At 41.3% G+C, this 270,476-nt stretch overlaps 6 protein-coding genes across 21 annotated transcripts; 4 read left to right on the top strand and 2 right to left on the bottom strand.

Moving 5' to 3' along the window:
- Nucleotides 1-29,162: 29,162 nt before the first annotated feature.
- On the top strand, nt 29,163-42,201 carry LOC124110777 (heparanase-like). 2 transcript variants are annotated; one of them, XM_048394349.1, is made up of 10 exons: nt 29,163-29,676; nt 30,165-30,343; nt 31,044-31,217; nt 31,476-31,644; nt 34,622-34,672; nt 34,854-35,054; nt 36,980-37,094; nt 40,360-40,475; nt 41,360-41,506; nt 41,844-42,201. In XM_048394349.1, the coding sequence occupies exons 1-10, from the start codon at nt 29,498-29,500 to the stop codon at nt 41,998-42,000; spliced, it is 1,488 nt and encodes a 495-aa protein (XP_048250306.1). In that variant the 5' UTR covers nt 29,163-29,497; the 3' UTR covers nt 42,001-42,201. The 2 variants fall into 2 exon arrangements, with proteins under 2 accessions (XP_048250306.1, XP_048250305.1); XM_048394348.1 differs by having other exon boundaries at nt 41,357-41,506.
- Nucleotides 42,202-62,394: 20,193 nt separating this feature from the next.
- On the top strand, nt 62,395-125,629 carry LOC124110778. Of its 4 annotated transcripts, none has more exons than XM_046470179.2 (3): nt 62,395-62,612; nt 91,301-91,404; nt 118,740-125,629. In XM_046470179.2, the coding sequence occupies exon 3, from the start codon at nt 119,016-119,018 to the stop codon at nt 120,996-120,998; it is 1,983 nt and encodes a 660-aa protein (XP_046326135.2). In that variant the 5' UTR covers nt 62,395-62,612; nt 91,301-91,404; nt 118,740-119,015; the 3' UTR covers nt 120,999-125,629. The 4 variants fall into 4 exon arrangements, with proteins under 4 accessions (XP_046326135.2, XP_046326134.2, XP_046326137.2 ...); XM_046470178.2 differs by having other exon boundaries at nt 62,395-62,622; XM_046470181.2 differs by lacking the exon at nt 62,395-62,612 and adding an exon at nt 79,400-79,499.
- Nucleotides 91,837-92,760, bottom strand: LOC125378712 (spidroin-2-like). Its single transcript, XM_048394652.1, has one exon. The coding sequence runs from the start codon at nt 92,758-92,760 to the stop codon at nt 91,837-91,839; it is 924 nt and encodes a 307-aa protein (XP_048250609.1).
- Nucleotides 125,630-133,794: 8,165 nt separating the features above from the next.
- Nucleotides 133,795-170,885, top strand: LOC124110779 (polyhomeotic-like protein 1). Of its 9 annotated transcripts, none has more exons than XM_046470185.2 (13): nt 133,795-133,891; nt 134,752-134,994; nt 135,626-135,726; nt 138,891-138,959; nt 148,261-148,456; nt 149,997-150,052; nt 155,013-155,324; nt 155,486-156,160; nt 156,626-156,749; nt 157,121-157,300; nt 157,807-157,910; nt 162,449-162,577; nt 166,378-170,885. In XM_046470185.2, exons 2-13 carry the CDS (start codon nt 134,784-134,786, stop codon nt 166,573-166,575), a joined length of 2,355 nt encoding a protein of 784 aa, XP_046326141.1. In that variant the 5' UTR covers nt 133,795-133,891; nt 134,752-134,783; the 3' UTR covers nt 166,576-170,885. The 9 variants fall into 9 exon arrangements, 6 of the variants coding, with proteins under 6 accessions (XP_046326141.1, XP_046326139.1, XP_046326145.1 ...); XM_046470183.2 differs by having other exon boundaries at nt 135,623-135,726; XM_046470184.2 differs by having other exon boundaries at nt 133,840-133,891; nt 134,755-134,994; nt 135,623-135,726.
- A 1,767-nt stretch (nt 170,886-172,652) lies between these two features.
- Nucleotides 172,653-202,461, bottom strand: LOC124110780 (procollagen-lysine,2-oxoglutarate 5-dioxygenase 1-like). 2 transcript variants are annotated; one of them, XM_046470191.2, is made up of 20 exons: nt 201,995-202,461; nt 198,479-198,567; nt 196,571-196,707; nt 195,438-195,552; nt 194,617-194,668; nt 189,066-189,178; nt 188,849-188,912; nt 188,591-188,688; nt 188,270-188,371; nt 187,349-187,480; nt 186,360-186,481; nt 185,562-185,663; nt 185,281-185,406; nt 184,996-185,131; nt 182,841-182,954; nt 182,540-182,608; nt 181,649-181,753; nt 179,599-179,745; nt 176,999-177,127; nt 172,653-176,652 (listed from the first exon to the last, which is right to left on the bottom strand). In XM_046470191.2, exons 1-20 carry the CDS (start codon nt 202,071-202,073, stop codon nt 176,497-176,499), a joined length of 2,187 nt encoding a protein of 728 aa, XP_046326147.1. In that variant the 5' UTR covers nt 202,074-202,461; the 3' UTR covers nt 172,653-176,496. The 2 variants fall into 2 exon arrangements, with proteins under 2 accessions (XP_046326147.1, XP_046326146.1); XM_046470190.2 differs by lacking the exon at nt 201,995-202,461 and adding an exon at nt 201,180-201,333.
- A 25,879-nt stretch (nt 202,462-228,340) lies between these two features.
- LOC124110781 (guanine nucleotide-binding protein subunit beta) lies at nt 228,341-269,769 on the top strand. Of its 3 annotated transcripts, none has more exons than XM_046470194.2 (10): nt 228,341-228,491; nt 242,152-242,276; nt 249,745-249,824; nt 254,155-254,300; nt 260,097-260,160; nt 263,059-263,288; nt 263,520-263,649; nt 264,270-264,341; nt 265,982-266,198; nt 266,347-269,769. In XM_046470194.2, the coding sequence occupies exons 3-10, from the start codon at nt 249,768-249,770 to the stop codon at nt 266,451-266,453; spliced, it is 1,023 nt and encodes a 340-aa protein (XP_046326150.1). In that variant the 5' UTR covers nt 228,341-228,491; nt 242,152-242,276; nt 249,745-249,767; the 3' UTR covers nt 266,454-269,769. The 3 variants fall into 3 exon arrangements, with proteins under 3 accessions (XP_046326150.1, XP_046326149.1, XP_046326148.1); XM_046470193.1 differs by lacking the exons at nt 228,341-228,491; nt 260,097-260,160 and adding exons at nt 240,093-240,250; nt 260,221-260,284; XM_046470192.1 differs by lacking the exon at nt 228,341-228,491 and adding an exon at nt 240,093-240,250.
- Nucleotides 269,770-270,476: the final 707 nt, after the last annotated feature.

Raw genomic sequence — 270,476 nt, 5'->3', positions numbered from 1 at the left:
AGTATCACTGTAGTCGGACATGGGGTGAATGTGTGGTTGTAGGAAACACCAGCATCACTGTAGTCGGACATGGGGGGAATGTGTGGTCGTAGGAAACACCAGCATCACTGTAGTCGGACATGGGGTGAATGTGTGGTTGTAGGAAACACCAGCATCACTGTAGTCGGACATGGGGTGAATGTGTGGTTGTAGGAAACACCAGCATCACTGTAGTCGGACATGGGGTGGATGTGTGGTTGTAGGAAACACCAGCATCACTGTAGTCGGACATGGGGGAAATGTGTGGTTGTAGGAAACACCAGTATCACTGTAGTCGGACATGGGGTGAATGTGTGGTTGTAGGAAACACCAGCATCACTGTAGTCGGTCATGGGTCTGGATGTGTGGTTGTAGGAAACACCAGCATCACTGTAGTCGGACATGGGGGGAATGTGTGGTTGTAGGAAACACCAGCATCACTGTAGTCGGACATGGGGTGAGTGTATGGTTGTAGGAAACACCAGCATCACTGTAGTCGGACATGGGGGGAATGTGTGGTTGTAGGAAACACCAGCATCACTGTAGTCGGACATGGGGTGAGTGTGTGGTTGTAGGAAACACCAGCATCACGCTAGTCGGACATGGGGTGAGTGTGTGGTTGTAGGAAACACCAGCATCACTGTAGTCGGACATGGGGTGGATGTGTGGTTGTAGGAAACACCAGCATCACTGTAGTCGGACATGGGGTGAGTGTGTGGTTGTAGGAAACACCAGCATCACTGTAGTCGGTCATGGGTCTGGATGTGTGGTTGTAGGAAACACCAGCATCACTGTAGTCGGACATGGGGTGAGTGTGTGGTTGTAGGAAACACCAGCTTCACTGTAGTCGGACATGGGGTGGATGTGTGGTTGTAGGAAACACCAGCATCACTGTAGTCGGACATGGGGTGTGTGTGTGGTTGTAGGAAACACCAGCATCACTGTAGTCGGTCATGGGTCTGGATGTGTGGTTGTAGGAAACACCAGCATCACTGTAGTCGGACATGGGGTGAATGTGTGGTTGAAGGAAACACCAGCATCACTGTAGTCGGACATGGGGTGAGTGTGTGGTTGTAGGAAACACCAGCATCACTGTAGTCGGACATGGGGTGAGTGTGTGGTTGTAGGAAACACCAGCATCACTGTAGTCGGTCATGGGTCTGGATGTGTGGTTGTAGGAAACACCAGTATCACTGTAGTCGGAACCACTGCTTCTATTGACATTGTTCGGTGAGGTCATCAGAATGGCTGATTAATATTTGGTGGCGTCTATTGTTAGACAGGATTATTTTAGCAAAAACTATGGGAAGGTAGATGTTCAGTTCCTTCCAAAACAATTCAAGGCGAAACACCACTTCCCTGTTGTACAGAAAACACAACTTAATATGCTTTGCATGTAATGCAAGCGCAGTATACAGCCATTTAAATACATATCTATGTATATGTCAAGGTAAATTGTCAATGTAATTATTTCTTTGAAGAGCAGAATAGGCTGTGTGTGTCACATGAAATGTCCCCCACCCTAACTGTTGTCATTTCAAAATATAGCTGGCGGCACTTTATCTCAGTTAAAGCCACAAAAAAAAGACCAAAGATTTTTAAAAAACTAACTATGGCGTCGATTACTCACGTTAAATGTTACAAAGACCTTATTTCATGGTAGAAATTACTATAGTTCTTGACATGAGAGGTATACACATATTTAATACAGTCTCTCCCCTCTCTTACCTTCTAAAAGGCTAATACACAGATTCCATTTGGTGGATGGAAATATGAAAGGCCATAATAAAGGCTGAATGCTAGCCATGTGTTAAGTAATTGCGTTGTCAATCTCATCCAGTTCGGGATCAGGGGTCACCAAAATCGGGTCGATAGTCTGTCAAGCGGAATTACCCGGCAAGTGACAAGGTGCTACTTACCGAAAGACTAGTTCGGAGTTGGCGAACCTTTCGCGACACTGCGCATTAATCAAAACTTTATTGTGTCAGAGGGCTTCACCTCATGGCACCTGTTCTTTAATTTGGAGAAATTGCATGGATATTATATCATATTTGAAGCATCGCTAAAACATAAAAGGCTTAAAATGTTAAAAGGTTTTATATGTTGTTGAACTTGGTGTGTGTGCATGTGAAACTGTGGCGATACATGACAATGGGTTCGCAATTTTTCAACGTGAAGTCACGCAGATGTCAATGCTGTTGTTGCCGTTGTTGTATATAGATATATGGTAGCCGTGGTGTTTGAAACAGTAGTAGTAGGATAATAATTGTAGAAGTAGATGTCGTAGTGGTATTTACAGTAGATGTTGTTGTAGTTGTGCCAGTAGTAGTTGTTGATACAGTTGTAGTGATATGTCATAGCACTTTGATGTAATGTTTAAAACAGTAGTTGTATAATAATAATAATAATAATAATAATAATAATAATAATAATAATAATAGTAGTAGTAGTAGTAGTGATGTTGTTGTGTACAAGAAGTAGTAATGATGCAGTTGGCTATTGGTAGAAACAGCATCAACAGCAGACAAATAGAAATGGTAGCAGTATTAATAGTGATGGTAATAGAAGTGGTGATAATAAAAGATTCGTAATTAATCGTAGTTTTAGAATGGTGGTAGAAGAAGTAATAGTAACTGTACATGAAGACTGGGATGTTGTCAAAGTGGAAGAAGTTATGGTACAAGAAGCATAATTAAATGAAATATTAGTTGTCATGTTAACAATAGAAGCAGCGGAAGCAGTATCAGGAGTAATGTTCCAGTATCAGTAGTCAGGAAGATAGTAGCATTTGAAATGAAAGACAGTAGTAGAAGCAATCTCAGTACCACTGTATAGGAAGGGACAAAATGGATAATAGCACTTTGTATCGTTTGTTGTTTAACGCCGCACTCAATAGTCCGTCTATATGACGACAGTCTGTAAGTAAAACTGTGGAGACAAACAGGTGTTGACATTACGAGCACACACCTACGCCATCGAAGTACTTCGACACTTTATCAACCAAGTCACCGAGCCTGACCATCCGATCCATTATGTCACCCCTTGGTCAGGGACCTACCCAACGACGTGTTGATATTGAGTGATAGTAGTATCAGTCCTAGTTCCATGTAGCGACAGCTGTAGTGCTTCCTCGTTATACAGCTGTATACAAAGCACCAGTCGGTGTTGATAGTCGCTGTGGTGGGGAGTGTGTCGTAATGTTTGGCAGTAAAGAGTTAATCTGTCTGGGCGGGGTCAGTCGGGTCTTAATTTCATCATTCATTTGGTCAGGAATGGTCACAGACAAACTAGTGGTCAATAACAGTGAGCGCCCAACCGTGACGTCAGGTTGCGGTGGCACACCTCGGCCACGAGAGATGTGGATCTCAGAAGAACCGACACAAGGCGATCCACAGACCACAGATGCTGCAACCGTCGGATGTACGGGACATTCTGCTTGCTATCAACTTTGAGTTGTTTATGTTGTTTTTGTTCGAAACCTTTTTTGTGTGCGTCAGTCATATTGGTACCGTATCAATCTCAATGTCAATAGGAGAGTCAGCTATACCAACACAAGCTCCCTACCTAATTATCTCAATTGCTGGCAATGCTTCATTTCAGATGAAAGCAGACGAGTTGACTATCTTGCACCCACTCCCGTGTCAAGTACGCAGCCCAAACGCTGTCGGCACAGAGCATTGTTTCCTGGCGATTCATATTAATTTTCCCTCTTGACTTAATTATACAGATACTGTTTCCTTTAAGAAGAAGATAAGTCTGTGATGTGTGACACAAACCGGATATAGGAAACTGTAGATGGTTTCTAATACTCATTCGTTTTATTTCTCAGACAGCAATAAAAAGACGAGACATCTACCGCAATTCTCGCCTGTTACCACTCGGATGTGAATCCCAGGCAGTTCCATATTCCCATAGGGGGTAGCTGGCAGGTAGCTTGTTGAAATGGGGGAGTTCACTCGGCAGTAGGGGTATCCAGCGACTGACATAATGAACATTTCTTGTGGTGACCTGGAGAAACATCTCACCACACAGCGCTGAATAACGGCATGAAACATGTAGATATCGGCTGTAACACGTCTTCATGCAGGGCATATAACATAGGTATGTATGTCCGTGATTGAGGTTTCTTCATATCATGAAGACATAATTTCCTTGTGGTCATATTTTCTCGAAAAACAAATACAAAACAGACCGTTCCATAACTCCGAGAGAATAAATCTGGGCAATTTCATATATGAGATAGGGCCTTGAATAGCCGTGGAAGTTACAGAAAGGGCGTGTAGATTTCGACTTGGTGAAACAGGAGAAATACTGCACATGTCAGGGACCCAGATAAGTGCTACAGAATTGATAGATTAGCAAATTATCAGTGTTGCTGTAAAGCGGAAACCCTATGTGGGCCTTACGTAATTACTCAGACCATATACACAGCGCATGCGCGGATTCTTTGAAGATATCTGTAGGTGAATACAATTATCTTTAGCCGATTGTGGAGGGAGCACAATCTAGCGCACACTATTCATATATACTTTTGTATTGAAACATTCTCCTTGTCCGGAATCATACGAGGGGTAATACAATCCAGTGGAGCACTCACTAGGTAACACAATCCAATGGAGCACTCACTAGGTAGCACAATCCAATGGAGCACTCACTAGGTAACACAATCCAGTGGAGCACTCACTAGGTAACACAATCCAGTGGAGCACTCACTAGGTAACACAATCCAGTGGAGCACTCACTAGGTAATACAATCCAATGGAGCACTCACTAGGTAACACAATCCAGTGGAGCACTCACTAGGTAACACAATCCAGTGGAGCACTCACTAGGTAACACAATCCAGTGGAGCACTCACTAGGTAACACAATCCAGTGGAGCACTCACTAGGTAACACAATCCAGTGGAGACACACACAATGAACTTGCTTTATTTACTATTTACTGCGGTGTTTTTGTTAGATCAAAACGATTAACGATTTTCTCGAATTCGCCAGATTCGATAAATTACCATATCAGGCTAGATACCTACGGAACTTTTCAATGACCTCGAGAGACATTTTCCATGTGCAAATAGCTTAAAATAACAGAAAATCTCGTTCTGAATAGCAGTTCAGTGTCAGTTCTTTCCTTGTTTACATCTGTCCCAAAAGCAATCAATAGGTTTTATCATTTATGAAACAAAGCGACGAACAAGTTACGACTAACTTGTGATTTTTCTGATTGAGATGAATAAGAAATTGGAGCCCAAATGTTGGACACCCAATTTATACTCCGTTCGTATGCACCTCTATACATGTATGTATATGTGTGTATATTTGCATACGTATACAGTAAACTACGGTTATAATGAACTCAAATGGACCACTAATTTAAGTTCGTTATACGCGTAATTCGTTATAAGCATACATACAGCATCTTGACAGAAAATGTCTGGGACTAAAAATTTAGTTCGTAATATCCGTCAGTTCGTTAGAAGTGTGTTCGTTATAAACGTATTTTACTGTAGTTAATTTTCAAGTGAACCCTTAGTAAATTTACACATACACATGCATGTATGGTTACACAGGTCCGGAGCATATGGTGGTCAGCGCATAGTTGCGTCAGGCTATAGCTCAATCTTGTTGATACCATGGCGGGGTTGAAATGACACAGCAATCTGAAACCGCTGCAAGAAGCAATGCATGTCGTCCTCGCACATCCTGGTATATATTGCACAATGTCTGGATTAAGTACTTATTGACTTCGCTGTTGGCAAGATTCTTAAAACAGAAAATAAGGACAGCCATTTGGACATTTTACAAACGTTTCAAAGATAAACAGTGTCTGTTACCTCTGTGGACTCTAAATAAGGAGTGCAATGGGGCTATAAAGTACGCAAGTGTACAGATATATATATAAATCCTTAATATATTAGTTGGCGACTATTAACAGATATAATAATGTCACTTCATTGATGCTATAACGTATGCTTGTACGACGTCTACCGCCCTCACGTCAAAATCTGTATGAGGAGCATAGCAGAGGCAACACCTGTGCCTGAAAAACTGACATATCATCTCGCCATCTTGTCGATCTCGCGCGAGATAACGAGAAGACGTCAGTATCGGCGTATCAGCGTAGAAAACAGACATTATATACTGTTTACTCTCCCCAGAACAAGTTTACGTCCTTCGGGCTCAGATAGTATGTTGTGAATAGTCTACTCTCAAAGCAAAGTGTTTGATATAGTAACAATGACATTTTTCAGTAAGATGGTGAGCGTTCAGATAAGATCACGCTTGAGTGCCTCATAAAATGAGGTCTTCTAATATAATGTAACTACTTACGATTAGTTTTTAAGGATAAATCGATAAAAGTTACGCTGCCTCACAAGCAATTATATCAACAATACAATATAGTATACTGTAACGTTGTCATCAAAAGTTTACTAAGAACCTGTAACTGTACTTCATATACTTCAGTGTATATACTGAAGAAATACAACATGTCTGCCGAAAAGTAAGACAGTGTTTCAAGTGAAATGTAGCCAAGTTAAAAAGTATATAGCCTGGTATGTGTTTATTTCAGCACAACTGTATTTGTGAGAAGCACAGTGTAGTGAACCGCAGGTGATACTAAGTTACAAAACATCCTGTTTGCAGATTCAAATTCCACAGCTTCCAATAAAAGATGTCTACCTTATCAAGCAGACAATTTTATTGTTTCTATCGTCTGGGAAAAGGGGGTTAAGCCAACACTTTCAAACAACACCCGTCTTTAATGTTAGGAGTTGCCAGCGGGTTTGGCAAGGTTCATGTTCATCTGCTGTCTATTGACTAATTGAAAGTGGGGATGAGGATGGGGAGGACTCGGCACCTGGACGAGAACACGACACCTTTCTTCTTTCATCAACCGTTTCCAAAGCGGATTTTATTTCAAGATCTTCTACAATAGACATGCCCCCGAAATGGGTGAGTGAGCGAGTATAGTTTTACGCCGCTTGTAGCAATATTGCTACAGCAATATCACGGCGGGAGACACCATATGTACCCATTTGAGGAATCGAACCCCCGTCTTCGGCGTGACGAGCGAACGCTTTAACCACTAGGCTACCCCACCGCCCCGTCCCAATATGACCCTATGTGTTTTGTGTGCAAGAAATCTCCTTTTTGTATTATTATTATTTCTAAGACGACAATGATCGGTACAAACGTACACCTATATCTCTTGGTCTTAGAGTTTGTGGGATATCTCGTGAAGCACCTTCATCGGCAATTTCTCTTAGTACCACTGTAGAGAGTTTTAATGGAAAATTCTGAAGGTCCTTGAGCAAACATTTCCTAGACACACATCAATCAAATCTGTTAATTGTCAATCAAACCCGTTGCGTCACAACGGCACCACACTATAGACTGAACACATTTCACCCGGCCATTTGAAAGTCCTCTTAAACATTACTACAAAGGGTGATAATGTCCTCCAAATATTCAACGAACGAGCTGAGTGTTTGTATGTACATAGCATTTGTTGTACATATATATCAAACACGTATATGTTGACGATATCCTTAGATACTTGACAAGACCGATTTCATTGCTTTATACTTACACTTACATTTAGTTTAGCTTATTGAACAGTGTTGCCCCCATACTAGAAACTCGCCGAGAGGAACTTAATGTTTGACAATGATTGACTTTGCTGAGTTAAACATTTTTAAACAAAGCTGTGCGTTTGGTTAAAAGACTAGCTACAGTCTATCCTCTAGTCTCATCAAGCATCTTGCCTCCCTCTCAATGTGCAACTGATGGACTCGGGGAGATGAGGCGCTGACAGAAGTGGATCTATGTGTTGTGTGAGCTAACAAAGCCCGCAGCAGATAGAGATGTACGGCGGGGAGACGGTCTCTCTCCGGCCTTCTTTACTAAATGGCAGGAGGAATTCTCAGCGGCAGAAACAACTAAAATATTCGGTTGGGCACGTTTTCTGTTGCACACCTGCGGGTTGGGAAGGTTTGGGCATGGCCTGTGGCCCTAGGGGCTATTTTGCAACAAGGTAGCCCTGTCTCCAGCCTTTACTGATGGGTGTTCATGCCACAAAGGCTGGAACAATTACAAACGCTTGTCTTGCAATGATGAAGTCTGTGGTGGTTCGTGAAAACAAGTCAAAAGGCTGTGTTGAATTAACCGCAGAATGAGTACAAAGAAGGGTTATAATGAGTGTAACAGTGAGTAAGAAAAATATCTTGTCTCATCGGATACGCTTTGATGTAAATGCAGGTTTGTGTCGGAAGTAACCCAGTGCAAATATTTGTGAAATGTGCACACGGACAAACAGTTTCCTTCTCAAAAAGACAGCACGACAAAATCGGAATCTAATACACAGAAATAACATCGGCCAACATGTACTAATGGATAAATTGTCCCATTCTTGTTTTATTACAGCAGAAGCATTATAAGTGTCAAAATTTAAAATAATTGAAACACTTCATATAATAAATGATAAGTACACTAACGAACGCATATGCTTTCACCGCAAAACACACATGTAATGCTATTGTTGAAATTGTAAACCTTTCATCATACCACATTATATGTGAGAGCTGAAAGTCGTCTCATATGAAAGCAATGCAGAGACAAGCAACACCAGGAACAAGTCAAAAATGTGTTTTTCCTTCAGAAAACCTAAATAATTCCTAATCGTGGAAACTCATTCACAGTCCATTTCCATATAAACACAAAGAATGTAGGTACTTGGGAAGGAGCTTTGCTTCTCTGTAGACAAGTGGGCTGTTGGCAGATCAAGGTATTGAACATAAACATTGTCATGCCGCTGTTGCTGTATAAATCATTGAAACGACTGGTTGTGAGGAAGGATTTAACACTACAGTGGGAAGTGGCACACGGTGAATATAGGTGCCCAGCGCCAGACCGGCTGCAAAACCTGCTGAAAATATTCTTTTCAAACGCATCAGACAGTAATTCATTATGATATCAAAGAAACACACTTCCAACTAATGCGGTTGATATGATAAAAATTCAAATCTACTTAAACTGTTTCTTTTGATGCAAGAGATGGTGGAATAACTGAACAACCTAATGGTTAATGTGTTCCCAGAGAGAGCCACGTTTCGGCACCACACATTAATGCTTTACGTGAATGTCTCCGGTCTGTCGTATAAACTCGGTTTTCATGCAAAAATAAAACACAATGCACTCGTCAAACGGACATGGCACCATGGGTATACTGCAACAGAATCTCTGCATGTTTGCACGACATCAAGTTGACAAAAACAGGAAGGTATACAAGAGTGTACCTCCTTGAAGTCTTCAGGGATTCTTCTCCTCACTGAGCTCTATTACACAGAGCTAAGGCACTGTTGTTCACCATTTATTTTCGGGGTTGCCTGAAAATTAAATGTTCAATTATTAAAAAGGCATATTCTTCTTCAATAGTCAACTTTCTTTCCATATCGAGCAACACTCCAGCATCTCCAGCCTATGCTGTCTACATTTCGTAACTTTTGAGGTACAATCGATCAAGCTCCTTACACGAAAAATTCAAAGGGCATCATTGCTCAAATGTTGTTGATCAAGGTAACAACATTCCAAGCCTCGGTAAAGCTTTCAAAAGGTTTTATGGTAGACAAATGTGTGGACAAATTTGAACCATTAGGGACAAAACTGATGTCCGATGCAATTCCCTGTTTTGACTTGTACTATATGTTGCTGTGCTCAGGTGAACAATTTACTTGCCTTTGCACGTATTTGTAACGGGTGCTACCGCTGGGGAGAATACGCCCACTGTTTAGCGGACACACGATTCATAAACACATTCTTATGATATGGTCGGCATCGTACAATGGACTCTGCTTTTAACCGATATTTCTTACGGTTATGAAAACGGTGATGTCGTTTGTATTTATTGTATTGAAACAGGTTTGCGTCGCTTTATTTACAGAAAAGAGCTATACTCTGCTTAAAATTTACTTTAAAATATAACAACGTTGTCTTAAACATTGTAGCTACACCACTTCTAAAGTAAGTGCATCTTATCTCATAACATAATAGATCTTTACCGTAGAGAAAACACATATAAGAGACATACAGCAATCATGCAAGATTATTTTCTTAACTTGATTGTTAAATTATTATTGTGAGCCTTCCTTAAAAATAATTGAAGTTACAGTTGATTGTGACACGTCTCAAAGAATAAATACAAGAATTTTTTAAAAGGTTTTCATAAACATTCGCACCATTAATTCTGAAACTAATGCGTTTTTAGGACACCAGAATGTTTGGTAGGAGTCCATTCAGACACTAAGACTTGGAAAATACTAATACAAGAAATACTTGGAAACACATTAATTTCCCCAAGATCGCTGAAGCTAGACTGAGTCAGGAAAAAAGAACGTCTCAATTTGTGAGTTGAAAACAGACAATAACATGTGGTCTCGTTCATTCTCGCGTGAGAATGTGAGACTTCCCTTGATAGACAAACGCCTGACACGTGAGCGCTGACAAAGTCTCCCTCTTTCTCTCTAATACGTCTCAAAACGAAAAACATTTTTTCTCTGGCTTTCTGCAAAGTGCTCCGGTTAAGTTTAGATGTTTCCAAGAAAAACACCCGGCTCATGACGGTGCTTCCAAACCGTTATTCAGCAGAGTATAAAATTTATGAGGTGTGAAAACAGTCAACAAAAACGTTTGCGTCTGGGAACGTATGGCGTCTTGAGACAAAATGCCACTGGCCTGTCAGAGTTTTATCGACAAAGACTAAGTCTTTACCACGTCAGTCTGCTGAAAATCACATCTCCTAGTTTATGGCCGGCTCTTGCGGAGTTCTCATTCCATTTATACGTTCAAAACGACCATCGGTATGGCTCGAGAACAAACTATGATAGATTTTCCACACGTTTTCCTGGGAAGTGGCGCTTTCGTGATTTCACAACTCCATAAAATCCGGAATCGCTGGCAGCCATTGTAGGTCACGTGACCGCACGCGCCATATGACGTGGCCGCACGCAGAGATTGCGAACAATCTGTCACTGGCATGCTTGTTCATTTCAGTGAAATGTTCCAGAAATTAGCAAGAGAGTCGCAAAAAGCTGTGTGATGAATGAGATTGACTGTAACAAGTACAGAAATGACACGAAAAGTCTTCTTCGCCCTGTTAAACAAATAAACTTCACTCGTAACAGCCATTTAAACATGAGATTCATAAGCGTTTTCGAGGGTTACAGGAAATGTATGTACATTGTATCAGTCGAAAATCATTTCCTGTGAGTTAAATGCTGGTGTTTTTCCACGGTTGTTCTCCTGTCTCGGCTATTTACTCCCCATGATAAGGCAGCTCACACCTCCAGGGGCAAGATGCGGCGGAACATAACTACACGTCGGGCCTGGCAAGTCGGGGAAAGAGTGATGGACCTGAAAAAATGGCTTTACGGTAGTATCTGGTGCAGCTAGCCACAGCTTCTAACAGACTTATATTCTGTGATGGAGAAATCAGGAGAAGCGGCTGATTCCGGAACAACTTCCGGATGCAACAGATTCGAGTGATTTCTCTGACTTAAGCAGTGTCATGGTTGATATATAATTTCGCTATACTTTTAGATAACAACCTACAGTTGTGTCAGTTTTACTTGTTGAAATGCACGTCCAGATTGGCTAGTGAATTCCTGGAGCAGAATCAGCTGAAACAACAATATCTCAGGTCTTGACAATAGTCCAATTTCTATTGAATATAAACTTCGAGTGTGCAATGCAAAACTTCCACTTTTGTACTATTCTTGAAAACTTCACGCTGATAAGGTGTGTTTGATCCTCTGGGATCAGGAGAGAGTGGAGTGCACAGAGGATATTAAGATTGATATGCCCTAGGTGCAGATGTAAACTAGTACATGTGTACTATTGTGATCATTGTTAGGGATGTATATCGGCACCACGTTCCACAGAGTGGAGGCTGATGGGGTAGCCTAATTTTTAAAGAGTTTACCTACGGGTTCGATTCCCCACATGGGTACAATCTTGTTAGTTTCACTGTATTAAATTTCTAAAGCAGAGACAGGTGCTCTGTGTATACAAACATCTCCTGATATTCAAACGACAAGTCAGTTATGAAGGATCCCGGAGATCATTACAACCGCTCGTCCTTAACCGATACCCATTGAATAAGGCCCCCAAGTAGGAAGTGTTGTCACCACCAGTCTGATAGTGTGTTTGTGTAAGATGTGATAGTGTGTTTGTGTAAGATGTGATAGTGTGTTTGTGTAAGATGTGATAGTGTGTTTGTGTAAGATGTGACAGTGTGTTTGTGTAAGATGTGATAGTGTGTTTGTGTAAGGTGTGATAGTGTGTTTGTGTAAGGTGTGATAGTGTGTTTGTGTAAGATGTGATAGTGTGTTTGTGTAAGATGTGATAGTGTGTTTGTGTAAGGTGTGATAGTGTGTTTGTGTAAGGTGTGATAGTGTGTTTGTGTGAGGTGTGATAGTGTGTTTGTGTAAGATGTGATAGTGTGTTTGTGTAAGGTGTGATAGTGTGTTTGTGTAAGGTGTGTTTGTGTAAGGTGTGATAGTGTGTTTGTGTACGGTGTGTTTGTGTAAGGTGTGATAGTGTGTTTGTGTAAGGTGTGATAGTGTGTTTGTGTAAGGTGTGACAGTGTGTTTGTGTGAGGTGTGACAGTGTGTTTGTGTAAGATGTGATAGTGTGTTTGTGTAAGGTGTGACAGTGTGTTTGTGTAAGGTGTGATAGTGTGTTTGTGTAAGGTGTGATAGTGTGTTTGTGTAAGGTGTGACAGTGTGTTTGTGTAAGATGTGATAGTGTGTTTGTGTAAGGTGTGACAGTGTGTTTGTGTAAGATGTGATAGTGTGTTTGTGTAAGGTGTGACAGTGTGTTTGTGTAAGGTGTGATAGTGTGTTTGTGTAAGGTGTGATAGTGTGTTTGTGTAAGGTGTGACAGTGTGTTTGTGTAAGGTGTGATAGTGTGTTTGTGTAAGGTGTGACAGTGTGTTTGTGTAAGATGTGATAGTGTGTTTGTGTAAGGTGTGATAGTGTGTTTGTGTAAGGTGTGATAGTGTGTTTGTGTAAGATGTGATAGTGTGTTTGTGTAAGGTGTGATAGTGTGTTTGTGTAAGGTGTGACAGTGTGTTTGTGTAAGATGTGATAGTGTGTTAGTGTAAGATGTGATAGTGTGTTTGTGTAAGGTGTGATAGTGTGTTTGTGTAAGATGTGATAGTGTGTTTGTGTAAGGTGTGATAGTGTGTTTGTGTAAGATGTGATAGTGTGTTTGTGTAAGGTGTGATAGTGTGTTTGTGTAAGGTGTGATAGTGTGTTTGTGTAAGGTGTGATAGTGTGTTTGTGTAAGGTGTGATAGTGTGTTTGTGTAAGGTGTGATAGTGTGTTTGTGTAAGGTGTGACAGTGTTTGTGTAAGGTGTGATAGTGTGTTTGTGTAAGGTGTGATAGTGTGTTTGTGTACGGTGTGTTTGTGCAAGATGTGATAGTGTGTTTGTGTAAGGTGTGATAGTGTGTTTGTGTAAGATGTGATAGTGTGTTTGTGTAAGATGTGATAGTGTGTTTGTGTAAGATGTGATAGTGTGTTTGTGTAAGGTGTGATAATGTGTTTGTGTAAGGTGTGATAGTGTGTTTGTGTAAGGTGTGTAAGTGTGTTTGTGTAAGATGTGATGATGTGTTTGTGTAAGGTGTGTTTGTGTAAGATATGATAGTGTGTTTGTGTAAGGGGTGTTAATGTGTTTGTGTAAGGTGTGTAAGTGTGTTTGTGTAAGATTTGATAGTGTGTTTGTGTAAGATGTGATAGTGTGTTTGTGTAAGATGTGATAGTGTGTTTGTGTAAGATGTGATGATGTGTTTGTGTAAGGTGTGTTTGTGTAAGATATGATAGTGTGTTTGTGTAAGGGGTGTTAATGTGTTTGTGTAAGGTGTGATAGTGTGTTTGTGTAAGATGTGATAGTGTGTTTGTGTAATGTGTGACAGTGTGTTTGTGTAAGGTGTGTTAGTGTGTTTGTGTAAGATGTGATAGTGTGTGTAGCTGTAGGTATGTGTTGTAAGGTATAGGTATGTGTTGTAAGGTGTGGATATCTGTTGTAAGGTGTGGATTTGTGTTGTAAGGTGTGGATATGTGTTTTAAGGTGTAGGTATGTGTTGTAAGGTGTAGGCATGTGTTGTAAGATGTAGGCATGTGTTGTAAGGTGTAGGTATGTGTTGAAAGATGTGGATATGTGTTGTAAGGTGTGGATATGTGTTGTAAGGTGTAGGTATGTGATATAATGTGTAGGTATGTATTGTAAGGTGTGGATATGTGTTGTAAGGTGTAGGTATGTGTTGTAAGGTGTGAGTATGTGCTGGAAGGTGTAGGTATGTGTTTTAATGTGTAGGTATATATTATAAGGTGTGGGTATGTGTTGTAAGGTGTAGGTATATATTGTAAGGTTTGGGTTTGTGTTGTTAGGTGTGGGTATGTGCTGAAAGGTGTAGGTATGTGTTTTAATGTGTAGGTATATATTATAAGGTGTGGGTATGTGTTGTAAGGTGTAGGTATGTGTTGTAAGGTGTGGGTATGTGTTGTAAGGTGTAGGTATGTATTGTTAGGTGTAGGTATGTGTTATAATGTGTAGGTATGTGTTGTAAGGTGTGGGTATGTATTGTTAGGTGTAGGTATGTGTTGTAAGGTGTAGGTATGTGTTGTAAGGTGTGGGTATTTATTGTAAGGTGTGGGTTTGTGTTGTTAGGTGTGGGTATGTGTTGTAAGGTGTAGGTATGTGTTTTAATGTGTAGGTATATATTATAAGGTGTGGGTATGTGTTGTAAGGTGTAGGTATGTGTTGTAAGGTGTAGGTATGTATTGTTAGGTGTAGGTATGTGTTGTAAGGTGTGGGTATGTATTGTTAGGTGTAGGTATGTGTTGTAAGGTGTAGGTATGTGTTGTAAGGTGTGGGTATTTATTGTAAGGTGTGGGTATGTGTTATAATGTGTAGGTATGTATTGTAAGGTGTGGATATGTGTTGTAAGGTGTAGGCATGTGTTGTAAGGTGTAGATATGTGTTGTAAGGTTTGGATATGTGTTGTAAGGTGTAGGTATGTGTTGTAATGTGTAGGTATGTATTGTAAGATGTGGGTATGTTTTGTAAGGTGTGGGTATGTGTTGTAAGGTGTAGGTATGTGTTGTAATGTGTAGGTATGTATTGTAAGATGTGGGTATGTGTTGTAAGGTGTGGGTATGTAGTGTAAGGTGTGGGTATGTGTTGTAAGGTGTAGGTATGTGTTGTAAAGTGTGGGTATGTATTGTAAGGTGTGGGTATGTGTTGTAAGGTGTAGGTATGTGTTGTAAAGTGTAGGTATGTATTGTAAGGTGTGGGTATGTGTTGTAAGGTGTAGGTATGTGCTTTTATGTGTAGGTATGTATTGTAGGGTGTGGATATGTGTTGTAAGGTGTAGGTATGTGTTTTTATGCGTAGGTATGTATTGTAAGGTGTGGATATGTGTTGTAAGGTGTAGGTATGTGTTGTAAGATGTGGGTATGTGTTGTTAGGTGTGGGTTTGTGTTGTAATGTGTAGGTATGTATTATAAGGTGTGGGTATGTGTTGTAAGGTGTGGGTATGTAGTGTAAGGTGTAGGTATGTGTTATAATGTGTAGGTATGTATTGTAAGGTCTGGATATGTGTTGTAATGTGTAGGTATGTGTTGTAAGGTGTGGGTATGTATTGTAAGGTGTGGGTATGTATTGTAAGGTGTAGGTATGTGTTATAATGTGTAGGTATGTATTGTAAGGTGTGGGTATGTGTTGTAAGGTGTGGGTATGTGTTATAATGTGTAGGTATGTATTGTAAGGTGTGGGTATGTATTGTAAGGTGTAGGTATGTGTTATAATGTGTAGGTATGTATTGTAAGGTGTGGGTATGTGTTGTAAGGTGTGGGTATGTGTTATAATGTGTAGGTATGTATTGTAAGGTGTGGGTATGTGTTGTAAGGTGTGGGTATGTGTTATAATGTGTAGGTATGTATTGTAAGGTGTGGGTATGTGTTGTAAGGTGTAGGTATGTGTTATAATGTGTAGGTATGTATTGTAAGGTGTGGGTATGTGTTGTAAGGTGTGGGTATGTGTTATAATGTGTAGGTATGTATTGTAAGGTGTGGGTATGTATTGTAAGGTGTGGGTATGTATTGTAAGGTGTAGGTATGTGTTATAATGTGTAGGTATGTATTGTAAGGTGTGGGTATGTATTGTAAGGTGTGGGTATGTGTTGTAAGGTTTGGATATGTGTTGTTAGGTGTGGGTTTGTGTTGTAATGTGTAGGTATGTATTATAAGGTGTGGGTATGTGTTGTAAGGTGTGGGTATGTAGTGTAAGGTGTAGGTATGTGTTATAATGTGTAGGTATGTATTGTAAGGTGTGGGTATGTATTGTAAGGTGTGGGTATGTGTTGTAAGGTGTGGGTATGTGTTGTAAGGTGTGGGTATGTGTTGTAAGGTTGGGGTATGATAGATAGATAGATAGATACATCATCTGTATTTCCTCCAATTGATGAAGATACTTTGATATGAGATATTGAAGTGTTCTACAAATTTATATATATAACACCTGATATTTTGTATGTACAGGCAGTTTCACATCGTTATCAAATAATGTTTCTCAGTAGGTTTTTCCACATTTTAACAGTTTCACATAATCGGAGCATTATAAGGTGTGGGTATGTATTGTAAGGTGTATGCATGAGTGTGTGTTCTAAGGTGTCGGTATGTGTTGTAAGGTGTGAGTATGTGTTGTAACGTGTGGGTATGTGTTGTAAGGTGTGAGTATGTGTTGTAAGATGTGAGTATGTGTTGTAAGGTGTGAGTATGTGTTGTAACGTGTAGGTATGTGTTGTAACGTGTGGGTATGTGTTGTAAGGTGTGAGTATGTGTTGTAAGATGTGAGTATGTGTTGTAAGGTGTGAGTATGTGTTGTAACGTGTAGGTATGTGTTGTAACGTGTGGGTATGTGTTGTAAGATGTGGGTATGTGTTGTAAGATGTGAGTATGTGTTGTAAGGTGTGAGTATGTGTTGTAACGTGTAGGTATGTGTTGTAACGTGTGGGTATGTGTTGTAAGATGTGAGTATGTGTTGTAAGGTGTGAGTATGTGTTGTAAGATGTGGGTATGTGTTGTAAGATGTGAGTATGTGTTGTAAGGTGTGAGTATGTGTTGTAACGTGTAGGTATGTGTTGTAACGTGTGGGTATGTGTTGTAAGATGTGGGTATGTGTTGTAAGATGTGAGTATGTGTTGTAAGGTGTGAGTATGTGTTGTAACGTGTAGGTATGTGTTGTAACGTGTTGGTATGTGTTGTAAGATGTGAGTATGTGTTGTAAGGTGTGAGTATGTGTTGTAAGATGTGGGTATGTGTTGTAAGATGTGAGTATGTGTTGTAAGGTGTGAGTATGTGTTGTAACGTGTAGGTATGTGTTGTAACGTGTGGGTATGTGTTGTAAGATGTGAGTATGTGTTGTAAGGTGTGGGTATGTGTTGTAAGGTGTAGGTATGTGTTGTAAGGTGTGAGTATGTGTTGTAAGATGTGAGTATGTGTTGTAAGGTGTGAGTATGTGTTGTAACGTGTAGGTATGTGTTGTAACGTGTGGGTATGTGTTGTAAGATGTGAGTATGTGTTGTAAGGTGTGAGTGTGTGTTGTAAGATGTGGGTATGTGTTGTAAGATGTGGGTATGTGTTGTAAGGTGTGAGTATGTGTTGTCAGATGTGAGTATGTGTTGTAAGGTGTGAGTATGTGTTGTAAGATGTGAGTATGTGTTGTAAGGTGTGAGTATGTGTTGTAAGATGTGAGTATGTGTTGTAAGATGTGGGTTTGTGTTGTAAGATGTGGATATGTGTTGTAAGGTGTGAGTATGTGTTGTAAGATGTGAGTATGTGTTGTAAGATGTGAGTATGTGTTGTAAGGTGTGAGTATGTGTTGTAACGTGTAGGTATGTGTTGTAACGTGTGGGTATGTGTTGTAAGGTGTGAGTATGTGTTGTAAGGTGTGAGTATGTGTTGTAAGGTGTGAGTATGTGTTGTAACGTGTAGGTATGTGTTGTAACGTGTAGGTATGTGCTGTTACGTGTGGGTATGTGTTGTAAGGTGTGAGTATGTGTTGTAAGGTGTGAGTATGTGTTGTAAGGTGTGAGTATGTGTTGTAACGTGTAGGTATGTGTTGTAACGTGTAGGTATGTGTTGTAACGTGTGGGTATGTGTTGTAAGGTGTGAGTATGTGTTGTAAGGTGTGAGTTTGTGTTGTAAGGTGTAGGTATGTGTTGTAAGGTGTGAGTATGTGTTGTAACGTGTAGGTATGTGTTGTAACGTGTAGGTATGTGTTGTTACGTGTGGGTATGTGTTGTAAGGTGTGAGTATGTGTTGTCAGGTGTAGGTATGTGTTGTAACGTGTAGGTATGTGTTGTAACGTGTGGGTATGTGTTGTAAGGTGTGAGTATGTGTTGTAACGTGTAGGTATGTGTTGTAACGTGTAGGTATGTGTTGTAACGTGTGGGTATGTGTTGTAAGGTGTGAGTATGTGTTGTAAGGTGTGAGTATGTGTTGTAAGGTGTAGGTATGTGTTGTAAGATGTGAGTATGTGTTGTAAGGTGTGAGTATGTGTTGTAAGGTGTGGGTATGTGTTGTAACGTGTAGGTATGTGTTGTAAGATGTGAGTATGTGTTGTAAGATGTGAGTATGTGTTGTAAGGTGTAGGTATGAGTTGTAAGGTGTAGGTATGTGTTGTAACGTGTAGGTATGTGTTGTAAGATGTGAGTATGTGTTGTAAGGTGTAGGTATGTGTTGTAAGATGTGAGTATGTGTTGTAACGTGTAGGTATGTGTTGTAAGATGTGAGTATGTGTTGTAAGGTGTGAGTATGTGTTGTAAGGTGTAGGTATGTGTTGTAAGATGTGAGTATGTGTTGTAACGTGTAGGTATGTGTTGTAAGATGTGAGTATGTGTTGTAAGGTGTGAGTATGTGTTGTAAGGTGTAGGTATGTGTTGTAAGGTGTGAGTATGTGTTGTAAGGTGTGGGTATGTGCTGTAAGGTGTAGGTATGTGTTGTAACGTGTGAGTATGTGTTGTAAGATGTGAGTATGTGTTGTAACGTGTAGGTATGTGTTGTAACGTGTGGGTATGTGTTGTAAGGTGTGAGTATGTGTTGTAAGGTGTGAGTATGTGTTGTAAGGTGTGAGTATGTGTTGTCAGATGTGAGTATGTGTTGTAAGGTGTGAGTTTGTGTTGTAAGGTGTGGGTATGTGTTGTAAGGTGTAGGTATGTGTTGTAAGGTGTGGGTATGTGTTGTAAGGTGTGGGTATGTGTTGTAAGGTGTGGGTATGTGCTGTAAGGTGTAGGTATGTGTTGTAACGTGTGTGTGTTGTAAGGTGTGAGTATGTGTTGTAAGGTGTGAGTATGTGTTGTAAGGTGTGAGTATGTGTTGTAAGATGTGGGTATGTGTTGTAAGATGTGAGTATGTGTTGTAAGGTGTGAGTATGTGTTGTAAGGTGTGAGTATGTGTTGTAAGGTGTGAGTATGTGTTGTAAGATGTGAGTATGTGTTGTAAGATGTGAGTATGTGTTGTAAGGTGTGAGTATGTGTTGTAAGGTGTGGGTATGTGTTGTAAGGTGTAGGTATGTGTTGTAAGGTGTGGGTATGTGTTGTAAGGTGTAGGTATGTGTTGTAAGGTGTGAGTATGTGTTGTAAGGTGTGGGTATGTGTTGTAAGGTGTAGGTATGTGTTGTTAGATGTGGGTATGTGTTGAAAGATGTGAGTATGTGTTGTAAGATGTGAGTATGTGTTGCAAGGTGTAGGTATGTGTTGTAACGTGTAGGTATGTGTTGTAAGGTGTGAGTATGTGTTGTAAGGTGTGGGTGTGTGTTGTAAGGTGTGAGTATGTGTTGTAAGGTGTAGGTATGTGTTGTAAGGTGTGAGTATGTGTTGTAAGATGTGAGTATGTGTTGTGACGTGTAGGTATGTGTTGTAACGTGTAGGTATGTGTTGTAACGTGTGGGTATGTGTTGTAAGGTGTGAGTTTGTGTTGTAAGGTGTGAGTATGTGTTTTAAGGTGTGGGTATGTGCTGTAAGATGTGGGTGTGTAGTGTAAGGTGTGGGTATGTGCTGTAAGGTGTAGGTATGTGCTGTAAGGTTCGGGTATGTATTGAAGGCTGGTGATGCTGATAAAGTAAGTTATCTCTCTTCTCTTACAATGATACAGTATCAAATGCATGTTCTTCATTCCATCTTCTATTATAATATGCTATTATGTTTTCTTTTATAAATCATTAAGAACATTTCAAAATCTGAGATTATGTTGGCGTATAAAACTCCGTACTACGATAACTTCAGCTATGCAGAAAATTCCAGGTTAATTTTCCAATTATGTGGGCTATTATGGCAGTGTTCAAAGCATCGCGCGCCACACGCCAAACCATTCGGAAATTTTCGCAACACCTCGCAACTGTCAATTGTGTTCATGCCTCTGTTCCATCACAAACCTCGGATCATTCCAACCAGATTAAATCGCCGTGTTTAGCTAAGGCCTGCTGTTTGGAAATGAGTTACTCCTACGACATCGGGCATTCCCGGAATAACGGGAGATTTCTCGCTGTTGCAATCGGCTTGTATCGGCAAGCATCGGATACCGCAATCTGACACATGCAGCGAGGAGGGTCAAAGGCCGGTGCCTTTTAGCTTTGAAGTTTCACAAAGTGACATCTTTATGGCCTTGCGTGACATAAGTGAAAACGCGCTGTGTTTTTCCAGCAAAATTATCTGAATCTCGTATGCTATCTGATGCAGTTTTTTGGCAATTCTTTAACATAATTTTACCATATAATTACACCCGCGCCTAAAGTTCCTGGGGGTAAATAGAGTCGTAAGGTTATGGTTTTTCCAAGAAACTCTGATGATGTAAAAAAATCTTATCTCAACATGCTACGTGAATCCATGAAAGAGGAATGATGTTTTATTGCAGATATATCCACCACATAATGGTGGAGCTCTGAGTGCACACGCACATAAACACCATATCGTGAAGCCATCAGGACCAGGGACAGCTAGTTTGTTCAGACCCGTTATTAGTTGAGAACAAGAAGTAGGGTAAACACATGCGGGGGAGTGGTTGTGGGGCATTTAACTACCTTATATACGTTTACGATATAATAACGCGACATAGACAAAATGTCTCTTGCCAATTAATAAGTTATATTTTCAATAAATTGTAACCGTATCTGTTGACATGACTTGCTTCACATTGTCTTTGATGATGAATTGTTAGAACGAACTAACATTTCTAAACATCAATTTCGCAAGGGCCTAGAACTAAATCGCTCACATTTTATATCATAAGTGACCACCAATTTATATACTTGAAGGAAGGCCTAGAACTAAATCTTTCACATTCTATATCATAAGTGACACCAATTTATATACTTGAAGGAAGGCCTAGAACTAAATCGTTGACATTTTATATCATAAGTGACCACCAATTTATATACTTGAAGGAAGGCCTAGAACTAAATCGTTGACATTTTATATCATAAGTGACCACCAATTTATATACTTGAAGGAAGGCTTGGTGTATGAGAGGATGGATGGGTGCTGGGGTATTATTTTAAAATAGTTTGTTCCTAAAAATACTGGAAAATATGTTTCCTTTGTTCACAGGACATGCTGGATGTAATGTAGACTAACACTTAGTCAATGAAAACATTTCTTTAAAATAATTGTAATTGTTTTTCTTCGAAAGAACCTTTCCTCTTTTGGTGTTTTCATACGTGGAATCAACAAGTTCAGATTTGGTTAGTTTGATCTAGACTTGCCAAGGCTTTTAGTAAAAGAAATCCTGAACATGTAAATTCAACAGTCATGGAGGGGTGGAGTACTGTGAACTCGGAGTTTCATCAAAGTTGCATTTGATTCAATATCTGACTTCCAATCATACATGCGGTGACAAGGGCGGTGTGGCAGGGGAGCCTCCTGCAGCTTCTTCACACAGTAATCCGTTGTACATTGATGTTTCAAAGAACTTCTCATGGTATTTGTTTTATAGGTTCAAATACCGAGACAGATCTCTTGCGTCTGAACTGCACTTGCATATGCAATGCTCGTAATTTGACAATACTAAATTATTTAACACCTCGTCTCTATTGCTTGTGGAAGTTGACACTGAAATGATTATTTCCGGTGTGGGTTGGGGAGACTACAGAGCCTGTACATGGCATATAACCTGAACTGTCATATGATACAGGCTGTCCAGTGTTTCAATCTGTGTTCACCTTACACTGCTGGTGCAATACTTATCCAACACCGTCACCTCTGGCTAATTTTGACACCATTTTATTGATCTTTGTTGTAAGGTTTTGATGATAAACTTCAAATGTTCGTCTACTGACTGCAGTGCGCACCCTATCAACGCCCGTGTTGTTGAGCTACGGATTCAAGGCGACTGGGTACCTGATGACATTGACAAGACGCACGTGACCTCGTGACCCTAGCCTGGCGTGTACGTGCTGCAGTGACATGGATAGTCGCTCTCTGTCCGCCATGACGCCGAGGCGCACCGGCCCCTTTCTCTGTGTTTTGTGTTCAGTTTCTACAACTATGACAATGCTCGGTTTAGAGAAAGGACCTCTGGTAAACTCGCTGTCAGTAAACTTGTTTACATATCGAATTAGCACCGCTATCTGGACAATTTCGGTGCTGATACCTAGGGATGAGATGAGTAAATATCTAGTCTTGAAGGCCACGCTAAAGCTTAACTGGGATTATCTTCAGCCCCGGTCTTTATGACTATTCTCTCCTGCACGATCCGTGGCCATTTTGATGAGCGGGAAAGTTGATGCCGTCATATTGTCGTCTGCATCTGAATGGCAGACGAGACCGGTGTCGTCTGTCGGGATGGTATGAAATATGTGACGTCTGCTCGTGGCTTAGTGGTTGACTTAGCCATAATGTTAACGAGGCAACAGTTTACAACGACGTCTGCACCAACGACTGAGACACATCTACGCAATACCCACAGACAATACTGGAATATCCAACTGGTCCAGGACAGGCATTTGTTTGTCCTGAGTATAGCGGAAAAGAACTTCTCTATGAAGGATAGCTTACCTCTATAGATATTTAAATGGCCATTTGGTTTGATATGATTAACTTGAACAACTGTTGTTCTGGAACGTGCACGGTATGACTCATGACTGTTTGACTTCAGGGTTTGTTCATTGCGTCATACATGATCCTGGTCTTTCTTCAAAATTTTGGATAAGAACAAGAGATGGACTTGCTTGCCACAGCTGTGTTAATTGATTTAACAATATCACGTCGGTATTTCCTGTAGATTGTTGCTGAATGTGTCTGGAGTAAACGCTAATGGCGTAAGCACCAACATAGATGTAGTAGTACAAGCAGCAATAGATGTATAGTACCAGCAGTAGAAGCAGCAATAACGATGCAGTTCCATCAGTAGAAGCAGCAACAACGATGTAGTTCCAGCAGTAGAAGCAGCAACATAGATGTAGTAGTACAAGCAGCAATAGTTGTGTAGTACCAGCAGTAGAAGCAGCAATAGCTGTGTAGTTCCAGCAGTAGAAGCAGTAATAGCTGTAGTTCCAGCAGTAGAAGCAGCAATAGTTGTGTAGTACCAGCAGTAGAAGCAGCAATAGCTTTGTAGTACCAGCAGTAGAAGCAGCAATAGCTGTGTAGTTCCAGCAGTAGAAGCAGCAATAGTTGTGTAGTTCCAGCAGTAGAAGCAGCAATAGCTGTGTAGTTCCAGCAGTAGAAGCAGCAATAGTTGTGTAGTACCAGCAGTAGAAGCAGCAATAGCTGTGTAGTTCCAGCAGTAGAAGCAGCAATAGCTGTGTAGTACCGGCAGTAGAAGCAGCAATAGCTGTGTAGTTCCAGCAGTAGAAGCAGCAATAGTTGTGTAGTACCAGCTGTAGAAGCAGCAACAGAGATGTAGTAGTACAAGCAGCAATAGTTGTGTAGTACCAGCTGTAGAAGCAGCAACAGGGATGTAGTAGTACAAGCAGCAATAGTTGTGTAGTACCAGCAGTAGAAGCAGCAATAGCTGTGTAGTTCCAGCAGTAGAAGCAGCAATAGTTATGTAGTACCAGCTGTAGAAGCAGCAACAGGGATGTAGTAGTACAAGCAGCAATAGTTGTGTAGTACCAGCAGTAGAAGCAGCAATAGTTGTGTAGTACCAGCAGTAGAAGCAGCAATAGTTGTGTAGTACCAGCTGTATAAGCAGCAACAGGGATGTAGTAGTACAAGCAGCAATAGTTGTGTAGTACCAGCAGTAGAAGCAGCAATAGTTGTGTAGTACCAGCAGTAGAAGCAGCAACAGGGATGTAGTAGTACAAGCAGCAATAGTTGTGTAGTACCAGCAGTAGAAGCAGCAATAGTAATGTAGTTCCAGCAGTAGAAGCAGCAACAGGGATGTAGTAGTACCAGCAGTAGAAGCAGCAATAGTTGTGTAGTACCAGCAGTAGAAGCAGCAATAGCTGTGTAGTACCAGCAGTAGAAGCAGCAATAGCTGTGTAGTACCAGCAGTAGAAGCAGCAATAGTTATGTAGTTCCAGCAGTAGAAGCAGCAACAGGGATGTAGTAGTACAAGCAGCAATAGTTGTGTAGTACCAGCAGTAGAAGCAGCAATAGTTATGTAGTAGTACAAGCAGCAATAGTTGTGTAGTACCAGCTGTAGAAGCAGCAACAGGGATGTAGTAGTACAAGCAGCAATAGTTGTGTAGTACCAGCAGTAGAAGCAGCAATAGTTGTGTAGTACCAGCTGTAGAAGCAGCAACAGGGGTGTAGTAGTACAAGCAGCAATAGCTGTGTAGTACCGGCAGTACAAGCAGCAATAGTTATGTAGTACCGGCAGTAGAAGCAGCAATAGCTGTGTAGTACCGGCAGTAGAAGCAGCAATAGTTGTGTAGTACCAGCTGTAGAAGCAGCAACAGGGATGTAGTAGTACAAGCAGCAATAGTTGTGTAGTTCCAGCAGTAGAAGCAGCAATAGTTGTGTAGTTCCAGCAGTAGAAGCAGCAATAGTTGTGTAGTACCAGCAGTAGAAGCAGCAATAGTTGTGTAGTACCAGCTGTAGAAGCAGCAACAGGGATGTAGTAGTACAAGCAGCAATAGCTGTGTAGTACCGGCAGTACAAGCAGCAATAGTTGTGTAGTACCAGCTGTAGAAGCAGCAACAGGGATGTAGTAGTACAAGCAGCAATAGTTGTGTAGTACCAGCAGTAGAAACAGCAGCGACGGTTAAGTAGACGTCAGCAGTAGTAGTTGTTGTTGCAGCATCAGTAGAACAACAGTACAGCCAGTGTTATGACTACAGTTGTTGGAACACATATTCACATTCGTTTGTAGAGAAACAGTGGTATAAAACCTAGATGATGATAGTGATGATGTCGTTGATGTACTCACGGTATGTTTTCATGTTTGTCAAAGCTAAAGAACGACTGGCGTGAATCAGCTCTTCCCGCAGCCTGGAAAACCCATAAAGTCATTCATCAGTGTCATGCGCATGCGTGCTTTGTTTATCCATTATGTTGGGCTAAACGAGGTGTGTCCGAGCACCGAGACTTTCACCTCACTTAGATAAATCTGTAAGTGTCAGTGGTCAGTGTGTTTTCAGTCGGTCAGTTTAATGGAAAATGTCAGCTTCTCTCTTTTGTCTGATGGACTGCAATAAACACTGTCAATTGCAGGCGTAAGGGGTCGCTGTCTACACTATATATTCACCAGGAATGTCTGGTGGTGAAATCAACAATTGTTATCATGTTGTATCATCTATATACACAATTTTACCGCCAAAGTGAGCTTAGATTATGCTTCAGAGCCTACTCAGCACAGCACACCTGGGTAAACCACCGCACGTGACATAGCACAGCACACCACACTACCGCATGGCATAGCACACTACACTACACCACAGCATGGCATAGCACACTACACTACACCACAGCATGACATAGCACACTACACTACACCACAGCATGACATAGCACACTACACTACCGCATGGCATAGCACACTACATTACACCAAAGCATGGCATAGCACACTACATTACACCAAAGCATGGCATAGCACACTACACTACACCACAGCATGACATAGCACACTACACTACACCACAGCATTGCATAGCACACTACACTACCGCATGGCATAGCACACTACACTACACCACAGTATGGCACAGCACACCACACTACCGCATGGCATAGCACACTACACTACACTACACCACAGCATTGCATAGCACACTACACTACCGCATGGCATAGCACACTACACTACACCACAGTATGGCACAGCACACCACACTACCGCATGGCATAGCACACTACATTACACCAAAGCATGGCATAGCACACTACACTACACCACAGCATGACATAGCACACTACACTACACCACAGCATTGCATAGCACACTACACTACCGCATGGCATAGCACACTACACTACACCACAGTATGGCACAGCACACCACACTACCGCATGGCATAGCACACTACACTACACTACACCACAGCATTGCATAGCACACTACACTACACCACAGCATGGCATAGCACACTACACTACACCACAGCATGGCACAGCACACTACACTACACCACAGCATGGCATAACACACTACACTACACCACAGCATGGCATAGCACACTACATTACACCACAGCATTGCATAGCACACTACACTACACCACAGCATGGCATAGCACACTACACTACACCACAGCATGGCATAGCACACTACACCACAGCATTGCATAGCACACTACACTACACCACAGCATGGCATAGCACACTACATTACACCACAGCATGGTACAGCACACTACATTACACCACAGCATGGCATAGCACACTACATTACACCACAGCATGGCACAGCACACTACATTACACCACAGTATGGCATAGCACACTACATTACACCACAGCATGGCATAGCACACTACACTACACCACAGCATGGCATAGCACACTACACCACAGCATTGCATAGCACACTACACTACACCACAGCATGGCATAGCACACTACATTACACCACAGCATGGTACAGCACACTACATTACACCACAGCATGGCATAGCACACTACATTACACCACAGCATGGCACAGCCCACTACATTACACCACAGTATGACATAGCACACTACATTACACCACAGCATGGCATAGCACACTACATTACACCACAGTATGGCATAGCACACTACATTACACCACAGCATGGCACAGCACACTACACTACACCACAGTATGGCATAGCACACTACATTACACCACAGGATGTCATAGCACACTACATTACACCACAGCATGGCACAGCACACTACATTACACCACAGCATGGCATAGCACACTACACTACACCACAGCATGACACAGCACACTACATTACACCACAGCATGGCAAAGCACACTACATTACACCACAGTATGGCATAGCACACTACATTACACCAAAGCATGGCACAGCACACTACACTACACCACAGTATGGCATAGCACACTAAATTACACCACAGCATGGCATAGCACACTACATTACACCACAGTATGGCATAGCACACTACACTACACCACAGTATGGCATAGCACACTACATTACACAACAGCATGGTATAGCACAGCATATCACACCACAGCATGGTGTAGCACAGCTTATCAGAACACAGTATGATAAAGCACAGCATATCACACCACAGAATGGTATAGCACAGCCTATCACACCACAGTATGATAAAGCATACCATATCACACCACAGTTTAGTGTAGCACAGCAAATTACACAACGGCAATGTATAGCACAGCATATCACGCCACATTATGGTATAGCATAGCATATCACACCACAGTATGATATAGCACAGCATATCACAGTACGGTATAGCATAGCATATCACACCACAGTATGATAAAGCATAGCATATCACACCACAGTTTAGTGTAGCACAGCAAATTACACCACGGCATGGTATAGCACAGCATATCACACCACAGTACGGTATAGCACAGCATATCACGCCACAGCATAGTATAGCTTTACACTACAGCAAGAGATAGCACAGCATATCACACCACAGAATGATTGTCACGGCAAAGCATAGATCAGAATATCGAGCAGTATCATCACCTATTAGTTCTGTGGTAAGTGAGTGAGTTGGGTTTAATGCCTCTTGGTTCAGTATTCCAGTTATATCACAACGTGTCACCTTAACATGGGAGGAAAGCCCAGGTATCAAAATTAGTATAAGGGTTGTCGTCCTCAACAACAGTATTAGCACCAGGGATATCCCCACTAAGAACAGTATTAGTACGAAGGTTTCAATCAGCAACAACAGTATTAGTACCGGGGTTACCATCTCCAACAACAGTATTAGTACCAGGGATACCATCTCTAACAACAGTATTAGTACTAGGGTTACCATCTCCAACAACAGTTTTATTATTAGCGTTTACATCAGTAACAACAGTGTTAGTAGTAGGGATTCCACCAGCAACACCAGTGTCATCAATACCAATTTTTATTGTAGGAGTAACATCACTAAAAGCAGTATAAGTATCAATAAGGTTTATCGTCAACTTAGATAGAAAAAGTATTAAAAGTAACTGGTCCAGAAACCTCCGGGAGGATGATACTTCAAAATAAAGGTTTTTTTAACTATAACTATGTTATTGTATTAATTATTATAAGGTGCCATGAAAGTACAAGACATGATTACGTTAAATTGTTTAAATTGTAACACTGATGTCTTAATATTTCTCATGAGCTTTATTTTGACGTACACTGTTCCACGTGGTCAGCAGTAACATCTGCAGTATAGTCGCAGTTGCATTACATATACCACTGTCAGTTCGAGGAGAATTGATATGTAAAGGTACCAAAAGTTATTTCCCTTTAGCTAACCTCGCTTAAACTGTATCAGGATGCCGAAACTAAAACCTTATCACAATATCATATTGCTATCGTATTAAAGGGACGTTAAAACCACTATCATTTTTTGTGATACTTCCTGCTTTCTTCAGTCATTGAAGAAGTAGGCTGATATCAATTTGATATTTTATGTGTGATTCAGATGTTCATAGTCTTGCACGAGTTATGTTTCTTGTGCCAGGGGGCGTGACCTGATCTGCAGTGTTTACTTCCGGTATAGGCCAAGCGTGTTTGTGAACAAGTCATATTATATATGTACATACGGCCCAACAAGCGATATTTCTCATGAATGAAAAATACACCATACTTTAATTTTTATGTAAAACTTAGAAAGCGTTCACAACAATTCTCTTGCCTCCATTTACTGAACATGCTGAGTATAAGTCATGGCCTAAACTTATCTCAAGCCCCCAACATTGCCAAATGGAATACGTCCTTGTTTCGTTAACTTTAAAAAAATAAAATCAAAACTCACAAAACTAACACGTGACATCCTCCTAGCCGAACCTACCACAGCATAAATATGGACGCATGTCATATCAGTCTATTGTGCATTGTATTAACGTATGTAATTCACGCTATTTTTGCTACCGAGGTGAACGTTGATTTCAACAGAGTTCTGCAAGTGATCGATGACAAATTTGTTGCCGTTACTCTTGATTCACATCTCATACAGGAGGGATGGCAGAAATTCGATTTTGGGTAAGCATATGTGAATTACACTTGGTGAACCTGCATGATGCATGGGCACAAGTGTCAACGATATACTACCAGAGACCATATGTATACCAAATGAACGAATGTAACCTCAACAGCCTAAACCCTGATAATCTAGATGCGTTTCTGATATCCACGTGCACCAAGGGACACATTGTTTGTAGTCAGTTAACATTTTACCAACTAAACGGAGCTGGAAGTATTGAACTTGGATATCCTACCATAATGGAACATATAAGGGCAGATTTGTTCATGGCATAAAAGTCCAAAATTTAATTTGATTTTTAAAATGTTAGCATTTGTGGTAGACTGAGGCCTAGGAATGTGATACATTGATATAATGGGTAGTAGAATACAATGAGATTTAGTTTTGTTCATGCCAGTATAATAAGAATACGTTTTAAGAAAGAAATTGGTATAAATTCAATTTTTTCAGTTTTAAGGTCGATAATCTTTTAGAAATTGATGAATAGATCAGAAAAATTGGTAAACCTGGCTCATGGTTTGGCGCCATGCTATCTGCGCCTTGGAGGAACTGCTGCAGACTTACTGACCTTTGATCCTCAAAAGACAGCCCCAAACAAACCATGGTCAGCTCAACAATATCAAGAGTTCCTGCTGAAGAAACACTACAAGAACTTCACAATGTCAGGTTTGTATACAATTCTTTGTCACAATGTTCTTGCTTCTTCATCAGGTGAATACTGAGTGGCTGCATAGAGTTCATATATATATATATATATATATGATTTACATGATATGTTTCTCTTTGGCTTTGTCATTATATTGTTATCTTTGTACATTCATCCCACCTTATGTTGTGTATACATGACATCATGATGAAGGAGCTAGAAATAGCTCTGAAACATTGTGACAAAGATAAAGGAAGTTGCTGTACATAAAAAGTGTCATATATTCATGTTCTTCCAACTTCTAAATGCTTCTCAAAGACATCAGGTTTGTAGTGAAAAGTCTTAGTAGTATTCAGTAATAATAAAAGAGTACAAATTTAATATTCTGTATCTTCTTGCCACTAAGTCAGGACTGAAAGGCTATGACAGATTGATGTGTACAGTCATTGATGCTTATTTGTATTTCAACATTTTAGATGGCTCTCATGTATTGCCAAAATTCTCTTAATATGCTCACTTTTTTTGGTGTTTAGAAATGAATGATTGTTTTATGACATGAAAATCATGAGTTATAGCATATTCCATTAAGATCTACATAGCCTAGTCATTTACATGTTGAAACATAATTGGTTTGGAGAAAACGTTTTGTTGATTTTACAATGACAAAGTTGGAAATATTATGTGATGTTTTTACTGATTGTTTTACATATCTGGTTTCAGCTACTGACTGGGATTTGATCAACAAGTTTTCTGCAGCTGTTGGCTGGGAGCTGATCTTTGATCTCAATGTTTTGATCCGAGACCAAGGATCCTGGGACCCCACAAATGCCATGTTGTTGATGAATTATACCAAGTCGAGAGGATACAAGCTTGCAGGATTTGAACTTGGAAATGGTACAATAACATTTGTGTAATGTGATAGTACTGATTGCATATGATAGCTGACAGTAGCGAGACTGACCTACATTATGCTGTGTAGTATATCTCCATTCTAGGAGGATATATACCCTGGACCCATTCTTTGTAACTTCCCAGTTGCCTAATGTGTAGTATCATGCAGTTCTCAACTGCCATATATTTGAGGGTGGAGTCAAAGCTTTAAATGAATACTCCGCCTTGAGTCTGATCTGTCCTTTTACCCCTCCTTTCCAGAACCAAATGCCTTCCATCATGTGTTTGGTCGGACAGTGACAGCTGCTGATTTGGCAAGAGACTTTGTACGACTGAGACAGATCATGGGCAGCTATTCTCAGTCGACCCTCCTGGTGGGGCCAGATGTCACAAAAGTCGATAAGAAGAATGTACGGCTTTATTTTGAAGAGTAAGTCACCACCACAGTCATGCCTGGCTAGATGGCTAGAATGGGTCTGTAATACCACCACAGTCATGCCTGGCTAGATGGCTAGAATGGGTCTGTAATACCACCAGTCGTGCCTGGCTAGTTGGCTAGAATGGGTCAGTAATACCACCACAGTCATGCCTGGCTAGATGGCTAGAATGGGTCTGTAATACCACCACAGTCATGCCTGGCTAGATGGCTAGAATGGGTCTGTAATACCACCACAGTCGTGCCTGGCTGGATGGCTAGAATGGGTAAGTAATACCACCACAGTCGTGCCTTGCTAGATGGCTAGAATGGGTCAGTAATACCACCACAGTCATGCCTGGCTAGATGGCTAGAGTGAGTCAGTAATACCACCACAGTCATGCCTGGCTAGATGGCTAGAGTGAGTCAGTAATGCCACCACAGTCGTGCCTGGCTGGATGGCTAGAATGGGTCTGTAATACCACCACAGTCGTGCCTAGCTAGATGGCTAGAATGGGTCTGTAATACCACCACAGTTGTGCCTAGCTAGATGGCTAGAATGGGTCTGTAATACCACCACAGTCGTGCCTAGCTAGATGGCTAGAATGGGTCTGTAATACCTCCACTGTCATGTCTGGCTAGAATGGGTCTGTAATACCTCCACTGTCATGTCTGGCTAGAATGGGTCTGTAATACCACCACAGTTGTGCCTAGCTAGATGGCTAGAATGGGTCTGTAATACCACCACTGTCATGTCTGGCTAGATGGCTAGAATGGGTCTGTAATACCACCACAGTCGTGCCTAGCTAGATGGCTAGAATGGGTCTGTAATACCTCCACTGTCATGTCTGGCTAGAATGGGTCTGTAATACCACCACAGTTGTGCCTAGCTAGATGGCTAGAATGGGTCAGTAATACCTCCACTGTCATGTCTGGCTAGATGGCTAGAATGGGTCAGTAATACCTCCACTGTCATGTCTGGCTAGATGGCTAGAACGGGTAAGTAATACCACCACAGTTGTGCCTAGCTAGATGGCTAGAATGGGTCAGTAATACCTCCACTGTCGTGCCTGGCTAGATGGCTAGAATGGGTCAGTAATAACTCCACAGTCGTGCCTGGCTAGATGGCTAGAATGGGTCTGTAATACATCCACAGTCGTGCCTTGCTAGATGGCTAGAATGGGTCAGTAATACCTCCACTGTCATGTCTGGCTAGATGGCTAGAATGGGTCTGTAATACCACCACTGTCATGTCTGGCTAGATGGCTAGAATGGGTCAGTAATACCACCACTGTCATGTCTGGCTAGATGGCTAGAATGGGTCAGTAATACCTCCACTGTCATGTCTGGCTAGATGGCTAGAATGGGTCAGTAATACCTCCACTGTCATGTCTGGCTAGATGGCTAGAATGGGTCTGTAATACATCCACAGTCGTGCCTTGCTAGATGGCTAGAATGGGTCTGTAATACATCCACAGTCGTGCCTGGCTAGATGGCTAGAATGGGTCTGTAATACCACCACAGTCGTGCCTGGCTAGATGGCTAGAATGGGTCTGTAATACCACCACAGTCGTGCCTTGCTAGATGGCTAGAATGGGTCAGTAATACCTCCACTGTCATGTCTGGCTAGATGGCTAGAATGGGTCTGTAATACCACCACTGTCATGTCTGGCTAGATGGCTAGAATGGGTCAGTAATACCTCCACTGTCATGTCTGGCTAGATGGCTAGAATGGGTCAGTAATACCTCCACTGTCATGTCTGGCTAGATGGCTAGAATGGGTCTGTAATACATCCACAGTCGTGCCTTGCTAGATGGCTAGAATGGGTCAGTAATACCTCCACTGTCATGTCTGGCTAGATGGCTAGAATGGGTCAGTAATACCTCCACTGTCATGTCTGGCTAGATGGCTAGAATGGGTCTGTAATACATCCACAGTCGTGCCTGGCTAGATGGCTAGAATGGGTCAGTAATACCACCACAGTCGTGCCTTGCTAGATGGCTAGAATGGGTCAGTAATACCTCCACTGTCATGTCTGGCTAGATGGCTAGAATGGGTCAGTAATACCACCACAGTCATGTCTGGCTAGATGGCTAGAATGGGTCTGTAATACCTCCACTGTCATGTCTGGCTAGATGGCTAGAATGGGTCTGTAATACATCCACAGTCGTGCCTTGCTAGATGGCTAGAATGGGTCTGTAATACCTCCACTGTCATGTCTGGCTAGATGGCTAGAATGGGTCTGTAATACCACCACAGTCGTGCCTGGCTAGATGGCTAGAATGGGTCAGTAATACCTCCACTGTCATGTCTGGCTAGATGGCTAGAGTGAGTCAGTAATACCACCACTGTCATGTCTGGCTAGATGGCTAGAATGGGTCTGTAATACCACCACTGTCATGTCTGGCTAGATGGCTAGAGTGAGTCAGTAATACCACCACTGTCATGTCTGGCTAGATGGCTAGAATGGGTCTGTAATACCACCACTGTCATGTCTGGCTAGATGGCTAGAATGGGTCAGTAATACCTCCACTGTCATGTCTGGCTAGATGGCTAGGGTGAGTCAGTAATACCTCCACAGTCGTGCCTGTCTAGATGGATGTTTTATGGTATGTTATGATTATGTAAGATGTTTTGATGCTGAACTGAGTACAGTTCAGTGTTTCGACATTGACAGAGTTCTGTTTTGAAGGGCTCGTTTATCAGCTGATGAATGGTCCTAACTGATACATCCCTAACTCTAGGGGTGAGGTAGTGGAGTGGTAATGCAGAAGTCCGGGATTGATTCCCTACAACGTGAAGACCATTCTTGGTGTCTTGTTGCTAGGATAGTGTTAAAAGCCATGTAATACCCCCCTCACAAGCTTATCTAGCCACCTGTGTACACATTCATGTGAAATGGTATTGTATGTTTCTGCAAAGCATGATAGAGACAAAACAATAGAAAGGGATAGTTTGTGAAAATTTCACTCATTTCAAATTCATTTTCAGATTCCTGGCCTCTGGTGGTGGCAAAGTGGTGGACAAGGCAACATTTCATCAGTACGTTCTCCTCCATATGATGTGATAGGTTGATAACATGTAGACTGCAACAATGTACTGTAGAATATGTTGTTTGGATAGGTTGACAACATGTAGACTGCAACAATGTGCTGTAGGACATTGGATGTTGTTTGGATGTATTGTTCTTGATGGTCAGACTTGTCTGTGGTTGTGTTGGCAGCTACTATGTAGACGGTCGCACTGCTGATGTTGGGGACTTCATTGACGCCTCCATCCTGGATAGTCTGAAAACAGATCTGACTGATGCCATCACAACTGCCCAAGCCCATGCCCCTGGGGTGCCTGTCTGGATTGGAGAGACAGCCTCAGCATACGGTGGAGGGGCTGAAGGTCTCTCAGATGCATACGTGGCAGGATTCATGTGAGAATTGATGTACAATGTTTGAAGCCCTTTTCTGTAATATTGCTGGAATATTGCTAAAAGCGGGGTAAAACCACACTCACTCACTTAATGTGGGAGGAAAGCCCGAAGTGATGTAGGTCTCAGACGTTTACTACTTCGGTGAAACACATGAGCACAGGTATTGTGCTTACAAACACAGAAACATAATCAAGGCAAACCGGGATTCGACCCACAATCATAAGTTTCTGGCGTGCCCAAATCTGCACATCAAATCGCGGCGCCTTAGACGACTGGGCCAACCATGCCCCACTTCAGTAAGGAACCAGTCATAACTGTAAGGTGACAGCCCAAAGAAACTACCATAGTTTTAAATCACTCCAGTTTAAAAACCACAAAAGATAGATACATGAAGTAAAATGTATTGAAAAAAATCTCAGGGAAATCAAGATTTAAAATTTATAGTCACACAGCATCCGATATTGCCCGAACTGGGGTTGCGTAGCAAAAACAAGCTTTCAACGTAATGGACAAAGGCCACACACATCAACAATCCCTCAAGTTTAATGACACATCATATTAATAGCATGTACGACCACATCCTGCTACAAGACACGCAAAAATAATCCGGCGCACAGGAAAAGGCAGTCTTCTGATGATGTCCCGTGAGATACGTCACCATTCTTCTTGGAGGGTCTGGATCAGTTCTTGTCCGTTGGCTGGAGGATGTGGTCACTGTTGAACATGATGATCCATTACATCCCTGAGGTGTTCTATGGGGGATTTGTCTGGGGAGCGTGCAGGCCACGGCAACACGTTGACATTGTTGACAGCCAGGAAGTTCTGTACAATATAGGCTGTATGGGGTCTGGTGTTGTCATGCTGATAAAGGACACCACGTGGCAGCTGTTGCAAAAATGGTAGGACAATCGGACGAAGAATGCCATCCATGTAACTCTGAGCTGTCAAATTTCCATTAACGTTGACCCGTGGTGTTCTCTCCTGCCCCCAAATTCATCCCCCACGCCATTACACCCCCCACCATATGGCATGATCTCCTAAACACAACTCACCTTCAATATGTTGTCTACCATCAGCTATGCCCAGACAGAACCGGCTTTCGTCAGTCCAGGCCCATCTCAATCTCTGACGAAGATGTTGCACTGTCAATAACTGTCCTCTGTAAAGTATGTAAGTCTTAATTCCTTGAGCCCTGAGTTGCCTGGCCAATGTCTGTCAACTAACCCTATACCCTAAGGCATTAGTTGCTGATGATGTCACTGTCAGGAATCAATTCAGATGCAAAGTACGCAAGTACCGGTTTTCGTTGGGCGTAGTTACCCTGGGTCTTATGTTTCGTTGCATCAGGTTAGTACAGAACCACGGAAGTAACCAAAATTTCTAGCAATGTCGATATGGGTGGCTCCCATCCATATCATCCCCGGTCCCACTCGCGTTGTTCCGGTGTCAGTCTTGGCATTTCTGTGGTGGCTTCTATCAGGGTGTGCATGTGGCATGCCATCCGTATCATTTATATACCCTTTTGTCACATGCAGTTTCCGTTGCCCAAGTGGCACATTTTTCTCTTTTTAAATTTTTTCAAATTTTATACAAAAGGAATATGTCTTGGATGTGTAGAGCTTGTTGTGTTTGGACAATGTGTTTTGCATTGATTTAGTTTAAACTTGTGTTTATATATTTTCACAATTTCATTTTTAAAGTGGTAAGGTTTCTTTTGGCTGTCAGTTTACATAAGATTAATCATGATGGCTGAGATCTTGAACAATTATTTATACATACTGTTTTCAGACTTGGCAGAAGTTAAAAAAACTTCTTAATTAGAAATTATTTATTTTTTCTAGCATAAACCAATTAATAAAAAAACAACATGCCTTATGACACTTGTAAGTTTGGTTCTCATGTGGATTCCAACATCTCCAATGCAGGTGGCTGGACAAGCTTGGCCTGAGTGCCCTGTATGGTGTGAAGGGAGTTTTCAGACAGAGTTTCTACAAGGGCAACTACGCTCTGCTGGACCTCGACACTCTCGACCCAAACCCAGTGAGTTGATTTCTAGTCCTGTTTAAACTATTCTCCAGAAACATCTGTTTGCAGCATTTCTGCAGTTGTGAGGGATTGTTCAACTCACTGGCTCAAGCCATTCTGTTGTTGACTTCAGACAGTAGATTATATGACAACACATGGGACGTAGCATGGGTTGTTAGGTTTAGCTAAGCAACATGTTTTTTAGTCAGATTTGAATAACCTTCCTCAGTAAACACATTTCTTAAATGATGTATATGTTCGTTGTGTTTATTGTGTAGGGGCAGTAGTTGGCAAGATTAGTCCTATAGAGTGTACAGTGGTCAGACTTTCCTCTTGGTTTGCAACACTATAAATGACACTGCACCATGCTGGCCTTGTGTTCTGGACTGTTGTGTTGTGTTCAGGACTGTTGTGTTGTTGTGTTCAGGACTGTTGTGTTGTTGTGTTCAGGACTGTTTTGTTGTGTTCAGGACAGTTGTGTTGTTTTCAGGACTTGTGATCAGGACAGTTGTGTTGTTGTGTTGAGGACTGTTGTGTTGAGTTCAGGACTATTGTTTTTTTTTCTTCAGGACTTGTGTTGTGTTCAGGACTTGTGTTGTGTTCAGGACTGTTGTGTTGTTGTGTTCAGGACTGTTGTGTTGTTGTGTTCATGACTTGTGTTGTGTTCAGGACTGTTAGGTTCTTGTGTTCAGGACTTTTGTGTTGTATTCAGGAATGTTGTGTTATTGTGTACAGTACTGTTGTGTTGTTGTATTCAGGACTGTTGGGTTGTTGTGTTCAGGAATGTTGTGTTGTGTTCAGGTCTGTTGTGTTGTGTTCAGGACTGTTGTGTTGTGTTCAGGACTGTTGTATTGTGTTCAGGACTGTTGTGTTGTTGTGTTCAAGTCTGTTGTGTTGTGTTCAGGTCTGTTGTGTTGTGTTCAGGACTGTTAGGTTCTTGTGTTCAGGATTTTTGTGTTGTATTCAGGAATGTTGTGTTATTGTGTTCAGGACATATTGTGTTGTATTCAGGACTGTTGGGTTGTTGTGTTCAGGACTGTTTTGTAGTCAGGACTATTGTGTTGTTGTGTTGAGGACTGTTGTGTTGTTGTGTTCAGGACTGTTGTGTTGTGTTCAGGTCTGTTGTGTTGTGTTCAAGTCTTTTGTGTTCAGGACTGTTGTGTTGTGTTCAGGTCTGTTGTGTTGTGTTCATGACTTGTGTTGTGTTCAGGACTGTTGTGTTGTTGTGTTCCAGTCTGTTGTGTTGTGTTCAGGACTGTCGTGTTGTTGTGTTCAGGACTGTTGTGTTGAGTTCATGACTTGTGTTGTGTTCAGGACTGTTAGGTTCTTGTGTTCAGGACTTTTGTGTTGTATTCAGGAATGTTGTGTTATTGTGTTCAGGACTGATGTGTTGTATTTAGGACTGTTGGGTTGTTGTGTTCAGGACTGTTGTGTTGTTGTGTTCAGGTCTGTTGTGTTGTGTTCAAGTCTGTTGTGTTGTGTTCAGGGCTGTTAGGTTCTTGTGTTCAGGACTTTTGTGTTGTATTCAGGAATGTTGTGTTATTGTGTTCAGTACAGTTGTGTTGTGTTCAGGACTTGTGATCAGGACAGTTGTGTTGTTGTGTTGAGGACTGTTGTGTTGAGTTCAGGACTATTGTGTTTTTTTCTTCAGGACTTGTGTTGTGTTCAGGACTGTTGTGTTGTAGTGTTTAGGACTGTTGTGTTGTTGTGTTCAGGACTTGTGTTGTGTTCAGGACTTGTGTTGTGTTCAGGACTTTTGTGTTGTATTCAGGAATGTTGTGTTATTGTGTACAGGACTGTTGTGTTGTTGTATTCAGGACTGTTGGGTTGTTGTGTTCAGGACTGTTGTGTTGTGTTCAGGTCTGTTGTGTTGTGTTCAAGACTGTTGTGTTGTGTTCAGGACTGTTGTATTGTGTTCAGGACTTGTGTTGTTGTGTTCAAATCTGTTGTGTTGTGTTCAGGTCTGTTGTGTTGTGTTCAGGACTTGTGTTGTGATCAGGATTTTTGTGTTGTTGTGTTCAAGTCTGTTGTGTTGTGTTCAGGTCTGTTGTGTTGTGTTCAGGACTTGTGTTGTGTTCAGGGCTGTTAGGTTCTTGTGTTCAGGACTTTTGTGTTGTATTCAGGAATGTTGTGTTATTGTGTTCAGGACTGTTGTGTTGTATTCAGGACTGTTGGGTTGTTGTGTTCAGGACTGTTTTGTAGTCAGGACTTTTGTGTTGTTGTGTTGAGGACTGTTGTGTTGTTGTGTTCAGGACTGTTGTGTTGTGTTCAGGTCTGTTGTGTTGTGTTCAAGTCTGTTGTGTTCAGGACTGTTGTGTTGTGTTCAGGTCTGTTGTGTTGTGTTCAGGACTTGTGTTGTGTTCAGGTCTGTTGTGTTGTTGTGTTCAAGTCTGTTGTGTTGTGTTCAGGACTGTTGTGTTGTTGTGTTCAGGACTGTTGTGTTGTGTTCAGGTCTGTTGTGTTGTGTTCAGGACTTGTGTTGTGTTCAGGACTGTTAGGTTCTTGTGTTCAGGACTTTTGTGTTGTATTCAGGAATGTTGTGTTGTTGTGTTCAGGACAGTTTTGTAGTTAGGACTATTGTGTTGTTGTGTTAAGGACTGTTGTGTTGTGTTCAGGCCTGTTGTGTTGTGTTCAAGTCTGTTGTGTTCAGGACTGTTGTGTTGTGTTCAGGTCTGTTGTGTTGTGTTCATGACTTGTGTTGTGTTCAGGACTGTTGTGTTGTTGTGTTCAAGTCTGTTGTGTTGTGTTCAGGACTGTTGTGTTGTTGTGTTCAGGACTGTTGTGTTGTGTTCAGGACTTGTGTTGTGTTCAGGACTGTTAGGTTCTTGTGTTCAGGACTTTTGTGTTGTATTCAGGAATGTTGTGTTATTGTGTTCAGGACTGGTGTGTTGTATTCAGGACTGTTGGGTTGTTGTGTTCAGGACTGTTGTGTTCAGGTCTGTTGTGTTGTGTTCAGGACTGTTGTGTTGTGTTCAGGGCTGTTAGGTTCTTGTGTTCAGGACTTTTGTGTTGTATTCAGGAATGTTGTGTTATTGTGTTCAGGACTGTTGTGTTGTATTCAGGACTGTTGGGTTGTTGTGTTCAGGACTGTTTTGTAGTTAGGACTATTGTGATGTTGTGGTTAGAACTGTTGTGTTGTTGTGTTCAGGAAGGTTGTGTTGTTGTGTTCAGGAAGGTTGTGTTGTTGTGTTCAGGACTGTTGTGTTGTGTTCAGGACTGTTGTGTTGTTGTGTTCAGGACTGTTGTGTTATTGTGTTCATGACTGTTGTGTTGTCTTCAGGACTACTGGTTGACACTGCTGTACAAGAGGCTGGTGGGGAGGCAGGTGTTCCATGTGACAACGACCTCATCAAGCGACCGCCTCAGGATCTATGCCCACTGCACCAGCACCAACAGGTAGAGTTTCTGTTGAGTGAAGCCCCAGTAGGTTCAGGATATCATATGATGTGTAGCAATTCAGTTGGATTCAGATTTGTTGATGAGAGTAAAATTTGAATACTAGAATCGCCTCCTCACAAACCTCAAGGTCAAGAGAGCTGAAACTTTATTAAGATGTGCAGGACCATAGCATGACTTTGATTTGTTTGTAGCTTGGAATTGAAAGATTTAGTTATTAAAAACTGAAAATTGTTTTTGTGACAGAACATAGTTTTTGAGTTTACCACTGGCAAGAAATAATCTATAGTCTTTGTGAACGACTATGGACATTGCTGAAACCAAAGGTAATCTTGGATACTATGCAATACTAGTTACTTTGCTATGTAAGGATAGCATATGGATGAACAACTTCTTTATTATCCCCCGGCATATATTGCGAGGACATTTTGTAATCATCTGGTCTGTCTGTCGGTCTGTCTGTCCATTCATATTATGTTTAGAGAGATTTTTTAATTCAAACTTGGTACATGTATTAACCAGGGGGAATTTGTCATCTTCTGATGACTCTTGTTACAATTATGACTTTATGAGTGATGTTTTCGTGTAGGTTCTAACACCATTATCAATCAAGTGATTAACGTTGTTAGAACCAAAATATTGCTGCTAATTGTAATAAAGAAGTTGATTATCGATATATCTTATTCTTACTTAGTACTCCAACTTCTAAACGCCTCTCAAAGAAGCTATAGTTACATTTCGTCATTACTATTATTATTATCATCATTATCGATATGCTTGTGGATGATCATGATCAAGTTGTTCCAAGCAAGCAACTTTGAGGCGTTGTAGAGGATGTTGCTGTGGTAGATTGAGTGGTTTGACCGACCCTGCTGTTGCAGCAGCACCTTCGGCTACAAGCCTGGCAGCCTCACTGTGTACGCCATGAACATCGACAGCTCCAACACAACCCTGTCTCTACCCCAGTTCCAAGACAGGACTCTCCATGTGTACTGGTTGACCCCAGGTGGTGGAGGCGGACTCAAGTCAAAGTAGGTGAAACATGTGTCTTACCGCCAGGTCAAAGTAACAATCATCTTGTTAAGAAACGTTCCATGATCATGGAAATGTTTAGTGATATAGTGGTGAGAAGAATCTTATGTGTGCACCAATATTTCTTCACATTCACGTTTGGATTCATTTTTTTATTGGAATGAAAATCCATTGAATATTTCTTCATAAAACTATTGGTGAACTGATACTCTTTGCCAATGAAACAATTTTTCATATTTTCATCATGGTTGAGTTTGAGTTTAAAAACTTTTACTAACATTTTTGCTGTCTGACTGTTTTTCAAAAACTGCATTTATTCTGTTGTTTTCTTTCCAGATTTGTAAACCTGAATAACAAGACATTGGAGCTGGTGGACAAGCAGCTGCCCTCACTGACCCCCAGTCACAGCTCAGCCAGCACCCTCAGCATCCCAGCTCACAGCTTTGGCTTCCTCGTCATCCCTGATGCAAACATTTTAGCTTGTCAGAAATAACACAGTAGGCTTTCAGAAGGCTTATTTATGTAGCTAAAGCCATGCTATCATGGTCATGGTTTGTGTTACCAGCTATGCAGGGTCAGATCTGCTTCTCTTACCATATGGAGATTATTAGTCAGATTTGTCAGTTCTTCACATATACAGCTGGTGAACCTATCCCTATCCCTGTCAGTTCTTCACATCTACAGCTGGTGAACCTATCCCTGTCAGTTCTTCACATCTACAGCTGGTGAACCTATCCCTATCCCTGTCAGTTCTTCACATCTACAGCTGGTGAACCTATCCCTATCCCTGTCAGTTCTTCACATCTACAGCTGGTGAACCTATCCCTATCCCTGTCAGTTCTTCACATCTACAGCTGGTGAACCTATCCCTGTCAGTTCTTCACATCTACAGCTGGTGAACCTATCCCTATCCCTGTCAGTTCTTCACATCTACAGCTGGTGAACCTATCCCTATCCCTGTCAGTTCTTCACATCTACAGCTGGTGAACCTATCCCTATCCCTGTCAGTTCTTCACATCTACAGCTGGTGAACCTATCCCTATCCCTGTCAGTTCTTCACATCTACAGCTGGTGAACCTATCCCTGTCAGTTCTTCACATCTACAGCTGGTGAACCTATCCCTATCCCTGTCAGTTCTTCACATCTACAGCTGGTGAACCTACCCCTATCCCTGTCAGTTCTTCACATCTACAGCTGGTGAACCTATCCCTATCCCTGTCAGTTCTTCACATCTACAGCTGGTGAACCTATCCCTATCCCTGTCAGTTCTTCACATCTACAGCTGGTGAACCTATCCCTATCCCTGTCAGTTCTTCACATCTACAGCTGGTGAACCTATCCCTATCCCTGTCAGTTTCTTCACATCTACAGCTGGTGAACCTATCCCTGGCCTTGTCAACATTCAACATGAAGTGTCAATCACTCACCCCATGATGTAGTCCTTACAGGTATCAAATTACTTTTGTAGTATTTTTATCCCCTCGGCATATAATGCGGTGGTCTTCGTTTCCGGAGCGTAACTCAAAAAACGTTAAATCCTTTCTTACAAAACTTTGCATGTCTACCAGGCACATACTGAACTGGTGCCTTTTGCTATTTAGAAATATCTATTTTTCTATTTTTTACGTTTCCTTGGCAACAAGTTGGATTTAAGTTTTCATATAGGGTGGGTTCACTTATGGAGTATAACAAATAAACTGTTAAATATTTCCTTGCCAAACATTGCATGTCCATATATAAAGTACATACTGAACAGGTGCCATTTGATATTAAGGAGTTTTAGAAATGTTTATTTTAGAATTTCCATTGCAGCTATTTTGACATGGGTAAGAGAAATGTTGGGTCAGTTACCTGGTTTGGGACCATAACGTGTTAAAATGGGTGGGGGATATAGATGACTTCGTTGACTATACGCTTGTTTCTTGTAATTTGTCATTTGTTTGCATAACAAAACCCCACAGAAACACACGTTTTACTTTCCTTTTCATATGGATGCGACCATGGTGGATCTTTTGTTGGTAAACAATGTATGCTTCTTAAAGAACATTCAACTCTTGACTCATTACATACAGAATTGCACATTTACTTGTGGTTACTTTACAGACAGCTGCCAGGGGGATATGTCATCTTTCTGATGACTCTTGTTGTTATTTATACAAATGGGTTGCCAAGTGATGGGTTTTGTTTGTGTTTGGTGGTGTACCTTTGTTTTTCTGTTCATGTAGAGCCCTCCAGTGTGTCCATGTCTGTGAACTATACCAGACCAATTACTGGTCGTTTGTATATATTCAAACATCTTTCTTCAGACCAAACCCAGAACTCCTGACCAGCATAACAGTAGTGGCCTAATTAGTGTGGGGGTGAAAGTGATGGCAGCCTTCGACATTTATATCTTCCTGATGCAAGGGAGTTAACTATCCATTTTCCACCCTTGTCGAAGTAGGCTGGTATTTCGTTGCTCCAGCAAAGCGCCACCAGTGACTATTTTGAGTTATTTCCCTGCTATGTCCTTCCTACTGAGCAATCAGATTCCAGCTATCATATAACTTGCAGCTGCTTCAAACAAAATGGTGGCGGCAAGTCAAGACGATCTGATCGATAAGCAAGATCTATGTTGTAAAGATAGCTTTGATCCAGAGGACCTACACGGTGCAAAGAAATTTTAAAGCATATGTACCCATTAATGCAAAAACCTATACTGTCATAAAGCGCACATGTGTAGCCCAGAAGATTGTAATTTGCATGTGGTACTTTCAGAATAAGGAATGAGAGTATGGCACTTTCTAGTTTAAACATTTATGAAAACTAGTAATATGTTTTCACAACAATGAATTCCTGAAACGTTTGTTGTTTTCAAGTGTTATGTGTTGATTCCCAAATTGAAACAATGTTAACCGTGAAAAGAACTTGTGTGAAACCAACAAACAACCAACAAGTGGTATACAATCAACAAATGTATTACAAAATTAACTAGTTTTACAAATCAACACAAATTACTGCACAGCAATTACAATGGCAGTACACTAGTACTGTGCTAGTAAAATATTCAATGGCAAGATATAATATGATGGTAGTGGTCGGTATCAAATAAAAGATTACAGTGGTGATAGCAAAAGTCAGTGAATAATATATATTCACCCAGAGGCAACAGTGGTCAAGCTTCCGAGATGGACTAGGTACAGAATAAGGTATGATGGGTGATCCTCACATGAAAGCTGGTCCCGAAGCAATGAAATGTATGAGAGATGCGAGGGGCATGCTCTTGCCTCCACCGTCGAACAAGCTGCTGGAAATTTCTTGTTTGCCAAGGGTGGAAACTTGACTTTTATTGTCAGTTAACTCCCTTGCCTCACGAAGATGAGACATTTATCACTTTGGCGAAAACCACAAGAAGGGATATGGTGGCTACAAACCAAGGTCCATAATCAGGGCAGTTCTAACTTCTGGGATGGGAACCTACAATCGTGTCATTCTTAGAAATGTAATATTTGTCAAGATATATATTTTCATGAACACATTAAACTGAAAAGAACTATTCACATGTTGTTGTCTTTACTACACAAGTGTAAATATAGATCTATACCTTCAGTTAACATAGCATTGAAAAGAGGGCTGGTAATCCTTCCTGGTCTGATCCCAGCAGGAACGGCCGGACCCACCATGGGTTAAGATTCGGTCGGACTAGTCAACCTGCACCAAGTACCTCCGTGATCTCATTCACAACAGAATATATGGAAGGAGCCTGTTGTTGCGATACGGAGACATAGGGCCCCTTTTTATCCTTCGCCGGGCCAGAATGGCGTAAGGGGGATTATGTCGTGGCGCAGTCCGTCCGTCTGTCTGTCTGTCTGTCCGTCCATCCATCTGTCCGTCCCACAGAGGGTACTAAGCTTGTGAAATCAACTCCTCCTACAGTTTCCAGAGAATATCCCTGACACTATACACACAACATGTCTACATGATGATGATACGCATATTGCAGACCCGTTTCATTTCGACTAATTTTGACAGAGTTACTGCCCCTGTTTTACGGAGCTTCATTTGCCTAATTGTGAGAGAGGTACCAAGCTTGTGAAATCAACCCCTCCTCCAGCTTTTAGAGAATATCCCTGACACTCTACATACAAGATGTCGACATGTTGATGATACGCATATCGCAGTCCCGTTTCATTTCGACTAATTTTAACAGAGTTACTGGCCCTGTTTTATGGAGCTTCATTTGCCTAATTGTGAGAGAGGGTACTAAGCTTGTGAAATAAACTCCTCCTACAGTTTCCAGAGAATATCCCTGATACTCTACACACAAGATGTTGACATGTTGATGATGCGCATATCGCAGTCCCGTTTCATTTTGCCTTATTTTAACAGATTTACTGGCCCTGTTTTATGGAGCTTCATTTGCCTAATTGTGAGAGAGGGTACTAAGCTTGTGAAATCAACTCCTCCTTTAGTTTCCAGAGAATATCCCTGACACTCTACACACAAGATGTCTACATGTTGATGATACGCATATCGCAGTCCCGTTTCATTTCGACTAATTTTAACAGAGTTACTGCCCCTGTTTTATGGAGCTTCATTTGCCTAATTGTGAGAGAGGGTACTAAGCTTGTGAAATCAACTCCTCCTCCAGCTTTTAGAGAATATCCCTGACACTCTACACACAATATGTCGACATGTTGATGATACGCATATCGCAGTCCCGTTTCATTTTGCCTTATTTTAACAGAGTTACTGGCCCTGTTTTACGGAGCTTCATTTGCCTAATTGTGAGCGAGGGTACTAAGCTTGTGAAATCAACTCCTTTAGTTTCCAGAGAATATCCCTGACACTCTACACACAAGATGTCTACATGTTTATGATACGCAAATCGCAGTCCCGTTTCATTTCGACTAATTTTGACAGAGTTACTGCCCCTGTTTTACGGCACTTCATTTGCCTTATTGTGAGAGAGGGTACTAAGCTTGTGAAATCAACTCCTCCTCCAGCTTTTAGAGAATATCCCTGACACTCTACACACAAGATGTCGACAGGTTGACGATACGCATATCGCAGTCCCGTTTCTTTTCGACTAATTTTGACAGAGTTACTGCCCCTGTTTTATGGAGCTTCATGAAATCATCTACTCCTCCAGTTTCCAGAGAATATCACAATATCTAACTATAACTATAACTATAGTTAGTTTCCTTGTATAAGGCTTTTGTGGGTGAGCTACATCCTTATGGCATTAGCGTTCAGACTGGATTACTCCCAACAAAATGTTCTGCACAATTTGTTTCAAATGCAGTGCCATCTACTGTTGTTATTTCATTAAATACAATGAAAATATAAACTCTTAAAAAAAATTCATGCGGGGGATGTTGTGCTCTCAGAGCACTCTTGTTTTATTTTATTTTTTTATTCCATGCAGGTTTCATTCCAAAGACTTGATTGAGATCATGTCCTTCTCGGAACCTTATCTTTACATTTACAGCTCATTAGATCGATATTTCGTCATCCAAAGTAGCAAGCCTGACCACCCGATCCCGTTAGTCGCCTTCAGGATTGTGAAGTATATCTGATCAAACAGTGCGGAAACGCCTTCATGAGGTAGGTCTCAGAGCCAGAGTGTCTGTCAGAGGTTTGTATTGACACAACAACATCGTCAACTGCAACCTCAGTGTTGTCGAGCACGCTGAGGTTTGATTTGTATGTGACGTATCGGCTGCTGTCGGTCCTGGTGACCATGGTTGAGGAAACAACACTTACGGATGCGAACTTTTTTTACAATCTGTCAATCGCTGCAATTTGCAAATACCAAACATCTGATTCTATGTGGGAAAGAAGTTGCTTTTGTTTGATTGCCCCAAACAGCTAAACTCCACAGAATATCATGTTTTTAAAGGATACGTTGATCATGCATCTTCTACATTTCTAAACCAGTGCATGTTTATATACATACATTGCAATTGATTCCGTTTAGTTTGATTGGTTAACCACGCATGTTTTGCGTTTTGCGTTTTCATAAACGGAAAAGAAATTTGGCCACGCCTTATGAATTATGTGTTTTATTTGGCAATATAGACTGTTTCCTCCCCCCTCGTGTCATCTGTCAGACATTACCAGAGAAGCAGCCCTTCAGACAACACAATATCTGTCTCGTCAAGATTAACTTCCATTTTCCACTCCGAAGGGTATTTTTTTATGAAACGTATTTAATGAATGTACCAATCCCTTACTGAGTGTGATGCTTGTAGGACATCAGCAGCAATAAGAAGCAGACGACTTTTCCCAGCCTATACTCTTTAACAGGAATGTTGTGATTTAGTGAACAGGGTATCGTCATGCAGTAGATCAGTCCATTTCACTGACATACATTACTGTCATGCGTAGTACTGCCTCCTGACCACACAGCGACACCGCTCCGAGAAATAGTTTTCTGTTGTCATTTCAACGCTTTTAGTTTCTTGACAATGTATTGTACATTAGACATTCCATCCATCATTAATAATACTGACGTTAAACATACTTTCCTGTATCTGCTTTCTGTCTACAGAGTTCACTACATCCTGCACACACCGTGAGGATCCGTGACCTCATGACCCCATGCTGTCAATGCGTCCATTGGCTGGCTGGTGTGTCGTCCCTCGTTGCCCTGTTCTAGGCTGACAATAACCACAACATTCACTCTAATATTAATCTTATTTCCGTTCAAACTTCATTTCACTTCGATCGTGACGTTTATTTTTATACAATTTTAATTAGAGAATAGAGAAATGGCGACGAAGCCATAAGTTAATTGGGTACCACTGCAACATTGCAACATTACAATTCAACTATTTAATAAATCAACATATGACGATTTTCGACACTTCGCCATGAACCGCTCATCTTCAGTACAAGGCCGCGTGGGGTGGGTGTCTGCGTGTCAACAGTAGCTTCTCATTAACACGGTAGTTTAAGGACGTAAGTTCATGTACCAAGGCAATTAACGCTCGTATATGCCCTTGCATGTGGCCAGAATATATCTCCAAATATCATTTTCGAAGTGGAATATATATTCATGTGAACAAATATGAAAATTAGATTGTCCATGATTAAGAGAAATACATATATCCTAACTTTTTTTAAGTTATGAAATGTTTAGGTCTACTTTATGAGTGGCGGGCGTGTTGAATATTGGTCATCTAACTAGTTGCTGGTCGGGTTAGATGTCAATAACGATGTTAAAATATCCGAATTGACATTGTTTTCATTTTAGGGTAGGAGGTGAATGAAGAGAAAATACCTGTAAAGTTCATGTAGAATGTATGTGAAGGGCAGATCAGAGGGGAAGGTTCGGCAAGAACAAAACGCCAATGCGAGGGCAGGCAGATTCTTGACAAAGCTTACACTGTGGTGTCTGGCTAGGATGCGATAGTCAGCTGCGGACAACAATCGTGTGACCAAGTGAGGAGGTTGAGGATGTGTGAAGGAGACAACAATCGTGTGACCAAGTGAGGAGGTTGAGGATGTGTGAAGGAGACAACAATCGTGTGACCAAGTGAGGAGGTTGAGGATGTGTGAAGGAGACAACAATCGTGTGACCAAGTGAGGAGGTTGAGGATGTGTGAAGGAGACAACAATCGTGTGACCAAGTGAGGAGGTTGAGGATGTGTGAAGGAGACAACAATCGTGTGACCAAGTGAGGAGGTTGAGGATGTGTGAAGGAGACAACAATCGTGTGACCAAGTGAGGAGGTTGAGGATGTGTGAAGGAGACAACAATCGTGTGACCAAGTGAGGAGGTTGAGGATGTGTGAAGGAGACAACAATCGTGTGACCAAGTGAGGAGGTTGAGGATGTGTGAAGGAGACAACAATCGTGTGACCAAGTGAGGAGGTTGAGGATGTGTGAAGGAGACAACAATCGTGTGACCAAGTGAGGAGGTTGAGGATGTGTGAAGGAGACAACAATCGTGTGACCAAGTGAGGAGGTTGAGGATGTGTGAAGGAGACAACAATCGTGTGACCAAGTGAGGAGGTTGAGGATGTGTGAAGGAGACAACAATCGTGTGACCAAGTGAGGAGGTTGAGGATGTGTGCGGGAGACAACAATCGTGTGACCAAGTGAGGAGGTTGAGGATGTGTGAAGGAGACAACAATCGTGTGACCAAGTGAGGAGGTTGAGGATGTGTGAAGGAGACAACAATCGTGTGACCAAGTGAGGAGGTTGAGGAAGTGTGAAGGAGACAACAATCGTGTGACCAAGTGAGGGGGTTGAGGATGTGTGAAGGAGACAACAATCGTGTGACCAAGTGAGGAGGTTGAGGATGTGTGAAGGAGACAACAATCGTGTGACCAAGTGAGGAGGTTGAGGATGTGTGCGGGAGACAACAATCGTGTGACCAAGTGAGGGGGTTGAGGATGTGTGAAGGAGACAACAATCGTGTGACCAAGTGAGGAGGTTGAGGATGTGTGAAGGAGACAACAATCGTGTGACCAAGTGAGGAGGTTGAGGATGTGTGAAGGAGACAACAATCGTGTGACCAAGTGAGGAGGTTGAGGATGTGTGAAGGAGACAACAATCGTGTGACCAAGTGAGGAGGTTGAGGATGTGTGAAGGAGACAACAATCGTGTGACCAAGTGAGGAGGTTGAGGATGTGTGAAGGAGACAACAATCGTGTGACCAAGTGAGGAGGTTGAGGATGTGTGAAGGAGACAACAATCGTGTGACCAAGTGAGGAGGTTGAGGATGTGTGAAGGAGACAACAATCGTGTGACCAAGTGAGGAGGTTGAGGATGTGTGAAGGAGACAACAATCGTGTGACCAAGTGAGGAGGTTGAGGATGTGTGAAGGAGACAACAATCGTGTGACCAAGTGAGGAGGTTGAGGATGTGTGAAGGAGACAACAATCGTGTGACCAAGTGAGGAGGTTGAGGATGTGTGAAGGAGACAACAATCGTGTGACCAAGTGAGGAGGTTGAGGATGTGTGCGGGAGACAACAATCGTGTGACCAAGTGAGGAGGTTGAGGATGTGTGAAGGAGACAACAATCGTGTGACCAAGTGAGGAGGTTGAGGATGTGTGCGGGAGACAACAATCGTGTGACCAAGTGAGGAGGTTGAGGATGTGTGAAGGAGACAACAATCGTGTGACCAAGTGAGGAGGTTGAGGATGTGTGAAGGAGACAGCAATCCCGCTCCAGGTCGGAAGCCAAAAAAGTCAAGCATTGGCGGCGTATCGTCGGGATATTTTCTTCAATATCTGCACATCGGTAGAAGAGACTTTCACCGAGAAACAAGATTGATGGTGGACGCATTAACATTTTATGTCCTTCGCGAACTTTTCCTGACAGAGACATTCATGGGAGACAACTCCTTGGTGCTTAATCTCATGCCAAGTCTTCGTAAAGCTCCGATCACAGGTGTTCCAAACTATGCTAGCCCACCGGTATCTCAAACATATCTTAAAAAATTCGAAACTGTTATATCTGCATTTATTCTTTAGTTAGTTGGTGCAGTAAATATTCTTAATATATATAACGTTTCTTGGTTGGTGACACTTGTTTGAGTGTAGCGCCACTGGCCGGCTTGTATGTACCACCTGACAGGGGATCTGTGAAACCTTGCCTTGGTAAAATAGTATGATGACTGTTACAAGATGTATCGTTTAGGTTATCTTTAGAAGTGATTCGGTAGGCAATGTATTAACTATAGCATACTCTCAGGAATCATACAATTATGAGGGGCGTGGTCTAGTGGTTTAAACGTTGGCTCGTCACGCCCTGGTTCGGGTCTCCACGTGAATGCAATAGTGGAAGTCTAATCATGGTGTCCCCGCCGGGTTATAGCTGGAGTAGGGCGACCCGAGGCTGATCCCAAAACACTCACTCACTTAAAGTGATGGCAACAATGTTGAAAGCGCGAGTAAAATCACAAACTTTATCGACGTTTGGCAAATTCTGTTATTATATTTATTTTTAATAATATTAACATCATGCTGTTTCTTATGTGCAAATACAGTATTGACCTCTCAAGATCAATGACAGTTATGAATAATGTGTAAATGATAGAACGGTGTTTTTAATGTAATGTTATGGTGTTTGTTGTTTAACGCCACACTCAGGAATATGCCAGCTATATGACGGCGGCCTATATATATTCGCGTCTGGACCAGAGAATCCAGTGATTGACATCCTGAACATCGACCTATGCAATTGGGATACGATGACATGCATCAACCAAGTCAGCGAGCCTCACCACCCGATCCCGTTAGTCGCCCTAACGACAAGCATGGGTCGATGTAGGCCAATTCTAGCACGGATCTTAACGGGGAAACACACCTTGATACTTAAATGCTTTATTCTGTGTGGGTACAAATAAATAGTTTAAATATTTGAATACACTATCATCAGAATTAGCTGTATCACATATAACTCTCATTGTGCATCAGCCATACTGCTACCTGCTGCTATCCACGCTTGTTTTAGCTGTGTTAATTCGAATGACCGTTGTTATTGACGTAACTTGTATGTGCACAGCGTGGTTGTCGCGTGGTGTGTACAGAGGTCTGCCCGGCGCACCAAACGCCCCAGCCACACATGCCGCTTGGGGGAGGGGGTAAATAGTGACTGACGGCACATTAGCATTCGTGCATCCATTCGCATTGGGACACTGATGGAATACACGGCACTGATTAATAAAATAGCTTGTGGCAGTTAGAATAACAATCCTCTAATCAGCTGGTTGAAGCACACGAGCAGTTGATGACACGTGATTCTGAAGGGCTGGGTAGATTCCCTTTCTCAGCTCTGCAGATCCCATCATAAATCCGATATCTAATCAATCAAATAATTTCATCGATGACAGGTAATCAATAATCTATCCTGCGGATTATTTCCCCCAAGAGAGTTATGAAGAAGCCGACTGTGGCCGACTTCGTGTGATTACCTGCTGCATGCCGGCTCTAATTGCAGACATAATGACGAGGTTGCAGCCACACCTTAGTCCTGGTTCCCGCCCTTAACGTCTCTAGTTGCCGCTAGGGTAATTATCAGGGCTGAGAGCTTCTTGATTCGTGTCTTTTAAGGAGGAAACCCAAATGGTTTTACGCAGCTATGAAACACAAGAAGTCATGTGTTCAGGAAATGGGAATTTTTATAAACAAGCTATCATGTTTGAAAATGCCATGTGTGATTGCCATGTGTTCATACGTCAATGTATCGGAGGCGGACTTCTCCCAGTGTAATATCCGATAAACAGCATTCAATTATCTTAAATAACCAATTTCGATAAGTGTGTCCACCTTACAGCTTCTCATAACAGTATTCATCAATAGAAAAATTATTTGGATAAAGATATTTGTCCCAATGGGCGAGATCCCATCTTGTGTATGTGGAACCTGAAGACGTGTTGTTTGTCAGTGTTCCGCATCACTGCCTCAACGATTAGTGAGCCGTGGATCTGTATTCCTTTTATGTAACCATGACAACAAGAGGACTCTATTCTCTTTCAAGGATCGTGGTTATCACGAGACATAAAAATATGAATTACGAACAAAGCGTTGTGAATGACTTCTATGAAAGTTTGCTGGAACTGACCCGAACGTAGTCCATATTGGCAGCTGACAGTTTCCGCAAGTCATTCCAACTCCACGTTACAGTCAGTATCTCAGTGTTATCTCAAACATGGCGTTTATTTCAACATCTAGACCAGGTGACGGCCATGCTCGACATTATCGAGTACGGGAGCACAGGTTGATCAGTAAACTATTGTCAAAACACACAGTAATATAACTGCTAAATACATTTACATGTACACTGTTCAAAATGACGTAACCCCTGCACACTCGATCAGCGATTGGTACTGACAGTATGATAGTGTATGGTACTACTCTCTTTCAAGTTTACATTGTGTTACAATACTCAGGATTGAGTGCAAGATTATTGCGCTTATATAGCGACGTGCATGCACGTGTATGTGTGTGTGTGGCTTCTTGTACTAGTCCGGACTGATGCCGATTTATAGTGCTAGCACACTGAGTTATCATGCCGCAGTTTAACATGGATATTCCACTCAGACACAGTATACTGACTCCGAGCCGACCAGTCCTTGTTTTAGCCCTTTAATGCCGAGCGCCAGACAGGGTAACAACAAGTACCATCTTTTAACGTCTCTTGGTATGACGCGGCCGGGGATCGAACCCCGGATCTTCCGCTCTCCGGGCGGACGCTCTACCACTAGACCACGGAGGCGGTCCTCAGGATTGAGATTCGTACAAGGGAAATGACCATTCGTTGCTACATGTCCCCGACGCACAACCCTGGCGTGGGTGACACGACCCGGAAATAAATAATATATGGGTTTTGTTCTATGAAACAAAGAATCTTCAAATACATTCTATGCGTATAAGTAGCGAGCTCAGGTTATAACAAGAGAATTACATCACAGAGATACTGTACTTTGTGTGAATGGACATAACTCTAGATCTGTTTCTGTCATCTCGTCTTCAGCCGCACTATTTATGTATCCCCATTGCCCTCACACTATAAGATGTACCATTGCCTGATTGTCACAGAGCAGAATAATGTTACCATGTTACTGTTGAAGTCAAGCATCAGTCTGAGAGTTTAAACAGATAGTTGTCACATGTCATGTTTGTTAGACTGGTGCAATCCTCGCACTGTAGCTTCGTGTACCAGCGAGTAGCCAGAAGACAAACGTTGATATCACCAATTGATTAGAGTTTCAGTGCTCTAGTGCTAAGTATAGCGGAGTTATGCCCCCTTTTCTTTGTACGCGTGTAACCTCACCAGCATGTCGTCTTTTGACGCCATAGAGGAAAATCAGTTTTAGTCATTTACGGCAAGCTTTGTTTGTATTGAATGATAGTTATACGTAAGCATACAAATACATTTGATATATATATATATGTCGTTCAGATTTTGGGCAGTTCGCTCACAATTTCCGTAAATTTGCTAAATAAAACAAGTCGTGGCACAACACTTTTATCGGTGTACGAGAAAAGGCGGAGAACGCAGAACACAATCTCAGACAACACTTGGCAGTGTCTCTTTTTCAAACCGGTTTAATAATTGCAGATATATCCAATCCATCAGACAAGAAATGTATTATGCTCCATCTCTTTATAGTCGGAGGTAGATCCAGTCCCGCTCGAGAGCAACTGACGCACAACTTATGAAAATGTACGTCAGAAAAATAACTCGGCACCCAGCGGGTTAAACTATACGTTTGACATAAATAAACATTTGGCAGAATTTGAAGCAAAAATATATATCTGAAAATAAATTAAAAATAAATTATCGTCCTGTAAATCAGCCAAACTATTGACATAGTCAGAATGAAAATCCCAACTTAATTATCAAGTCTGAAAACAAGCATGTATAAACGGGCCGGGCCCAACTTAATTATCAAGTCTGAAAACAAGCAGGTATAAACGGGCCGGGCCCAACTTAATTATCAAGTCTGAAAACAAGCAGGTATAAACGGGCCGGGCCCAACTTAATTATCAAGTCTGAAAACAAGCAGGTATAAACGGGCCGGGCCCAACTTAATTATCAAGTCTGAAAACAAGCAGGTATAAACGGGCCGGGAGAAGAAAGCATACACCCATGTTGGAGGCAAGTTGATGATGAAACATACAAGAAAGGATTATTCGATGGTGATGCATTTGCTACGGTAGCATAGTTTTGGGCAATAGTTTGCAGTGCTTCGGTGACTGTTTCAGCCTAGTAACGTTTTGATAACGTTTGTAATGTTTTGGTAACATCCAGTTCTGAGGCGTATTTCTTCATTTGCCCACCAGCTTAAGAAGTACGTATGGATTCAGTTTTTGAGTGATCTGCCCAACGTATTATATTGTGTCAAAGTGTATCGGATTGGCTTACCGATAATACTAGTATTTATACTGATCAAGAGTAGAATTTTAACGAATTATCGATACACTGCAATTGATCACGACCCAGTGCCAATAGATCGATGACAAAGCAATAGCTGACATTGATGCGACCCAAGATTATCGATATTTTCGATACAGAAAGTACAGTGAGTGCAATACTCACACAACTGTTCGATGAGGCGCACATGTCCACTTTACCTGCACCCTACCTAGCAGTGAACTAGGGTGGGAAAGGCTTGAGCACAGAAGGACCTGCAGGCAGGGGACAATAGTGAGCTACATGTTCCAATCCGGCCAAGTGCTCATCCAGCCAGAAAGATAGTATGCAACTTGGGGCCCAATGACCAGAGGCGGGCACAGGTTGAGGCAGCCGCCAGTGGGAAGGGCGTGTTTGGACCACACTCCTGTACCCAGCAGTTATTTCAGATTCGTTCCAAGAGTTTCGGGCCAACCTCAACAGGATGGGCCCAGCTCCGACCAAACATTCATTAAACCAGCACTATGCGTATATAGTTCATTAAACCAGCACTATGCGTATATAGTTCATTAAACCAGCACTATGCGTATATAGTTCATTAAACCAGCACTATGCGTATATAGTTCATTAAACCAGCACTATACGTATATAGTTCATTAAATCAGCACTATGCGTATATAGTTCATTAAACCAGCACTATGCGTATATAGTTCATTAAACCAGCACTATGCGTATATAGTTTTAACGAGGAGCTTCGTGTACCAGCGAGTAGCCAGAAGACAAACGTTGATATCACCAATTGATTAGAGTTTCAGTGCTCTAGTGCTAAGTATAGCGGAGTTATGCCCCCTTTTCTTTGTACGCGTGTAACCTCACCAGCATGTCGTCTTTTGACGCCATAGAGGAAAATCAGTTTTAGTCATTTACGGCAAGCTTTGTTTGTATTGAATGATAGTTATACGTAAGCATACAAATACATTTGATATATATATATATGTCGTTCAGATTTTGGGCAGTTCGCTCACAATTTCCGTAAATTTGCTAAATAAAACAAGTCGTGGCACAACACTTTTATCGGTGTACGAGAAAAGGCGGAGAACGCAGAACACAATCTCAGACAACACTTGGCAGTGTCTCTTTTTCAAACCGGTTTAATAATTGCAGATATATCCAATCCATCAGACAAGAAATGTATTATGCTCCATCTCTTTATAGTCGGAGGTAGATCCAGTCCCGCTCGAGAGCAACTGACGCACAACTTATGAAAATGTACGTCAGAAAAATAACTCGGCACCCAGCGGGTTAAACTATACGTTTGACATAAATAAACATTTGGCAGAATTTGAAGCAAAAATATATATCTGAAAATAAATTAAAAATAAATTATCGTCCTGTAAATCAGCCAAACTATTGACATAGTCAGAATGAAAATCCCAACTTAATTATCAAGTCTGAAAACAAGCATGTATAAACGGGCCGGGCCCAACTTAATTATCAAGTCTGAAAACAAGCAGGTATAAACGGGCCGGGCCCAACTTAATTATCAAGTCTGAAAACAAGCAGGTATAAACGGGCCGGGCCCAACTTAATTATCAAGTCTGAAAACAAGCAGGTATAAACGGGCCGGGCCCAACTTAATTATCAAGTCTGAAAACAAGCAGGTATAAACGGGCCGGGAGAAGAAAGCATACACCCATGTTGGAGGCAAGTTGATGATGAAACATACAAGAAAGGATTATTCGATGGTGATGCATTTGCTACGGTAGCATAGTTTTGGGCAATAGTTTGCAGTGCTTCGGTGACTGTTTCAGCCTAGTAACGTTTTGATAACGTTTGTAATGTTTTGGTAACATCCAGTTCTGAGGCGTATTTCTTCATTTGCCCACCAGCTTAAGAAGTACGTATGGATTCAGTTTTTGAGTGATCTGCCCAACGTATTATATTGTGTCAAAGTGTATCGGATTGGCTTACCGATAATACTAGTATTTATACTGATCAAGAGTAGAATTTTAACGAATTATCGATACACTGCAATTGATCACGACCCAGTGCCAATAGATCGATGACAAAGCAATAGCTGACATTGATGCGACCCAAGATTATCGATATTTTCGATACAGAAAGTACAGTGAGTGCAATACTCACACAACTGTTCGATGAGGCGCACATGTCCACTTTACCTGCACCCTACCTAGCAGTGAACTAGGGTGGGAAAGGCTTGAGCACAGAAGGACCTGCAGGCAGGGGACAATAGTGAGCTACATGTTCCAATCCGGCCAAGTGCTCATCCAGCCAGAAAGATAGTATGCAACTTGGGGCCCAATGACCAGAGGCGGGCACAGGTTGAGGCAGCCGCCAGTGGGAAGGGCGTGTTTGGACCACACTCCTGTACCCAGCAGTTATTTCAGATTCGTTCCAAGAGTTTCGGGCCAACCTCAACAGGATGGGCCCAGCTCCGACCAAACATTCATTAAACCAGCACTATGCGTATATAGTTCATTAAACCAGCACTATGCGTATATAGTTCATTAAACCAGCACTATGCGTATATAGTTCATTAAACCAGCACTATGCGTATATAGTTCATTAAACCAGCACTATACGTATATAGTTCATTAAATCAGCACTATGCGTATATAGTTCATTAAACCAGCACTATGCGTATATAGTTCATTAAACCAGCACTATGCGTATATAGTTTTAACGAGGAGGCAGGGTCTGTTTTAACCATTACATGTACACATAGGTACACATTCTTACTGGATTTCACCTCTTACATTGATCTGGAAGACAAAATGTCGATATACCGGGACATGACATCGTGTCGAATACTGCCGGTAAATCTACATTGTTAGAAGGTATAGATACTCATCACACTATCGTAATATTACCGCAACAGAATGCCCACAACAGTTTCACCCCATGCTAAATAAACAAGAATAGTATCAGTTACTTTAGGATGTGTGAAATCAGTTCGTCTCCCGTCAATGACAATATGGCATTGAGTTCGTGAAGCGCACCTACAATCCCCAGATTTCAGCAGTTGTAGGACGTCCGACGCTGTTAGCGTCAGAATAAACCCCCTACATTTACAACTCGTGCCAGTTTATTGCATATGAAGCAAGTGTTACAGATTCTTCAGTGTCAGGTTCATATAAACACACGCTTGTATTCTAAATAAAACTTGTGTCGCTTCGCACCTCTATCAACGGGTACATGTGGCTGCATCTAGATAGGACATTGTCAACAATGATCGGTTCCACACAAATTTTCCCAGTGTAAATGTATTATGGAAAGCTTCACCAAAAAACTGTTCATTGGGAGTAACTGTTCCCGAAGAAACGTAGTACAGAGGAGTGAGTATGGATTTACGCCGCTTTTAGCAATCTTCCAGCAGTATCACGGCAGAGAACACCAGAAATGGGCTTCACATATTGGATCCCTTGTGGGGAATCGAACCCAGGAACTCGGCGTGACGAGCGAACGCTTTAACCACTGGCTACCCCACCGCCCAAGCCCAAAGGAACAATTTCACTACAGGATCAGAAACTCTTCGACAACACCACCACTATAGACAAGCAGTTACTGATGGCGTCATCTCGCATCCCCAGTTGAAGGTACATAGAGGAAACCACACCACCAGATCATATTAGACATGTACTATGAAACATGTTTTTTTTTTGTATTGAAGATTGGAATCAAAATTAATATATACCACATCAGTTCAAAACGTAATATTAATGGTTAACAAATCACTGAAACAAACTCTTATCCAGTTTATAGCCCCGTGTAAGCCCCCTATGCACGACACTCAATGACTTGAATATTCCATATAGTGATGCACCAGGAGTAAATGACAAGGACAAACACGCGTGACAAAGCTGGAAGAGTCGTGGAAAGTGCGGGATGTTGGCATTTTCCTTGTATAATAGCGCTCTTCGAGGTGTTTGACCCAGGAAACTACAGGTAAGGTTCACCTGCAAGTACTGCGCCATGGTTTGAAATGTCACCCACTTGTTGAATCAACTAGTCTGACATAACTGTACCGAGTACTCCTCCCGCAGCCAAACAACCGTACATTTACACAGGCCGGGGCTGCTAGGGCATACAGTGATTATCTCCCTTGTATCGTCAACCTGCTCACAGAGAAACAACAATGGAGTGAGTGAGTGATATTTATTAAAGTTTTGAAACTTAAGAGTAATATTTTGGCGCAATTTAAATGATGACAAAATCTAGTGGCCCGACATCAGTGTACATGAACAGGTATCTGTATACAATGTTACTGCGAAAGACATTTTGAACAACACCTTACAAATCTGCAGTCAAACAACATACTATACTGTATAAGATCAGTCGGAACTATGTTTGTTTGTTGTGCAGCTATATGACATCGAATTTGGACCGGACAATCCAGTGATCGATATTGTGAGCAATGTCACACGCCGCCGAGATACGATGACACGCAGTCAACCACGTCGTCTGACAAGCCGATTCATTAGGTCGCCCCTTGCGACCAGCACAGGTTCCTGGTGCCTATTCTTACCTGGAATGTACAGGGGGCCAATGGGAACTATGACACCGTGGGTACATCACGCAGTTCGGACACCCTGTACTTGATTGTGTATCGTCACAACTTGGCCTTGGTGTGTTACTATACTTTAACACGTACAACTTGGACAAGCATTAATGACAATATACTATGTACACTATTCAACAGAAGTTAAAGAACACCCGATTTTTTCATATGACTTTAGGGGCGGTCAGGTAGCCTAGTGGTTAAAGCGTTCGCTCGTCATGCTGAAGACCCGGGTTCGATTTCTGACATGGGAACAATTTGTGAAGCCCATTTCTGCTGCCCCCACCCCCCACCCCACCCCCGTGATATTGCTTGAATATTGATAAACTATACTCACCCATATGACTTTAGTTAATCTGTCAGAACACCCGTCATATCATGACTGATTAACTATAGAAATGTGAAAAAATCGGATGTTCTTTAACTTCTTTTGAGTAGTATATTATGCAGATTGTTCAAAGTATCAAGCAAGTGTGTAAAATGATGTCACACGTTTAATGGTATTGTTGGCGTAATGCAGACGCCATTGTTGACGCCCCGTGAAGGTCCGGACAATCCAGTGAGAATAGGTCTCCAGCAACCCATGCTTGCTGTAAAAGGCGACTATGCTTGTCGTAAAAGGCGACTATGCTTGCTGTAAAAGGCGACTATGCTTGTCGTAAGAGGCGACTAAAGGGATCGGGTGGTCAGGCTCGCTGACTTGGATGATGCATGTCATCGTATCCCAATTGCGTGGATCGATGCTCATGATGTCAATCACTGGATTGTCTGGTCCATATAGCTGGATTATTGCTGAATGCGGCGTTAAACAACAAACACACCATTGTTGATGTAATACTAGATTCATGACGTAAAATACAACAGCTTGTCATTGCTGACGTAATACATGAGTCATGACGTAATATATAACAGTTTGCCAAGGCTGACGTAATACGTCATGACGTATTATATAACATTGTGTCATTGTTGACGTAATAAATGACCCATGACGTAATATATAACAGCTTATCACTTTTGACGCAGTACATGAGTCGTGACGTAATATATAACAGCATGTCATTGTTGACGCAATACATGAGTCATGGCGTAATATGTAACAGCTTGTCATTGTTGACGTTATACGTGTCATGACGTAATATATAACATCGTGTCATTGTTGACGTAATACATAAGCCATGACGTAATATATACCAGCTTGTCATTGTTGACGTTATACATGAGTCATGGTGTAATATATAATATCGTGTCATTGCTGACGTTATACATGAGACATGACGTAATATATAATATCGTGTCATTGTTGACGTTATACATGAGTCATGACGTAATATAGAACAGCTTGTCATTGTTGACGTTATACATGAGTCACGACGTAATATATAACATCGTGTCATTGTTGACGTAATACGAGTCATGACGTGATATATAATATCGTGTAATTGTGGACGTAATACATGAGTCGTGACGTAATATACAACAGCTTGTCATTGTTGACGTAATACACGAATCATGACGTAATGTATACCAGTGTAAATATTCAAAGAGGCCACATCTCCACTACAGCTGGTCATGAAGTGTTAATAATACAGGTAGTATAGCATTATTTATGTGGTAGTGATTTAAAAAACTCGTCTCTGGTTCATAACTTTCTCCCGCTCTATATCGGTAATATATACAACGATATACACTACGCCCCACCCACCCCAAACAGGCGCGTGCACGCCCACACACGCCCACATTCATAATAGTAATAATTTCGAGGCATATGACTTTGAATGGTATAAGACACCTGTGTAAATTTTATCGTGTTGTGCACGTGCGGTAAATAAACGCAGCGGTGCATGTCGGAGACCAGATGATCATTGCACGTGTCACGGGTGCTTAAATCCATGCACTCTTACATATTGCATTCAAACCTGCCTGGTACCTGCGTAAAGACACGTGTTGCTAATAAATGGTTGACTTATATGTGACAGTTGTCTGTTCATGCAGTGTAAAATGCAGCGTGTGTGATAGTAGCCCTGTATTCGTATGTCTTTGGACATTTACAAATCAGGGTATATCGATGTTCATGCAATAGAAGTTCCGTTTTATTGAAAACCGTATTGCAGTAAAGAAGCTAGCGATGGAATTGGAAAATATCACAACGTTACGTATTTATGATTTGATATTAGTATTGTGAAATTTCAGTGAAAGCGTTGTATTATATCACCATAGAGTATATAAATATATGAATCGTTTGCTGTGAATAATTAGGCTAATTTAGAATTAACAATCTGATTGTCAGTTCTGTAACTTTATACGACAGTAAAATCTAAATTCTGGTCTTACTCAAAAGAACAAGCACTTGGGAAACCCCGTGCGATTTGTCCAGATCTGAACTGATACTGAGTCTTATCCAGGCCAAGTCTCCACCTGAACATGTAAACACACTACTGACCAAGAAAGTGGGTCACAGCCTCACTTTGATTGCTTGAGCTGAGCGATATCTTCTATCCATAGCCCTTGCGGTGTACGGTACCCACGGGAGTGTCTTCGGAACATTCAAGTTTGATATGGGACTTATTTGTTTGTTGATGTTTTGCTCTTGACTCTGTGTAGAAGATTGGTTTACGGATGTGTAGCATTTGCGTGGGATAGTTATTACACAAGACCCAAGCGTTGAAAATTCAAGGTGCGTACAGGTGTGTGGTTTTGAAATTTCGGAGTGAATTTTCTATCGTAAATTAGGCCTATACCTGTTTATTTGTTTAGTTTTATAAACCTTACGTGAAATGTTATTTTGTAGAGAAAATGTGTACCGAGATCTTGATTTGTCATGTGTCACAATATCCATGCCTGTTATTATGAGTTAGGTATCAATATCATCTCTTGTCGCGTGTTTATCCTGTATCCTTTGAAGTATTCCGGGACTCGCACAGGTGCGACACAGGTAAGTCGGCTCTCACCTGACATTTGTACCACACACAGACAGATAGACAGGCAGGTGACAAGTAGTTAGTGTTAGATGTACAACAGGTAGATGGGATTGAAGAATACTATGGTCAGACACGCAAATTCAAACCTTGTTATTTTTTACAATTAACTATTTTTATTTAAATTGACCCATCTTGTCAACAGTACATGATGATTTTAATATACGACTTTCTAAATGTATGACAGTCTGCAATGTAAAAAGACAGAGAAAATAATTGTTCTCATTGATAAACATTTCTGTGCTCAGACAAAGAATTGCTGTAATCATGGAACACATAAACAAATAAACAAATAGAGGTACCCAGGTTGTTGTCAACATTGATTATTGATTGTTTAACTTCGGGAACTAAGATCAATAGTCACAAGGCATGTTCAGGTAAATTATTAAACACTTTCAGAACAACTACTCAGAATTATTTAGCAAAGAAAACACACCATTTTATTTTTTATAGATGTCTTGATGACAGAAACTGTCATGAGATTTACATCAAGAAAATCTTAAATGAAGTTTATATAGGTGTTCAGGACTTTTGATTTTAAATTAGATTTTAACATTTGCATGAGAGCATCACAGTGTCTTTATTGGTATAAATATGTACCATGATGTGAGAAAATTAACAGTGTACATATTCAATGTTTCAATCAGTTTGCAATCCAGTATGGATCGAGTGATACTATTGACGTTTTGTTCTGATGATTGAACTGGTTGATCAATGATCGTGTATGATGTTTGATGATTTCAATGTTTAATACTACCTAGATTTGATTTGACACAATTTCTTCAAATTCTGTTTTTTGTTTTTGTAAGTGAACTCTTTGTTATCTTTAACTGAAATTAAATACAAATGATAAAATCAATATGGTATGTTTGACATCAGTGAAGTGATTATGTGAAACATTTATCAAATTTCAAAGTTTTGAAACCTTAGACTCATCATGTCCTAACAGGTCAGAGGTCAGTTGAAGGTGAAGGTTAGTCTTTAGAGCCATTAAGACTAGCACTAATTGTCCATGTCTCCTTCAGGCTCCTTGAGTGTTAGATTAACAGGTCAAGGTAACTTCTTGCTTGAACAAGAATACAAATACAACACTCCAGACAATATTTGTGTTTCATGCATCCAGTCCTCTCCACGTATTAGTTAGCAAACCATTACCAACGTGGTCTTAACCATACGAGGGCAGTGCACATCTGAACATGGAGTTGCCCGCTTACAAAGATTACTGCATTTACAGAATATGTGAAATTGCAGTGAAATCTACATGATCTAGACTCAGTAATCTAGCCACACCTGAGATAACGAGAACTGCAGGTGTTAACTGCATCATCTTAGATGGGTTGAGGTGAAATGTGGTTTAACGTCACGTTCAGGATTATTGCACTTATATAGTGATGTACATGTGTGTGTGTGTGTGTGTGTGTGTGTGTGTGTGGCTGCTTGTACTAGTCCAGACTACCGGTAATCCAGTTTTGTAGCACAAGCCCACAGAGATACCATGCTGCAGTTTAACATGGATACCCCACTCTGACACAGTGTACTGACTCTGAGCCGACCAGTCCTTGTTTTAGCCCACAGAGATACCATGCTGCAGTTTAACATGGATACCCCACTGACACAGTGTACTGACTTCGAGCCGACCAGTCCTTGTTTTAGCCCACAGAGATACCATGCTGCAGTTTAACATGGATACCCCACTGACACAGTGTACTGACTTCGAGCCGACCAGTCCTTGTTTTAGCCCACAGAGATACCATGCTGCAGTTTAACATGGATACCCCACTGACACAGTGTACTGACTTCGAGCTGACCAGTCCTTGTTTTGGCCCACAGAGATACCATGCTGCAGTTTAACATGGATACCCCACTCTGACACAGTGTACTGACTTCAAGCCGACCAGTCCTTGTTTTAGCCCACTGAGATACCATGCTGCAGTTTAACATGGATACCCCACTGACACAGTGTACTGACTCCGAGCCAACCAGTCCTTGTTTTAGCCCACTGAGATACCATGCTGCAGTTTAACATGGATACCCCACTCTGACACAGTGTACTGACTCAAAGCCGACCAGTCCTTGTTTTAGCCCACTGAGATACCATGCTGCAGTTTAACATGGATACCCCACACTGACACAGTGTACTGACTCCGAGCCGACCAGTCCTTGTTTTAGCCCACTGAGATACCATGCTGCAGTTTAACATGGATACCCCACTCTGACACAGTGTACTGACTCAAAGCCGACCAGTCCTTGTTTTAGCCCACTGAGATACCATGCTGCAGTTTAACATGGATACCCCACTGACACAGTGTACTGACTTTTGAGCCGACCAGTCCTTGTTTTAGCCCACTGAGATACCATGCTGCAGTTTAACATGGATACTCCACTCTGACACGGTGTACTGACTTCGAGCCGACCAGTCCTTACTTTATCCCCCTAAATGATAAGCGCCAGACAGGGTAACAAGTACCATCCTGTGATGTCTTTTGGTATGATGCAGTCGGGGATCGAATCCCCAACCCTCTGGTCTCCAGGCAGATACTATATCTGCTAGACCATGGAGGCGGCCTTATTATATGATAGGAAGGTTGAAACTGACAAGCATACATTCCTGCCTTTTGTAATCAACATGAATTTAATACACATACAGTGAAACAGTTTGGCGTGCGTGCATATTTCTGTTTTAAAGTAGAATTATTTATCTAATGGTGAATAATTTCTTTAAATTCATTTCATTTCTTGCTTCAAATAACTGCACAGCCTTCATGTAAATTCTAGCCATGAGTAAAGGTCACTCAGGTCCAACAACTCTCTCTCTCTCTCAACATCCAGGCCTACACACTGTGAAGTCACTCAAGTTGAAATTAGAAACAGTATCGTAGGCCATTATGTTGAAGCTTTGAATTCCATTTGTTTAGTCCAACCCATACTGCAACTGCTGGTATTGTGTTTCTGCTGTGCTGAACTCTGCTGTCTCGGTCAACAGTGCAGAAACACATATGGATATGAGAAACACATATGGCTATGAAATGGGAGGATTTCCGTGCATCTGGAAATGAAGAGCAGGAGTGACTTTATTTTCCTGAAATTTCTGATTGTTTTCTTCATGTAGTGAAAGTATAACCAGCACCGATGAAAATATGTTCAAAGTGAAGAGAAATAATACAATCTGACATAGTTGTATCACCTACCGTATATGCCAGCAGTGCTGAACACTGTAAGACAGGGTAATATAACAGTTATGTTATTTTTCAGGGCGATATCATTTGCAGAAGCCTGAGGTCTGCAGGTCTGCCATGAACTGCCAGATGAAGGCGGCAGTTAACCAGGCCCGGGGCTTCTGCTAATGACAATGCCCTGAAACATACTGTTACGGTAGTTATAGATCAAATGGATAAGAGTTGAACCTTATCCCCAAACAACAAACGGCAGCATAAATTTTGTGGTTATATTGAAAACTTCACAACAGAGGCCTTTGATTTCCAAAATAATGTAATAGAACAATAATGGATGATGTCACAAACAAGACACATGCTTATTTTGACGTCACATTACAATACAATAGATAGCACCCAGGGAAATGTGGGCTGCTATCAAGTCACAGTGACCCACATACTTCTGATAGCATGCTGTCATTTTGATGATATTTCTGTCCATTTTAGTTATGTTATGTTGAGTAGATGAGGTGTTAGTCCTTGGTAGCACCCATCTGGAGATGGTTAGTCCTTGGTAGCACCCACCTGGAGATGGTAAGTCCTTGGTAGCACCCACCTGGAGATGGTTAGTCCTTGGTAGCACCCACCTTGAGATGGTTAGTCCTTGGTACCACCCATCTGGAGATGGTTAGTCCTTGGTAGCAGTCACCTGGAGATGGTTAATCCATGGTAGCACCCATCTGTAGATGGTTAGTCCTTGGTAGCACCCACCTTGAGATGGTTAGTCCTTGGTAGCAGCCACCTTGAGATGGTTAGTCCTTGGTAGCAGCCACCTGGAGATGGTTAGTCCTTGGTAGCACCCACCTGGAGATGGTAAGTCCTTGGTAGCACCCACCTGGAGATGGTTAGTCCTTGGTAGCACCCACCTGGAGATGGTAAGTCCTTGGTAGCACCCACCTGGAGATGGTTAGTCCTTGGTAGCACCCACCTGGAGATGGTAAGTCCTTGGTAGCACCCACCTGGAGATGGTAAGTCCTTGGTAGCACCCACCTGGAGATGGTAAGTCCTTGGTAGCATCCACCTGGAGATGGTTAGTCCTTGGTACCACCCATCTGGAGATGGTTAGTCCTTGGTAGCAGTCACCTTGAGATGGTTAATCCATGGTAGCACCCATCTGGAGATGGTTAGTCCTTGGTACCACCCATTTGGAGATGGTAAGTCCTTGGTAGAACCCACCTGGAGATGGTTAGTCCTTGGTAGCACCCACCTGGAGATCGTTAGTCCTTGGTAGCACCCACCTGGAGATGGTTAGTCCTTAGTAGCACCCACCTTGAGATGGTTAGTCCTTGGTAGCACCCACCTGGAGATGGTTAGTCCTTGGTAGCACCCACCTGGAGATGGTTAATCCTTGGTAGCAGCCACCTGGAGATGGTTAGTCCTTGGTAGCACCCACCTTGGGATGGTAAGTCCTTGGTAGAACCCACCTTGAGATGGTTAGTCCTTGGTAGCACCCACCTGGAGGAGGGAGAGATGTTACTCTTTAGTAGCAGCCGCCTGGAGATGGTTAGTCCTTGGTAGCACCCACCTTGAGATGGTTAGTCCTTGGTAGCACCCACCTTGAGATGGTTAGTCCTTGGTAGCACCCACCTGGAGATGGTTAGTCCTTGGTAGCAGCCACCTGGAGATGGTTAGTCCTTTGTAGCACCCACCTGGAGATGGTTAGTCCTTGGTAGCACCCACCTGGAGGAGGGAGAGATGTTACTCTTTAGTAGCACCCACCTGGAGATGGTTAGTCCTTGGTAGCACCCACCTTGAGATGGTAAGTCCTTGGTAGCACCCACCTGGAGATGGTTAGTCCTTGGTAGTACCCACCTGGAGATTGTTAGTCCTTGGTAGCACCCACCTTGAGATGGTTAGTCCTTTGTACCACCCATTTGGAGATGGTTAGTCCTTGGTACCACCCATTTGGAGATGGTTAGTCCTTGGTAGCAGCCACCTTGAGATGGTAAGTCCTTGGTAGCACCCACCTGGAGATGGTTAGTCCTTGGTAGCACCCACCTGGAGATGGTTAGTCCTTGGTAGCACCCACCTGGAGATGGTTAGTCCTTGGAAGCAGCCACCTGGAGATGGTTAGTCCTTGGTAGCACCCATCTGGAGGAGGGAGACATGTTACTCTTTAGTAGCACCCACCTGGAGATGGTTAGTCCTTGGTAGTACCCACCTGGAGATGGTTAGTCCTTGGTAGCACCCACCTTGAGATGGTTAGTCCTTGGTAGTACCCACCTTGAGATGGTTAGTCCTTGGTAGTACCCACCTTGAGATGGTTAGTCCTTGGTAGCACCCACCTGGAGATGGTTAGTCCTTGGTAGCACCCACCTTGAGATGGTTAGTCCTTGGTAGCACCCACCTTGAGATGGTTAGTCCTTGGTAGCAGCCACCTTGAGATGGTTAGTCCTTGGTAGCACCCACCTTGAGATGGTTAGTCCTTGGTAGCAGCCACCTAGAGATGGTTAGTCCTTGGTAGCACCCACCTTGAGATGGTTAGTCCTTGGTAGCACCCACCTTGAGATGGTTAGTCCTTGGTAGCACCCACCTTGAGATGGTTAGTCCTTGGTAGCACCCATCTGGAGATGGTTAGTCCTTGGTAGCAGCCACCTAGAGATGGTTAGTCCTTGGTAGCAGCCACCTTGAGATGGTTAGTCCTTTGTAGCACCCACCTTGAGATGGTTAGTCCTTGGTAGCACCCATCTGGAGATGGTTAGTCCTTGGTAGCACCCACCTGGAGATGGTTAGTCCTTGGTAGCACCCACCTGGAGATGGTTAGTCCTTGGTAGCAGCCACCTGGAGATGGTTAGTCCTTGGTAGCAGCCACCTGGAGATGGTTAGTCCTTGGTAGCACCCACCTGGAGGAGGGAGAGATGTTACTCTTTAGTAGCAGCCGCCTGGAGATGTTAGTCTTGGTACCACCCATCTTGAATGGGGAGGGGGACTTTGCCTTTCGTATCAGTGATACTATGTAGCCTACATGGAGTGAGAATTTATGGGTATTTGGTTTCTTTGATTTTTTTTATATAGATGAAATAGATATGCTAAATATTCTATTTTTGCTTTTGGAATAAACAGTTTAAAACTTTAAGCATGTTGAAGGGTTTGACATCTTTAGTGAAATGGAGAAATTGGTAACTTATTGATATTTCCAAAGATAAACAGTAATATGATCAAACATTCCTTTGGCTATAAATTAGTGATCATCATTTTCAATTTCTGATTCCATTGAAATTGGCGTCTGTACACAAGCAGAATGTATGGTTATTTGTTGTGGAAGGTTTTTCTCACCTAAGACCCATATGGTCCTTAAAGCTACCATTGCTGTGATGGTGCCACGAGCAGTCTCCGCAACAAGCTAATGATAGACAATGTGAAGTTATCTTGGCATCTGAAGGTAATTTCTGTGTTATATGAGACAGATGAAGTAATGCTGTTTCAGGTATTCCAGGTGGCTGAAGCTGCTGGATAAAGTGGTCTGGGGGTTGTTTTCAATGTCACCGTCTGTAGTCTTTAGAACTAAGCCGCAGTGCACCCGACAGATTTACCATCTTCACATTTAGTTGAAAGAACCTAATGGCTTGACCCTTCCTTCATTTTCCGGTATGTGAGGAGCTCTTCTGTGCATGTAAGAACCCCGGAGACCTGCAGGCAATTACATGTTCCCTTCAACCACACTGACACCAGCCCAACACTGCCATGTTGCCAGATCGTTGAAAATTGGTCTATTTGTTGCCTATTAACAGCTCACCTGGCTAGGGACATGAATGATCCGCTTGGAAGCTCATCAGTGTTATGAGTCAGAAAAAGTGTATTTATTTGCACCTTGTATGAAGTGGAGTGTGACCACTGTAATGTGGCAGTGATTCATGTCGGGAGACTGACTGTAATACGTGCAAGTGAACCAGTGCCTGATACAGCAACTTTCAGTAAATCATCCCATGGAAAAGGGATCATAGTTACGGTTGACTTAAGCATGTTAAGAGTAAACAAAACATTCCTGTTGATGATGATGATCGATAGTTGTGTACTGTTTTATAGCATGTATAGCTGGGAGTAGGATTCATTAATATGTTTAGCTGAATGCATCAAGTCTCAGTGCTTTTGTTTTGTTTAGCTATAATCATGATAATAATGATTTTCTCATGTGTTCTATGTTGAAAAGGGAATTCTAGTTTTTGTCTTGGAGGAAGTAATTAGAAGATAGTTGTATTTAATTTTTGACTGTAAACAGTTACTCTCAGCTGAAATCTGACTTCACACCATTGCAGTAGATGGATTCCTTCTAAAAATACCTGTGAAAAGGGAAAACATTAAAAAAAGTGATGTGTTGGTCATTGTTGCTGATCTGTCAAGATTATCTCAGACCTATCATTCATGAAGAAAACCGTCTCCCATTTCAAGAGCTATGTACACACGTAATGAAAACAGCAACCCTTTGAAGCAGGAGCGCTGATACCCTTCAGGTGTACCCTGTGATTGTCTCCATTTCACCAAACCACACCAGCTGTAGTAGTCTTCCTATACTTCCAGAAGGCTAGAAGGCTATGTCTATTGTTTGAAAATGTTTTGGTGAGATGTGACTAGGCAGTTCATTTCTAGAGACTTTTCATCAATTGGGGTACATTTGACTTCAACCTTGTCCGAAATAGACAGACCCTTTGTATGTTGAATTATCGACAAGCCCCACATGCTTAGCTAAATTTGATATAAGAATGTATTTGATAAAGCTCCTTCCAGCTGGGGATCAATGTCCTATACATGGCTATATCCTTAGTGTTGTCAGTGATCTGGACATCCATTGTGGAGATAGTTGTATTACCTCCACATACATAGATGCCGTGTACCAAAAACTGTGGCAGGCGATATGTTTTGTTGAGGATCTCTCAACCTTGTTATTGGTCTTTGATTCTCATAATATGTGTGAAAATTTCAACAGACTTCTTTTTTTTTGTCATTTCCATGGAAATATGATGAACTTAGGAAATTTTAGGGTACTGCTCTTGTCCTGAGCATATTTCCTAAACCGTACAACCGAGCTTCCCAAAACTCGGTACACTTACCAATCAGGCTCAGTAGGAGTGCCTTTTGCTATTAAGAGATTTTTTGAATTTTATATTTTTGTCGTTTCCATGGAAATATGATAAACTTAGGAAATTTGAGGGTACTGCTCTTGTCCGGAGCATATCTCCTAAACCGTACAACCTAGCTTCACAAAACTTGGTACACTTAACAATCAGGCTCAGTAGAAGTGCTTTTTGCTATTTAGAGATTTTAGAATTTTATATTTTTGTCGTTTCCATGGAAATATGATGAAGGGAAATTTGAGGGTAGTGCTGTTGTCCGGACTATATCTCCTAAACCATACAACTTAGCTTCTCAAAAGTTTTTACACCTATCAAGCAGGTTATGTAGTGGTGCCTTTGCTATTAACAGATTTTTCTTTTTTTTTCTTTTTTCCATTTAAATTGAAAATTGATGGAGCATATCTTCTAAACCATGCGACAGAGATTCACCAAACTTTATGCACATATCAATCATGTTCACTAGTAGTGCAGTTTGTTATTTATAGATTTTAATCTTTTTAATTTGTAGCCCCTGACATATAATTCTAAGGTGCACTATTTACCGATATCATATACTATATATGATGTGAGCTACATAACCTAGTACATTCTCTTTATGCATTTGTGTCATGAGGCTACTACAGAGCTATTCATATGCGAATCTGCGAAGTTATTGTTATTACAATTTCATGATATCATCAGAAAGTGAGCTACATGAACCAATATTTAATAACCTTCATTATATTTCTAGTTTTGGCATCAAGGAAAAAGATTTCCTTGCCAATCTAAATACATTTGAAGGCACACACAGTTTACCGACATGCCACGTCTGGGGGATATGTCATCTTCGGATTACTCTTGTTTATGATATTGATGATTTTTTTAAACTTAGAATTGTAAGAAGCTAAACATTGCTGTATCTAAAGGTTTCTTGAATATTTGTGATGATAGCCTGACACACATGCTCACCCCCAACACACACACTCACCCCAAACACACATACTCACCCCAAACACACACACTCACCCCCAACACACACACTCACCCAAACACACACACTCACCCCCAACACACACACTCACCCAAAATACACATACTCACCCCCAACACACATACTCACCCCCAACACACACACTCACCCAAACACACACACTCACCCCCAACACACACACTCACCCCAAATACACATACTCACCCCCAACACACATACTCACTCCCAACACACACGCTCACCCCCAACACACACACTCACCCCCAACACACATACTCACCCCCAACACACACACTCACCCAAACACACACACTCACCCCCAACACACACTCACCCCCAACACACACACTCACCCAAACACACACACTCACCCCCAAAACACACACTCACCCAAACACACACACTCACCCCCAACACACACACTCACCCCCAACACACACACTCACCCAAACACACACACTCACCCCCAACACACACACTCACCCCCAACACACACACTCACCCAAATACACATACTCACCCCCAACACACATACTCACCCCCAACACACACGCTCACCCCCAACACACACACTCACCCCCAACACACACGCTCACCCCCAAAACACATACTCACCCCAACACACACACTCAACCCCAACACACATACTCACCCCCAACACACATAATCACCCCCAACACACACGCTCACCCCCAACACACACGCTCACCCCCAACACACACACTCACCCCCAACACACACGCTCACCCCCAACACACATACTCACCCCCAACACACATACTCACCCCCAACACACACACTCACCCCCAACACACACACTCACCCCCAACACACATACTCACCCCCAACACACATACTCACCCCCAACACACACACTCACCCCAACACACACATACTCACCCCCAACACACACACTCAGCCCCAACACATATACTCACCCCCAACACACACGCTCACCCCCAACACACATACTCACCCCCAACACACACACTCACCCCCAACACACATACTCACCCCCAACACACTCACTCAGCCCCAACACATATACTCACACCCAACACACACACACTCACCCCCAACAAACACACTCACCCCCAACACACACACTCACGCCTAACACACACACTCATCCCCCAAAACACACACTCACCCCAACACACACTCACACCCAACACACACACCCACGCCCAACACACACACTCACGCCTAACACACATACTCACCCCCAACACACACACTCACCCCCAATACACGCGCTCACACCCAACACACACGCTCACCCCAAACAGACATGCTCAACCCCAAAACACACTCACCCCTAATACACACGCTCACACCCACACACATACTCACCCCCAATACACATACTCAACCCCAATACACACGCTCACACCAAACACACACACTCAACCCCAACACACATACTCACCCCCAATACACACGCTCACACCCAACACACACACTATCCCCCAACACACATACTCACTCCCAACACACACGCTCACACCCAACACACACACTCACCCCCAATACACACACTCACCCCCAACACACACACGCTCACCCCCAACACACACACTCACTCCCAACACACACACTCACCCCCAACACACACGCTCACCCCCAACACACACACTCACCCCAACACACACACTCAACCCCAACACACACACTCACCCCCAACACACACACTCACCCCCAACACACACACTCACCCCCAACACACACACTCACCCCCAACACACACACTCACCCCCAACACACACACTCACCCCCAACACACACGCTCACCCCCAACACACACACTCACCCCCAACACACACGCTCACCCCCAACACACACACTCACCCCAACACACACGCTCAACCCCAACACACACGCTCACCCCCAACACACACACTCACCCCCAACACACACGCTCACCCCCAACACACACACTCACCTCCAACACACACACTCACCCCCAACACACACGCTCACCCCCAACACACACACTCACCCCAACACACACGCTCAACCCCAACACACACGCTCACCCCCAACACACACACTCACCCCCAACACACACACTCACCGCCAACACACACACTCACCCCCAACACAAACGCTCATCCCCAACACACACGCTTACACCCAACACACACACTCACCCCCAACACACACGCTCACCCCAACACACATATTCACCCCCAACACACACACTCACCCCCAATAAATACGCTCACCCCAACACACATACTCACCCCAAACACACACGCTCATCCCCAACACACACCCAACTCTCACCCTCACCCTAACACACTTGGGCAAACACCCTTTAACCTCTCACACCCGCCCACCACACTCCACCGATAACCATTGACCCAATACCTTCAACCCTCACTCCTCACCCATATTCCCACCCACCATCACATACACTCAACACCCAACATCGCCCCATCTGATACCTCCACCTGCCCTCTGTTCACCCTGTGCCCCCCCCCATACCTCCACATCCTGTGCCCCCCCCTATAACTCCACATCCTGTGCCCCCCCCTATACCTCCACATCCTGTGCCCCCCTATACCTCCACATCCTGGGCCCCAACCTATACCTCCACATCCTGTGCCCCCCTATACCTCCACATCCTGTGCCCCCCTATAACTCCACATCCTGTGCCCCCCTATACCTCCACATCCTGTGCCCCCTATACCTCCACATCCTTTGCCCCACCCTATACCTCCACATCCTGTGCCCCCTATACCTCCACATCCTGTGCCCCCCTATACCTCCACATCCTGTGCCCCCTATACCTCCACATCCTGTGCCCCCCTATACCTCCACATCCTGTGCCCCCCTATAACTCCACATCCTGTGCCCCCCTATACCTCCACATCCTGTGCCCCCCTATACCTCCACATCCTGTGCCCCCTATACCTCCACATCCTGTGCCCCCTATACCTCCACATCCTGTGCCCCCTATACCTCCACATCCTGTGCCCCCTATACCTCCATATCCTGTGCCCCCCTATACCTCCACATACCGTGCCCCCTATACCTCCACATCCTGTGCCCCCCTATACCTCCATATCCTGTGCCCCCCTATACCTCCACATCCTGTGCCCCCTATACCTCCACATCCTTTGCCCCACCCTATACCTCCACATCCTTTGCCCCACCCTATACCTCCACATCCTGTGCCCCCTATACCTCCACATACCGTGCCCCCTATACCTCCACATCCTGTGCCCCCCCTATACCTCCACATCCTTTGCCCCACCCTATACCTCCACATCCTTTGCCCCACCCTATACCTCCACATCCTGTGCCCCCTATACCTCCATATCCTGTGCCCCCCTATACCTCCACATCCTGTGCCCCCTATACCTCCACATCCTTTGCCCCACCCTATACCTCCACATCCTTTGCCCCACCCTATACCTCCACATCCTGTGCCCCCCTATACCTCCACATCCTGTGCCCCCCTATACCTCCACATCCTGTGCCCCCCTATAACTCCACATCCTGTGCCCCCCTATACCTCCACATCCTGTGCCCCCTATACCTCCACATCCTGTGCCCCCCTATACCTCCACATCCTGTGCCCCCTATACCTCCACATCCTGTGCCCCCCTATACCTCCACATCCTGTGCCCCCTATACCTCCACATCCTGGGCCCCCCTATACCTCCACATCCTGTGCCCCCTATACCTCCACATCCTGTGCCCCCTATACCTCCACATCCTGTGCCCCCTATACCTCCATATCCTGTGCCCCCCTATACCTCCACATCCTGTGCCCCCTATACCTCCACATCCTTTGCCCCACCCTATACCTCCACATCCTGTGCCCCCCTATACCTCCACATCCTTTGCCCCACCCTATACCTCCACATCCTGTGCCCCCTATACCTCCACATACCGTGCCCCCTATACCTCCACATCCTGTGCCCCCCTATACCTCCACATCCTGTGCCCCCTATACCTCCATATCCTGTGCCCCCCTATACCTCCACATCCTGTGCCCCCTATACCTCCACATCCTGTGCCCCCTATACCTCCACATACCGTGCCCCCTATACCTCCATATCCTGTGCCCCCCTATACCTCCACATCCTGTGCCCCCTATACCTCACATCCTGTGCCCCACCCTATACCTCCACATCCTGTGCCCCCTATACCTCCACATCCTGTGCCCCCCTATACCTCCACATACCGTGCCCCCTATACCTCCACATACCGTGCCCCCTATACCTCCATATCCTGTGCCCCCCTATACCTCCACATCCTGTGCCCCCCTATACCTCCACATCCTTTGCCCCACCCTATACCTCCACATCCTGTGCCCCCTATACCTCCACATCCTGTGCCCCCTATACCTCCATATCCTGTGCCCCCTATACCTCCACATACCGTGCCCCCTATACCTCCATATCCTGTGCCCCCCTATACCTCCACATCCTGTGCCCCCTATACCTCACATCCTGTGCCCAAACCTATACCTCACATCCTGTGCCCCCCCCCCCCCCCCCCATACCTCCACATCCTGTGCCCCCTATACCTCCATATCCTGTGCCCCCCTATACCTCCATATCCTGTGCCCAAACCTATACCTCACATCCTGTGCCCCCCCCCCCCCCCCCCCCCCCCCATACCTCCACATCCTGTGCCCCCCTATACCTCCACATCCTGGGCCCCAACCTATACCTCCACATCCTGTGCCCCAACCTATACCTCCACATCCTGTGCCCCCCCTGTACCTCCACATCCTTGGCCCCACCCTATACCTCCACATCCTGTGCCCCACCCTATACCTCCACATCCTGTGCCCCCCCCTATACCTCCACATCCTGTGGCCCACCCTATACCTCCACATCCTGTGCCCCCTATACCTCCACATCCTGTGCCCCCCTATACCTCCTCATCCTGTGCCCTACCCTATACATCCACATCCTGTGCCCCACTATATACCTCCACAACTGTGCCCCACTATATACCTCCACATCTGTGCCCTACTCCATACCTCCACATCCTGTGCCCCACTACCATATACCTCCACATCCTGTGCCCCACCCTATACCTCCACATCTGTGCCCCCACCCCATACCTCCACATCTGTGCCCCACCATATACCTCCACATCCTTTACCATTTATAAGAATATATGATTAAAGGAAAGATATGTTTTCCATTAGCCTTGACTAAATGTAGTGAAAAAACATTATGAGTGATTCATCCTTTGGACATAGATAGCTGACTCTTGAAATAGGATTGCCTTCTGAAATCAGTGAATGCGGTATGTGAGGCACATTAAGACAGATTGGATGGAAATCCTTGCAATTAACTTTCAGGCCTAATTTTAATCAGGGAAGTGTGAAAATGCCAAGCAGCAAATAAAAACATCCTCATTTCCAAGTAAACACAAGTCACAAAAACTCCTCTCCCAATGACTCACACATGTTGTAAACCCCCTTGTATCACACCAGGCTGCCAGGATACACCTGCCAGGTGGACTTCAGATCACTTAGACCCGATCTGTCGGCATCACATCAACAGATCCATGTGGGATATATCAGTCAGTGTTAGACTGACCGGATTCAAGCAGTCCAACACATTATCTCAGAACATTAGGTGTTGGCTGTAGCTTGGTGAGGTTACAGTACTCCCACAGGGTAGGGGTTGTGGACACATTACATTATCTCAGAACATTAGGTGTTGGCTGTAGCTTGGTGAGGTTACAGTACTCCCACAGGGTAGGGGTTGTGGACACATTACATTATCTCAGAACATTAGGTGTTGGCTGTAGCTTGGTGAGGTTACAGTACTCCCACAGGGTAGGGGTTGTGGACACATTACATTATCTCAGAACATTAGGTGTTGGCTGTAGCTTGGTGAGGTTACAGTACTCCCACAGGGTAGGGGTTGTGGACACATTACATTATCTCAGAACATTAGGTGTTGGCTGTAGCTTGGTGAGGTTACAGTACTCCCACAGGGTAGGGGTTGTGGACACATTACATTATCTCAGAACATTAGGTGTTGGCTGTAGCTTGGTGAGGTTACAGTACTCCCACAGGGTAGGGGTTGTGGACACATTACATTATCTCAGAACATTAGGTGTTGGCTGTAGCTTGGTGAGGTTACAGTACTCCCACAGGGTAGGGGTTGTGGACACATTACATTATCTCAGAACATTAGGTGTTGGCTGTAGCTTGGTGAGGTTACAGTACTCCCACAGGGTAGGGGTTGTGGACACATTACATTATCTCAGAACATTAGGTGTTGGCTGTAGCTTGGTGAGGTTACTGTACTCCCACAGGGTAGGGGTTGTGGACACATTCAGTTGTAACTGCTTGTGCACAGTGTGTGACTTCTACAGTGGAACTGAGCACAAAGTTGATGATTTAAAAGAATAAAGTGTAAAAAAGCAGCATTTGTATGTGCTGATGATGTAAGTTATGTATGTATCTGAGCTGTGTTAACATGTCCCTGAATTGTAGGAATAAAGAATAGACTTCATTATGACAGACATTTATATGGAGGTCTCAGCAATGCTCGGAGGGGGATCTTTTGCTCCAAGTCTACAAAATGTTATAATAATTCCCAGTTTTTAAATATAATTAAACATTAAATTATTCCCCATATAAGGTTATAATTTATAATCATCTTTTACGTTTACAAATTTCACAGGACCAATGACAATAACAGGACCAATTAAGAGAAAAAGTCTTTAAAAAATTCTACTTAATGATCGAAACGCTTAATACGTCTGAGTTCAAGAAATTGGGGCTGTAAAAACAATTCCAAGATAACAAGTTTTTTTCCCATTTGCCTGACACTCCAAGATTAACCCTTCAAAGATACTCCTACTATTGCCAGACTGACTTGCATGTGCATTCTACATCCAGCCTAGGTAGGATTAAGACAGGTGGAGCTCATAGTGCTGTTAATAATCATTGATTCCGTTAAACAGTGCATTTGAAAAGAAATTATCCATGATAAAATAGAAGAATAATATTCCTGGTTGGCTAACTTTGGTTCCATGGCCCTACAATAGCCAGAATGCTGTGCACAAGCACTACAACAATGTTTGGAGCGCTGTATCAGAAACTTGTGATAACCTTTCGCCTTGTGCTTGTCCGAAAACAAAACACTACTGAGGTCCCTGATTCTCTGTGGAGTACTTGGCGCCTCAAGTGAGTTCAGTAAGGCAGTATCTACCGACTGAGTTACTCTTCCATCAGGCTCCCCCCTCCCCAGCTGGAGAGGCTGCCCTTGTTTGTCTTCTCAATGAGAGGACCCAATTGGGGAAGTTATTGTTTGGAATACCAAGCCTTACATGTCACTACTTTAGGTAGGTGCTTAGTACTTTCTGTGGGTTCTCTGGAGGAGGGCTGGGATGTGGTGTATGACTCATTCCACAGACATCTTCAGGCTTATCTCAGTTTTTAAAATTAATTTAATCCTGTTGAAATATTTCGCAGTTTTTAGATATATTTGAACAATTGTTAGTCTTGGGTCTGACAGATGTGATTGGGTTCATTGGTAGCAGTCTCAAGTTCTGTAAATATTCTTAACTTGACGTTCATGTGAAAACAGTCAAGGAGTTGATTATGTTGAAAGTGTGATACAAACCAGACACCATATACTGATATGTGTATATATAGTGCTTGATATACCGGTATGTGTATATATAGTGCTTGATATACTGGTATGTGTATATATAGTGCCTGATGTACTGGTATGTGTATATATAGTGCTTGATATACTGGTATGTGTATATATAGTGCTTGATATACTGGTATGTGTATATATAGTGCTTGATATACATGTATGTGTATATATAGTGCTTGATATACTGGTATGTGTATATATAGTGCTTGATATACTGGTATGTGTATATAAAGTGCTTGATATACTTGTATGTGTATATATAGTGCTTGATATACCGGTAAATGTATATATAGTGCTTGATATACTTGTATGTGTATATATAGTGCTTGATATACCCGTATGTGTATATATAGTGCTTGATATACTGGTATGTGTATATATAGTGCTTGATATACTTGTACGTGTATATAAAGTGCTTGATATACTGGTACGTGTACATAAAGTGCTTGATATACTGGTACGTGTATATATAGTGCTTGATATACTGGTATGTGTATATATAGTGCTTGCTATACCGGTATGTGTATAGATAGTGCTTGATATACCGATGTGTGTATATATAGTGCTTTATATACCTGTATGTGTATATATAGTGCGTGATATACCGGTATGTGTATATATAGTGCTTGATATACCGTTATGTGTATATATAGTACTTGATATACCGGTATGTGTATATATAGTGCTTGATACACTGGTATGTGTATATATAGTGCTTGATACACTGGTATGTGTATATATAGTGCTTGATATACCGGTATGAGTATATATAGTGCTTGATATACCGATGTGTGCATATATAGTGCTTTATATACCTGTATGTGTATATATAGTGCTTGATATACCGGTATGTGTATATATAGTGCTTGATATACCCGTATGTGTATATATAGTGCTTGATATACCGGTATGTGTATATATAGTGCTTGATATACTGGTATGTGTATATATAATGCTTGATATTCGGTATGTGTATATATAGTGCTTGATATACTGGTATGTATATATAGTGCTTGATATACTGGTATGTGTATATATAGTGCTTGATATACTGGTATGTGTATATATAGTGCTTGATATACTGGTATGTGTATATATAGTGCTTGATATACTGGTATGTGTATATATAGTGCTTAATATACCGGTATGAGTATATATAGTGCTTGATATACTGGTATGTGTATATATAGAGCTTGATATACCCGTATGTGTATATATAGTGCTTGATATACTGGTATGTGTATATATAGTGCTTTATATACCCGTATGTGTATATATAGTGCTTGATATACTGGTATGTGTATATATAATGCTTGATATTCGGTATGTGTATATATAGTGCTTGATATACTGGTATGTATATATAGTGCTTGATATACTGGTATGTGTATATATAGTGCTTGATATACTGGTATGTGTATATATAGTGCTTGATATACCTGTATGAGTATATATAGTGCTTGATATATTGGTATGTGTATATATAGTGCTTGATATACCCGTATGTGTATATATAGTGCTTGATATACTGGTATGTGTATATATAGTGCTTGATATACTGGTATGTGTATATATAGTGCTTGATATACCGGTATGTGTATATATAATATGTATAATTTTTATAATTTTACTGCAGAATATATCTGAATTTGTTTGGGACAGTTGTATAGGTTTTTTTTGCCATGGTAGTATGGTGATGTCAGTGCCAGAGTTACCCTGTTTCTTGCCTGATGTGCCAAGTGCTTGATATACTGGTATGTGTATATATAGTGCTTGATATACTGGTATGTATATATAGTGCTTGATATACTGGTATGTGTATATATAGTGCTTGATATACTGGTATGTGTATATATAGTGCTTGATATACCGGAATGTGTATATATAGTGCTTTATATACTGGTATGTGTATATATAGTGCTTGATATACCTGTATGAGTATATATAGTGCTTGATATACTGGTATGTGTATATATAGTGCTTGATATACCCGTATGTGTATATATAGTGCTTGATATAATGGTATGTGTATATATAGTGCTTTATATACTGGTATGTATATATATAGTGCTTTATATACCGGTATGTGTATATATAATATGTATAATTTTTATAATTTTACTGCAGAATATATCTGAATTTGTCTGGGACAGTTGTATGTTTTTTTTTGCCATGGTAGTATGGTGATGTCAGTGCCAGAGTTACCCTGTTTCTTGCCTGATGTGCCAAGATGTCCAGCCAGCCATCAGTGTGCCGATGGCCACCATGGCAGTGCTCCAGTTACAGGCTGCTGGGGGCTGAAGGGAGAGCTAAGTGGGCTCATGTTTTCCCTGTAAACTATCAATATTACCCCGAATCTTGCCATTGGCTTATCACAATAAGACTTGAACCTGATGGTTTGCAGGTGACTGATTAAATGTTCGTAGTAATTATTTCCCTAATGAGATCCCCTTGTCCAGTGGCCCGCCATGATGCCCGACCTGAAATGTTGGCATCAAGTCATGATGGAGTTAAAAACCAACATGACTCCCACATATGTGACGAGAGTTTGTCACTGACCTGCCTATTCATCATAAATGGTGATGCTCCTGCTTTCCAGATACACCCCTAAACATGCTAAAACATATCTGAGATCGGAATCCACAGATTTGAATAATCTCCTTCTACAGTTGAAACAATCTCCCAGTTTTTTACTTGCCTGAAAACTCCTCTGTTCCTGACTGCCTTTTCATTCCAGTACTGCAGTCTGAGGGATTGGTCATTTATCATTGGTGATCATGTTTATCATGAGGTGAGCTGTATTATATTTTACTTCCCTCCCCCTCCCCCAAATACAGGTAACATATTTTCATGGCCTGTCCACCGCCCCTCCCTATAATAAATGATCAGCCCTTACATGATGATGTTCAAATTCAATTTTTTATTTGAAAAAATTGAACCGTGTCAATTTTTCAGGGCCCCCTCATATGGTTGTGACCACTTTGGGTCCCCCTCCACTCTTTTGCTGTTGTTTTTCATGACACCCCCTGTCCTCAAATCTCCCCAGCCCACCCACCCTGTAATAAACGACCAGTCCCTGAGTGGACTTAATCACTACGTGGCATACGGTGCCACCTATGCCAGTCCTTTGCTGTACCTACCTGTTGTAGCTTGGAGAGTAGGTCATAGCACGACCCTTTTGCATTACTGGAGTTATCGTGGTGAGATCGACCCACTCTCAAGGGTATCATGTTTATCGCAGTGGGTTGTCTTACACAGATCGGGGTAACCACAAATGATTCAACCCATGACACTAAATCTGCCAAATATTTGTGGTTTACCTGCTTGGAGTGTTGACAAGTGCAGTAAAACATGGACATATCCTGGAGTTGCTGTCTGTCAACACAGACTGCTGTAGATAGCTGTCAGGAGAACATTTCTAGTCATTTTATTTGAACCGATGCAATATTTTACCAGTCAGAAATGATAAGAAGTTAAAAGTTCCAAATAATTTATCTTTCAACTACAAATGTTTTGTGTAATTCAAAATGAACACAAAAGTTTTGTATGTTAGTAAGCTACAGGAACTAAGGCATTTCACACAGCTGCATGAAAGTATGCACTGTGGAAAAGTGTCCTGCAACTATTGCCATGATGCTGATCTCTTTACACCACCATGGTTCTTAATGATGATGACATAATGGCTTGACGCATGACTTCAAAGATGATTATAACAATATTTATGATTGAGATCACATCCAATCTTCTTCAAAGTACTTGGTAACAAAGCATAAACGACCAGTGATCAAGGCATACAGGCATCAAGAGCTGGACCTTTTCTACATCGGCCACCATTGTAAAGAACAATAACAAACACGACTAGTTTTCTTCACATTTATTCAGCTGTGTTGTGCACCATGGTAAGTTGTGTAACATGCCCTCTGGGGGAGATTAAGACAATCAGGGGAGATAATTCCTAGTCTGGCTGGACAGATATGAGTAATGGTGTTACTTAACCAACGTCCAGGGGAAATACCAAGCTGGGTTCATATCAGGTTTGGTGATATGTCAATTTGTTGTCAGGAGGATAGGATCTGTGTGGGCCCCTGGAGCAACAGTGCAGAAAGTTTCGTCTCCTTATTGTTGACAGTAGAAATACAGCATAACTTGACCTGATCAGTGGGCGCAGTTAACTGTTGAGATTAGCTGCAAACACATGGTTATATACTGCAACAGTTGTGTAACACTGTTGAAATGGTTTTGCAATGGTATTTCTGAAAGTGACAATTTTATATTATTCTCTTTTACAAAATAAATCTGACTTTTTCTGTTCACTACAAAATATATTTATGACTTTTTGTGTTCACTACATGTCCAACATTTGGGGCCATGCAATGGTTTGTCCTGACCAAAGAATGTAGCTTCACTTTTAACCATGATGGGTCTGAATGGGGCGGGCAGTTTACGCCTGTGGAAATGTCCTCCTCTTTCAAAATAATATCTGAAAAATTGATAACAGGAAAGCATTTGTCAACAGACAACAGAGATTCCGCTCTGTCTTCATATTCATGCTTATGTAAGATTTGTCCTATAACAGAAATGCTATCTTCATGCTGTCTCCTTTTATCCTGCCTGTTGCAGACCCAAGCCAGTGTTGTAAGTCATTGGAAGGTTACTGTGGTGCCATCTTTGCTGATTGCTTGTCATCCGTTAATCTACCGAACAGAACCTAAGTGGATTATTTTTCCTCATTTGTAAGCTGTGGCTTTCCTTGTCTGATCTATGATCCAACCACGTGTTGATACATTATTCAGTGGTAAGAAAAAGCAACTGTTCCAATTTGGATCCAGTGTTTTTCCTTCAAGGCACGTTGCTTCATCAGTCGTGTCCAGAAATATCCCTTGCTTCATTGATGGGAGCAGGTGAGTGTGTTTTCAGGAAATACAAGGAAACACAGTCACTTAATTCTTTTCTTATGAATCACTGTTAGAAGCACTTAGATCTAGATGTAAGTACTTGTCTCCCACTGGTTTAACAGGTTTATGAGATGGATGGATTCACTAAGTGAGGTTAAAATACCAACACAGCTCTCGGTCAGGCCATCAACATCATGACTCTCCTTCAAGGGATGCTATCACTGGGGCAGGAAACTAGAACTAATTTGCCATTACTTGGTGCCCTTTTGCTAGTTGTGATGTTGATTATTGTTGCAATACCGCGCTCTTGCGCCAATGATGGTTTATCATGGCAAGGTTCTGACCTGTGACCTATGTGAGTCTCCTGAAAGGTGTCTGGCCACACGTTTACAGTGTACTTACATGCCGTAGTACACCATGTGTGGTACACCTGAGACGCAGCAATACGTTCCCTGTTGCTTCCAGCAATTAACAAGCTGTCGGTGTGGATGTGTACTTACCATTGTCACTCACACCTTCAGAGAGCCAGCTGCAGGGGCCCTGTGTCGGTTTGGGCATTTTTTCCGCAGAAAAAACATTTATTTATTGATATCTCAAGTCTACACATATACAGAGGGTGGTGTTTATCAATATCTCACCAAGTCTACACATATACAGAGGGTTGTGTTTATTAATGTCTCACCAAGTCTACACATATACAGAGGGTGGTGTTTATCAATATCTCACCAAGTCTACACATATTCAGAGGGTGGTGTTTATTAATATCTCACCAAGTCTACACATATATAGAGGGTGGTGTTTATTAATGTCTCACCAAGTCTACACATATACAGAGGGTGGTGTTTATAAATATCTCACCAAGTCTACACATATTCAGAGGGTGGTGTTTATCAATATCTCACCAAGTCTACACATATACAGAGGGTGGTGTTTATTAATATCTCACCAAGTCTACACATATTCAGAGGGTGGTTTTTATCAATATCTCACTAAGTCTACACATATTCAGAGGGTGGTGTTTATCAATATCTCACCAAGTCTACACATATATAGAGGGTGGTGTTTATTAATGTCTCACCAAGTCTACACATATACAGAGGGTGGTGTTTATCAATATCTCACCAAGTCTACACATATATAGAGGGTGGTGTTTATTAATGTCTCACCAAGTCTACACATATATAGAGGGTGGTGTTTATTAATGTCTCGCCAAGTCTACACATATACAGAGGGTGGTGTTTATTAATGTCTCACCAAGTCTACACATATACAGAGGGTGGTGTTTATCAATATCTCACCAAGTCTACACATATACAGAGGGTGGTGTTTATTAATATCTCACCAAGTCTACACATATACAGAGGTTGGTGTTTATTAATATCTCACCAAGTCTACACATATATAGAGGGTGGTGTTTATTAATGTCTCGCCAAGTCTACACATATACAGAGGGTGGTGTTTATTTATATCTCACCAAGTCTACACATATACAGAGGGTGGTGTTTATTAATATCTCACCAAGTCTACACATATACAGAAGGTGGTGTTTATTAATGTCTCACCAAGTCTACACATATACAGAGGGTGGTGTTTATTAATATCTCGGCAAGTCTACACATATACAGAGGGTATTTGTAATATGTTCGTTCATCGAAGTTGACATGTATATGAGTGTGCCCAGCATGCTCAAGATGAGGTTAAAGCATGAGTAGACATGAAAAGAAAATGTATATTTATTTTCTTCACAATCTTTCTCTGAAAGTCATAGTAACTGTGACATTAAGATGGTAAAGTGTTATTTCACTTGAGTAATATATGGATTTAATATGTTTAGTGTCACCTGGGTCAGGGTTCTGTGTGTTGTTTGGGAGATTATACAGTGTCACCTTGGGGCAGGGTTCTGTCTGCTGTGGGGGAGACTATACAGTGTCACCTTGGGGCAGGGTTCTGTCTGCTGTGGGGGAGACTCTACAGTATCACTTGGGGCAGGGTTCTGTCTGCTGTGGGGGAGACTATACAGTGTCACCTTGGGCAGGGTCCTGGCTGTTGTGGGGGGAGACTCTACAGTATCACTTGGGGCAGGGTTCTGTCTGCTGTGGGGGAGACTCTACAGTGTCACCTGGGCCAGGGTTCTGTCTGCTGTGGGGGAGACTCTACAGTGTCACCTGGGCCAGGGTTCTGTCTGTTGTATGTGTGTTTGTGTGTCTGGGGGGGGGGGAGACTATAGTATCACTTGGGGCAGGGTTCTGTCTGTTGTGGGGGAGACTCTACAGTGTCACTTGGGGCAGGGTTCTGTCTGTTGTGGGGGAGACTCTACAGTGTCACTTGGGGCAGGGTTCTGTCTGTTGTTGGGGAGACTATACAGTGTCACCTTGGGCAGGGTTCTGTCTGTTGTTGGAGAGACTCTACAGTGTCACTTGGGGCAGGGTTCTGTCTGTTGTGAGGGGAGACTATACAGTGTCACCTTGGGCAGGGTTCTGTCTGTTGTTGGGGAGACTCTACAGTGTCACCTTGGGCAGGGTTCTGTCTGTTGTTGGGGAGACTCTACAGTGTCACCTTGGCCAGGGTTCTGTCTGTTGTGTGTGTGTGTGTGTGTGTGTGTGTGTGTGTGTGTGTGTGTGTGTGTATGTGTCTGGGGGGTGGGGGGGGCGTTGTGTGGGAGACTCTACAGTATCACTTGGGGCAGGGTTCTGTCTGTTGTGAGGGGAGACTCTACAGTGTCACCTTGGGCAGGGTTCTGTGTGTTGTGGGGAGACTATACAGTGTCATTTTGGGCAGGGTTCTGTCTGTTGATGAGGAGACTCTACAGTGTCACCTTGGGCAGGGTTTAGTGTGTTGTTGGGAGACTCTACAGTGTCACCAGGGGCATGGTACTGTCTGGTGTGTGGGGGAGTCTACAGTGTCACCATGTTGCCCTGTATTGCCCATGTAGAAAGCTGAAAGTGGCCTGTGCTGGAAGATTTATGAAGTGTGTCCCCTGTGTGTTGAGTGGTGTAGGTTTTACTGCCTCATGGCTCCTGGTGGAGTTAGGTAAACACTACAGTTTCACAAACACCAGGAAAACTCTCACCTCGGTACCAGAATGTCATCGTTAAATGACTTTATTGGTTTTCTGTGGATGGATGCAAACTTTTAAAGGTCAACTTACAGCTGGTGTTACTTATTCTTAGAAGACATGAATGTACAACAGATTGACACAGTCCACTGCAGCTGTAGACAGTGGAGGGAAGCAGATGATGCAGGGACTGTAGATGTGTGGATGTCTCCTGTCATGGATTACCCTTCGAGACATACCATAATGTAGAGGAAGACATTCACCAGAAAAACAAGGTCTTTATTTCTAGGAAGCTCAGTGTCAAGGCATATACAGTTTCTCCCTCAGCTGTTACCATCCTGTCACAGTATGTGATATCAGTTTATGAATTATTCCATAGAAGGGTATATTATTTATCGCTTAGTGTCTGTGTGGTGCTATTATTTGTTAGTCTGAGATTCAGGGATAATTGTGTGTGCAGACACATTATTTTGCTTTATATATGAGAACCTGGTAATATTTCATTTCTATGTGTATATATAGAAGGCAGTTGGCACTGAAGACTATGTTTGACATATATACTTTCGAGATCTGACTGGATCCGACTGTACCAGTATGATGCTCTATATACACCAGTATGATGTTCTAATATACACCAATTTGATGTTCAATATTCACCAGTATGATATTCACCAGTATGATGTTCAATGTTCACCAGTATGATGTTCAATATACACCAGTATGATGTTCAATATTCACCAGTATTATGTTCTATATACACCAGTATGATGTTCTATATTCACCAGTATGATGTTCAATATACACCATTATGATGTTCAATATTCACCAGTATGATGTTCAATATACACCAGCATGATGTTCAATATACACCAGTTTGATGTTCCACATACACCAGTATGATGTTCTACATACACCTGTATGGTGTTCTACATACACCAGTATGATGTTCTACATACACCAGTATGATGTTCTACATACACCAGTATGATGTTCTATATACACCAGTATGATGTTCAATATTCACCAGTATGATGTTCAATATACACCAGTATGATGTTCTACATACACCGGGGGCACGGGTGGCCCAGTCGTCTAAGGCGCTGCAATTCGCTGTGCAGAGTTGCGTCCCCTGGACACGCCAGAAACCTATGATTGTGGGTTCGAATCCCGGTTCACCCCGATTATGTTTCTAGGTTTGTCAGCACCATACCCGTGCTCGTGGGTTTCACCGAAGTGGTAAATGTCTAAGACCTGCATCACTTCGGGCTTTCCTCCCACATTAAGCTGACAAGCCGTGATATAACTGGAATAATGTTAAAAGCGGTGTTAAACCCAACTCACTCACTCACTCTACATACACCAGTATGATGTTCTACATACACCAGTATGATGTTCAATATACACCAGTATGATGTTCACTCCAGTATGATGTTGAATATACACCAGTATGATGTTCTACATAAACCTGTATGATGTTCAATATACACCAGTATAGTGTTCAATATACACCAGTATGATGTTCTAATTTCTCCAGTATGATGTTCAAAATACACCAGTGTGATGTTCTACCTACACCAGAATGATGTTCTAATGAAATTTTCAATCCTGGTTCAGGAACTTATCTGTTATGTCATCACCTGATCACTGTCAACTAAATCGAATCGTCCATGCATATGAGAGACAAATTCCTTCTGAAATATTAACAAGCTTTAACCCTGTATAAATTCCTGACATTATGGGGAGGACCTGATAAGTTGGGATTACACATAGGCAAGACACTCAGGCTCAGATAGATGTGTTTGAGCAGCGACAGTGGAGAATGCTTTCATAAATTAATGTAGATGTTAAACTGATTCATCTAATGGCACATATATCTTGCGGACACAGAGACGCAGAGAAGAGACACCTATGTGTATGCTCACCTCCACCTCCACACAGCACCTGTAATAACAGTTCAGGTGTCAAGTGTGTGTTTGATGATGAGTTCTCTTCAGCATGTTCAGGGAATCACATTGTTGTATAATGGAGCAGTGTTTGTGAATGATAAAAGTGTTTAGGTTACCCGATTTTGTGTATGGCAACAATTCATATGAATTCATTCAGCTTCAATTTGGCATTCACAACACTATTGCAGTATGTCACAAGTTTACACGTATATAGTTTGTTGTGCGAGTCCATGCTATCGTCCATGTGTGACCAAACTTACACTGAGAATAAAGATATTTTAATTTGTATCATGGTCTCATCAAACACACATCACAACCTTCGAATATTCTCTTTGGCTCAGCTATCCTTTTTTCTTTACATTGTCTGCAATGTCAGCAGGTGTTAAGCTAATGAACATCCCAGCCTCAATCTTGTTACATCTTGACAAAATTATGCCATTAACTGAGGGCGAAGTAAACCCCTCAGATGGGAATTTGTGAATATGATAAACAATCTCATTACATTCCACAACACTGAGGTATACGTTTGGAGAGACTGACCAGTGAAAGGTAGATATTTACACCTGTGGACACCTGAGGGCACCTGTCGTTACCTTTGATGTTTGGCAGAGGTGGAGTCCCAGGTGAGACAGTTCGGGACAGCCGTGATCTAAGATGCTATCTGAGATTGCCTGGGAGTGTTCTCTCTCCCTCCTGCCTCCAGGAAACTAGCCTCATCTCTCTGTATGGTTGGGCTGGGACACATGAGAACCACCATGAACATTATGACTGGTAGTAGCAGTAGGACTTGTATTATTAGTAGAACTTTTAAGTTGAATGAATATGAAAATGTTCTGTCAGCAGGTGACTTACTGTTTTCCAGTGTATTTCACTGTTTGAGGGAACAACGTCTGTAGCACAAGGGGCTGGAACTAACATATTGGACACAATCACTGTCCAGGCACATTAAGTGATCCTAGGCTACCACTATTCACACAATATGATCTCACTGGGATGCTATGTTGAAGAGTACTATTTTCTTAGCTTATTTACAAGAAGTTATAAGCCATGTTAGTTGGACGTGTTTACTTTGTATTGGCCTGCTGAATGTACTGTGGTTGGTCCCCTGAAATACCATTCCTTACATGTGTCTTGTAGTGAGACAGTCCCTTAGTATCAAGGTACATGTCATATCGGGATACTGCCCTTCTTCAGTCTTCTTCAGTATGTGTTCAGAAAGATTTGTCAGTAACATAAACTTCATTCACATATGCCTTGCCAGTCCAGTCCCCTCATAAACATTTACCACTACCTTGGGTTATTTCCAAAGCAGCTTACTTCTTGCTACCATATTTGTTTCAAATAATCATGTCATACATACATATTTGATGGATAATATCTGCAACATGAGTCTACATAGAAGGATTATACATATGGCTTTCATGTTTGCTGTCATTCATATTGGACGGACATTCTGCTTCTAATCGGGTCATATCAGATGACAACTTATTTTCTAATCAGCTTGAAACTGTTTCCTTTAAAACTTATTGTGTATTACATGTTTGTGTGAATAAATTAACAAGGATTTTTATATATTATTATTCAGGTATTGGATACCAAGTGCAGGACATCCGGAGCAGATTTTGTTAGATGATTTTCACCAAGCTATAAAGCTATCAAGGCTGGTACTTGAGGCCTGGGCTGCATCAGGTGAGCAACCTTTAAACACGTTTTACGTTTACTCTGTGATGCCTTCTAGATAAACAAGGTGTGAAATGTGTGTGCAAAATATAATTCTAATGATGTATGGATCATAAATATTGATGTCCCCTCGGGGTGTATAAATGAGACACACATTGTGGTGATGGGGATACTTTATGGCTGTTGGGTTAATGGCTGAGAGATTGTTTTCCTCCTGTGATACAGTCTGATATTTGAATGCACAATGTTGTGTTTTCCGGTGTTACAATTAGTAATAATTTGGTTGTATTGCCATTTAGAGATATCTTTGAAATCTCTGTGTGAAAGCACTGTATCATGCTTATAGGGCCATACATAGTGTACATAATTGCTTCTGTGAAAGCATAAGTTGTGTGATTATTGCAGTTGAGTTGTTATGAACTGGTTTTGATCTTGTCCAGTTCACTCAAATAAATCCCAGTTGATTAACAGATATATGTTTACTTTCTGTACAACCCTGTAGGACCCTATGCAACCCTGTAGAACCCTGAAGGACCCTGTAGAACCATGAAGGACCCTGTAGAACCCTGAAGGACCCTGTACAACCCTGTAGGACCCTGTAGGACCCTGTATAACCCTGAAGGACCCTGTAGGACCCTGTACAACCCTGTAGGACCCTGTAGAACCCTGAAGGACCCTGTAGGACCCTGTTTGACCCTGAAGGACCCTATGCAACCCTGTACAACCTTGAAGGACCTTGTACAACCCTGTAGGACCTTGAAGGACCCTGTACAACCCTGTAGGACCCTGTACAACCCTGTAGTACCCTGTACAACCCTGTACAACCCTGAAAGACCTTGTAGAACCCTGTACAACCCTGTAGGACCTTGAAGGACCCTGTAGAACCCTGAAGGACCCTGTAGGACCCTGTAGGACCCTATGCAACCCTGTACAACCCTGAAGGACCTTGTACAACCCTGTAGGACCTTGAAGGACCCTGTACAACCCTGTAGGACCCTGTACAGCCCTGTAGGACCTTGTACAACCCTGTAGGACCCTGTACAACCCTGTAGGACCTTGAAGGACCTTGTACAACCCTGTAGGACCCTGTACAACCCTGTAGGACTTTGAAGGACCCTGTACAACCATGTACGACCCTGTATAACCCTGTAGGACCCTGTACAACCCTGTACAACCCTGTAGGACCTTGTACAACCCTGTAGGACCCTGTAGGACCTTGTACAACCCTGTAGGACCCTGTACAACCCTATACAACCCTGTAGGACCCTGGAGAACCTTGTAGAACCTTGAAGGGCCCTGTAGGACCTTGTACAACCCTGTAGGATCCTGTATAACTCTGTAGCATCCTGTAAAGCCCTTTAGCATCCTGTACAACCCTATACAACCCTGTAGGACCCTTTACCACCCTGTAGAACCCTGTACAACCCTGTACAACCCTGAAGGACCTTGTAGAACCCTGTAGGACCCTGTACAACCCTATAGGACCTTGAAGGACCCTGTAGGACCCTATTCAACCCTGTACAACCTTGAAGGACCTTGTACAACCCTGTAGGACCTTGAAGGACCCTGTACAACCCTGTAGGACCTTGTACAACCATGTAGGACCCTGTACAACCCTGTAGGACCTTGGGGGACCCTGTACAACCATGTACGACCCTGTATAACCCTGTACAACCCTGTACAACCCTGTAGGACCTTGTACAACCCTGTAGGACCCTGTAGGACCTTGTACAACCTTGTAGGACCCTGTACAACCCTATACAACCCTGTAGGACCCTGTAGTACCTTGTAGAACCTTGAAGGGCCCTGTAGGACCTTGTACAACCCTGTAGGATCCTGTACAACCCTGTAGCATCCTGTAAAGCCCTGTAGCATCCTGTACAACCCTATACAACCCTGTAGGACCCTTTACCACCCTGTACAACCCTATGCAACCCTGTACAACCCTGAAGGACCTTGTAGAACCTTGAAGGACCCTGTACCACCCTGTAGGACCCTGACCCACCCTGTAGGACCCTGTACAACCCTGTAGGACCTTGAAGGACCCTGTAGGATCCTGTACAACCCTGTAGCATCCTGTAAAGCCCTGTAGCATCCTGTACAACCCTATACAACCCTGTACAACCCTGTACAACCCTGTAGGACCCTTTACCACCCTGTACAACCCTATGCAACCCTGTACAACCCTGAAGGACCTTGTAGAACCTTGAAGGACCCTGTACCACCCTGTAGGACCCTGACCCACCCTGTAGGACCTTGTACAACCCTGTAGGACCTTGAAGGACCCTGTACGACCCTGTACAACCCTGTAGGACCTTGAAGGACCCTGTACGTCCCTGTACAACCCTGTAGGACCTTGAAGGACCCTGTACGACCCTGTACAACCCTGTAGGATCTTGAAGGACCCTGTACAACTCCGTAGGATCTTGAAGGACCCTGTACAACCCTGTACAACCCTGAAGGACCCTGTACAACCCTATACAACCCTGTAGGATCTTGAAGGACCCTGAAGGACCCTGTACAACCCTGTACAACCCTGTAGGATCTTGAAGGACCCTATACAACCCTGTACAACCCCGTAGGATCTTGAAGGACCCTGTACAACCCTGTACAACCCTGAAGGACCCTGTACAACCCTGGACAACCCTCAAGGACCCTGTACGACCCTGTAGGACACTGTAAACATCTTGTCTGTTGCTTGTTATGTCCCCATTAACATCCAAGTGGTACTTTGTGTATTCATGACAGACAGACTTTCTTTACGGTTGAGCAGGCGTACAAGAGCTGAATCAAATACACTTTGAGAAGTGAATTTGGAAACGAAAACATGGATGTCAAATAGACATACAAAGCTTGACTCATTCCATTCACTGGCTGTTGAAGGGCTACCAATTGTGGCAGCAGAACATTGGTGAAAAGCTCTGCTATAAATTATCCTCATAAATACTAATCTGCTTTCTGCTGCCCTCCAGTTTTTACCATTCAGATGCTAGACTTTATGTGAAGACTGTACACTATATACTGTGCTGCTCTCCGAGATATGGGGTTATTTATTCTGAAAGTAGTGATCACTTGTTGATGTTTTTATTGGGAAAATTACCATTGCCAAGTATAGTGCTCATATACACTGATACGATAATGTATTATTGAACCACGAACAGCTTTCATTATATATGTATCATGACGCCAACAGTGGTATATGTCAGAAAATATTTATTTTGTTGACATTCAACAATCTTGAACTGATAAGTTCCAGCCATTCTTAATCTGGGGTGTGAGTGAACCAGGGAAGCAGATGTCGGTCGGGGCCAGGGGAACTTCCTGACACTTCACATGTTGTTGATATTCATTTGTTAATCTCTATTTATAATGGGTATTACTGCAAGTCAAGTTATTCGATCAGGGTCAAAGTATCCCAGTTTTCATGAGTGAGTGAGTTTGATTTTACGCCACTGTTAGCAATATTTCAGCAATATCACGGCGGGGACACCAGTAATGGGCTTTAGACATTGCACCCATGTTGGGAATCGAAATCGGGTCTTTGGCGTGACGAGTGAACGCTTTAACCACTAGGCAACAGACCACCCCCGGTTTTTATGATGTGTGATGTCTTATATCGTTCACTGCCAGGCGTAATTCCGATCTATTGGTGAACATATCTATGTAGCCTCACTCATCTCTCTCCACTAGTTCACCCACATGTTTCTGATCTCCCCCATAACCTGCTACAAGCAGTACACACCCCAACTTCCTGCTGTTACACCCCCAGCCACACTAATCAGGGACTACATTCCTGACAACTCTAGACAATAAGGATGCACATAGCTGACATTCCCACCACCTTGCAACACCATGGTGCCACCTGCCAGCTCGGCCCAGCACTTCTGGCAGTCTGGTCACTCCCGCTGCTTGTAGTGGACAGTCACACATACCAGGAGGCTTGACCAGCAACACAGCCCCAGGGATGCCCAGGACATCCATCTTCTGTCAAAGTCTATGTGGGTGTGGTCAGATGGTCTATTGGGACATGGTGGATCAGTTTTGCAGCCATATGTTGTCACTTGTGAACTGGGCTTGAGACACTGTCCTGGACAACTCACTACACGCGGCAGTCTGTGGACAGCCGGGGATCTTGTGTCCTTTGATCCAACAGACCTGTAGGACCAGTGGTCACAATTGCTGCTTTGTCATACTTGACCATCAGGACATATCATCTCACAGTTGTAAAAGATATCTGTGTACCCTAACAGCTCACTCACTCACTCACTCACTCTCATGCTCTCACTCACTCACTCACTCACTCTCACGCTCTCACTCACTCACTCACTCACTCACTCTCACCCACTCTCACTCTCTTTCACTCACTCACTCTCAATCACTCACTCTCACTCACTCTCACTCTCTCTCACTCTCTCTCACTCACTTACTTAAGTCTCATCAAACACTCATTCCAGTTTCATCAAACAATCACTCACTCCAATCTCATCAAACAGTCACTAATTCCACCACTCCAGTCTCATCAAACAATCACTCACTCCAATCTCATCAAACACTCACTCATTCACTCACTTCAGTCTCATCAAACACTCACTCACTCGCTCCAGACACATCAAACACTCAATCCAGTCTCATAAAGGCACATCATGATGTCATCATTTATAAAGATAATGAAATTGAATGGCTTAAAATGGGATATCTTTTCATTGTTAAAGGAATAAATAGAAGCCCCAAGTGACTGGTTCCTATTTGACACAATGTATTGTGTTGACAAAGTACTATGCATTGGCTTCCCAGTATCTCCAGTCAACAACTAAGCTAATACAGCAGGGCTGTTGACAAGCTTATTTACTCAAACCATATTTCATATTTTTCACAAAAGAAATCTGTGGCTAAAAAAACAATATCCCCCAAGAAGCCTGCTAAAAGGAGCGTGTGAAATATTTTGATATACTGCAGTTGTCAGGTGTTTGGAGGTCTATTGTCACTCCCACTAAGACCCATCCTATTAGCCAGGTTTGACCTTACAGGGGCTGTGTTACAAGTCACTTACGTTCCATGTAGGCTGTCGTGTCATGTCAGTGGAATAGGACATTTATGTAGACATAGTACCCAATTTGGGTCACACTCGCTGTGACTAAAGAAATTCAGTCTTGTTCTGACACACAGTGAACAACAAACGTGGTATTAGTTTCAATCTGTGAAAACAGATTTGTCCACTTGCCGCAGACTCACATGACCATGTGGGGGGGGACACAGGCCAGGCCTGTCAGTCATGTGTTATGTGTAGCTATACCCAGCCTATATACCTGTCAGTCATGTGTTATGTGTAGCTACCCAGCCTATATACCTGTCAGTCATGTGTTATGTGTAGCTATACCCAGCCTATATACCTGTCAGTCATGTGTTATGTGTAGCTACCCAGCCTATATACCTGTCAGTCATGTGTTATGTGTAGCTATACCCAGCCTATATACCTGTCAGTCATGTGTTATGTGTAGCTACCCAGCCTATATACCTATCAGTCATGTGTTATGTGTAGCTATACCCAGCCTATATACCTGTCAGTCATGTGTTATGTGTAGCTATACCCAGCCTATATACCTGTCAGTCATGTGTTATGTGTAGCTATACCCAGCCTATATACCTGTCAGTCATGTGTTATGTGTAGCTATACCCAGCCTATATACCTGTCAGTCATGTGTTATGTGTACCCTTTACCCAGCCTATATACCTGTCAGTCATGTGTTATGTGTAGCTATACCCAGCATATATAACTGTCAGTCATGTGTTATGTGTAGCTATACCCAGCCTATATACCTGTCAGTCATGTGTTATGTGTAGCTATACCCAGCCTATATACCTGTCAGTCATGTGTTATGTGTAGCTATACCCAGCCTATATACCTGTCAGTCATGTGTTATGTGTAGCTATACCCAGCCTATATACCTGTCAGTCATGTGTTATGTGTAGCTATATCCAGCCTATATACCTGTCAGTCATGTGTTGTGTGTAGCTATACCCAGCCTATATACCTGTCAGTCATGTGTTGTGTGTAGCTATACCCAGCCTATATACCTGTCAGTCATGTGTTGTGTGTAGCTATACCCAGCCTATATACCTATCAGTCATGTGTTGTGTGTAGCTATACCCAGCCTATATACCTGTCAGTCATGTGTTATGTGTAGCTATACCCAGCCTATATACCTGTCAGTCATGTGTTATGTGTAGCTATACACAGCCTATATACCTGTCAATCACATGATATATGCTACATGTCCACATTGTAGACATGTCAAGGGACAGTACAAGATGGGTGCAAAAACTATGTCCCAAATGTGTCCAAACCTAGATGTGATAGTGACAAGTTTTACTTAGCAGTTATTTTTCACTTTTTTCATGAACAACAATTACTAGAAAATGTGTGACAACATATATATCTATATATACAACAATTGCTAGTACATGTGTGATAACATATATTTATATATACAACAATTGCTAGAAAAAGTGTGTTAACATATATAAACACAACTATACTAGTGACTGTGTGATAACATATATATACTCACTGCCAAAAGAAATGCGAAGCATAGAAACATATACAGAAGTATGTACATTACGAAGAGATGTTTCCGATGTGTACCAATGAGTTAGTAAATACATACATATATATATATCATGATATATCAGATATTTATGTCTACACTCACTAGTGCTGATAGCACAATAATACCTGACTAGGAAAGATTATTTGTTCTTGTTGTGATAAGGCTATCAATAATTTAATATTCTAGTAAAATGTCACCTGTGCTGGATATAGGACTCTTGACAAGCTATTAGTTTGATGCTTCTAAGCTGAAGGTAGACTATTGTTTGTGTGACATCAGTAGTCTTTCAAGGTGGAAAAAGGCTTCTTTTCCCAAGCCATGAAGTACTTTAAATCAAAACCACATATTCCTCATCATTGAAGATGTTGCAGTAATCCTTTTGATTTACGACATGGCGTCAACATCATCACTATATACCAGTATTATGGTGCCAAGACATTATTCAGTATGCCAGGTCAGCAGTTGTTGCCTTGAATATATCCTGATATTTACAAATTTTGTCTTTTATTTTATTCTATTATGATGTGATATACATTTCAGTATAAATCCTGTACCATTGTGAAGCACTCTTGCTTGACAACGGTTTAAGGATCTATACTAAAAAGTCGCATCACAATAGAATGAAATTGTCATCCATAGAATATCTTTTCTTTACTGTCACTTACCAACTTGTATAAATGCCAGTTAAACAGTTCAATATATACATTGATCATATGGTAACAAGAGCTGAGATAACTTAAAGTGTGAAAGTAATGTAGAGGCAATACTGTTGCCCTCAGTTGGCACTTGGCCAGTGTATGGAGTGATTCCGTTATCCTACGGCCTTGCACGTTTGGGTTTCCATCAAGCCTTCCCATAACATGTGGCTTGTTTCTTTACATGAATGTGTTGATGTTTCATATATTTAAATGGCAACCACAGGTAACATCATTCTCTCGTGGTAAAAAAATAATCAAGGTTTTTCTCAAAATATAACAGTTTACAGCTTGCTGGTGTTTCAGTCCAATCCATTAAGTATCCATGAGACCTAACAAGGGACCTAATCATCGCACTGGCAGGCTTCTCTTTGATTCTCTTAGTCTTTGTTTTGTCTGCAGACTAGATTAAGACTGTCTTGGAGTTGACTGATGATCAGACGCCTTGATGAGGCCATGTTGTCTAATGTTTCCAGCCCTGCTGATGCAGAACAGGCCTTGCTGCATCCGAGTCTCAAGGATGCACTGCATGCATCTTTTAAGGGCCATGTGTTAATAATAATGTCAGATTTGTTGTTGCTGTCATTGAATCATTACACTGATCAGTCAGGGAGGTTTACTGATGTTCGGCAACAAGGAGGAACAAAACAGAATTTGTCAATAAATTTAAGACATAGAGCGGAGGCGGGTATTACCGATGATGTGGCATTCACCGATGGATTTATAAATCCCATCGCAAACGCGTTAAACATACACATTTACCCATCATAAATGCGCAAAGTCATAAGTTAGTATACTTTCTCTGCCGGAATGAACCTTCGATTGCCAAAAAGAACGTCCTATCAATCCATAACAATCGATGTGCGACACGGCCTCCTTGAACTCTAACCCACTAAGTGACATGAATATTCATGACCTACATTGCCCCTAAGCCAATCATATCTTGCTGAAGTTGGGTTTCCACCAGATATTTATAGACTAGCCAACCGCGGACTCGATGTTGTATTTCTGTCCCACAATGCAGTCTTCCCGCCACATTGGCGGCCGTTATAGTCTGTATCGGTAAAGGCCTCCACTTGAAACGTGAGTGCGGCATTTACCGATAACTCAACAACTGATAGTCCTGGTTGTATATGCAAATATTCAGTGAATTGAAACGACTGATATTTATGTTTCCTTCATCTAAAATTAACATATATGAGATTTATACATAATATATACAACATTTGCCCTAAATAAAATAGAATGCAAAATACACAAGAGGGCCGTGTTCACTCGATTTACAATAGATGAAATTATTAACATACCTAAAGTAAAGCGCTAATGTGAATACATTTAAAAAACAAAATAAAATATATAATAGATCTAGTATAAATATATTTATATATATATAACATATAATATATATTGTAACATGAAGTATTTTCACCAAAAATACGATGAAAAATCTTAATTTCACACTGATAAAAATTAACGAATAATGTTATAATTACAGCATTTAGTAGAGTAAATCTCTTTTTTAAAAGGCGATCTTAAAACAGTATTCTTATTTCAGGAAACAAGGAATCGCCAAATCGGGTCTACCAAACAAAGACAAATTTGCCTGAGTGTGTTATTAATAGACGGATTTGAGTAAAACGTAGAAGAAAAAAATGTGTCCAAAGCATATTTAGCGTTTCTGTTGTAATCTCAGGAATTTCGAAACAAGCTATAGTCCATCAAAGTCCTCTCGTCACATCACCACATTGGTATTATTTTGGGTCTTACAGGGTTAGGATTTCATAAATATATCTTTAGCACTACACACAGGTACTAATTACTTAAAGGTGTGAGTTCAATTTAAATTATCGGTAATTGCCAACTGAAGTCATCGGCAGACCCACCCTTCTTCGGTAAATGCCGAACTTCCGGGTTTGCGTTTTCGTGCCGTGTTACGAACCCACAACATAAAAAACATGGCCACACTGCATATTGTGGTAATAGAGTCGACCGAAAACACATTTGAGAGAACTCGTCGCCTAAATGCACTATGTTCTTATTTGCATAGGGTTTCCCCCTTACCATATCGGTAATACCCGCCTCCGCTCTACTTTTTACTTTACATAAATCAGTATAACAGGGGGGTGGAAAATCAATGCACAACTTGTCCCACTTGTCCCACTTGTTACGTGAGATCACCGAACGAACAGAGGAAGCTGAATCATTTGTCCGTTGACAACCAAACAGAGACCTTCATGTCTTGTCAATTTTGATCAAAATATTCATTAGGCCACAGCCAGTCTAAGAATTAAATTCGATGTAAACATATTTATTTTCATCATGTCTCCTTACTAGTAATATAGACCCTCTTATATGATATAAACAGTTACAATTAGACATAAATTCCATGTCTACTATCAGTGATTCAAGAGGTCACCTGCAGTTTTAACTCCAGGGCAGAATGACTTTCATATAAATAAATAAATAATTGACATTAGTGTTTTGTTTTTTTCTGTCCGACCTTGTGTGGAAAAGCTGGAATAGATCTGTGAAACATAAAAGTAAAAAAGTGTGTCCTAACAGTATTAAATATAGCTTTGAAAAGGTGTAAACATGGTGAGTATGACGAATCCAGCGGTGGCGGTGTTCCTGTTTTTCTGATGTTCATCATGCCTTACAACAAGCTGCCTGGTTCGAGTGAGTGGTTGATCAGAGTATCGATGTAGACTGTTGCACATCATACTCAGAAGCATGTCAAGTGGCACTGAACTGGTGGATCCCGATGGAGGTTCAGGGGTGCAACCCCCATTTCTTCACACACCTTTATTTAGTACATGTTAACTGAGCACTTGGCCAAATCACTTGTCACTTGGGAGTTACATACACACACACCCCTTCCTTTTTCAAAATCCTGGATGTATGGTTTGGTTTTCATGTCATTATGGCCTAGCAATGAACAGATTTTGTTACAAAACACAATTTTTGTCAATCTGGACAAGTAGACTCTGTGTACTGAAATGGTGAATTTTTATTGTTCGCTTGTCTGGGAACAACATCACAATTTTGATTTTTCCTACACCTCTGTATAGCCAATGTGCAGTGAATAGGTGGAGTTGGCAATGAAGTGTATTATTTGTAGGATATCTTTTGCAATGATTTCTCTTTTTGTCTTATTTTTAAGTTACGTCTTTCTGCTTAAAGTCCGCAATACTGAAGTTTAGATAGCATAGGAGCTGACACTAACAGAAGTGCCCTGTCAGGACATGACCTTGACATGTTTAAAGGTCAAGGTTAGTTGGTCAGAGTTGACAGACTCACAACAGGCAACAATGCTTGCTGACAAATGATGCACTTTAATCTATTTGGTATTTGTAATGTTTTAATAATACTGCTGACAGAATATTGCTGACAACAGCTCTTCGTTGTCAATGAGGGATCGGCATTGTCTACCAGCGAAGCCTGAACAGCTGTTACATATTTATCTGGCATCTTTTGTGATCTCTCATAAATATATCATAAAAGTGGGACAAAGATAGTTTTTCCTTTGCACAATGGTAAATTCAAACTGGCTTTGTCAGTGTCATATTTCAAGGTGTCATTGAGACAATGTTGCCTTGACAACCATATTCACAATAATAAGAGCAGGCTTCCACTGTCATCAATTCTGCATGAAGAAGGTGACATGCAATCTGTCCTGTCCAGTCAAACATAGTTCAAGCATTTATTCATGAACCAATCCTTTAAGTGTTAGTTCTACATCAATGGCAATCATAACAATTTACCTGCATTCAGTTTTGTTGTTGACTTTAATAAGTTTATGTCAGGTGTATGTTACCTAATGCTAGCATGTGGTGTTTGGAAGGATAATAGAATTGATTCATTATTTATATCCTTTGTCTTCTTAGAATCATAAATTACTACACTTTGACTGCTTGACTAAACTTGCATCATAGACCATCAGTTATGAAGTTTGAGAAGACCATTGTTAGATTTCTTGTGGTGAGCTGTTATCTTCCGTCGTCTGTATATATGTATATAGGAATCATAATGTCTTGTCTTTGAAAAATTGCATTTGTCCCGTAATGGAACGTTTCTGCAATAAATATTATCTTATCTTATCTTATCTGCATCACCTGTCTGTGAACAACAGTTGTTGTATAATCTGGCTACATCCTCCCTGCTGTTGTACAAAATGCTGTTGTACAAGTGTCTCATTGATTAAGAAAATCATTAGCCTGGAAAATGAAAATGAAAACAATTCTGCAAATGGGTTTCTTCTTTGGAAGTTGAGAGAAGGTTTTTTACATGTGAACTGTATGTAAGACAATTTTTACCCAGCGCAGTCTTTACAGATTGTGTACGTGTATTTCTTTACAGATTATTATTTACTGGTTATCGTATATATTTACTGTAATGATATATAACTGAATATTGCTGAGTTGTCTTGTCAGTAGCTAGTGTTCCTCAGGATCACAATGAGAGAAAGAATTCAAGATATACTGACAGAATCTTCTGTTTCTATTTCTTTTGCAAACAGATGACAGTTAAATTCATGAATTATTTTCAAAAATCTCACTTTGATTGAGTATTTATGGTTTCGTAAGGTAAGTTTACTAATTTCTACATTCCCCAAGTATGTAGTGTATGTCTTGTATCAGTACTGCAAGCATACTGATAACTGGGGGACAAAGAGCACTTTGTCTTCTTGTTTGTGTATGGATCGTTTATTCCAAAACTGCTGTTTGCAGAACGTGGATTTCAAAGTACAACTTCATTATCTTTTTTGAATTAATTAATCATTATCTTGTCTTAGATTTATGATAAGAAAGTGATGAGCCGTGCGAGAGGAATGTAACCGAGCGTCGTGCACGTGTCGTCCATGGTGTATGAATAGGACCAGGAGGTTGTGTTGTGACAGGCACGTGTCGTCACATGTTGATAGTGCTGTATAATGTGTCTGCTGCGTGCAGATCCCATTGTACATTGCATGTCATGACAGACATACACTGGGTGTTGTGTCAAGTGGCTTCTCGTTATGTGTTTGTATAGTGTTAGACTGTGTCGTGTGCGTTCCCAGACCTACTTCCCTCAAGCTTTTTAATATGAGGAGCAGACCGAGTCCTACACCATGACTGCATATCTGCATTTTATTCAGTAAAGAACTAAATGATAGAAAAAAGGCAGATACAGTTAGCTATATTCCACAGCATTAGAAAAAAATAAAGAGAGAAATTTGTTGTGTAATTTTACGATAAACATACCTGTTAAATTTAGCATGGTTAAACATACAGGTAACCTGTCTCTATATTGAAAAGACGGTATGTTTATCTCCATTCTAACATGACTTTACAAAATGTGAATTTTAAGGTGTCAGGAAGATATAGAGTGAAGCGGCATTGGTTGAGTTCAGTGTTTTGAGTTGGTTGCTGTTTTGAATTAAGGAAACACTGATCATTCTTTACTTGCATACATTACATACTTTGTAGGCTAACATAAAGTTGGTGACCCTGAAGAAAATGAAGCAAGCCCTGCAAGGTTTAGTGTTACGCCTCACTTCAGAGCTCACTCACTGTGATGCACAGGATATGATGTCACATCCATGTTATAGAAAGGTGCCAGATTTCAAGCTCACTGTTGTCCCCAAACATAAATACACTCATAGCTATTGTGTTTCCTTTCCAACATATATGCCACACAACAAGTCCTAGTTGTATACCCTGGCCAAAAAAATAAAAATTATGCAGTCAATTTTTGTGTGTAAATTATGCAACCACATTTTGCCAATTCTGCACACAATTCTGCAAAATTTTAAGCATAGTTTTTGTGAATTTCGTAGTTTTGTATCAGTATGACTGGCAGGCATTGTTCCATAAACTTCTCCACAACTAGAACAGCATATTGAAGCGAAGGTGGAGGTCACTAGTGTCAACATACAGACATGAACATTCGGTAAACAATAATACAAAAGACAACTCCACTTCAAAACAAAATATACATTCGTTTGTATGTGTAAAAGCAGCTTTCAACTCATATGTTAAAATTCTAAATTCTTAAATGCAAAATTCCACAAGAGTTCTGCACAAAATGTGATTTTCTGCAAGAAAGATACATTTCTGCAGTGGGCATTTCTGCAAATTATTCTGCGGGCGTGGAGTATGGCACTGCACAACTGTGAATATTGTAGTAACTGAAACTCGGTATGTTGTAACCTATAATTGTACATAACAATTTTTTACTATAAATATTAGCATACATGTTATCAAAATAGCTGTTTCTGTCAGAGCTGGTTATTGTGATTTGAAACCTTTGATTGACCAATCAGATTGAGTATTTTCCAAATTCATGGTAGAATAAGAGATTTCATAGACTGTTAGTCAAGTGCAGATGCTGTGTCTGATGATATAACAAGTGTTGGCCGTGTATTTCCTTAGTTCTTGTAAGGGACTTGAATTGTAAACATGTTTGTCATTTAACATCAACAATATGCTTTACTCCAGCTCTTTCAAGCAACAAGAACATGTCTGAACAAGCATGAAATACTCACATCCCCCGCCAATATGACATGTCGGGTGTGTGCAATGCATTAGCTCCTGTGAACTATGTTCACTGGGCCTTTTTGTAAAGAAATATAGTATGTTTTCAAGATCTGCTCCGGAAACTAGGACTACTTCCATTTTCAGTTTAAATCAACGTCGTTGCCATGGAAACTCCAAAAATAACTTTTAAAAAAATCCAAAACTATCCAAAGGCACCAGTTCACCACTAGACCTATCAATGTGCAAAATATGGTGAAGAAAATTGGTACGGTTTTCAAGATCTGCTCCGGAAACGAGGACTACTGCCATTTTCAGTCTAAATCAAAGTCGGTGCCATGGAAACTAAAAAAATATTGTTTTTAAACATGCCAAACTATCAAAAGGCACCAGTTCACCACTAGACCTATCTATGTGCCAAGTATGAAGAAGAAATATGGTACGGTTTTCAAGATCTGCTCCAGAAACGAGGACTGCCGCCATTGTCAGTCTAAATCAAAGTCAGTGCCATGGAAACTCAAAAAATAACTTTTTTTAAAATCCCAAACTATCAAAAGGCACCAGTTCACCACTAGATCTATCTATGTGCCAAGTTTGTTGAAGAAATATGGTACGGTTTTCAAGATCTGCTCCTGAAACGAGGACTACCGCCATTTTCAGTCTAAATCAAAGTCATTGCCATGGAAACTCGAAAAATAACTTTTAAAAAAATCCCAGACTATCAAAAGGCACCAGTTCACCACTAGATCTATCTATGTGCCAAGTTTGGTGAAGAAATATGGTACGGTTTTCAAGATCTGCTCCGGAAACGAGGACTACTGCCATTTTCAGTCTAAATCAAAGTCGGTGCCATGGAAACTCAAAAAATAACTTTTTTAAAAATCCCAAACTATCAAAAAGCACCAGTTCACCACTAGATCTATCTATGTGCTAAGTTTGGTGAAGAAATATGGTACGGTTTTCAAGATCTGCTCCGGAAACAAAATGTGACGGACGGACGGCACCCATTCCTATATCCCCCTTTCACTTCGTGGCGGGGGATAATAAAGGTATTTCCTAGTAAGAATGGACTTGAGATATATTAAGAGAAAGTTGCTGTATGAGTTATGTGCATCCACATTTTGCCTGCTCTGTAAGGCAGCCGTGAATTCATGCATGTCAACAAACAATTTGTTTGGAAAGAATGCTTTGGTATGTGGACTAATATATATACTTCAGATTTGAATGAATGAATAATTTGTAGCCAGATTCCATGTTTAGATTTTGTCACAAGACACAAGTGGGTTTACCATATTTAGATCAGTTCACTACGGACAGGACAAAGTTGAAGATTGTCTTTGCACTGAACGATCAAAATGTTTGCATGTGGATGCGAAAAGATACACACTGTCCATCTAACCTGTGTTGAAAGTTTGCTCACTTTAACAACAACTGCAAGTTATTTTACAGGGCTCGTGTGGTTTTGGGGTGCTATTTATTACACATGACTGTTTAGATACTCACAGCAAAATAAATCAATCAGTTTGAATTTATTTTGAGTGTGCCACACATGTAACGAATGTGCAAAATTGAGAACGATCTTGTGGCAAATTTGAATAATGAAGACTATTTCAAATTGTTTCTGTTTTCATCCTGCACGTTAGTTGCGATGGTGTGTCAGATTCATTATCTGATTTTACCAGGATGTTCTGAAAACACCTGCAACCTGATGTTGTTCCACTACAGTACTGACAGGAAGACCCACTTTACTGATGTGTTGTGACAGGGAGACCCACTTTACTGATGTGTTGTGACAGGGAGACCCACTTTACTGATGTGTTGTGACAGGGAGACCCACTTTACTGATGTGTTGTGACAGGGAGACCCACTTCACTGATGTGTTGTGACAAGGAGACCCACTTCACTGATGTGTTGTGACGGGGAGACCCACTTTACTGATGTGTTGTGACAGGGAGACCCACTTTACTGATGTGTTGTGACAGGGAGACCCACTTTACTGATGTGTTGTGACAGGGAGACCCACTTTACTGATGTGTTGTGACAGGGAGACCCACTTCACTGATGTGTTGTGACAAGGAGACCCACTTCACTGATGTGTTGTGACGGGGAGACCCACTTTACTGATGTGTTGTGACAGGGAGACCCACTTTACTGATGTGTTGTGACAGGGAGACCCACTTTACTGATGTGTTGTGACAGGGAGACCCACTTCACTGATGTGTTGTGACAGGGAGACCCACTTCACTGATGTGTTGTGACGGGGAGACCCACTTCACTGATGTGTTGTGACGGGGAGACCCACTTTACTGATGTGTTGTGACAGGGAGACCCACTTTACTGATGTGTTGTGACAGGGAGACCCACTTTACTGATGTGTTGTGACAGGGAGACCCACTTTACTGATGTGTTGTGACAGGGAGACCCACTTCACTGATGTGTTGTGACAGGGAGACCCACTTTACTGATGTGTTGTGACAGGGAGACCCACTTTACTGATGTGTTGTGACAGGGAGACCCACTTTACTGATGTGTTGTGACAGGGAGACCCACCTTACTTGGTGTTATCCAGCTGTCTTCACTTTACCCAGTTGATATGTGTGGCTGTTATAGCCCAGTGGTCAATACATTCTGCATGATTGAATGTAAGATATGTGCACCATTAGATATGCTGGAATTCCAGTTGATATCTGTCTGCTTAATGTGACTGATTTGCCACAACATTCCACAGGGATATTAATGAGATTTGTCATGACATCACAGATATGTGTGGATCAAGCAGAGAAATCCTATTCACATTCCCGGTAAAGTCTTGATGTAGTCGTCCATGCAGTGTAGAGTGGAAGGGCTTGCTTACATTGATCACCCCCTGGCTAGAGAGCAGCCACTACAGGAAAATTATAACAGAATCAATTCATTGCCTACATGTGCATCAGTATATGCCATGGATGGAGGATGGTGCATGTTGGAGGTATGTGAAATGATGGATGCTGGTATTCCTCCCCTTCGGGCGACTGCAGGATGGAGCCATCTTTATTTCAGACACCTTAGGGATCAGTCGTTTATTAGGGGTTTGGAGTAATTAGGTATTTATGGGGGAGAGGATTTTGATGCATTAATGTACTGAAACTAATTACCCTCCCTCAATGCTTGTCATACTTTTAGATGCCCCCCCCCCCCCCCCCCCCCCCCATGTGCTTGTACAATGTTTTCATGGCCTTCACTGAAAAGACAAAATGCACAAGAAATTTCATGACCCTCCCTGACTATGTGTATTACTTTTTATGACAAATCCCCCCCCCCCCCCAGAGTCTCATATTTGTGGGTGATTCCCATGAATCACTTAAATGTTAGCTGCACATACTCAGGTATTGTGCGCCCCAGTTTTCAAACTCCTGGCTCCACCCCTGCTGTTGCGCTTGGAGGAACTAAGCACTGTGATTGCTGTCATGTGTACAGGTGTTTCTGGATCTGTAAGTTATAACATTTCAGTAAGTGATCTTCAGGACTAGGAGCAGTTTGACTTCCAGGTCATGATGTGACTGTAGCACTACACCCAGGGGGATGGCCATTTCACTGTGCTGTCTTAGCACCAAGTTCATCATAACCCCAGCTGTATTTGTAGCAGTGTGTCAATAAAATCTAACCTATCTATGAATATTCCAGTTAGGTTATTGATTAACCTAAATCTACCACACCCAGCTATAGTGCCATGCACCATAAGTCACCACTGACTGTTGATTGGCTGCAACCTGGTGTAACAGACAATAGACTACACATCCCAGCTGGTGTATAACTAGAATTCGGGAGCGGCCGGTGGCCGAGGCAGCAGAGATGAGAGCAGGATGGAAGTGTTAATTTCATCAAACATACCACAGTGAAGTGCATTCATTCTTGCTTAAAAAATACAATATTGAAAAATCAGTCATTCCGTCACAAGCCTGTTTGAATATACTCCACTGTGAGTATTGAGTCAGCTGCAGAATACTATTTTTGTGTCTATTTTACTTTCACAATAGGTCAGGGTCATTATCCCCATGTGTCCCCATAACTGGGATGAAAATGTGGGAGGACAATTGTGATTAAACATATTTAGTTTCTGAAAAATATGAAAATGGATTGGCAAACAAGCGGGTCGCTTATGTTAATACCGCTCCATTACACGTTATACATGATACAATTAATACTTCAGTGAGGGTTGAATGTAACAAATGAATTATACATGCCAAGCTAGGTATGTAGATATAATACATATATTTGCAGTTTACATTAATCAATTCATTTACTTAATTGAGAATCTACCAGTTTTCAATATAAAGGTTTGAAAAGACAATTGTTATGTGTCCAGTAACACAAGTTAATGGTGTGATTGTGTCGCATGAAGGGAGTGTCCATCTGTCAGCTGCAGGCAGGGAGTGACAGGTGATATGAGGCTATAATCACCTTAATGGCCACTGGTCAATACCAGGAATAATCTGCCTACTCAGCCATAGAAGTCTTCTCCCAGGGAGTCTAGCTGCTTGTCACTTGTGAAGGTAGATCTGAGGATACTGTGTTGGAGAAGTGCTAGCTGGTTGTGGTAGCTGGATGTAACATATGGAGCATACATTTCTTGTTTCATGAACCATTATCTCTTCTTCTGACATGTTCAATATATTTTTATCCTTACAACGTGTAGCAAAAACTTATGCAGATAAAACCTTTCTGCACATTAAAATCTAGTTTAGGGAGATTACATATTAATGATTAGATTCACAATAAAACATCCCACTTCACATCAGTTTCTTGTTCCTATATGCCTTCAGCGTAATGTTCCCGTCTTTTTTCAGTGGAACAGTTGACTTGCCTTTGAATGTGTTTGTTACGAGTGACACCAGTGGTGCAGGATACGCTCACCTGTTCGCGAACATCTGGTATCATCACCATGTGACAGTGGTTCATAAACATGCTCACGATAGAGTCAGAATCAACTCTGCTTGGGCAGAGATTTCTTATAAATATGGAAAGGGTTTTATCACTTTTATTTTTTACACACAGTCCACTCTCCATCATCCAGACATTCCCGGTAAAGTATTGCTGCAATATCAAAGCCCTTCACCACTCATCATGCTCACGATGTAGTGACATTGCAGGCCTCTTCACAGACAGATCTATTATTATTAATTATTTATTTAAAGGTGACATTGAGAGATTGTTATTTTCTCCAATGCTCTGTAATGTATTGGAGATATGTTGTTTATTATTTTCTGAGTTTGAGCAGAATGCTGTTAACTTTTTGTCACATGAGAGACAGTCTTGTATTTCATGCATCCAACAGTTGGCTTAATAGTTCAGTTCACTACACTGTGGAAGAGCATTCAACCTGTCAGCTAGACACATGTTGGCAAACAGCTACAAAGAAAACATTGACAGTTCAAAAAATGGCTGCAAAAACTAAACAGCTTTATCTTTGAAGGGATGTCTTCCGACCATCTCAAAACTCACTTGCCTGTTGACCCATAGAGCAAGAACAAAGACCATGGAATTTTAATTGATGGCTGTGAAAAGACGACAATTGTTGAAATAGGAGGGGAGGGAGAGACAATGACAGCTATTATTTGGTATAGATTTTCCCAGGGCCATCTCTGCAATAGAACCGCTCAATCATGCCTGAAGACATGTTGGAGAATTCCCCTTACCTGGGGTTAGTGAAATGTTCATGTGTGGGTTTCATGTGTCAGGTCACAGGTGGGAGAATGTGTTTTTGCTGGCGGTCAGAAGCCGTTACAAGCTTCATTGCCGGTGTCACACAGGGTGGCAAGTGGCTTGGAAGTAAAAGCATTTTTCTCAAATGAGATGTTGACAAAAGGCTTTAGCAGGTTTCTGTCTTTTGTCTTGGCGTACATTACCTTCAGACAGGCCCTCCAGAGGGCTGACACTCGTTATCTGGAGTTTCAAAAACATCAGAAATGTTCTTTTTTTTTAATAATGTAACACCTTGAATTGTGTTCATATAGTAAGGACTGTGACACCTTGAATCATGTTCACATAGTAAGGACTGTAACACCTTGAATCGTGTTCACATAGTAAGGACTGTGACACCTTGAATCATGTTCACATAGTAAGGACTGTAACACCTTAAATCATGTTCACATAGTAAAGACTGTAACACCTTGAATCGTGTTCACATAGTTAGGACTGTGGTAACACCTTGAATCATGTTCTCATAGTAAGGACTGTAACACCTTGAATCTTGTTCACATAAGTAAGGACTGTGGTAACACCTTGAATCGTGTTCACATAGTAAGGACTGTGGTAACACCTTGAATCATGTTCACATAGTAGGGACTGTGGTAAAACCTTGAATCATGTTCTCATAGTAAGGACTGACATCTTGAATCGTGTTCACATAGTAAGGACTGTGGTAACACCTTGAATCGAGTTCACATTATAAGGATTGTAACACCTTGAATCGTATTAACATAGTAAGGACTGTGGTAACACCTTGAATCATGTTCACATAGTAAAGTCTGTGACACCTTGAATCGTGTTCTCATAGTAAGGACTGTAACAACACCTTGAATCGTGTTTACATAGTAGGGACTGTGGTAACACCTTAAATCATATTCACATAGTAAGGACTGACATCTTGAATCGTGTTCACATAGTAGGGACTGTGGTAACACCTTGAATCGTGTTCACATTGTAAGGATTGTAACACTTTGAATCGTATTAACATAGTAAGGACTGTGGTAACACCTTGAATCATGTTCACATAGTAAAGTCTGTGACACCTTGAATCGTGTTCACATAGTAAGGACTGTAACACCTTGAATCGTGTTTACATAGAGACTGTGGTAACACCTTGAATCATGTTCACATAGTAAAGACTAACACCTTGAATCGTGTTCACATAAGTAAGGACTGTGGTCACACCTTGAATCATGTTCACATAGTGAGGACTGTAACACCTTGAATCGTGTTCACATAGTAAGGACTGTGGTAACACCTTGAATCGTGTTCTCATAGTAAGGACTGTAACACCTTGAATCGGGTTTACATAGTAAGGACTGTGGTAACACCTTGAATCATGTTCTCATAGTAAGGACTGTAACACCTTGAATCGTGTTCACATAAGTAAGGACTGTGGTAACACCTTGAATCGTGTTCACATAGTAAGGACTGTGGTAACACCTTGAATCGTGTTCACATAGTAAGGACTGTGGTAACACCTTGAATCGTGTTAACATAGTAAAGTCTGTGACACCTTGAATCGTGTTAACATAGTAAAGTCTGTGACACCTTGAATCGTGTTCACATAGTAAGGACTGTAACACCTTGAAAAGTGTTTACATAGTAAGGACTGTTGTAACACCTTGAATCATGTTCACATAGTAAAGACTGTAACACCTTGAATCGTGTTCACATAGTAAGGACTGTGGTAACACCTTGAATCATGTTCACATAGTAAGGACTGTGGTAAAACGTTGAATCGTGTTCACATAGTAAGGACTGTAACACCTTGAATCATGTTCCCATAGTAAGGACTGTGGTAACACCTTGAATCATGTTCACATAGTAAGGTCTGTGACACCTTGAATCATGTTCACATAGTAAGGACTGTAACACCTTGAATCATGTTTACGTAGTAAGGACTGTGGTAACACCTTGAATCATGTTCAAATAGTAAAGACTAACACCTTGAATCGTGTTCACATAGTAAGGACTGTGGTAACACCTTGAAACGTGTTCACATAGTAAGGACTGTAACACCTTGAATCTTGTTCACATAGTAAGGACTGTGGTAAAACCTTGAATCGGGTTCACATAGTAATGACTGTGGTAAAACCTTGAATCGTGTTCACACAGTAAGAACTGTAACACCTTGAATCATGTTCACAATGTACGGACTGTGACAACACCTTGAATCGTGTTCACATAGAAAGGGCTGTGTTGAATTGTGAGTATGATGTGTCCATGTAGTGACATCAGATGAAGACTTCTGACAACAGTTGTGCATCAGTGCATCAGCAGGGGAACCCATTCACTGAAGGTGTGTTGTGCATTACTTCTTGCCTGAGATGTCGCCCTGAGGACAGACAGGCCCTGCATGTTGGAGATTGTTGGCTAGTGTTCCTCTCCATTGAAAAGCATGATGTGGAAATTCACATGAGAAATAAACTTTAAAGTGGAGCTGCAAAGCATGACTTGTATCTGAAATTGTAATTTTCTAATGACTGGATACATCAGTATGATAATGTGGTCCCAGTGTTATGTTAATGGGTGGGTGAAAGGGACTTGGTCCTACTCGGAAACATTGATATGAAAATGTCTGAAGGTCTACACTGCTTATAAGACAGTTAAAAAAAGTACTGCATCAACAGACTGTGTACAACTGCCTGCAGGGGAACTTGACTGTTTAATCCTCCCCAGAAGATGGCCCCACATATAAACCACGTTTCTGCCCCTACTCACTATGTGGCCACTGCGGGCAGTAGTTGAAGACACAGCTTATAGAAGGCTAGTCATCAAAGTAGATGGCATTTAATCGAAGGTATTTAATCGAAGGTATTTAATCAAGTCGGAGGTTTAAACAAGCATTTACTGGGATGCCACATCCAGAATGAGGGCTGCTGATTGGCACTGTTTCAGAGTTCCCGGCGGGCTTATGTCGGTGTCACTGGTGGTGAGCTGAAGCTTCTGTTTGTGTGAAAGCTTGGCAAGTATAACATGCCAATCAGAATACACCTTTATCATCATTCAATCTGACAGCTTCATCGTGGATCACTAGAGATTTCAGAAGTTGGTTGTAAGTTTAAGTTATTTAGAGCCTGCCTATCACCCATGTCTCAAGAAGGTCGGGGAAGGCCTTGCATTGGACAATGATGGTAGTGTATCTCCCGATAGTCATAGTCTCTAACAGAGTGCCTAGGAGATATTGGTGTATTTTCACGTGTTCTTGTGACGTTTGGGTGGTAATATCTTTGTTGTTTGTCCTCTGAAGAATATGAATGAATAGTTTATGTTTCATACAATTTACCAGGTACATGTGTTTGGCTTGGAACAAGCTGAGTCAGCATGGATGTCTTGGTAGTTAAAAGATGACCTGCAAGCATGTTCATATCCTCCAAATTCATTTTGGAACTATCTGTAAGTTGAATACATCAAATTACCTGAAATGGACTATATGGATACTTATAAACTGTGACTGATTATGACTTAAAGCAGCTGTATATTGTTTGTTTTGTGTGTTTTTTAATGCTGTACTTAGCAATATTCCAGCTATATGATGTTTATCTGTAAATAATCAAATCTGTACCATACAATCCAGTGATTGACATCATGAGCTACGATCTATGCAATTGGGATACAATGACATGCATCAAACCCAGCCTGACCACCTGATCTCATTAGGCTAACCCGGAATCTTCCCGGGACAGCTGTACATTGAGTAAAGATTGAGTATGAACATCAGTTTACCTTCATTGAGTAGAGATTAAATATGATATAAGGTTGCTTTCATACTGAGGAGGGATTGAATATGATCATAAGGTTGCCTTTATTAAGTATAGATTGGATATGATCATAAGGTTGCCATCATTAAGTAGAGATTGGATATGATCACAAGGTTGCCATCATTGAGGACGGATCGGATATGATCACAAGGTAGCCATATTTGAGTAGAGATGGAATATGATCATAAGGTTGCCGTCATTGAGTAGAGATGGAATATGATCATAAGGATGCCGTCATTGAGTAGAGATCGGATATGATCACAAGGTTTCCATCATTGAGTAGAGATATAATATGATCATAAGGATGCCGTCATTGAGTAGAGATCGGATATGATCATAAGGTTGCCGTCATTGAGTAGAGATGGAATATGATCATAAGGTTGCCGTCATTGAGTAGAGATCGGTTATGTTCATAAGGTTGCCATCATTGGAGTAGAGATGGAATATGATCATAAGGTTGCTGTCATTGAGTAGATTTCTGATATGATCATAAGGTTGCCGTCATTGAGTAGAGATCAGATATGATCACAAGGTTGCCGTCATTGAGGACAGATCGGATATGATCACAAGGTTGCCATCATTGAATAGAGATGGAATATGATCATAAGGTTGCCATCATTGAGTAGAGATCGGATATGATCATAAGGTTGCTGTCATTGAGGACAGATCGGATATGATCACAAGGTTGCCATCATTGAGTAGAGATGGAATGTGATCATAAGGTTGTCGTCATTGAGTAGAGTTCAGATATGATCATAAGGTTGCCGTCATTGAGGACAGATCGGATATGATCACAAGGTTGCCATCATTGAGTAGAGATGGAATATGATCATAAGGTTGCCGTCATTGAGTAGAGTTCTGATATGATCATAAAGTTGCCGTCATTGAGGACAGATCAGATATGATCACAAGGTTGCCATCATTGAGTAGAGATGGAATATGATCATAAGGATGCCGTCATTGAGTAGAAATGGAATATGATCATAAGGTTGCCGTCATTGAGTAGATTTCTGATATGATCATATGGTTGCCATCATTGAGTAGAGATCAGATATGATCACAAGGTTGCCGTCATTGAGGACAGATCGGATATGATCACAAGGTTGCCAACATTGAATAGAGATGGAATATGATCATAAGGTTGCCATCATTGAGTAGAGATCGGATATGATCATAAGGTTGCTGTCATTGAGGACAGATTGGATATGATCACAAGGTTGCCATCATTAAGTAGAGATGGAATGTGATCATAAGGTTGTCGTCATTGAGTAGAGATCAGATATGATCATAAGGTTGCCGTCATTGAGGACAGATCGGATATGATCACAAGGTTGCCATCATTGAGTAGAGATGGAATATGATCATAAGGTTGCCATCATTAATAGAGTTCTGATATGATCATAAGGTTGCCGTCATTGAGGACAGATCGGTTATGTTCATAAGGTTGCCATCATTGGAGTAGAGATGGAATATGATCATAAGGTTGCCGTCATTGAGTAGATTTCTGATATGATCATATGGTTGCCGTCATTGAGTAGAGATCAGATATGATCATAAGGTTGCCGTCATTGAGGACAGATCGGATATGATCACAAGGTTGCCATCATTGAGTAGAGATGGAATATGATCATAAGGTTGCCATCATTAATAGAGTTCTGATATGATCATAAGGTTGCCGTCATTGAGGACAGATCGGATATGATCACAAGGTTGCCATCATTGAGTAGAGATGGAATATGATCATAAGGTTGCCGTCATTGAGTAGAGTTCTGATATGATCATAAAGTTGCCGTCATTGAGGACAGATCAGATATGATCACAAGGTTGCCATCATTGAGTAGAGATGGAATATGATCATAAGGATGCCGTCATTGAGTAGAGATGGAATATGATCATAAGGTTGCCGTCATTGAGTAGATTTCTGATATGATCATATGGTTGCCGTCATTGAGTAGAGATCAGATATGATCACAAGGTTGCCGTCATTGAGGACAGATCGGATATGATCACAAGGTTGCCAACATTGAATAGAGATGGAATATGATCATAAGGTTGCTGTCATTGAGGACAGATTGGATATGATCACAAGGTTGCCATCATTAAGTAGAGATGGAATGTGATCATAAGGTTGTCGTCATTGAGTAGAGATCAGATATGATCATAAGGTTGCCGTCATTGAGGACAGATCGGATATGATCACAAGGTTGCCATCATTGAGTAGAGATGGAATATGATCATAAGGTTGCCATCATTAATAGAGTTCTGATATGATCATAAGGTTGCCGTCATTGAGGACAGATCGGATATGATCACAAGGTTGCCGTTATTGAGTAGAGTTCTGATATGATCATAAGGTTGCCGTCATTGAGTAGAGATCGGATATGATCACAAGGTTGCCATCATTGAGGACAGATCGGATATGATCACAAGGTTGCCATCATTGAGTAGAGATGGAATATGATAAAAGGTTGCCGTTATTGAGTATAGATTGGATATGATCATAAGGTTGCCATCATTGAGTAGAGATGGAATATGATCATAAGGTTGCCATCATTAATAGAGTTCTGATATGATCATAAGGTTGCCGTCATTGAGGACAGATCGGATATGATCACAAGGTTGCCATCACTGAGTAGAGATGGAATATGATAAAAGGTTGCCGTTATTGAGTATAGATTGGATATGATCATAAGGTTGCCATCATTGAGTAGAGATGGAATATGATCATAAGGTTGCCATCATTGAGTAGAGATTGGATATGATCATAAGGTTGCCGTCATTGAGGACAGATCGGATATGATCACAAGGTTGCCATCATTGAGTAGAAATGGAATATGATCATAAGGTTGTTGTCATTGAGTAGAGATCGGATATGATCACAAGGATGCCGTCATTGAGGACAGATCGGATATGATCATAAGGTTGATCATAATGCGATCTACATGATTGTGAAGTTTATCTCCATACTTTAAAAGTCTCCTTCTCCGCTGTCCACTTATACCAGTCTTAACACATGGTGTGTTATGTTTACAAGCTTTACACAAATTCCATTAGACCAGGGCAGACCCATTAGACCTGTGTGACAGGTTAAGTATGAAGAGGGTATGAGGAGTGGCGAAATGTGTCAAATGTGACACCAAACATAAGAGAAAAACCTCTGATATTGGCCCTTATGGTGTGGAATCAACAAGGGTTCTGTATGTTGTGCTCCTTCACCACAACAGTGTCGCCTGACATTGACGTGTTGGAACAAATCTGTCTTTCAGGGGATCTTGATATGCTTTCAAACATTCCTCGATATCAGAGTTCTGATACTTTGCCTTCTGCCCCCATTGTTGTCTGTTAGCTTCTGATTGGACGATCTTATTACAGCCCCATGCTGGCTTGTCAGGGACATATATCTTTTCACTCCATGAACTCATTAGTCGGAGTAGCTTTGATGAGTGAATGTCTGGGATCTCTACCAATATATAGCAAGTGGGCATTAATTAGTGGATCGCATGAACCTGTTGCTTAAAGTTAAGCCCTTTAAAGGTCCTGTAATTATAATAATTTTCAAATATTGCACTACAGTACACTGCACCATTATTTTACCAACCGTGAAGATCCGGGGTAGAATGGGTCATCAGCAACCCATGCTTGCCGTAAAAGGCGACTAACATAATCGGGTGGTCAGGCTCCGCTGACTTGGTTGATGCATGTCATTGATCCCGATTGTGTGGATAGATGCTCATGATGTCAATCACTGACTTGTTTGGTCCAGACTCAATTATTTACAGACCGCCGTCATATAGCTGGAATAATGCGTGTGGTGTTGAACAACACACAAACAAACAATCATTATTTTACAGAACCCTCATATTTCCTGTAAGAACCAGTTTTGTAAGTCAAGGTAAAACCAGGGTATTTCTGCTCTCATAGTGCAACCCATTCGTTCACTAATTGTCGAGCTAACCACAACTGATGAAAATTTCATCAACAAAGTTTATTTTGAATGTTTTCTGACATACATTTCATTCAGCTTGTTTGTCATTTCAGGAACTTCCCACCTGATGTGCAGCAGCCTCTGATTGGATACAATGATCACATGACTGATACTGAACTCTGGATTGTTGTTTGAGATGTGAATGATCACATTCATTACTTGTTCATTAAGTACCAACAATCTTTGGAAGTGTTCTGTGTATATTACCGGTTCATAGTGAGTGTTTTGAATTGTAAGGAACATGTAATTGTGGGATTCCAAGTCTGCCGACATGCTGAATTACTGTGTAAATATTCTGTGTGAAGAGCTGAGATCAAGGGGAGGTAACTATGCAGACATCACCCGAACCCCAGCCTTTGACCAGGCTGAATGTAACGAAACATGATCGAATATGGGATAAGGAATCTCCCAAAGGATTCTTTGGATTTGACAATTCCAATACTCTATTTTCACCACCATTAAAACACATCACTCCAGAAACAACAGAGGAATTGTGGGAAAAGTTTGATCCGCTGGATTTGCTTATTGACTCGGCCAGTGAGAGGAGTATAAAAAGTGAGTCATCATCGGATACGATGATAATGATGACAACTGAAGAAGAGAAAAGAAATGAAGAACGTATAAAGAATAGTTTCATGGAATATGAACTTCAGAAAGGTGTGAAGAATCCACCGATGAAGCAGGCTTCTCACAACTACTCGGCAGATGGTTTTGTTGTGCAACACTGTGATTACAGCAATAACAATGATCACAAGAATCCAGATGAAGATTTCCTAAATGATGAAGGTTACGGCACTGACAGTAGAACAAACACCACTGCCTCACTGTCATCCCCCTTGTCATCAAGCTTGTCATCCTTGTTGACATCAGAAAGCTCATCTAGTCAGGGTAGCATGCAAAAAAATCTAAATGTGAATTCACGATCACAACAAATTCCCAGTAATGGACGAATAGTTGTTGGCTCCCGTCAGAACATTATTGCTAAGAAAAAATCCCAACCAGTGGAAAAGCAGGACAATTCACTTATGGAAAAGTTGCGTGCATTGACAACCATTCAGGAAGAGGAGTCGGCAGGAGGTCCAGAAACAACCAATCAGAATGTGCCTCAAAACAATGATCCAAGAAGGGCACCTGACCAGAGGTCAGGTGACTATGTAAATGAACAACGTCAATTCCATGAAAGTCAAAGGTCATATGTTAATGACCAAAATGCATTTGTTAATGAAGCCAGTAGTTTTGCTGGCAACAGATATGCCAATGACTCGAGGAATCCTGCACTAAGGTTCAATGGTGAAACTGAAAGGACTGAACAGCCAGGCTACAACAAGCAAAAGCATCCAAATGATGCCGGTTGCAAGATATTCATGGAGGAAAGTACCCGGAGTGCACAAGATGGCATATTCCGAGCTGTGCCTGTGAAAATTGGTCAAGGACCTACCAACTCCAACAGACGAAGAAGCGATGGTAGTGATACTCACCGGCACTCTGTGTCCCAGATGGAAAACATTCCCTTCAATGGAACAGATGCATTCAGACGTGCTGAGGTAGATATCAGAGAGCAAGATTCTAAAAATTGTAATGGCGATATGTCAAGGTCACGACCTCATTTGCATGGTGACAGTGTTAATAATGTTCCATCAGGGGATGTTCCCCCAGCCAACTTAACCAAGCATCCTAACCACATGTACTCTATGCCAAATCTGGCAAATGACGCACGGTCAGCCCCATACCAGGGTCAAGTGGTCATGCGGAGACCGAAAACCTGCTCTCCCCAGCAAAATACTCGCAAACGAGATTTCCGTTATTCATGGGATTGTACTGATGTACATTTGATACATTCAAAGTTTGAGGTGGACAGTCGTAATTTGACAAACAACAACACCGTCAAGAATGAGGAAACACCAAAACTGTCCAATCAGTTTCGGGCAACATCAGAGATGGCATTGCAAAATGGAAGGGCACTTTTTGCACCATCGTCTGACATTTATAAACTCTTCCAAGGTCAAGGTCGCACTGGTTTTTCGCAGGGAAAGCAAGCCTCGCATCGTCACAGTTTTCATGCCATGCCTTCCCAAACAAACTTGTCATTGCAAGCAACAGACCCTTCTATGGAAGAAGTGCGACACCGCCTGCGTGCTGCCTCATCCAACCGGTGTGGCTCTCCATCACAAGCCAAGAATGGCCCGGTTAGGGCAAGTCATGAGATATATAAGTATAACAACACTGATGGCTGCCCTCCCCACATGGCAAACCATCAGGTTCGACCAAATTCTTTAACAGAGGCAAATGACAAGCTGTCAACGCTTGTCTGAATTTTGTTTACATTATATTTAATCAGGAATGGACAGTTGTGATTATGTTGTTGATTATTGTTGAGACATTTTCAATTTGTTTTGGTTAAGATTATTATATTTACAGCCATCCATAAATGTTTGCTGCTGAAAAGTGCCTGTATAAACATTTGATGAAATGTTTGAAAACCAGATAAAAAGCAAATTAAACCAGTTGCTTTATTTTCTGATCCTATCAGCTCGACATCATCGACATAGAAACTACACAGTGTGCACTGCAAGTTGTATATTTTATGAATTATTTATCACAGGATATTGTAGTGAGAACTATCAGGAATGACATATTTTGATTCTGAAGAGTTCTGTTTTCCAGCCTACACAACTATAAATGTTCTTTCAATAGCATTATATATCTGTGAAGCAAACATGCATTGGCCATTTTTTTGAGGTTGGGTTCCATCTAGCAGGGATACATTACAGTAATAGCTATTCACCTTGTTGAAGATTTCCTGCCAGCTAGTAACACAACTACAGCACTCAGCATATGTGCTCCATAGATGGTCATGTAATACCAAGGGTTTAATGATGAATATAATGAGATATTACAGGTCAATTTTGATTTGAAAAAGAGAAAAGTAGGTGAAAGTTTTACAAGGGTCAGGTTGCTCGAAAAGAATGTTTAGAATTTTAGCTAAATAAAGTTTATTCATTTTGAGGTGCTTTAGAAGCTATAGGGATGTCTGGACCTCTGCTGGAACAGTCCCCATCTAATTGTTTACAGCTATTATTACTACGCAAACTGTTTGTAAGGAAAACAGGAAGCACTATGAATCCCAGCCAACCTGAAGTTCTTATGTCTGTTTGTTGTGTTGAAAGATACACTACTGTATATAGCATATATAACGCTAGTATCAGATGGCCTTGTCTGCTGATAATGGCTTCAATGTGTATTTATGGATATTTAATAGGCCTCAATACCTTGTTTACATGCTTTGCAATCAGTTATGAAATGAAGGCAGCAACTTGTAGCATTCTGAATATTTCTTAACCAGAAAGCTAACAATTCATATGTCACTGTGTGTGGACAAACGGTTTAGTGAGTGATGTATTTCTTAATGTGTGAAGTAACATGTTCGACCTGATGATTGAATACCCTTTCCACTGCCTAGCTGGAACTCCCTTCTGTCATTGATGTGTTGCAAGACCAGTAAGAAAGTGCATGATAAGCATGAATAGATTATTTGGCTTTTACTGTCTCAAACAACAATTTTATCTCATCTTGGAAGGAGGGGACTGGGGTTGGTGGGGAGGGTGTGTGTGTGGTGGTTGGGGGGCAGTCATCAGAAGCATGTAATTCATTGTGCAGGGTTAATGTCCTAGTCTGTCTTACAGACCCTGATACAAATATCAAATACAGCCCATGCAAGTCTATAATGGTTTGGCAAGTCTAGATTACTGCAGTATCAATGAAAATGAAGAGATTCTCTGGGCCTCTTTTTATTATATTTTTGAAAATGTTGATGTATTCAATATTAACATATTGTCATGTCACTTGATGAGATAAACATGTTATTTCACAAGAAAAATCAAATATCCACTGTATATCATTTTCTGATTACTTGTCAGTTTAAAAATGTTTTGTTGCATGTATTATGTTGTTGATTATCATCATGAGATTTCTACCAGCTCCGCCTATCTACCAGTGTGTACTGGACATATTAACCCTTGGGCTCTTGTACAGCAGATAAGTAAAGAAAGTGCAAACTGTAATCAAAATATTTAGAGCCCCTCCCTTTATAACAGTTATACTTTACCACAATATCTAAATATGAAGAAATTACTTTTGAGCTCAGTGTTAAATCCAGAAAAATTAGAAAGATAACTTCACATAAACCGATTTTATGTAAGGTGTTTGTTGTTATCGTGACAGAAGATTATCTGAAGGTTAGGAACGATGTGCTCCATGATCACAGTAAACCTCTGTGTCCACTCTGGAGTACATTGTAGACCACTGTGTCCACTCTGGGGTGGGAACGTGTTGTCCACTCTGTACACTGTAGACCACTGTGTCCACTCTGGGGTGGGAACGTGTTGTCCGCTCTGTACACTGTAGACGACTGTGTCCACTCTGGAGTACACTGTAGACCACTGTGTCCACTCTGAAGTTGGAACGTGTTGTCCACTCTGGAGTACACTGTAGACCACTGTGTCCACTCTGGGGTGGGAACGTGTTGTCCACCCTGGAGTACACTGTAGACCACTGTGTCCCACTGGAGTGGGAACGTGTTGTCCACCCTGGAGTACACTGTAGACCACTGTGTCCTGCAGGAGTGGGAACGTGTTGTCCACCCTAGAGTATACTGTAGACCACTGTGTCCCACTGGAGTGAGAAGGTGTTGTCCACCCTGGAGTACACTGTAGACCACTGTGTCCTGCAGGAGTGGGAACATGTTGTCCACCCTAGAGTACACTGTAGACCACTGTGTCCCACTGGAGTGAGAAGGTGTTGTCCACCCTGGAGTACACTGTAGACCAGTGTGTCGCGCTGAAGTGGGAACGTGTTGTCCACTCTGTACATTGTAGACCACTGTGTCACGCTGGAGTGGGAAGTCGTTGTCCACCCTGGAGTACACTCTAGACCAGTGCATTAGTCCTGCACCCCAGCTCCCTACAACAGTCACTAACTACACTAGTAATACCAGGTGACTCATGTCTCCAATACATTCATCTCCATGTTCAACTTTGTTCCCAGCAATCACAGCGCATGGTCTACGGCGCCACAATTTGCTTTGCTGAGTTGTGTCCCTTGGGTGTGCAAAAGAACCTATGATCATGGGTTCGAGTCTCAGTTCACCCTGATTATGTTTCCAGGGTTTTTCAGCACCATACCTGTGCTCGTGGGTTTCACCAAAGTGGTAAATGTCTGAGACCTGCATCACTTCAGGCTTTCCTCCCACATCAAGCTGATGTGTTGTGATGTAACTGGAATACTGTTCAAAATGGCATTAAACCCAACTCGCTCACTCCTATCAACCACTCTGTAGCAAGACACTGCTTGCTGCCCCTTTGCTGAGCTACGGAAGTCAATGGTAGATTATTTCAACAGAGAAATGAAATTAGCACAACATGAAATGTTCATTTCTCTCCAACATAAATGTATGGCAAAATGTCATATTGAAGTAATCTTTTCTCTTTTACTTATAAATTCAATTATAAACTTCATTCTGCATCCTTCGTTCTGAAGCATTTCCATCCTGAGTCATTGGACATCTTCCACCATTGATCTTCACCCCACATACACTCCTTTAGGAGAGAAACACGAGGCATCTGTAATTGGTGTTTTACTGTTCTTCCCAAAGCAAATAACACCTAACTAATTTGGTGTTTTATTTTTGTAGTACAGCATTATGCAATGAACTGTGAAGTTGGTACGATTTTTCTGGTTGTTATATTTTGTTACAATTTATGCTAAATCTGTTTGCCAGTTATAAAAGTTCTACTATATCCAGTTTTTCTCCTATTTGTTGCAAAGTTCTACTGAATATATCTTATGAACAATCTGAAACATGAAATACAATCAAATAGAGATTGAATGGAAGTATTTCTTCAGTCAATTTAATCAATGATTTATTTAAATTATTATATGTCAAGATAATTATTTATCAAAGTATTACTTGTTGCTTTAAATAAATAGCATTCTAACTTCTCAAAGACTTACTTGACCGTTCTACTACTTGTAATGCTCTTAAAGCTTTTAGCATTTAAACAAGTTTCCCAGTGATGAGAAGAAATTGAAAAGGTGTTACAGTTGGTACTCCTCTCTGTTTCTTCACAAGCTCTGTGAATTACTGAAGCCAGGTGTATTGTGATCACACACAGGGTGGTGGTTGTAGGGTCTGGGGGAGGCAGGTAGGGTGTGCCAAGCACAGTGACATACTCCTTGCTGTTGTCTGTGAAACCAGGGACACCACATTTATTTATATAAATACTATTTTTAGTTGCCATGGTGAATAAAGGAATAAAGTTGATGCTGCAAACTCGCAACAGTCAGGTTGTTGTAAGGGATTTGGAGAGGTCAACTCACAACCTGAAGATTTGTGTATATTGATATGGTGTATGTAAGTAATTAAGGGACTGGTAATTTATTATAGGGAGCTAGGTGTCATGACAGCGAAAGAGAGGGATTGCCAAAATGTATTGGAGGGGGGAGTGGAGGGTCATGAGGAAATATTACATCCATTTTGGGGGGCATGAAAACATGTTACATAAAATGAAATGGGGGGAGGGGTCGAAAAAATATGATAGTCTTAGACCAGTCACACACACCCTATAATAAATTACCAGTCCCTAAGTTCTATGCAAGAAATATACTTGAGCTTCACTCATCAGCTGTTGTAAGCCTCCTATGAGAGTGTGTTGTGATGCAGTGCTTGGACTGGGAAGGACTGGGAAGAAGGGTCACCTGTCAGAATAGGTGTCATTCAAGTTGGTGAATCAGTAATACACAGGGCTATGTTGCGATACAATATGTGCTGGACTGTGACACAGAGTTAATCTCAGTCTATGGAAAGTGTTCTGTGCAAGTAATGGTGTAGTATTCAGCTTGCTTGATATGCACATCTGTATTCAATAAAATAATTGTGTAAATCTAATAATGGTTTTTTTTGTTTTATGTTTCTTACATGTAGTGTGTGTTTATTCAGTGATAACCTGTTCAGTTTAATGATCTAGGCCCTCTCTAAATGAGTCTAAAGGGTCACTGAACATCATGAAAGGATATGTTTTTTATAACTGTTGCAGATTATCCATTTCAAGACGCGTTTCACACACGCACACACATGCATTCACACACAAGCAGAATGCAGGTCCCTCCTCATCCTTACACTATGCACTACTGACAGGAGAACCCCCTGCTCTCCCCCCTCTCTGCATATGGATCACTGACAGGAGAACCCCCTGCTCTCCCCCCTCTCTGCATATGGATCACTGACAGGAGAACCCCCTGCTCTCCCCCCTCTCTGCATATGGATCACTGACAGGAGAACCCCCTGCTCTCCCCCCCTCTCTGCATATGGATCACTGACAGGAGAACCCCCTGCTCTCCCCCCTCTCTTCATATGGATCACTGACAGGAGAACCCCCTGCTCTCCCCCCTCTCTGCATATGGATCACTGACAGGAGAACCCCCTGCTCTACCCCCTCTCTGCATATGGATCACTGACAGGAGAACCCCCTGCTCTCCCCTCTCTCTGCATATGGATCACTGACAGGAGAACCCCCTGCTCTCCCCCCTCTCTGCATATGGATCACTGACAGGAGAACCCCCTGCTCTACCCCCTCTCTGCATATGGATCACTGACAGGAGAACCCCCTGCTCTCCCCCCTCTCTGCATATGGATCACTGACAGGAGAACCCCCTGCTGTCCCCCCCTCTCTGCATATGGATCACTGACAGGAGAACCCCCTCCTCTCCCCCCTCTCTGCACATGGATCACTGACAGGAGAACCCCTCCTCTCCCCTCTCTCTGCATATGGATCACTGACAGGAGAACCCCCTGCTCTCCCCTCTCTCTGCACATGGATCACTGACAGGAGAACCCCCTGCTCTCCCCTCTCTCTGCATATGGATCACTGACAGGAGAACCCCCCCCCCCCCCCCTCTCTGCATATGGATCACTGACAGGAGAACTCCCTGCTCTCCCCCTCTCTCTGCATATGGATCACTGACAGGAGAACCCCCTGCTCTCCCCCCTCTCTGCATATGGATCACTGACAGGAGAACCCCCTGCTGTCCCCCCCTCTCTGCATATGGATCACTGACAGGAGAACCCCCTGCTCTCCCCCCTCTCTGCATATGGATCACTGACAGGAGAACCCCCTGCTCTCCCCCCTCTCTGCATATGGATCACTGACAGGAGAACCCCCTGCTCTCCCCTCTCTCTGCATATGGATCACTGACAGGAGAACCCCCTGCTCTCCCCTCTCTCTGCATATGGATCACTGACAGGAGAACCCCCTGCTCTCCCCCCCCCTCTCTGCATATGGATCACTGACAGGAGAACCCCCTGCTCTCCCCTCTCTCTGCATATGGATCACTGACAGGAGAACCCCCTGCTCTCCCCCCTCTCTGCATATGGATCACTGACAGGAGAACACCCTCCTCTCCCCCCTCTCTGCATATGGATCACTGACAGGAGAACCCCCTCCTCTCCCCCCTCTCTGCACATGGATCACTGACAGGAGAACCCCTCCTCTCCCCTCTCTCTGCATATGGATCACTGACAGGAGAACCCCCTGCTCTCCCCTCTCTCTGCACATGGATCACTGACAGGAGAACCCCCTGCGCTCCCCTCTGTAAGATAAAGGGTTAACTGTGAGGTCATACACATGTACGTAATTGATGACGTAACATGCATGTACCACACCAGATGACATAGTAAACTATTCTATGAACCCGCCATGCTTGTTGTTCAATATATTACATGGTGTCAGAAGTGAACACGGAAAACTGGGCCGAATGGAGCAGTTACGAGCACAAAATGAACTGAGTTTTGAAGGCAATCTAGCCGAGAACTGGAAACGATGGCTTCAAAGGTTTGAGTTTTACCTAACTGCCAGCGGAATCGCTGCAAAGTCAGAGGCCGTGAAGTGTGCGGCCTTGCTTCAAGTGGCGGGAGAATCAGCCGTACAGGTATTCAATCTGTTCGAATGGGTGAATGAAGGTGACGATAAAAAGTTTGACAGAGTTAAACAGAAGTTTCAACTATATTGTCAACCGAAGAAAAACTTGACTATAGGAAGACATGCATTCTTCACGAGATCACAGAAAATAGGGGAAACTATAGACCAGTATGTGACAGATTTGAAAAACAAAGCTAAAAACTGTGTTTGCTGACTTAACCGAAGGGTTAATCAGAGACCATATACTGATATATGGTCTCTGAGTTAATTAAAGACAGAATTGTCTGTGGTGTACAAAGTGACAGTATGAGGATGCTCTTATTGAGAGAACCTGACCTAACTTTGACTCGTACAGTTGACCTGTGCAGGGCTACTGAGGCAAGTGCACAACAATTAAAAGTTCTGAGTGAAGAACAAACAGAGTCAAAACGTTCATGCCATTTATGCACGAGGCCGTGCACGAGGAGGCACACACGAGACAAGGAAGAACAAAAAGCAAAGAGGACATTATGAAGACAGGCGAAATGCACAGTATCCAAGATGTAGGGCATGTGGATATAATCACATGAAGGATAAATGCCCAGCTGCAGGAAGAATTTGTGACAAGTGCGGTGGCAGACACCACTTTGCAAGTATGTGCAAAGCAAGACAACCTATGCCAGATAGACGTGACCGCCCTGACAACAAAAACAGACATGTACATGTTGTGGAGAATTCAGAGTCTGAAATTGAGGATTTTGACCAACTATTCATAGGAATGCTGGAGTCAGATTGTGATAATGAGGATTGGAAAGAAACTCTGACAATTAACAAGAAACAGGTAGAGTTCAAGCTTGATACAGGGGCACAGTGTAATGTCATCCCCAAACGAGTGTATGACAGTTTGAAACTAGTAGATGAACAGTTGTCAGAATCTCAAACAAGACTAGTTTCATATTTTGGATATAAGACGGCCCCACTTGGACAATCAAAGCTAGAGTGCACACACAAGGAAATTGGTTACAAGATACTGTTCCAAGTTGTCAAAGACGACAGACCTAGCATTCTGGGAAAGAAAACATGTACTTGGTGCAACGCATACATGCAGTTGAAAGACCTGTGTTACGAAGTCCAGAGGTGAATAAAGATATTCTGGGAGAATTTCCAGAACTATTCAACGGGCTAGGTTGTATGCCTGGAGAACATCACATTGAACTCTTGGATGATGTTACACCTGTTGTACTTCACCAAGAAAAGTGCCAGCAGCAATAATGGGAAAAGTAAAAACTGAGCTCAACTGAATGGTGAAGCTTGGTGTCGTTGTCAAACAGACAGAACCAACCAGCTGGGTGAACAGCATGGTACTGTAGTCGAACCACACAAGACGCGCATATGTATAGATCCTAAAGATCTAAACAGGGCTGTGAAAAGAGAACACTATCCCATGAGAACTGTGGAAGAAATCATGTCACACTTACCTGGTGCTAAAGTATTCACTGTTCTGGATGCTGAGTCCGGGTTCTGGCAGATCAAACTGGATCAAGAAAGCTCCAAACTGTGCACCTTCAACACACCATATGGTAGGTACCACTTCACAAGACTACCTTTCGGAGTTAAATTAGCTCCAGAGGTGTTCCAGCGAACAATGTCTCAGCTACCAGAGGGCCTTACTGGTGCAGAATGCATTGTTAATGATGTGCTAGTGTGGGGAATAGATGTACCGCAACATGATGAGAGACTGTATGCAGTCCTGAAAAGGATACAGTCAAGTGGTCTGAAACTAAACAGATCAAAGTGCAAGTTAAGAATGACAGAAGTGTCATATGTTGGACATCTTCTGACAAAGGATGGACTAAAACCGGACCCTGAAAAGGTGAAGGCTATTAGAGAAATGCCAGAGCCGGAAAACAAACATGACTTGATGAGATTCCTGGGCATGATTCAGTACCTAGGAAAATTCATAGCAAATCTCTCCAGTGAAACTGCGCCACTGAGGGAGTTGATGTCAAAAGACATTGCATGGCACTGGGAAGAACCCCAGAGAAAATGCTTCAAGAATTTCAAGAAACAAGTGACAGACACTCCGGTACTTCAGTACTTCGATGTCACTCAACCAGTAACATTGTCAGTTGATGCCAGTTCTGAAGAACTAGGAGCAATGCTCATACAAGCTGAAAAGCCAGTTGGGTTTGCATCACGATCACTAACAAGTGCACAGAAGAGATATGCACAGATCGAGAAGGAGATGCTGGGAATCCTGCATGGGTATGAGAAATTCCATCAATATTATATATGGAAAACCTGTCCTCGCAGAAACAGACCACAAGCCCCTTGAAGCAATCTTTCGAAAACCACAAAGATTGCAGAGAATGTTGCTCCATCTGCAGAAATATGATCTACAGGTTACTTACCGTCCAGGTAAAGAACTTATCGTTGCTGATGCTCTAAGCAGAGCATATCTCCCAGCTGATGACAACTGGTTCGATGAGACAGAGTTTGATGTGAACTTTATATTACAACTACCCTTGACTTCATCTAGAGTGGAGACATTCAAGTTGGCCACAGCAGATGACCCGCAACTACAGCAATTTGAAATCTGTCATTCTCATTGGTTGGTCACCGGACAGCAAAGATGTTCCAGCTTGTGTACAACACTTCTGGAATATTCGTGATGAACTGAGTGTAGTTGGGGATCTAGTCTTCAAGGGAAACAAACTAGTTGTCCCAAGGGCACTGCAAGCAGAAATGTTACCAAAAATTCATGAAGCACACCTGGGAATAACGAAATGCAAGCAACGAGCAAGAGATGTACTCTTCTGGATTGGAATGAACAAACATATCGAAGATTTTGTATCACAGTGTACAATCTGCAATGAAAACAAAAAGAGCAACACAAAAGAGCCACTGAAAAACCATGACATACCAGAAAGACCATGGGCTAAAGTTGGTGCGGACTTGTTTGTATACAAAAACAGTGACTAGCTGTTGTGTGTGGACTACTTTACAAGGTATCCAGAAATTGTGAAACTTACTGACTTGTCAAGCAAAACTACTATCACAGCACTGAAGTCAGTCTTTACTAGACACGGAATACCAGATGAAATCATGACAGACAATGGTCCACAATTTTCAAGTACTGAGTTTCGCAGATTTTCACAGGCATGGGAATTCACCCACATGACATCAAGCCCAACATACCCACAATTGAATGGTCAAGCTGAAAGGTCAGTACAGACAGTCAAGATGATGTTGAAAAAGGCAGAGGCAAGTGGAAGAGATGTTTACCTGTCCCTGCTTGAGTACAAAGTGAACTTGTCGCCAGCACAGATGCTGATGGGCCGGCGCCTGAAGAGCCGCTTGCCTGTGTCAAAAGCACTCCTCCAACCACAAGCACAAGATCACTACCTGTTTCAAAGACAACTTGAATACAGGCAAGATCTACAAAAGTACTACTATGACAAAGGGAGCAGAGAGTTGTCTCCCCTGAATCCGGGACAATATGTCAGAGTACAGGAGAAGAGCGGGTGGAATCCTGCTGTTGTGACAGCAGTCGACCCTTCACCAAGATCATACAAGGTGACAACTAACAGTGGCAAAGCATACAGACGAAATAGACGTCACATCAGAACAACAGCGGAAGACTTTGGCAACATGAAGGACAAGCAAGAAATCACTCCAGAGTTAGATGACACTAAAACAGTAAAGTCTGAAACCCAAGACGGTCCAAAAGAAAATGCCATGGAAAACACAAAGCCAGTCTGGTAGACCTGTCAACATTCCCAGAAGATATCAAGATTGAACTGTTCATGTGTTCAGTTACCAGGGCGCTGTTGTACCAAGCGATCTTAGCGCTAAGGTGATCGTAACCCCCATACCTTAACATCGACTTACGACAGTCGTAGCGCTAAGGTTGTTTTGTGCAACGGCGCCCTGTTCAACATTCTATGTTCATGGACTTTAAAGTGTTAAAATTTAGTTAGTTTCACTTTCTGAAGAGGGGATATAGGATAAAGGGTTAACTCTATCGTCAACAGTGACGTCATGTTAATGGACACTAAAGTGTTAAATTTCGTTTGTTTTCACTTTCAGAGGAAGGGAGATGTAGGATAAAGGGTTAACTGTGACGTCATACACATGTACGTAATTGATGACGTAACACGCATGTACCAAACCGGATGACGTAGTAAACTATTTTATGAACCCGCCATGCTTGTTGTTCAATATATTACACCCTCTCTCTGCACATGGATCACTGACAGGAGAACCCCCTCCTCTCCCCCATCTCTACTCATGGATCACTGACAGGAGAACCACACACACACACACACACATTGAATACTGACAAAACACTCCCCGCCCCCCTCTCTCTACAGATGGATCACAGTCAGGACGTCCCACCCCACCCCACCTCTGCATATGGATCACTGACTGCATGGTGTCATTATTTAAAGAAATGACAACATTGTACACACAGCCTGACTGAATGGTTGAAGCACTGTGCCGTGTATGGAAAGAAGGCGAAAGTAACGCACAGTTGGTCAGTACATGTCGAATGTTATTGGAACCATATCACTAGATGCGCACGTAAAATGTTCATTTTCACTTCAAAACGCATATGGCTGTATCGTTCATATTCGCCACACGATTGTTTATTAAACCATGGACCCTAAATAAACTCTCGGAAGTTGCTTTAAAATGTTAATTTGTGAACAACGCTCCGTCCACACAATCCTAGGCAGTACTATTCAGTGTTACCCATGAATAATCGTTTGACGACATCGTGTACGTTACTCTACACCATGAATTGGGCAAATTACGTACCATTACTTGTGTAGAAGGGGGAGGACTCGATCATCTGTTTTGTCAATCGGTGCCTACAGTCCCAGTGTGCATGTATAGATTATTACATTGAGAAGTGAAACGTCATCCCCATGAATGTGAATACAGAATACTCTTGCTGTTCATCTCAGCATCGTCATGCATGTTATGTCACCATGTCGGACGCTACCGCACATCAAACACTACACAGCCACAGAAATCTTAGGACAGATATGCCCCATGGCAAGCGAGGTGCCATGGTGGATGGATGTTGTCTTGCCGCCGCAGTCGGCGATATTCCAGTCGGCCGGACACACACCACCACCACCACACATGCTGACACACACACTCACACACACTCACACTCACACACACTGGATCCGCCACTGGAAGTATAATGATAATTGTGCATCAGGTACATGTGCGAAAAGTTAACAATGCACGGAGTTATTTTCACACGTTTTCAATTTGTAGTTACTTGGTATTTTTTAAAGTTCACCGTAAAGAGGGATAACGTGATCGATATTCACCCGATATAGAAAATGCACATGATATTGATAAAAAAAGGTGTTTTGTTTTAGAAGCTATTGATTTGTAAATGCATTCCAACGTGTATAATGATATGGGAGACTACTCCACTTCTGTAGACCAAACAAGCTAGTCCATTTCAAATAAGATTATTCATTTATTATTTAAGTTAACTTTCACATGGAAAAATGTTTTCTATAAAAAAAATCCAGGGGAGAGGGGCAACTGAGGGGGGGTGGTGTCAAGGTCAAAAACCATACTCACTCACCACTTATCGATTACATATTTTTAGTTGTTGTGTTTTTATTTTCACTGTTACTTTTTTCTATTACAACTTGTTTATTACATCCTGAAAACATTTATAGTTCACTCATTCAAAGACACTTAGCCAATGAATATGTCAATATAACTCTCCACGCAGTGCGTAAACTATGAATATTTTGTCACAGTTTAGGGTTTGTGGGTGTAGACATCGTGAATAAGAACTATCCAATAGTGGTCAGATGATCTAAGGGAAGCAACTCAAATTTGATTGTCTATGAAGCCCTGTGCTTTTGTTATAACAATTTAGAAGATCATGATATCGATTGCTTCGTTCATATTGACAATGGCTTATATTACAGAGTATACAATACGTGTAAGACTTGATATGCACGTTTTTTTGGGTTTTTTTAGATGTGTGACAAATTTTAAGCAACAGACAACATCAATATTCGCGTTGGAAATTCTCTGTCCGGATAGGTATTTACTGAGCACCGCCCTCTTTGTCTCATCCAATGAAATTGATGTTTGATATCCTTCAACCAATCAACGACGAGCAGGTGCCAGTGACGTATAATAATAGAAGACGGCTGATAATAGGTCAACAAAATGGCCGTCTGTTAATAAAGTCAGAATGCAAGTTCTTTGTGAGTATATTGACGATTTATTAATATTAAGTAATGCTTTCGCAAATACAACATTGGTGAGTCGATAGACAAATATTATGTTGATTTATTTAACCTGCTTTTGTTTTAATTGCTGTTAAAAGAATACCTAAATTTTACCCCAAAACGAACGACGGGGCCGGTAGACAAATCTTCCCCATGGGGGGTCATTGGCCCTGAATAACAGGGGCAGATAAGTAAGGAAGGGTGTCTAGATCCTCCAATAGATCAACATCACCTAACACCCTCCTAACCATTTCAGTGAATGTATCAGAGTGCAGCTATATTTGAATCCATCAATGCAGCCACGAACAGACGACATAACTGAAATATTTTAGTCATATATTTAACGGAACATTTATCTCTGTAGAGTCTTTACCGTATTCTACGCTTGTCTTCCTACTCCCCAGGAGTAAAGTACAATGCGAAAGATGACAAAAAACAAACGAAGTGTTGAAATCCCCAAAGCAAAGATAACCCACACCAGGATAAACTGGTTTTGACGACATGGACTTGTGCCCAGCTGTTATTACCAGCTTTTTGGTGCTGATAGAGAATTTATGATAAATACTGCAGCATTTTACTATTTACGTTAATGAACAAGTTACTATGAATAGCTAAGCATGAAAATATTAATGTTTCTTTCTAATACGGCAGCATACATTTGGCAATGATTTATTATGTTTATGAATTAATGGCAATATATTTATAAGCATCAATATCTGTGGAAATGAAACATTATTTTAATAGTCAATTAGAGTTCTTTGATTTAACCAACTTGGCAATAGTTTAATAAGTTTTGTTAAGTTTATTTACAAACAATGGTAACTGATTGTTTCCAGAAGACTAAGAAAGAGGACGGCAAACTGAAACCATGTCTGAGCAGCGAACAAGCACCAGCACCCCCGGGACGCCTACAGCGCCACCACAAGCACCCCCAATAGTGACAATGGCCAACATTCGGTCCTCGTCAGCCCTGTCCCAGATCCCCCAGGTGCAAGTGATCCCCCAGCCAATGCACAGCCCACCCTATCTCTCCAATTTCCCCTACAACCCGCAGATCATGCTGCAGAACGCCGCAGTTGGTGAGTGCCAACTTTCCATTTGCCTCAGTTTTTATTTTCTTGTGACCCCAAAAAGAACTAGTGTGGACTGGTAGACCAAGGTTATGGCTATACAGTTTTGTATCCCAATATGAGGCAGTACATTGATTTACAAACCCTGCATCGCGATACATATGATTCATTACATAACAAGTTGTGTTGGTGTAAAACGTGAATAGCAAAAACTGGTTATTTCCTGGTTAGTTATGAATATGTTTCAACTCAACAATATCCCATCTTCGAGCTCTGAAATTGGAAAACAAATGTTTCAGGGTTGTGATTCACCTGCAAAACGGAAGAATATAAAATAATAGTACTGTATCGGAATACGAATTGTATCACACCCATAGTATCAGGACACATACTGTGTTGCGACCCCACCCTATCATTACTGTGATTACACCTCCAGTACACATGCTCAATAGTTATGTGTTGTATGATTCTAATGGTAGCACTCTCAACACTATCTCTGTGGATCCTCAGAGTTTGTCAGCACCATTCTTGTGCCCTTGGTTAGGCATCTCTGATTCCGATCTGCCAGCGTGTCATGTGTAGCTAAACTCCTCACATCTAACCCCAACTCACTTGATGTTCCTGTCTTTTCTTCCAGCAGCCATGGCCCAACAACAATTGAACATGGCAGCTGCAATGCAGGGAAGGCCTCCCTCAGTCAGCCCAACAAGCCCTGGCTTGATGTCACCCACATCGTCACAGGTGAGCAGCTTCTCCTCCTTAATGCCCTGTATGTCCCTGATCGGTATGGGTAGTTTGGATGGACTCGAGTCCCTGTACACAAGCACCCAACCAGGGGAGATAACTCTCATCTTCACTTCTGTTGCAGACAAGAAAGAGAAACAAAACAGTTTCTGAGTGCATTTTGACATTTAGCAAAATGCCAAGATGTTGATTGTGTGTCGTATTGACACACAGTCTTACTGTCATCAGTTGTGTTGAAGTATCTAAATGTGTAACTGGTGACATACGTAGTTGCTACTGATTTTCTTTTGATGTGTTATCAAGGAAAAAGATACAGCGAGTATGGTTTTACCCTAATGTTAGCATTATTCCAGAAATGGGCTTCATGGGTATCAATGAAGGGAATCAGACCTGGGGCTTTATCCTGGCCCCCTGAAAAAAAGAAATGCGGGTGATATTGATGTACATATATGAAAGACATTTGCACATAAATGATATGTGAAGAATGAATAGGATGTCATTTGTAGAATCATCAAAATGCAGCTAGAACCAAATAACTAACACAAATATTACAAAATGAAAAAGAAAAATGAGAACCACAAGATTGATCTGAGGGAGAATGACAACTTTGGAATATTGTTTTGTTCAGTGATGATTTATCCATATATATATGTACTGTTTTGTTCAGTGATGATTTATCCATATATATATGGTTTTGCTCAGTGATGATTTATCCATATATATACGGTTTTGTTCAGTGATGATTTATCCATATATATACGGTCTGACGTCTCCTTACTGCCAACAACATCTTGTGCCACCGTCCTGCTCGTGTACCCATCCTGAGAGATCGTCATCGACAGGCCCGACTGCAATGGGCAAGGCAGCATCAAAATTGGCGTCAACAGCAATGGAGAAGAATCATCTTCACTGATGAAAGTCCCTACTGTGTTTCAACGGTGGATGGCAGTCAGGGTCTGGCAAAGGAGGGGCGAACATTATGCTGATGCTTGTGTTATGGAACGAGACCCGTGGGGCGGACCAAGCATCATGGTTTTGGGTGGAATCGGACTGAACCAGAGAGTGGGAGCTGTGGTCTTTCAGAATATTGGTCCAGGCAGGGGTAAGGGCATCACAGCTCTCTGCTACATTGACCAAGTCCTCAGACTCCATATCGTGCCTTTTTTGGCCCGTCATCAAAACCACACCTTTCAGCAAGACAACGCCCGTCCCCACACTGCCAGAGTCACCAGGGACTTCCTCCAGCAGCACAACATCCAAATCATGCCTGGGCCTGCCCTCAGTCCGGATTTGAATCCCATTGAACACTTGTGGGATGAGATCCAACGCCGACTCAACGACGTACGCCCAAGGCCGACAAATGCAGCAGAACTGCGTGTAGCGTTCCTGAGGATATGGGCCCATATCCCAATGGCCTACATTAACAGACTTGTCCACTCCATGTACAGGAGATGTGTGGCTGTAGTCAACGCCCATGGGTGGCCACACCAGGTACTGATTTTGCCCCCCCCAGCTGTGATGTCTTCTGGTGCCTCCCAAAATTCACAATTCGCAAAAACATTCCCCAGACTGTTAATTTCATGTGGGTCAAACACTGACTTTCTCCGATGTCTTTACGTACATATTATATAAGCATTTGAAAATAAAAATATTTATATGATACATCCACATGACGTTTCTTTTGCCTTTCAGTGTATATACGGTTTTGTTCAGTGACGATTTATCCATATATATACAGTTTGGTTCAGTGATGATTTATCCATATATATACGGTTTTGTTCTGTGATGATTTATCCATATATATACAGTTTGGTCCAGCGATGATTTATCCATAAATATATGGTTTTGTTCAGCGATGATTTATCCATAAATATACGGTTTTGTTCAGTGATAATTTATCCATATATATATATATGGTTAGGTTCTGCGATTATTTAATATATGGTTTGGTTCAGTGACGATTTATCCATATATATATGGTTTGGTTTAGTGATGATTTATCCATATATATATATGGTTAGGTTCAGTGATGATTTGTCCATATATATATATATATATGGTTAGGTTAAGCGATTATTTAATATATGGTTTAGTTCAGTGATGATTTATCCATATGTACATACAGTTTTTTTCAGTGATTATTTAATGTACGGTTTGGTTCAGCAATGATTAAACCATATAAAATATATAGTTTCATTCAGTGATGATTTATCCATATAAATACGATTTGGTTCAGTGATGATTTATCCATATATATACGGTTTTGTTCAGCCATGATTTATCCATATATATAAATATGGTTAGGTTCAGCGATTATTTAATATAGGGTTTAGATCAGTGATGATTTATCCATATGTACATACGGTTTTGTTCAGTGATTATTTAATGTACAGTTTGGTTCAGTGATGATTTATCCATATATATATATACGGTTTGGTTCAGCGATGATTAATCCATATAAATACAGTTTGGTTCAATGATGATTTATCCATATATATATGGTTTTGTTCAGTGATGATTTATCCATATATATACGGTTTGGTTTAGTGTTGATTTATCCACATGTATACAGTTTGGTTCAGTGATTATTTAATATGGTTTGGTTCAGTGATGATTTATCCATATATATAAGGTTTTGTTCAGTGATGATTTATCCATATATATATGGTTTGGTTTAGTGATGATTAAACTATATATATATGGTTTGGTTCAGCGATTATTTAATATATGGTTTGGTTCAGTGATGATTTATCCATATATATATGGTTTGGTTCAGCGATTATTTAATATATGGTTTTGTTCAGTGATGATTTATCCATATATATACAGTTTTGTTCAGTGATGATTTATCCATATATATACGGTTTGGTTTAGTGATGATTTATCCATATATATATAGTTTGGTTCAGCGATTATTTAATATATGGTTTGGTTCAGTGATGATTTATCCATATATATAGCTAATAGGGGTGTGGTTCCCCGGGTAGTAAATTAGGACTCGTCCCAGCCCTAATGTACAGAATGTGTATTCCTTCTCAATCCAAAAATCTGGTTGTGTATCTTAAGTTTTGGGGAGTACATATAGCAAATGATGACCCCAGAATAACAAGCTAATGAGACACAAATTTAGTAATTGTTGTTCATAAGAACTTTTGATGCAGGTCGGCTTGGCTGTAGACTGGACAGGAGGAGCCATGCTCACGGCTCACCCATCACAAAGACATTTGACAGTAAAACATTCTTTATTCAACTTGATAGACATCTGATTATTTTGTTAGTCACAAACACATTCAGTGTTGGCATAGGCAGCTTGGGACTGGTCTACCCTCTCTTCTGTACACTGAAAACTTGAGTCTTGGTTGACTTTTGAGACACAGATACTTGAGTATTATTAGCTCAACTGACTGATACTCAATTTGTATGTGTCTGTTGTCAATAAACGCCTTCAAAATCACTGCGCTGATAAAAGCCAAAATGAGGCATGCGTGTTCCCATCAATAATGATATCCCAATTTGTTCAAGAAGTTCAATTCCCATGTTCAATATTGCCACGACTACAGCCACTTATGGTGTTATACAGACATAATTTCTCAGTTAAGTGGACCTCTATGGGCGGCCATTCGGTCAAAAAATACAAAGTTGAAATAAAGGACAAAAGTATGCAATGATAGTCAAATGTTACAAATAAAGTAATAAATGTTACTGGGTCATTATCATAATTTGTACCCCCTTTGGTCCTCTTGAATAAACAAAAATAAAACTTGAAAATTCCAACTTTTAGTGATTTAACAAGAAACATCTGAACTTAACAAACAGTTGGTTTAATTATGTCAACACAAAGAAACATAATTTTGAAATATTTCAAATATACTGGAGAAACAGTGGAAATCTATTGTCCTTGGTGTAACCATTATAGTTCCCAATCTTTTGCAGAAATAAAAAATAAATACAACATTTCTTTCGGTGTATTATTCTAAAACTAATATTTTACCTCTGCCTAGAAAAGAAAAAGAATCTCCCTTTTAACATCACAACGTTTTAAAGCCTGGATTATCACTCTTTGTGAGAAATAAAAAGAAAAATTTACGATTTAGGCATAAAAAAGTAAAAGAATTGGTTCTCAGGCTTTTGAATATATAGTGCAGGCGGGTGGTGTTTTTTTGTTTTGTTTTTTGTTTTTTGTTTTTGCATGTTCAAACAAGGCTTATATTGGACCGCATTGTTTTAAAGTAGTAGGATTTTTTCATTTTTTTTTAAAATGGAAATAAGACTATGATGATGTGGGCAGTGCCTCAGGCACAGGGACACAGAGAAGAGTAAGGCTAAAAAAATAATAGTCTTAGTTCTCTATTATTATTTTTAGCCTTACTCTTCTCTGTGTCCCACACATTACCAAAATGATTGATATAATTTCAATATTCTATTTTTATGGAACATATTCCTTGTACTTGTTGAAAATCATGCTATGTGTGTTAACCTGAATCATTTTCAGAATTTCCTGTGGTAACGCCTCTGGTATTTGCAATGGCGTCAGACATTTTCTTTGAAGTTAAAACTGCTGATTTGTGGTAAAACCAAGGACATATTAACTCTTTCAACACCGTAGGCCGGTTTTCCGGCCAAGAAGCATCGAGTCCCCAGACACTGTAGGCCGGTAAACCGTCCAAGCCGTAGTCATGTCAAAATAGTATATATTTTTATGGACCTACCTGTAATATCATTCATTTATTAAATCTATCACATTTCACAATGACAACAGGTCAAAGAGCAAAACAAAGACATTTTAAACAAATCTTTAAATATATCATACAAAGTATTAATAAAATCAACAAAAATATATCTAAAAGTAATCAAACTTACATCTAAATTATTATTTCCATCTTTTCGTGCGATTGCGTGTAATGTAAGTCAAATGACATCTCGGCTTTCGTCGCCTTAAATACTCGGCTTGGACACGATGTTTAACTTTAATGCAAAAATATATGCATGAAAAATCTTTGTCACAGCTTATAACATAGCACGATACATTCACGAAGTTCCATATTTTTAATATATATCGTGATTTCCTGCTTAAAACGTTCAGAATAACACGATTTAACAAAAATCTTCCGCCAACTTCTGAAATTTATCAAACACAAGCTTGGTATCACAGCTGTAATTTGATTGGCTGCCTCAGGTCATGTGCTCATAATTGACTAATCACGAAATCTGTAGCAGATTTCGGCAAGAAAGCGTTATTAGAAACCAATTTTAATCCAGTGAAATCGCTTGTTATAACTACAGACAAAAAACCAGGCGATGTTACGAGCGTGTAGATGAAGGAATAAGCTTTCCAGCAATGTGTCATATGCTATTCTTCGACGAACGTGTTGTTCATATGAAGCCTCGAAAACTGGGGTATTTCTTCATGTTACTGAGCGGACAGCCGCTGTTATCGGGGAAATGGGTGACAACAGAAACTATATAATATTCTTTTTAAAATGATTTTCCAATTACGTAAACAATGAAAATAAACAGAATTAGGTAAGAGGATTTTATGAAATCTTATATTTGCCGAAAATCGTCAAGTTTTCGCTTCCTTGGTCCTTAATCTGGATGTGAACAATGTGTTAGCTTACATTTTTTATTTACAACGAACTTAATTGAGTTGTAAATGCATTATTTTAAATAATGTGAAAAACATAACTTTCATATTTATAAACCATATGATCAGACCTTTCAAATGGTGTATAACATGTAGTAGCAAATATATTTTACAAGCAGATATTTTCTTTGATAAATGTTGGCTTCATCTATCACACAAGAGTCTCGGGGAACTCGGTGTCCCAGCAGTAAACACTTCTGGTTGACTGGTGTTGAAAGAGTTAAGTAACACCAAAGACATTTAGTGATTTAAGTTAGAGTGTTTTCATAAATTTAAGTGTTTATGTGAGTTAGAATTGTAATTACAATGGTAGATTTTCTCCACTGTAAACATATTCTCCACTGTAAACATATTCTCCACTGTAAACATATTCTCCACTGTAAACATTCTCCACTGTAAACATATTCTCCACTGTAAACATTCTCCACTGTAAACATATTCTCCACTATAAACATATTCTCCACTGTAAACATTCTCCACTGTAAACATATTCTCCACTGTAAACATATTCTCCACTGTAAACATTCTCCACTGTAAACATATTCTCCACTGTAAACATTCTCCACTGTAAACATTCTCCACTATAAACATATTCTCCACTGTAAACATTCTCCACTGTAAACATATTCTCCACTGTAAACATTCTCCACTGTAAACATTCTCCACTATAAACATATTCTCCACTGTAAACATTCTCCACTGTAAACATATTCTCCACTGTAAACATATTCTCCACTGTAAACATTCTCCACTGTAAACATATTCTCCACTGTAAACATTCTCCACTGTAAACATTCTCCGCTGTAAACATTCTCCACTATAAACATATTCTCCACTGTAAACATTCTCCACTGTAAACATTCTCCACTATAAACATATTCTCCACTGTAAACATTCTCCACTATAAACATATTCTCCACTGTAAACATTCTCCACTATAAACATATTCTCCACTGTAAACATTCTCCACTATAAACATATTCTCCACTATAAACATATTCTCCACTGTAAACATTCTCCACTATAAACATATTCTCCACCGTAAACATTCTCCACTGTAAACATATTCTCCACTGTTAACATTCTCCACTGTAAACATATTCTCCACTGTAAACATTCTCCATTGTAAACATTCTCCACTGTAAACATATTCTCCACTGAAAACATTCTCCACTGTAAACATATTCTCCACTGTAAACATTCTCCACTGTAAACATTCTCCACTGTAAACATATTCTCCACTGTAAACATTCTTCACTGTAAACATTCTCCACTGTAAACATATTCTCCACTGTAAACGTTCTCTGCTGTAAACATTCTCCACTGTAAACATATTCTCCACTGTAAACATTCTTCACTGTAAACATTCTCCACTGTAAACATATTCTCCACTGTAAACGTTCTCTGCTGTAAACATTTTCTCCACTGTAAACATATTCTCCACTGTAAACATTCTCCACTGTAAACATTCTCCACTGTAAACATTCTCCACTGTAAACATATTCTCCACCGTAAACATTCTTCACTGTAAACATTCTCCACTGTAAACATTCTCCACTGTAAACATTCTCCATTGTAAACATTCTCCACTGTAAACATATTCTCCACTGTAAACATTCTCCACTGTAAACATTCTCCACTGTAAACATATTCTCCACTGTAAACATTCTTCACTGTAAACATTCTCCACTGTAAACATATTCTCCACTGTAAACGTTCTCTGCTGTAAACATTTTCTCCACTGTAAACATATTCTCCACTGTAAACATTCTCCACTGTAAACATTCTCCACTGTAAACATATTCTCCACTGTAAACATTCTCCACTGTAAACATTCTCCACTGTAAACATATTCTCCACTGTAAACATTCTTCACTGTAAACATTCTCCACTGTAAACATATTCTCCACTGTAAACATATTCTCCACTGTAAACGTTCTCTGCTGTAAACATTTTCTCCACTGTAAACATATTCTCCACTGTAAACATTCTCCACTGTAAACATTCTCCACTGTAAACATTCTCCACTGTAAACATATTTTCCACTGTAAACATTCTCCACTATAAATATTCTCCACTGTAAACATATTTTCCACTGCAAACTTTCTCCACTGTAAACATATTCTCCACTGTAAACATTTTCTCCACTGTAAACATTCTCCACTGTAAACATATTCTCCACCGTAAACATTCTCCACTGTAAACATATTCTCCACTATAAACATTCTCCACTGTAAACATTCTCCACTGTAAACATTCTCCACTGTAAACATATTTTCCACTGCAAACTTTCTCCACTGTAAACATTCTCCACTGTAAACATATTCTCCACTGTAAACATATTCTCCACTGTAAACATTCTCCACTGTAAACATATTCTCCACCGTAAACATATTCTCCACTGCAAACTTTCTCCACTGTAAACATATTCTCCACTGTAAACATTCTTCACTGTAAACATTCTCCACTATAAACATATTCTCCACTGCAAACTTTCTCCACTGTAAACGTTCTCCACTGTAAACATTTTCTCCACTGTAAACATATTCTCCACTGTAAACATTCTCCACTGTAAACATATTCTCCACCGTAAACATTCTCCACTGTAAACATATTCTCCACTGTAAACATTCTCCACTGTAAACATTCTCCACTGTAAACATATTCTCCACCGTAAACATTCTTCACTGTAAACACATTCTCCACTGTAAACATTCTCCACTGTAAACATTCTCCACTGTAAACATATTTTCCACTGTAAACATTCTCCACTATAAATATTCTCCACTGTAAACATATTTTCCACTGCAAACTTTCTCCACTGTAAACGTTCTCCACTGTAAACATTTTCTCCACTGTAAACATATTCTCCACTGTAAACATTCTCCACTGTAAACATTCTCCACTGTAAACATTCTCCACTGTAAACATATTCTCCACCGTAAACATTCTCCACTGTAAACATTCTCGACTGTAAACATTCTCCACTGTAAACATTCTCCACTGTAAACATTCTCCACTGTAAACATTCTCCACTGTAAACATATTCTCCACTGTAAACATTCTTCACTGTAAACATTCTCCACTGTAAACATATTCTCCACTGTAAACATTCTCCACTGTAAACATATTCTCCACTGTAAACATTCTCCACTGTAAACATATTCTCCACTGTAAACATTCTCCACTGTAAACATATTCTCCACTTTAAACATTCTCCACTGTAAACATTCTCCACTGTAAACATTCTCCACTGTAAACATTCTCCACTTTAAACATATTCTCCACTATAAACATTCTCCACTATAAACATTCTCCACTGTAAACATATTCTCCACTGTAAACATTCTCCACTGTAAACATTCTCCACTGTAAACATTCTTCACTGTAAACATTCTCCACTGTAAACATATTCTCCACTGTAAACGTTCTCTGCTGTAAACATTCTCCACTGTAAACATATTCTCCACTGTAAACATTCTTCACTGTAAACATTCTCCACTGTAAACATATTCTCCACTGTAAACGTTCTCTGCTGTAAACATTTTCTCCACTGTAAACATATTCTCCACTGTAAACATTCTCCACTGTAAACATTCTCCACTGTAAACATTCTCCACTGTAAACATTCTCCACTGTAAACATATTCTCCACTGTAAACATTCTTCACTGTAAACATTCTCCACTGTAAACATATTCTCCACTGTAAACGTTCTCTGCTGTAAACATTCTCCACTGTAAACATATTCTCCACTGTAAACATTCTTCACTGTAAACATTCTCCACTGTAAACATATTCTCCACTGTAAACGTTCTCTGCTGTAAACATTTTCTCCACTGTAAACATATTCTCCACTGTAAACATTCTCCACTGTAAACATTCTCCACTGTAAACATTCTCCACTGTAAACATTCTCCACTTTAAACATATTCTCCACTATAAACATTCTCCACTATAAACATTCTACACTGTAAACATATTCTCCACTGTAAACATTCTCCACTGTAAACATTCTCCACTGTAAACATATTCTCCACTGTAAACATTCTCCACTGTAAACATATTCTCCACTGTAAACATTCTCCACTGTAAACATTCTACACTGTAAACATATTCTCCACTGTAAACATTCTCCACTGTAAACATATTCTCCACTGTAAACATTCTCCACTGTAAACATATTCTCCACTGTAAACATTCTCCACTGTAAACATATTCTCCACTTTAAACATTCTCCACTGTAAACATTCTCCACTGTAAACATTCTCCACTGTAAACATATTCTCCACTATAAACATTCTCCACTATAAACATTCTCCACTGTAAACATATTCTCCACTGTAAACATTCTCCACTGTAAACATTCTCCACTGTAAACATATTCTCCACTTTAAACATTCTCCACTGTAAACATTCTCCACTGTAAACATTCTCCACTGTAAACATTCTCCACTGTGAACATTCTCCACTGTAAACATTCTCCACTGTAAACATTCTCCACTTTAAACATATTCTCCACTGTAAACATTCTACACTGTAAACATATTCTCCACTGTAAACATTCTCCACTGTAAACATATTCTCCACTTTAAACATTCTCCACTGTAAACATATTCTCCACTGTAAACATTCTCCACTGTAAACATATTCTCCACTGTAAACATATTCTCCACTGTAAACATATTCTCCACTGTAAACATTCTCCACTGTAAACATTCTCCACTGTAAACATTCTACACTGTAAACATATTCTCCACTGTAAACATTCTCCACTGTAAACATATTCTCCACTGTAAACATTCTCCACTGTAAACATTCTCCACTGTAAACATTCTCCACTGTAAACATTCTCCACTTTAAACATATTCTCCACTATAAACATTCTCCACTATAAACATTCTCCACTGTAAACATATTCTCCACTGTAAACATTCTCCACTGTAAACATTCTCCACTGTAAACATATTCTCCACTGTAAACATTCTCCACTGTAAACATATTCTCCACTGTAAACATTCTCCACTGTAAACATATTCTCCACTGTAAACATTCTCCACTTTAAACATATTCTCCACTATAAACATTCTCCACTGTAAACATTCTCCACTGTAAACATATTCTCCACTGTAAACATTCTCCACTTTAAACATTCTCCACTGTAAACATATTCTCCACTGTAAACATTCTCCACTGTAAACATTCTCCACTGTAAACATTCTCCACTGTAAACATATTCTCCACTGTAAACATATTCTCCACTGTAAACATATTCTCCACTGTAAACATTCTCCACTGTAAACATTCTCCACTGTAAACATATTCTCCACTGTAAACATATTCTCCACTGTAAACATTCTCCACTGTAAACATATTCTCCACTGTAAACATTCTCCACTGTAAACATATTCTCCACTGTAAACATATTCTCCACTGTAAACATTCTCCACTGTAAACATTCTCCACTGTAAACATATTCTCCACCGTAAACATTCTCCACCGTAAACATTCTCCACTGTAAACATATTCTCCACTGTAAACATATTCTCCACTGTAAACATTCTCCACTGTAAACATATTCTCCACTGTAAACATTCTCCACTGTAAACATTCTCCACTTTAAAGATATTCTTCACTGTAAACATTCTCCACTGTGAACATTCTACACTGTAAACATATTCTCCTCAGGAACCATTGTGCATGTTTTCACCAATGATTATTCCTGAATTATTTAAATATGATTTTCAATGTTGGAAAGCACTTCTATGGCCATTACTCTGCCATATTTGATCCTAATGTTTGATTAGTTGGACAGGGCTCGAAATAAGCTTTGGTTGGTTCTAATCCTCATTACTTATGTAGAAAACATTTGAATATCAATGCAAATGTCAGTTAAAACTTCCCATTGTTGTTTTGAAAAAAATAGAGGTCATGTTAATATAGAAATAACCTATAAAGAGCATGGGGCTAAATGCTTAGTTTTACATTTTTGCATTGAAAACAATGTTAATACACAGTGTTCAAGTACCACTGACATTTGTATTTTCCAATTTCCTTACTTTGCTTGGAGTACTAAATAAATCCTTGTCTCAGAGTTTTCACTTATCAGATCAAGATCTTGTCAATTTTATGTCAGTATTTATGTAAGGTTTGTATATCATGCTTGTGGTGGATCATCAATCAATGGATACATACAGTATTCATTCTCTTAATGTTTCGTGTCAATACGGGGAATGAAATATTGTTTATCATCTCATGGGATCATTAATCTTAACACCCAAGTGATGAAGGTTACTTCATGTGCTCAGTCAGGTGTGTTCGAAATAAGTGGGTAAAGCAAAGCCACTGATCCTCAACTCTTGCATGATATGTCAGAGTATATCACATGAGATTAACAATAATAACAGTTAAGAAACTAAATTTCCATGATCACCAAGAAATAATGAAACTGAAGGTTTTGTGTGCTGTCCAGAGTTGTCCCTTCGATTCTGCTTGCTCATTCACCATGTTCATCATCAGTATAATGTGTACTGACTGTGTAGTGTATGAATCTATGTCACTCTCCAGGTCTGTATGTGGGGGCCCAGTTGTCTGAAGCACCACACTTGGTTGGCCTGCCATGTTTGTATTGCCTTTTTTTTAAGGCAAGATTCACCCTGATTGGTTTATTGACACCATGCCATGCTCAGGCATTTCACTATGTACTGGAGACCTGCATCTCTTCTGGCAACTCCCACGTATTGCTGACACGCCAGGATATAACTGAAATATGTTGAGAGTGGTCCCATCACTGTTTCAACTTCCATACTTCAGCCTAGGTGACAGATGTTTATGCTATATCCTTCTATGGACTGGGAAGCAGGTACAGTGTCATGACGTCTGTTTGCAGCCGGGGATGATTGTGACCACTTCAGTAACAGCCACTTCAGGGAGTAACGTCAACAGTGTCAAGGGGTCAACCAATGGGAACAAGTCTCAGTCCATACAAGGGCCCACTCAAGGCCAGGCAACAGCTCTCGTAGGGGGCAAGCCTGCTGTGATGTCGGCCCAGGCTGCTGCCCAACCTCTAGTGCTGGGACAGATAGGTAGGTGTGGCAGTGGCCCTCGGACCAACCAGAAAATAACCAGGGATTCAATAGTTCAGTGATTGAGGGCTCGATAATGAAATTAATATTGATTGCACCAAGTGCACATTGACATGAAAAACTAGTTGCACCAGACAAAATTAGGTTGCACCTTGTCCCATAAATTTACCAAAATATATAAAATCTCAGATATCTGATGACTGTGTCATGTTTTTAATAGTTAGTACTTATTGTTACAGTCTAAATATCATAATGTGAAACGGTGGTCAACCTCAGGGATTAAACTTCTTTAGTGACATTGCACTACATCGTCTTGAATATACTTGCCAAATGCCTTTGCTGCGTACATCCAGGGCCCCACAGATGGCTGCGTATTTATTGACTGAGTGAACATGATGTTGTACCAGCATTTTGTTTTGTTCCATCAATGAACTTCAGTTCATACCTTAATTTATCAGATTGCTTCTGAATTCAAAATTTAGAATGATACATTATATCGTGATGCGTATCCCAATACGGCCTTGTGCATCGCAAAATATTGTGATATACTTTATCCCTTCAGTACCCGACCCCAGTATTGAATGTGTTCAAAGATTGATGTTGTGTGGGTGATTAAGGGTTAGTGAAGACACAAACTTTGAATGTTTTTACATGCAGTTAGTTCATGTCGACATAATATTAGGCTGCACTGGGGCATGTTATGTACAGCTAAATGTAACAGTATACACAGGACCTTTATATTGGCCGTTAAAGCTGAACAGATTCAGCCCAGTTATTACCGGGGATGGCTTCTTCACCCACAAATCTATGTACTGTACAATGTCTGTGCTTCAGCATTACTCCTACTTGGCATGTGGGATGAAATAGGTGTCCAGAACTCCTTGCTTGTAGTAGCTGACTCAATGAGGAATTCTTTATTTTAAGTCTCAATAACGAACACGGTGCTGGCTTGTTTTTCGTTATTCAAAAGTACTGAATAACTAAACATCTTTGGACAATGTAAGGCGAATCTACTGTCATATCAAATGAGTTTCAGTATATTTCACCACATTACTGTAGTTTAATATACAGCCTTTGAATAACAAACCCGGTGCTGGCTTGTTTTTCGTTATTCGTAATAACAAGTCACGAACCCGCTGCTAACTTCAGGCCCCTCAATGAGGATCGACTACTTACAATGTTACACACACCCAACTGTAGGATGTTACACACTGAACCTTACTTACTGTAATAAAACTATATCATACACAATACCTTCCTTTTCCTTAAAAATTATATAACATAACAAAAAAGATTTGCTCAACTTGATCCCCCTCCCCCCTCCTTTGGTGGTGTCCCAATCAACTTTGGACATTAAAGCCTTCTGCCTTAGTCAGTGTGCGGTATAGTGCAGAGAGTATTTATGCTTCCATGAATGATGTTTCTGCACAGGAAATCTGTTGTCCATGTTGTCAGCTGCAGCTGTTACCCAGAGACAGGATGTGCAGCACTAATTGTCCCATTGTGTGTTCAGTGCTGCAACTGTGTATTGCACTTTCAGGTGCCGTGTTCTCGGGACAAGGAACGAACAACCCTAACTTCGTGGCCCAGGTGGCGGTGAGTTGTATTCTTGCTGTTATGCTGTGATGATGGACACAATAATGTTCACTGTCTCTGACTGTGTTGAAATGAATAACTTGATGGAGTCAGTAATTAAGATGACGAAGTACTGCCAGTATACTTCCTTTGTCTGTTGTGTCAGTGGTAGACAAAGAACTTAGCAACTGCTCCATGTTGTGCCCTCAAGGTTTTTAGTGCACTTATGTACAACAATTTTTAGCCCTGTGTTTACCTTGGGGGTTGTTTGCTTGTCGGCATTTAGAGTTTAAAACTTGCCTTGTTGTTGGTTTGAGGAAATTACATGGGGCCATTGGCCATGGGGGATAAAATACAGAAATAATTATGAAAATATTTTTTGAAACATCCTTAACTGTAAATTATTACACTAAACATGTTTATGTTATTCTGCAATAATCATAACAGGGAGCCACACACTGCCCTAGACTGGTTTACCTGCCTAGAGTGCTTGCACTCCTCACCTGCAGCCAGTAGGAGGCGGAGCCCCGGATACCAGTCTCCCTCTATCCGACCTATTTCCCAATTCAGCATTCGCTGCGGTGAATGTTGACCCATTTCCGTGTAGCGAGATATTAGCTCTTTGTAACAGTGTGAATAATAGAAGTGTCAGGCTATAGGAGTAAACATATAACCATTAGGGAGATAACTCTCATTCAGTATGGTTCGTGGTTAAAAATTACACTCACACGCACACTCACAACATTGTGGGTTTCAACTTAACAATATCTGCATGTCTCCATGTGCAGATCTACTTCATTATAAAATAATATTACAACATTGTAGCTATTACTTTGAAAGATTAATTATGAAACAATATTAATAACTTTACCTCTCTAGACATACCGTTGTAAACAGTATCATGTATACCACTATGATTGTGTCAACTAAATACCCCAGGTTCCTTGAAAACCAAACAAATGTTTCAGGAAGTCTTTGTCGTGAATACATTTACTAGGTTTATATTCATAATATTTTGTTTTCTACTTGTATATTACATAAATATTTAACTCTTTCAACACCGTAGGGCGGTTTTCCGGCCAAGAAGCATCGAGTCCCCAGAAACCGTTGGCCGGTTAACCGGCTAAGCCGTAGTCACGTCAAAATAGTATATATTTTTATGGACCTACCTGTAATATCATTCATTTTTTAAATCTATCACATTTCAATATCCATTTCAATTTATCATTTTTTATTCACGATTTCCCGCGATGTTATTGAAAATAAAATTCTCGGACACACATTTCGACAACGGGTCCACATCGAACATGTCAAAGACCAAAACAAAGACGTTTTAAACAAATCTTTAAATATATCATACAAAGTAATACATAAAATCAACAAAAATATATCTTAAAGTAATCAAACTTATATCTAAATTATTATTTCCATCTTTTCGTGCAATTGCGTGTAATGTAAGTCAAATGACATCTCTTTCGTCGCCTTGAATTCTCGGCTCGGACACGATGTTTAATGCAAAAATATATGCATGAAAAATCTTTGTCACAGCTTGTAACCTAGCACGATACATTCACGAAGTTCCATATTTTTAATATATATCATGATTTCCTGCTTAAAGGGGAAGTGTACACGCAAAAATTACTTTCTTTCTTTTTCTAAACAAAACGCAATTTTAGAATTAGTTAGTATCTGTGTTTGAAAATATACACTCATTTTTTTCACAGTGAAAGTAGGAAGCTCACAATAGTGTGAAAATGATATGCCGTTATGAGGCCTTCGTTTTTCGAGCTAAACAGGCCTGAGTTATCTCCCTTAGATTATGACGTAATTGGTGCCAATTCAACTGGGTCCCTGTCTATTCTGAACGCAAAAGATATCAAGTACAAGTTTTCGGTAAAACAACATGGCCTACGACACACTCCGCGCAGTGGTGACTCAGCATAACACTATGCTGGCTGGCATCTGAGACGCTAGAATCACACACCTGTACCTACACCACGTGAAGCGGCTCTAACAAAGCATGATGACGTCATAATGTTTATCAATTGGCACCAATGACGTCATATTGCAAGGGGCATAACCCATGGTGTTTTTGTTATGGAAATAGAACACTTGGTAAATGTGAAAAATATAAATCGTTTTAATGCAAAACATTTGTTGATTAATTGTGATATTTTTATATTTTTGTCATTGACACTTCTAGGTTAACACTTTTATTGTGGAAAAAGTACAAGAAAATTAGGTTCATTTCCGTGTGAACTTGCCCTTTAAAACGTTCAGAATAACACGATTTAACAAAAATCTTCCGCCAACTTCTGAAATTTATCAAACACAAGCTTGGTATCACAGCTGTAATTTGATTGGCTGCCTCAGGTCACGTGCTCAAAATTGACCAATCACGAAATTTGTAGCAGATTTCAGCAAGAAAGCGTCATTAGAAACCAATTTTAATCCAATGAAATCGTTTGTTATTACTACGGAAAAAAACCAGGCGATGTTACAAGCGTGTAGATGAAGGAATAAGCTTTCCAGCAATGTGTCATATGCTATTCTTCGACGAACGTGTTATTCATACGAAGCCTCGAAAACGTGTTTTTTTCTTCATGTTATCGGGAAATGGGTGATGACAGAAACTATTTTCCAATTACGTAAACAATGAAAATAAAACAGAAATAGGTAAGTGGATTTTATGAAATCTAATATTTGCCGAAAATCGTCAAGTTTTCACTTCCTTGGTCCTTAATCTGGATGTTAACAACGTGTTAGCTTACATTTTTTATTTACAACAAACTTAATTGAGTTGTTAATGCATTATTTTAAATAATGTGAAAAACATAACTTTCATATTTATAAACCATAGGATCAGACCTTTCAAAATGTTGGCTTCGTCTATCACACAAGAGTCTCTGGGAACTCGGTGTCCCAGCAGTAAACACTTCAGGTTGACTGGTGTTGAAAGAGTTAAACTGAAATGTGCCCTATTCTCATTCCTGATTCTGAAGATCCCACATGCAGGTTACTATTTGTTTTATCCTCTGGGTTACACATGTGCGCTTTTTGATAGTATCGGTATTTGCATTAATAATGCTACAAACATTCTTTGCGCCGTGTTGATCCTCTGGATCAAAGTTATCTTGTTAGATTATCATGTTAGTTTTTAGTATTTATGCTGAAAATATTGAATATAAATAAAGACGGTATCTTTTGTCTTTATTATATATACTGTTGACATTTTCAACTTTTGACTACATAAGTTGGTAACCATTGGTAACCCTCCCTTAACACTGACATGTGTCTTGTATTACCAGTGGGTGTGGCCCACCAACCCAGGCTGTAGGACCAGTCCTTATACCATGTTTACATCAGGGATGTGAAATTTCCGTGGAAACGCATAAAACTGTTTTTTAAAACAGTAGTCCTTGGGGGAAAAAATCATCTTCCACAAAAAATATTATCAAAGATTTTTTTTAAAAACTCCGAAAAATATTATTGTGATTCCGGACAACCATCTCGGATTGTCCTGTTTTCAATCAGAGCTTTCAGCATCATATATATGCCTTTATTATTATTCATGACACAATACTATCGTCGGATCAAAGGTTTTTGGACATCATACGTTTTCTATCACCAATACTTGCACTATAATGTTGGGTGTGGCGTCACACAGAAATTGTAAGTACTCAGATGATTGCTTGTTTTAAGATAAAGTTGTCATTTAGCCTATAAGTGAATGAGATGTTTTACAGTTGTTCATGTGATTAACGAGAAAACTATGAATGTTGCTTCAGCATCCGAAATATCTATTGTATTAATGTCTTATGGGGGGTGAAGTTTATGTATTGAACCCATGCGCGGAAGCTATGCCTGATTTTTTAAAAGTACTGATTTAACTTGGAAATTGTACTGCATCCGCCATCTTTGTTTATTTGACACTGACTTTTGCCATTGACTTATTGCATTTCTTGGAGTGAATGTTGGCAAAACTGCACAAAATTGCTTAAAATGAAAATGAAATCAATTTGTTTTTAAATTTCGGGGGGGGGGGGGGGGGGGGGGGGGCTACAGTTTTCCTCTAAACCTGCTCACATTCCTGATACATTGCTGAATGGGGCTCTGTTCCAATCTGGCCCAAACATACTGTGCCTAATCAAGTCAATTACCAATATTGGTGCTGAAAAGTAAACTAAAATAAGCCTTGCCACAACTGTGTTCTGTATATTTATTTACCCAAGGAATTAATTTTTTTTTCACATGCTTAACATGTCTGGATTTAGTTGTACCATCAGAATACAGTATGGAGTAAACAAAGTCTTTTGAATTTATTTTGTAAGTTGTATCAATATACCCCAAAACTAAAAGAGCGAGAGTATGTAGTTATACGAAGGAATTCCATCCGTCCATCCTTCCTAGGATATTTTTGTGTGCAACCTATGACTTGAAAAATACTGATTAGATTCTTTTCAAACTTTGTGAACACTTTCTATACCAATAGGAGAGGTGCAGTGCAAAGTTTGATTTCAATATTTGGATTTTTGGAAAAAATACAGCTATTTAGCATTTTTTATTTAGAATTTTTTACTTAAACATTTGTGTGACCTATACCTTGAGAACTACTACATGGATGCTTTTCTAAATTTTTCCAGGTTTGGCGACTGGTTGATTGTGTGTTGATTACCTGCCGGCTTGGATCATTGCTCATAATATCATTCAGTAGATTGTCTGGCCCAGACTTGATTATTTACAGGTTGCTTTCATATGGCTGGACTACGACCTAGTTTGACGTTAAACAACAAACAAACAAATGAAACAAAAAAACAAATGAATGAAACAATCTCACACCCATGGAGTCATGTTTGTCTAGAAGCAGTAATATTGATAATGAACAGAAACAGTACTGAACATGCTGAAAGAATTGTGTAAATTATGTTTTCTACAATTTAATAAAAGTATAGACATAAAACCTCTGCCGTCCTTCTTGCAGTCCTCCAAGGGCCAGGCAGTTTCCCTCTCCCACCCGGGCCAGCCACAGCTCATCACATCACAGGCGCCACTTCGGCTCAGTCAGCCACAGTTGGTCACAAACACAGGCCAGATCATCACATCGCAGCCCATGCTCACCAATCAGGCTGTACTTCAGGCCATGGCTAGTTTGCAGCAAGGCTTCCCATTGGCTGCCCACCAGCCCCTATTGAACCATGCACAATCCCCAGCCATCCTGGCTGGCCAATCACTGTATATCAGGACAGCTAATCCCATTCAGACACAGCAAAGCATGATGGCAGCTAATATGCAGGTAAGAAAATGTTTGACCATCTTGAATGGTCAAGATACTGTTGTTGATTTTATAACCTCATTTATAATGTTATTTTCATTAATTTACCCCTGGTGTTATTTCTGGATATCATATTGGTGGTAGATTGTGGTTTTCATTATCCTGTTGATGGACTTTTCCAGGCAGCCTTGGCCAATAGTATGAAGGGTGGCAAGATGGAGATGCCACAGAACCTACAAGTAAACACAAAACCCAGTGGAGGTTCTTCAAAAAGCTCATCACAAACTGGAAAAACACTCCTACCATCTAAGGCAACCACTGCCAAAATCCCACCTACTCACATATCTGGCCAAGCCACGAAACTGAACATACCAACTGTCATCCCCAAACAGTCAAAAGGACGGACAAAATCCCAGTCCAAGTCCTCATCGTCAGTCCCCTCCACCCCAACCAGTACAAAAACACCCCCTGTCAGTCACTCCAAACCAGCCACACCCACAAACCAACCCACCATTGTTGTGCCCCCAGCAAAGAGCCAATCAGATTCTGAGGTGGAAAGGGCAAAGAAGTCGACACCACCTCCTGACATTACTTCCACTAAGGAGAAGTCGGGGAGCGTGACTGTTGACGAAGGAAGCCCAGAGGAAAAGGACAAAGACGTTATTGATGACAATGATAAGCCACCAGTTATCACGAAGGAGGTGGAGACGCCGATGGACACATCGATGCCAGATAAGCCGCCTCCACCGCTGGAGCCAGCCACAGTTGTGGAAAAGCAGAAAGCTATTGTGAAGCCCCACATCCTGACTCACATCATCGAGGGCTTCGTCATACAGGAGGGACCAGAACCCTTCCCAGTAGGTCTCAGTGTGGAACTTGAACTATGAGGAGTGATAGCAGTGCATATTGGCGACCCCAGTGGTCTAAGGCGCCGCAATTAACTGCAGAGTTGCGGCCCTTGGGCATGCCAGAAAAAATTATTGTTTGAATCCCAGTTCACCCAATTTTTGTTTCTAGGTTTGTCAGCACCATACTCATGCTCGTGGGTTTTTTCAAAGTGGTAAACATCTTAGACATGCATGACTTTGGGCTTCCCTCCCACATTAAGCTGACATGCCATGTTATAACTGGAATACTGTTTAAGTGGCGTTAAACTCATCTGACTCACTCACTGAAATTAAGCAACATAACAATATGAAAAGAGACCAAGCAACTCAATATTAATGCTTGCAACTGTTCTGTTTGTTTGATGTTAGTGTCTCATTAGGTGATAGTCATGTCTATCCTGAGTTACTTGGATGCTCATGGTGTATTGGCTGCAGGTGCAGCGGTCGTCCCTGCTGACGGAGTTCATCCCCCCCAAACCTACTCGTACCGACAAGGACTCAGATGAGGAGCTGAGTGAATCCCTCATGGACCTGCCGCCCCCGCTTCTGGAGCCTGAAGGTGGGTGTGGGGTAACTATGGCAACTGCAAAAGCAGGCTAGGGAATCAACTGCCACCTGAAGGTGCATGCTATCCGAGTGTAAAACTGAGACTTGACATGTTTCTAATATTTAAATGAAGCCATTTGTTGTGTATATGCTGTTTTTATGCTTATAACGAACTATGGTTATTACAAACTACAATTAGTGGTCCCTTTGAGTTCGTTATAACCATAGTTTACTGTAGAATGAACACAAACCCAGATTTTTTATCCCAGATGTGTCATCAATTTTTCTTATGTCAATTTTAATGTTTCTCATGTCAATGATGATAAATACTGATATAAATGTTAAGAGCACAAAGAAGCTGTATCTCATCTTTTGTGCATGCAGGCTTGCCAACACGGAGCAGCACCGAGACCCAACTGCAGCCCAATATGCTGAAGTGCGAGTACTGCGGCAAAATGGCCACTGCCGTCAAGTTCCGGCGCTCTAAGCGGTTCTGCTCCATGGCATGTGCCAAGCGCTATAACGTGGCCTGCTCTAGACGTGTTGGCTTGTTCAAGAACAAAGGTGAGAAAAAAAGAATCAATAATGTTGGTTTGTTATTTGAAACTTAGGATTTGTTAGAGAACATGCATGAATCATTATTCATTGTTTACACATTTGCAGTTCAGTTTCTTCAAAGCAATGATCGCTAGTCTCCGACTTTTTCCAGACTTTAAACAGCCCTAGAGCTGTGATCACTTTGTCAATAGAGACCATCCCCAAATGGAAGCAACAGTTTGTTAAACTAACATAAAAATATGTGTTTTTTGCGACCTCGCCTTTTTGTGAAGAGCCTCTTAAACTTTGAAAATTTTTCAGTTTGTAGAGTAAGAATATTTTTACTCATAACCAAGAAGCAAACTCCTCACGCTCTGAAAGTAAGAAGACTCCATGAACAAAAACATATTTCATAATGCATTGCCATTATATATATGATTTCACTTCCACTGATATTTTTCTGAAACCAAAAAGTTGATAAAAGTGAAAGTTTCATAGACAACCGAAGCAATTGGCGGACATCTTGTCACCAGCAGGTACAGTGAAGCTGGTCAAGAAGAGGAAGCATCCCCTGGCGGTTAGGAAAGGCTGGCGACCGGGAAGAGGGGGCCGCCTCGCTTACAACATCAATATGAGAGTGAGGGCACTTCTTGCTATCAACAGCTATTTAAGACATTGTTGTCCATCCATGGATGAATTAAGTTGAGAAATGTTTCATGTCCATCCATGGATGAATTAAGTTGAGAAATGTTTCATGTCCATCCATGGATGAATTAAGTTGAGAAATGTTTCATGTCCATCCATGGATGAATTAAGTTGAGAAATGTTTCAAGTGTTTCATGTTTCATCATTAGTTTTGTGTTATTATTGTTCTGTCAGTGTTTTTAGTAAGATAACCTGTGTGTTCCTGGGAAAGGGAGTCACTCTTATTTCAATTGTGAACTATCTCCGTTGTTGTGGTATTTGGGAGAAATGGTGTCAGTCATGCCCAGGGTTTGCCCTGACACACAAAACCTGCGTATGTGACACAATCTGAGGAGAAAATATGCAATATTATTTCTCCATTGCATCAGTCATGACGCAGATCATTCAGACTGTCAAAATTAATATATTTCACTATGGGATCAGAACATTAAAATTGGAAACGGATATATCCCTTGACAATAAAATAGAACTGATATCAGCTTTGTCAACTGTTGGAAATCCTAATGTAAAAAAATAGACACCCACAGGGCAAGCTCTCGGTTGCAGCCAGAAATAGAAATAAGTTTCATTAGTTGCCTCAAGGGGTGGTTGAATTTCCAGTATTATGAAAAGATTTCATCATTATGATATCTAACATCAATTAGTATTTTGTTGAAATGACTCCCTGTATTACAGTTAAGGAGTCATGATGACCTCCAGTTAAAATAGGCTCAGGCAAACCCTGCACACTGTACGTTGTCGTTGGTCCAGCTATATAATTGGCCATATATCCCTAGAAAGACTGTTTTCTTAATTAAATATTTGAATACATTTATATATTTATCTTTCCATCTGTAACTTGCAGAAAATTAATAACATCTTCTTTCTCCTGTCTTATATGGTGATCAAAACAAGTGGGCCCACATTTGTATAGGAGTAAAGCTTCATTACTTTAGGCTGGCCAGATTTATTTCGTCATAGTGATTGCAACATGGGGGACCACATTTATTAATCGCAAAGTTCCATTTATTGGTACTCATTTTCTAATATCGCCTAGCTTCATTAAGTTACTTAATTAGTGCTGACGATCATTTTCTAAATATGGGCTCACTTTTTCCATCACAGTGATTGCAAGAGGAGAGACCACATTTATAAATTGCTAAGCTTCATTTGGTTGGATTATCCTGTTTTCGATCAGAACTTTCAGCCGCATAGGTTTTCGCACATCATACGTTTTCTATCATGAATGCTTGCACTATAACGTGGGGTGTGGCGTCACACAGAAATTGTAAATACTCAGAGTCAGATGATGGCTTGTTTTTAAGATAAAGTTGTCTATAAGTGAATGAGATGTTTTACATTTGTTCATGTGATTAGCGAGAAAACTATGAATGTTTCTTCAGCGTCCAGAACATGGGGATATATGTTGTATTAATGTCTTATGTTTGCAATGGAGTTTTGTTTTTTCAACAAAAGGTAAGTAAGTACAAGGTAAGTTTGTTGACCCCAGACCCCCGACCCCCGACCCCCGACCCCCCTAGACTTTTCCTCTCTTTTTTTCGGGAAAACCTGATTTTTAAATAGACAAAATAGTGATTGGTAATACAAGCTTGTTTACGTAGAACGTATTCTCTACAAGTGCGTTTAATTTCGAACTTTTGATAAGGCGAGCGGAGTTAGCTCCCTTCTCGAACTACCGAGATTGCGGTGTCGCCAATAATCTTTAATTTTTTAACCTTTCCCACATTACTTCTTAATGCATTTACAGCTTTCTTTTGACAGAAGAACAAGGCTGTGTGAGGTCCAGCTGAAGAAAGAGTTGTTTCAACCAGTTGTGAGGCAGACCCAATCGCAAAGCGCCCACATGATGATGGAAGTGATGTTACATATTTTCACATTACTATTTGTCAAAAGAATGACAAGTTGTGTTCAATATATTTGTCCAGCAAATTTGTGTCATCTGTTGGTTTTTCATTGTTGATGAAATATATGTGATTTATCTGGTGTGTTTTCGTGAAGGTGACTAAAAGTGTGATGAATATTTTGAATATTTTTCATGCTCTCGTACATCGAGGCACACTTTTTATATTCTTGTTTATGGCTTGGTAATTATGTATATTACCTTATCTAAAGCCTCTCTTTGTTTTACACGTTTATTCTGCGTAATTGTAATCCTTTAACCCCATTAACTGGGTTCAAACATTGGATTATTATCCCCTATAGTTGGGTACATTTGGGCCTCGCAAATTCTGCTTTAATTGCGGATTTATGCTTGCCTGTTTTGTCCATTGTCGTGTAGAAAAGTCATGTAAGGACCCTCACCCACAGTGTCTTGGTTATACTGGTATCTCTTCGTCAGGACAGAAGTGTCAGTTTTGTTCTCCTCTATCCCCACCTTGCTTTGCAAGGTATCTACAGGTATCCAGGAAGCACCTTGCACGGAAGAGCCTACAACACACGAGGAGGATGTTGAGACTCCAGAGCCTCCTCTTGAGCGCTGTATTACCCTTGCCTCCAGTGACGCCAGAGATTCCGCAGGTGCCGAGCACTGTGCCACTTCCTACGCTGTCAACTCTCACAGCGCCACCTTTGATGTCAGCATGTCAGCGCCTCTTCCTCCTGCTCAACAGGGTTGTGGTCTTCCTGCTCCACATGGCTTCCAGCAGACCTACATGGATCTTGCATGGATGCATAGCTTCATGCAATTTTTGTTCCACCAGAACTATGCGCCTCACCTTTTTTCTTCGTACCAGTCAGTGCCTTACGAATTTCCAGCACCCCCTGCACTTTTAAGACAGGGGTTGAGTTGACAAGAACGACACGATATGGTCACAGCCCACCTGCATTCCTCAAGATCCTATGTTCAAGGATAAGGTCACTGCGCTGGATGGTTCAAGAGGGAGGACTTCCCCATTTATGACTTTGAGGTAGCTGATAGTGCTCATGTCCTTGAAACCGACCACTCTCAAGATCCCTGTGACACAAATGGCGTTTATTGAGACAGAGATTAGATGCTCCTTGAAATCATTGTCAGCTCTGGCTTCCTCATCTTGTGCCAGAGACCAGGATCTGACTGAGACAAACGTCAACCAAGTGGATCATCTCCAGGCGGTCGTATATTATCAGCAGAGGAAGCTCACCTGGCCCTTACCTACTAGGATTTGGAATTGAAGCGCAGACTACTTCGCCAGCTCTAGTCTGTGACTTCTCACTTTCATGGCTAGATATTTGAAACTCATTCCAGGATTTCCAGTAATGCGTGAGATGAGACATGTTGCCCAGAACTTAGCTCAATGCTCTTCTAGGACGGGCAACTGTCGTGCTCTGCACTTGGCCCTGAAAAACCAGGCTCCAAACCAGTCTTTCTTTCAAGAGAAGGGCATGGAAGAGGGAATTCCCAAGGCTCTTATCAATCCTGCCATGGCAAATTCCAAGGCAGGGGTGGGACAAGAAGAAGAAACATTGAATGCCCTTCACCATTACACCTCTCCCCTTGATTGTGGGCGTTGAAGATGAGGAGGAACTCCTCTTGCACTGAGGGTTTTCATCCACTGCTTCAAGACTCAAGAGGTGCTCCGAAAGGATGTTTCATTCCAGTGTTCAAGACATCCACGACTGAAGTCAGCCGCAATACCAAATCCCTATGGTTACACGCCATCATTCTTCAGGCATATGAGGCCACTGACCTTGATCCTCCTAGAGCCAACAAGCCTCATGAGATCTGGGCGGTCGCCTCTACGATGGCTATCCACAGTAATTGCTCCATCAGAGGCATCATGGAAGGAAAGTTTCAGCCCAGCAGGTCAACAATCCTAGAAGCCAATATCATGTCAATCTGTCAAGAACCTGCCTTACCTGATGACACAGAGGGTGTCTCTATGCTGCCAGCATTGGCTCGGTAAGTCAGGCTTTGTACTCGAGAGTCATTATTTTCTATTGCTGCATTTTACCTGGACATCATCACACTCTCATTCTTTCCAGGGATAGGATTGGTCAATTGGCAGCCGATCTTCTCAAGGGATGCACTATATGGATGTCTACATGTTGTCAAGGGTGTTTCTGAGGAAGACATCTGAAGATATGCCCACCACCGTAATATCCTATACAGATGCATTAAGGAGTAATGCAGGATAAGTTAAACAATTTAGTAAAATCGAAATATTTTTTACACTTATATACTTATCCTGCATTACTACGTCTAAGGGCCCACTGTCAAAGAGCTTCCTCACCACGATGTCTTCAGATGTTACGATTAAGCAGTAATGTGAAGATATGTGACGTCATCACATCCGTGGTCACATGAGCGCTGTGCAATGGGGTCCACCTCACAAATGGATGGAACAAGTTTTTCTTCAGCTGGACATATCACAGCTGTCAACAGAAAGCAGTAAGTGCATTAAGGAGCAATGCAAGATAAGTATACAGATTTAGATTTTACTTAGTTTCTGTGTGAATGTTCCCTGTGATGTGAGCTGGGTGCATGTGTTGCAGCTGCCAGAGGAGGCCAGCAGTTCTAACAGTGGTCAGGAGGAGACCAGTTCCTCTCCCACCTCCCCTATCCCCTTGCCGGACATGGAGATGGACACTCTCTCGCCATCCTCAGAACCATCCAAGTGGACGGTAGGTTGCAGGTTACACACACTCCATCACACACACACACTCACAATCACACACACTGTCACCAACAAACACACCTTCACCATCACACACACAATTACCATCACACACACACACACACACACACACACTCTCACATCACACACAGTTTCAATCACACACAATCTCACCATCACACACCGTCACAATCACACACTCTCATCATCACACACCGTCACAATCACACACAATCTCACCATCACACACACTGTCACAATCACACACAATCTCACCATCACACACAGTCATCACCACACACACTCTCACCATCACACATACTTTCACCATCACACACACTGTCATCACCACACACACTCTCACCATCACACATACTTTCACCATCACACACACTCTCACCATCACACACACTCTTACCATCACACACAGTCACAATCACACACAACCTCTCCATCACACACACTGTCATCACCACACACACTCTCACCATCACACATACTTTCACCATCACACACACTGTCACCATCACACACACTCTCTCATCATTACACACAGTGTCACCAACACACACATACACACACACCATGACATACAGTCACCTACACACACTCACCATCACACACATGGTCACCACACACACACACACACACACACACACTCTCACCATCAAACACACTCACCATCACACACACTCACTCTGTCACCATCACACACACTGTCACCATCACACACATGGTCACCACACACACACTCACCATCACACACACTCACTCTGTCACAATCACATACTTTCACCATCACACATACTCTCACCATCACCTACACTCTCACCATCACACACTCTCATCATTACACACAGTGTCACCAACACACACATACACACACACCATGACATACAGTCACCTACACACACACTCACCATCACACACATGGTCACCATACACACTCTCACCATCAAACACACTCTAACCATCACACACTCTCACTCTGTCAATATCACACAAATGGTCACCATCACGCACTCTCACCATCAAACACACTCTCACCATCACACACTCTCACTCTGTCAATATCACACAAATGGTCACCACACACACACTTTCACCATCACAAACACTCACTATGTCACCATCACACACAGGGTCACCATCACACACACACTGTCATCACACACACTCTCACCATCACACACATGGTCACCACACACACACACACACACACTCTCACCATCATACACACTCACTCTGTCACCATCACACACACTGTCACCATCACACACATGGTCACCACACACACACTCTCACCATCACATACTTTCACCATCACACACACTGTCACCATCACACACACACTGTCATCACACACACTCTCACCATCACACATGGTCACCACCACACACACACTCTCACCATCACCCACAATGTCACCATCACACACACTGTCACCATCACACACACTCACCATCACACACACACTGTCACCATAACACACTCTCACCATCATACACACTCACCATCACACACACTCACTCTGTCTCACACACATGGTCACCACACACACACACGCTCTCACCATCACACACTCTCACCATCACATACTTTCACCATCACACACTCACCATCACACACACTGTCACCATCACACACTCTCACCATCCCACACTGTCACCATCACACACTCACACACACTGTCACCATCACCCACAATGTCACCAACACGCACACACTCTCACCATCACACACACTCACCATCACACACACTCACCATCACATACACTTTCACCTTCACACACACTCTCATCATCACACACACTCACCATCACACACACTCACCATCACATACACTTTCACCTTCACACACACTCTCATCATCACACACACTCACCATCACACACACTCACCATCACATACACTTTCACCTTCACACACACTCTCATCATCACACACAGTCTCGCCCACACACATACCTTTACCATCACACACACACTCACCATCACATACACAGTCACCATCAAACACACTATCCCCATCACACACACTCTCACCATCACATGACCGCCTCCGTAGTCTCGTGGTAGAGCATCTGCCCAGAGAGCGGAAGGTCAGGGTTCGATCCCCAGTCATGACATACTACAAGACGTTAAAATATGGTACTTGTTGTAACCCTGCCTGGTGCTCGGCATTAAGGCAATAAAACAAGCACTTGTTGACTCAGAGTCAATTTGCTGTGTCTGAGTTGGGTATTGGTATCTGCGGCATGGTATCTCAGGGGCTAGCACTATAAATCGGCATCAGTCCGGACTAGTACAAGCAGCCACACACATGCATGCACGTTGCTATAATTGACACGACGTTAAACCCCATTTCACCTCACCTCACCATCACACACACACTCACCATCACACATTCTCACCATCACACATTCTCATCATCACACACACTCACTATCACACACACTCTCACTATAACACACACTCTCACCATCACACATATCTCACCATCACACACACTCTCACCATCACACACACACTCTCACCATCACACATATCTCACCATCACACACACACTGTCACCATCACACACACTCTCACCATCACACATATCTCACCATCACACACACACTGTCACCATCACACACACTCTCACCATCACACATATCTCACCATCACACACACAATGTCACCATCACACCCACTGTCACCATCACAAACATCTCACCATCACAATGTCACCATCACACACACTCTCACCATCACACACTCTCACCATCACACACACACATCTCACCATCACACACACTGTCACCATCACACTCTCTCACCATCACACACACTCACTATCACACACACTCTCACTATAACACACACTCTCACCATCACACATCTCACCATCACACACACACTCTCACCATCACACATATCTCACCATCACACACACACTCTCACCATCACACATATCTCACCATCACACACAAAATGTCACCATCACACCCACTGTCACACTCTCACCATCACACTCTCTCACCATCACACACACGGTCACCATCACACCCACTGTCACCATCACACCCACTGTCACCATCATACACACTCTCACTATCACACACACGGTCACCATCACACACACGGTCACCATCACACACACATCTCACCATCACACACACGGTCACCATCACACCCACTGTCACCATCACACACACGGTCACCATCACACACACGGTCACCATCACACCCACTGTCACCATCATACACACATCTCACCATCACACCCACTGTCACCATCACACACACGGTCACCATCACACCCACTGTCACCATCACACACACGGTCACCATCACACCCACTGTCACCATCATACACACATCTCACCATCACACCCACTGTCACCATCACACACACGGTCACCATCACACCCACTGTCACCATCACACCCACTGTCACCATCATACACACTCTCACTATCACACACACGGTCACCATCACACACACGGTCACCATCACACCCACTGTCACCATCATACACACTCTCACTATCACACACACGGTCACCATCATACACACTGTCACCATCACACCCACTGTCACCATCATACACACTCTCACTATCACACACACGGTCACCATCACACACACGGTCACCATCACACACACGGTCACCATCTTTGTTGCTACTAATGCTATATTGGTACAGTCCTTTTGCATTTAAAAAAGATGATTATTTAACTGTAATGACAATAACTTTTTCTGGTTGAAACAAGTTTAAATGTTCCATGTGGCCATGTGAGTACGTGCAGGTGTTATGTGCAGGTGATGGAGGTGTATGAGTTCATCAAGTCGCTGCCGGGCTGCGCCACCTATGCGGAGGAGTTCCTCTCCCAGGAGATCGACGGCCAAGCACTGCTGTTGCTAAAGGAGGACCATCTGATGACGGCCATGAACATCAAGCTTGGCCCCGCTCTCAAGATCTGTGCCCGCATATCCAGCCTCAAGGACGAGTGCGTGTAACACTCACAGTGCTGTGCTCAAAGACAGGCAAACCATGTTATACCTTGCTGTGCAACACTCCCGAGATGGAAAACATTTGTGATTTGAAGAGACTGGTGTCACAACGTAAATTGATCCATGGCAGGGGTGTGTCCCTGTGTGATGACTGGACATGGTTTGAACAGGCAGCTATCACATCAGTGGAACATGTCATATCCAGCTGCGCCTGTATCTTCCACCAAGCTGAGCCACATGGCTTCATACATCATCACCAGCCTTTATAAACTATACCAGCTCATGTTGCACACATGGACATTGCTTTGTAGTTGAGAGCACAGCTTGTTGTTAGAGGTACACCTTCACCCAGATGAGTTCTACAAGTGCAGTGCCATTGCTCCTGTTCAAGTCAACATTTGTAGAATTGTTGGTCACACAAGACTGATGGGTGTCAGTCAGGGCTTGTAGTATGGGCCTAGACTCAACTATACCAGAACCAAAGATACATGTGTAAGCAATCCAGTTTCAGATAAGAGTAATAGTCATTGGGAAAACATCACCCCAATTTACTGTTGTATGTCATTTTACATGTTACATCCTTTCTATGTAGTGTAATTAGCCCCATGTAACTACACAGTATCCTGTACCTATTTAGTCACCTATTCATTATGTATGAGCCAAGCAACAGTCATCCACACCCGACCTGTCTACCCAGAGTTCCCTCCCCTGTGCCAGGCCTTGTGGTAAGGCAGGACACAAATGTTCTACAGTCTCTGTAACAATAGTGCTGAACTGAACCATTACTCATTCTAAGAGGCATTATGCTGTAACACACTCAAAATGTTGATAGTAAATCCACTCCTGTCTGGGGCCTGTGGAGCTTTCCACTGGAAGGGTGTCTTGCCTCAGTAGCTTTCTCCGGGTTAAAGAGATTTATAGTAAGATGGGATTGTTTCCGGTCTCTCATAAAAAATAGTTTGATGGCACTCACTGAATATTCTATTTATTGTACAATTCAAGGTATACATGCATGTTTCTTCTCAAACAGCACTGAATACCATAAATGTTAGGAAACTGTTCCAGTTTTAGAAATAGAAAAAAACACTTGTTCCTGATGACTGCAAAACAAGATCTAAAAAGATTTCTAATTGTTTGTTTAATCGGATTAATTCATATCATGAGTTGCTCAATATTTATTTCATCAATGGTGTGATATTATTTACTGGTAGAGAAGTGATCATCTAACATATTTTGGGGCACAAGATTTCAGAGGCTTCAGGTTCTCCTTTTAGAATTGTTTGTTCCATACACAAGATGGTTTCCAGGAGATAAGACTTCAAAAGGATCATTTTAAGAATTTCAGGATCTTTCAGATATTTTTGTATTTGAAATAGAACTTTACCATGATGCTAGTGATTACCGTGCAGCACATTTTAAAGTTGTAATCAATATAGCTTTAGTTATGCCAACTGTGGATCTATTATGCATAATTTTATTATTGACCATATTCATCCAGGAATGATAGACCACAATACCGTATCATTCTCACACTTTTTTACTGTCATGACCAACATGCTTGAATCTCACACCTTGCCAATGTTAAACCTTGTACATAAGCAGAAACCTACAACTGTACATACAGCTTTGTAATATTTGTAGCATTGTCATTTTCTACTTCACAGAATCTGTAGCAACCCGCCTCCTTATTAACTTTTCAATATGTAAAATAACTACTTAGCCTACTGCCAGGTCAAAGCATGTGATGATGTTCACTGCCGGGTCAAAGCATGTGATGATGTTCACTGCCAGGTCAAAGCATGTGATGATGTTCATTGCCTGGTCAAAGCATGTGATGATGTTCACTGTCAGGTCCAAGCATGTGATGATGTTCACTGCTGGATTAAAGCATGTGATGATGTTCACTGCCAGGTCCAAGCATGTGATGATGTTCACTGCCAGGTAAAAGCATGTGATGATGTTCACTGCCGGATTAAAGCATGTGATGATGTTCACTGCCGAATTAAAGCATGTGATGATGTTCACTGCCAGGTCAAAGCATGTGATGATGTTCACTGCCGGATCAAAGCATGTGATGATGTTCACTGCCAGGTCAAAGCATGTGATGATGTTCACTGCCGGATCAAAGCATGTGATGATGTTCACTGCCAGGTCAAAGCATGTGATGATGTTCACTGCCGGATTAAAGCATGTGACAGTGTTCATTGCCAGGTCAAAGCATGTGATGATGTTCACTGCCAGGTCAAAGCATGTGATGATGTTCACTGCTGGATTAAAGCATGTGATGATGTTCACTGCCAGGTCAAAGCATGTGATGATGTTCACTGCAAGGTCAAAGCATGTGATGATGTTCACTGCCGAATTAAAGCATGTGATGATGTTCACTGCCAGGTCAAAGCATGTGATGATGTTCACTGCCAGGTCAAAGCATGTGATGATGTTCACTGCCGGATCAAAGCATGTGATGATGTTCACTGCCAGGTAAAAGCATGTGATGATGTTCACTGCCAGGTCAAAGCATGTGATGATGTTCACTGCCGGATTAAAGCATGTGACAGTGTTCATTGCCAGGTCAAAGCATGTGATGATGTTCACTGCCGGGTCAAAGCATGTGATGATGTTCACTGCCGGATTAAAGCATGTGACATTGTTCACTGCCAGGTCAAAGCATGTGATGATGTTCACTGCCGGGTCAAAGCATGTGATGATGTTCGCTGCCGGGTCAAAGCATGTGGTGATGTTCACTGCCGGGTCAAAGCATGTGATGATGTTCACTGCCGGATCACTCGTCACGATATGGCTGAAATATTGCCGATGTAATGTAAAGCTTTAACTCACTCACTCACTGCCGGATCAAAGCATGTGATGATGTTCACTGCGAGTTCAAAGCATGTGATGATGTTCACTGCCAGTTCAAAGCTTGTGATGATGTTCACTGCCAGGTCAAAGCATGTGATGATGTTCACTGCCGGGTCAAAGCATGTGATGATGTTCACTGCCAGTTCAAAGCATGTGATGATGTTTACTGCCAGATTAAAGCATGTGATGATGTTCACTGCCAGGTCAAAGCATGTGATGATGTTCACTGCCGGGTCAAAGCATGTGATTGTGTTCACTGCCGGATTAAAGCATGTGGTGATGTTCACTGCCGGGTCAAAGCATGTGATTGTGTTCACTGCCGGATTAAAGCATGTGGTGATGTTCACTACCGGGTCAAAGCATGTGATTGTGTTCATTGCCAGGTCAAAGCAGATGGTCGTGTTCACTGACTGTATGCTTGTAGTGATATCTGATAGATACTGGGATCGTCTCTGTGCGTAATGGAGCAAGGGAGGCCACCTTTTGTTTAACATGTCATCAAAAAACAGGTGTACTTTGTCATTATCGTTTCCTTTTGTTAAACTTACATAGTCATCAATGTGTGTCTTGTGCCATTTTGTTGAAGTATCTGTACAATTTTATTGTGTGGCTTGATCAGTTCATGTCCTACCATACACTCAGTGATAAATAGTTGTCTCCGGGTAGATCAGTTTCTGGTTGCAGGGTGTATGGTATCAGAAAATAAGGGACAACTTATAGCCTATCATCATCTGTACTTCCAGGGCTAACATCTTGGTCAACCTGCACTAACCCCTGGATTCGTTCCTGTGGTTCTCGCAATCTCAAGTAACACCACCTTGATTTTAATTTGGCAATTTGATTGGCTACACTACTAGGTCTAACGTACCAATCAGAATGTGAGTTACAAACCAGTCTCAAAGTTGGGTTGGCCAGTTCTATTGAGTATGGTTGGGAACGCGAGAAATTCAACATTCAAAAACTGACTGAATTTATTTTTTTTAATGGAAAGGATGTCTTCATGTCCATTAAAACTGGTGGTGGCTTTGGTTTCTAGGTAATATAGTTACCTCCCTGTTGATGTTAGATTGGTCGGTAAAGTGTCATTGAAAATCAAGGGTGGGTTATTTGCGATGGCAAAAACCTCGGGGATGAATCCATGGGTTAGTGTAGGTTTATTGAAATGCTAGCCCTGGAGATTTAGAGGATGATACATACAGTATAAAAAAAACAAAACATTTGTACAATACAGTGAGGTGCAGTGGATTGTCAAGTGGTTAAAGCATTTCGGCACTGTGCCACTCTCCATGTGGGTAACATACTAAAAGCAGTGAAAAAACTTGCACCCTCAATACACTGCAGATGTTAACCATCCTGTCTTGTGTGTTTTGTATGCTTCTGTATTTTTCTTTGTTAATGCTGAGACCAAGTCTGTAGACTTACTTATTTATGGTGCTGAATAAATATCATACAGCAAAGAGCAACATGTTGTCTGTGCAAGATGGTCATGTCTTCATGATTATTAATAGGTTCACACACAATAGACCTCACACTCTCCAACCTTGACACACAAGTACTAGGAAGTCCGTTGAGACAAGACATCCCTCTCCCACCAGTAGATGGAAGCAAGACCTCCCACTCTCCCACAAGTAGACAGAAGCAAGACCTCATCCCACCAGTAGACAGAAGCGGGAACTCTCACTCTCCCACCTTGAGACAGAAGACAGACCTCCCACCAGTAGACGGAAGCAAGACCTCCCACCAGTAGACGGAAGCAAGACCTCCCACCAGTAGACGGAAGCAAGACCTCCCACCAGTAGACAGAAGCAGGAACTCTCACACTCCCACCAGTAGACAGAAGCAACACTTCACACTCTCCAAACAGTAGACAGAAGCAACACTTCACACTCTCCCACCAGTAGACAGAAGCAACACTTCACACTCTCCCACCAGTAGACAGAAGCAAGACCTCTCACTCTCCCACCAGTAGACGGAAGCAAGACCTCACACCAGTAGACGGAAGCAAGACCTCACACCAGTAGATGGAAGCAAGACCTCACACCAGTAGACAGAAGTAAGACTTCACACTCTCCCACCAGTAGACAGAAGCAGGACTTCACACTCTCCCACCAGTAGAGAGAAGCAAGACTTCCCACTCTCCCACCAGTAGACAGAAGCAAGACTTCACACTCTCCCACCTGTAGACAGAAGCAAGACTTCACACTCTCCCACCAGTAGACAAGCAAGACCTCCTCCCACCAGTAGACAGAAGCAAGACCTCCCACTCTCCCACCAGTAGACAGAAGCAAGACCTCCCACTCTCCCACCAGTAGACAGAAGCAGGATCTCTCACTCTCCCACCAGTAGACAGAAGCAAGACCTCACACTCTCTCACCAGTAGACAGAAGCAAGACCTCTCACTCTCCACCAGTAGACAGAAGCAAGACTTCTCACTCTCCCACCAGTAGACAGAAGCAAGACTTCCTCCCACCAGTAGACAGAAGCAGGACTTTTCACTCTCCCACCAGTAGACAGAAGCAAGACTTCCCACTCTCCCACCAGTAGACAGAAGCAGGATCTCTCACTCTCCCACCTGTAGACAGAAGCAAGACCTCCCACTTTCCCACCTGTAGACAGAAGCAAGACCTCCCACTTTCCCACCAGTAGACAGAAGCAAGACCTCACATCAGTAGACAGAAGCAAGAACTCCCACTCTCCCACCAGTAGACAGAAGCAGGAACTCCCACTCTCCCACCAGTAGACAGAAGCAAGACTTCCCACTCTCCCACCAGTAGACAGAAGCAAGACCTCCTCCCACCAGTAGACAGAAGCAGGATCTCTCACTCTCCCACCTGTAGACAGAAGCAAAACCTCCCACTTTCCCACCAGTAGACAGAAGCAAGACCTCACATCAGTAGACAGAAGCAAGAACTCCCACTCTCCCACCAGTAGACAGAAGCAAGACTTCACACTCTCCCACCAGTAGACAGAAGCAAGACTTCCCACTCTCCCACCAGTAGACAGAAGCAGGAACTCCCACTCTCCCACCAGTAGACAGAAGCAAGAACTCCCACTCTCCCACCAGTAGACAGAAGCAGGAACTCCCACTCTCCCACTCTCCCACCAGTAGACAGAAGCAAGACTTCACACTCCCGGATGACACACAAGTAATATTGTGTGAAACATTCTCTGCTTGACTGAGAATACATGTTGCCCCTCAGGGTAGGACATAAATAAGACACACACCAGTTCCATGTTTTATTACTGGTAACATATATTTTGTACAGAAATATAAAGATTTCCAGTGTGATCAATTATTTTCATATAAAATCTGAAGAAATTATTTAATGTATTAAATTGGATCATCTCAGTCTAATGACCTACTTACACAGTAGTTGCAGGATGTGGGCATCAGAAGACAATATGTAAGGACATGTTACTTATGGAAGACAATAACAAGACATTGATCCCGCTGTAATTTACAAGCAAGGAAAATTTAAATGTAAGCCAGTTACTAACAAGGACATGAAAACATGAAATAGACATCTCAATATCAAGAACAGTACACAATATCACACCTGGGAAAGCTAAGTTACAGAACTAGTGTGCCCTATATAAAGTATCCAAAAGTATCCACAGAATACATGGTGGGGATTTAGCTAAATCTTAACAAAAATATGCTGATCTCAAACATAAATGTCCCCCTAGTGGCACATTGTCAAATATACATGTATACAACACATAGGACGGACATGGTTCCAGCTGTCATCACTGTGACCAAACAGACATAGCATGCACTGCTATGTGTGAAATAGAAACAAGTTGTATTTCAACTTCGGTATTCTGTGCAAAACAAGGCAGGGAAGGCCCTGGTCCTCTTCCTCTCATATCAAAACGTGATGCAAGTGTCAGTGTTTGTATCCCAGACATGACCACATGTTGTGTTGATGACAAGCATCCATGCTGCACTTCAGTTTAGTGAGTGAGTGAGTTCAACTCCGCTTTGAACAATATTACAGTTATATCACCGTATGTCCACTTAATGTGGGAGAAAAGCCCAAATTGAGGCAGGTCGCGGACGTTACCACTTTGGTGAAACCCACAAGTAAGGGTATGGTACTGACAAACCTAGAAACAATTAGGGTGAACCACAATTCGAACCCACAATCAAAGGTTTCTGGTGTGCCTGAGAAATGCAACTGAGCTCAGCAAATTGGGGCACCTTAGACAACTCGGCCACCCGTGACCCCTTCAATTAAGTGTGATTATCAAAGAGAACATAAAACATTTGTAAACCTATCTTAAAGCAAAACCATATTTGAAGGAGGGTTCGAATGGTGATGTACATGATAGCCACATTGCCACCAAGATTAACCTTCAGAACAACATTATTTGAAAATGAATGATATGGTTATGTAATAATTCTTTGCTTCACAGTGACTGGCCAGCATATTGTCTGATGGGTACATGTCAATGGGGCACTTACAAGGTTACATGCATTCATCATACATTCCCAGTACATGTGTGTGTACATAGAGCTCCACTGTACAGACTGCAGTGCTTCATTCACCAACACAATGTGTACTCACAAGTTAACAAACAGTAGTGTCATCAAATTAACATGTTGCTGTGAAAATACATCCTCAAATGTAGGCCGTTTCCTATTAATGTTTGTGGCTGTATTGACTGTACAGCTGTATATAGGAACTCAACACCATTGCTAACATCGGATACAAACATGATACAAGAAAAGACATAAAAGTATCTGCACAAAATAGATAAGCATAGTAGCACCATTTGAAATCTTGAAATAGTTCCCTTGCAGCAGTTTAACAATCTACCCACCTAATCTAAACATACACTCATTCTTTCTGATATTGTTGCTATATTTAAATGCTAAAACAGAGATTCACCTGAATAAGCAATTTTGAAATCATCTACCACTACAATTGCTTATCACAATTTCACATTCATTACAACAGTTTCAAACATTTTCACACATCTTGCTTTCCTTGGCAGTATCAATGTTTTGATAATGATTTAATCACATCAATCTGCTCATCTATTCCAGAACACACATCATACCAGTGTTCAATGCATGTTTTCATTGTAATAATTGTGTAAATGCTAAAGTAAAATATATTATACATTAGACAAATGGATTTGCATCTTTTTTATGTTCTGTTAAATGGACATATCACAAAGACAGGTAACTTAAATGTCATTTGATTGATGTGTGCACCTGACCTTGTTGGCCTAAATAAACATGTGACTTTGTAGATTTAACTAGTTCCACCTCTCTTAACTAGCACCCATCCTTTGTATCTCCAGGGCTAGCATTTCACTAACCCCTGGACCCATCCTGTGATTCTCGCAATCTCAAATTACCCACCCTTGAACCCCCTCAGCCAATTTGATTGGCTACGTTACTAGGTCTAACGTACCAATGAGAAAGCGAATTAAAAAACAGCCTCAATGTTAAGTTGGCGATATCATAACATACTGGCCAATCCCACTGTTTGCGATAGTATTTGCAAGAAATTCAACATTGAAAACTGTCTGACACGCAAAAGAAAGCCCTTAAAAACATTTTGATTGAAAGGATGTCTTCGTGTCCACTAAAACTAGTGGTGGCTTTGGTTTCTAGACAAATACGAGTTACCTCCCTTACCATTTTTCCTTTTCCTTATATCAACGGTTTATTGGTCGGTAAAATGTCAATGAAAATAAAGGGCAGGTAATTTAAGATTGCGAGAACCACGGGAATTGATCCAAGGGTTAGTGTAGGTTTATTGAAATGCGAGCCCTGGAGATACAGAGAATGAATAGCACCACCTTTCTCGTAAAGCTCTATGGAACTCGGCTCCTCTATGGAAGCAGCGGAGCGGAGCATGGCATGCCAGACACCATCTGATAGCAATGATGGCATAGCTCACCGTGGAGTACAATCAGCACTTTGTTCAAATTTTGGTCCAAAGAAAAAGGATTCAACTAATTACTTATTTCAGGATTAGTTTCTTAAGATTACAATGTACAGATACATGTATATTACTGGCAATGCAGATCTGTGTTTGAAGGTGATCTATCGCTCATGGTTTGTACTCCCACCACCTTATATTGCCATCTGTTGAATCTACTGTAAATTATCGCATGGTATGTTTTCAACAATAGTATTCATATCTCTTCATATTCCAGTTTATCCATACTATGTATTCCTGTTGTGGTTTTGATAGACCAAAAGGGAGTGTGTGCTACAATCTGATTGGTTGAAAAATGGGATTAAATGGGATTCTAAGCCTAGAAATGTGACCCATTCACAGCTCATGAATACTTTTCTTGATAAAAAAAATGTTCTAAATAGGTCAAATAGGTACCACCTTAATTAAACATCAATATTTATCAGAACATCTTTTGAGGTTTTTATATTTTGCACTTTCTGCTAACCAGGTTATCACGGAAGCATATGACGTCATCCATAGTATCATTACACCAAGGCATCCCAGGGTGATGTCATATCATTCCAGAGTGACGTCATGTTTGTCTCACAAATGTGTGAGTTCACATAGAGAGAGTGCTTCAGAAAATGGGGATTGAGTTTTCGATACCCAGAAAGTTTAACATTTGAAACCTCCAGATAACACTGCCAGTTCAAAAGGAAATTTCCTGGGCATTGAATATTCAATAAAGCCTGCAAATCTGAAACCCTATGACGTTTATCTCCTAATGCAAACATTCTGTTTTTTATTTCTGACAGTTTTGTTTACAAAACAAGCTATTTTACTTGTATACAGCCAGTATATCAATGCCTAAGTTAATTGTATTGAATGCAGTGTTTCTGACTTGGTATATTAAACATGAGAAAATATATATTGCTTTTCTTCAGATCAAAATATGCATTATGTCAGAAAACATAATTAACACGCATATTCAGGCATCCGGTGGTGCATTAGATGATAGATCCTGTCTACAATCTAAACCCACGTGTGACAATGCCAGGGCTAAACTGAGCAGATTTCATGTGATCTAATGTTTCTTGCTTAACTCAACAATAATCAAGTGAAAGAACTGTAAGGACTGATGGCCTGGCATCTATGGGTCGACGAAGGAGATCATGATGTACCTTGTGCCATTGGTCACCCTTAGTCCTTCATGGTAGTGGGTCAGTCGACCTGGGTGCATCAACATCCAGCCTCTCCGGGCAGCTGTCACCTTGCAATCATAGCGAATAAAACGGCAGCCACCACCCTGGAAATACAAACCAGATCTTGTCAACACACACCCATCAATCATGAACACTACTGTCAGGACGAGATTGAACACATCCATCCGTCATGTGATTGAACTTAATGCCCGATGTCCTTGAGATCAAAAGTAAGGAATACAGATGCAGGAAGATGGATAATTTTTTTAACATAGAGAAAACGTGTTTCTGAATACTGACATACCACTTGCACAAAGCAACATTAGTGCTTCGAGAAAACAACTAAGTCCTAGTTCTACAATCCCTTTCTGCAAGTGGACTGGCCATATGTTGAATACACGTTGTTATGGCAATACACTCAGGGTGACAAACAGAAAGTGTATACAGTACCTCGTAGTCCAGGCCAGGAGTGTTCAGGGCCAAGTTGATGGTGTAGGTGGAGGAATCGTGGTGTGGACGCAGCAGCGGTTGCTCATCAGGCTTGTACCTCACGATGAAGTTCATGATAGCATGGGGAGGCTACACAACACAAAATGTACTGTAGGTTAAAACATGTATCCAGGAACGCATCATGGAACAGCTGTCAACATTCATCACAGCTATAGCCAGGAACGCATCATGGAACAGCTGTCAACATTCATCACAGCTATAGCCAGGAACGCATCATGGAAGAGCTCTCAACATTCATCAAAGCTATAGCCAGGAACACATCATGGAACAGCTGTCAACACTCATCACAGCTATAGCCAGGAACGCATCATGGAAGAGCTCTCAACATTCATCAAAGCTATAGCCAGGAACACATCATGGAACAGCTCTCAACATTCATCACAGCTGTAGCCAGGAACACCTAGAACAGCTCTCAACACTCCTCACAGCTGTAGCCAGGAACACCTAGAACAGCTCTCAACACTCATCACAGATTTGACCAGGAACACCTAGAACAGCTCACAACACTCATCACAGCTTTAGCCAGGAACACCTAGGATAGCTCTCAACACTTATCACAGCTATAGCCAGGAACACCTAGAAGTGAGTGAGTGAGTATGGTTTAATTCCGCTTTTAGCAATATTCCAGCAATATCACGGCGGGGGACACCAGAAATGGGTTTCACACATTGTACCCATGTCGGGAATCGAACCCGGGTCTTCGGCGTGACGAGCGGACACTTTAACTACTAGGCTACCCGACCGCTCAAGGAACACCTATCACAGCTATAGCCAGGAACACCTTGAACAGCTCTCAACACTCATCACAGCTATAGCCAGGAACACCTTGAACAGCTCTCAACACTCATCACAGCTATAGCCAGGAACACCTTGAACAGCTCTCAACACTCATCACAGATATAGCCAGGAACACCTAGAACAGCCCTCAACACTCATCACAGCTTTAGCCAGGAACACCTAGAACCACTATAGGCAGGAACACCTAGAACACTCATCACAGCTCTGGCCAGGAACACCTAGAACAGCTCTCAACTTTCATCACAGCTATAGCCAGGAACACCTAGAACAACTATAGCCAGGAACACCTTGAACAGCTCTCAACACTCATCACAGCTCTGGCCAGGAACACCTAGAACAGCTCTCAACACTCATCACAGCTATGGCCAGGAACACCTAGAACAGCTCTTGACACTCATCACAGCTATAACCAGGAACACCTAGAACAGCCCTCAATACTCACCACAGCTTTAGCCAGGAACACCTAGAACCACTATAGGCAGGAACACCTAGAACAACTATAGCCAGGAACACCTTGAACAGCTCTCAACACTCATCACAGCTCTGGCCAGGAACACCTAGAACAGCTCTCAACACTCATCACAGCTATGGCCAGGAACACCTAGAACAGCTCTTGACACTCATCACAGCTATAACCAGGAACACCTAGAACAGCCCTCAACACTCACCACAGCTTTAGCCAGGAACACCTAGAACCACTATAGGCAGGAACACCTAGAACAACTATAGCCAGGAACACCTTGAACAGCTCTCAACACTCATCACAGCTCTGGCCAGGAACACCTAGAACAGCTCTCAACATTCATCACAGCTATAGCCAGGAACACCTTGGACAGCTCTCAACACTCATCACAGCTCTGGCCAGCAACACCTAGAACAGCTATAGCCAGGAACCCCTAGAACAGCCATAGCCAGGAACACCTAGAACAGCTCTCAACATTCATCACAGCTATAGCCAGGAACACCTTGGACAGCTCTCAACACTCATCACAGCTCTGGCCAGCAACACCTAGAACAGCTATAGCCAGGAACCCCTAGAACAGCCATAGCCAGGAACACCTAGAACAGCTCTCAACACTCATCACAGCTCTGGCCAGAAACACCTAGAACAGCTCTCAACATTCATCACAGCTATAGCCAGGAACACATCATGGAACAGCTCTCAACACTCATCACAGCTATAGCCAGCAACACCTATAGCCAGGAACACCTAGAACAGCTCTCAACACTCATCACAGCTATGGCCAGGAACACCTAGAACAGCTCTCGACACTCATCACAGCTATAGCCAGGAACACCTAGAACAGCCCTCACACTCACCACAGCTTTAGCCAGGAATACCTAGAACCACTATAGGCAGGAACACCTAGAACAACTATAGCCAGGAACACCTATGGCCAGTAACACCTAGAACAACTATGGCCAGCAACACCTAGAACAGCCATTGCCAGGAACACCTAGAAGAACTATAGCCAGGAACACCTAGAACAACTATAGCCAGGAACACCTAGAACAACTACGGCCAGCAACACCTAGAACAGCCATCGCCAGGAACACCTAGAACAACTTTAGCCAGGAACACCTAGAACAACCATAGCCAGGAACACCTATATATAGAACAACTACGGCCAGCAACACCTAGAACAGCCATCGCCAGGAACACCTAGAACAACTTTAGCCAGGAACACCTAGAACAACCATAGCCAGGAACACCTAGTACAACTATAGCCAGCAACACTTACATCATGGAAGTAACCTTCGAAGACTCTTTCCTGCAGGGGGCGGACATATTTGTGCAGGAAATGCAGCCAATGTCTCTCAAAGCCCACTTGGTTCATGTGTATGTCTACAGTAGGGACATTCTCATAGCCAGTGGCAAGTCTGGGGTCCTGCAACACAGAGGATTCAATTACAACAAAAATTCTCATTGCTGAGATAGATGAGAACAATGTGGATTGCATGTGGATCCGCTGTTAATTAAATTTACAATACACCCATTGATCATGAAATTCTCCTTCTAAAGTATATATCTCCCAACATTCTGTTAAAAATAAACTTCAAAACAGTATCTCATAATATTTACAGAGTAAAATCAGGTGTGTAACTGCCTACCAGACAGATTTCTGACCAGAGACGGTTTTTCAAAGAACATTTTTCTTTTGTGGGTATCAACATTATTATAGCTCAGTGTTGATTCAATTTCATTGGGTGACTAACCAAAGTGCAGGATTTGAAAATGTCATGGCAGATAGCACCTCGGTGTGTATGAGTGAGGGTAGGGTGTGTTCGTGTCTAACTGACAGACACCACTGTGTGTATGAGTGAGGGTAAGATGTGTTCGTGTCTGACTGACAGACACCACTGTGTGTATGAGTGAGGGTAAGATGTGTTCGTGTCTGACTGACAGACACCACGAGTGAGGGTAGGGTGTGTTCGTGTCTGACTGACAGACACCACGAGTGAGGGTAGGGTGTGTTCGTGTCTGACTGACAGACACCACTGTGTGTATGAGTGAGGGTAAGGTGTGTTCATGTCTAACTGACAGACACCACTGTGTGTATGAGTGAGGGTAAGATGTGTTCGTGTCTGACTGACAGACACCACTGTGTGTATGAGTGAGGGTAAGGTGTGTTCATGTCTAACTGACAGACACCACTGTGTGTATGAGTGAGGGTAGGGTGTGTTCGTATCTGGCTGACTCCACTGTGTGTATGAGTGAGGGTAGGGTGTGTTCATGTCTGGCTGACTCCACTGTGTGTATGAGTGAGGGTAGGGTGTGTTCATGTCTGGCTGACTCCACTTTGTGTATGAGTGAGGGTAAGGTGTGTTCATGTCTGACAGACAGACACCACTGTGTGTATGAGTGAGGGTAAGATGTGTTCGTGTCTGACTGACAGACACCACTGTGTGTACGAGTGAGGGTAGGGTGTGTTCATGTCTGACAGACACCACTGTGTGTATGAGGTGAGGTGAGGTGAGGTGAGGTGAGGTGAAATGGGGTTTAACGTCGCGTCCAAGATTATTGCACTTATATAGTGACGTGCATGCACGTGTGTGTGTGGCTGCATGTACTAGTCCAGACTGATGCCGATTGATAGTGCTAGCACACTGAGATACCATGCCGCAGTTTAACATGAATACCCCACTCAGACACAGTATACTGACTCCGAGCCGACCAGTCCTTGTTTGAGCCCTTTAATGCCGAGCGCCAGACAGGGTAACAACAAGTACCATCTTTTAACGTCTTTTGGTATGACGCGGCCGGGGATTGAACCCCGGACTTTTCGCTCTCCGGGCGGACGCTCTACCACTAGACCACGGAGGCAGTCGTGTGTGTATGAGTGAGGGTAAGGTGTGTTCATGTCTGACTGACAGATTCCACTGTGTGTATGAGTGAGGGTAAGGTGTGTTCATGTCTGACTGACAGATTCCACTGTGTGTATGAGTGAGGGTAAGGTGTGTTCATGTCTGGCTGACTCCCCTGTGTGTATGAGTGAGGGTAAGGTGTGTTCATGTCTGACAGACTCCACTGTGTGTATGAGTGAGGGTAAGGTATGTTCGTGTCTGACTGACTGACACCACTGTGTGTATAAGTGAGGGTAAGGTGTGTTCATGTCTGACAGACTCCACTGTGTGTATGAGTGAGGGTAGGGTGTGTTCATGTCTGACAGACACCACTGTGTGTATGAGTGAGGGTAAGGTATGTTCGTGTCTGACTGACTGACACCACTGTGTGTATAAGTGAGGGTAAGGTGTGTCTGACTGACTTGACTGACTTGTGTACTTGCATACCTTATTTTTTCCACCTGACCATTGTCCATAGTTTTCCATTGTGTCTATGAAGTCTTGACAAAATCGTTCAGTTACAACAGGGAACCAAAATACATCAGGACATGGCTGAAAGGGAAACAGACAAAGACGTTACGGATAAACAAACACCTTGGTTACAAAAGCACTGCTTTCCATAAAAGTCTACTGTTAAGTTCCATGATTATCACAAAATGGCATCACAATGAAATATGGTTAAAGACTTCACAATTATACATCAAACATTCATGTTTTATTTCACTGAACATGTTGAACATTGCAAGCTTGAAACCAGAAATCCTCCCTGCCCACTATATGCAGTAAATGTTCAGGCATTCCTCCTGTGACACCAGTAACAATGACACCAATAGCTGTCAAAATGATCTGTGTCTCCTTACACATAAATCATCAAAGAATTATGACAGTTACCATGGTTACGCTAACATGGCCTTACAACAGGAGTTTTAGTTGATGTTGGGGAATTTGGGAAATAGTAGATTCACATCACATCAGTCCCTTACTATTAACAGTCCCGATTATTTAGTAACTGAAAACACTGTCTCAAAAAACTTATTTTTCACCCAAATCCACAAATATGTAAGATCAGTTTTAGTCTCTTAAAAGTTATCTGGAAAATAACCAAAGTTTAGCCCAGTCATGTGAGTGTAATATTGTACAATTTGGCTCTCTATTCAAATGGACTTCATGTGTGACTGTCTCCAAAACAAAGGGTGTTTTTAAAAATTCATTGATGCGTTTTCAAGTCGGGCAATGACGTTTGGTCTGACCATGACCAGTTTAAAGTTACTAGCACTGCCCCTAGATATCACATGAGTAAATAAGCTGTACTTGTCTGCAACCAGTTGGTCCACAAACCTGCAAAACGTCAGCATCTTCTTTCAAAGCCTTGGCATAGTCAGCGTGAATGTACCTTTTCTCCCATTCCTGGTAACACAGATGAAACTGAAGTCAGAATCTTCCTACGACTCAAGAAATGAACAAGACGGTGAATAAACTAAAGGGAGAGACTGGTTTATAAATGATTCCAGAAGGGATAAAGCAATGTCTAGCTTCCACAACCAACTACATTGTGCTGATACACTGATACAGACAGTGTATGTTAAACTCATCCTCCACCAACTGACAAAGTGGTGCTTTAGCAGGTTGTCATACTGACCATGGGGTTGTTGAACATGTCGAACATGTCATTGACATAGTGGTCCGTCTCATAGTGGTCAAACTCTACCAGGTGTCCATAGTGCTGTCTGTTTGTCACATACATGAAGGCGCCCTAAAACATGAGAATTCAATTCAAGTTGGAATATGTTACAATGCTTGTAAATTAAATCGACTGCAACAGTTACGTGTGTGACGTTTGTTTGTTTGCAACATAGGATATAACATGCCTCTCTGGGCACTCATCACTGACAACTGTTATTGTGTGTGACGTTTGTTAACTTGCAACATAGGATATAACATGCCTCTCTGGGCACTCATCACTGACAACTGATATTGTGTGTGACGTTTGTTAACTTGCTACATAGGATATAACATGCCTCTCTGGGCACTTACTCATCACTGACAACTGTTATTGTGTGTGACGTTTGTTAACTTGCAACATAGGATATAACATGCCTCTCTGGGCACTCATCACTGACAACTGATATTGTGTGTGACGTTTGTTAACTTGCAACATAGGATATAACATGCCTCTCTGGGCACTCATCACTGACAACTGTAATTGTGTGTGACGTTTGTTAACTTGCTACATAGGATATAACATGCCTCTCTGGGCACTTACTCATCACTGACAACTGTTATTGTGTGTGACGTTTGTTAACTTGCAACATAGGATATAACATGCCTCTCTGGGCACTCATCACTGACAACTGATATTGTGTGTGACGTTTGTTAACTTGCAACATAGGATATAACATGCCTCTCTGGGCACTCATCACTGACAACTGTTATTGTGTGTGACGTTTGTTTGCTTGCAACATAGGATATAACATGCCTCTCTGGGCACTCATCACTGACAACTGTAATTGTGTGTGACGTTTGTTAACTTGCTACATAGGATATAACATGCCTCTCTGGGCACTTACTCATCACTGACAACTGTAATTGTGTGTGACGTTTGTTAACTTGCTACATAGGATATAACATGCCTCTCTGGGCACTTACTCATCACTGACAACTGTTATTGTGTGTGACGTTTGTTAACTTGCAACATAGGATATAACATGCCTCTCTGGGCACTCATCACTGACAACTGTTATCGTGTGTGACGTTTGTTAACTTGCAACATAGGATATAACATGCCTCTCTGGGCACTCATCACTGACAACTGTTATCGTGTGTGACGTTTGTTAACTTGCAACATAGGATATAACATGCCTCTCTGGGCACTCATCACTGACAACTGTTATCGTGTGTGACGTTTGTTAACTTGCAACATAGGATATAACATGCCTCTCTGGGCACTCATCACTGACAACTGTTATTGTGTGTGACGTTTGTTTGCTTGCAACATAGGATATAACATGCCTCTCTGGGCACTTACTCATCACTGAGAACTGTTATTGTGTGTGACGTTTGTTAACTTGCTACATAGGATATAACATGCCTCTCTGGGCACTTACTCATCACTGACAACTGTAATTGTGTGTGACGTTTGTTAACTTGCAACATAGGATATAACATGCCTCTCTGGGCACTTACTCATCACTGACAACTGTAATTGTGTGTGACGTTTGTTTGCTTGCAACATAGGATATAACATGCCTCTCTGGGCACTTACTCATCACTGACAACTGTTATTGTGTTTGACGTTTGTTAACTTGCAACATAGGATATAACATGCCTCTCTGGGCACTCATCACTGACAACTGTTATCGTGTGTGACGTTTGTTAACTTGCAACATAGGATATAACATGCCTCTCTGGGCACTTACTCATCACTGACAACTGTTATTGTGTGTGACGTTTGTTTGCTTGCAACATAGGATATAACATGCCTCTCTGGGCACTCATCACTGACAACTGTTATCGTGTGTGACGTTTGTTAACTTGCAACATAGGATATAACATGCCTCTCTGGGCACTTACTCATCACTGACAACTGTTATTGTGTGTGACGTTTGTTAACTTGCAACAAAGGATATAACATGCCTCTCTGGGCACTCATCACTGACAACTTTCACTGTTTCTACTGGAAGACAAACCTGACAATCCAACCCTGCTATGAGACGATACACGGGCAGACCACAAACAAAGCTGGTGTGCAGTCATTGCATATACTTGGTAAAAGGACCAACCACTACTTAGCTGACCTGATCTCGGACATGTTTGGTGAAGGACATGTCTGGGTCCAGTTCGGAGTTGATGGAGTATGCGTTCCTGAGGTTGGGCAGTCTCTGTCCCTGCACCAGGTATGTGGAGCTGATGAATGGCACATTCCACAGGCCCCTGCATGGAAATGAGCTGATATAGAGGGGTTTTTTTTCAAACTGGTTATCTAGGAAGATAATGCAAAAACCGCAAAGAAAGCGAATACATCACACTAAGGTCCTGCACCGGGCACCTTTGGTCCACTGCTAGAGGCCTTAATTACTTACACTTTCTTAGTCTCCACTATGTCTGCATAATCTTCAGATCTGGCATAGAATCCTTTTGCTCCCAGGGCACCCCAGAAGTTGGACCACAGCTTGCCCACTCTCGCCACCAGCGGCGCTATCACAGACCTAGCAGCAGGACAAAATACTTCATTATCATTCCCCAAATATTCCAGTTACCAAACAAAAGATGATTTGACTTCATATAATGCCTCTATATACAGCCTGCAGAACAGTATAGGCAGAAGTATCAAGTAGCATGGAGACGAGAAGGCACAAGTTACCTGTTTTGCTGAATAAGCAGTTTCAAAGTTTCTGGTTCCTCATATCGGGCATCAGAGTCCATTACCAACAGATAATTGCAGTTCTTCTTGATACACTCAGCTCTGCAAAGAGTATGATTGTTCCTATCACATTACAGTGTGAGCAAAGAAGGTACTGTCAACTCATTTAGGTTGTTTTCTCTGCTTCAGATTCTTGTATGTAGCCCGAACAAAAATAAGAAAAATTGCAACCCTCACAAACATGTGGAAAATAACTGCTACCACAGATGGTCCATTTAGAAGACACTTAGCAACCTTATCCCAGTTTCATTAGCCTTGTTTCATTAGCCTAGCATCATTAGCCTTGTTGCATCAGCCAAGAGTCATAAGCCTTGTGTCATTAGCCTGGAGTCATCAGCCTTGTTTCATTAGCCTAGAGCCATCAGCCTTGTGTCATTAGCCTTGTTTCATTAGCCAAGAGTCATTAGCCTTGTTTCATTAGCCTAGAGTCATTAGCCTTGTTTCATTAGCCTAGAGTCATAAGCCTTGTTTCATTAGCCTAGAGTCCTTAGCCCTGTTTCATTAGCCTAGAGTCATTAGCCTTGTTTCATTAGCCTAGAGTCATCAGCCTTGTTTCATTAGCCTAGAGCCATCAGCCTTGTGTCATTAGCCTTGTTTCATTAGCCAAGAGTCATTAGCCTTGTTTCATTAGCCTAGAGTCCTTAGCCCTGTTTCATTAGCCTAGTTTTAGAAGCCTTGCAGATAACATAAACAACATGGTTATGTGGAAAGCAGTCCAACGATCATGAATCAACTCACATGGCCCAGTTCCTGCCCATGGCTTCTCCAACTCCATCATAAGGTCCTATGGATGTCACAGACTGGTAATCATCCTGATATTCATCGATGAACACCTCCACTGTCTTTCTGTGAATGTCTTCCTGTTACATAAGCACCATAAGTTACAATGGTTACACATCCATCAAATACATGATACAGTGCATGCCTCGGAATTTATCTAGGATTTTAAGTGAATGTAGCTACTTTGAAAAAATAGTCAATGTGTGAAAGTCCTGTTTGTTCAGTTCAAACACACATCTCCAAGAAGATGCTTACTACCGGCACATGTCTGCAACAATAGGGTCATATTCAAACTAACATATAATGTAAGAGTTGTCTACCTTTATTAACATCCTGACATAAATACATCAGCTTAGGCCTGCTATACTTCTACGATACCCAGAAGCAATACAAATATCTACATGTCATCAAGGAACATATTTCCAATTGAAACTTCAGGCAGGTATGATATGCATTAGCAAGAATATGTGCAAGTGTCTTCTGAAGGGTTTCATCACAAGAAAACATTGGCAGCTTTGGGGACCTGGATGAAAGGATGTTTGGGAAGGAGGGAGAAAAGTGCCAAGAGGAAGGAAGAGAGTAATTGAGAGAAATGTATAAGTTTTCTTACACCTGGTTATGAAACACCTTAACAGATTTACATTTCAGAACTTGTCATTTTAGTTCGTTTTTGAGATAGAGGAATCAGATATGCTGGTGTGAATGTCTTGTCCTCTTTTACTAAGAAACAAGAAGCCTTGACACTTATTTGCTTATCAGGAGAAAAAGATTTTTATGAGATTGTAATGTGGAATGAAAGTAAATCTTCCGACACATCCACTTAGCTGTCGAAAATGTACAACAATCATGACACTTTCTCCGTAACTATCGTGTTGGATCCCCAACCCATTCCCTCCTATCCTAAGAGAAACACATCCAATACATCTGGATATGTCAGGAATACTTACCAAGTTGTGAACATACAGGTCGATCCTGGACTTTGGGTAGTTCTGATTGGCTACTCCTTCAAAAAACTCCTCCAAGAATGGTGTTGGTCTCTCAATGAACAGGGCAACAAGCACTGTCGGGTAGTCCTCCTCCTGGAAGGGAGAACAGATGATTCATCACCACCAAGACAAAACCCAGAGCAATCCAGTGCAATCCAGTGCAATCCAGTGCAACTCATCACCACCCGGACACAATCCAGTGTAACTCATCACCACCCTGACACAACCCAGTGTAACTCATCACCACCCCGACACAACCCAGTGTAACTCATCACCACCCTGACACAACCCAGTGTAACTCATCACCACCCCGACACAACCCAGTGTAACTCATCACCACCCCGACACAACCCAGTGTAACTCATCACCACCCCGACACAACCCAGTGTAACTCATCACCACCCTGACACAATCCAGTGTAACTCATCACCACCCCGACACAACCCAGTGTAACTCATCACCACCCTGACACAATCCAGTGTAACTCATCACCACCCCGACACAATCCAGTGTAACTCATCACCACCCCGACACAACCCAGTGTAACTCATCACCACCCTGACACAATCCAGTGTAACTCATCACCACCCCGACACAACCCAGTGTAACTCATCACCACCCTGACAAAACCCAGTGTAACTCATCACCACCCCGACACAATCCAGTGTAACTCATCACCACCCCGACACAACCCAGTGTAACTCATCACCACCCCGACACAATCCAGTGTAACTCATCACCACCCGAAATAAATGGCAACACTGGAATGGTTCATGTAACATAACAAGATTATGAGAGAAAATTGACTGTCCTTCCAGATCGTGACTGTCTCTGGAATAGTGACCATTTCTAAACCTCCTGTAATATTGGAATACCACTGACCTTGAGCCCTTCTAGACTGATGGTATCTTCCTCACAACTTTGACATCCATTCTGGATTGTCCAGCCATCAGCAAGATAGTTGGCCATACGGTTGAACTCCGCCTACAGGTGAACAAGCAGTGTTGGAGCAGGAACAAAAACTCAAAACAGTTCAAAGCATACTACAAAGAACGGATCATCAGATTTCAGTAGTGACACAATGATGAACCAATCTGATGAGAGGTGCTTTAACTGAGAGACAATTCAAAAGATTGTGAACTTTGATCCACTGTGATTGACATATCTTCTGGATCACATGATGAATAGCGCAAGTAGTCCTACCTTGATTGGTCCATTCCCATGTATGACGGTGGGGGAGGTGCCTGACTTGAGGTTGTAGAGATAACTGCGGGTCCCCAGTGACTTGATGACAACTTCACCTACAGAGAGAGCCCAATCATGAACAATGTTTCTTTCTTCTAAATTGCAACACTGTCAATCCCAAATAATATCAATATGAAAAAAAAAAAATTAAATTCCTTGCTCGGTTTTATACAGTTTTAAATGTTAATCTGATTAGAAGATAATTGCTATACTCACCAAGAGCACCATTAAGATTCTGGAAGATTTCTGACCTAGTGTCAAGCTTAATCCTCCACTTGTCCTGAAACACAAGAGTTGACCCTCAACACTAGAAACCCTCAAGGGTTGGTCAACATGGTTAGTTGACAAGACAAGTAGGTTTATTATTGACATTACTCTGTCAGTAACTGTAAGAGACAAAACATTTTCACATCCAGCACAGAGCATTACTCACCCTCAAGTTCTTGTCCAGGAAGATCTTAGTGTAGTAGAGTTGGTCGTCATCTCGGTTGCTCACAGACTCATGTGTGATCATCTCGTACATGTCCTTGGCATACCCTATATAACCTGCAGACAGTCATATGTTACAGTCTAGCATCTCATAATACCCTGGCATACCCTATATAACCTGGAGACAGTCATATGTTACAGTCCAGCATCTCATACATATCCTGGCCTAATCTATATAACCTGGAGACAGTCATATGTTACAGTCCAGGATCTTATACATGTCCCTGACATACCCTATATAACCTGGAAACAGTCATATGTTACAGTCCAGCATCTCATACATGTCCCTGACATACCCTATATAACCTGGAGACAGTCATATGTTACAGTCCAGCATCTCATACATGTCCCTGGCATACCCTATATAACATGCAGACAGTCATATGTTACAGTCTAGCATCTCATACATACCCTGGCATACCCTATATAACCTGCAGTCAGTCATATGTTACAGTCCAGGATCTGATACATGTCCCTGGCATACCCTATATAACATGCAGACAGTCATATGTTACAGTCTAGCATCTCATACATACCCTGGCATACCCTATATAACCTGCAGACAGTCATATGTTACAGTCTAGCATCTCATACATACCCTGGCATACCCTATATAACCTGCAGACAGTCATATGTTACAGTCTAGCATCTCATACATACCCTGGCATACCCTATATAACCTGCAGACAGTCATATGTTACAGTCTAGCATCTCATACATACCCTGGCATACCCTATATAACCTGGAGACAGTCATATGTTACAGTCCAGCATCTCATACATGTCCCTGGCATACCCTATATAACATGCAGACAGTCATATGTTAGAGTCTAGCATCTCATACATACCCTGGCATACCCTATATAACCTGCAGACAGTCATATGTTACAGTCTAGCATCTCATACATACCCTGGCATACCCTATATAACCTGGAGACAGTCATATGTTACAGTCCAGCATCTCATACATGTCCCTGACAAACCCTATATAACCTGGAGACAGTCATATGTTACAGTCCAGCATCTCATACATATCCTGGCATACCCTATAAAACCTGGAGACAGTCATATGTTACAGTCCAGCATCTCATACATGTCCCTGACATACCCTATATAACCTGGAGACAGTCATATGTTACAGTCCAGGATCTTATACATGTCCTTGGCATACCCTATATAACCTGGAGACAGTCATATGTTACAGTCCAGCATCTCATACATGTCCCTGACATACCCTATATAACCTGGAAACAGTCATATGTTACAGTCCAGCTTCTCATACATATCCTGGCATACCCTATATAACCTGGAAACAGTCATATGTTACAGTCCAGCATCTCATACATGTCCCTGGCATACCCTATATCATCTGGAGACAGTCATATGTTAGAGTCTAGCATCTCATACATACCCTGGCATACCCTATATAACCTGGAGACAGTCATATGTTACAGTCCAGCATCTCATACATATCCTGGCATACCCTATATAACCTGGAGACAGTCATATCTTACAGTCCAGCATCTCATACATATCCTGGCATACCCTATATAACCTGGAGACAGTCATATGTTACAGTCCAGCATCTCATACATATCCTGGCATACCCTATATAACCTGGAGACAGTCATATGTTACAGTCCAGCATCTCATACATCTCCTGGCATACCCTATATAACCTGGAGACAGTCATATGTTACAGTCCAGGATCTTATACATGTCCCTGACATACCCTATATAACCTGGAGACAGTCATATGTTAGAGTCCAGCATCTCATACATATCCTGGCATACCCTATATAACCTGGAGACAGTCATATGTTACAGTCCAGGATCTTATACATGTCCCTGGCATACCCTATATAACCTGGAGACAGTCATATGTTACAGTCCAGCATCTCATACATGTCCCTGACATACCCTATATAACCTGGAGACAGTCATATGTTACAGTCCAGCATCTCATACATATCCTGGCATACCCTATATAACCTGGAGACAGTCATATGTTACAGTCTAGCATCTCATACATACCCTGGCATACCCTATATAACCTGGAGACAGTCATATGTTACAGTCCAGCATCTCATACATGTCCCTGACAAACCCTATATAACCTGGAGACAGTCATATGTTACAGTCCAGCATCTCATACATATCCTGGCATACCCTATAAAACCTGGAGACAGTCATATGTTACAGTCCAGCATCTCATACATGTCCCTGACATACCCTATATAACCTGGAGACAGTCATATGTTACAGTCCAGGATCTTATACATGTCCCTGACATACCCTATATAACCTGGAAACAGTCATATGTTACAGTCCAGCATCTCATACATGTCCCTGACATACCCTATATAACCTGGAGACAGTCATATGTTACAGTCCAGCATCTCATACATGTCCCTGGCATACCCTATATAACCTGGAAACAGTCATATGTTACAGTCCAGCTTCTCATACATATCCTGGCATACCCTATATAACCTGGAAACAGTCATATGTTACAGTCCAGCATCTCATACATATCCTGGCATACCCTATATAACCTGGAGACAGTCATATGTTAGAGTCCAGCATCTCATACATGTCCCTGGCATACCCTATATCACCTGGAGACAGTCATATGTTACAGTCTAGCATCTCATACATACCCTGGCATACCCTATATAACCTGGAGACAGTCATATGTTACAGTCCAGCATCTCATACATATCCTGGCATACCCTATATAACCTGGAGACAGTCATATCTTACAGTCCAGCATCTCATACATGTCCCTGACATACCCTATATAACCTGGAGAGAGTCATATGTTACAGTCCAGGATCTTATACATGTCCTTGGCATACCCTATATAACCTGGAGACAGTCATATGTTACAGTCCAGCATCTCATACATGTCCCTGACATACCCTATATAACCTGGAAACAGTCATATGTTACAGTCCAGCTTCTCATACATATCCTGGCATACCCTATATAACCTGGAAACAGTCATATGTTACAGTCCAGCATCTCATACATGTCCCTGGCATACCCTATATCATCTGGAGACAGTCATATGTTAGAGTCTAGCATCTCATACATACCCTGGCATACCCTATATAACCTGGAGACAGTCATATGTTACAGTCCAGCATCTCATACATGTCCTGGCATACCCTATATAACCTGGAGACAGTCATATGTTAGAGTCCAGCATCTCATACATATCCTGGCATACCCTATATAACCTGGAGACAGTCATATCTTACAGTCCAGCATCTCATACATATCCTGGCATACCCTATATAACCTGGAGACAGTCATATGTTACAGTCCAGCATCTCATACATATCCTGGCATACCCTATATAACCTGGAGACAGTCATATGTTACAGTCCAGCATCTCATACATCTCCTGGCATACCCTATATAACCTGGAGACAGTCATATGTTACAGTCCAGGATCTTATACATGTCCCTGACATACCCTATATAACCTGGAGACAGTCATATGTTAGAGTCCAGCATCTCATACATATCCTGGCATACCCTATATAACCTGGAGACAGTCATATGTTACAGTCCAGGATCTTATACATGTCCCTGGCATACCCTATATAACCTGGAGACAGTCATATGTTACAGTCCAGCATCTCATACATGTCCCTGACATACCCTATATAACCTGGAGACAGTCATATGTTACAGTCCAGCATCTCATACATATCCTGGCATACCCTATATAACCTGGAGACAGTCATATCTTACAGTCCAGCATCTCATACATGTCCCTGACATACCCTATATAACCTGGAGACAGTCATATGTTACAGTCCAGGATCTTATACATGTCCCTGACATACCCTATATAACCTGGAGACAGTCATATGTTAGAGTCCAGCATCTCATACATATCCTGGCATACCCTATATAACCTGGAGACAGTCATATGTTACAGTCCAGCATCTCATACATGTCCCTGGCATACCCTATATAACCTGGAGACAGTCATATGTTACAGTCCAGCATCTCATACATGTCCCTGGCATACCCTATATCACCTGGAGACAGTCATATGTTACAGTCCAGCATCTCATACATGTCCCTGGCATACCCTATATAACCTGCAGACAGTCATATGTTACAGTCCAGCATCTCATACATATACTGGCATACCCTATATAACCTGGAGACAGTCATATGTTACAGTCCAGGATCTTATACATGTCCCTGGCATACCCTATATAACCTGGAGACAGTCATATGTTACAGTCCAGCATCTCATACATGTCCTGGCATACCCTATATAACCTGGAGACAGTCATATGTTACAGTCTAGCATCTTATACATGTCCCTGGCATACCCTATATAACCTGGAGACAGTCATATGTTACAGTCTAGCATCTCATACATACCCTGGCATACCCTATATAACCTGGAGACAGTCATATGTTACAGTCCAGCATCTCATACATGTCCCTGACATACCCTATATAACCTGGAAACAGTCATATGTTACAGTCCAGCATCTCATACATGTCCCTGACATACCCTATATAACCTGGAGACAGTCATATGTTACAGTCCAGCATCTCATACATGTCCCTGGCATACCCTATATAACCTGGAAACAGTGATAAGTTACAGTCCAGCATCTCATACATATCCTGGCATACCCTATATAACCTGCAGACAGTGATATGTTACAGTCCAGCATCTCATACATCTCCTGGCATACCCTATATAACCTGGAGACAGTCATATGTTACAGTCCAGCATCTGATACATGTCCCTGGCATACCCTATATAACCTGGAGACAGTCATATGTTACAGTCTAGCATCTCACCATCCCTGGCATACCCTATATAACCTGGAGACAGTCATATGTTACAGTCCAGCTTCTCATACATATCCTGGCATACCCTATATAACCTGGAGACAGTCATATGTTACAGTCTAGCATCTCACCATCCCTGGCATACCCTATATAACCTGGAGACAGTCATATGTTACAGTCTAGCATCTCATACATGTCCTGGCATACCCTATATAACCTGCAGACAGTCATATGTTACAGTCCAGCATCTCATACATGTCCCTGGCATACCCTATATAACCTGGAGACAGTCATATGTTACAGTCCAGCATCTCATACATAGCCTGGCATACTGCACAGAGCTCACACGTTACTATATCTCAACATAACATCACATTGGAAATATTCTTGGCAAACCACACAGCAGTGGTATGCCCTTGGTAAACTCTATTAATAGTGCATCCCCTCACAAATGTTATAACTATGATTACAACATGTCCAAGTCCTCCTTATTACAGTGTACACCATGACACAAGCCTGGGTACACCCCATAACACCTGGGCAAATGTCAGATACAACCGTTCACATTGTACAACTTGTCCTTCAACACATCACTCTGATGACCCCCAACTCCATACAAGTACATACAATAATAACACAACATCTCCTTCACTGGAATCTTACCTCCAGAGTTCAAAAACCTCTTCTCATTAATAGTCACAGATGGATACTGATCCTGAAAAACATAATTATACATGAATAACACGAAGGACATACAGTAAACTACATTTATAACGAACTCAAAGGAACCACTGATGTTAGTTTGATATAACCGTAGTTCGTTATAAGCATATATACAGCAAATGGCCGGGACCAAAAATATGCTCGTTATATCCATCAGTTTGTTATAAGCGTGTTCGTTATAAACGTAGTTTACTGTAGATCAGACAAGGAACATGCAAATACAACTTAATTACCTGGGTATTATATATGGCAGACAGTCCCCGCCATCTACGTTTATCTCTGCCCATTCATACTTGCTCAACTATGCGTCTTGCACAGTTGGGTTTTTTTTATGGTCTTACTGTATTTGAGAAAGTTTCTTTTTGTGGGCCTCTTTGTTAATTGAATTATGTCATTATTAAATTACCGTCAACCCCACAATCCCCGATCAAAAACTCAGGCATTTCCCTCACAAAATAATTCATAAGCTTTTAATTATTGCTTTGACATTTTCAGTAATGAGTCACAACAAAATCAATAAATATAAATCTCTCTTTAAAAACTAGTTGCAATACCAACTGTGCAAATGCACTCCCTGTTTATTTCTGTAACAGTTACCAAGTATGTCACCCATATATGATATGAGCGATATGTAGTTCGTTGTGATTACTCAGAACGTGCGCGAGGTGAAAATGTACATTAGATCGATCGCCCAGTAGGACGAGCCTTAGTTCAATTCTTTCTGACCCATAACACCACTCTCTCCACACTCTTCTACCAACCTGCAGGCTCCTGTCAGGCCAGCAGAATCCCTCTGCTGAAAACACTATCCTTGCATCAAACTTCTTAAACCTTTCAATGATGGTGTCTGGGTCGTTGTTGAAGATGACATCATAGCTGCAGGAGGAATAGCCAAACAAATTAGTTTTCAGTAATGCAAATCTTCATCTTAGCCCAGGGGCACGTATTGGCCAGTCCCACGAAACCTATGTTTGTGGGTTTCAATCCCGGGTCACACAATAATGTATCTAGGTTTGTCAACATCATACCTTTCCTTGTGGTTTCACCAAAGTGTTAAACGTCTGAGACCACTTCAGGTTTTCCTCCCACAACTAGTGGATATGACGGTAATCCCAACACACTCACTCATCTTACTCTAAAAACATCCTACGGCAAATGGAAAACAATGTTGGTTAACAACAACCCTACCCTTGTTACAAATGGTTGAAAGATAGGGATACTTGTTTTCTACTACAAATGCAACAGCTTTGCTACAACAGAAGTCTGTTTAAAGTAATTTGAAAATCCTTCAATATATTTGACTATTTTCAGATCAAAACAAAGACTGACATGTAAATAACTGTCTTCATGTGAAGAAACATTATTAGTAATGGACTTTCTTATTGGCCATGTTAGAATGCTGGGCTGCTCCATGACAGTGCAGCCAACACACCTGTCTACAAACATGAGCAGCGTGACAGTGCAGCCAACACACCTGTCTACAAACATGAGCAGCGTGACACTGCAGCCAACACACCTGTCTACAAACATGAGCAGCGTGACACTGCAGCCAACACACCTGTCTACAAACATGAGCAGCGTGACAGTGCAGCCAACACACCTGTCTACAAACATGAGCAGCGTGACACTGCAGCCAACACACCTGTCTACAAACATGAGCAGCGGGACACTGCAGCCAACACACCTGTCTACAAACATGAGCAGCGTGACACTGCAGCCAACACACCTGTCTACAAACATGAGCAGCGTGACACTGCAGCCAACACACCTGTCTACAAACATGAGCAGCGTGACACTGCAGCCAACACACCTGTCTACAAACATGAGCAGCGTGACAGTGCAGCCAACACACCTGTCTACAAACATGAGCAGCGTGACACTGCAGCCAACACACCTGTCTACAAACATGAGCATCAGGTCCTCCCTGTCCTGGTACTTCTTCAGCCCTTCAGCCAGCAGGTTGATCTTGTGTCCTCCACCTGCGTAGTTGGCAACATCACCACCGTCCCACTCTTCTCCCATTCCAAGCACCTGTAACACGGGAGCATGTTACTCATTGAGAGCTGAACAAGGCCACAGCAGGGTCATGTTCTCAGACTTCACCATCAACACAGTCATATTAGTGTAGCAGTATGCTTGTAAATAGACTATTGTTAGATTTTAAAGTATCATTATAGTAACCAAACATGAATTAAATTAATAAGCTGACCTAAATATTTAACATTTATTTTCTTAAATACTGGGCCTTAAATTCAGCACTTGCACAAACCTACTAATTCACAGGTAAGCTAGTTCTGTCTATAGCTTGGGTTGTTAAGCCATTTCGTTCTTAGGTTCATGGCTATTGTCACTGGGTCGGTCACAGGCTTGGCCTGTGTTTAGGTGCTCTTTGTTACCTAGCTTTTTGCATGTTCTCTGCAATCATGTGGATACCCTGATACCTCTTCACTGTATCATATAGGGGCTATTCATTGTACATCAATAAGGGAGGTTCCAGCCTGCATCCCTGAGACGAGGGCAGATCCGGACTACTGTGTAGTTCTCACTCTACGCCCACTGAAAATAAATCCCTTTTGACCCAACAAGTACTCCCTTATCATTGAGACGACAAGAGTACTGCTGTTACATTAGCTCCATCTGCAAGAACTGTAATTTGTGTCCTTAGTACATTGTCTTTTAATAGAAATTTCTGAGATAAAAAGACCCACAAAAGCATCTCTATTCTTTCCCTTCAGTTGGTCCAACTTGACACTGCGACTGTGTTTCTTGATCACGATAAAATGGAGATGTCTTACCAGTTATCTCCCAAAACACCTACTGCCCAGTACCCCTACACTTGATTAAAACAACAAAGGGATTTCACCTACTTATAATGGAACAGTCCCAAAGACGTATTGATCCACTAGAGTAAAGGATGAACCAAGTAAAGATAAGCTGGATTAACATTTGGAAAGATTGACTGAAACTGAGTAAAAGATAATATAATCTTTTACTCAGTTTCAGTCAATCTTTCCAAATGGATTGGTTTGTTTAAGCATATTATATTTCTAAAGAAACCTGAATTGGTGAACAAGCAGGTTTGCTTATTTTAACACTGTTTGGGAAACACAGAGGTGGTTTAAAACTGAGTAGGTTGAAGGTTGAAGGTTGAAGCATGAATGTACCTAAAGTATTTAAATAAGCCAATTTCAACCAATTGTATTAAGAGTATATTTGCAAATCTACATGCCCGGTCTCCAGAATTTTGAGTTTATATTTTCACAGAAAGGAAGTGCATAAGTTTTATTTAATGGATATCGTCCCACCAAGAATGTAGAGAGACAGACTTGTATTCACTGGAAGTGTGTGAAAACCACCTCTAAAGGGAAAGTGACCACAGTTGGTATAGGCAGAATTCCCCGCTGCTGATGTCAAAGGATGCCTATTTCATTAAAACCAAGCCATTTGGAGGAATACACAGGACTTAGGACTTGCCGTTCCGTGCAAAGACGACCTTGAAGTGTGTGCCTGGATAAGAAGAGCCGCTGGACTGTCTCTGCTTCTACAAGCAGTTACTCAAGACACCTGGATCGAAGCCATGGATGGCACTCCCAACGTTCCCAGGGCTGTTGAATTCAATGACTATGTGGTTGTGGTAGAGAATCACTTGTGCCGCTTAAAAGAACATTTGGCATTGGGGTTATTCCATTAAAATGACAAAGGTAACAGGCAGGGGATTAGGTGTGCATTCAACTGTGAACTTTGTTGTTATACGCTGTAGGTGTTTTGGCATGTAATTTGTTTTGGGAGGACACCGTCTTACCTTTAACTGCAATCCATACTTCTTCACTGATCTCTGGAAGCGCTTGAAGCCATCAGTCTCATCTGTTGCCACTGTCACAACCATCAGATCTGGAACAGGGACAATGCTCACTGCACTATACATACCAGACATGGCATACTGGCTTCTCAACTCACACTAGTGGCCTTACCGAATGACACCAGCACACCTTACTGGGTGTCATCATTACAAACAGATTTATGCAATACTACAGTTATTGGCACTTCTGACTTCTACAGTGCCCTGCAAACATATTAGGTCAGGCTTATGCCTTTGATAAGAAGTAATCAATTTACATAAACATTAAATCCTGTAAAAGAAAAGAAAAAGAAGACCAATCAAATCCCTCAGTTTCTTCTCGTGGTCAAAAAATGGAAGCCAAATATACTCGGGTTTCTGAGGTTTACAGACCAAAATGGCTTACTTACGGTGCTATTGTTTCAAGTTAGTTTATGCTTGTTTGGATAATATGTAAATCACAGAGTAATAAAGAGGGGATGGCTAGAATATAAACATGATAATGAAGAGCTAGTTTGGCCATAAGTGACGGTATATTTCATTCAACTGTTGCTGGAATATAGTGTAAATGACCACAAAACCAGACTTCATGTTTCTACAGAGAACTATGCTTTGAATAAAGACCAACACATGAAAGCCTAGAGACTAAAATATTTGCATAACTATATTGACCTCTAGGTGAAAGGTTAAGGGATTCCACAGGGTCTGGTTATCACAGCTAATGACAAAACATCAATTCATATGAACAAAAGGTCATCTGATACAGCCTCATCAGTGTTAAAAATAAAGAACAATCTGTGTATGGTCATGGATCATTGAAATATATATTGAATGAAATTTTCTGTAAGTACTGCTTATAGGATATTTTGTGTACTACAGACTACAGACATGAGGAGGATTACACAATAGGACACAGCTGGAACAGCCAGGAGATGAGAAGATACCATTAGGACCTGACAGAGAGAACTGTTAATCTGCAACATTATGTCACACAGGTTATCACTCTATACAAGAGCAAACAGCTTTAATGGATTTCACACATCAGCGGTCATATGCAAAGGCCAGTCAACATATGTGTTGTTGTGAACTATGAACTTTACAAGTTTTGCAAACATTCGATAGATGTGTCAACAAACAGGAAGTTTCACAGCTGTGTTGTTTCTCCCTCGTCATCTGTTCCTTTAAGGCAGGTCACAGTGACATTCACAGGCTACAGTAATTAGATGCCAGAAGTCAACACAGTGTAAGAGTGATGAACTAAATAACTTCTCCCACAGGTAAACACATGACTTTGGACTTAGCAGCTGGGGACATAGTTTCTACATGCTCAAATTGCACTTGTCAGTAATTGCAGGTACAGGAGCCCTGGGTTAAGTGCACCTGTTTCACAGCTCAATTCAAAGTCTTTGTTTATATAACATAGTAAAATATTTGAGACAAGTATTGTTTCCAAATTCATGTATCCCTGAAATATAAAAGTGTCAGAGATTGTAATAATTACAATTGTCACACAAGAATTTACACAAGAATTATTTCATTTTTATTTCTGTTTTAAAATTTAGAATTAACTTAACCTCTACAAAAATGCCAAAACTGTTTGAGATAGTGAGAATCATATTACCAGCAACATTACAGCTATACCTCGACCTATTGTAAAAAGCCAACTAGTAGTCTATAGGGCTTGACCGTGTTAACAGTATGAGCTAAGATCTGCACCATCCGGGCACAATGACATGAGGGCAGCCAGGTCACACATTGTAACCATCAGATCCCCATGAATCATCCTTCATGACAATTACCCATGGGGAATCCGGATAAGAATATAGGTCCCCAGCTTGTCATAAGAGGTGACTAAATGCGTCACTTGGTTAGACTAGGTGACTTGGTCAACTACATGTTATCCCAATTGTGGATCAATGCTCATAATGTTAATCAGTGGACTGTCTGGTGCAGACTCCATTATTTACAGACCACAGCCATATGGTTTCAATATTACTGGGGGTGACATTAAAGAACAAACGTATATAAATACAAGCATGTGCTACTGGTGACCTAGTATACCATGGATTCCCCACAGGGCCAGCAGAAATAGAAATAATGTTGCTATAGAAACAGTGTATAATGATGCTAGGCCAGAAGCAGAACATGAGATGACCCCACCAATCATGCTGTCGTGAATGTTGTGGACATTCTCAAACAGATCATATTCAACATGTTACAAACATCCATAACAGACCAATCCAAACACTGGCAGTACTTAGACAAAGATGAAGAAAGATAATATTAATACACATTCCCATATCACATTTCCAAATGGGAAATAATTGACTATATCACCCTTTCTATTGAACAAGTAGAATCAATGTGTCAGTTTGTCACAAAATACAGTCAGAACATTTCTATTCAGCAAACTTTTCATCCCAGTGTTGCTAGTTGTGTTGAATATTTACACGTTACAAAGCTTTTGAAAACTGGTGAACAAGTAACATAAACATGATAAAGATAACACATTATATTCAACTTTTCAAACTTAATAAACCTATGTAGGTGAAGTGTATGGCAGTAATACCTATTCATTTTGTTATGTTTATCAGCCAATGAGTGTCAGTTCACCTCAATCACGCTTCTGAACAAATGTATTAATTTTTCATCAAGAAGAACTTACCCAGCTTTGAGCATCGCACATAATGGCAGGTGAAGGAGGTCAACATCAATGTTAGCCATGGTAACCCAGCCCCATACATCATTAGTTTTACAAGTGGAGCAGACTGAAGCAAGCTTTCAAGAGTAAAACATTACATGGCTGCTATTTATACACCTCCTAGTAGATCCTATACACTTCCACATCACATTGAGAGAAAACTTTTTGCAAGTAAGCTGTCTATGAGCATGAGATTAATTGCATCGCAAAGCTGAACAGAGTGTGGACCTGCAACACCGTAGGGGCAGGTGGTATGGATCTGCAGCACCCCACATGGTGGGAGTCACGTACACTTATTATAAACAATGCAAGCTTCTCTGGCTTACATAGCTGGAACTAGGACATAGACCTTATTCAGGTTTCCTCATATTTCTGTTTAGAAGATTAACTGTTGTAAAATATTATTTTATTCCCAGCGTAAGAACGCTAAACATAACGGAAACAACAAAACAATTATTTATTTGTAATCAGCAGGTTTTTAAAAAATCGTAACTCTACTCACGGACTTGTATAACCTCCGTGCTATCTTTGTATATCCTTAAACGCTGTACAATACTCGTGATATCATACAATAATTTAGATCGCACCCAAAGTTATATTTTAATCGGTTCAACATGTTCAAAACACGATTTTTTCCAGAAAATTCAAAAGTTTGGATTATAATTTCTTATAAACTTTCGAAGTGTTTGTAACAAACAAATGAAGAGATCTCGTACGTATTTCCACAGTAACTAGATCTGGACAGTGGTCAGACATGGGTGAATAACAAGGCAACTTACCATTTTCGACGGCCAGAATATCTTGGAGAGAAATTGCTGATAAAACAAATACAAAACAAAGTAAAGTCGCAGACGACATCCTCAGCAGACGACTGTCCCTCGGTGGAGTTTGGCTGGCAATACACTGGCACTGAGCGTCTTTGCTTTCAAGATATGGTTTCAGCTCTGCCACATCACACAGTTCGTTCTTGGAGTAACCCGATACGAATGCGTGTCCAAGTTCGGGGATCTACCAAAAAGTCTGGCAGCGTATACCAGTCGATAACTCCGGAAATTCCCCAGCTGAAAGTCACAACCGATCGGTAACAATGGCGGTTGGTATTTCCTCAAGTCGTGGGAAGAAATCTTTGGGGAAAGGTCTCCTAATAATGTACTAAATATGATAATCATCGGTTGAATCACAACTACTTTTATTAACTCGCTATTACAGCCTGGAAGGGTAATTAAGATGCCACCGCCCACAGCAACTCACAAATGTTGTCGCGTACTAGTAAGAGTTAGTTCCCTTGAACCATTACACTCACCATATTTGCATTGGGTATGCTGGTCGATAGGTAATGTCAATGTTTTCGTTTTGGCGATAACCTGACAAATAACAAATGAATGAACAAGTTATTTGCTTAATAAATATAAATCAAAAGCAACAAGCATATGCTTTATTGGATATTTATCGACTTTATATTAAAAAAAAGGGAATTTTGTATATTTTGTGATGTATATTATCCCATATTGTCATGAATATGGACTTAAAAAATGGAGGCATATGTCCCGGACTCCAGCCAAGGTCTATGTGTAAGCACTGTCCTTTCTGAAGCGTGACAATGTCTTAATTGAAACAGGGAAACTGTTACGTTGATTTACATCACACACTTTGAATTGGCAAATAAACAAGGTGGTGTAGAGACTTGGGTATAGGACTGTCATCTGCCCCCTAAATGTAATGCGCGTGTAGTGATTAACGCCCCAATAACTGATGGTTGTTCAATCTTGGTCGGTCCCATGGATGAACACTCAGTGTAGAAAGTGTCTATGTTGTTGGGATTACGTCAGGGTGATTGGCAAGAAGTCACCAACTTGCCAACACTTAGCCAGAATACTATACGTACTTGTTACTATACAACCCAAACTAGCACATGTGTAACAAAAAAACAACCGCGGATCTAAGTTTGATTCGAGTTGTAGATTCATCTGAAGAATGCGTACCTAAGGGATGTAAATAGCAATGTATTAGGTTCTAAAAAATGCTTTAAACAAACAAACTTTAACCAATAGTTTAAACATTTGGCGACGTGTATACCGATAAACCACACATATGGATAGTTTTCGTGTGGAAAACTGTAATGTGACATTTTTCCTGAAGGAGTTACGGGCCTTTGACTGTCTGCCGTCTTGGATGGGCGATCAATGCAGCCACACAGTGACGTCACGACGGGACGTCAGCGCCGTGCAGGAGAGTAGCATCGATCAACAGAAGGGTCCGCAACTGCACACATGGCGGATTTGCTGTCGGCGGCGGTCGTCCATTTATATCTGATGTCACCAACATAGATTTTGGGTTCGAATCACGGCCTTTGGGAGTGATAACAGCTAGGCATTCATGGTTGATACTTTCACAACCCAGGATCTGAAGCCAGGTTAATACTTGAAAAATATCCTGAATTGAAGTCAGTTGATATGCAACTCAACATGTCACGAGTCGGTCACTGCCCTCGGTTACTTGTGACATGTGTCACGGACTCCTTATTACAGCGGGTACACACAAAGCATGTGTTGCATAAATACCGTCTTACCCATGCAGATGGCGGGGATAAAACCATGAAGTTAACGCCGGAGATATGTTGCATGAATTCATTCTTACATCATGTTTAAACCTGAAATATGGTGTATCACTTACTTCTTACTTAAAGTTGTTAAAGAGATGTGTTATGTAACTTCCTTCTTGCGTCATGTTTTTGCCAAGAATAGGTATTATAACTTTCTTCTCGTCCGGTTTATGTCGGAGATATGTTGTATAACTTTCTTCTCGTCCGGTTTATGTCGGAGATATGTTGTATAACTTTCTTCTCGTATCCGGTTTATGCCGGAGATATGTTGTGTAACTTTCTTCTCACATCCGGTTTATGCCGGAGATATGTTGTGTAACTTTCTTCTCACATCCGGTTTATGCCGGAGATATGTTGTATCACTTCCTTCTCACATCCGGTTTATGTCGGAGATATGTTGTATCACTTCCTTCTCACATCCGGTTTATGTCGGAGATATGTTATATAACTTCCTTCCCGCATCCGGTTTATGTCGGAGATATGTTGTATAACTTCCTTCTCACATCCGGTTTATGTCGGAGATATGTTGTATAACTTTCTTCTCGTATCCGGTTTATGCCGGAGATATGTTGTGTAACTTTCTTCTCACATCCGGTTTATGCCGGAGATATGTTGTATCACTTCCTTCTCACATCCGGTTTATGTCGGAGATATGTTATATAACTTCCTTCTCACATCCGGTTTATGTCGGAGATATGTTGTATAACTTTCTTCTCACATCCGGTTTATGCCGGAGATATGTTGTATCACTTCCTTCTCACATCCGGTTTATGTCGGAGATATGTTGTGTAACTTTCTTCTTACATCCGGTTTATGTCGGAGATATGTTATATAACTTCCTTCTCACATCCGGTTTATGTCGGAGATATGTTGTATAACTTTCTTCTCACATCCGGTTTATGCCGGAGATATGTTGTATCACTTCCTTCTTACATCCGGTTTATGTCGGAGATATGTTATATAACTTCCTTCTCACATCCGGTTTATGTCGGAGATATGTTGTGTAACTTTCTTCTTACATCCGGTTTATGTCGGAGATATGTTATATAACTTCCTTCTCACATCCGGTTTATGTCGGAGATATGTTGTATCACTTCCTTCTCACATCCGGTTTATGTCGGAGATATGTTGTGTAACTTTCTTCTCACATCCGGTTTATGCCGGAGATATGTTATATAACTTCCTTCTCACATCCGGTTTATGTCGGAGATATGTTGTGTAACTTTCTTCTTACATCCGGTTTATGTCGGAGATATGTTATATAACTTCCTTCTCACATCCGGTTTATGTCGGAGATATGTTGTATCACTTCCTTCTCACATCCGGTTTATGTCGGAGATATGTTGTGTAACTTTCTTCTCACATCCGGTTTATGCCGGAGATATGTTATATAACTTCCTTCTTACATCCGGTTTATGCCGGTGGTATGTTGTATAACGTCCTTCACACATCCGGTTTATGTCGGAGATATGTTGTATAACTTCCTTCTTACATCCGGTTTATGCCGGTGGTATGTTGTATAACGTCCTTCACACATCCGGTTTATGTCGGAGATATGTTGTATCACTTCCTTCTTACATCCGGTTTATGTCGGAGATATGTTATATAACTTCCTTCTCACATCCGGTTTATGTCGGAGATATGTTGTGTAACTTTCTTCTTACATCCGGTTTATGTCGGAGATATGTTATATAACTTCCTTCTCACATCCGGTTTATGTCGGAGATATGTTGTATCACTTCCTTCTCACATCCGGTTTATGTCGGAGATATTTTGTGTAACTTTCTTCTCACATCCGGTTTATGCCGGAGATATGTTATATAACTTCCTTCTTACATCCGGTTTATGCCGGTGGTATGTTGTATAACGTCCTTCACACATCCGGTTTATGTCGGAGATATGTTGTATAACTTCCTTCTTACATCCGGTTTATGCCGGTGGTATGTTGTATAACGTCCTTCACACATCCGGTTTATGTCGGAGACATGTTGTATAACTTCCTTCTCACATCCGGTTTATGTCGGAGATATGTTATATAACACGCCAAGGATGGATGCAGGAGTTGGAAGGGAAGGACATGTCTGTACATTTTGAAAGCTGAAACGCTGATCCCCACATGTCGCTGAGTGGTTGTTTTATGTACACTTGTAATGATGTCTGGTTATTTTCAATTGCAATTATAGGCCGGGAAATGGATTGTGACGTGGGACGATGTGTGTTAAAGGGCAGCATCTGTGACAAGCATGCTGTCCACTACTTCACTCAATATATTTCCTGCTCGGGTGGACAACTGAAGCTTTTTAAAAATATTATTTTGGTTCTTTATCAAATTGTCCTTCCTGGTTATTATTGTTCCTTCCTGATTATTATTGTTTAATGTTCGTGACGAAGGCGAGGAGTATTAATACTGTATCACTTTTCACGGACCATGCAATGTGACATTGTTCGTGTGCATTAACCGTTCACGTACCGGATTCAGGTGAACTATACGTGTCTGTATGTCTGCTGCTTCCTCTCAACGTTCATGGTGTATTTAATCAAGTAAAATAGTGAGTGAGTGATTATGATTTTGCGCCTCACCCTATAATATTCCAGCCATATGACGGCGGTCTGTAAATAATCGTGTCTGGACCGGGCAATCCAGTGATTGACATCGTGAACATCGATCTACGCAACTGGCATACGATGAAATGCATCAACCAAGTCAGCAAGCCTGACCACCCGATCCCGTTAGTCGTCTCTTTCAACAACAAAGTCGCCTCTTCACTGGTTTGGTAATGAGTGAGTGTGTTACGTTTAACGCCACTTTGAACAGTATTCCAGTTATATTACGGCGTGTCAGCTTGATGTGGGACGATAGCCACTAGCACGGGGTTGGGTAATAAGGATAAGGGTGGAACTGTAGCAACAAATGTATTCTGGCTTCATGTGGCGGTTGTACATCTAAAGAGGGAGGCAACTTAAGCGTATTTTGATGTATATCTCAAACGATTAAATGAAAGTTCACATTTAACCTGTTCACATTAATGTTCTAAATGAACAATTTTTCACTCTCGCGATTACCATAACTGGGTCCCCACCAAATCTGTTCAACATCTATAACATCTCCCGACATATTATATAGTGTTTCAATGCTAGATACTCTTATGCAAACAGATCCCAACAACGTATTTTTCCCAAACTCCTTATTTTAGTGACTGCCCCCGTGGTCTTGTGGTAGAGGGTCTGCCCGGAGAGCATTAAGGGGCTAAAACAAGGACTGGTCGACTCTAAGTCAGCATTTGAAACCGTCATTAGCTACACACACACGAAGTGCATGCACGTCGCTTTATAAGTGCAATAACATTGAACGCGACGTAAAACCCCATTTCACCTACCATCACTGTATCTTAGGGGGGTATTGAAGAATGCCGACTCTATACATCACGTGGGAAGCAGCAGAAATAAGTAAGATTTATCGATATATCCTGCGTGCAGTAGGGAACCACGCCTTGGAACGCCCTGGCTAATACTAGCTTCACCCTTGTATATACTTGGCAGTGTAGCGAGCTGATTGCTCTTATAGGCGAATGTTTGTTCAGTCTTATGGCTGAACATGTAGAGTATATCAATATATCCTGCGAGCTGACCATGGCTTGTGTCCAGCTTCTTTGACTGACCTTTGTAATACACATTTTACAGGGCCAAAACAAATGAGGAACTTGTTCGCCCATGGGATGTTATTATCTTTTTTGCTATTTGTTGTTTTTGCAACTACTACTAGCCCCGGCTTGTATAATGTGTATCATCTACACTATACATCAACACCATGTACACGCGGGGACACTTATACTACTGACACCGGCTTGAATAATCTGTATCATCTACACTATACATCAACACCATGTACACGCGGGGACACTTATACTACTGACACCGGCTTGTATAATGTGTATCACTCTGTACATCAACACTATGTACACGCGGGGACACTTATACTACTGACACCGGCTTGTATAATCTGTATCATCTACACTATACATCAACACGATGTACACGCGGGGACACTTATACTACTGACACCGGCTTGTATAATCTGTATCATCTACACTATACATCAACACGATGTACACGCGGGGACATTTATACTACTGACACCGGCTTGTATAATCTGTATCATCTACACTATAAATCAACACCATGTACACGCGGGGACACTTATACTACTGACACCGGCTTGTATAATCTGTATCATCTACACTATACATCAACACTATACACTATACTATCAATACTACTGACATCGGCTTGTATAATGTGTATCACTCTGTACATGAACACTATGTACACGCGGGGACACCTATACTACTGGCACCGGCTTGTATAATCTGTATCATCTACACTATACATCAACACTATCTACACGCCGGGACACCTATACTACTGACACTGTCTTGTATTATATCTGTCAGGGGGGTTCACTCCCAATTGTCAAGACATCCCATATGTCAGACGACCCAGGATCTTTAAAGGAGGGTTGGGGTGGGGGTTGGCGGGGGCTGTCCACTTTACTTGTGGGGATGGAGTTCGCCCAAAAACCTAGCCAGAAATTCACGAATGATATATGTAAACTATAAGTAATTTTTTTACTTTAACAACCAAATCAACATGTTATCATGGTATGCATTGCGAAACAAAATATCATTCATACCTCTCACTTGTATGATCACTACTTTCGGTGACTATATACAGAAATGGCAATTATATACACAAGTGAAAAATTCACAAATTCCGAAACGAGAAAACCAAACCCCTGGCCACAATATTGCTTCTTTGGACTGAGACGAAGTTTTTTATTTGGCCCTTCGGTGACATGAATCTATAAAAAGTATATGAAATGGCTTTGGATGCAAGGGCTTGGTTTTGTCGGAGGGTGCATAGCAGCATAACCTGTACTTCAGGCTGCACATACAGTATGTAGCACCCTCTCCTTCTGTCATCAAGTGCAGCCTCAGTTCAGCGACTATTTACAATGTACACTGCATCGACTCGCCTCAATAGATAGATAGATAGATAGATAGATATTCAACTACTTCCTGTTTGTATTAAAACAAATGCCGTGTACATTGTCACAAAACAAATCTATCCCGACGTCGGCGAGTATGAACTGTAGAAACATCGATATACTTTCAACAAACAATTACAAAAGGCGCCGTTCACCCGTAGGATGTGGATCAGTGGCAGCCGGGACAGACACGGGACAGTGACATCAGCAACCACTGTTAATGTCGGAGTAACGTAAGCAGTCTGTAGTCATATATACCTATTGGTTCAGGCTTTGTTAAAGCAGAACAGATGTTTCCCTTCAATAACATTGAAAAAACACCTATAACAGTATGTCTCACACGCATACCTAGTTCTCCAACAACAAAACGTTGTAGCCAGGTAACAGCTCTGTGGCACTGCGTTACGGAAACGTGACAAGGTTATATTCGCTGATGAAACACAGCGCCACGTCCTTGTACAGATACATGACACACATCGCAATGTCTTTGTACATACACATGACACAGCGCCACGTGAGCGTACAGACACATGAAACACAGCGCCACGTCCTTGGACAGACACATGAAACACAGCGCCACGTCCTTGGACAGACACATGACACACAGCGCCACGTCCTTGGACAGACACATGACACACAGCGCCACGTTCTTTTACAGACACATGACACACATCGCCTTATCATTGTACACAGACACATGACACAGCGCCATGTCATTGTACAGACACATGACACAGCGCCATGTCATTGTACAGACACATGACACAGCGCCATGTCATTGTACAGACACATGACACACATCGCCTTATCATTGTACACAGACACATGACACAGCGCCATGTCATTGTACACAGACACATGACACACATCGCCTTATCATTGTACACAGACACATGACACAGCGCCATGTCATTGTACAGACACATGACACACATCGCCTTACCATTGTATACAGACACATGACACAGCGCCATGTCATTGTACAGACACATGACACACATCGCCTTATCATTGTACACAGACACATGACACAGCGCCATGTCATTGTACACAGACACATGACACAGCGCCATGTCATTGTACAGACACATGACACATCGCCTTATCATTGTACACAGACACATGACACAGCGCCATGTCATTGTACAGACACATGAAACACATCGCCTTATCATTATACACAGACACATGACACAGCGCCATGTCATTGTACAGACACATGACACACATCGCCTTATCATTGTACACAGACACATGACACAGCGCCATGTCATTGTACACAGACACATGACACAGCGCCATGTCATTGTACAGACACATGACACACATCGCCTTATCATTGTACACAGACACATGACACAGCGCCATGTCATTGTACAGACACATGACACACATCGCCTTATCATTGTACACAGACAAATGACACAGCGCCATGTCATTGTACACAGACACATGACACAGCGCCATGTCATTGTACAGACACATGACACACATCGCCTTATCATTGTACACAGACACATGACACAGCGCCATGTCATTGTACAGACACATGAAACACATCGCCTTATCATTATACACAGACACATGACACAGCGCCATGTCATTGTACAGACACATGACACACATCGCCTTATCATTGTACACAGACACATGACACAGCGCCATGTCATTGTACAGACACATGACACACATCGCCTTATCATTGTACACAGACACATGACACAGCGCCATGTCATTGTACACAGACACATGACACAGCGCCATGTCATTGTACACAGACACATGACACACATCGCCTTATCATTATACACAGACACATGACACAGCGCCATGTCATTGTACAGACACATGACACACATCGCCTCATCATTGTACACAGACACATGACACAGCGCCATGTCATTGTACAGACACATGACACACATCGCCTTATCATTGTACACAGACACATGACACAGCGCCATGTCATTGTACAGACACATGACACACATCGCCTTATCATTGTACACAGACACATGACACAGCGCCATGTCATTGTACACAGACACATGACACACATCGCCTTATCATTATACACAGACACATGACACAGCGCCATGTCATTGTACAGACACATGACACACATCGCCTTATCATTGTACACAGACACATGACACAGCGCCATGTCATTGTACAGACACATGACACACATCGCCTTATCATTGTACACAGACACATGACACAGCGCCATGTCATTGTACAGACACATGACACACATCGCCTTATCATTGTACAGACACATGACACAGCGCCATGTCATTGTACACAGACACATGACACAGCGCCATGTCATTGTACACAGACACATGACACACATCGCCTTATCATTATACACAGACACATGACACAGCGCCATGTCATTGTACAGACACATGACACACATCGCCTTATCATTGTACACAGACACATGACACAGCGCCATGTCATTGTACAGACACATGACACACATCGCCTTATCATTGTACACAGACACATGACACAGCGCCATGTCATTGTACAGACAAATGACACACATCGCCTTATCATTGTACACAGACACATGACACAGCGCCATGTCATTGTACACAGACACATGACACAGCGCCATGTCATTGTACACAGACACATGACACACATCGCCTTATCATTATACACAGACACATAACACAGCGCCATGTCATTGTACAGACACATGACACACATCGCCTTATCATTGTACACAGACACATGACACAGCGCCATGTCATTGTACACAGACACATGACACACATCGCCTTATCATTGTACACAGACACATGACACAGCGCCATGTCATTGTACAGACACATGACACACATCGCCTTATCATTGTACACAGACACATGACACACATCGCCTTATCATTGTACACAGACACATGACACAGCGCCATGTCATTGTACACAGACACATGACACACATCGCCTTATCATTATACACAGACACATGACACAGCGCCATGTCATTGTACAGACACATGACACACATCGCCTTATCATTGTACACAGACACATGACACAGCGCCATGTCATTGTACAGACACATGACACACATCGCCTTATCATTGTACACAGACACATGACACAGCGCCATGTCATTGTACACAGACACATGACACAGCGCCATGTCATTGTTCACAGACACATGACACAGCGCCATGTCATTGTACAGACACATGACACACATCGCCTTATCATTGTACACAGACACATGACACAGCGCCATGTCATTGTACAGACACATGATACTCAGCGCCATATCGCTGACACACGAACACAGAAACACAAACAACACACACTCACCCACAAAACAACACACAGAGGGATACGGACACACACTGAGATAAAGACAGATACACACATCGAAACACACACACACATACAGACACAGCTACACACGAAGATACACACATCGACACCCACACACACAGACACACCTACACACGTAAATACACACATCGACAGAAAGACACAGACAGACAGACATAGCTACACATGTAGATACACACATCGACACACACAGAGACACACACACACATACAGACACACCTGCGTACGTAGATACACATCGACAGACACACACACACCTACACACGTAGATACACACATCAACAGACACACACACACACACACACACAGCTACACATGTAGATACACACATCGACACATACACATACAGACACAGCCACACACGTAGATACACACATCGACAGACACAAACACATACAGACACACCTACACACGTAGATACACACATCGACAGACACACATACACAGACACAGCTACGCATGTAGATACACACATCGACAGACACACACACAGACACAGCTACACACGTAGATACACACATCGACAGACACACACACATACACAGACACAGCTACACACGTAGATACACACATCGACAGACACACACAAAGACACAGACACAGCTACACATGTAGATACACACATCGACAGACACACATACAGACACAGCTACACGCGTAGATACACACATCGACAGACACACATACAGACACAGCTACACGCGTAGATACACACATCGACAGACACACATACAGACACAGCTACACGCGTAGATACACACATCGACAGACACAGCTGCACACGTAGATACACACATCGACAGACACACATACACAGACACAGCTACGCATGTAGATACACACATCGACAGACACACACACAGACACAGCTACACACGTAGATACACACATCGACAGACACACACACATACACAGACACAGCTACACGCGTAGATACACACATCGACAGACACACATACAGACACAGCTACACGCGTAGATACACACATCGACAGACACACATACAGACACAGCTACACGCGTAGATACACACATCGACAGACACAGCTGCACACGTAGATACACACATCGACAGACACACACACATACACAGACACAGCTGCACACGTAGATACGCACATCGACAGACACACACCTACACAGACACAGCTACACATGTAGATACACACATCGACAGACACACACACATACACAGACACAGCTGCACACGTAGATACGCACATCGACAGACACACACACACACAGACACAGCTACACATGTAGATACACATCGACAGACACACACACAGACACAGCTACACACGTAGATACACACATCGACAGACACACACATACACAGACACAGCTACACACGTAGATACACACATCGACAGACACACAAACATACACAGACACAGTTAACCACGTAGATACACACATCGACAGACACACACACACACACAGACACAGCTACACACGTAGATACACACATCGACAGACACACACACATACACAGACACAGCTACACACGTAGATACACACTTCGACAGACACACACGCATACAGACACAGCTACACATGTAGATACACACATCGACAGACACACACACATACACGGACACAGCTACACATGTAGATTCACACATCGACAGACACACACGCATACAGACACAGCTACACACGTAGATACACACATCGACAGACACACACACACAGGTACACACGTAGATACACACATCGACAGACACACACATACAGACACAGCTACACACATAGATACACACATCGACAGACACACACACACACAGCTACACACGTAGATACACACATCGACAGACACACATACAGACACAGCTACACACGTAGATACACACATCGACAGACACACACACACACAGACACAGCTACACACGTAGATACACATATCGACACACACACACACAGACACAGCTACACATGTAGATACACACATCGACAGACACACACATACAGACACAGCTACACACGTACATACACACATCGACACACACACACAGCTACACATGTAGATACACGCATCGACACACACACACAGACACAGCTACACACGTAGATACACACATCGACAGACACCGAACACACAGACACACACAGACACAGCTACACACGTAGATACACACATCGACAGACACACACACATACACAGACACAGCTTCACATGTAGATACACACATCGACAGACACACACGCATACAGACACAGCTACACACGTAGATACACACATCGACAGACACACACACACACCTACACACGTAGATACACACATCGACAGACACACACATACAGACACAGCTACACACGTAGATACACACATCGACAGACACACACACACAGCTACACACGTAGATACACACATCGACAGACACACACATACAGACACAGCTACACACGTAGATACACACATCGACAGACACACATACAGACACAGCTACACATGTAGATACACACATCGACAGACACACACACACAGGTACACACGTAGATACACACATCGACAGACACACACACATACAGACACAGCTACACACGTAGATACACACATCGACAGACACACATACAGACACAGCTACACACGTAGATACACACATCGACAGACACACACACACACACAGACACAGCTACACACGTAGATACACATATCGACACACACACACAGACACAGCTACACATGTAGATACACACATCGACAGACACACACATACAGACACAGCTACACGCGTAGATACACACATCGACACACACACACAGACACAGCTACACATGTAGATACGCACATCGACACACACACACACAGACACAGCTACACACTTAGATACACACATCGACAGACACACATACACAGACACAGCTACACATGTAGATACACACATCGACAGACACCGAACACACAGACACACGTACACACGTAGATACACACATCGACAGACACACACACACACATACAGACACAGCTACACACGTAGATACACATATCGACACACACACACACATACACAGACACACCTACACACGTAGACACACATATCGACACACACACACACAGACACACCTACACATGTAGATACACACATCGACAGACACACACACATACACAGACACAGCTACACATGTAGATACACACATCGACAGACACACACACACACACACAGACACAGCTACACACGTAGATACACATATCGACACACACACACACAGACACAGCTACACATGTAGATACACACATCGACAGACACACACATACAGAGACACCTACACACGTAGATACACACATCGACACACAGACACAGCTACACACGTAGATACACACATCGACAGACACAAACACATACAGACACAGCTACACACGTAGATACACACATCGACAGACACACACACAGACACAGACACAGCTACACATGTAGATACACACATCGACAGACACACACACATAAACAGATACAGGTACACACGTAGATACACACATCGACAGACACATACACATACAGACACAGCTACACACGTAGATACACACATCGACAGACACACACACACAGCTACACACGTAGATACACACATCGACAAACACACATACAGACACAGCTACACACGTAGATACACACATCGAGAGACACACACACATAAACAGACACAGGTACACACGTAGATACACACATCGACAGACACACACACATACAGACACAGCTACACATGTAGATATACACATCGACAGACACACACACATACACAGACACAGCTACACACGTAGATACACACATCGACACACACACACACAGACACAGCTACACATGTAGATACACATCGACAGACACACACACACAGCTACAAACGTAGATACACACATCGACAGACACACACACATACAGACACAGCTACACATGTAGATACACATCGACAGACACACACACGGGTACACACACGTGAACATACAGACACAGCTACACACGTACATACATACATCGAGACAGACACACAGGGAGACACACACATATAGACACACACAGAGACACAGCTTCACACGTAGATACACACATCGACAGACACACACATACAGACGCACACACATACAGACACACACACACACATACAGACACACACACACATACAGACACACACACACATACAGACACACACATACAGACACACACAAACAGACACACACACATACAGACACACACACATACAGACACACACATACAGACACACACACACAGACTTCAGGTAGCTCAAGCCCATCTGGCACATCGTACGTCATGCAGCCGTTGTGTGAAACAGCACATCAGGTTGCACGACATCTAAGGGAAATCTATAAGGGGATCAATATCATGATACGTCAATTTGTCAGTCAATCAATACTGCGTGCGTGTGTCAATGTATGGGATCTTCACAATCACCTGAGAGGATACCACTCTTCAAGTTCTCGGCATGACGCCAACGGTATCACGTGACGTACCCTGCCTCGTCACGGTGTGAATATATTCCTGTATTTTGAGGTTGCAGGATACGCGTGTTGTAGGGGATCGTCAGTGGCTGCAGTGAGAATAGGATAGGTTTATTGAGGGGTATGTTTTCACATCAGCTCTTGTTAACGGCGTTTTAACCAGATGTGCAAGGAAAGCCCGAACCGCTGCAAATCTTAAGGCGTTCGCCACATTGGTTTTGTACGTCAGTGCCCAGAAGTTCAAGCCTGCCTGGACGCTGGGGGCACAGTATGAACATTGGGGGCAATGTGTGGACATTGGGGGCAAGGCACAGACACTGGGGACAGGGTGCGGACTTTGGCGGCACGGTGTGGACATTGGGGGCAAGGCACAGTGCGGACACTGGGGGCAAGGTGCAGACACTGGGGGCAAGGTGAGGACATTGGGGACAAGATGCGAATACTAGGGGCAAGGCGCGACCACGGTGTGGGTCACGAGGCTATAGACATTGTTCCTCTGTCAATCAATATGCCCTCTATGCAGCTGTATTGACCCGGGAACAGCAGGCATTGTTCTAATGTCCTCTTGTGATGCAATTCTCTATGTAACAAACGAGAAGGTTGACCGTACGAAATAAATCAATGACTTATTGAAAAACTGTGAGGTGAAGGGAATATTAAGTTGGATATATCACAGTTTTAATTTAAGGATGCGTATGCCGTTATTATTGAATTGTCATATTTTTATGATTTGTATGCCACTGATCTCACGTACATTCGCAACATCTACCGTTAACAGTTTGTCCGTCATTCGTGAATACAAATAACTGACTGGTGTACAGTACAGTACTAGTGTACAATCGCAACATCTACCGTTAACAGTTTGTCCGTCATTCGTGAATACAAATAACTGACTGGTGTACAGTACAGTACTAGTGTACAATCGCAACATCTACCGTTAACAGTTCGGTCATTCGTGAATACAAATAACTGACTGGTGTACAGTACAGTACTAGTGTACATTCGCAACATCTACCGTTAACAGTTCGGTCATTCGTGAATACAAATAACTGACTGGTGTACAGTACAGTACTAGTGTACAATCGCAACATCTACCGTTAACAGTTTGTCCGTCATTCGTGAATACAAATAACTGACTGGTGTACAGTACAGTACTAGTGTACAATCGCAACATCTACCGTTAACAGTTCGGTCATTCGTGAATACAAATAACTGACTGGTGTACAGTACAGTACTAGTGTACAATCGCAACATCTACCGTTAACAGTTTGTCCGTCATTCGTGAATACAAATAACTGACTGGTGTACAGTACAGTACTAGTGTACAATCGCAACATCTACCGTTAACAGTTCGGTCATTCGTGAATACAAATAACTGACTGGTGTACAGTACAGTACTAGTGTACAATCGCAACATCTACCGTTAACAGTTTGTCCGTCATTCGTGAATACAAATAACTGACTGGTGTACAGTACAGTACTAGTGTACAATCGCAACATCTACCGTTAACAGTTCGGTCATTCGTGAATACAAATAACTGACTGGTGTACAGTACAGTACTAGTGTACATTCGCAACATCTACCGTTAACAGTTCGGTCATTCGTGAATACAAATAACTGCCTGGTGTACAGTACAGTACTAGTGTACATTCGCAACATCTACCGTTAACAGTTCGGTCATTCGTGAATACAAATAACTGACTGGTGTACAGTACAGTACTAGTGTACAATCGCAACATCTACCGTTAACAGTTCGGTCATTCGTGAATACAAATAACTGACTGGTGTACAGTACAGTACTAGTGTACAATCGCAACATCTACCGTTAACAGTTCGGTCATTCGTGAATACAAATAACTGACTGGTGTACAGTACAGTACTAGTGTACATTCGCAACATCTACCGTTAACAGTTCGGTCATTCGTGAATACAAATAACTGACTGGTGTACAGTACAGTACTAGTGTACATTCGCAACATCTACCGTTAACAGTTCGGTCATTCGTGAATACAAATAACTGACTGGTGTACAGTACAGTACTAGTGTACAATCGCAACATCTACCGTTAACAGTTTGTCCGTCATTCGTGAATACAAATAACTGACTGGTGTACAGTACAGTACTAGTGTACAATCGCAACATCTACCGTTAACAGTTCGGTCATTCGTGAATACAAATAACTGACTGGTGTACAGTACAGTACTAATGTACAATCGCAACATCTACCGTTAACAGTTTGTCCGTCATTCGTGAATACAAATAACTGACTGGTGTACAGTACAGTACTAGTGTACAATCGCAACATCTACCGTTAACAGTTCGGTCATTCGTGAATACAAATAACTGACTGGTGTACAGTACAGTACTAGTGTACATTCGCAACATCTACCGTTAACAGTTCGGTCATTCGTGAATACAAATAACTGACTGGTGTACAGTACAGTACTAGTGTACAATCGGACAAGTGAAACATGTCTGGTTACTATCTAACAATAGCAGTGTGACCCCGACGTTTATTAACAGGACAACAGCCATGTAGGATTCGTTAGATATTGTTTGTATTCTACTGATTACAATTATAGAACAGGAAACATATATCCTTTCTAACAAACAGGGGAAACAACAGGAACTTGTTCATTCATGTCTTTTTTTAACAACTTACACGAATTTCCGACAAGAAATCACAATTTCTCTTTAAATCCCTAAGTACTCTTTTATTCGTTCTCTCTATGTGTGCAGCACATCTGTAAAATTAGTATTGAACTTGTTGATTCATACATAAATAAATTCTCACCAAATACCAAGTTAATTAATTCTGTGTGAAGATGAAAATAGATAAATCCGTATGAGAATACCTCCGATTCCGTATTATAACACCTCCGCCCAAGGCGTGTTCCAATATAGTGAAGCGTTAACGAGAAATGAAAATAATATCAATTTCGTGTCTATTTCCAAAGAAAACAGACATGTAATATTTGGACTTGGGAAGTGGCGAGTGTCAGCGGTGAGGTTGACAACCGTAGGAATACACTGATGTGTTTTCAACTTGTAGGAATACACTGATGTGTTATCAACTTGTAGGAATACACTGATGTGTTATCAACTTGTAGGAATACACTGATGTGTTATCAACTTGCCTGAATACACTGATGTGTTATCAACTTGTAGGAATACACTGATGTGTTATCAACTTGTAGGAATACACTGATGTGTTATCAACTTGTAGGAATACACTGATGTGTTATCAACTTGCCTGAATACACTGATGTGTTATCAACTTGTAGGAATACACTGATGTATTATCAACTTGTAGGAATACACTGATGTGTTATCAACTTGTAGGAATACACTGATGTGTTATCAACTTGTAGGAATACACTGATGTGTTATCAACTTGTAGGAATACACTGATGTGTTATCAACTTGTAGGAATACACTGATGTATTATCAACTTGTAGGAATACACTGATGTGTTATCAACTTGCCTGAATACACTGATGTGTTATCAACTTGTAGGAATACACTGATGTATTATCAACTTGCCTGAATACACTGATGTGTTATCAACTTGTAGGAATACACTGATGTATTATCAACTTGTAGGAATACACTGATGTGTTATCAACTTGCCTGAATACACTGATGTGTTATCAACTTGCCTGAATACACTGATGTATTATCAACTTGTAGGAATACACTGATGTGTTATCAACTTGTAGGAATACACTGATGTGTTATCAACTTTTAGGAATACACTGATGTATTATCAACTTGTAGGAATACACTGATGTATTATCAACTTGTAGGAATACACTGATGTGTTATCAACTTGCCTGAATACACTGATGTGTTATCAACTTGTAGGAATACACTGATGTGTTATCAACTTGTAGGAATACACTGATGTATTATCAACTTGCCTGAATACACTGATGTGTTATCAACTTGTAGGAATACACTGATGTATTATCAACTTGTAGGAATACACTGATGTATTATCAACTTGTAGGAATACACTGATGTGTTATCAACTTGTAGGAATACACTGATGTGTTATCAACTTGCCTGAATACACTGATGTGTTATCAACTTGCCTGAATACACTGATGTGTTATCAACTTGTAGGAATACACTGATGTGTTATCAACTTGTAGGAATACACTGATGTGTTATCAACTTGTAGGAATACACTGATGTGTTATCAACTTGCCTGAATACACTGATGTGTTATCAACTTGTAGGAATACACTGATGTATTATCAACTTGTAGGAATACACTGATGTGTTATCAACTTGTAGGAATACACTGATGTATTATCAACTTTTAGGAATACACTGATGTGTTATCAACTTTTAGGAATACACTGATGTGTTATCAACTTGTAGGAATACACTGATGTGTTATCAACTTGTAGGAATACACTGATGTGTTATCAACTTGTAGGAATACACTGATGTGTTATCAACTTGTAGGAATACACTGATGTGTTATCAACTTGTAGGAATACACTGATGTGTTATCAATTTGCCTGAATACACTGATGTGTTATCAACTTGTAGGAATAATCCACCCCTGCCCCATACGTCACTGACCAATACACCCCTGCCCCATCTTCGCTATGCTTGCTGTTTTGAAGAATTAAGTCTCCAATTGTCATTGCTTTCATTTTTAGAAAATATCCATTAAAGTAAAGTTTGTAAATTATTAACACAATCGGTAAAGTTTATTTAAGCTAACTATCGATACGTTAAGGTGATCTGCTCAGTTGTATACTCACACGCAAAAGAAACGCAAGTCGAGTATGCAGTATACATGTTATTTATTTTCAATAGTAAAAACAAGAAATACTAATAGGGCAAGATTGACAAAAAATTGACTGAAGACAGTTTAATGGATTAAAAGGCAGATGACATAATTGTTTTTTTTTAAATATTAAGGGCTTACACAGTTTCGGGTCAATACCCAAAATGTCAGTCAATACCTGGTGGAACCACCATTAGCATTGATCACTGCCACACATCTCCTGTACATTGAGTGGATCAGACGATTTGTGAAGGCCCTAGAGATCCTCCTGCATACATCCAGAGCAGCTGTGCGTAGTTCATCGGCAGTTGTAGGGACTGGGCGCACATTGTGCAGACGCCTTTGAACCTCATCCCACAAGTGTTCGATGGGGTTTAGATCAGGGCTAAGGGCTGTCCACGGTAGAACATGTTGTGTTGTTGCAGAAAGGCCATGGTAGCTCTGGCAACATGGGGACGAGCGTTGTCCTGCTGGAAAATGTGTTGTTGATGTTGTGCAAAAAATGGAACAACGTGGGGTCTGATCACTTGGTCGATATACCGCTGAGCAGTGACGCCGTGTCCCCGACCTTGACCAACATTCAGAAAGCACATGGGTCCAAGTCTCGCATTAAGTCCAATCCCTGCCAGTATCATGACGCTAGGTCCACCACATGGATCCCTTTCCACGTTTCTGTCAGCGAAACGATCATCTCGACGCCGCCAAATTCTGACTCTGACGGATGTCGCTGATGTTGACGGGTAATCTGCCGATCTTGTCGAGGTGTGGTGACCCTAGGACGACCGCTCCGAGGAAGGTCATCTGTGGTCTGTGTAGCATTGTATCGATGCAGGAGACGGTAAATTGTGGTTGTGTTAACGTTGAAATGACGGGCAACATCTTGGGCAGACTCTCCAGCTTCCAAACGTCAGATAGCCTGGTTTCTCTGAATTTGAGTTAGGCGTGGCATTGTTGACCAAGTAGTGGTAGAATCGGCCACAGTTTTATACCCACTACAGTTCGTGACAGTTCGTGCATTTTCGATTTCGCGAAAATGGGTGCATGATACCCACATATTCATTGAAATGGTGCGTTTTGGCGATTCGATTTTTATGTTGCGTTTTTACTCGGGGCTTCAAAAATGCAACCAAAAATATTGTGCTTCAATATTCAAGCTTCACTACCTGCTTAAACTCGTATCAATTGCTTAAAACCACTTGCGTTTCTTTTGCGTGTGAGTATATTATCACAGTCTCTGGGGTTTATTTCTATAATGCCGAGGGTATAACATTGGTCGTCACAGTAAATACATCCCAACGTTATAACAGATCAACGGACCCAAGTCACGGGACTACAACATACGGGTGTTGTGGGGAATGGAAGGTGAACAAACCAACTCCCCGCTGTGATTGACCAACACTGATACCAGTGGAGGTATCCCAGACTGCTTTCCCTTCTTACATCACCTTATCCTTCTCCTCAGTGCTGGCCAAGCTCCTTCTATCTCCGGCCCCGATGATGCATATATACTCTTCAAAAAAAAAGAAACTTGACACTGACTTTCAAAATGTTATATAATGCGATTGTTTCAAAATAGGACACAGAAACCATAATTGAAACACTGTTTGAAGATCAATGTACACAATGTTCAAATCATTAATCGTGTCACCTAGACAGACACACGCACACGATACAGTTAATGTCACAGGGATACAGAAAATGTCAGTATCGGTTGTGCCCACCACGTGCATCAATCACCGCTTGACACCGACGACGCATAGATGCAATCAAGTTGTCAATAACACGCTGTGGGATGTGCTGCCATTCATGCTGAAGTGCATCAAGAAGCGCCGGAAGTGTTTTGGGCGGTGGATTCCTTCTGCGAACGCGTCGATCCAACTCGTCCCACAGATACTCAATCGGGGACAAATCTGGTGACCGGGCTGGCCAAGGTAATGTCTGGATGTTGTTGTGTTGTAAGAAGTCCTGACAAACACGTGCAATATGAGGAAGAACGTAAGGCTGTAGGATCAAGTCTCTGTAACGCACACCTGTCAATGCACCTGCCACATGCACGAGAGGCGTCCTACCACCGTGATGAATTCCGGCCTATACCATGACACAATGGGACAACCTGCTGCACACAGTTGGGGGCGTAACGTTCACCCCGACGTCTGTAGACACGTGTGAGTAGAAAACGGGACTCGTCAGTAAACAGTACATTTCTCCACCTTGCACGGGCCCATCTAACCCTCTGTTGGCACCAAAGTAGACGGTCCGCCAGATGACGTGGGGTCAATGTATGACGTCGAACAGGTCTTCGTGCAAAAAGTCCAGCCTCCCTCAGTCTGTTGCGTACCGTTTGATCTGATATTCTGCGTACCCCAGGGATCTGTGTGGTTGTAGACGTGGCTGTGGTAGTGCGGTCTCGGAGGTGTCGCAGCCGGATGTATCGATCTTGTGCTTGGGTTGTCACCCTTGGTCTTCTTGACCTTGGTCTTTCGTCAACTCTATTGGTGTTGTTGTATCGGGTCCACAGTGCGGAGATTGTCTGTCTGGATACGCCAAAGTGCCTGGCCACTTCTTGCTGAGTTGCTCCAGCTTGTAATCTCCCAATGGCGTTGTTCCGTTGAGCTGCATTCAGTCTTGGCATTCTGTCACCGCCTCTACTGCCGTTATAAGGACTGTATGAACAGCCGTTGATGTGGATTTTTATACCCATTCATGGGTGTCAACTTCTTTTTAATGAGGAACACAACGTTTCGGAGTATATAGACTACTTACTCCTTCATCGGGTAAATACTAATTAATGATATGAAGCAGAGAACATATATATGTACCTGTAAGGACAATAAAAACTGATAAGATAACAGAGGTGGAAACTTAACAAGGGAATCCAACAGTTCATTGGCGCTGATAGGTAATTACCAAAGGCAAATTGAAGCCAGCACTTAACAGTTAATTAGCGCTAATAGGTGATAGCAATAGACAACTGGATGCCAGAACTTAAATTACCACTGATTGGTTATAGGCAATGGACAATAGGTCAATGGGCAAACTTGAGGCAGGGGGTAATTAGCACCGATAGGTAATAGCAAAATGGAAGTGGCAATGGACAAATGGAAGCGACAAGGATAATTAGCACAGACATAATCAAGCAATAAGTCTCAAGCACTGGACAGATAGGTTCCCTGGTCATGGTTCATGCCTGGCTGGTGTCTCCCGATGTCAATGGCTTCCTGTGGTTTTCTTTGTCGACAGTTGTTTTTGGTAGACAGGACTTCCCACATGATAACATGATCTTGATTCTTGAGGATGTTTTCGGAAATAGCGGATTTCAGGTCTAGTTTGTTGACAGAGGTCTCATGTACTTTGAGTCTGGTGTTGAGGAGTCTGAGGGTTTCTCCAATGTATTGATGGCCACATTTGCAGGGGATCTGGTATATACATCCTCTGGGGATCTCCTGCAACTGTGGCCACCAATACATTGGAGAAATCCTCAGACTCCTCAACACCAGACTGAAGGAACATCAGACCTGGAACATACAGGTACATATATATGTTCTCTGCTTCATACCATTTATTCACCTGATCAAGGAGTACGTATATACTTCGAAACGTTGTGTTCCTCATAATGAAGAAGTTGACATAGGGGAATATAGGCATTTGTTGAGGGATTACTAGTATTCTTCTTCTGTGTGAGTAATCATCACGAATTAAATTAATTCAATATCTGCCAAACAACACTGGGATTACATGTTTCATCACCAAGGCTTCCATGTCTCGTTCAGGCCAAATAAGAACATGCCCGGTCCATGGACAGCACTGGGGACAACAAGGGTTTTTCTCTCTTGGGAAAAGATATTAAGTTTATTAAGGTTTATTAAGGATTTAATGCGAAGAGGTTTTAATACCCATCCTCGATGACACAGAATGACATACCGCCGATCTGGAGCCTGACATAAATGATGAGTGACTCAATGAAATGGAATGATGTAGTGCCATCCGACAAGAACATGCATCGATAAATGTATATTGAAACGTTGGTTAAAATGATTATGTCAATGTTTACCTGATCGTTCAACGAGTTTTGAAATAAATTGGTTTGCAATAGACCGAGGTAGCATAACTGTACTTGTAGCAGGAACTGGAGGAAAGACCAAATATGTAGCTAACGTAATGGCTCATCTATAAGTGATTAACATGCTGCGGACCTTACGTCGGGGCAGTGTTTTACAATCAATGATGACATTTCTAGCCAAAGAATATTTCATTGTCCGATTTTCTTGCCTTGTACAAAGTATGATATGGTTACATCTGGATGAGTTGAGGCGCACATACGGGATCATCAACCACCTGGTTCAAGTCGGCTCCTGCGACAAGAACGGTGTCGGCTCGATATGTAGACAAGTCCATGTTAGGAAGTGCCGAACCGAAGACAGCAACACATGGGATACCATAGTGCAGACAGATTAGAATCACCCAAGCGTATCGATGTTAATCACATCTCTACAGTCACTACAGTTATGCGATAATCCTAAGGCGAGTGTGTATTTTGAAGCCTGTGATTTTTCTGCTGTATTTGTTTAGCCAGTAATTTAAACCGCGTCAGGCGGTAATCCTAGGCTATACATCCCTTACGCTACGTGTACACGGTGGTAAAATCTGACCTTTAAAGTTTATCTGTACAATTTGTTTACCTGTCCAAATATTCTCTTAGTATCGTATAAATATATCTTGTTACCAGATACCTATTCATATATTTATATGCATGTATTGATAACTATATTAACTCTGTGCCCAGAATAAAGTCTTGTCCACTTTAACATGTTGTTTTCTCAGTCATTTAGGTATACCGCCGTCTAGTCTGTACGTACTCAGCCCCGTTTTATTACAACATATATATTGATTATCGATCTGATCGTCTTGACTGGCCACGGCCATTTTGTTTGAAACAATATTAGATTAGAGATGATATTAGAGGTGGAATCTGATTGGTCAATAGGAGGGACATAGCTTGTAATAGCCACTGGTGGCGCTACGATCGAGCCACGGAATTCCAGCGTAGTTCGGCAAGGGTGGAAACTGGCCAGAAACCTATGACCGTGGGTTCGAATCACGGTTGACCCCGATCATGTTTCTTGGTTTTACGGCACCATACCCGTGCTTGTGGGTTTTACCAAAATGGTAAACGTCTGAGACCTGCTTGACTTCGGGATCTCCTGCCGCATTAATCTGACACGCCGTGATTTAACTGGAATACTGTTCAAGGCCGCATTGAACCCAACTCATTCACTCATTCCTTCACTGATATTGGCCTTGTTATAGGTTCCAAGGTCAGTTATAGGGCCACTACAGCCCACCGAGGACCAGTATGACTGACCGAGGACCTATAACAAGGCAAATATGAAAACACCCATTTAACGACATAGTTATTTATCTACTACCTAAACTAATATGTTTCCTAGAACCAGTCAAGGAGACCAAGAACAAGCATACACAACAGGATCCACGCTCTACCGAAGTGTGATGACAGCAGACTATCACCTAGCTAGGATTGCAATGTGAGGAATGCAATCACGCGTAAACGCCCCAAATTTTGAGCGTATTGTGGACAGTCGATTAATATTACATTAAAACGATGAGTAGGGCCACTTAGTTTGTATTGTTCATATCGTTATTAGCTAGCTCTCTCTCTCTCTCTCTCTCTCTCTCTCTCTCTCTCTCTCTCTCTCTCTCTCTCTCTCTCTCTCTCTCTCTCTCTCTCTCTTTTCATGTGATAAGGGGCACTGTATGAGAATATAAGAATATAATACAAAATAGTGTAATCAGGATGACTGTTGCATCTATTTTCTTTCAACTCGTGATGTCCTAAATAATAATGTTCTTATTTCACAACATGAAGCATGGAGACCTTGTTGCATGGGCGTGTTGCATGGACTTCTGGAGAGCAACCTCTACCCATGGGCTCGCTCAACTAGCCATCTCGCTTGTTCCATCTCGTCACCCGAGACGTGTCAATCAACTGTCATTGATAGCTGATATCGACATGACTTACCTTGAAACGCATCAGCTTGCAGAAACACCTATATCTAATTCTGTATAATCACGGAAGTCTATCTCGGGGCGGGCTCCGACCTAACCGCGATATTAAATGTCCTAAAGACACTATAAGAGATTAAGTCCTGCGGACATCATCTGGCCTGCCAACAATGTTTACTTACCAAGCTTTGCAGTATACATGTACATGTAGATATTAATTAGCGGTGAATAATGACTACTGAATACGAAACATCACTGGTAGCAAATAATAATAATAATAATAATAATAATAATAATAATAATAATAATAATAAAAATAAAATAAACATAATAATAATAATAATAATTTATACGAGGACACACACACACACAGAAAATAGTAATTGTTTGTAATTTGATATCGAGTACATACTTTGTCTGTACAAGTATAATACAGTCACAACAAGAAACCCAATAATGATATACAGGCGACAGCCTTAAATTCTTGAGTGTTCAATTGTAGATACAGATACACGTGTGATCAGTGGTGCCCGTCTTTCCCTTGAAAAGTTGCAATTATGTTCATAATCCGACGTCGTATAATTATATTACACTCAGTTATGGTCGATTGAAAATCAAACTGTAGCCGGCTCATAAGCAGACCGCGCCGGCAATCAAAGCGAGTTAATCGATGTTGTCGGGGATGATGGATTCTATGGCATCCAAGGATGATATGGACATGAGTAGTCAAGTGATTACACGCAATGTACTTACCATATAGGTAATTACCCACAGCCAGTATTGATACAAGGATTAGGAGACTCGCTGGGTCCTCGCCTCAACTCAATATCTTCCAGCTATACATGGTGAGTCGGGTCGGTCCTACACTCCACTGCGACCTGTTCTGGTGAAACATCCGCACGCTCAACTCGATACGTACTTGCACCTGGATATTAGGGCTTCTTGTTCGAGAAAATGTGAATTTGTGACACACTTACATTCAGGTAGGCCTTATGTTATTTTTATTTGTTGTTTGTGTTGAATGTTCTCTAAAGTGTTCACTTTCTAATTACTTCACCATTAAATTATAAACTAAGATTGACTGAAATCAATACTATCGCGCTTCCAAGCATGGGTCCAGTGCATACGTTTGAGGCAAATTCTACACATATAAGGTTTCAAGAAAGTTATTGGCTAAATCCACGCTCCAAAAATGAAATCTATTTGAGGCTTAACCCAAGCATCACTTCAAACAGGGGTCTATGTATGTTGTCGGCTGAACTCAAGCATCACTTCAAACAGGGATCTATGTATGTTGACTGCTAAACTCAAGTATCATTTCAAAAAGGGATCTATGTGTGTTGTCTGCTAAACCCAAGCATCACTCTAATCAGGGATCTATGTATGTTGTCGGCTGAACCCAAGCATCACTTCAAACAGGGATCTATGTATGTTGTCGGCTGAACCCAAGCATCACTCTAATCAGGGATCTATGTATGTTGTCTGCTAAACCCAAGCATCACTTCAAACAGGGATCTATGTATGTTGTCGGCTGAACCCAAGCATCACTTCAAACAGGGATCTGTGTATGTTGTCGGCTAAACTCAAGCATCACTCTAATCAGGGATCTATGTATGTTGTCTGCTAAACCCAAGCATCACTCTAATCAGGGATCTATGTATGTTGTCGGCTGAACCAAAGCATCACTTCAAACAGGGATCTATGTATGTTGTCGGCTGAACCAAAGCATCACTTCAAACAGGGATCTGTGTATGTTGTCGGCTAAACTCAAGCATCACTCTAATCAGGGATCTATGTGTGTTGTCTGCTAAACCCAAGCATCACTCTAATCAGGGATCTATGTATGTTGTTGGCTAAACCCAAGCATCACTCTAATCAGGGATCTATGTATGTTGTCGGCTGAACCAAAGCATCACTTCAAACAGGGATCTGTGTATGTTGTCGGCTAAACTCAAGCATCACTCTAATCAGGGATCTATGTATGTTGTCGGCTGAACCCAAGCATCACTCTAATCAGGGATCTATGTATGTTGTCTGCTGAACCCAAGCATCACTCTAATCAGGGATCTATGTATGTTGTATGCTAAACCCAAGCATCACTTCAAACAGGGATCTATGTATGTTGTCGGCTGAACCCAAGCATCACTTCAAACAGGGATCTATGTATGTTGTCGGCTGAACCCAAGCATCACTTCAAACATGGGTCTATGTATGTTGTCGGCTGAACCCAAGCATCACTTCAAACATGGGTCTATGTATGTTGTCTGCTAAACCCAAGCATCACTTCAAACATGGGTCTATGTATGTTGTCGGCTGAACCCAAGCATCACTTCAAACAGGGATCTATGTATGTTGTCGGCTGAACCCAAGCATCACTTCAAACATGGATCTATGTATGTTGTCGGCTGAACCCAAGCATCACTTCAAACAGGGATCTATGTATGTTGTCGGCTAAACTCAAGCATCACTCTAATCAGGGATCTATGTATGTTGTCTGCTAAACCCAAGCATCACTCTAATCAGGGATCTATGTATGTTGTCTGCTAAACCCAAGCATCACTCTAATCAGGGATCTATGTATGTTGTCGGCTAAACCCAAGCATCACTTCAAACAGGGATCTATGTATGTTGTCTGCTAAACTCAAGCATCACTCTAATCCGGGATCTATGTATGTTGTCGGCTAAACCCAAACATCACTCTAATCAGGGATCTATGTATGTTGTCGGCTAAAACGAGCATCACTCTAATCAGGGATCTATGTATGTTGTCGGCTGAACTCAAGCATCACTTCAAACAGGGATCTATGTATGTTGTCTGCTAAACTCAAGCATCACTCTAATCAGGGATCTATGTATGTTGTCGGCTAAACCCAAACATCACTCTAATCAGGGATCTATGTATGTTGTCGGCTAAAACGAGCATCACTCTAATCAGGGATCTATGTATGTTGTCGGCTGAACCCAAGCATCACTCTAATCAGGGATCTATGTATGTTGTCTGCTGAACCCAAGCATCACTCTAATCAGGGATCTATGTATGTTGTATGCTAAACCCAAGCATCACTTCAAACAGGGATCTATGTATGTTGTCGGCTGAACCCAAGCATCACTTCAAACAGGGATCTATGTATGTTGTCGGCTGAACCCAAGCATCACTTCAAACATGGGTCTATGTATGTTGTCGGCTGAACCCAAGCATCACTTCAAACATGGGTCTATGTATGTTGTCTGCTAAACCCAAGCATCACTTCAAACATGGGTCTATGTATGTTGTCGGCTGAACCCAAGCATCACTTCAAACAGGGATCTATGTATGTTGTCGGCTGAACCCAAGCATCACTTCAAACATGGATCTATGTATGTTGTCGGCTGAACCCAAGCATCACTTCAAACAGGGATCTATGTATGTTGTCGGCTAAACTCAAGCATCACTCTAATCAGGGATCTATGTATGTTGTCTGCTAAACCCAAGCATCACTCTAATCAGGGATCTATGTATGTTGTCGGCTAAACCCAACCATCACTTCAAACAGGGATCTATGTATGTTGTCTGCTGAACCCAAGTATCACTTCAAAGAGGGATCTATGTATGTTGTCGGCTAAACCCAAGCATCTCTTGAAGCAGGGATCTATGTATGTTGTCGGCTAAACTCAAGCATCACTTCAAGCAAGGATCTATGTAAGTTGTCGGCTGAACCCAAGCATCACTCTAATCAGGGATCTATGTATGTTGTCGGCTAAACTCAAGCATCACTCTAATCAGGGATCTATGTATGTTGTCTGCTGAACCCAAGTATCACTTCAAAGAGGGATCTATGTATGTTGTCGGCTAAACCCAAGCATCACTTCAAGCAGGGATCTATGTATGTTGTCCGCTAAACCCAAGTATCACTTCAAAGAGGGATCTATGTATGTTGTCGGCTAAACTCAAGCATCACTCTAATCAGGGATCTATGTATGTTGTCGGCTAAACCCAAGCATCACTTCAAGCAGGGATCTATGTATGTTGTCGGCTGAACCCAAGCATCACTTCAAGCAGGGATCTATGTATGTTGTCGGCTAAACCCAAGCATCACTTCAAGCAGGGATCTATGTATGTTGTCTGCTAAACCCAAGCATCACTTCAAGCAGGGATCTATGTATGTTGTCGGCTAAACCCAAGCATCACTTCAAGCAGGGATCTATGTATGTTGTCGGCTGAACCCAAGCATCACTTCAAGCAGGGATCTATGTATGTTGTCGGCTTAACCCAAGCATCACTTGAAGCAAGGATCTATGTAAGTTGTCGGCTAAACCCACGCGTGCGTCGCTTCAATCAGGGAATCTATCTTACTCGTATACATTGTAAGCAAAAGCTATAACTATTGGCTTTAATCCCGGCGTGCGTCGTTCTCCTAGGTTAATAATATATCGCCTTGAAGCCATAATGTTTGAATGCCAACAGTTTAAGTCAGTGCGCCTCGCCCGCAAGTAAGCTTAGGTCGTCACGCGCGTTTTGCTATTTTGACTTCTCATCCAGATATTGTTAAAAAATTGCGATCAAAGTTGGAAAAACGAAACGCTTTTAGGAATGCCATTGTCGTGGGAAATGAGTGACATGACTGTGTGGTTTCCTTATTTGAGGCATGATGATCGGATACAAATCGGAGAATGGTAACGTCATTAAAATATCTTGCTCGAAATATATATATATATATATATATATATATATATATATATATATATGGTCAATTGATTTGGAAAGTCCCTTTGAGCCAAAATATTGAGTAACAAATACATGTATATATAGGACAGATTATGCGTGTGTGTGTACAGAACACAAAATTCATGCACGTATACAACCAATAATACATGTATGTGTAGAACAAATAAAGATTATGTATAGTACGTGTATAAAACAGATACTACATTTATGTATGTATAGAACACATAATACATTTATGTATGTGTAGGACTGATACTACATTTATGTATGTATAGAGCACATAATACATTTATGTATGTGTAGGGCAGATGATACATTTATGTATGTGTAGAACAGATAATATAATACATTTATGTATTTGTAGGACAGATAATACATTTATGTATGTGTAGAACAGATAATACATGTATGTGTGTGTAGCACAGATAATACATTTATGTGTGTGTAGGAAAGATACTACATTTATGTATGTGTAGGACAGATAATACATTTATGTATGTGTAGAACAGATAATATAATACATTTATGTATTTGTAGGACAGATAATACATTTATGTATGTGTAGAACAGATAATACATGTATGTGTGTGTAGCACAGATAATACATTTATGTGGGTGTAGGAAAGATACTACATTTATGTATGTGTAGGACAGATAATACATTTATGTATGTGTAGGACAGATAATACATTTACGTATGTGTAGAACAGATAATATTATACATTTATGTATGTGTAGGACAGATAATACATGTATGTATTTGTAGGACAGATAATACATTTATGTATGTGTAGAACAGATAATACATGTATGTGTGTGTAGCACAGATAATACATTTATGTGTGTGTAGGAAGGATACTACATTTATGTATGTGTAGGACAGATAATACATTGACGTATGTGTAGGACAGATAATACATTTATGTATGTGTAGAACAGATAATATAATACATTTATGTATGTGTAGATCAGATAATACATGTATGTGTGTGTAGCACAGATAATACATTTATGTGTGTGTAGGAAAGATACTACATTTATGTATGTGTAGCACAGATAATACATTTATGTGTGTGTAGCGAAGATAATACATTTATGTGTGTAGGACAGATAATACATTTATGTATGTGTAGAACAGATAATACATTTATGTATGTGAAGATCAGATAATACATTTATGTATGTGTAGGACAGATACTATATGTATGTATGTGTAGATCAGATAATACATTTATGTATGTGTAGAACAGATAATATAATACATTTATGTATGTGTAGAACAGATAATACATGTATGTGTGTGTAGCACAGATAATACATTTATGTGTGTGTAGAACAGATACTACATTTATGTATGTGTAGGACAGATAATACATTTATGTATGTGTAGGACAGATAATACATTTATGTATGTGTAGAACAGATAATATAATACATTTATGTATGTGTAGGACAGATAATACATGTATGTATTTGTAGGACAGATAATACATTTATGTATGTGTAGAACAGATAATACATGTATGTGTGTGTAGCACAGATAATACATTTATGTGTGTGTAGGAAGGATACTACATTTATGTATGTGTAGGACAGATAATACATTGACGTATGTGTAGGACAGATAATACATTTATGTATGTGTAGAACAGATAATATAATACATTTATGTATGTGTAGATCAGATAATACATGTATGTGTGTTTAGCACAGATAATACATTTATGTGTGTGTAGGAAAGATACTACATTTATGTATGTGTAGCACAGATAATACATTTATGTGTGTGTAGCGAAGATAATACATTTATGTGTGTAGGACAGATAATACATTTATGTATGTGTAGAACAGATAATACATTTATGTATGTGTAGAACAGATAATATAATACATTTATGTATGTGTAGAACAGATAATACATGTATGTGTGTGTAGCACAGATAATACATTTATGTGTGTGTAGAACAGATACTACATTTATGTATGTGTAGGACAGATAATACATTTATGTATGTGTAGGACAGATAATACATTTATGTATGTGTAGAACAGATAATATAATACATTTATGTATGTGTAGGACAGATAATACATGTATGTATTTGTAGGACAGATAATACATTTATGTATGTGTAGAACAGATAATACATGTATGTGTGTGTAGCACAGATAATACATTTATGTGTGTGTAGGAAAGATACTACATTTATGTATGTGTAGGACAGATAATACATTTATGTATGTGTAGGACAGATAATACATTTATGTATGTGTAGAACAGATAATATAATACATTTATGTATGTGTAGATCAGATAATACATGTATGTGTGTGTAGCACAGATAATACATTTATGTATGTGTAGGACAGATAATACATTTATGTATGTGTAGGACAGATAATACATTTATGTGTGTGTAGAACAGATAATATAATACATTTATGTATGTGTAGATCAGATAATACATGTATGTGTGTGTAGCACAGATAATACATTTATGTGTGTGTAGGAAAGATACTACATTTATGTATGTGTAGAACAGATAATACATTTATGTATGTGAAGATCAGATAATACATTTATGTATGTGTAGGACAGATACTATATTTATGTATGTGTAGATCAGATAATACATTTATGTGTGTGTAGCACAGACAATATAATACATTTATGTATATATAGAACACATAATACATTTTTGTATGTGTAGGACAGATAATACATTGACGTATGTGTAGGACAGATAATCCTTTAATGTATGTGTAGGACAGATAATACATTTATGTATGTGTAGAACAGATAATATATTTATGTATGTGTACATCAGATAATACATTTATGTGTGTGTAGGACAGATAATACATTTATGTATGTGTAGAACAGATAATATAATACATTTATGTATGTGTAGGACAGATACTACATTTATGTATGTGAAGATCAGATAATACATTGATGTGTGTGTAGCTCAGACAATATAATAGATTTATGTATATATAGAACACATAATACATTTTTGTAAGTGTAGGACAGATAATACTCTTATGTATGTGTAGGACAGATAATACATTGACGTATGTGTAGGACAGATACTACATTTATGTATGTGTAGATCAGATTATACATTTATGTGTGTGTAGATCAGATAATACATTTATGTGTGTGTAGGACAGATAATACATTTATGTGTGTGTAGATCAGATACTACATTTATGTGTGTGTAGGACAGATACTACATTTATGTATGTGTAGATCAGATAATACATTTATGTGTGTGTAGATCAGATAATACATTTATGTGTGTAGGACAGATACTACATTTATGTATGTGTAGGACAGATAATACATTTATGTGTGTGTAGATCAGATACTACATTTATGTGTGTGTAGGACAGATACTACATTTATGTATGTGTAGATCAGATAATACATTTATGTGTGTGTAGATCAGATAATACATTTATGTGTGTGTAGGACAGATACTACATTTATGTATGTGTAGGACAGATAATACATTTATGTATGTGTAGGACAGATTCTACATTTATGTATGTGTAGAACAGATAATACATTCATGTATGTATAGAACACATAATACATTAATGTGTGTATAGAACACATAATACATTGATGTATGTGTAGATCAGATAATACATTTATGTATGTGTAGATCAGATAATACATTTATGTGTGTGTAGCACAGATAATACATTTATGTATGTGTAGAACAGATAATGTAATACATTTATGTTTATATAGAACACATAATACATGTATGTATTTGTAGGACAGATACTACATTTATGTATGTGTAGAACAGATAATACATTTATGTGTGTGTAGGACAGATAATACATTTATGTATGTGTAGATCAGATAATACATTTATGTATGTGTATGGCAGAAAATACATTGATGCATGTGTAGAACAGATAATATAATACATTTTTGTATATATAGAACACATAATACATTTATGTATGTGTTGGACAGATAATACATTGATGTATGTGTAGGACAGATAATACATTTGTGTATGTTTAGGACAGATAATACATTGATGTATGTTTAGAACAGATAATCCTTTAATGTATGTGTAGATCGGATAATACATTTATGTATGTGTAGATCAGATAATACATTTATGTGTGTGTAAGACAGATTGTACATTTATGTAAGTGTAGGGCAGATAATACATTTATGTATATGTAGAACAGATAATATAATACATCTATGTATATATAGAACACATAATACAATTATGTGTAGGATAGATAATACTCTTATGTATGTGTAGAACAGATAATACATTGATGTATGTATAGAACAGATAAACCTTTAATGTATGTGTAGATCAGATAATAGATTTATGTGTGTGTAGAACAGATATTACATTTATGTATGTGTAGGACAGATAATACATTTATGTATGTGTAGATCAGATAATACATTTATGTATGTGTAGAACAGATAATATAATACATTTATGTATATATAGAACACATAATACATTTATGTATGTGTTGGACAGATAATACATTGATGTATGTGTAGATCAGATAATACATTTATGTATATGTAGGGCAGATAATACATTTATGTATATGTAGAACAGATAATATAATACATCTATGTATATATAGAACACATAATACATTTATGTGTAGAACAGATAATACATTTATGTATGTATAGAACAGATAAACCTTTATGTATGTGTAGATCAGATAATACATTTATGTATGTGTAGAACAGATAATATAATACATTTATGTATATATAGAACACATAATACATTTATGTATGTGTAGAACAGATAATTCATTTATGTATATGTAGGGCAGATAATACATCTATGTATGTGTAGAACAGATAATATAATACATTTATGTATGTGTAGATCGGATAATACATTTATGTATGTGTAGAACAGATAATATAATACATTTATGTATATATAGAACACATTATACATTTATGTATGTGTAGGACAGATAATACATTTATATATGTGTAGAACAGATAATACATTTATGTATGTGTAGGACAGATTATACATGTATGCATGCATAGCACAGATAATACATTTATGTGTGCATCGAACAAATAAAGATATATGTATTCAACAAATACCACAGGTATGTACACAATGAAATATAGGTATGTGTGTCGTTGAAATAGATGGTTTACATGTTAAAACGATGAAATATATAATTAACATATTATAACGTTGAAAAAGATTATTAACATGTTATAACGTTTAAGTTGATGATTAACACGTTATAACGTTAAAATAATTCACATGATTGTTGTGTTTACTGCATGCAGTAGAACTGTTGATCATATTAATATTCTATATATCATCCTTTGAAATGTTATCGAGATAGCATTCAGTGAAAGGGCAATTTAGCATTACCTACTGGGCAGACGGGCATACATGCGTGGATAGGCAACATTGTGCCCGAAAAAGCGAACAATTTTCCACCATCCAAATGTGTGCGGGTTAACCAGATACTATCTCGTATTGGTTGTTCACGGAGATCCATTTCTCATCAACTTCCTAAAACAAGTGTCACAAATTCCCTCCTTTGTTCTGAGAGGAAAACAAACACTGTTGTGCACGTTGAACTATTGGGAGAATAAAGTGGACATCATTTCCTATAGTAACGTATAAAAGCAGGAGTTATTAGATAGGACTCGTGGGCTATAATGTCTACCCATGGAAAGGGCCAAATAGTTAGGTAAACCTTAACAGTCAGTGGACAAATAATCTAAAACATTAACACGTACATGAAAGTCTTTTTTAAACTTTCAGAAAAATGTAATGCCTGATTTTTAGTCCCCACCCACAAAAAGCCAACAAACAACAATAACAAAAGAGCAACAAAAACAGCAAAAGAAAGAACAAAAGCCTTTGCTTAAGACGAACTTGCTACCATGTTTCTATGTGACAATATAAAGAATGTGCATTTAAAATATCCTGATATATATGGCTTCAGTTTACCATCTGGTTGTTTGCTGTGTTAAGTTTCATGAAGACATCGTACAAATTTCGGTGTCAATATAAAAAGAAACAAACGTTATCAAACCATTGATTTAAACATATTTTATTCAGATTGAAATGGATTGGGAACAAGTTATCCAACTTAGGACTCCCTCTCCATGGTATTTACAAAGCTTGTGCAGTAAATCATATACAAGGAAAACAGAAAAGAAGATGAGTTTAAAGATAACAAGAAATGTACAAAAGAGAGAGACTAGTATATGTACATTAAAGTGTTACCCAAATCTCTTTGTATGACTTATAAACATTTGCACTGCTTTAAAGATGTGTTGATTTTCGATAATGGACAAACATTCATCTCCGTTTAACATCAAACTTAAATCTAATTTAACATTTTTGTTGTCGGCGTTCTGTAAAATGTCCCGAATTATTATTAACATAGTTTTTCTTTGGTGGACGTACAATGGACACTTTAATAAATAATTATGTGCGTTTTCACATGGATTACCACATTGACATATTGGATCACATTTTATCTCTATTCTGTATAAATCATAATTTAACTGGCTCTTCATGTATCTTAATCGAGTATGATAAATATTCAACTTTCTAACACCATAGGAAAAATATGGAGGTGCATTGACTTGCTTTATTTGTATGTATGTCTTGAATTGGGATGTAGATGTACAATTTCTACCTGCTGCAGGAATAGTGTTCCATAACCTTACAGTTGATGGAATAAAAGAACACGTTGAGTGTTTTAATCTAGTATATGGAATCTCAATATTGTCTGAATTTCTTAAATCATATGATATATTTGAACCTACAGTGGTTGGTACAATGTCTTTAAGGTAAGTTGGGGCAATATTACTTTGTATTTTGTAGAACAAACATAGCTTGCGTTTCCTCCTTCGTTCTATTAACGTTTCCCATCCTGTTTCATAATACAGATGTGTGTGCGAAGTATACTTTGGGAGCCCAGTAACTACTCTGGCAGCTTCTAGTTGGAGATTTTCTAACTGAGTTGATAATTCTATATTACACCCATCCCACACTTCACACGCATATTCGAAATGGGGTCTTATAAAGATTGTATATACTTTATTTAATGTATTTCTGTTCAATATGAATTTTAATTTTCTCATTGAATTTATCATTTTTGATGTTGATTTAATTATGTTATGTTATGAAGACATCGTACAAATTTCGGTGTCAATATAAAAAGAAACAAACGTTATCAAACCATTTCTTACCAATATAGTTCACAAACTAAAGATTCTTAAAGGATACCGTTGCATGTTTTTATATAGAATATTCAATAATTGGTCACTATATTCAATACCTAAGACAAATAAGTAAGTTTGTTTATTGATATTACCAACTTTATAAATAGATCAATACTAGAAAATAATTGTTGCCATTAAAAAGGCAACCAAGTCCACTAAAATTTAAGTCAAAGAGAGGTAAGTATTATGTACACTATGAATATGATAATCTTATGTTCTACTTACAAGAAATATGGAGTATAGTGTTACAATACTGCAATTATATCTGAAAAATTCTAAGATCGTTAAAGGTTGCTATAGAAACCAATCGATATCATATGACCAATCTTGTTCGTCCCACATTTGGCATAAGTAGATACATTATTCTATCCTCCCTTGCCAATAACCTGCGACTATCGCCTCATTCATTTACCTGTGTTCGTCGAATTTTAATTGTGTCACCAAAATATATGCTCTGTGCATTACGACATGTCAGACTGTGTTCTAGGATACATGCATTATCCCTTTGCCAAAGAATATATTACACTCGCATGATAATTAATAAGGCGTCACTAGCTTGGTAGTGCGCATGCGCTTTTATCGGCTACGGGGTTACCATCTTTGTTATCACGGGCGCCGCACCCTTACCGTTCATGCGAAGACAGTGTTAAAGCAAAAAAGCGTCCGATTTATGTAGTGAAAAGGGAAGAATATCGGGGTCTGTATGACTGGTCGGTGGATAATATTGTGAGTCTGTGCATATTGAGGTAAGTAAGAAGTCCGATTGCAGATAAAACTAGCGCTATAACCATTTTTGCTGTCTTTGTTCTGCCGCGTCTCCCATTGCTCTCTCGCCTCAGCTCTATGCAAATGGCATATTCGATGTGTATTCCGGGTTAGAAGTAGGGGTAAATTACCTTGTTCTGGTATTGCATATGTCTTGTGGATTGGACAGTCATAGAAGTATATGTTGTACTACAAGTGTGAGTATTGTGGACACGGGTGGATTTGCTGATTTCGCATAATCTTGCAGAAAAGGCATCTGACAGCCATGTACGTATTGGGATCCAGCCGACCTAGGTGATGGTACGATTTTGCAACACTGTTTAACGATATATTGCATTTTACCACAACTTGTCCCTTATATTTACCTTATCACATCGCCAGGAGATGTTATGTTCGTTTATTACCCAGCAAATTGTGTATAACGCGCCTATTTCTGTCAACAGTGGACACCATATTTCTAAAATGGCGATCAGACCGGCATATTTTCATATTGATCAATTATGCAGACTCGAAGTACGTCCGCCATTTTATTGGTGGGAAAGGCGTGATTTTTGAGCTATATATATGGTCTATTGATAGTTTATTACTAAAATTTCAATACGAAATTTGTTCATCACGTACGTGGACAAATTATTTCCTTTATGACAGTTGGTGTGGGTTGTTTGTATGAGGTACTCGCTCGCAAGGCCACAGACTGCCATCTTGGTTTAGCTGTCTGGAATAGGAAATATTCACGGGGTAATTTTCCTCGAATTTCGAATAGTTTATAGGTGATTATTCCAGTAATTATGGAAATAGCAATTCGTATCACAGGTACTTTGTATCATGGGTATATGTTTCTGTGTTGTCAGGTCTCTGAGGTTTTTGTTTCAGTAGCTGGCTGGTAGGGTGTATTGTACTCCTGAATGATCAGATTACAAGCTCAATCATAGTGTTTCAGTCTTTCGGGGGTGGACTAAGTTATATGTTGGGAAGTGTTCACATACTCAGGATACAATATCTTTTATTAAAGACGTGTTACTAATTGTTATTCCTGAAGATAATGAAGTTTTGATTATTCAGATGACCATTAATATCTATGCTATATTCTGACTCATTCACAATACAATCATTTATGTTGCTTGTGACTAATTGGCATTTAAACACTTTTGCCTCCCCCGGAATATACCCTGATCAAAACAAAATTACTAACTGCCCTGCTTGTCGGCCTAATGATCTATTGTGATTGTTCATCACACCTAGTTACGTGTTTATTTTGAACCAAGAAACGTGTCCCTTATGTGTGTGTAGTTTGAATGCAGTATGCCATGTGCATTGTTTGTACCAGGCTTATATACTTCATTGTTTGTTAGCCCACCTATGCTCACTGGTTATAACACCTGGTCAGCCTGGACCGTGGCAGCTGCCTACTGGGTGGGGCCTGAAAAGGATGTTAATTACACTACCTAGCATGTCTTTAATTATGTCCATTGAAACTAGTACTGTACGAAAAAAATTCAATTTACTCGCTGACCCTGAAAAAGTTTCCATGTTATCTATGCTGAAAGCAGGCTTGTCTCTGCTCATGTTATCAACCATTAGTTTGTATGGACCACCATGGTAGTAAATCAGTCTTAAGTGATACAGATTGTAGCACTGTTTAAGCAAAGCAGTATGAAGCAACATTGTTGATTAGGGGAAAAGCCCTATGAAGCAACACTGTTGATAAGGGGGAAAAACGTATAAAGCAACGCTGTTGGTCAGGGGAAAGCAGTATGAAGGAACACTATTGATAGGGGAAAGCCCTATAATGCAACACTGTTGATTAGGGGAAAGCAACACTGTTAATTAGCATGATTAGGGGAAAACAGTAAAAAGTGACACTGATTTTTCTTCGTTTCAGATGGCTATGCAGCTCCACTGAACGGCTAATGTGTGGGGAGTGCATGTGTTCTCAGAGAGTGGAGACCTAGTGAACCACACAAGACTGTTTGTATTCCTACGCCAACAGGATTGCCAGGGTTTTTGGTGTGTAACAAATTAATGGATCTATTTTGAACTTTCAATGAATGTTTCAATACCCTGATGGTAATTGTGTGCAAACCATCTGACATTTATATGAATGTAATGGTTTTCTCTGCACAATCTCAGCTCTGTTGTGCCCTTCTCTTCATACACATCACATACCACAACCAATCTGATAGACCACGAGGATCAAATGAAATCACATGCACTTCCAATGGTATATTACAAAAGTTAAAAATTAAGAAAGTTAAAAAAGTTAAAATATAAGTTTGTTTTAGCAGTTTGCATGTTATGATTAGTCTTCTGTAACTACAGACTTGAAAGCTGGATGGTTTCTGGAATTAAGGAGAAACGTATTCACAATCAGCTTCCTGTATACAATGTTTTCTTTACACATGTTTTGTGGCCATAGCAACATCCAACAAAATGGCATACAAAGTTATAAAAAAATGTGCAGGGGGAGCTAGATGTATGGGTCCCTTTTTTTCAGGTTTGTAACAAAATACAGATAAAAGAACACATACAATATACTGTAATCAATATATGAATCATTGTCACAATGAATTGTAATATGAAACTCATATGAAACAAATACCCATCACTAATTGCTATTCAAAGAGTAATGGCATTCTTTTAAGTGGCTGTAAGGCATGTTTTAGAGCAAGTTGTGAGCTCAAATATGGTAAGGAGAGGTTTTTTTCAAATGTTTTCTATCATTTGTGCTTACATTTCCTCAAAAGCTGTTGGAACTTTTATCATTAACCTTACTTTATTCTTCCTCTTGGATGGGACATGCTTTGGAAGGGTTTGGGTTAAGATTAGTCAGGGTTAAGATTAAGGTCGAGGTCAGTTTGTTTTTTTCTTTTTTGAAAAAGCGAAATCATGGTCAGTTTCTCCGGCATGGTTACCTCTAAAAGGCATGAATCTTAATACTGTATATCTTAGTAAATACTATCACACCAAATGTCAATGGCATGTCTTTCAAAGGTCAAGGTCTTCTTTTGAGGTTATAGCATTCATTGCCAGTTACTGTTGCACCTTCAGTTGTTCCTGACACTTTGGCGTGATGGAGTTGATGCATCCTTAGAAGTTGTGTGTTTTCCCATAGTTCCAAGTACGGTTTCAGGAAGGAAGTGCATGTTGGTTTGTTGGTAATTTAGGGACAAATGGGTAGCCTTGTGGTTAAAGCATTTGCTTGTCCCACCAAAGATCTGGTGTTTGCCTCCCCACATGGCTACATTTCTGGTGTCCCCTGCTGTGTTATTGGTTGCCTGTTGCTAATAGCAGCATAAAACCATACTCACTCACAATGGCTCTGATGACTTGTTGCATTGTGATTGATTCTCGTGATGTCAATCACTAGATTGTCTGGTACACTTGATTGTTTACAGACTGCCTGGATGTAGCTTGAAAATTGTTAAGTAAGTTTGTTTGTTGTTTAAGTCACATTCTTAAGTCGCAGCTTTTTGACAGCTGTCTTTAAAAAGAAGCATGTCTTGACCAGACAATCCAGTGATTGACATCATGGGATTGATCCACTCATTTGGGACACGATGACGTGCATGAACCAATTCAGCGAGCCTGACCCCCCAATCCTGTTGGTCGCCTTTTGCAGCAAGCATGGGTTGCTGAAGACCTATTCTACCCCAGAATCTTCACATGTCTTTTTTGTCCAGCATTGAACAGCTAACTAACAAACTGTTGAGTCAGGGTCTCTGGTAAAGAAATAAGGATCACAGTTGGTACTGAAAAGGCTTGATTTATCTTCATTGGGGTTCAGTGTTGAAATTGTCCTCTAGCAACCTGTTCAAAGATGATGCGCCTTAATGGGTCAGAAGGAGAAATGAGAGGGACATGCAGGAGACAATGACAGTACAATGGTTGGATAGTAGACAAGAACCAGATGACATCTTACCCTATGTACGATATAGAGTAGGCATCTTTAACTGAATGGAGGTAGACAATAGGCGTCTTTCACTGGATGGAGCTAGACGGGAGGCGTCGATCACTAGGTGGAGATACAGTAGGCATCTTACACTGGGTGGAGGTAGACAATAGGCGTCGTTCACTAGGTGGAAGTAGACAGGAGGTGTCTTACACTGGTTGGAAGTAGAAAGTAGGTGTCTTACACTGGATGGAGGTAGACAGTAGGTGTCTTACACTGGGTGGAGATACAGTAGATGTCTTACACTGGGTGGAGGTAGACAGTAGATGTCTTACACTGGGTGGAGGTAGACAGTAGGTGTCTTACACTGGGTGGAGATACAGTAGGTGTCTTACACTGGGTGGAGATACAGTAGGTGTCTTACACTGGGTGGAGGTAGACAGTAGGTGTCTTACACTGGGTGGAGATAGACAGTAGGTGTCTTACACTGGGTGGAGATACAGTAGGTGTCTTACACTGGGTGGAGGTAGACAGTAGGTGTCTTACACTGGGTGGATATAGACAGTAGGTGTCCTACACTGGGTGGATATAGACAGTAGGTGTCCTACACTGGGTGGAGATACAGTAGGTGTCTTACACTGGGTGGAGGTAGACAGTAGGTGTCCTACACTGGGTGGATATAGACAGTAGGTGTCCTACACTGGGTGGAGATACAGTAGGTGTCTTACACTGGGTGGAGATAGACAGTAGGTGTCTTACACTGGGTGGAGATACAGTAGGTGTCTTACACTGGGTGGAGGTAGACAGTAGGTGTCTTACACTGGGTGGAGGTAGACAGTAGGTGTCTTACACTGGGTGGAGGTAGACAGTAGGTGTCTTACACTGGGTGGAGATACAGTAGGCGTCTTTCACTGGGTGGAGATAGACAGTAGGTGTCTTACACTGGGTGGAGGTAGACAGTAGGTGTCTTACACTGGGTGGAGGTAGACAGTAGGTGTCCTACACTGGGTGGAGGTAGACAGTAGGTGTCTTACACTGGGTGGAGGTAGACAGTAGGTGTCTTACACTGGGTGGAGATACAGTAGGTGTCTTACACTGGGTGGAGGTAGACAGTAGGTGTCTTACACTGGGTGGAGATACAGTAGGCGTCTTTCACTGGGTGGAGATAGACAGTAGGTGTCTTACACTGGGTGGAGGTAGACAGTAGGTGTCTTACACTGGGTGGAGGTAGACAGTAGGTGTCTTACACTGGGTGGAGGTAGACAGTAGGTGTCCTACACTGGGTGGAGGTAGACAGTAGGTGTCTTACACTTGGTGGAGGTAGACAGTAGGTGTCTTACACTGGGTGGAGATACAGTAGGTGTCTTACACTGGGTGGAGGTAGACAGTAGGTGTCTTACACTGGGTGGAGATACAGTAGGCGTCTTTCACTGGGTGGAGATAGACAGTAGGTGTCTTACACTGGGTGGAGGTAGACAGTAGGTGTCTTACACTGGGTGGAGGTAGACAGTAGGTGTCTTACACTGGGTGGAGGTAGACAGTAGGTGTCTTACACTGGGTGGAGGTAGACAGTAGGTGTCCTACACTGGGTGGAGGTAGACAGTAGGTGTCTTACACTGGGTGGAGGTAGACAGTAGGTGTCTTACACTGGGTGGAGGTAGACAGTAGGTGTCCTACACTGGGTGGAGGTAGACAGTAGGTGTCTTACACTGGGTGGAGGTAGACAGTAGGTGTCTTACACTGGGTGGAGGTAGACAGTAGGTGTCTTACACTGGGTGGAGGTAGACAGTAGGTGTCCTACACTGGGTGGAGATACAGTAGGTGTCCTACACTGGGTGGAGATACAGTAGGTGTCCTACACTGGGTGGAGGTAGACAGTAGGTGTCTTACACTGGGTGGAGGTAGACAGTAGGTGTCTTACACTGGGTGGAGGTAGACAGTAGGTGTCCTACACTGGGTGGAGATACAGTAGGTGTCTTACACTGGGTGGAGATAGACAGTAGGTGTCTTACACTGGGTGGAGGTAGACAGTAGGTGTCTTTCACTGGGTGGAGATACAGTAGGTGTCTTTACACTGGGTGGAGGTAGACAGTAGGCGTCTTTCACTGGGTGGAGATGCAGTAGGTGTCTTACACTGGGTGGGGGTAGACAGTAGGTGTCTTTCACTGGGTGGAGGTAGACAGTAGGTGTCTTACACTGGGTGGAGATAGACAGTAGGTGTCTTACACTGGGTGGAGGTAGACAGTAGGTGTCTTACACTGAGTGGAGATACAGTAGGTGTCTTACACTGGGTGGAGATAGACAGTAGGTGTCTTACACTGGGTGGAGGTAGGCAGTAGGTGTCTTACACTGGGTGGAGATAGACAGTAGGTGTCTTACACTGGGTGGAGGTAGACAGTAGGTGTCTTACACTGGGTGGAGGTAGACAGTAGGTGTCTTACACTGGGTGGAGGTAGACAGTAGGTGTCTTACACTGGGTGGAGATACAGTAGGTGTCTTACACTGGGTGGAGATAGACAGTAGGTGTCTTACACTGGGTGGAGATACAGTAGGTGTCTTACACTGGTTGGAGATACAGTAGGTGTCTTACATTTGGTGGAGGTAGACAGTAGGTGTCTTACACTGGGTGGAGGTAGACAGTAGGTGTCTTACACTGGGTGGAGATACAGTAGGTGTCTTACACTGGGTGGAGGTAGACAGTAGGTGTCTTTCACTGGGTGGAGATACAGTAGGTGTCTTACACTGGATGGAAGTATACAGTAGGTGTCTTACACTGGGTGGAGATACAGTAGGTGTCTTACACTGGGTGGAGATAAAGTAGTCGTCTTTCACTAGGTGGAGGTAGTCAGTAGGTGTGTTACACTGGGTGGAGGTAGACAGTAGGTGTCTTACACTGGGTGGAGGTAGACAGTAGGTGTCTTACACTGGGTGGAGGTAGACAGTAGGTGTCTTACACTGGGTGGAGATAGACAGTAGGTGTCTTACACTGGGTGGAGATAGACAGTAGGTGTCTTACACTGGGTGGAGATAGACAGTAGGTGTCTTACACTGGGTGGAGATACAGTAGGTGTTTCTTTCACTGGGTGGAGGTAGACAGTAGGTGTCTTACACTGGGTGGAGGTAGGCAGTAGGTGTCTTACACTGGGTGGAGGTAGACAATAGGCATCTTTCACTGGGTGGAGGTAGACAATAGGCACCTTCCACTGGTTGGAGTTAGACAGTATGGGTGGAGGTAGACAGTAGGTGTCTTACACTGGTTGGAGATACAGTAGGTGTCTTACTGGGGGGGTGGGGGGGGGGGGGGGGAGTAGACAGTAGGGTGTGGACAGTATGTCTACAAAGATTTAATTGGTTTAACTGTGTCTAATGCTGTTGAAAACCACCTGATGTAGAAGTGAAGTGCAGGTCCTGCTGGCTGCATGTGTACCAGCTGGACTGAGTGGAGCTGTTGGTCATGTATGACTCACTGTCAGCTTGGACCTCTCGCTCATCTCAATACTGTCAAAGTTTAGGCCGGTATTGATTATGTCTAAATATAGCTGTATGGCATACTCCCAGTTTGAACATTAAAACAGCTATAATATGAATTAATCTATGGCATTCTTTGCATAGACCTGGACAATGTCTCTTGCTGTTGATACAATATTCTTGTTGCTAATTTATGTAGTGATTGAAAATATGGCAGGGTTTATCTAAGATTTCACACTCGGTGCCCTTGCGGACAAATTGGGAAAAAGTAATTGTGTTCAAAATGTCGAAATTTCTTAAAAGTCTGTATTTTCGTTAATTCAGGGGTATTTTGACATTTCATTCAGTATGTTTTCAATGTAAAATGTAAAACTAAACATTAAACACATCTTTTTTGTCTTAACTGGTCCTGTTATGCAATGCAAGCCACCTCTGCAAAGCAATAACATTTGTTGTTACCTGACAATCAGTTCACACACAATTTCTCCGAACCTTTTGTAATAAAATATATTTCAAATGTAGGCCAGATATACAATAAACATGTGTTTGTAACCAGATAGTGTAATAATAGGATTGATTTAAGTTTGGACTTGTTGCCTGGTATTTCCGTTGTTATATGCTCACGGTGATCATTTGGTGATAAGTTTTGCGATGGGGAAAAAACATTGTCCCAGTGTAAAACTTGAGTTTGTTAAAAATATATGTAATTTTGGAGAGCCATGTGTTGTAGCGCTATAGCTGAGATAGCACTATATCGAAAGGCGCATACAACACTACCATAATATCATGACTTGGCAAATACTTCCAATTTGGGATTTTTTTAATTGATAATTGCTTCAAACTTGAGGGTTAATATCAGCCTCTGAGCAAGTCTAGATCAATCCATTTAAGGGTTATTGTCAAGGTGTCCATTTATATTGTAAACGAAAGATTGAGAGCATCAGTAGAGTAAAATACTATAACAGAAACCAGACTTGCAGGCCCCCTCCTAATTCAAACTGTGCATCACTGGTACTTAATGTGCATGCACCTCACCACTAGTCATTTAATAATAGGCCACATAGTTTTTCAACTAATTTGAAATGATATGAAGACTTGGAGTACATCCTGTCTGATAGGGTGACGCTGATAAGAGTGTGTCATTGAGATGTCAGAGGACATTGACTATCTCATCACAGGACTTCCCTGTACCCACTTTGCTCATCCAATAGCTAGCAGTGACAGACCGACCTCAACAGCTCCATGGCAAATGCACTGAATGATTCTTTATGTTGTGATATGGAATGAGACGAGTGCCCTCTCCCAGATGTATGTGATCCAAGATCAGCTTATGTCATTATGTAAAGTTGTCACTTGTCACTTGTCTCATCTGATGGCAGTAGGACTCTTTCCAGTGGAAACCTTCTCTTCACAGTGTACAAGAAGCCAATCATAGTGTCTGGATTCCTTTCTGATTACAAATGATAATACAAATTTTAAGAGTGATTTACAATAGATCTATGTATACCTTAATTATTGAACAGTTAGTTTTAGGATTGGAGACAAGTTGAAAGTTGAATTTCCCCTATGGACACCAAGATCTAAAGTTCAGTGGAGTCTTGAGGGAAGCAGTATGTCTTTAGATTCACAACTATCATATTGAGAAATGGATTTCTATTTTGAGTATTGAGAGAATGTAAAATATGATTTTTGGTGTCACTGCTTGTCAGATATTGATTTGAAGGAAGCAGGATGGCTGTTTTGCGAAATGATGGAGCACTGACTCTTTGTGATGTGTCTGTGAAACTGAAATGTCGCATGATTGAACCCAGCTATGGTCTCTCAACACAATCTAGCATATAATGTTTTGTGGCATATTTAGATTGATTTTATCAAGCTATGACCTTTGACCTTTGCATTTGCTAATTTTTCTTGCATAGGTACATCTTGGACACCTGAAACTACAATACCTATGCAGCAATAATCCCAGCTATGGCTTCTCTAAAATGTGTTCTCGGAGTTCCGATTCAACTTTGAACATGTTGGTCATTATTTCTAGGATGTGCTGAAGTGTTGCCATTGATGCTATGCATGCCATTATAGGAGATGTAATATTAAACATGACACATTTCTTTTCAGATTTATACACATAGAATATCACAATGAGTGAACTAGACCAGTTACGACAAGAAACAGAACAATTGAAAAACCAAATAAGGGTAAGTAATCTATGTATGATATAGTGTGCATTAGTACCAGCTGTAGTCACAGCAATGTTCTTTTGTCTTATCAGTGTTTGTATGAAATGAGTCGTGATGCAATTGATTCGTAAGACCGTTTGTTGAAGTTCAAGCTTTATAACGGATTATGGGAAACAGTGTATGGGTTGAGGCAAGGCCTACTGATATGAAAGAAAGTCCATCTGTTAGCATTATGGAAATGCTGTCTTATCATGAGAGTTTCACTTCCAATGAAGCTGTCTTCAGGCTTGCCAGCAAGGAAAGGCTGTGATATTTATATTCAGCAGCACATTTGGGACCACTTGGAATGACAATCTGAAAGACATAATGATGCTGTGAGATCTGAGGATACTAAGGCCAGCACCCTGTTATCCCATAAAAAGTGGAGTGAGTAGTTGAGTACACTGGTGGGGCTGGTGGCTCACTGTGGCTGTGCTGCGGCTCCAGTATTGATCCACCATTGGCCAATGGATCTTGTTTAGTCAGGTGATTTGTGTGTGCTGCATCGGCCTGTCAGCCTGCCCAGCGGGATAGGTTCAACCAGATACAAAAATTACTCATTGATTTGGTAGATTTGAAGGAGTGAAATGCTGTCTTGCAAGAAGTAAGATGTATTTGAGTGTCTTCCGTTAGTGCTGCAAATTGGCCATGCATTTGCAATCATTTAAGGTGTGAAATGTGGTTGATGTTAAGGCAAAGGCTGTGAAAAACATATTAGAAAAAAGCAGTTGACAGCTGTAGTTGACAGCTGGGTGGACATTGTTCCCCAAGGACATTGATGGTGTTGACGTTGTATTGTCGCAGTATCAAGGTGATGGCAAGATTCTCCTGCAGTGTGCCGAAACCCACTTCTTTAATTGGAAAAGGAAGTCAAACCTAATTAATTAAAGTGTCACACATTATTACCCTCACCATGCTACATACAATATTGTATTCAATAGAACATCAGCCAAGAATGTATTTTGCATCTTTAATCCCAAGTATGACAACCAAATTCTAGTAAACGTCTGGGGCAATAAGCTCAGCTGATTATGATCCATATAATAATGCTAAAATATACACTAAATGTTGCCAAGAGGTAAGTTCATACACTGTATGTAAATGTTAGACAATATTGGTGAAATTGTCCCACCAATTACTTGAAATATTGACAAATTAAGTTTTATAAGCCAGCCTGTGCTCATTCAAATTGATTGTGCGTTCCCTGATTTCATGTTGGAAATGTTTGATCATCTGAATTATTAAATAAAATAAACCTAAATCAATATGCAATTATCATTATGTGATACACACAACATATCAGTATCCTCTCAGAGCTTCAGATAAGTTTTAAAAATATTCAAAACCCAATTACTTTCAATTAACTTGCGTACAGAAACGCATGCACTAAATGAAAAACTCAAATGAATAAAAAAACAGCACGAGTTAATACCTAATGAAGCTTTTTCAGCATGCGTACAAAGGAGCTAATTTCCAAAACACATTTACGAGCTTATTTACTTTATGAGTCAAGCCTATATATGTAGAACAGTTATTTACATCTAAAACATTATTTCATTTTTTTTAAATATTAAAATGTTCACTAATTTTGGTGAAAACCCAATAGAATGATGAATAGATGATTGAAAAATATATTGGTTACCCAATAAAAAATGTAATAACCCAAGTAAAATAGAAAATCTAGAGTAAAAACTCAATTGCTCAAAAAGTTTTCTGGACCTCTGTCCTCTTATGATGTCAGAGAGGTGAGTGTCATAAAGATGTTGGTTGCCCTATCTTCTTGACTAGAGTGGGCCCTCGAACACACTAGTCTGCCAAGCAGTTCACACACAATTCCTCCTTATTCAAAGTAGAAAATAGTGAATGACATTTTTGAATAAAATTGATAAAATAGATTACAATCAGATAAACAATGAAAACGGTTAATGGCTTAATTGCACACACCTCCACAGCTTTATTGTTTTTTTGGAAAAAGTGTGCACTATACACAAGAAAATACAGGAATTTGAATGGGATAAGTTAGAAAGGACTACAGTTTCAATTTAGCCTTCAAGTACTTCTCTTTTGTCAAAAAGTTTATGCAGATCCGAATATCATAAATTGGTTAAATAACACAACTACTTTTGTCTTATATTTTATTTTATCTTGAGTGAACAAGTAGCAAAATGTTTTCATAAAATTGAGTTGTGCTACATGCCAAATATGAGTTTGCAAATTTGTTTGTTGTGTCAATTATTGGACAACTACCCATGCTGACTGAACCCTGCTGCTGCTGCTGAGTGGCCTTCTGCTCACAGAACTACTTCTTAGGACCTGCTGTTAATCAAGTTATAAAAAAATGGAACACACATTTTACCAATAAAATGTTGTTTGTTGAGATTGAATCATGACAAATTGAAAACTGGAAGCAAACTAAAAAATTTACTGAGCAACAAAATTAATTTCTAGCTTTGTTTAGATTTCATGCTCTGATTGTACATATTCTGTTAAATAAGTTAAAATAGTACATTAAATAAGTTACTGAGTTTAATCATTTCTGCCAGCCAACACTTTTGACATTTCACATTGACTGGAACTTTGCTGAACATTAACTTCTTGCCCCATAAAGAATTGAAAATGGAATCCTTGACTTAGTTATCTGCTTGGGTAATTAACCAGTCTGGAAGGCAAAGGGGTTGCTTATTGTGATAGTTGCATGTAATTGTGGACCTTAACGTAAGACTTTCAACTCAGCTTTCTCGAAGTTTTCCAGATGAGTTAGATAAACGTTTTCCCTCTTCCCTAAATAGTGGTATACTTTAAACTAACTGATAGTATGCAAGGAGCATGTGAGGTGGTTGGTTTCTATATTGTTATTTCCTACCTCTAAGTGGGATGGGGATTTAAGAATGAATGCTCCCGCGATGAATGCCAATGTTTATTATGAGTAGTCGATGTTGATGCTGGTGGTTGTAACATCGTCGTGAACTAGATGATGTTGATGCCCATGTGTGTAAGGTCATGAAGTGGTTGATGCTGGTGGTTGTAACGTCATCGTGAAGTAGTTGATGTTGATGCCCATGTGTGTAAGGTCATGAAGTGGTTGATGCTGGTGGTTGTAACGTCGTCGTGAAGTAGTTGATGTTGATGCCCATGTGTGTAAGGTCATGAAGTGGTTGATGCTGGTGGTTGTAACGTCATCGTGAAGTAGTTGATGTTGATGCCCATGTGTGTAAGGTCATGAAGTGGTTGATGCTGGTGGTTGTAACGTCGTCTTGAAGTAGTTGATGTTGATGCCCATGTGTGTAAGGTCATGAAGTGGTTGATGCTGGTGGTTGTAATGTCGTCTTGAAGTAGTTGATGTTGATGCCCATGTGTGTAAGGTCATGAAGTGGTTGATGCTGGTGGTTGTAACGTCATCGTGAAGTAGTTGATGTTGATGCCCATGTGTGTAAGGTCATGAAGTGGTTGATGCTGGTGGTTGTAACGTCGTCGTGAAGTAGTTGATGTTGATGCCCATGTGTGTAAGGTCATGAAGTGGTTGATGCTGGTGGTTGTAACTTCATCGTGAAGTAGTTGATGTTGATGCCCATGTGTGTAAGGTCATGAAGTGGTTGATGCTGGTGGTTGTAACGTCGTCTTGAAGTAGTTGATGTTGATGCCCATGTGTGTAAGGTCATGAAGTGGTTGATGCTGGTGGTTGTAATGTCGTCTTGAAGTAGTTGATGTTGATGCCCATGTGTGTAAGGTCATGAAGTGGTTGATGCTGGTGGTTGTAACGTCATCGTGAAGTAGTTGATGTTGATGCCCATGTGTGTAAGGTCATGAAGTGGTTGATGCTGGTGGTTGTAACGTCATCGTGAAGTAGTTGATGTTGATGCCCATGTGTGTAAGGTCATGAAGTGGTTGATGCTGGTGGTTGTAACTTCATTGTGAAGTAGTTGATGTTGATGCCCATGTGTGTAAGGTCATGAAGTGGTTGATGCTGGTGGTTGTAATGTCGTCTTGAAGTAGTTGATGTTGATGCCCATGTGTGTAAGGTCATGAAGTGGTTGATGCTGGTGGTTGTAACGTCATCGTGAAGTAGTTGATGTTGATGCCCATGTGTGTAAGGTCATGAAGTGGTTGATGCTGGTGGTTGTAACTTCATCGTGAAGTAGTTGATGTTGATGCCCATGTGTGTAAGGTCATGAAGTGGTTGATGCTGGTGGTTGTATTGTCGTCGTGAGGTAGTTGATGTTGATGTCCATGTGTGTAAGGTCATGAAGTGATTGATGCTGGAGTTAAGTGTAGGTGATGAAGTAGAGTTGACTGAGTTATTTTGTTTCAGGAGGCCAGGAAAGCTGCGGCTGACACAACACTTCCTCAGGCAGCAGCAAATGTTGACCCTGTCGGCAGAATTCAAATGCGCACCAGGCGCACCCTTAGGGGCCATCTTGCAAAAATATATGCCATGCATTGGGCATCTGATTCCAGGTAAACATTTCTCTCTGATCAAGCCTTAAATATTGAACGAAGTTTGACCATCTTATTCTGTCTCACACTATTTCAGATTGATATCAATTTGGATTTCTGAGAAAAAGATTTCACTTCTTTTTGGTGAAACTTGTTAGCTTTGAACACTCAATCAACCGAAGACTTTGAAAGGTTGTGTCAAAAAGAAGATGTATTAGAACAATACTTGTTGGTAATTGAAGTCTTTGTTTAGTTTACTGTTCCTCTTTTTGACACTATTCCTTAATAATATTTAAGGCTTGAATCTGATTCTTAAAGGATTTGCATGAAACCCCTAAGAATAATATTGCACTTTCTCTTAGAATTTCTTTTCCAGCATGATGTAGTTTCATAGTGAGAGATTTTGTTTTTCTTTTGACAGTTTAAGACCATGTTATAGAATTGTTTGGCACAATTGGATTCCAACTTCACAGTAAAGCTTTCCATTGTTCTTTTGAATATGTCCATTTCAAAAGTTAAGGCCCATAACAGTGACCTATCTTGACCTGCTCAGAGGCCAATGTTCGGCCACAACAGAAAATGACAGCAAAAATTACCGTTTTGAATTTTTTTAAATCCCAAATCCTCAGAACAACATTCAAGAACATTTTGAACATTATGATTTTTGGCCCAATTTGCCTGCCAAAGGCACTCAGTCTGGCATTCTAGATAAGACCCTACATAATAATTTCAAGGATTTATGCCAGCCAAACCTTTTGTCTTTTGTTGTAGTTTAGTGTATTGCACATTTCTTCACTGAATTGCCAGGGCAATGCTTTACAGCATGTGTGAGTTTCCCTGCAGATCACCAACAGTTGATTGACAAACCAAGATAGCATTACACTCCATTTCTAATCCAGACTCAACTTATGAATTTAAAGTAATTATCTCAAACACTGAATATTTTCTTTTTCCTGTAAATTCATTTAGCTACAATTCAGAACTGTGCTTTTTATTATGTTGACATTATGGAGCATGAGAAAATTGTCATTGAATTTATATAATAAAAAGGTTCAAAGGAATAAGATTATGAACATTTTGTTACAGGGGCAAATAATTTTGTGCAAAATATAGGCAATTAAACAAGCTGATAAATATCAATGATGGATGATAAGTTCCGATTACAAGAAGCGTTTCCATGGGAGTTAATAAATGTTAAATGTTGCTGAATGAATTTCACAAATAAGTTACGAAACCTTTGAAATTTTATGACATTGCCAGGTGTTTTTGGAGACTGGTTTCTTTGACTTTCAAACCAGCATCATTCTGATTATCATAGTTAAGGCCTCACATGCCACCACAAGATGAAACTGGAATAAGAACTCCACAATATTTGGCATAAACAATACAACGTGGATAGTCCACTGAGGTTGTAAATGATAAAAAATCCTGTAATTATGTTTTGTTTTATTATCTCACCCTTGGGGGGGGGGTGGAAGAGGTGCAGGTAATTTCATCAAAGGAGGGGAGCTAGATGTGTGATATTAGCCTGATGCCTCCAGCCTGTCTGCTGTGAGATCTGGCTGACACGTAGCCCTAGCCAGACATGTTGGAGTGCTAGTCCAGTAGTGGGGGAGCTGATGATGACCAGGCTAGAGGAGGACTATCCATGCCTCATGTTCCAACAATTCATATGTCCAAATTTATTGTGAAGATCATAACTTGGGAGATGTTCTCTATAAAAGTTTGTAATATCTATATAGTAGCAAAAAGGAAGAAGAAATTGGCTAGTTTTTCCTAAAACTGTTTATTGTGTAGTAGATAGAGAGTCTGCACTGGATAGAGAGTGTGGAGGGTCGGTGGTTCCATCCCTGAAATTGCTTATAGAATATTTATGTGACTTTAAACATGTCTGCGACGGTATCACATTGAAAATGTCATTATTGCCTATCACTTTGCCATTTCTGCATGTATCATAAATTTTTTAGTATGCAGTATGACCTATAACGGATTTGTGGTATATTTTAATATTTGACTGAGCTGCGACCTTTCACATCTGTTCTAGTGTTACTGCATTTTTTTTTGTCTCTTTTGAAAGTACAAAGCCTGGAGCTGAAACTTGTATTAATGATACCACCTATGGTATCTTTACAATTTCACACAGAATTCCAGCACACAACTTTATTTCATTATTTCTTCCTAATTCAGGCAAGCTACATAGCCTTGTCCTATTTTTACTAATTTGATTTGGCGTTCAAGTCTTAAGGAAAAGGAAATTGTTATCGTGAGATATTTTGGGTGTATGCCGGGATACAATCCGTGACTAGTCCAGAGCTTAGCTGGAAATATAGGAAATGAAATTCAGAAGTCAGTCGGATTTAGGTGTTACTCAACTTTTATCAGGATTTGTCTGTGTAACAACACCACAGGCTTATGTTTTGATCTTTCTCTCTCTCTATATATACATATATATATATAGAGAGAGAGAGAGAGAGAGAGAGTTTTGGTGTTTCGAGGGATGTGAAATAATAATCGTGTTACCTGATTGAGCAGTATGTATGAGGGTCATGAGATGAACTTCAGGCCACCCACATGAAGGAGACAGTCCCCCCCACTAGTGACTGTTTGAGTTGCAGTATGTATCAGGAGACATCGGTCATGAGTTGGTTTCCGGGCCACATGAAGGAGACAGTCTCCCCCCCCACTAGTGACTGTTTGAGTTGCAGTATGTATCAGGAGACTTGGGTCATGAGTTGGTCTCCGGGCCACATGAAGGAGACAGTCTCCCCCCCCACTAGTGACTGTTTGAGTTGCAGTATGTATCAGGAGACATCGGTCATGAGTTGGTCTCCGGGCCACATGAAGGAGACAGTCTCCCCCCCCACTAGTGACTGTTTGAGTTGCAGTATGTATCAGGAGACATCGGTCATGAGTTGGTCTCCGGGCCACATGAAGGAGACAGTCTCCCCCCCCCACTAGTGACTGTTTGAGTTGCAGTATGTATCAGGAGACATCGGTCATGAGTTGGTCTCCGGGCCACATGAAGGAGACAGTCCCCCCCACTAGTGACTGTTTGAGTTGCAGTATGTATCAGGAGACATCGGTCATGAGTTGGTCTCCGGGCCACATGAAGGAGACAGTCCCCCCCACTAGTGACTGTTTGAGTTGCAGTATGTATCAGGAGACATCGGTCATGAGTTGGTCTCCGGGCCACATGAAGGAGACAGTCCCCCCCACTAGTGACTGTTTGAGTTGCAGTATGTATCAGGAGACATCGGTCATGAGTTGGTCTCCGGGCCACATGAAGGAGACAGTCCCCCCCACTAGTGACTGTTTGAGTTGCAGTATGTATCAGGAGACATCGGTCATGAGTTGGTCTCTGGGCCACATGAAGGAGACAGTCCCCCCCACTAGTGACTGTTTGAGTTGCAGTATGTATCAGGAGACTTGGGTCATGAGTTGGTCTCCAGGCCACATGAAGGAGACAGTTCCCCCTGCTAGTGTGACATGTCTTGCGTCATCCATTCCACTGTAAATGTCAACATTGGCCACATTGCTCCAGTGACGCTTGAGGATAATTACATTGTAGGTCACGACAGACGAGTGTTGTACATCCATCCATTAAGGGACACTTAAGTCAAAATTTCTGCAAACTTCATACAAAATGTTGACGCCTGTTGCACTTATATAACCTGTCTAATAAGATTTTGTCATTTGGAGTGATCTTGTTATACGGTAAGGTTTGATAAGTGATGGACAGACAGCTCCAGTCACCATTGGAGACAGGCTATGACAGTGCAGATTGTGTATGTGATATTAAGACTGCAACTCAAGTAGCAACTACTGTCAAGTAGTGTTTGTTATGTAGTGGGATATAACATTAACGGCTGTCTATGTATTGGAATAAACAAGGAAATTGTGAACCTTCCTTTCATGATATTTCAAAGAGCTTTCAGTACACAACACGGCCAAAATATGCACAGCACTCAGTGCTCAAAATATATTCCTATTTTCTGTTCAGCGGCTAAACATGTTTAGGGAATCAGTGATCATTGAAGTTTCCCATCTTGCACTGTCATGACTTGAGAATTTCTGAATTTAGCAAGAAATAGATTGTCCCAATTGCCAGTCCCAAAAATGTCTCAAAACAAGATTTAGAATATATATGAAGTTTATTAGATGTTACAAGGTTATATGGTATTGACAACCATTTTGGTTCATGAAGAAATGACTGCGAGCTCTCCCTTCACTGTTAGCATAGCCAGGTCTTAGTGTTTGTTTGAACTCTTAGAAATAGTTGAAAAAAATAGCTATTTATTTTATGAGAAACCTATTTCTGACACATCTTATGTTGGTTTAAGCCTACCTTGGTTGATGTGAAGCCAGTGTTGCATGTGCCCTATTATCCGTACATAATTGTGAATACCACCTGATGAGGGTTTTAGCATAGAGAAGGAACTCCTGATTATGAATTGCAAGTTTATCTGTCAGTTCTTTGGTTGTATAGCCAGTATACTTCTCATTTGACAGTAGAGATTGTATGGGGGATCACCATCAGCTTACCAGGGTCAGTAGAACCGTGGAGGCTCTGACTATTTGACGAAAGACCCAAAGGAATGGTTGCCATGACGACATGTTCATGATGTAAAAGACAGAAGCAAGGGCTAGAATGCTATTGATTTCTCTTGGTTATTGGAGCCACACAGACACTGCCAGCTATAGGGAATATTGCCTGATATTTGCACACAGCCAGGCCTTCCAGTCAATAGGCAAGATAAAACAGTGTTACATATCACTATCAGGACATTCTTGGCTCCAGATACATTTCCTTTTCTTGTTGTTTGTTAGTGACGGCCCTGGAGGCAGAGTAGGAATTGTCTTGCTGACTGATGCACACTGGCTGCAAGGGGACAGTGCTGCATGCTTAGTGTCTGTTGAATCATAGTGTCTGGTAATGAGTTGAAGATGCATTCAGCAACTCTTCATTACATTAAAGTTTACATCTTCGGAATCCAGATGAAAGGGGTTTCACAAATCATATTTGCAGGATATGAAATTGTTTGCTGAGTAGTGGTTTGCTGCCAGGCTGCTTATTAAGGTTCACACACTTAGGGAAAAACAATAATAATACAAAGAATGAACTGTTGCTGCAGCATGCAGCTTCATGGCCACCCCAATGCTATCATCAGTTGTTGCACTGATGATATTTATGTGGACATATACATTGGGCAAGTTCCAGAAAATCTATCTATGAATATTGTATGCAATTATATCCAAATATTTTTGATAATATATATTGTCAGTGAAACATGGTTTCTGCCTTTGAGGTATACTGTCAAATGCATTTCACTGAAATGGATAATGCTGAGGATATGAAGCAGCCTGTAATCCCACATCTCTCACCAACTTGTTTCACCTTTTTAGCTGCACCCACAGATGTAGACTTCTTTTGTTTTACTGCAGTCCTGTTTGTTTTATGCATGCTTCATGGATGTTGACAATAAGCACCATCTATTGTTGTACTATGATATGCTGTTGGAGGAACAAAACCAGACAAACCTGTACACATACTTCAGAATATATGTTTGCCTGTTCATGCTTCTCAGGACCATCAATAATAGATGTACCAGCTGTTCAGATGACCATAAACTAGTCCTATGCGTGATCAATATAGATCATGTCCCCTGCAGCTAGTGTGTAGCAGTTAATGGATGTCAGAATCCGCCAGCATGTTGTAATGCTGAATTAGCCATCTCCAACCCAGGCAGCACAGTGTCTATACCACCATGTCATGACATTCACCGTGAATAATATACACAACTCTCTTCCTTTTTTCAGAAATTTAGTTTCAGCTTCGCAAGATGGTAAATTAATAGTATGGGATACTTGCACCACCAACAAGGTAGGTAACAGAGCAGTCGTATCCATGTTTGATTGTTGTGTTTTCTTTTGTTTGTTTCAGAAGTCTTGTATCTGCATCACAAGATGGTAAATTAATAGTATGGGATGGTTTTACTTGCAACAAGGTGAGACATGTTTCTGACAAATTTGCCCAGAGATGCCAAGATGATGTAAATACAGATCAAGTATTGAACAAAGATAGTGTGATGTTGCAACATTCTATACCTGACAGGACTTCAAGTTTTTTTGAATCTTCTTTTACATTGTCACTTGGTCATTGTGTGTTGTAAGGTTTTCCAACAAGTTGAAGTGTAGATCTTGTATAGTTTTCAGTTCATGAAGTTTGCATAGCAACAAAGATTTAAGATAACTGATAGTTTGGGTTTAATAAAGATGACTGTACGATACTTACAGTTGCCCTGAGCTTTCTTATTGCATCAGTATTGCATCATATTGACTGCCTCCAAGAGAGTGGAGTCATCTGCCACAATAAGATTAAGGGTCAATAATGGATGATAAGAGTTTTATCATTGGAAATGTTGATGCATTATCAAGGAATCAGGGCATAACATGGTATATGTATATTGTTTGTTATAAATAACAAAGTAAAGTAATTTGTTGACATCTAGACATGTTACCATAGTTACAACTACTGTGGAGTTAAAGAAACCGTAATGTTAGCCCTATGAGTTCTTCAGACCTTGTCCACAGCAACTTGAGAAAATGAGAAATCCATTGCTGTGAAATTCAGACTGCTTCCTCAGCTTCAAGCTTGCTACATGCTACGCTGCTGGGGGATTCTGCCTAATGCTTGCTGTGTCAGTTGGCAAGGTTACAGTGAGCTAAGCATGCATCTTGCATATTCACAGACTAGATTAGCCACTTCAGTATGTGAAGATGGTGCTGCTGTGTTTAAGAAAGCTTGTGAGTGTTGCTGGTGTTATTGGTTATTGGTGTATGTAGCAGGGCACCAAGCATATGAGGTTGTCAGGTAGCTCACCTGCAACTGATGTTCAGCATCGCTGACACTCAGCCCTCCAAAACAGAAGGATGATACAGCATGAGACTTCCCTTAATAGAAATGAGGATTGTGCTGTGCTTGACGAAGCATATATAGCAGACTGGTAGTCAGCATTAGATTAGCATTATCTTGGCATCTCTGTTCTTTCGACCCAAAACTGGCTGGCCTCCCGAACTCTCACCTCATGCTCTGGTTCATTACTATAAACTTGGAACAACTGCTCCAGTGAGTGGAATAAATATCACTCTTGTTTCAAATTGACACATTACTAATAAATTATTTCATTTTGTGATGACAAGAACAACTGAAATATACTGCACTTTTTTTTCAATGATCACTGTGTACTTTTTATTAAATTAAAGCACTTAATGAGTTTTGGAATTTCATATTTGCGTGTATTTTGTTTGGAGTTGCCTCCAACCCAATGATATTATGTCTGAGGGAAAAGGTACTCTCTTCCTTGATTGCTGTTTGTATTATTGGTGTCTGTCTTGCTTAACATAATCACGTTGCTTGGTAGGTGTCAGTCATCTAACCATCTTTTTTATTCCAAAAGATACAATTATTTGTTGATTTGGGTACAGAAGAAACCCAACAAGAAATCATTTAGAAGAAATGGGAATTAGTATGTTGTAGTTGGGTTTACATGGAAATTTTGTGTGATGATGATGAATATAAGTATCTGGAGACTGACATTCTACCAACTGTTACATGTAGCCAAATTTGTTTGTCTCGTTTGTCTTTTATCTGTCTTCCTCCTTTGCTTCAGTTTTGTACTAATGTAAAATTTATTTCCTGAATTTCTGAGCTGTATGTCTGTTAATGTCATGTTTTACTGTCTGATATTTGTCCTCAATATTGTTTTCATCAGTATCATTGTTTTTGACAAACCTTTGGAGAAATCCAGACCGTGTAGACATTGGAATGACATAAGTATAAAGTAGTGTGTGGATGATTTGGTTTGATACTCTGTATGCAATAGGCAGAGAAGCAGTGGATGATTTGTCCAGTGAAAGGTTTTGGTTCATCTATGGAGTTGTTACCTGATTGAAGCATCATAAGAACAATTTGTCATGGGAGGGTTTGTCCTGATGATATGGTGAGTATGCACTATCCTTAAGGACTATACACTATCACACTATGACGACCTATGTGCTGTCCTTGTGGATGGTATGGCCTGCCATGGCCTGTACGCTGTCCTTGTGGATGCCATGGCCTGTGTGCTGTCCTTGTGGATGCAATGGCCTGTGTGATGTCCTTGTGGATGCCATGGCCTGTGTGCTGTCCTTGTGGATGCCATGGCCTGTGTGCTGTCCTTGTGGATGGTATGGCCTGTACGCTGTCCTTATGGATGGTATGGCCTGTGTGCTGTCCTTGTGGATGCCATGGCCTGTGTGATGTCCTTGTGGATGGTATGGCCTGCTATGGCCTGTACGCTGTCCTTGTGGATGGTATGGCCTGTATGCTGTCCTTGTGGATGCCATGTCCTTGTGGATGGTATGGCCTGCCATGGCCTGTATGCTGTCCTTGTGGATGGTATGGCCTGTGTGCTGTCCTTGTGGATGGTATGGCCTGTGTGCTGTCCTTGTGGATGGTATGGCCTGTGTGATGTCCTTGTGGATGGTATGGCCTGTGTGATGTCCTTGTGGATGCCATGGCCTGTGTGATGTCCTTGTGTATGCCTTTGTGGATGCCATGGCCTGTGTGATGTCCTTGTGGATGCCATGGCCTGTGTGCTGTCCTTGTGGATGCCATGGCCTGTGTGATGTTCTTGTGGATGCTATGGCCTGCATGTTGTCCTTGAACAAATAAAATCTCTGGTCATGGACTGGACCTCTGTTTGTAGCATGTGTGTTGAGTTCGAGTGTTATGTTTCAGGTTCATGCTATTCCACTTCGCTCCAGCTGGGTAATGACCTGTGCCTATGCTCCTTCGGGCAGCTACGTCGCATGTGGTGGGCTGGACAACATTTGTTCCATTTACAGTCTAAAAACTCGAGAAGGCAATGTCCGTGTTAGTAGAGAGTTGCCTGGCCACACTGGCTACCTCTCTTGTTGCCGATTTCTCGATGATAACCAAATAGTCACAAGCTCAGGAGATATGACTTGGTGAGTAACCTGTTAAGTTAGCTTCTTGAAAAGTTCATTAATACACCTAGAGGCAAATATCATTCTAAGAATATTTATCTATTAGCGGTTTCACCCATTGGCGAAAAGATAGCAGCTAAGTATTGTAGCTAATGATAGATATTGTATTTGTATTGGTGTTGCTGTTACTGTAGAAGGAAGTCTCGATGTGTGGTACCTATGTTTATACATTGATCTCTTTTATCTCCACAGTGCATTATGGGATATAGAAACTGGCCAGAACACCACTTCATTCACAGGGCACACTGGCGATGTCATGAGTCTATCACTGGCTCCTGATATGAAGACATTTGTGTCTGGTGCTTGTGATGCATCGGCTAAGGTGAGATGTTTACATAATAGCAGTTACTGTAGCCATAGGTAGTCCTACCACCCTGAACCATCAGGGAGCAGTGGATATGAGGGTAGAAATGGCATCTATATGCCTTCCCAACTCTGACTACTGTAAATCATGGAATTAATAGAGTTTGTTGTTACTTCACTGAACTGAAACACAAGTATAGAACATGTAACAAATCATCCAAAACAACATGCCTGCATGTCAAGTGAGCTTATGTATGGCCTGTTGTCTGGTATCTTCTCAGGAACCACTGCACCAATGAGCGGAAATACTGCTCCTAAATTCTCTGACAATGCATTTCCTCCCAATGTTAGCATGATGTCAGAAACTGAACTGTTACATGCTTGTTTCCACAATGTTCACATCAGATTTTAAATCTGGCTGCCATGGCCATATTTTGTCATATCATTAGAATTTCTTGGTTTCTCTTACCATTATACAGAAATTTGAATCTTAACGCTGACAGATACTTTTGTTGAGTGTCAGTCTTTCTCATTATGGCCATTTCACTATTTTTCATTATGTTAACATGATAATCATTGAGCTGTAGAAGCTGTAAAATCCAGAACATTTTCTTTTAAACTACACAATTCTTGTTTCAGCTGTGGGATATCAGAGATGGAATGTGCAAGCAGACTTTCTCAGGCCATGAGTCAGATATTAATGCAATTACGGTAAGTGCCTAAAGTACTCACGGAAATGAAAATAAACTGTTTTTTCGACCTCAGATCTTAAATTATTGCAGTTAATATACAAAATATGTAAATATTCAAACAACTAAATTAGTACTAACTGGGCCGTGGCACAAATACAGCGTATCAAATGTTTTTATGCCTTTTTACACGTAAAAGTGTGTAAAAATGTGAATAAAACAGACTATTGTGAAACAGGGCATAACCAGGTGTAAGTAGATCAAGGTGACCTATGACACCTTGACGACAGGTGAGAACAGGTGCATAATGCCTATAGTCTGTTTCTGCTATGTCAATTTGGACTTAGTTTTATTTTTAAATGTTGAAAGTGCCAACAAATTACCTCCTGTAAAGTACATTTTGTATTGTTCACTGAGATCAAACTAGCAACTCCAGACTATTACATTTCGAGTTGTTTTGTTATTTCGTATTTACAGCTACGTAACACTTTGTGTCGATTTTTAAATTGAGAAAAAACAAACTCATATACACAGTAAGCTGCGGTTACGAACTGAAAGGGATGACTAATTTTAGTTTGTTATAACCGTAGTTCATTATGAGCATAAATGGCCAGGACCAAAAAAAACAGTTTGTTTTATCAGCCAGTTTGTTCTTAGCGTGTTTGTTAAAAGAGTAGTTTACTGTATGTACAAGGCAGAATTAAAGAAAATTGTGTTAGATCCTAAGAATATTTCTGTCAAGTATGTTGAGTTTCCTCCGATTTTGTCTTCTTGTTCACATAGGTTTATTATACCCCCGACAAAATGTCGGGGGTTTATAGTTATACCAAGATTCCGTCCGTCCGTCTGTCCGAAAACTTTGTCCATGCGATTTCTCTTAAACTATTCAGGGGATTCACCTCAAACTTAGTACATATAATCTGTGTCATATAGAGGGGTGCAGTCAAAAGAAGAAAAATGTTTTTATTAATTTTCCATTATTTTAATGAATTTTTCAAACCCTAACGTCCATCTGAAAACTTTGTCCGCGTGATTTCTCTTAAACTATTCAGTGGATTCATCTCAAACTTAGTACATATAATCTGTGTCATATGAAGGGGTGCAGTCAAAAGAAAAAAAAAATTATTATTAATTTTCCATATATTTTTTTAATGAGTGAGTGAGTGAGTTTGGTTTTACGCCGCTTTTAGCAATATTCCAGCAATATCGGCGGGGGCCACCAGAAATGGGCTTCACACATTGTACCCATGTCGGGATTCGAACCCGGGTCTTCGGCGTGACAGGCGAACGTCATTTTTTAATGAATTTTTTAAACCCTAACGTCCGAAAACTTTGTCCGCACGATTTCTCTAAAAGTATTCAGTGGATTCATCTCAAACTTAGTACATATAATCTGTTTCATATGGAGGGCTGCAGTCAAAAGAAAAAAAATTTTTTTTTATTAATTTTCCATTTTTTTATTAATTTTTCAAACCCTAAAGGCTAACCCTATCCTAGCTATTTAATTTGTAACTACTGACACACTAGGCGGGTCGGGGGTATTAGTGAGCCACGCTTACTTTTGCACTTGTTGTCACTATTACGGCTGAAATACTGCTGATTTGACTTTGTTTTAACTCACTCATATAGGTTTTTGTTTCACCTGCTGATTGTTTTCTGCAGTATTTCCCGAATGGCTCTGCATTTGCTACGGGGTCTGATGACGCCACGTGCCGCCTGTTTGATATCCGGGCAGACCAGGAGATCGGCATGTACTCCCACGACAACATCATCTGTGGTATCACATCTGTGGCCTTCTCCAAGAGTGGACGCCTGCTCCTCGGCGGATATGATGACTTTAATTGCAATGTATGGGACGTGCTCAAACAAGACAGAGCAGGTATGATGCAGATTGTTCATGATAGTCATGATGGTGTTTTACTTACCTCTGTATTAGGGCCGAAATTCATATTTTGTATGGTGAGTGTAGAATTTTACAAACTGCAAGTAATAAAACCACAAACTGATGGATACTTTGCTTATTACAGGTGTGTTAGCTGGCCATGACAACCGTGTGAGCTGTTTGGGTGTGACAGAGGACGGGATGGCCGTGGCAACAGGATCATGGGATAGCTTCCTCAAGATCTGGAACTGAGGCCTGTGCACACGGTGGTGCAGGATGGGCGAGTTGTGTGTGTGGTCCGTCAATGTCCATGTTGCTTTTCTTTCTGTAATGGCAGTCTTGTTCTCACAACACGTGGAAGGATGCGATCTGATGTTGGTGAGAGGCTCACACTGTACAAGACTATCCAGTGCGTGGTGATAGTCACCTGAGGACAACCCCCTGGTGTATATACGGACTACCCATTTCTGTCTGTCTGTCTCTCTTGTTTCAGTAGATAGACATTGAGCTCCAGTATGTAAGGGAGACCAACACAATCACTTCTCATTGGAGTCCCATCAACCACCTGTGAGAAGAAGCAGCCTGCGAGTGACTACACGTAGTCCTCACAAACCTACAAGTGACACAATCATCTTGGATCATGTGGGATAAGCGATTAACCCTGTGGTGTGGATTCCTGTACTCCAACTCTTAAGGGTTAACTAACATTTTGAGGGATAGATGGGCAATTTCACTGACGATAAAGGAACAAGTCGACTGACTGACTTAAAACAAAGATTGCAATAATTTCGTGAAAAATTATTACTTGGATTATGGTGGTCTTTGAAATGAAGTGAATTGCCCAGATTGGAAGGAATTTGAAAATGTGCATTCTGAAAGATGCTTGATTTAGCAGGAGGTAACACTTGTAGGTTTACATTTTATGTAGTGTGGTGAAATAACAATTAAATGTGAGACAAAAGTGTAGCATTTTACCATTTTCAAGACATGACCATTAATTAATTAATTGCTGTCTTAAATTTTGCATATGTCTTGGCAAGAAGTGTGTACAAGGCGTATCAAGCCGTATTGTATCCTCTTTTGATATTGAAACTGAATTGATTGTACTTTTATTTCTGACATGGAATTGTAGATGGAAAAGTCTGCTTCATCGCTCAAGTCTTCTATGTGTCTGTTTGTGAGAACGTCTTCGTGTCAACTTCTCATTGCATACTGTGCAGAGCAAATGTTCTGCCATGCCGCTCTTCACCCGTGCAGTTCTCTGGACAGAGGGGTCAGTGCAGAGAGCTGCACATCCATGGCATACCTGCTTCCTCAGTGCATGCATCTACTTGAGGTGTGTGCATGCGCGAGGCATCTATGCTAGCACTGTAGCCACATTGCTGTCGGTCCACACAACTGAAACCATGTGTGGTAGTGTGGACCGAGTGGCATCACTGTACAGTGTGCTTGTGACTGAGCGATGCAGCTTGCCATCATATTGTCAGTCTGCTTCCCAGTCTGTCGTGAAATATCTGCGTATAGTGTGGATATTTGGACACCCATATATGAATTGTAGTGCAATATTTGTATGTGTCAAGTGTGGGTATCGCTTCAAGATGTGTGTCTGCACACAAGTCACTTTGGAGTCCCGACCTAACTTTTATGCAATCTTCCTCATTTCCATATTTACTGCGATACGGTGTATGAGAGCTTGCCCTCTGAATCCAGTTTCTTGGAGGTTTTTTCCATTTAATGTAATGGTTGATACTTCCTTTTGTCCGGATTTAGATTGTGAGTCAAAGTCATTCAAAAACAAGAACGGGGGACCAAGGTCGGGGCATGGTTGGCTTCTCCCGGAGTTTTCCCGGAGTAATGTTGACAGTGAATCACATGTCCTGTAAGTGCACTGTTGCTGTGCTGGGATACCCAATGGACACCCGTTGTTACAAAAGCCGCCTCGACTACTATATAGCATATACTATCCAAATTACCATGTGTGCAAGTGTAGATATTTGTTGCAAATGTGTCTTGTGACATGAAATATTTGAAAGAAAATAATTGTAAAAAATACACCCATTTTTCCATGGATTATCGGTTTTGTTGATGTATCTTGAACGACAACATTTAAACAGCACCCCGTTTTAATCCTATTGTTTCTTTTGTTCAAGTCAATGTTTTGGTAACAAACATTATTTATTGAACCTTGTATGTTACCATGGCTAAGTTATATCTCTGGACATTTATCTTCTAGCTGCTGTCTGATAAACAATGGGATCAGCTTTTATCTCAGAGTTGTCAAGGTCAGAGGGTCACGTGAAGGTCATGATTATGTCATGATGCATTTCCGTATTAAGTCAAGAATTGCCAAACACCTTCTTTGCCAAAACAGTCAGTTAAACATCAAGAGGCTACTTTGCTTAGACGGAAATGTATGTATTCCTAGGAGACCCACACACCAACAACAATTGGAAGAGTGGCATGAAGCGTACACGGGATAGAAGCTGATCCTGTGTGGTGTTGTAACAGCTATCACTGACTTTGTCATCATGGCAGTTGCAGATATGTTGCAGTATATACATGGAACTTTGTACCTGTGTGATGAGGTCTCATATCTCAATGAAGTCAGCTTTGTTTTAGAAAACCAGAAAATCCAAAAAATATCCTTGGATGTCAAATCTCACAAAAGTATATTCTGAATAGGGAGGGGAAGTAAACCGATTGAGATATGGAACTGAAGTCTTGAATTGAGGGAAGGTGTTTCAGTGATTTCTATGAACCTGATGGATCTGATAGTGTAGTGTTAATCAGGGGAAACTAACCTTATGTCGGGATTGTTCAACTCGGCTCCTATCCCGAGAGCTTGTGTCTACTGTGAAATCTATTTGTATATGACATAATTATGTTTTTAGTGCGTTTACTCATTGTTTTTGCATTTATGTATCTAATGTTTTTTCTAAGGCAAGTATTACATAATGACTAATCGTTGCACAAGATTTGTTCAACATGTGCTGCGATATGATGGTAGTTTTCAGAAATTGTGACAAGAAAGACTCAATTTTAGTTTCACAGACTAATCGTTGTTAAGTATGTGTCATAGATTCTTCTGTAACATATTCACAATAATATATTTGTATCCTTATTTAAATATATTTGGAAACATAGACAATTTTGGGAAAAATGCCATAGATTCTAATTTATGTCTGTGATATTAAAATTTTGAAAGTGTACGTACGTCTCAGCAGCGACCATTGTACTATCTAGGCAGTGTTGGCATGCGTGACTGGTCTGCATGATATGAATGTCTATAGTCACACTTTGCTTCTGTATTCATTATATGTAGTCCCTGCTAGTAGCAGCTGTCAAATGATTTCTGAAATTTAACAAATTTCATTGTCACAATGTAGAAAAAAAACTGTCGGTTGTCAAGGTGTTGACAGCAGACATCTTTGAGCAGCCTGTGCAGCCGGCGGACAACACGACTTGCTGTTGTGCTGCACGAGCTCTAGTCTATATACACTTTGTGGACTCATTTTCGTATGTGTACATGTAACTCATTTGTCAAATAAAGCTATTTGTCTTTATGAAATGCTAGGGTTTGTAATGTATTTGGTTGACCCTTGATTCACAGTGTGGTCCTCGAACATAGTTTACTTTAGCCTGTACCAGTATTATCCAACTGCCCACCAGTTTGTTCAGTGCATCGGGGAAGAAGAGGCTATATGACATTGAATCAACCTTGGGTGAGAATATAATGCATGTTGCATTGTGGTTGCATAAATTATGTTTGTCTTTCATGACAGTTAAAACATAGTTGCATGTGTGGAAAGAACATTGACAAAAATCATTTTGGCTTGTCGGGTACTTAAGTCCTATCCCACCTGAAATTTAAGTTGAGAGCCCTTATGAACCCATTGACGGTGGGTAGGAGGGGTGCCCTTGATAACCCGCTCCTACTTCCTGGAACTGTTTCACGTAAAGAGATGAATTCATGATTGAATTTGTCTTTCTCTTGTATTCCCCTTTGGGTGGTTGTAAACAGCCATGAGGAGGTAGGGGGATCTCTCAACAACACTTGCTAGGCAGGGACATCCATATGTGTTCATGGTGTCTCGCATTATGTACACATTCTACAGGTTATTCTTCCTTGTGAATTCACAAAAGATAATTCAAATGTGCAGTTAAAATGTCTCTGGATATTTTGGTAAATATTATCTACCTTATGAACTCCGGAGAAAAGACAAAGCAGTGTGGCATTATTTGTAACCCACGATCTGTGAAACTGGAAGGGTTTTG

Source organism: Haliotis rufescens, unplaced genomic scaffold (genome assembly GCF_023055435.1).
Source record: "Haliotis rufescens isolate VD_foot unplaced genomic scaffold, xgHalRufe1.0.p SCAF_13, whole genome shotgun sequence".
Taxonomy (NCBI): Eukaryota; Metazoa; Mollusca; class Gastropoda; order Lepetellida; family Haliotidae; genus Haliotis; species Haliotis rufescens.
This window is presented reverse-complemented; position numbering and strand designations above follow the sequence as displayed.

What these genes read in the sequence shown, in the direction of transcription:
- LOC125378712 (XM_048394652.1), bottom strand. Translation starts at nt 92,760, where the DNA reads ATGCTAAAGGGCTTTACAGGATGCTACAGAGTTATACAGGATCCTACA.
- LOC124110777 (XM_048394348.1), top strand. Translation starts at nt 29,498, where the DNA reads ATGGACGCATGTCATATCAGTCTATTGTGCATTGTATTAACGTATGTA. An exon ending in TGGCAGAAATTCGATTTTGG is followed by an intron (nt 29,677 to 30,164) that starts GTAAGCATATGT and finishes ATTGATGAATAG; the next exon opens with ATCAGAAAAATTGGTAAACC. An exon ending in CACTGCACCAGCACCAACAG is followed by an intron (nt 40,476 to 41,356) that starts GTAGAGTTTCTG and finishes CTGCTGTTGCAG; the next exon opens with CAGCACCTTCGGCTACAAGC.
- LOC124110778 (XM_046470179.2), top strand. Translation starts at nt 119,016, where the DNA reads ATGCAGACATCACCCGAACCCCAGCCTTTGACCAGGCTGAATGTAACG.
- LOC124110780 (XM_046470190.2), bottom strand. Translation starts at nt 201,261, where the DNA reads ATGATGTATGGGGCTGGGTTACCATGGCTAACATTGATGTTGACCTCC. An exon ending in GAATCTTAATGGTGCTCTTG is followed by an intron (nt 188,689 to 188,848) that starts GTGAGTATAGCA and finishes CTCTCTCTGTAG; the next exon opens with GTGAAGTTGTCATCAAGTCA. An exon ending in TCGAAGGTTACTTCCATGAT is followed by an intron (nt 177,128 to 179,598) that starts GTAAGTGTTGCT and finishes TGTGTTGTGTAG; the next exon opens with CCTCCCCATGCTATCATGAA.
- LOC124110781 (XM_046470194.2), top strand. Translation starts at nt 249,768, where the DNA reads ATGAGTGAACTAGACCAGTTACGACAAGAAACAGAACAATTGAAAAAC. An exon ending in ATACTTGCACCACCAACAAG is followed by an intron (nt 260,161 to 263,058) that starts GTAGGTAACAGA and finishes GTTATGTTTCAG; the next exon opens with GTTCATGCTATTCCACTTCG. An exon ending in CTTGTGATGCATCGGCTAAG is followed by an intron (nt 263,650 to 264,269) that starts GTGAGATGTTTA and finishes TTCTTGTTTCAG; the next exon opens with CTGTGGGATATCAGAGATGG.
- LOC124110779 (XM_048394346.1), top strand. Translation starts at nt 136,642, where the DNA reads ATGAAAGTCCCTACTGTGTTTCAACGGTGGATGGCAGTCAGGGTCTGG. An exon ending in AGGGACCAGAACCCTTCCCA is followed by an intron (nt 156,161 to 156,625) that starts GTAGGTCTCAGT and finishes TATTGGCTGCAG; the next exon opens with GTGCAGCGGTCGTCCCTGCT. An exon ending in TGGCTTGTTCAAGAACAAAG is followed by an intron (nt 157,301 to 157,806) that starts GTGAGAAAAAAA and finishes TCTTGTCACCAG; the next exon opens with CAGGTACAGTGAAGCTGGTC.